This window comes from Canis lupus, chromosome 20 (assembly GCF_048164855.1).
Source record: "Canis lupus baileyi chromosome 20, mCanLup2.hap1, whole genome shotgun sequence".
NCBI classification, from domain to species: domain Eukaryota; kingdom Metazoa; phylum Chordata; class Mammalia; order Carnivora; family Canidae; genus Canis; species Canis lupus.
This window is the reverse complement of record NC_132857.1, coordinates 35497631-35756412: the sequence shown is the minus strand read 5'-3', so window position 1 is coordinate 35756412 and position 258782 is coordinate 35497631. Positions and strand designations below refer to the sequence as shown.

The following is a 258782-nucleotide window of genomic DNA, read 5'->3' as shown; positions in this document are numbered from 1 at the left end:
TTCCAGAACATCATACAGTTGAAATCATTTGGGATGTAACCTTTTCAGACTGGCTTCTTTCACTTAGTAATATGCATTTAAGGTTCCTCCATGTCTTCCTGGCTTGATAGCTCATTTCTTTTTACCACTGAATAATATTCCATTATATAAATGTACCACAGTTTATTTATCCCATCATCTACTAAAGGACATCTTGGTCGCTTCCACATTTTAGCAATTATGATAAACCTGCTATAAATATCCATGTGCAGGGTTTTGTGTGGAGCTAAGTTTTCACCTCATTTGGGTAAATACTAAACAGAGCATTTGCTGGATCATATTATAAGAGTATCTTTAGCTTTGTAAGAAACTGCCAAACTGTCTTCCAAAGTAGCTATAACATTTTTGCATTCCTAACAGCAATGAATGAGAGTTCATGTTGCTCTACATCCTTGTCAGCATTTGGTATTGTCTGTGTTTGGATTTTAGCTGCTCTAATAAGTGTATAGTGGTATTTTGTTGTATTAATTTGCAATACCCTAATGCCTTAGGATGTTGAGCATCTTTTCATATATTTATTTGTCATCTGCTCACCTTCTTCGATGAGGTGTCTTTTCAGCTCTTTTGCCCTCTTTCATTTTCTAATTTATTTTCGTAAAGTTTTCTTTATTTAAGTAATCTCTATACTCAGTGTGGGGCTTGAACTCACAATCCTGAGATTAAGAGTTGCACGTTCTTCTGACTGAGCCAGCCAGGCTCCCTGTGTACCTTTTTCTTTTTTTAAGATTTTTTAAACGATGTTATTTATTTGAGTGAGAGAGAGAAAGCATGACTTGGGGTGAGGGTGGGGTGAGCAGAAAGAGCAGGAGAAGCAGACACTCCACTGAGCAGGGAGCCTGAAATGGAGCTCAATCCCAGGACCTTAGGATCACGACCTGAGCCAAAGGCAGCTGCTTAACCGCATCATTAGTTACCAGAGTTAGTGAGTTATGTTAAAACCACAATGAGATAACATTACATATTCACTAAACGGCTCAGATTATAAAAGATTCATAGTACTACGTGATAAAGATGTGGAGCAATTGGAATTCTCATACATTGCTCATGGGAATGTAAAATGGTGCAACCATTAAACATGTAGTAGTTTCTTATAAAGTTAGGTATTGACTAAAGACAAATGAAAACGTATGTCCACACAAAACCTAGTACAGGGCAGGACAGGGCAGCCCCGGTGGCTCAGTGGTTTAGCGCCACCTTCAGCCCAGGGCCTAATCCTGGAGACCTGGGATAGAGTCCCACGTTGGGCTCCCTGCATGGAGCCTGCTTCTCCCTCTGCCTATGTCTGCCACTCTCTCTGTGTGTCTCTCATGAATAAATAAATAAAATCTTTTTTTAAAAACCCTTAAAAAGAAAAACCTAGTACACAAATGTTCATAGCAGTTTTTTTAAAGATTTTATTTATTTATTTTAGAGAGGCATGGAGAGGACGAGTGGAGGGAGGGGCAGAGGGACAGAGAGGATCCCAAGCTAACTCTATGCTGAGCCCAACACAAGATTCTCAATCCCAGAACCCTGAAATTATGACCTGAGCTGAAATCAAAAGTCAGATGCTTAACCAACTGAGTCACCCAGGCACCTCTCTATCTTAGCAGTTTTATTCTCGTGACCAAGAAAGAATTCCACTGTCCATAACAGGAGAATGGAAAAGCAAATTGTGGTGTATTGATACAATGAAAACGTTATTCTTTTTTAAAAATATTTTATTTATTTATTCATGACAGACAGACAGACAGACACACACACACACACACACAGAGGCAGAGGGAAAAGCAGGTTCCCCTACGGGGAGCCCGACATGGGACTCGATTCCGGGTCTCCAGGATCACACCTCGGGCCGAAGGCAGCACAAAACTGCTGAGCTACCAGGGCTGCCCTGAAACTATTATTCAAAAATAATACAGAAATACTGGTCCACAGATGAATAGCCAATACATTATGCTGGAGTAAGTCAGACAGAAGAATACATACTTTATATTTCACTTATATGAAACTCTAGAAAAGACAAATCTAATATGTAGGGTCAGAAACCAGACCAGTGATTACCTTGGGCCAAAATGGAAGCTGGGAATGGTTGATTGAGAAGGGACACATGGAAATTCTTTTGGATGATATGAATGTCCTCTATCATGATTACAGTGGTCTAATGTGGTTATATAAATTTGTCAAAATTCATCAAAATATATACCTGAGTGCATCTATAGTATTAAAGTATATCTCAATAAAGTTAATATTTTTTAAAGTTACAAAAACTCACTATTAGAGGCAAATATAAAGTTGTACTTTAATTACATTTTGTATTTTAAGCCTATTCAAATTTGGATACCCTTCCAGTCTTTCAGTAGTAGGAAAAGTTATCATATATATGACAACTACCCTAAAATAAATTATTATAGGAGAGATATGTCTTGTGGCAACATTTGATAAATCCATTTAATTGGTGTTTCAGAAATGAAGATAACAGGTAGAGGTCTTGTGAGCCAGCAAGTTATCACCCTGAAGAAGGCAGAATTTGAGGCAGACAGCATTGGAGTGGGGAGAAACCCCAAGCCTAAAGCCGTGTAGATGACAGTGGCCATGATACACCCATAGTAGGAGAAGGCCGGGCTGTCAGAAGGAGACCTGACTGCCCAGCGTCCCAAGCAAAGGCTGGGCAGATCTCCCCACTGTTGCATAGGAAGGTGAGGTAGGGATGGAGACAGTGCAGAGAGCCAACCACGGTTCTCCAAGGGACACGCAGAGAGAGGGCATCACTGATCTCTGGGTGGAATGGGCCCTGATCTGCAAAGAAGGCCTAGGGGCCAGAGGAGCAAAATGTGCAGTTCCTGGGGTACCCTAGAGCAGAAAGCCTAAAGCATGAAATTTATTTCAGGGTGAGCAGGTTTGAATTCAAACCCTAGCTCTGCCACCTACTAGTTAACGTCTCCATGATTCCATTTACTTATCTGGAAAGAGAGTTGTTATTAGAATTCAACAAAATCAGATGTGTTTAGATGTATGCAGTGCTTGGCATCCAGTATCTGCTCCATAAATCAGGCAATTTTTATTGTGTGGAGGGAACAAGGACTCGGTATACACATTCCAGAAGGTGAGGACAAGGAGTCCTTACTTATTATGGATACATAGCCAAGCCCTTCTCTGAGCTCCTTAGATATCTTACATGTGTGTCTCTTGGTGGAGTAATCACAGGCAGGGCATCTAAAGGATCTGTTTGTGTCTGTGGCTCCCACTGCCTACTAGACTGTGGGATCGGAGCAGTTCCTGACACACGGTACACATTCTGTGTATACGGCAATTCCTCCCTATCCATGGCGGATACATCCCAAGGTCCCCAGTGGATGCCTGAAAACCAGAGATAGTACTAAACCCAATGTATACTGTGTTTTTTTCCCTATACATACAGACATACCCCTGATAAAGTGTAATTTATCAGTTAGGCACAATAAGAGACTACCAAGCAATAACTAATAAAATAGAATAATTAGAACAATATACTGTTTTTAAAGTTGTGTGAATGTGGTCTCTCCCTCTCTCTCAAGATACCTTATTGTTCTGTCCTCACCCTTCTTCTTGTGATGCTTGGCGATGAGACGAAGTGATGGGAATGACGCAGCCATCGTGACGTAGCATTGGGCTGCTGTTGGCCTTCTGATTATTCATCAGAAACAGGTTCGTCTGCTGGCAGTTGACTGAGGGTAAACAAAACCACAGAAAAACTTAGTCTAAGTGGAGACTACTGTATTCCAAGAGTGAATCTTTATAGGTAGCACTGGTGCACCCTCTGGAGGCCAAAAAAAGAATTATGACTGTGCTAACTTTGTGAGAGTCCCCAACTAGCTTTGTTAAGAATCCCATAAACCCCTAGCTCAGCTCACCGGGCAGCCTCTTCTTATGGTAAAACTGTGACAGTAGATTTCTGCTGAATCCTCAGCAGAAAATCCTTTTTATGCAGAACTCAATCCTGGACCCCACCACCTGCCTCTTGCCACCGCCTGGTAGGACATAAGGGATGACAGTTTCTCCAGCCCACCTCCTGGTACTCTTGCCCTCCCCAACCTCCCCTCAGCCAACTATAGATCCAGCTGGCCCCAGGCTGTGGTGGCTTTGTATGCCCTTGAAAGAAGTAGCTCCCTCCTTCCCCCAGAAATGGGAATTCCCTCCTCTATCCCACCCACTCACATCATGTATTTCTATCACAGGACACTCTAAGTGCCATAGGACTATTTGCTAGCACAACTGCCAGCTTCCTGCCATACGAGGCCCTCGAAGACAGGTACTGTGTCTTCTCTGTCTTGTACCCTCAGAGCTTAGTCACGTAAATCCTCAATAAGTACTTGTTAAATGAATGGACGGATAGATATAAACTTCCATCTTCTTCCCTCCTTCCTCCACCCCACACCCTTCAAAGATATTCCAAAATAAATTCATAAATCTCCATTGCTATCCACCATTAACATAATTAAGATACGTTATTGGCTGTGACAGCTAAACCAAAACTCTCAGTGGCTCAGTACTATAGAATTTTATTGCTCACTAATGGGAATCCCAAAGCAGACTTCCCACTCAGTGTCTGGTCCTGGCTCTGCCCTCCTTTCCCCAGCCTAGAGTTGTCCACATTCAATGTGTGGACTGGGAAAAAATGTGGAGGCTTTTATGGGCCAGCTCTGGAATTGACATGCATCACTTGTGCTGATAATCCATTTGCTAGAATTCAGCCTCACAGGACCCTAACTGTAGGTGAGGCGGGGAGATGTAGTCTGGCTATGTGTGTTCAGAGATAAGGGGATCTTGGTACCCAGCCCATCTCTGCCACACCACCTTAATGGGAATTCTTTTTCTTTTTTCCTCTAAGATTTTACTTATTTTATTCATGAGAGACACAGAAAGAGAAGCAGAGGCATGGGCAGAGGGATAAGTAGGCTCCCTGCAGGAAGCCCAATGTGAGGACCTGATTCCAGGACCCCAGGATCACAATCTGAGCCAAAGGCAGATGCTCAACCACTGAGCCATCCAGGTGCCCCAGGAATTCTTTTACTAATGGAAAGATGTGGAGATTTAGATTCTGTCATTTACCAGGGTGGAAAATTTTAGTATCACTTTTTTGGGGTGTCTGCCTTTGGCTCAGATCATAATCCCAGGGACCTTAGATGGAGCCCCACATCAGGCTATCTCCTCAGTAGGAAGTCTGCTTCTCTCTCCCCATCTCCTTTTCCATCTCCCTCCATCCCTCTTGCCATTTGTGCTTGCTCTCTCTCTCAAATAAATAAATGAAGTCTTTTAAAAGACAGACTTTTTTGAGTAGAGAGGAACTCTTCCCATCACTTGTATAGGAATTCATACTTCTATTAAACAACACAATTTTAATAAACCACATCTGAAGAACAATTTTTCATAAACATTTGAACAGTCATTACAAAGGCAATTCAATAAATATCCTAAATGGCTAACACTAAAATTATAGTCTTATCACAAACTGATTATCTGAAGCTTTAAAGATTCTAATCTGGGGGCACCTGGGTGCCTTAGTCGGTTAAGGTCCAATTCTTGATTTTGGCTCAGGTCATGTTCTCACGGTCCTGGAATGGAGTCCTACATCAGGCTCTGTGCTCTGTGGGGAGTATGCTTGAGGAATTGTCTCCCTCTCCCTCTGCTCCTCCCTGTCCCTCACTTTTTAAAAGAAATAAATAAATCTTTTTTAAAAAATAACTTGATGGGATGAGCACTGGGTATTATACCATATGTTGGCAAATCGATCTCCAATAAAAAATATACATATAAAAACAAAACAAAAAAAACTTCAAAAAATATAAATAAATAAATAAAAATAAATAGAAAATAAATACTCTAGTCCAGGAATTAGCAAACTACGGCCCATTGGCTGCTTTTATAAATCAAGTTTTATTTGCACACAAATAAAGCTGGTTCTCATGGCCAACAGCCATGCCCTTCATTTGGAAATTGTCTATGGCTCCTTTTGCTCTATAACAGCAAAGTTGATTTGTTGCAACACAGGCCCACAAAGCTGAAAACATTTACTATCTATCCCCTTAAGAAAAAGATCTAAGGATAGGGGTGTCAAGGTGGCCTAGTCAGTTGAACATCTGACTCAGGTCATGATCTTGGGGCCATGGGTATCTGGCTCTGTGAATCTGGTCATGTATCTGGCTGGCTCTGTGCTCAGTGCAGTCTGCTTATCCCCTTCCATTCCCCTGGCCCGCCCCCAGCTCACTTGGTAGTGCTTGCACATGCATATGTGTGCACTCTCTCTCAAATAAATAAATAATTAAAATTTTAAATATAAATATAAAGTAAAAGATATAGGGGCATCTGGCTGGCTCAATCAGTAGAGCATGCAACTCTTGATCTTGGGCTTGTAAGTTCTAGCCCCATATTGAGTGTAGAGATTACTTAAAAAGAAAACCTTTTTAAAAATTAAAAGAGGAGCACCAGGTGGCTCAGCCGGTTAAGCATCTACCCTCGGCTCAGGTCATGATCCCAGAGTCCCAGGACTGGGCTCCATGTCAGGCTTCCTGCTCAGCAGGGAGCCTGTTTCTCCTTCTCTCTCTGCCCCACCCTCCTGCTCCTGCTCTCTCTCTCTCTCATTCTCTCTCAAATAAATAAAATCTTAAAAAAAAAAAGATCTATACTGATGTAAAATATCCACAAACCCAATGACTATGAAACTATCTACTACATTTACATTGAAATGTGTTTTAAAATATCAGCACCATGGGATTTATCTTATAATCATCACCATTACACTTGTTCTTTTACAATCATGGCGGTCCTTATTTTGATACCTTCTAGGAATATAGCAAAATACCTTGAAAAATGAGGGGGAGGCAATGGAAAGGGGAAGAACCAGAAAAGGGGGGGAAGGAGGGAGGGGGGAAACACTCTTGCTTTCTGGGGACTCATTTTAATTAAGTTGGGATCCCTGGGTGGCGCAGCGGTTTGGTGCCTGCCTTTGGCCCAGGGCATGATCCTGGAGACCTTGGATCGAATCCCACATCGGGCTCCCTGCATGGAGCCTGCTTCTCCCTCTGCCTATGTCTCTGCCTCTCTCTCTCTCTGTGACTATCATGAATAAATAAATAAAATCTTTAAAAAAAAAAAATTAAGTTGGACAACTAGAGGTTTCATTTCCCAGATGAATAACATCTAGCCAGTTAATTCTCTCCTTCTGGAGACTTACCTCATCCTCCAACTTGCAACACACTCTCAGGCTTCTTTCTACTGTGTGACTGTGTGACTATCAACACTACTCTTCCGGGTTACCTCTCGCCTGCTCACATATCCCATATTCACCCATTCCAAACATAAAGAACACATAGTGTTATAAACAGAACCTTAAGAAATAAGAAAGCCATACATAAGATTCTTCTCACCATTGAAATGCATTTAAAATACTGCCTTTTTGTATACTTCATGTAAACATTGCCAACTACCATTTCCTCTAGGGTCTTTTTAGACCCGACTTGCTCTTAACAACTACAATTATTATTCAACTTTGACACTCAAACTGTGATAAATGGGTGTTTGTTTGACCAAGCAGACCATTTGTCCTGTTAACACTACCTGCTGCCCCCTAGGCCCACCCCACACCTCTGCAATCTTCTATTGTTGGAGGCCAGCAGCAAGACAGTTTAGGCCCATTCCTATCTTTTTCTCCTCCCTGGATATGGAATTCATTACCTTCTAATGGAGCCCTGATTCCCTTTAGTGCAAAATTATACGAAAGTACCAAACCTGACTACTTAGAAATTAAGCAAAATAATAATCTTCATTTTTGAAGTTAGAGCCCTATAAGTGTCTTTTGAATGTGTCATTGCCCAGGACACATGGGTAGATCTTGGGAAAGTTTGAAGACCTCTACCAAGGAAAACAGTGTGCCCATGTTGAGAGCCAGGATAGGACAGCTCCAGGACCCAGACTCCCTGTGGTCCCAGGAGGATAACCTGGTGCTGATTGCCTCAGTAAGGCACAAAGGGGATCTGAGAAAAAGGGACACAGGCAGAACTTGTAAGCCAGGCCACCACCAGGTCTCAAGGATGACAATGTCAGCAAGCACCAGGTGAGGGCAGGCGAGCTGGGGGCAGGGGCAGGGCTTGGGACAAAAGGCAGCAGCAAGTCCTGAGTTCCCCAAGCCACCCCACACACCAGTAAGGGACTCAGGGCTGCCCCAGACACAGGCCCAGGCCACAGCTCATCCTCTGCCTCTGACCTCTTAGGAAGGGTGGGAGGGAAGCCTCCCTCAGAGAAGAGGCCTGATAGGGAGGCTTAAATCTGAAAACTAAGCATTTGCAAAAGCTCTTGCAGACCTAGAGAGACTCAGTCCCTTTGATCTGCCAGTTGCCAGCTCCCATCACTCGATTCCCACCCGCGGTGGGCCGGGGGCATAGCGAGGTGAGGCAAGACGAACAACTGCCTGCGCCAATACCTCGTCCCCCGCGCCTTGTGTCGCGCGTGGGTCTTGCCTGCCTGCTGGGCCCGCCCGCGCCGTGGGAGGCTCCTGGAGGCCGGGCCAGGCCGGAGCAGGGACGCGGGGCGCTCGGGCAGCGGCCTGCGCTGTGCTTTGGGCTCCGGGCCTCTAGAGGGCGCGCCGAGGCCTCCAGGCCGCGCAACTTGCCAGCCCCCTTGATGTCGAGTCCAGACACGGGCGTCCCCTGCCACCCTGGAGATTCTCCTAACCCTGCGCGCGTGCACAGGCCTTTGAGAGTGACTCTGGAAGGCCTGACCCCAAAACGGCCATTCCCCCGGGCGTCCCGGGACGTTCTGGGACAGCGTGGGCCAGCCGAGCTCATTTCTGAGCTCAGTTTATGCAGAGCCTCTGGCCAGTGAGCCACTGCCCCAAGGCCGGAGGGGACCTGCCTTTATGGACACTCCCTGCCCTATCTCCATTTTCTGGACTTTCCCCCCTCCTCTCAGGCCTTCTCCAGAAATTTAATGCTACCTTGGAATATTTGCTTTTCAAAAGGAGAAATGAAGAACAAAGCCATGGTTAACTCCAAGAGGTGACTCACTCCTCGTGCAGGCATCAGAGAGCCAGGGAAGTGGTGCCTGCGTGATGTCACCTTCCCGGGGCCCCTCCCAACCCAGGCCAGCCACGGCCTCTCCCACCTGCACCATCTGAGGGGTTCGCCTGGGTATTCAGGCAGATGGAGTAAGCTGATCACAAGAAGGATCACCAACCTTGGGAGCGTTTAGCAGCTGTGTCCCAGGAAGGCCTTCTCTGAGCCCTTATGCAGAGGAGATTCTATTATCCCCATGAGACAGGCTCTGAAACTGGGACCCAGAAAGTTCTGTAAGTTACACAAGGTGCACAATAAGGGGCAGAGTGGCTCTGGCCCTAGGTGTCTGGCCCCAGAGCCCTCCCCTGATACTCTGCTTGGCCTCCTCCCAGCCTCCTTCTGGCCTCCTCCTGGGCAAGAGATAGCGATGGTGCCTCTACACTGCCTCCTGTCCCTACCTCAGTCGGTCCTGGGGGCAGGGAGACTCTGGGAAAGAGCTGCCCTGGAGCCCACTCAACCACCTGGAGAGGGGATTCGAGTGCCCTTGGCCGGTGATGGGCACAGGGGTGTACAGCAAAAGGAGGCCAGGCTCTTCTTACCTTGTGAGCAGCAGCTGCTGAGACTCCTGGTCTTTGGACACACAGCTGTGTGGAGGTCCTGCCACACACTGCTAAATCTGATTCATCCTTGTCTTCAAGAGTTCTCAGTCACCAGGGGATGATGCAAATGGAACCACAGCTCCACCTCTGGTTCTTGCAAACTATCTCCCCTCGATCTGATCAAGCCTCCAGATCCTACTATCAGCTTACAAGGAGTATAGGAGACAGAGGAAGAATGTGGTAAGCAACCCCAGAGGCAGGCAACCAGCAAAATCCAGACAAATGCTACCAGGCAAAAACCCAACTTTGTCCAAAAAATGCTACAGGGGAAAAATAAGGAGGGAGGGAGACCCCTTACGAGATCATTCCATTGAGTGCAATTGATGGACTGTGCTTGGATCAATTGGATCCATCCAATTGATGGATCCTGATGTGAATAAAATAACTCTTTTTTAAAAAGTGATGTGGGGCGCCTGGGTGGCTGTCAGTTAAGCATCTGCCTTGGGCTCAGGTCAAGATCTCAGGTCCTGGGATGGAGCCCCAAGTGGGCTCCCTGCTCAGCGGGGAATCTGCTGCTCCCTCTCCCTCCGCGCCCCCCCCACCTGCTTGTGCTCGCACTCCCCATGTCTCTCTCTCTCTCATAAATAAAATCTTTTTAAAAAGTTATGAGATAATTTGGAAATCTGAATACTGATGGATTGGATGGTATAAGGAATTACTATTTTGGGGGGAGCATGATAATGATAGTGGGCTATGCATTTTTTTTATATAAGAACTCTTATGTTTACATTTACCAATACACACAGAAGTATTTATATATGACATATGACATAGTCGCTTAAAAATCACTGGGGAAGGAGAGTAGATAGTAACATATAGATAAAACAAGAATGGCCATGAATTAATAGTTGTTGAAAGGAGCTGATAGGTGCATGGGGTTTTATCTCTGCCTCTGTTCGAGGGCCACAGGTGCCATAGTTCTGGTGAATAAGAAGTCCAAAAAGCATAGCCGGCACAAGGAAACCTAATCAATGTATGTTTATAAGGTGCTAAAGCAGGTGCACCATGACATCAGTGTCTCTTCCAAGGCCATGAGCATCAGGAACTTGTTTGTGAATGATGTGTTTGAATGGCTGCCTAGCGAGGCTGCCCGGCTGGCCCAGTACTCAGACCGAACCACACTGACAACCCAGGAAGTCCAGAGGGCAGTGCATCTGCTGCTGCCTGGGGATCTAGCCAGGCACACTATATCTGAGGGCACCAAGGCTGCCACCAAGTTCACCAGCTCCAAGTGACCCAGGACCTTCCATTAATAAAGAGTGAGCTGCTCAAAAAAGAAAAAAAAAAAAAAAAGAAATTTCAAAAAATTGACATGTGAAATAGAAGGCTAAGGGCACAGGCATGTAAAGAATCAATGACCCTACTTGCAGCCCAGTCTTTGGGCTTGAATCCTCCATCTGTGGAATTAGGCCTCCCTCACAATCAGGAGCTCAGTTTTCTCTAAATTCCTGCCTCTTGTGGGGAAGCCAGGGAGCTTCTGCATCTCCCAACACCCTGGACTAGCCCCCTGACTTCCTGAGGAGCCAAAACTCTAGAATTCTTTAACCCGGTCGCTCTTGGACTACACTGAACAGTGACATTGCCTGAGCGCTGCAGAGGCCAAACCCATGTACCACCCCGCCCGCTGGTTCCTAACAGTGAGCACTTGCTGAGTGCCTGGCTCTGTGGTCACTGAGCACTCACAGTGATTCTCCAGGGAAGCACATTCGGGCCTGGAAGACAGAAGCAGCTAGTGTAGGGCAAGCCATTCATCCAGTTTGCTCAGAACTGTCCTGGTATTAGCAATGAGAGTCCCGCATCCTAAAAAACAAACTCTCTTCAGCCCTGGGCACACCTGGACAGTTGGTCACCCGGAGCCAACTCCTGAGGGGCTCATGGTCTTTCCACCATGAAACATGGTTTTCCCAAGTTTCCCAAGTTGATGGGTAGAATGTTCTTTTTTCTTTTTAAAATTATTTTTATTTATTTGAGAGAGACAGTGAGAGAGAGAGAGAGAGCATGAGTGGGGAGGAGAAGGAGAAGCAGACTCCCCGCCAAGCAGGGAGCCCCACACGGGACTTGATCCCATGACGCCAGCTGAAGGCAGGTACCCAACAACTGAGCCACCCAGGTGCACCCCCCACCCCGTTTTAAATTTAAATTCTATTTGCCAACATGTAGTATAACACCCAGTGCTCATCCCGTCAAGTGCCTGTCACCCAGTTACCCCATTCCCCCACCCACCTCCCCTTTGGGTAGAATGTTCCCAATGCCAAGTGCTTTTCCCTTAACCCCCCCCCTTTTTTTAGTGGCAACCAATTAAAATTAAATGAAGAAATTAATATTAATAGAAAACTGAGAAAATAGTGATTGCTCTTTTGGAATGTAAGTGAAGTTGGGTAGAGTGAGGTCCAAAGCTAACGGCCAAGAAAGAATTCTTGAGACATCTCTGGTGCAAAATGATAGTTTTATGAAAGCCTAGGGACAGGACCCATGGGCAGGAAGAGCTGCTGCCCCAGGAATGTGAGGGGTGGCTGATTGTATAACTCAGACGTTGGGGGAGGTAAGGACAAAGGAGGTTTCAATAGGATTTTCATATGTTAAAGAAGACTCCTAGGGTACTTGGAGGCCTTGCCTTTGCCTAGTTGAGGTTGTTCTTCCCTCTAAGCAAAGCACTAACAATAAGACAGCTGGGAGCTTCCCAGGGAACGTGACACTCTACCCCCTTCAAGTATCTGTCAGTGGGCTGCAGGTTATAGGGACATTTCATTGTATCTACATTTCTTTCTAGAAGCTGGGTTATTGATAAACATGTTTTGTTCTTGTAAATTAGTAAGACATTTGTAAACTGAGGGAGACTCCAGTCTTTCAGGATCGTGATCTCTAAGTTAGCTATTTGTTTTTCCTTTCCTTAGCTTTAGGGCAGCCAGGATGTCTGAGGAACCTCACACGTATCCCACCCGGGGGGTGGGGGTGGGTTGTGGAGTGTCAGCTTCTGTTTTGTCCTCAGCTGGCCTCCATTCTGTCACCAGTGATGAATGTTAGTCTGACGGCCCATTTTTCTGAGTGGGCTTCATATACTCGTGGCCTCTCCATATACATTCGTCTATATATTGGCCTCATGGAGTCAGATTTTCTACTAGTTTGAGAATCGCTGCTCTACACTCCACTGCCTCTTTCTGACCTGTCCTGCAGCATCCACTCGGTAGGAAGGAAGAAGAAGGAAGAAACCAAGCAGCTTGGAGCTGGAACTCCCCGGCGGCGGCCGGGGGCAGAGAGGGCAGGAGTGATAAGGTTGTGCTTTCCTCAGCACTAAAGGTTGCCGACTTGCCGGAGTCTGGAGAACACCCACGGTGCTGGGCAAAGGTTCCTGGTTCCTGACCCCTCCAGCTGCCCCATACAGGGCCTCCAGGGAATTTCTGCTCAGCATCTGAAAATACAGACCCCAAACCATAGTACAGCCTGAAGGCATTTGGAAGGAGCTTTTGCTCCTTCCAGGGATTATTCAGGTCTCCATTCATTCAACCCATCAAGCATTTGCTGATTGCTGCTGTGTGTACTGAGCCCAGATGGATCAGCTGCTTTTAGTACAAGGTCATCCGGTGGTGATCCCCCTGGCCCCTGCCCTTGCAGCCTCCCTCTTGAAGGCCCCTCAACACCCAGGGACAGAGCGTAAAGGCCAGCCCAGTGACAAAGCCCCAGGGCCCACCTCCATGATGCCCGGTCCATGCAGTTGTCTCCCTTATTGGACACGAGATGCTAGGGGAGACACAAGCAAATAGACCCTGCAGAGCAGGGACAGGGCTAGCCCCCGGCAGAGGCCACTCAGCCCCGACCCTGAGAGTCCAAGGGCCCCCACGGAATGCTCTGGGCCCAGCAGCCATCCAACCTCTGGTGGCTTGTCCTCAGGAGGAGGAACAAGCAAGGCAAACTAACACTTATAAAATGGCCCATAGGGTGTGATCGGCGCCTTCCATGCCTCACAGAGTCCCTGCAGTGCTATTCCCATTTTTCCCATGAGGACTCGGGAGGGCCCAGAGTGTCGCCCAAGATTCCACAGCTAAGCTACTGGATTCCAGCCCATCTGCACTGCACCACTACTGGGAGGCCCCTTGCTCTGGGCTGGGCTGCGGCAAGAGGACACTGGGCCTTTGCCTGCATAACATCCCCAGGAACTACTTCTGCTATGAGGACTCTGGTGTGGAAATGAAGAGCCTTGCTTTTGCACCTAACCAAACTCCTTTGTGCCTCTTCCTGCCCTCCTCCACCCCTCCTACCCCGCACCCCCGCCCCTCTGTTTCCTCCTCTGCAAAAGGAAGGGGTAGGAAGGATTTTGATCCCCCAGCCCTGCAGTCCTGGCTTCCCATCTTGCTCTGCGCCAGGGTCTGCACCTCCAACGAGAGCAGGAGGCTGCCTAAGCCGTGGGCCTGGAGCAAAATGGAAATGCGGAGCTTCTTGTTCAGCTGCTATTGAGAATTTCAGGACGTGTGTGACAGCACTGAAGCAAGCACGAGCCCTCCGAGCATAGGGTGCCTTGTGGCTGCATGGGCCAGCTCTGGTCCAGTGGCATCTCACAGAATCCGGCCACCCCAGTGAAGAGCAAGGTGCCACCCAGTGAGCACTCCCTGTGTGGAGCTCATGCCTTACCTCATGCTATCGGGGTGCCTGGAAGACAGGAAGCTCTGCCTCTGGAGCCCTGTGGCTGACAAGGACAGTAGCCAAGTTAGGAGCCATTCCTTACTCCGTGATTGCTGGTGGGTGCCCAGGCCCAGGCCCAGGCCCAGGCCAGGACTCACAGTTGGCCTACACCAAACATGGGACTCAAGTGTGGCCCTGTATTCTCCTCGGGTTTGTGGGAGAGACTTCGCCTTCTCTGATCCTTATAACCAGTCTTTAAGCCACTATGGGTTTTTCTGGTGCCTTCTGCTGTGTCGCACTTGTTGATAGGAGGTGGTCTCTCCCTTCTCCAGACTGCTCCTGAGTTTGAATGGGCAGTAAACCTTATGATCTGAAGGCATTTATAATGTAGGAATGGGGTAAGTTTAAAATTGGTGTTAGCAAAGACACCAAGCCCTCTACATCTTAGGGGGAAGGGCCACAGGGTCTTACACAGATTACCTCATCTTCTTTCAGGGGATAGAGAGCGCCCAAGTGACAGATTACTTCCTGGGTGCTTATCAGAAGATTCCTGATTGACAGGTTTAGGTTTAACTTTTGGGGAGAGGTGAAAACTGCATTTAGGTTCACTATTTAGCCAGATGTGGTAACTCAGCCTAAGTGACAGCATTTGGACCTGTGGTTTTCTTTCTATCGCTGCCCATCTTTCAACAGCGACATTCCAGTCCCTCAAAGGCAGAATGTGAGCTGGAGAAGGAGGAGGAGGAGGAGCCCGAGTGACCCCTGACTCAGAGGGCTAGGTCACCAGCACCTCGGTAGCAGCAGGGCCAGCAGACCAGCCAGTCACGGCAGGATCTCCTCCCCCCCCCCCACTCTCCCTAATCTCTTGTTCGCCCTTTCCTGATGACCCTTTGGTTCTCTTCCTTAATTCACTTCCCTGAGATAGAGGAGAAACAAACACACTTTCTGTCTGCAACATTTGTTTAGAAGTTGGAGCCCAAGCCCTTAAGCTGGGCTTAACTGGACCTAGGACTCCCCTAGAAGGACACGTTAAAATGCACAACCAGCTCTGTGTCTTAATCTGACCAGAGGGTACTCGGGTATTTGGGGTTCTGCATCCAATTGCAATGTGCTGAAGGACAGAGGAGGTTCACCTCCAAAGCAATTCTCTGACACCAGCACAACAATTCAACTCAGTTCTGACACTACCTACCCAGAGGCAGCCTTGATTCCACAGCCTAAGGGCTCGATCCCACAAGACCACCCATTCCCCCACACACACTTCAGATGCCAGTCACAGCCAGGTTGTCACCTGTGCTTCTGACCACTGGCTATTTAAATCAGATGTTCCCACAACTTCCTCCTTGGGTTCGATTCATTTGCTAGAGCTGCACAGCAAACTCAGAGAAACATGTTACTTACTAGATCACCCGCCTACTGTGAAAAGATGTAAGTCAGGAACAGCCAAATGGAGGAGATGCACAGGGCAAGGTCGGGGAAAGGCAGGGCGCTGTGTGCTCTCTCCAGCCTCGCCACTCTCCGTCACCTCCTTCTGTTCAGCAACACAGAAACTCTCTGGCCCTGTCCTTTTGGGCTTTTACCAAGGCTTCATTACATAGGCATGATTGATTAAATCATTGGCTATTGACACCTGTTCAACCTCCAGCCTCCCCACCCCACCCCAGGCGGGAGGCAGGAGTGGGAGACTGAAGGTTCCCACCCTCCAATCACGCAGTTGGTTCTCCTGACAACCAGCGCCCATCCTTAGGAGAACCCAAAATTCACTTATTAATCTAACAAAAGACACCTTTATCACCCTCATCACTTAGAAAGTTCCAAGAGTTTTAGGAGCTCTGTGCCAGAATGGAAACAAAGATCAAATATACATTTCTTATTATAAATCATAACGTCACAACAGGTTTCTTGAGACTCTGGTTAACAAGAGAGGTAAAGAATAAATGTTCTTGAGTTACTCAAATCTTCCCAACTCCTTCAAACCTCTCCAACTCTTGCACTTTTCTCCTAGGTTAGAGGTTCTTTCTGGGGTTTGAAGGAATGCTCAGGAAGCTATTTCAAGCCAGGTGCTGCGGCCTCCAGAGCATCAGAGAAGATTCCTTGAAGATGGTTGTAGAGAGCAAGATGGAATCACTCACGTCAAACAATGACTTATGTCAAGCAGTGATGTAAGCAGCCGAGGGTGTTGCAGTTAAGACCAGATATCAGCAAGATCAGCAGAGGCTGCCAGCACCCTCGACCAATAACCAGGAAAGCCAAGAAAGCCTGGAAGAACCAGGAGCTGGCAATCATGACCACCAGAGGAGGTCTGCAAAGGCCCAAGGCTAACGGAACTCCTTCAAAAAGGGAGTTGCAGCCAGTTGTCAGACTCTTCAGAGGCTGACCTGACCCCATATGACTGCATTGGAAAGGCAGCTGCCACCAGAGGCACTGACCTCTGAACAGAGCAGAGCTCCTCCGCTGCGGGCTGAGAGCCGAGCCCGACTGCACCTGATCCAGTCCTTGCCTCCACCTCACATGCTCACGGACTCCCTGCACGTTTGGATCATTACCTTCTTACCCCTTATCATATCTTGTTTGTTGTGTGACTTTGTCCTGTGCTTGCTTTGTGTGGCCTGCGTGAAGCCAAGTTAAATGGGTAGTGAAATGTCATTGACTCTGGAATCCTGAATCTGCTTTACACTTACATTAACCCTGCTGTATGACCGAATAAAGCTGATGCTGTGGAAAGATGCAGCTCTTGTGGGTGCCTTCCTAAGGTGCTCGTGACGGTGGTACAGATTCAGTGTTGTGGGTGACTGAAGATGGAGAACACCTAGAAAGACAGACAGACTCTTCCAAGAATTGTAAAGCAAATAAATTCATTCACCCAAGAAGGGCTCATGGAATACACTGCCAGGTTACTGGTCCTAAAATGGTCCCTTGACATAACAGAATGCTAGCTTTGACAAATGTTTGGTACAATGTTTAGACTGGAAATTTTTTTGTTTGTTTGTTTGTTTTTAGATTTTATTTATTTATTCATGAGAGACACAAAGAGGCAGAAACATAGAGGGGAAGAGGGAAGCAGGCTCCCCATAGGGAGCCTGATGTGGGACTCATCCTAGAGCTCCAGGATCATGACCTGAGCCGAAGGCAGACACTCAACCACTGAGCCACCCAGGTGTCCCTTGACAGGAAAGTTCTTACCAAGAAATAGTGATTAGTTCCTGTCCCCGATCAGAGCACTGACACAATATCTGAGAGTAGTAAGCAAAGGAAGTGGTCTTTTGCCCCTGGACTTCCACACCATATGGACAATTCCATGGTGGCTGGAGTGCCAGAGACACAAGCTCAGGAATAGCCAGTTGCCAAGGCAGGTCTGAACAGTTCTGAGATTTCCTCAAATCAGATCAATTATAGTAAGATATACATAACATGAAATTTACCCCCTAAACATTTTTAAGTACAGACTGCAGTATATTCCCAGCGTCATGCAACCATCACCACCAACCACCTCTGGAACTTTCTCGTCTTGCAAAACTATACCCATTAAGCACTAACTCCCCATTTCACCTTCCCCTAGCCCCTGGCAACCATCATTCCACTCTTTGATTCTAGGAATTTTTTTTTTTTAAGATTTATTTATTCATGAGAGACACACAAAGAGAGGCAGAGACACAGGCAGAGGGAGAAGCAGGCTCCATGCAGGAAGCCTGATGTGGGACTCAATCCTGGATCCTGGGATCATGCCCTGAGCCCAAGCCAGATGCTCAATTGCCGAGCCACCCAGGCGTCCCTGATTCTAGGAATTTTACTAATTTAGATACCCCATATTAGTGGAATCATGTAGTATTAGTCTCTCTATGATTAATTTTTTTCAATTAGCATAATGTCCTCAAGTTTCATCCATGTTGTAGCATGTGTCAGAATGTTTTCCTTTAAAAGGCTGAATAACATTCCACTGTATATGTACATCACATTTTGTTTACGTGTTCATCTATTGATGGACACTTGGGTTGCTTCCATCTTTCCATTATTGTGAATAATGCTTCTGTGAACATGGGTATGCAAATATCTCTTTGAGACTTTGCTTTCAATTGTTTGGGGTGTGTACCCAGAAGTGGGATTGCTGGATCATATGGTAATTCTATTTTAAATTGTTTGAAGAGCCACCATGTTGTTTTCCATGGAAGCTGCACCATTTTACATTCCTAGTAATAGTGCACGAGGGTTGCAATTTTTCCATATCCTCACCAACACTTGTTTCTTTCTGCATTTTTAAAAAATATTTTATTTATAAAAAAATAAAAGATTTTATTTTACATTTGAGAGAGACAGAGAGAGAGAGATAGCCCGAGAGAACATGAGCAGGGAGGAAAAGGAGAAGCTGACTCCCCGCTAAGCAGGGAGGTCCACAGGAGGCTCAGTCCCAGGACTGAGATCATGACTTAAGCAGAAGGCAGACACTTAACCAACTGAACCACCCAGGCACCCCACTTTCTACATTTTTGATAGTAGCTATCCTAATGGATGTGAGCTACAGATGAATAGCTTGTACATGTGTCTGTCTTGTGTAAGTTACTTAGATCAGTAATGGCATCCAGCCACCTGCATAAAATTCTGTATTTGAGACTCCAATCAGGTACAGAAATAACTGAGAGGAGCCATTAAGTAGAAACTCAAGAAGCAATGCTATCTCAGAACATTCCAGTACAGACCAAGTGTGATCCAGAGGCAGACACTGTCTGTCACCACCTGATATCCATTCACCCTTTCCATCTTACAATAGGACACCAATTTTGTATGGGAAAGCAGAGTGCAGTGAAAAACTATAAATTTCAGTCCCATTCACAGCTAGAAATGGCCAGTCCTGGCTAAGGAAAAGCCAACGTTGTTAGATGAGGCATCTGGAAAATCCTTTGAGACCGGGCTGGTGTATGCCTTTTGCTCTTAGCTCTGCCCCTCCTTTCTGTCCAGAATGGAAACACCATGTTGAAGGTGGAGCATCTACTGTGAGCTCACAAAGAGATAATAAGCTTGTGACCAAAATGTACTTGCTAAAGATGGCCGAGCAGAAAGATGGAGTTTGAGCCCCCAGTGGCAACATGGAGATGCCATATCAAACGTGGATGCCCCAACATCAGCTTCTTTGATGTGTGAGGGAAAAATAGGTTTCTAATTATTAAAGAAAAAAGAAAGGAAGGAAGGAAGGAAGGAAGGAAGGAAGGAAGGAAGGAAGGAAGGAAGGAAGGAAGGAAAACAAAGAAACAAAGAGATAGAAAGAAAAGAGAAAAAAGCCACACCATATGTCTACATTCCATTGTAGAAATTGCTGTTGGGCCCACCAATGGGAGGTTCCATTTTGGTCCTGTTCTGATGTGTCTTGCCCTAACAATCCTTATTCCAAACCTTTTGGAGAAAATTAGGAGAGGAAAACAAGAAAGTTAAGGTTAGATGACTGCAGAAATTCAGTCACTTATCATTGGCTCACCCTCTGCAGTAAAGGACAATTTATTTTTAAGGAAGAAAGAAGGAAAAAGAAAGAAAGAAAAGAAAGAAAGAAAGAAAGAAAGAAAGAAAGAAAGAAAGAAAGAAAGAAAGAAAAAAAGAAAGAAAGAAAGAAAGAAAAAGAAAGGAAGGAAGGAAGGAAGGAAGGAAGGAAGGAAGGAAGGAAGGAAGGAAGAAAGAAAGAAAGAAAGAAAGAAAGAAAGAAAGAAAGAAAGAAAGAAAGAAAGAAAGAAAGAAAAGAAAAGAAAGAAAGAAAGAGAGGAAGGAAGAAGGGAGGAAGGAAGAAAAAGAAAGAAATCTCCTGTAGAAGAGGCAACCCCGGGTTGCCTGGCAACCCAGGAATGCAGAAATGATGCAGGCCTTAAAATCTGCACTCTTGTTAGGCCTGACTGCATTTGGGACCCCAGCTCTAAGGGCAGGGAGAGGAAAGCCAAACCTTTGCCCTTTGCAGGACATCCTGCCTCTGTGGGTTCCCAAGTCACTGCAGCCAGCAGCTGTGTGGACACAGGAGGGAGAGGTGTGCTCCTGCCATCGGGCCCTCGGCCACATACTGCATACACTGAGGCTTCACATGAGGCCCTCCCAATCTAAAAACACAGGACCAAAACCACTAGAAGCCAGAAAAGTATCTTCCCCAGCTCATTAGAGAGAGAGAAAGCTCGGGGCTTTCAGCGAGGGGTGGATAAAAGGATATAATATGAGAAATCTTTGAAAAACACAAATTCAGTGAATGCTAACAAGTAATGTACTCACTGACCAAGGGCATCCTGGGAACACGTGGCCAGTTGGTTCAGCCATATCCCAGGGAAGTTGGAAGATGGGAAGCCTTCCAAGGAACCCCAGCTTCTTCCTTTGGGGCCTTATCTTCCACTGGTTTCAATTCCCACAGCAAAGCCTGCACTCTATTTAAGGAACCAGCCCTCTCTGCATCTAAGTACTCCCATGAGGCTCCTGCTCCATCTCCAGTGGCTTTCTCTGTGTATGGGCCTTACAGGGGTGGGCAGGCTTTCTTTATGTGGAAAGAGAGCCAAGCCACAGGGAGCCCAGGCTCTCAGCATCTCCCAGGGAGACCCCAGCAGAAGGGGGGGGTCCTGCACAGCATAGGCCTATAATGCCCCAGGACTGTCCTGTTTGGGTTATGTGCCTGCCCTTAAGGCCCTTCACCGCCTTGGGCTGCATGCCCACTGCCTGGCTGGGGGGCGGGGTGGGGGACACATGGGATTCCATGATTGTGGCTCTATTGAAATCGAGAGACATGGAAATGGGAGAGAGCCAATCTCCCACGAAGAGAACTGTTACCAGGAGGTATGTGTATATAGGGTGCCATGCTTTGGTGGGGGGATGAAACATTAATCCCTTGACTGTAACCTCAGGCAGAGGTCAGCAGAGGGAGATGTTGTGATTTTCTGGGATTTTTGGGGTCCTCTCTGCCCAGAGCCAAGACTTGGGAAGCCAAGTCTCTTGCCTGGCTGGGACGAATTTGTTGGTGGTGTTAGGCTGGAAACATTTTCATCTACCCTTCAAGGTTCTAGTGGCCCAAGAATCAAACTGACAGGTTAACAGGAAAAAATCAAATATAAGTATGTATATATGGGGAGCCCACAGGAACACAAGACCCCAAAGAGGCAGAAATGAGTTATACATGTCATTCTCAACTAAGGAGAAGTGGGTAGGGGTCTGGGACTTCAAAGAGAAGGAAGACAATTCACAGGAAGATGAAAAAGAGTAAACATTTGTTAAACAAATGTTTGCTGGGCCCCCTCAGGAACCATGAGACAGAGAGAGGAATTTCAACAAACAAGTTGTTAAATTCTCCCTGTCACCCCCCGGGTCATATCATTCTGTAGGTATCTAGGGTGATAGCTCCCTTCCTGCAGCAGGTCCTCTACCTAAATACTTTTAGGCAGTTAGGGGGAAGGGCCTAATTTCTTCCTAAGTCTTTTTGTACCTTGATTAGTTTTAGCTCGAAATAATCTGTAAACCAAAGTGGTACATCTTGGGGCGACTCGTTCTGACCCCCAACAGTGGTGAGCTGGGGTAAGTGGTGGAACAGCCTAGCCCAGCCACCCTGCCCGGGGGTGTGGGGTGAGCAGATAGAGAGCCAGAGCCCCATAATTCTCCAGCCTGGTCCAGTTTTCCATTACATTTTGCCCCAGAGAGAAGTGCTTCCTGGTTCTCTGCTCACCATCTTGGTAGCTGGGCATTCTGGAAAAGCTCTAGAAAATGTCTGTGGCAGACTTGGGAGATTTTCTAAATAAACCCTCTTTCAGAGCACCCAGGATGTGAGCAGTGAGTCCGGGTTGTGTGTGTCATGCTAAGGTTGAGAGTGCGGACTTTGCAGAGAGGCCTGGATCTAAATCGCCCAAAATGCCAGTACTGGCTGTGTGTGCCTAAGTCTGTTGCTTAACCTCTCTGTGCTTGTTTCCTCTCTCCAAACGGATATAACAGCAGTACCTGCCTTAAAAGGGCAATATGAGTAATAAGTGAAACAATATCTTTTGGCAAGCTTGGCATGGTTCCTAGGACATAATAAGTGCTCAACAAATATTGCTATATTATTGGGCCTCTAACACAAACCATACATTAACACCTTGTTTATCTGAGTGCATATAAATCAGTCTTCCAAATATTTGCAGCTGGCCTTGTCAGGCACCAGTGCCTTTAAGTCCCCTGTGGGCTCCCTGTCCTCTCAAGCAACTTTTCCCATTGACCTGAGGACACAGGAATGCCAATCAGTGCAAGTTGATTCAGTAATGATTTCAGGGACTCTGTCTGACTGTTGAGGAACTTTTGGCGGGCTTATTTCCTGGTCTCACTAGTGTTTGAGACATGTGACACTGCCAAGTAAATGACATTGTGGATAAGCAAGGACTTTTGTCTCTCCCGAGAAATGTGTAAACAGGTACAGCTATATAGATCCACATTGCACATGCACACGCACAGTCCCTGACTTACAGCATTTATTGAAATGAAGAGCCAACACCCACCCTGCACATTTTTTTTTTTTTAAGATTTCATGTATTTATTCATGAGAGACACAGAGAAAGGCAGAGACAGAGGCAGAGGGAGAAGCAGGCTCCCTGCAGGGAGCCCAAAGAGAGACTCAATCCTAGGACCCCAGGATCATGACCTGAGCCAAAGGCAGATGCTCAACCACTGAGCCACCCAGATGCCCCCCACCTGCACCTCTGAGCCCACATTGCTCTGTGAGCAGTGGTAACAGACAAACAAGCAAAACTCCCAGGTCAAAACATCTTCTGTGAACCCAGAAGAGAATAAATTAGGCGAGAAACTAAGGAAAGCAGAAAGCCCGTAGGACAGAGATTTTCAATCTCAATTGCATATTAAGATCATCTGGAGCGGGCCCCTGGGGTGGCTCTGCCTCTGTGTGTGTGTGTCTCATGAATAAATAAAATCTGTTTAAAAAAAAAAATTTAAAAAGATCATCTGGGGAGCTTTGAGAAAGAATACCCATGCCCAGCCCCACAGAGACACAGAGTTGATGGGTCTCCTGTGGGGGCTGGCCTTGAATGTCTTTTCACAAGTTCCCCTAGTGATCCTTGTATGCACGTAGGGTTGATAATCCTGGATTAGGGTCTAACATCAGCCTAAAACTCTCTGTAATTCCACTTTTCTACAACTGCCCAGTCATGTTTGAATTATGGATCTGTCTCCATAAACCAGTATCTTCATGTTAAAAGTTTACTTCCTTAAGGGAAGTCAATTGACCATTTTCCACTTAATGTTAATCAGTTCCTCACACCCAGTTGAGTTCTAGGTCAATGAAGGAAGGAAGCTGAGGAAAGGGAAGTTAGAGAGGGTACTTGGGCTGGGTGTGCCCCAGTCACAACTCTAGAGACTAGGACAATGTCGTCAACAGGCCAGCCCAGACCATGAAATCTGAATTTCCATCCATTAAGCAGCCAAAGTTAGGGCCCACTGGTTTAGGAGGAGAAAGTCACCAGGAAGCAGACCAGTCCAAGAAAGCAGATATTATTGAAGGGGTACCTGGGTGGCTCAGTCTGTTGAGCTTCTGCCTTTGGCTCAGGTCATGATCTTGGGGTCCTGGGATCGAGTCCCCAAGTCGGGCTCCCTGCTCAGCAAGGAGTCTGCTTCTCCCTCTCCCTTTGTTCATTCTCTCTCTCTCTCTTACTCACTCTTACTCTCAAATAAATAAATAAAAATCTTTAAAAAAGAAACAAGATATTGTTGGAGGACAAAAAACTTTTCCCATGTTGCCATGGAGGCCTGTGAATGAAACAGACAAATGACAGCTTAGCAACAGAAAAGACAGAGTTTAACCATATACAAACAAAAATTCACACACACACACACACACACACAACATGACTAAAAGAGGTATTTGGAATTTGGTGCTTATATACCACCCAAATAGAGAAGGGAGAGAGGAGGAAGGTACTCTTGGAAAAAAAAACCAAATGATTTCTTAATAGGGAAAGAAGAAAGGAGAGAGAGAGAGTACTTATGGGAAAACAAATGACTTTGGGGAAAGATAAACAGGCTCTTAGGAGAGCAGATGGGAGATGTGATAGTCCTGTGACAATGTCTGTTTGTGTGGGATGCAGATTTTTAGTTCTAGTGATAAGAGTCCATCCTCCCTCATGGCTCCTAGGGAGGGGATTCATGACGATTAGGTTAGAGGGGTAGTAGAAGATGCCATCCCAGAATAATAAGGATTATTTTGAGCTGAAGGAACCTGAGAAAAAGCAGAGACAAGAAAAGCTCTCTGTCCCTTTACTAAAAGCAAACACAAATTTACAAAGGTGTCCCTCCTCCCCTTGCCCCCTTTAAGGACAGAATCGCAGCACAGGAGACAACTGTAGACCATCTTAGCAGCCCAGCTACAGCTACATTCCAAACTTACTGACTAGCCCTTACCTTCCACAAATGTCTCCCATGGATTTGCCTCCTCACAACTTGCTGCCCTGGAAACTCAGCCTTTTTCCTTTGTCTTGTTTTTTAGATTTTATTTATTTATTTGTGAGGGAGAGTATGAGAGAGTGAGAGAGAGAGAGAGAGACAGTACAAGCAGGGGGTGGGGCAGAGGGAGAGAGAGAAGCAGACTCCCTGCTGAGCCGGGAGCCCAAAGCAGGACTCGATCCCAGGACCCAAGCACCCTGTCTTGTCATTTTTTATTTCACTTGAATGTGGAAGCTAAAAAGAGAGGGAGAGAAAAGGATAAACAAATACAGACTCAAACACAGAGAACAAGCTGGTAGTTGGGAGAGGGGACATCAATGAACTAGGCAAAGGGGATTCAGTGATACAAATGTCCAGTTGTCAAATAAATAAGTCATGAAAATGAAAAGCACAGCATAGGGAATGGAGCCAATAATATTGTAATAATGTCATGTGGTGGGGACCCCTGGGTGGCTCAGCGGTTTGGCGCCTGCCTTCGGCCCAGGGCATAATCCTGGAGTCCTGGGATCGAGTCCCACATCAGGCTCCCTGCATGGAGCCTGCTTCTCCCTCTGCCTGAGTCTCTGCCTTTCTCTCTCTCTCTGTGTCTTTCATGAATAAATAGATGAATCCTTAAAAAAAAAAAAAAAAAGCTCCTGGGATGTCACAAAATCTTATTAAAAAAAAATGTCATGTGGTGACGGATGGTGACTACACCTAACACAGTGAGCTCTGCACAATGAATGCATAGAACTGTCGAATCTCTACGTTATACACCTGAACTAGCATAACATTGTACATCAGTTATACTACAATAATAAATAATAGTAAAATGAAATAAAAATGTATTATTCTTTTATTAAAATGCTGCATAGCCAAGTTCCAAGGTACCCCTTTGAGTTACTAATCACTGAGTGCCCCCCAGTGTGTGTGGGTGATACTCATGCTAACTAACTTATGTTTGTTTATTCTCTTCTTGATCTGTCTTTTGTCAGTCCAACTGGTGAAGCCCCAGACAGTGAACTAAAGATGGGGAGAGGGAAAACAGTTTTTCCTTCCTTTCAAGTTATTTTGGGGCTCAGCTTTTAGGTGGATAAGGCAGTTCAGAAAAACAAACAAATGGAACAACCCATTCTCAAACAACTCCAGCTCAAAATAGGTTTTATGTCCTGGTGGTGAATTCTGCATCCCTTCAATACGAAACTCTTAACCTCTTTGAGACCTGAGTGTGTGTTCAGGGGAAATGATAGAAAATTTCTTCTTCCCCTCCTGTACCCCAGTCCCCTAAGATGGCAGCCCTGGGGCCATTATACAGCTCTAGTGGGCCAAGCCCGTTCACCTCACCACTACGTCTACCCAACTTCTGGCAGAGGCACACCCAAGTCAAAGCAAGAAACTTTCCCCCAAAAAAGCTTGGAAAACATAAGGGGAGAGAAAGTTTGGAACATACCACCTCCATGGTTAGGGAAACTTTTTGTACCTACAAATAAATGTGTAAATGTGTAATATACACCTAAAGCATGAATTCTAGTCCATTTGGAAGTTGGAGTGTAGGGAGGGCCTTCTCAGTCCCTACATGTTCTTGTCACCCCACCACCCCCACAGAGCATAACAACAGGTCTTCAGACCCCTAAAAATTGAGAACAGTGGTTTTTTGATAGTGTCAATAGTTCAGACCAGTGGTCAGCAATCATGGGAGGGAGAACTGGAGGAGCCTTTTGCAAGGAGGAGTCTAGGAATCCACATGCAAACACATACTTTTCTCAATCAAGAAACTATTATGTATTAAGTTTGTATTAAAATTCTTTAAAATTGGGCAGCCCCAGTGGCGCAGCGGTTTGGTGCCGCCTGTAGCCCGGGGTGTGATCCTGGAGACCTGGGGTCGAGTCCCACGTCAGGCTCCCTGCATGGAGCCTGCTTGTCCCTCTGCCTGTCTCTCTCTCTCTCTCTCTCTCTCTCTCTCTCTCATGAATAAATAAATAAAATCTTTTTTAAAAATTCTTTAAAATTAAAAAAAAAAGAAACTATTATGTAAGGGCTCCTGGGTGGCTCAGTTGGTTAAGCATCTGCCTTTGGCTCAGGTCATACATGATCTGAGGGCCCTGGGATCGAGCCCTGTGTCAGGCGCCAGGCTCACAGGGAGCCTGCTTCTCCCTCTCCTCCCTGCTTGTGCTCTCTCACTATTTCTCTCTCAAATAAATAAATAAATAAATAAATAAATAAATAAATAAATAAATAAAATCTTTAAAAAAAAGAAGAAGAAAAGGAATCATTTATGAGCACCTGGGTGACTCAATCAGTTAAGCGTCTGCCTTTGGTTCAGGTCATGATCCCAGGATCCTGGGATCCATAAGTATGTCATGCTTTCTGCTCAGTGGGGAGCCTGCTTCTCCCTCTCCCTCTGCCTGCCACCCCTCTGCTTGTGCCCTCTCTCTCCCTCTCTCTCTCTGTCAAATAGATATATAAAATCTTAGAAAAAAAGAATCATTAAAAAAAAAAAGAAACCATCATGTAGGACCCTGAAAAATTTTTGAAATTATAAAAATACCCTGTTTTATACCCATTGAAATAGCAAACTTTAACAAAGAGGATAAAATCAAATGTCAACAATGATGTGGGGAAACGGAAGCTGGCACAGCTTCTGGTGCTGGTATGCACTGAGGACTCATTCTGGGGAGCAACAGGTGCATTTAACAAATTCAAATCCATACATGTGCTTTGTGGCCCGGCATCCTGGGAACAGGTCATGTGCATCTACTAAAATAATTTAAGAACATTCAATTTTGCCAGAAAAATGGGAAGGATGAAACTTAGAAGGTGTTGAGTAGAGACAGGTTGGACATAACAGACAGACATCTTCTGGACATAACAGACCAGAAGATCATACTGTGAATATAGACAGAAAGGGGTGGAAGGAGCAGGAGATGCTAACTATTCCTGGTATGTTAACATTTTCCAGGGGGCACAGACTATTTCTAAAACACTAGATATACACAAAGCATACAAGGTACCTGATACTCATGATCTTGATGTGGCTTCTCACTGGTGACCCATTCTGCCCCAGGGGTCTCCTGCCAGAGAAAGCCCAGGGCTGTGCAGCAGATTTGTGGTGAGTTACAGCTGGGTCAGGCCCACTATTCCTTTGACTCAAAAGAGCAAGGGTATGTGTTTGCCCTAGAGTACCTCTGTCTGCTGGGCCCTTTGCTCAAGCCTCAACTCTAGACAGTATAATTCACCTTCAATAGAAAAGGCTAAGGTCAGGGAGAGAGAGAGAGATAAGACAAACAAGCATTGATTACATACTCAGGATCCAGGTAATACCTGCCTTCCAGATTTCTTGCACCTGTCCTAGGTATGTTAACCCCCTCCATCTCTTCCCATCTTCCCTTTGTGGCTTTACATTGACTTAATACTCCCTATGATTCAGGCATCCTAATTTGGTCTGTGAACCTCTCCATTGTATGATCTTTGGATCAACATGCTTGGTAGTGTACTTGGAGGTTTTCGTAGCATAAAAGTAATTCCCCACATGACAAAACATGAATCAAGATATTCATCAGTGTGATTGACATGGGGTGGGGACTCCGAAGTGACCCTAAGTAATGGAGGAGCAGAGGACCCTGCAGCCGTAAGAAGCAGTGAGCTAGACCAGGAGCTTTCAAGCTTTTCTTACTGGGACCCACAGTAAGAAATACTTTTCCCATTGTAATTTATAGCTATCTGTCTGTCTATTTTTGTTGTTGTTGTTTTTAAGATTTTATTTATTTATTTGAGAGAGCAAGAGCAAGAGCGAGCAAGAGCAGGGGAGGCAGGGAGGAGCAGAGGCAGAGGGAGAAGCAGGCTCCCCGCTGAGCAGGGAGCCGGATGCCAATGCCGCCAATGCGGTAGAGGCTGGGCCTCAATCCCAGGACCCAGAGATCATGACCTGAGCTGAAGGCAGGTGCTAAAGCCACTGAACCACCCAGACGCTCCAGTCTGTCTATTTTTGAAAAAAAAAAAAAAAATCATGAGATAATATCTGCCCTAATTATGTTCAAGGCACTCTGATAACTTCTGTTAAGTCCTATTCATTTCTTATACATTCTGGTTATGCCTCTGCCAAATTGTTTCCAGTTGCCACTATTGGAATCCAACTTACCATTTGGAAAACAGTGAATTAGATCTCTATACATTAACAGCGATGGTCTTCAATCAAGCTGCTGGGTGAAAAAAAAAAAATGGGAAACATAAGATTTATGTCAGTGCCACTTAAAGCCAAAAGCACGCTTCTGCACACACACGGACCTGCATAGTTAAGGAGATATAGCAAATATATTAAAGGGAGTGCCAATGGGGAAATGAAAAAAAAAAAAAAAGAAAGTAAATGGCCGGAAGATCTTGAGTGCAAGGATCATGCCACTGTGCCACGCTCAGAGCAGAATGGTTGACTGTGTCCTAAACTGGGGTCTGACAAAACAGAGATGGGATGGGGATGAATTTCTTGCTGGAAAAGTTTGAGAATCACATAAATCTCCAGAAATACGTAGAAGCTGGAGAATGCCACATTTAGAATTCTTGAAATGCATTAATAAAATCAGTTTATAAGGGTCAGAGACAAAATGTTATCCAGGGCTCACTTAGAAGAGAGGGAATAGGGTCCCTTCACCATCAACAAGGAGAGGCCACCTGAAAAGGAGGCAGTGGGCTTGGAAACTTGCAAAAAGGAAAATCGGAGATATGACTGGTCAGTATATATCCTGCTTTGCTCCCAACCCTTTCTTGCCTACAGCTTCTGCTGCCCAGGAGGCGTATTTTATACTGTGTGACCCTGTGCCCAGCCCTTGGTCACAGCTTTTCTGCGCTGGGTTGACCTCGAGCCCCAGAGTAACCAACACTAGGCTGTCAGGTTCCCTTTAAACCGAGCAGGTTGGCTCTCCTGGACTCGGGGGGTGGGGGGGGTGGTTCTGTCTCTAGACCCTGAACAAGGAAGGGAGACCTCACTGTGAGAGCTGCTGCAGGGCGGTCATGAATTTGGGCCGGAGAGCCTGGGGTGGGTGTCAGGGTTAAAGGGAACAGAAACCAGGGTCAAGCAAGAGAAGGCAGCGGTGGTGGGGTAGAAATAGGCAGACACTGGAAACATGGCTGGGTTACTTTACCAGCACAACCCGGAGCTGGGCTTGCAAACTGAAATCTTATGAGGGCGAGGCAGGCAACACAGAATGGACAGACCCTGGGGTAAGATCAGTGGGGCCCGCAGAGCACACACCGTCCTAACAACATCCCCCCAAAGTGGACATCATTCCTACGTGGGAAAAGGACCCTCAGGGTTCCAGGTTGTTGCATTTTCTAGAAAAGCCAGAAATCAAGAATTTAGCTGAAAGCTCCTTAATTCTTGAATTGACATTTTTTTGCTTTTAATTAAAAAACACTGTGGATGGGGCACCTGGGTGGCTCAGTTAAGCCAGACCCTGGGTCATGATCCCAGGGTCCTGGGATTGAGACCTTGCGGGGCTCGCTGCTAGGCAGGGAGTCTGTTTCTCCCTCCCTCTGTTCCCCGCCCCCCACCGGGCCACTTGTGCTCTTTCTCTGAAATAAATAAAATTTTAAAAACAAAACAAAACAAGAAAACACTGTGGACAAAACGTGTCCACGGACGGAGGATGGTAAGCAGCCAGCACGCAGAGGCCACTGCCCTTCTGCTGGGGAGATGATCTTTCCCTGGTGAATTCCCTAGAGATTTCTGTGTCTTTTGTCACTCATCCCAGATCCTTTGACCCAGGCTGCTTTCCTTGTAAACATAGAATCTAAAAACCTGGGCGGAGGGGTATTTCTTGGGCTTCCCCAGAGCTTAGGCAAAGCCCTGTCTAAACCATTTAATCCCCCTCATCATGGTCTGTGCTCACCAACCATTCCTGCTGCCTAATCTTGATTCCTGGGCACTTTGGTCTCAATGGGGTCCCCTGATTAGGGAAGAACCCCACCCTTTACACAGGACTGGGCTGGCAATCCTGCTCCATACAACCTCTGAGTGTATTTGGTTAATAGGGGACCGTCCCCAAGGGATTGGGTGCCTCAGAGGATGCTGACAAGTCCAGTGTCTGGTTCTGAAAAGAAGGTGCTAGAAGTATCCCCAGCACAGGTGGGAGGTCTGCCTGGGAATCCCTAGATCCCAGGACCGTAGAGGCTTCCCATCTCAAGGAAGGACTTGCTTTAGAAACAGAGACCCCATAGAAAGGTCACCCTCAGAGGTCCCACCCACAGATACCCCACCACCTTCAAAACGCATGCACCTCTGTGTGCCTCTGTGTGTGTGTGTGTGTGTGTGTGTGTGTGTTGGGCGGGGAGGGGGTTCCTGCTTCATTCATTCATGGCTTCAACCACAGCCAGTCCTCCTGGTGCCAGGGCGCTTGCTCAACTGCAGAGTAAATGTTACACCTGCAGCCTGGCTGGAAGGAAGGAGAGACAGAAGGAGCCCCTTGCCCCCCAGCTGCACTAGAATGAGGTAAACAAGGTCTGTGTTGCAATCCAGGCGCCTGCGACAAGGTCAGAATGCAGGGCCGGGGTGTGGAGCGGTGGAGGCAAAGGGCAGGAGGAGGCCTGGTGTGGAAGGGAGTGGGACTGGCAGGGAGGAGGGTGGACGGAGCTGGGAGAAGAGGAAGATCTGGTGGGTGGTGGGCGAAGGCAGGACAGTGGGGAGGAGGCGCAGGAGGGGGAGGGTTGGGGGGGATGCTGCTTGTCTCTAAGGCGAAAGCAGGCAAAAGTCGGAGAAGTCCAAAGTACAAGGGAAGGGGCTGGCAGGCTTAGTCACTGGCTTTCAAGCTGCTCAGTCAACTGCGGCGTTCCGGGCAGACTCCCTCAGTGCCTCCGGGTCTCCAGAGTGTCTTCGGGCCTTGCCCCTGAGACCAGGAGCCCGCCCCCCCCCACCAGCCCCAACCCCAACCCCTCAAGGGAGAAACTCCAGGGTAGGGATCTCCGTCTTTGGGGCCAAAGCTCCCTAACAGGCATGGGGTCATTCTCCCATCTGGGGCTCCCTGGGGGACTGGGACACTGGATGGTCCAGACCATAGGTTGTCGGGCACTCGTATGCCAAGCAGTCTGCAGGACACTTCACTACAGTTGCCCCGCCCACGCCACCCCCCACCGTGACCTTTATGACACCAGGAGGGAGAGTTTCCCCATTTGACATCAAAGAGAGGCTTCCAGAGGGGAAATAATTGGGCCAGAACACATCTGAAGCCTGGTGCATCGCTCTGTGAGCTTTACTGAGAGTCCCTGCTTTGGGGACTGGGAATGCAGCAGTGAGAGACAGCCCCCCAGCTCTCAGGGGGCTTCTGGTATTTTTTTACAGGGGAAGACAAAAAATCCAAGAAGCAAATGGAGAGGTTGAGCTAATGATGAAGGACATACAAAGCAAATAGAGAGGGGCAAGCATGTGGGGGCTGCTCCTCAGGCTGGGAAGCCGAGGGAGGCCCCTGCCCAGCAGACACCCCTGCTCAGCAGACACTCTAGAAGTAGGGAAGTGGGATAGCTCCCATACAGAGAGAAGGGTGAGCATGGAAGCCCTGAGACCAGATGGAGCTTCCTGCCATGCCCTTCCTGCCCAAGTGGCAAGTGGGCAAGCAGAACTGGATCTGACATTGAAGGGGGGTAGGCAGGAGTTGGGTATCTTCAGGCTTTGGGCAAAAGAGGATGGGAAGCTGCAAGAAGGGTTAGAAGAGGTGGGATTGGAGGCAGGGAGGCCAAGTGAGTGGCTATTCCATAGGGCATCTGGCTCAGAGATGATGGGGCCCATAGTAGGGAGGATTTTGACCCTAAAACCCAAGCATTAAAAATAAATAAATAAATAAATAAATAAATAAATAAATAAATAAATAAATACTCAAGCATTTTGGGATGACTGGGTGGCTCAGTGGTTGAGCGTTTGTCTGCCTTCTGCTCAGGGTGGGATCTCAGGATCCGGGATCTAGTCCTACATCAGGCTCCCTGCATGGAGCCTGCTTCTCTTTCTGCCTATGTCTCTGCTTCTCTCTCTCTGTGTCTCTCATGAATAAATAAATAAAGTATTTTTTTAAAAAACAAATAAATAAAGCCCAAACATTTTACCACTGACAGTTACTTTTTTCTTCCTTGGCCCTCATTGGCCATGACAGTGGCAGGCACATAGTAGGTAGTCAATCAACTCATGCACGTATTCGGTGAATATTTATTGAGCACTTACTGTGTGCCTGGTTTTGTCCTAGGCCCCAGGGATATACCAGTGAACCAGGCAAAGTCCTTGGCCCCCTCAGAGCTTATACTATAGAGGGAGAGGGTACATGTGTGTGCACACGTGTGTGATTGGTGATAAGAGAAGGGAAAGGGGCCTCAGTTGAGGGGGGGAGGTTGTTTTAAATGTGGTGGTCACAGCAAGCTTCCCTGACGAGGCGATCTCTAAGCCTAGATCTCAAAAGAGTGAGGTGGGGAGACTTACATGTATCTTGAGGAAGTACATTTCAAACAGAACAGCAGGTACAAAGGCCCAGAGGTGGCGGAGTGCTTGTTGACCGACCAGCAGATCTCTTACTTGTTGATTCATTAATCAGTACCTGTGTCTCTGCTTTGGAAGCCTCTGAGAACAATGCCTGGGTCTTTCCCAGCGAACAAGACTGGTCAGAAGGGTGGAATGGGAGCCAATTCCTTCCTTTTTTTAATGCTGTCCCTCTTTTCCCAGCACTGACCAGGCCTAGAAGCAGGGGAAGTGGGATGGACAGATACTGAAGCTGTCACACTGCCTGGAGGAAAGGCAGAGAAAGTCAAGGAAGAGGGCTGGTTCTGTGCTATCCCAGAGGCCACCACTCACTCCCATGCTATTTTTGGGGACCCCACCCTGTCACCTGGCCCTTCTGCTCTGCCCCCATGTCAGGGGGAACCCCTTACCTCTCCAGACAGCCATCTGCTTGCGAGTCATTTGCCTCACTCATCATCTCCCCAGGGACTAAGGATATGCCAAGAGGGTGTCCGCTACTCGGCCCCAACCTCTGGCCACCAAGGAGATACCTAGGAAAATCTGGGATTCTAGAATGCAAAGGACCAGCCCAGACTTGATGGCTGGTACTGCACCCAGACTCCTGGCTGTGTCCGGGCCTTCCTATGACAGCAAAATGACAGTCACTTCCTCCTTATGATTCCTAAACCATTTCTGCTTCTCCAGCAATCTTGCTGACGAGACATGTTCTAAATTCCACTGATTCAAGACTTTCTATTCTTACCAGGAAAGTATAACAGCAATATATCCCCAAACATGCCTGACCACACATGGAACCTTAGAAGGCACGCGGAGGCACACGATGGGCAGGGATCACCCAACCTGCCAATTGTTCCTGATTCTCAGCCAGGCACGCCCCTCCTGGTCATGTGAGATTCTTCAGGCCCCAGAAACCCAGAAGGTCCCTCCCACAGAGCATCCTAGGGTCTTGCAAGGGAATCCCTAACAGGGCAGCTCCTCTTTCCCTGTGTGAGCCCCTTGTCTAGAGCCCGGGGCTGTGGAGGAAGGAGAACCTGGCTTCTGGGACCTGTGAGTGGGGGAGAAGGCAGGAGAGAGCCATGCAGGGAAGGCGCCCCGCAGAGAGGGGCTGACATGGCTGGGCCTGGCCAGCTGCCCTTCGCCTTGGCTCAGTAGTCCTCCAAGCACGGCTCCCAGACCAGGAGCAGCAGCAGCCCCCCTGTTAGAAACACACAGGGGGCACCTGGGGGGCTCAGTGGTTGAGCGGCTGCCTTCAGCTCAGGTCATGATCCCGCGGTCCTGGGATCAAGTCTTGCGTCAGGCTCCCTGCGGGGAGCCTGCTTCTCCCTCTGCCTATGTCTCTGCCTCTCAATCTGTGTCTCTGATAAATAAATAATCTTTTTTAAAAAAGGAAATTTGGAGGGACGAGGCCCAGCAATCTGTGTTTTAATAAACCCTCTGGGTGATTTTGGTACAGAATGGTGGGACAGGTGAAACCGGATGGGGATGGGCAGTTAAGTCCAGTCCTGGCTGTCCACTGGGTTAAATAAAGAATTTTATGAGGTCTCTCTGGCAGTAATGAAGTCAAATCAACATCTAACTGGGAGATGCAGACTACCTGTGATAACTCTCCCCCTTTCTCAAAACATGGCTCTTAGAAAAGAGAGAAGTGCCCTGGTTTTGTTAGTGGTTGCTTTTTTTTTTTTCTTTTCGTTTTGTTTTGTTTCCTTCTCAGCAGCTGGAAAAGTCTCTGGTCCGGAAGAAGTGTAGCTATTTTGAAGGTCCTCGGGTAAAGTCACAGGGAAGCTGCCTGCCTAATTGAGCCAAATAATTTAATTTCTCCATTTGGTTAAGGGGAAAGAGGATCTTGCTTTTCCCCAAGCAGAGGTCTCCCTCCTCATCAACACCCCCCCCCTACACCTGAGGAGAGAAAGGAGGGTCTTAGTTGGCATCTGTTGCCCTTGGACCCTCTCCCGCCTCCCACTTCTTTTCGGTGTGGGGACTTAGGGCGGTCTCCTCTCGAACTCAGTCCCCATCAAAAGTCAAGGAAGCACAACGACCTCTGTTTCGTCCTATTTGCCTTTTCGGTGATCCCTGAAGCCAGGAAGGGGGCCGGTTTGTACAACCCCCCTTCAGGGCAGAGAAAAAGGGTGGCCAGGGTTGCCCTGTGAAGGTCCCCTCCCCTTTACACTTACTGAGGGCCTGCAAGACCCCGACCTTTCACAGATACTTTCTTCCTTGCCCCTGGCTCAGAGACGTTAAACGAGCAGCCCAAGGCCACACAGCGGGTGCCGAAGGCAGCAGAACCGGGCCCGGGCCTAGACCCTCCGGACCTCACGGCCTCTTCCGGACAAGCCGGGCCCGGAACCGACTCCCCCGGCGCCGGCCCGCCCTCCCTCGAGGAATCCGGGCCCCGGGGAGGTGGTCCCCGCGGGTCCTCCGCCCTCGGCCCCGGGGGACCCTGCCCCCCCACCCCGTCCCGCGCCCTCCCTCCCCGCCCCTGCCCGGGGCTCCTCCGCGCCGCCCGCGCTGACTCAGCGTAAAGCGAGCCGCGCCCGCCCCGGGCTCCCGGGCTCCCCGGCTCCGCTCGGGTCGCCCCCCGCCCCGCCCCGCCCCGCCCCCCGCCTCCCCGCCCCGCCCCCGGGGAGAGGTCCGGGCCCCGAGCTGGCGCGGCCGCCGCAGAGCCGCTGGAGGGCGCGGGCCGGAGCGCGGCCGGGGCGGGCGCAGCATGACGGCCATCGCCGTGCAGGTAACCCGGGGCCCCGCGGCGCCGCGCGGGCTGCGCCCCTCGGGAGGCGGGAGCGGACTTTGCGCGCGGAGCCGGGCCCAGCCGCGGCGGGGTGGGCGCGCGGGGGCCCAGTGCCCCGTGGTGCCCGCCCTCGGTTGCAAGCTTGCGGGGTGCGGAGGAAAGTGGGCGGGAAGCAACTTGGGGGAGCCCGCTCCCCGACCCCAGGGCCCCCTGCGCGCGGTCTCCTAGGGCCTCTGCTCGCGGCCGTGGCTCCCAAGCTTCTTAGGGGGCATTTTTCTGCTTCTCTTTGGGGTCCCCAGTAACCATGGGGGGTCCCTCCTTTTTAAGAAGGAGAGGCGCGTCCGGGGTGGAGGATGGACACAGTCCACTTGCAAAAGGGAGGCTTGTCTTATGTAAGGTGAGGATTTGCCAGAAGAACTTTCTGGGCAGGGGCTAGAAACACCGTCTCCCAGACGCTTCTGGGGTGCCGGGGCGGGGACCCACTCGCGGGGCGCGCGGATGCTTAAGAGAAAAGCTGCCGGGAGGCAAGGGAGCCGCATCCCCCCGAAGGCTCGAGGTCTCAGACTGGGAGAAGATGTTTTTGTTGGCGGAGAAAGCTGCCGGTTCCTGCCGCGTCCCCTGGGCGCGCTGCCGTCCAAAGGCAACTTGGTGGCGGGACCGCCGGGTCCCCTGCGAGCCAGCCGCTTCCCCGAGGAGGCGGTTCCCGGCCCGCCCGGTCCGAGTCTCCTGGCCCCACCGTCCTAACGACCAGAGAGGCCCAGAGAGGCCCAGAGAGGCGCGCTGACTCTGGGTGCAAACGCCCAGCCTCCACCCCTGCCCCAACACCGACCCCCCTACGTGCGCTTTCACCCAGTTTATGGACAAAATAACTGAGGCTCGGAGGGAAGTAGCCCGCCCACCGCAGGCAGCCAAGCGACAGAATCGAGGTCCGGCGCTCGGCTTCTTACTCCAAGTCCTACTTGCCCTTTCTACTCTTTACTAACAAGAAACCCTCCCCGCCGGGCACCCCCAGACCCCATCTCAGGGCGCGGCAGCTCGGGGAGCAGGGGCGGGTCGCAGCGAGCCCCTCCTCTTTGTTCGGGACCAGAATGCGGAGTCTCGAGGAGGGAGCGTCCGGGACAGCCCCTGGGGAGAAGGGGACCGGGAGGGAGGAGGGTGGGACCGGGTGTGGTCGCTCTCCTCCCGGAGCCCGCGGTCCAGCTGCGGAGAGGCTTGTAAACAAGGATTTAGAAGACCAATCGGGAAGTGGGGGCTAAATTAAGAGGTGCAAAAGCTGCAGGCTGGGTTAATGGGCGGGGCGTTGTGTGCGGGGCCTGGAAGACTGGCAGCAGGTGGGGGGCCTCGGTGGTGGCGGAGCGGGAGGGGGCAGGGGCGAGCGGGGCCCCGAGGCTCTGCCCCAGGGGTGGGGCGCGCCCCAGGCTGTCCCTGCCTGACTGCGGTTGCTGCTCTTCAGAAGCGCCTTAAAGCCCTGCCAGGGGCTGTTCTAGGCTCTTGTGATAACTCATTCCAGCCCCACCCACCCACCCACCACCACTGGGAGGGAGATGCCCTATCTTCATGTATAGGCGAGGAAACCCAGTGAAAGGGGATACCTGCATGCCAGAGGACGCATAGCCAAGAGCAGGCTGGCTGGGGGGTGCAGGCAGGCGTGGGCTATGGTTCCAGGGATGGTGGCAGGAAGCTGGCCAAGATATTTCTAGTTGGGACGCCCCGGTGGCTCAGCGGTTGGGCGCCTCCCTTCAGCCCAGGGCTGATCCTGGAGTCCCGCGATGGAGTCCCACATTGGGCTCCCTACATGGAGCCTCTGCCTGTGTCTCTGCCTCTGTCTTTCTGGTGAATAAATAATCTTAAAAAAAAAAAAAAAGATACTTCTGGTTGATCATGATAGGGGCCTGACCTGGGCCTGCACGGAGTGGGCAGTGATTCTAGAGGCAAGTATGGGAGGGAGGGCTGGGGATGTGAGGAAGGAATAGTGAGCAGGGCCTCTGGGGGTTGAGGGGAGCAGGTGGGGTCCAGGAGTGTAGAGAAAAAGAAGACCTTGGGATTGGACTCAGTGGCCCAGGAGTGTCAAGTGACCCTGTCCTACAGCTCATAGAAATCATTCGGGGTTAGAGATGGAAAAGAGAAACATTTTTTTCATGGAGAAGAGATTAGTGTCTTGGCCCGGGTCCCCAAGCCCGAGGCCCTCAGGCAGGGGCAGGACTAGACAGTCTTGATTCCTCTTGTGCATTGGCCTTCCACTGACCACACTGCCGCCTGCGCCCCTCCAGGAGGTGGTTCAGGCCCTGTCACTGACAGCCAGCAGAGCAGCTCCAGTGTAGTGCAGCGTAGTTAGGAATGAAGACTCCAGTCTGCGTTATTATTGTTGTCATATTATCAGTAGGCCCCCAAGCACCTTTCCATACATGATCTCACTTAATCCTTGGGAGCTTTCTTGCTGATTAGAGAGTTTAAATGAAGCCAGCTTTGAAGTTGGGAGGGGGAAGAAATGAACTGACATGAACTGGCTCCTCTTTGATCCCAGTGTGATGTCTGAAGGACTGGAGGCCAAAGTCCAGTCTGCCCAGGGCAGGTGGGGCCAAGTGAGGGACAGTGCATACCTGTTCTCTAGTTCCTGGGTCCTCTGGTGTTTTGTGACTTGACTGGGGCCTTGCCTCTGGGGCTCTCCTATTCCAGGACCTTACCAACCAACTTCTAGGAGCCTTGTAACCTGGCCAGGTAACTTCGTGGCTCCCACTCTCCTGCAGGGGTCGCTAACTCTCATTTTGTAGATGGGAAACCCAGGGCCACAGAGGTTCAGAAGCCACCCAAAGACAAAGGTCTTGAATGGTTTGTAGACAAAGGTTTCCTTAGTTTGCTTCTTAGCAGTAAAACCGTTTTTTTCTGATGAAAGCCAGCACAGACACCTAGGCTACCAGTGTCTCCAGCAGGTAAGAAGTACCTGTTGTGGTTGAAGTAGGGAAGTGATCCTAGCTGGCCAGCCCAGCTTCTCCTGCTCCCCCTACTTAGCACCTGGAGGCCGCTTAGCAAACAGGGGGTCACAGTTTGAGAACCCCAGCCGACTCCACCACAGTGTTCTTTCTAAGGTCCTGGGCTACTTTTGTCTGGGGATGTGAGTTGGGGCCCTGATCCCGCCTCGGCATCCATCCCTCTGTACTCTCTACTCCTTTTCCCCACCAGTAGTAATGAGCCCCTGATAGGAATGCCCCATACTTGGAAGGCCCTAGTCAGTTTTTATTGGCTGAATGCATCCCGCACCCTGCACATTATTCAGTTGTCCAGGAAGCCGGAACAAGCTTTGTGATTTAGGTGAGTGATCTTGGGGGAAGTCATCTGACCTCTGCATGACATAGTTTCCCTCTTTACACACCCCCTGTGGAGCTCCCTGCTCTCCCCACCTCACAGGTTTGAGTAAAACAGGTCCCTGCTTAGGCAGAAGTGCTGAAAACAAACCAGGTCCTTATTCGTGTATGGGGCGGGGTGAGGGTAGGGGGGCTGAGATTTAGCAGTAGCTTCTGCTCCGATGGACAGGTTAGCAGGCGCCCTGATGTTCCTGCTGGGGCTCTGACCACAGGAGTCTCCCAGGAGCATGGCTTTGCTTTCTGTCCCTCACTGAGAGGTGTTACCGACTTGCCTCTGGAAGCTTCCATTTGCACATGGTATAAGGTGCACCTCATAGTCCCTGTTCAGTTTCCCAGCAGTGAGAGCTGCGCATGAGCTGCCTGCTTTGCTTGCCTCCCAAACTGAAGTGTAACCTGGGCTGCTTCTGTATACACTGTAAAGGGTAATTTATGACCAGGTAGGAGACTCATTTAAAGGGAGCTTCTGATGGAAGTGACAGTGCTTGCAATGACCATTTTTCCTGTGGCTTCTCAAGCTCTCGCTGGGCCTCACTGAATGCCCAGGTCAAGTACCTGTGCCATGTACCAGGGATGCAGCAGTGCCTACTTGGGAGGCCGTGCCCTCCTAAGTACAACTATGGTCAGAACAGTGAAGAAAACGGCGCCTGACGGGAGGAGTCCTGGTTTGGTTTGGGTCAGGGAGGCAGGCAAGATCTCTGTGAGAAAGGGACATTTCCATTAAGACATGAAGAATGGAGAAAAGGAGGTAACCTGGAGAAGAAGTTTTCAGGTGGAGGAGCCAGTAGGTCTGAGGAAGAAAGTTCTAGGCTTATCCTTAGGTCTGGAAAGAGGGCTGCTGTGTCAGAGCAAGGGGGCCAGGAAGAGTGTGCTGGGGGTGAAGTTGGAGAGCGAGGCAGGGCAGAAGGTGCAGGGCTTGTGGGTAGTGGTAAGGAGTTTGATTCTTTGACATGCTTTTCTTTTTTTTGCTTTATGGTTGGGGATAGAACTCATGCCTGGGTGGCGTCCTGCAGCTATGAGATAAGGGACACCTCATTGGATGTCTGGCCCAGCTTGGCAGAAGAAAGGGGCAGGTGCACCCTTCAGGGCTGAAACTAGAGGCTCAGCGGCCTCCCCACACCCAGAAGCTTCTAGACAGACATCTTGATTGGCCAACTCTGGGAGGGGTGCAGGTTCAAGACTGAAGGGCAAAGTGCAAACACCACTTTCAGTACCAAGGAAAACAAGGTAATAACATGGAGTCTGGAACATGCAGAAGCCGCTGGGTGGAGATGAGGGTAAAACTGAAGTGTACTGGGAATGTAGCCTTGTATTAGAATGCTAATTTAAAAAAAAAAAAAAAGAATACTAATAATCCAGTGCTGGGATTCTTGCCGTGTGTACAAAGAAACCCAGGGGGTACTGCAAGCTCAAGGTCACACGAGCCAGGCCTGACAAGTTTTCTGAATTCAGAACAGACTAGGATCTGCCAACCTGCTGGTCAGTAGAATTTGGATTTCTTATTCATGAAGATCATTGAAGAAAGAAAGGTCAGGGAACCTTTCGTGCCTGGTGAATAGTTGGACAGGCAGTGCTTCTAGGTCTTGAATGGAGGACGCAGCAGGTGGAATAGGGGAAGGACTCCCCAAGAAAGGTGAGTCGGCTGAAAGGTGAGGAGTTGGGAAAGAAGCTGCCTGCAAAGGTGGGCAAGGAGACTGCAGCTGAAAATGAGGCTTTGGGAAGACGGGGACATGGTCAAGGGTTTTCCCTGCAGAGGTTGGAGGGGTAGAGCCGGGCCCTCCCTGACATGCTGTCTGGTGTCTTCCAGGCCCAGAGGCTCCTGGCCCAGAGGAGGCCCCAGCGGCCCTTCTTGGAATCCTTCATCCGGGCCCTCATCATTGTGTGTGCTGCTCTGGCCTTGGTCCTCTCCTCCGTCTCCATCTGCGATGGCCACTGGCTGCTGGCTGAAGACCGCCTCTTTGGGCTCTGGCACTTCTGCACGTCTTCCAACCAGACGGGGCCACACTGCTTCAGAGACCTGAGTCAAGCCCGTGTGCCTGGGCTGGTGGTGGGCATGGTCCTGGCCCGCAGCGTGGGCGCCTTGGCCGTGGTGGTCGCCATTTTGGGCCTAGAGCTCCTCATGGTGTCCCAGGTGTGTGAGGACCTCCACTCGCGGCGCAAGTGGGCCATGGGCTCCGTCCTCCTCCTCGTCTCTTTCGTCCTCTCCTCTGGAGGGCTCCTGGGTTTTGTGATCCTCCTCTGGAACCACGTTACGCTCATTGGCTTCACCCTGATGTTCTGGTGCGAGTTCACAGCCTCCTTCCTCTTCTTTCTGAATGCCATCAGTGGGCTTCACATCAACAGCATCACCCATCCCTGGGGCCAACCAAGGAAATTTTAGGCCTCTTGCTTACATCCGAGGACATCAGGTTCTACATGAAAGTGTGGGCAAGATTCGACTTTTCCAACATGTGACCTCTGGTGGGGGTAAAGGCGGAACAATGACCTTGAAACTGCTGCTGCTTAGCCAATAACCTTTGGGTGGTTGGCCACAATCAGCCCAGTGGCCTTTGCAGCTGGCCTGCAGGGCCAGAGGCCAGGGTGCCTCAGTGCCACCAGCTGCACAGGCTTAGCCAAGTTGTTAGGATGTTGATTTTAGAAGAAGTAACATATTTTAAAACCTTTTCCTTGAATCCTTCTTCTTGGGATGGGAATAGATTGGGAAGCAGCGTGGGTAACTGGTGCCCGGCTGGCTGCCCAGCTGACACTTGTTTTATTGACTGTGTGCCAGGATGGGGGCTGTCGGGTCCCCGGGGTCTCCTGGGGTTGACCAGAGTGGATCATGCCTCCAGCTAAGCATATCCAGCCAGTGCCTCAGACTTCTCTTCCACCAGCTCAAAGGGCCTTTGGGCCCATCGCCCTGCCGTAGCTTCAGTCACGCTTGGAAGCAGAATTCAGGATTCCCTTGATTTTTTTTTTTTTTTTTTTTTTGTACATACTAGGTTTTCAAACCATTTGACTCTCTTTGAACCCTGCCCTTTGGGGCAGGGGTGAGGAGGGCGTAATCTTTGAATAACTGTGGACTCCAGCAGCCAGCTGTCCTGTCTGTGGGGACCCTGCCCTGAACCCTTCCAGCAAGCTTCCCAGGGTGGCCGCCAGCCCTCCAAGGCAGTCCTCCCTGAGGCCAGCGTGCCTGCGTGTCTGCTTCTGATGTGTCAGGACAGCCTCAGGGTACCACTTCTGATCTTAGAGCACATTTCCAAAGAGCACAGATCTGGACCTGCTAAATTCCAAGGGGTAAAGAGGACTTGCAGGGCCTTGAGTAATGATTAACAGCCGGCCCGGGGGATGAGTGCGGGTGAAGGGGACCAGGAACCAGTGGAGTTTTCCATCCTTGCCCACAGATGTGCATTTCTGTGCCAATTGCCCCCTTTCCAGTCTCTTCTCTGCCCCATAGCTGGGGTTTCGCCCCTCAGCCGCCACTTCATTCCCCCCTTCCCTCTCCACCTGGGCCACACTACTGCTGCTCCTGGCGTGGGTTTGGGTCTCTGCCCCATCCTTGTCACTGCAGGTCCCCTTCCTGGCCTGGGCTGGGTGCGTTTATCTATCTCTTGGGGTTCTTCAAAGCTTTTCCAATGGAGTCCATGGAGATCACTGAAGAAAGGTGTCACGGGCCAATCAGTTTTTCAGAGAGCAGAGCTCATCAACCCTATGGGCTGGGTTCTTAGCCCTGGCAAAGAAGCACCTGACCTTTCATTTCAAGAGCCGTTCACCAGGCGCAAACGGGTGACCTTGTCTCTGCAATGGGGAGGTGCAAAGGTGGGAAGCCAGGGTCCAGAGGGGGATGGCACTTGTCCGGGGTCACCCAGCAACAAGATGTCTCCTCTACGTTTGAGCTCCTGTACACCACGCTTTCCCCTGAACACTGGTAGGCTTTGTTTTGTAAAAGGGCTCAAATGTTCAGTTCACTTTCATCCTCATGTGGCTGGTGGTGAGGGAGTGCTGATAGTCAAGGGGAACTGAGATCCAGAGAATAAAGGGGAGACATCCCCCAGAAGACCCCCTGTCCCCTGCCCAGGACTGAAGAAACAGATATAGGCTCAGAGCACAGGGATTTGACACCAAAGCCCTCAATGGAACTTCTGTCCCTTCTTGCTGGGTATCTCAGGCAAGTCACAGGACCTTAGTGAACCTGTTTCTTTTCTGTCCAGCGGAATCACACCCCATTCCCAGAGGGATGCTTGCACCACACTAGGGTTACTAAGGAAGCTAGGAATCTTAGGACTGTCAGCCGTGCTGACTTGGGACAGATTAATCCAGCTGCCTTGACGCTGTAGGGGAAGAGCTACCAGAGAGGTGACTTGTAGTGAAGGGTAGGGAGGGTCCACCTAGAGCCAAGGGTCTCCATTTCTCCCATTTCCTGTGTGTTGAACTTATCCCTAAAAACTCCAGGAAGGGGTAGGGAAGCGAGTGGGAGGGTCCTCCTCCACCTGGTGTCTCAAGGGCAAAAAGAGTGGTCAGTTACGGACCAAACCCATCCCCACTACCATTTATTTCCCTGCCCTCTTCTGGGGCGCCCGAACTGCCCTTCCCAAATACAACAGACCCAGGCCCTCTCTTCCTGCCCCGTGGTCCCTCATTATCTTCAGTTTTGAGGAACATATCACCTTGGGCTCCAACCCAAGGCCCAGAGGAGGTTTGATGGGTCCCAGGAGGAACAGATGATGTCTGCAGAGAACTGTCCTGCAGCAGTGTCTGGCCTTCTCACGACCTGTCTTGGCGTCTGTCTGTCCTGTGACTGGCCCTGCTCCAGACCCTCAAATGACACTGGCCCTGTAGGCGGCCCGGCTCTGCTCTGAGGTGCTGGCCTTGGTGCTGTGCGTAAAGCCAGTGAGGCCGCTGGTGCCATTGCTGAAGGAGGTGCTGAGGGCCACGGGGCGCAGGAGGAGCTCGCGGAGATGCCACTGCTGCCACTTCTTCTGCACCTCCAGCTGCACCTGGCCCAGAGACCAGCCATCAGTTGGGGAAGACAACTCACCTTGTCCCCAGAGCCCCATTCACTGCCCCCTCAGTACAGGCCCTGCCTTTCCTGCAGGCCACTCAGATGGACCCCTTCCAGCTCCAATATCCAGTAGGGATCGAACCCCCTCACCTTATCTGGACACTTTCACCTGCCACCTTACTGCATGTGTCCTGAAGAAGGGGCTTGGGGTTATTTTACGAATTGCAGAATGACATCCAGATCATGACCTGGGACCACCGGACCCATTCCCATAAAGCCAGCCTAGCTCAGAACTTAAATCTGGGGACCTTAGAGTGGCTCTTTGGATATTAATTTCACGGTCCCCAAGCTGTAGCAGCCCAAACCTTTGAAGCCAGGCTTCAGGGCTTGAGTTCTGGAAAACAGGTTATTCCCCTTCAAGTGTGGTGAACCAGATAAATGGTCAACAGTCACAGGAAGGCCCGACTTGGGTGGAATACTGTATTCAACTGTTGGTTGCATGGCTTGTGTGTGTCCCCCCCCAAATGCTCTGGGCAGGGAGCAGAGAGACAGCAAGGTAAGTGTGCAGCCCTCCGAAGAGTCAACGATTATTTGGAGGTCAGTGAGCACTGAGCTTTAGGGATTGCATCATCAAGTCACTCATTTTACAAATGGGGAGACTGAGGCCTAGAGGAGGGCAGTGACCTGGATCACCCATCAGGCAAGCATCAGAGCCATTGGGAACCAGAGTTCTTGTTGGGGTGCCTGCAACTTTTGCTCTAGTCTCAGGACTTGCTCAAGGATAAGAATTACCTGGAATGCTTGTTAAACATTTTCAGGCTCTTACCCAGACATAACAATCCTTTTGTCGAATTAGAAGGGGGGAGGGATGTGGTGTGGGTCGGGTAGGGCCAAGCAATTGTTTTAATGAGACCTGGTGCTTCAGTGCTTCCATGAAGTGGGCTCAGGAGACCTCCCCCTCCCAGACCACCCATCTCTCCCCACCACCCTGGTTTTCCAGGGAGCTTCTGAGCAGGAATCGGTGGCTAGGGAGCTCCTCCATCTGGGCACCCAGAGAACACTCACCTCCCCATTGAGGAAGCAGTAGAGGACGGCCACCACCAGGCCCTGCAGAGGGGGCAGAGGCAGCAGAGGATCAGTGCAGGTGCTAGGGCACCCGGACTCCTTCCTTTAACCTCTTCCCTATGTCCTTAAAATTGCCAGCCCCAGGCTCACTTCTCCCCAGAGAGTGCCCCAGAGCCTTCCCACACCTCTCACTCCAAGGGGGACTGGGGCTACCTCTTGGGGGGGGCCCACAGTGCCCCTGGCTGTGCTGGCATCATCTGGCACAGGCTCAGCTCCTTGGGGCAGGGGCAGCGGCAGGGTCCAGCATGGGGCATTGCATGCATGTGATTTCAGCGCAGAAGCTGCTAACCTGGGCCTGTGGAGACCCGGCAAGTCACCAGAATTAGTAAGGCAGGCCGTCTGGGAGAAGCAAGGAGTGGTGGCACTTGAAGTGCACCTGTCCCTCAGGTAGGGGGTGGGGACAGCCCATGTGAGACCCCCTGGGCCCTGTGTGGGCTCATTTTCAAGATAAGCTGGAAACCTGGAGATGTTCCAACACAGGCAACTATTCAAACTGAAACACAAGCACATGAGCATGATGTCAGAACAAAACCCACATGTAGGTCCGGGCCAGTGAGGTATGACTTCCTGTTTATGTCACCTTGGTTAGGGACCTTGGGGCTATATATACTTTACGTTCCTTGGTGTGGTGGGGGTGTGTACCTATCAGGACCCTGGCTCCCTAGTCTCTGGGGTTCCTGTTTCCCAGTGGCGCCTCCCCCTACCCCCAGTCGTGGCTTGGAGCTTTGCCAGGGCAGGGACTCCAGTCTCAAGATGCAGGATTGAGGCCAAGAGGCCTGCTTGGGGCCATAAGCTATGGGGGGGGGGGGGGTTCACCACAGTGCTTATGCTCATCTCAGGGACACACCTCCGGCCAGCCTGCCCTTGCTTCTGCCCTGAGGCTTCCCTAGCTGGTGAGCACCCTCGCCCTCAGAGGCCTGGGTGTCATAGCTCTGACCTCAGGGGGCCCTAAACCGCACCCTCCCCCCCACACACACACTTCCCAGTCCCATCCAAGCCTGCCCTCACCTACTTACTACATTGGAAAGGACCCAAAAGAATGATGAGCCAGCCTGACTATGGTGGGCTTAATATGTACCATTGCTCAGGGCTAAGGTCATTTTTAACAAGAGTTAGTGACAGACCTCAAAGAATTATCAGGCATCGAGGACCACTGCAGAACAGGGACTATATGGGGGAGGTGGGCAGCAGGAACACTTACACAAGGTACCAATCTCTAAAGTCTGTAGCATGTTAGCATCACGTGGGAGCGTTTGCGTATGTTGCACTCCATACCCAAGTCCAAATGTCTGAGGATGGAAGCCCCAGCAGCTTTGAAAAATCGCAGATGGTTCTAACAGGTATTCCCAATTGGAAACCACCATCAGAGGGTGTGAAAGGCTTTGGGATGAAATGGAACAGGATGTGGTGTGCCACCTGGCTTGCATACTTGTGGGGCTCTGGTTTCCAGGTGTATCACTGAATCCTTGCCAAAGCCCGAGCTGGAAGTCAGGCTGCTGGCTGCGGGTGCGGACCCTCTCCCTGGGCCCAGGAGTGCCTGCGCTGCCAAGATCCTGGGACACATTTTCACAGTTCAGGTGAGGGCAGGAGTCCTGGGTGAGGGAAAGCTAGTTGTACCCCAGGTATCTAGAGCTGTCTCCCACAGCTGACAAGTTAAAGAAATTCCACAGTGTTTATACAATCATTAAAAATGAAGTCTTGGAAGAATTAATGACATAGGGAAATGTTCACCACAGGTAAGATAGAGATATTGGGACAAGCAAGATAAAAAAAACCACATGCAGCATGACCTCAATTTTACGGGACGTGTATACATGTGTATGTGTCTTCCTGCAGAGAAAAGAGACTACGAGTAAACCCACTGTCATTTTAACAGGTTATTTCTGCAGTCATGAGATTGTGGATGATTTCCTTTCTTAACTATTCCTTATTTTCCAAATTTCCTATATTAAGTATCATTTCTACAATCGGAAAAAATGCTAATCAACTTGCGTCTCTAAAAGAACAGGATGGTGATAATGTATTGTGGTTCTGGGTATGTTTTTCCTTAAGCCCGGTCTTTTAGAGATACATACTTGCATATTTACATTTGAGAAGAATCATCCCTTTGATTGGCTTAAAATGATGGGGGATGGGATGGAGGGAACAGATGGGGACAGAGCTGGAACATGCTGCACCTTGAGCGGGCAGTGGTCACATGGGGGTTCACTGTCTACTATTCTCTTCACTTTCATATGTGAAGACATTCTCTACAATACAGACTTTTAAAAATAGACACATAGAGAATATATATGTGTAATATATAATAAACTGATAATATGTTTGTGAACAAGGGTTTAAAAAACCTCAAAGATCTCTTTTCTGCATAAACATTTCTATGGACACATTAGGAAAGTGCTTTTGGTTTTCTCTCGACAAGCCATTTCCTTAGAAGCCGAATGGCCTTCCGCTGACAGTCCTCAGCCCCAACCACAAGCCCCAGCTCCAGGGGACAGGAAGTTGGTTCCCTTTCTCGGCTGGGAGGCTGACCTGGGTCTCCTTGCTCGCAGTGTGGTCACTACCGATTTCTGGAAGCCAGGCCAAGGCCTTCCATCCTTGTGGACCTGGAATCCCCTACCTGCTAATGGGCCATCGTGACCCAGGCCTCCTTGCATGTTACAAGAGCAGGTGGGCATGAAAACTCCCTGGTCTAGAAACAAAGAATACGGATTATGCAAGAGGCTGGGTTCCCTGGAGGCCTGGGGCACTGGCAGGGAGCTCCGGGCAGAGGAGAGAAGCTCAGGGAGGGCAGAGGGGACAGCCCCTGGGTGGGGTCTGAAGGCAGGGCTAGGGCAAGACCTAACTGCTCAATAACGTGTCTCCAGTGATGTGTCCTGCCTGAAACCTGAAAGTGACAGGAGGATGACCCTGACTCACCCACTCGCCCTGAACTGAACTCAGGGACCGAGGGAGACTCAGGGTCCCGTCTTGAGACCAAAGCGTCTGCCATAAGGAGGACTGTTCAGGATAATCAGTACTGTTGAGGACAGCTTGGCTTCTTGAGGAACAGCCACTGGGAGAAATTTTTCTCAGGCCCCCAAGTCTTTAATGTCTAGGCTTTTCCTGAGAATTGGCTTGTTTCCATCTATGGATATTACAAATTTTGGAACCGATTGCTTTGGCTACTGGGGAGCTCCAAACCAAATGTATGACCCATCTCTCCCACCTTCGTGGCACTCTATTGGATTTGCTTCTCTGTATGAACTCAGTTTGGGTTTTTATATTATTTTTTCGCTGATCCTTCATCTACTTATTATTTTTTTAATCCTCTGTGTGGTTTTCCTGAAAGCTACATCATATTATTTTTGGAAGGAGACAGCTATGAGAGTGTAAACAAATAACATTCTGAAGTTTGGGATTCATGTGAAGAGTCCTTCTGTCTGAAGGTGTTTATTATTTGCTTTTTGTTGTTGGAGTTTTTTGTTTTTGACTATTCATTTTTTTTTTAGCCTCACAACATCTTATGAGTTGGGGGTAGGTGATTTCCCCCTTCACTTTCCTTCCTTTTTTTTAAAGTTGGTTTTTCTTTTTGATACATTGTGTGTGCACATAGTTTCAAGGAGTCAAATGATTCTCATCAAAACAAGGGCAGCCTCCCAACACCCCTGCCCCCATTTCCTGTTCCTCAGAGGCAGCTACTTGGAATTCTCTTTGCAGCTTCTGAATAATATGCTGATGCTGCTCCTTCTGGATTTTTCAGTTTGGGGCATTTCATGGACTTCCCAGAATAAAGAGTTTATTCTCCTTCAGATGCCCTCCCCCGCCCCCCATTCCCACAATGCTCTTGAAAGAGAGAACCCCCAAGAGTCACAGTCCTTGAAGCTTACCTGGAAGGAGCCAAGGGCCAATTCAAAGAACAACTGGACCTCCATGGCGTCCTCTGGGGAGAAGGCGAAGATGATGTAGTGGACTCCAAAGAGCGGGATCAGCAGGAGGGTGGACTTGGCCAGGCGCCTGCAGACAGAGACCCGCTGTCGTGTCCCGTCTTCTCCCCACAGGCACAGCTCCGCACACCCCAACCTACCTCATTGTAGGAGGCCTGGAGTGGTGCCCCCCAATCTTTGTGGTTTTATCTTTCATTTTGGAGAATGTCCAACTCCCACATACCCATCCCCCAGGGCCAGTCCCCTAAGCTTTCTGATCGTGCACCCATCAGGAAAAGAAAAATTTGAACACATAGCCACCCAAATAACTTTATTATTTATTAATTACATGCATAAGTCATCAAACCTGTTATTCACAAAGCCAGCATTCTTAATTTTTTGATAATAACTATCTATAAGGAGACATTCTTTTATTTTCTTCCCAGATTATGGTTGCTAAATTTAGAGATAAAAAATACAGGATGCCCAGTTCAATTTGAATTTCAGATAAACAATGGATAATAGTTTTTTTGGACAAAGTGCTAAGACACTATTTGTTGTTTATCCAAAATTCAAACTGAACTGGGCATCCTCTATTGGGCAACTTTATCCTGGATCCCCAGCTCTACCCTACTGTGGAGCCCACTGCCCTAAAGGTGTCCTGGAGAATCTGTCACCAAGTAATCGCGTCACTGCCAGATTCTCAAAGCTCAGAACATCACAGAGAAAGTCTTGGTTGGACACTGATTTATCTTTAACCATTCTGTTTTGAATTATGTCTCCTCTAGCCAAATATACAAATTGAAGTCCTAGGTGCAAGACCTCAGAAATACCTACCTGTACAAGCACGTAGGGCCCATAAAAGGTGATTGAGCTAAAATAAGGTCATTAGGGTGGGACCTTAGTCCAATCAACTGGTGTCCTTGTAAGAAGAGGAGGTGACACCAAAGATGCCCACACACAGACAAAAGGTCCAGTAAGGAAACAGGGGAGAAGGCAGCCATCTACAAGGCCAGGAAGGAAGCCTTAGAAGAAACCAAACCTGTGAACACCTGAATCTTGGGTTTCCAGCCTCCAGCACTCAGAGAAAATAAATGTCTCTTCTTTACATCATCCAGTGTGTGGTTATTTTGTTACGGTGGCCCTAGCAAACTAATACGGCATCTCCCTTTAACATCTTTTAAAGGTTTTAAATTATTGTTGGATCCCACATCTTGAAAATCTGATGAAACCTAGAGCCTTTCTCCCCTGAAAAATACACATACCTGTACAAATTTCTCTGAATTTGGGCCTCTGAAGCCCTAGCGTTTCCCCAAACATAGATATCTGTCTCCTGGGATCCTGAGAGATTTCCATCTTCCCACCATTGGGCAATGTCTAAGGCTTCCCAGTGGGCCCATCCCTCCCCACCTCTATTCCCAAGAACATTGTAACCTTGGAATCAGGGCCAGTTGGGTAAAACCATAGGTGCTCTGTAAATATCTGCTGACTGGCTGAGTGACACTCAGCCTTTGCCCTCTACTTACTTATAATGGTTCATTTCTTTTCCTCTTGTTTCTTGGGTTCTAAGTTTTCTCATCAGGATTCTTAGAATGTTTATAAAAAGGATGAAGTTAATCTGGAAAACACAAGAGGGACATGGGGCTGAAGGTGATTGCCACCTCTCCTGGCCCTGGCCCCTGGGAGAAGTTCGGAGAAGGCATTGCAGACCACACCCAGGGTGCATATCACTGCACCACCCTGCCCTCCAGGCATCCCCATGGGCCCGGAAGAACAAACTGTCTGGAGATGTTGACTGACACAGCGCCTGCTCCTGGCACTGGCTGCAGGAGCTCTGAGGTCTGCTCATTTGGGGCAGCGATGGCTCACACCGGGAGTGCATTGGACTCCCTCGGGGACCTTGTTAAAAGGCAGGTCACAGGTGACCTGAGAATCTGCATTTCTTTCTTTTTAAAAAATTTTTTAAGATTTTATTTATTTGACAGAGAGAGAGCACAGCAGGAGGACCAGTAGGCAGAGCAGACAGAGACACAGGCTCCCTGTTGAGCAGGGAACCATATGTGGGGCTCAATCCCAGCACCCTGGGATCATGACCTGAGCCAAGGGCAGACCCTTAACTGACTGAGCCACCCAGGCATCTCTGAGAGTCTGCATTTCTATTAAGCTCCAAATAATGCCCAAACCAGTCCCTGACTACACTTTGAGTAGCAAAGCTTTCTTCCAGCAGAGACTCTTAAAGTTCTGGGGGCAAGTCGGGGGTGGGGGGGCTCCCTCCATCAGGGGTTACAGGTCAACAAATCTGGGGTGGGGCCCAAGAATTTGCATTTTTAACAAGCTTCCAGGTGATGCTGAAGCTGCCAGTCTGGGGACCACACTTTGAGTACCACTGCCTCAGAGTCTTCTAGAATCACTTTGGAGTTTAATTACCAACTCCAGGAAGCCACCCTTGATTACCTCTCTTTCCTGATACATTGCAGTTAAGGGGGCATGTTGGTGTGCAAGCACTTGAAATATTTGAGGGAGGCTAAACGCATCCATCTGTCAAACTTGGACATGTATCTACTTATCTGCCAATTCAATCATAACTTCCTCAAGGACAAGAATGTAGTCTCATTATTTTTTGTGTGTCCTTTTCCCCAAGCCCAGTGCCAGAATGTTATAAAAGTGCCCACGTGGCAGCCAGCCGGCACCTCTCCACCTCTCTCACCCACCCACCGGCTACAGCACCATTTGCAGAAGCAGGGATCCATGGAATCGCCCAGCCAGGCACCCTCATTGTTCACACAACCAGCCTGGGGCCTGGGAATGCTGGCCAAAAGACAAGGATTAGTGGCCTGTCCAGGACTCCTAGCCCAGCTGCCTCTTCAGCAACATTGCTTCTCAGCTTGTTGTTTGTTTATGCATCTTGCTCGCAGCTGATTATGCATGGCCTAAACGAATAAAGGTTATTTTACTTTCATTTATTTGTTTTGTCTTAGAGGTGCATTTTGATTTTTTTGATTTTCAGTGCTCCCTAGCACTGAAAGGCAAAAAAAAAAAAAAAAAAAGAAAGAGAAAGAAAGAAAGAAGAAAGAAAGAAAGAAAGAAAGAAAAGAAAAGAAAAGAAAAAGAAAAACATCTTTAAGAGCCCAAGAATGAGTCTTAAATAGTGAAAGTTGATGCCCTTGACCTACTGGTTAGGAGATTTTTTTTTTTTTTTAAGTTCTTATTTATTAATTTAAGTCATCTCTACCCCCAACATGGGGCTTGAACTCATGACCTGAGACCTAGTTGCATGCTCTTCTAATTGAGCCAGCCAGGGGCCTCTGTTGGGAGATATTTTGCATCAGAAGTGCCCACCAAACATCACTAGTCTGGTGAAACCCGCCAGGGCAAGGGGCCCATCACCCCTCAGCCGGAGTTCTCATGGGCTGGGCTGTCAGATGCCCACAATGATGGTAGGGAAACTGGCCTAACTGAATGAGGAAAGACCTCCTATGGGAACATTATGCAGCCAGAGCACATTGGCTGGTCAAATAATTTCAAAGAACATGGGATAGCTCACATCTATTGCTAAGGTTGGCAACTGAAAACTAGTATGCAAAACTATATTGAGCATTTGGAAAAAAAGTATGTGTGCTCAAAAAAAAAAAAAAAAAAAAAGAGAGAGGAAGGAAAAGTACATGTGTATTCCAGTGTGTCTCGGTGCTAAAAGTTCATGTGGTTTTATTCCCTTTTTGAAAAAAGGTACATTTTGTATCTTCCAAATTTTTTTACATGAATTCTATTTTGGAAAAAAAAAAAAAGTAAAGTAAAAAGAAGGGGTCCCAGAATGGCCCCCTCCTTCCAACTGCCCCTGGAAGGTCACAGCCAGCCAGTGGAAGTGGGGTAGGGGGAGTGTGGAGGTGGCCACTGCCCTGTGCTGCACGCTTTCCCCCTCCAGTGAGCCCATGAAGGACTCCTCCTGTCAAATGGTCCTGCAGCCGTGCCTGGTGTCCCTTGGAGCCTTGCACACAGCTGAGGGGCTAATTCCTTCCAGGGGATAACCCCAGGGTGTCCCCATCTTCTGCCCACCTATTTCCTATCCCTTCCCACAGGCTCAGCTCCAGGCCTCCCAACTCTGACTGCAGAGCAGAAGCTCCTGAGAACTTTGACATCCAATGAGTGCTCAGGCCCCACCCCAGAACAAAAAAAAAGCCCAAATCTATCAGAATTTTTAAACAGCTCCCAGGTGATTCTGAAGGCCAGCTCAGTTAAGACACTCTGAGCTCCCCGTCCATGAGACTCACTCCTGTATCTCCTCCCTGGAAGCCACCCCTCAAGGCCTGCCCCCCTCCCCCACAACAGCATCCCAAAGACCCAAGACCAAGTTTCACTTGGCTTTCCTCAGCCCCAGTGATTTTTCTGTTTAACAAGAGCCTGCCTGGAAAAAAGATCAGGACCCAAAGACCTGAAGGAGGGATTTCAGGCCAGTTTAGGGCAAGGAGCTCTGCTCACCACATTTTAGTGGCTACTCACAGACCAAAGAGAGTTATATCAACTTTTGCTTCCTAAGTACACCTCATCTCACTCCTATCCACCACCCACCATTCTCCCATCCATCATATAGACCCTCAAGGCACTGGCCAATCTCGGGAAGCTCTGTGGTTTGTCCCTCCCAGCTCCTGGAGGGAGTGATGCTAGCCCTATCCTTTGGCCTTCTGTCCAGGTCAGTCACCCTTTCCATCTCTCCCCCTGGAGGATGGCTACTCACCAGGATGGAGAGGATCACGGGCCCCCGAATGACCCACCAGATGGACTCATTGGCATTGACATCCCAGCACCTGTAGAGGGGTGGCCAGGCATGGTTAGGAGTGGAGAGCCAAGGTGACCAGGAAAGACCAGTTCCCCACGCTGGTGGCCCTGAACCCTGTGGGTGTGTGCCCAGGACTGTTCTAACTGACCCTGTTCTGCTGCCCAGGAGCGTTTCTGAGGCCACTGGAGCAGCTCCCTGTCCCCGTGCATGTCCAGTGAGTGTCTGGGGCAGTAGATAGTACATGGAACCTGAGAGCCAGAAGATCCCAGAGCCCAAAGCCAGCACAGTGACAAACTGCCAAGAATGGCCAGGCAGGTGACATCAGTGAGTGAAGGGGCTGGGTGACTGCCATGTGACCTCAGGACCCTGGGACACCAGGTGAAGGGAGTACTTGGCAAACTGGAGAGCATGAGTGTGGCCTAAGGCAACCCCGACTCTGCTCCCGCTGATTTTTGCCTCAAGGGAAAATGAGAGATGTTGGTAGAACGTCTCATGTTTTCCAGAGAAGCTAAAAATCCCGATTTAAAAAAAAATCTAATTCACCCAATGAAAATAATTACTTTGAAACAATTATTTGGGAGGCACATTTGGACTGCAAGAGCCTCATACTGGCTCGGGTGCATCAGTGTGCTGATGAGCAACTGCCTCTGTTCTGTCACACTGCCTCACTTTGTCCCCGGCTTTCTTTCTTTTTAAAGATTTTCTTTATTTATTTATTCATTCATGAGAGACAGAGAGAGAGGCAGAGACATAGGCAGCGGGAGAAGCAGGCTCCATGCAGGGAGCCCGATGTGGGACTCGATCCCAGGACCCCAGGATCACGCCCTGAGCCGAAGGCAGACGCTCAACCACTGAGCCAGCCAGACGTCCCTCTCCGGCTTTCTTTCAAGCTTCTCTCTGCGTGCCTACTTCCCAGCAGCCCCACCTGGGTTTACCTCCATCCTCAGAGAACAAAGTTAGATCTCTTTATCCCCATCAGGGGTTACGGGAATACAACTGTGCCCGCCTCTGTTGGACTCTCAAACACCGGGGTGTAGGGAGGAGCAGAGGAGAGATACCCCAGGAGGAAGGAAAAGCCGGGTTGGCCCAGAGCTCCTTCTCTGAGCAGCACCTGCCTGGAGTTTCACGGCTCCTGCCAGGCACCTGCAGGAGCTGATGGGGTGGGCAGGAAGGGAGGCAGGCCCAGGAGGGTGCGGGCGTGGTGAAGGCCACGACCCACACCACTAGCCCAGCACTCCGGGGTACTCGCCTGTAGCCCCCAGTTTGAAAAACAGGCCATTCCTAGAAGTGTCCATCCTGCTTGAAGAGCTGGACAACATAAAATACACTCTTGTTACCTCTCCTTCAAACAGCTTACCCGACATCTTCCAGAAAGTGCCTGCTGATAGCCCACGAAGCAACAAAAATGGCCGGGGAACCTGAGGATTAAAAATAAAGGGAGGGGTGGGAGAGAGGGGACTCAATTTTCAACACCCATACAGCAACAGGGCGGTGAGCCCGGCCTAGGAGTGAGCAGGTGTCACAGAAACCCCCTTGGAAATCCTGTGCAAATGGGTAGACTCCTGCTTCTAGGGTACTAGGCACACCCTGGCAACTGAGGCAGAATCAGAAGGATCTTGAACACCACAGTGGGCCCAGGGTGTCCTGGGAGCCTGGGCCAGACCCGGCCGGCCCACTGCAGGGAGAGAAGAGGACAGTGATGATCTACACCTGCACTGTCCTGGGCAGTGGCTCCTCGCCACGCGTAGCCATCGAGTACTTGCTACGTGGCTGGTCCCAGTGGAGATGTGCTGTAAGTGCAAGATGCCAGATTTTGAAGATTTAGTAGGAATAAGAGAATGTGTAATATGCTAATTTTATATTAATTATATGTTGAAATGATAATATTTTTACACCAGGCTAAAGCAAATATATTATTATTATTATTTAGAGATTTTATTTATTTATTCATGAGAGACACAGAGAGAGAGGCAGAGACACAGGCAGAGGGAGAAGCAGGCTCCCTGTGAGAAGCTTGATGTGGGACTCGCCAGCAACACCCCAGGATTACAGCCTGAGCCAAAGGCAGATGCTCAACCACTGAGCCACCCAGGTGCCCTAAAATATGTTATTGAGATTGATTTTACCTGCTTCTTTTTACTGTGTTTGCTGTGGCTACTAGAAGATTTTAGGTTATACATGGCTCATTCTGTTTCTAATGGCCATGCTCACGTGCACCTGCACAGTAACAGCCCTGCCCCTGGGCTGCTCAGTTTTCAGACCTCCGGCAGCCAGGTTTACACCCTAGCCCCTCATCCCCAGGCAGAGAATTAAAGGATTTTTCTCTGGAAGAATCAAACAGCCCCAGACAAAGGGTCTAGTGATCATGAGGCTGGGGACCCCCCAACACAGTGGCCACCTCCAGCCCCGTCTCCCTCAAGACACATGACACACACACACACACACACCCCTCTACCCCACACACAAGATGTTCAGTCAGCACTGAAATGACTCATTCTTAAACACGAACAGACAGTCAAGGTCACGGACATCTGAGGAAAGCTGATTACATAAAAGACAAGGACCAAAATAATCAGAGAGAAGGAACTCAAAGGAAGCAGACCATGCAGGCTGCAGGAGGCACTTGAACAAAACAACTCTAAGGAGTATCATCAGAGAGATAAGAGGAAAGATTACATCTGCAAGACCCAAACAGGATGCTGAAAATAGGGAGCAGTCGGAGAACCAGGAAGAGGTCTTAGAAATTGAATATATGATAACCAAGATAAAAGACTCTATAGATGGGTTGGAGGATAGAGACCAGGAATTGCCCGGAAAGCAGAACACAAAGAGGATAATGAAAAGTAGGAGGAAAGACAGGAAAAAAATCAGAGGTCAATTCCAGGATGTGCGCCATCTGATGAAAAGTTTTAGAAAGAGAGGATAAAAACCAAGGGGAAAGAAATCAAATAGGTGATGTAAGAACATTGTCTAAGAAAATGAAGGATGTGAGTTTCCAGATGAAAGGACCACCGGATGTCAGCGAAAAGGATGAAATCAGCTCGCATGGGGGCACATCCCTAGGGCATTTCAAAACACAGGGCACAGAGAGAAGACCCTCCAGCTTACGTAGAAAAAGATGAATAAAAATGCTCATGGGGGTGGGGGGAAGAATAACACAGCAGGGGTGCCTGGGTGGCTCAGCAGGTTAAGCATCCTCCTTTGGCTCAAATCATGATCTCGGGGTCCTGGGATGAAGTCCTGTGTCAGGCTCCCTGCTCAGCTGGAAGCCTGCTTCTCCCTCTCACTCTGCCCCTTACCCCTCAACCCCTGCTTACACATGCTCTCTCCTCTCTCCCTCTCTTTCTCAAATAAATAAATAAAATCTTAAAAAAACAAAACAAAACAGAATAACACAGCACATCCTGTAACATCAGATGCCCAAACAGAAAGCCTCCAAGATTCTAGGAGAAAACGAGTTTTTCAACCTAATTTCTATGCCCAGGAAAACTATGAATTTGGTGTGAAAGTTGAAAAAGATATTTTCAGATAATGCAATGCAAAAACATGTACCTTCCATGTACTCTTTGTTAGACAAGGACTAGAGTGTGTGCTCCAACACCACCAGGAGCAAACCACAGAGGAGATAAGAAATAAAGGAATAGGCTATGTAGAGGAAAACGAAAGAAATTCTCAGCATGAAGGGTAAGGGAATTGAGCAAGTCTAGAGAACAACCAGCTCAAATAGAGCAGGAAGGCAGAAGTCTCTTAAAAGACCATTGTTGGGTCTATTTGGTTAAATAGCATCTTCCCTAAGTTCATATCTACCCAGAACCTTAGAGCATGACCTGATTTGGAAAGGTCTTTGCACATGTAATTAGGTAAAAGGAGGTCATAGGTCATATTTATAAGGAAGCCAGTCATATGGGGGCCCTAATCCAATATGGCTGGCATTCTTATAAGAAGGCCATGAGAGGGATCCCTGGGTGGCGCAGCAGTTTGGCGCCTGCCTTTGGCCCAGGGTGCGATCCTGGAGACCCGGGATCGAATCCCACGTCGGGCTGCCGGTGCATGGAGCCTGCTTCTCCCTCTGCCTGTGTCTCTGCCTCTCTCTCTCTCTCTCTGTGGCTATCATAAATAAATAAAAAAATTAAAAAAAAAAAAAAAAAAAAAAAGAAGGCCATGAGAGACACAGAGAGAAAGGACTCACAGAGGGAAGAAGGCCACATAAAGACAAAGGCAGAAATCGAAGGATGCATCCCTAAGCCAAAAACCACCAAGGACTGCCAGCAATGACCAGAAGCTAGAAGAGAGAGAGGCATGGGGCATTCCAGAAGGAATCAACCCTGCTCGAATCTTGATTTTGAACTTCTGGTCACCAGAACTGTGAGAGAATAAATTTCTGTTGTTTTGAGGCACCAAGTTTGTGGCAATTTGTTTACACAGCCCATAGGAAACTAAGACAGCAGGAAGAAACCAAACAAATAGGAACTAATAGATTTCCTGTTGACATTGGATGATTTGGAAAACAGCCATCGGAGCGTCTTCTAGTTCTGTGGGAGAATTTGGGGGAATTAAGTACAGGAGCATAAAACAAGTAAGTCAATTAAAAGTGACTCCATAAAAAACAAAAGGTTAGACATTGGAAGTAAAATCATTGTACACAACTCGGCTCGGCAGTAAACATTTACGTAGACATACTGATATATACATCGAATAGGACTTAACCAAAAGTGGAAAAACTAGTGATAGGATGGAGGTAGTGGATGGAGAATTTTACATTCTTACTGTCCATCATTTAGAGTCAACCAATAGTGCCTCAGATGGACAAATCAGGGAATAGTAGAATCTTATTTAGAAACACAAGAGAGAACATTAGAAGGACCAGCTAAGGAGTTGTATGGTGTCACCTCTGGGCAGTGGGGCAAGAGACTGCATTTTGTCATCCTAAGTCTTGTGGTCCTATTTAATTCTTTAAACCAAGTATGTGCATGACTTTAATACAAATAACATTTTTCCAAAAATTCCCTGCCTTATTTTTGGGTGCTTTGGGCAAAGAACATAGGTTCTGAAGGGCCACCTATTCATTGTCTTCCATCTTCAACAGAGTGGGTAGAAAGTGGGAGAACCGATAATGGCTTGAGTTAGGGTTTCTCAGCGTGGTCTCCAAACTATCAGTATCAGAGTCACTGGGGCCTTAGTAGAAAGGAAAAGTTTCTGGCTACACCCAAGGCCAACTGGCTCAGAGGCACAGGACATGGGGTCCAGCCAGCCGGGTTTGACACACCCTCCACGTGACTCTGATGCTGGCTCCCAACTCAGTGAGTGGGAGCTTGGTTCATCTTTCTAAAAGCCAAAGGTATCACCATTTTCTGGGTACAGGCTGACACCCCAGCCACCTTGAAAAAGTGTAAGTGTTGGATAAGTATTAAAAACCTTAAAAGTGGGCAGCCCCAGTGGCGCAGCGGTTTAGCACCGCCCAGAGCCCGGGGTGTGATCCTGGAGACCCAGGATGGAGTCCCACATCGGGCTCCTTGCATGGAGCCTGCTTCTCCCTCTGCCTGTGTCTCTGCCTCTCTCTCTCTCTCTCTCTCTCTCTGTCTCTCATGAATAAATAAATAAAATCTTAAAAAAAAAAAACCTTAAAAGTGCTCACTCCTGATTTCAGCGATCCCAATTCTAGGATTCCATATTACATGGAAATAAGCTTAGCTCACAGAAATATTTGTCACTGTGCTATTTATAATAGTGGAAAATTAGAAACAACTTAAATATCCATATAATAGGTATTTGGTTAAATATGTCCATGGACTAGTTAAAAATGTTTATGGAAAGGGTAGAAAAATACAGAGTACGCTTGTGTGTTAATGGAAAGAAGCAAGATTCAGAATTCTACATATGGAATGACCACAAAATTGCAGAGAAAAACTGAATAGGAAAAATAGTCTGGAGGGAAACCAAAAAAAATTTTTCATTAGATGAGACCAGGGTAATTTTTTTTCTACTAAAAAAATGTTTTTTCACTTTTACAGTGAGCATGGACTCATTTAAGCAACCTATCTCTGGGGAAACAAGTTGCATATAAACTTAGGAGGGGCCCCTGCTTTTGCAAGAGAACGGCTTCACCCAGACAAAACACCTTAGATCTTCCTGAGTCCCTTCACGGTCTCCTCGGGACTATGCCAGCAGAGAGGAGGAAACGCTGTTTTAACTGCTGTTTTATGTGCTGTTCTACCCTGAGGGCCTGGCATATAGTAGATGCTCAGTAAATATTTAAGGAAGAAAGGATGGCTCTCATGATCTCATTTAAACTCTTTTAAAAACTCATTTAAACCCTGGGATTGAGCCCTGAGCAGGTGCTCCTCCCCACCAGCTTGTGTTCTCTTTCTTTCAAGTGAATACACAAAATCTTTAAAAAATAAAATAAAATAAAATAAAATAAAATAAAATAAAATAAACCCTCCTAAAAAATCTGTGATGGGGACGTCACAATCCAATTTTGTCTCATTGCTAGACTACGACACCTTTGAAGCTGGAATTGTTTTTGGTTTTGTTTCTGTAATCTCTAGAAGCCCCTCCTAGCACAAAGAAATACTCGAAGGAAGCCAAATAAATTGTGATCCTGGTATTACAGATAATGAAACTGCCCATGTTCATATGGTGAGATCCTGGCAGATTTGGGAGCCAAAGTCAGTGAATGAGGTTAGAAACTGGGTGCTTTTTTGGGGTCACCTGCATAAAGCAAGTCCCTGGTTTCCCAGCACTCTGGGACTATTGTCCTATGCAGAAATCCAAAGATCTGCAGAGCCCCACAGCTCCCACTGGCCAAGGGTCATGTGCTAATCAGGCTGCCAAAGTCTACAGGAGGGCTCAGTGAGCTCTGGCACCTCAGGTGACTTTCCTGATGTGAGAAGATAGGGCCCTTGCAATGTAAGGATTCAGACAAGCAGAAAAGACAGGACATTCCTGGCAAGGGCACTTCTTAATTAAAGACACTAAGAAGAAAGCAAGTGAAATTAATGGCTGGTACACATGACTATCCCTGTTAGCATATGAGTCACTCAAAGGAACCTGGCTATCTTTCTAGAGCCCAGTGGGTAACTTACATATGTTCATCAAATGAATACAGATGGATGGATGGATGGATGGATGGATGGATGGATGGATGGGTACATATATGGATGGGTGGATGGTTCGATTTATAGATGAATGGGTGGGTGGATGGATGGATGGATGGATGGGTACATAGATGGATGGGTGGATGATTCGATGTATAGATGAATGGGTGGATGGATAGATGGATGGATGGATGGATGGATGGATGGATGGATGGATGTTTGTTAATGGCAGAATAAGAATTTAGGGGCTTTGGAAATACACAAGCCTTGGTTTGAATCCTGGGTCTGCTCTTGTCTGCAGTGTGAGCTGAGCATATTACATCCTTTCTTTGAGCAGGTTTCTTTGAGAGGCCTCTGGAGGTTGTTGTGGCAATTAAATAAGCATGTAAAGCACTGTACTCATAGTAATTGCTCAAGAAATGGAAGTTATCATCTTCATTGATTAGAAATGAAAGGGGGAAGAGAAGGAATGGGGCCCGTAGTTGGCTCTCTTACTACTATTTCCCCTCCTTCCCACAAACAAACCCTGAATTTCCTTTGGGAAACTATGTGGTTTGAGTAGCTTAAGCCAATCAGTGTATTTCCCTCACTCTGGCCTCTGTGATTGGTTCAAGGATGTATATGAGATAAGCCGGTCTCATCAGAGTGAACCTCAGAGTATTTGCTGGGAATGCTCGGACACAGCCTTTTTCTCTCATTGGATATAACAAGGAATCTGGCAGACCAGAAGCTGTTGGTCTAATGATAAAGCCAATGTTAGAGAAGGCAAAGTAGAAAGACAGACGCAAAGAAACGTGATTGAGCTGCTGGATCCAGCCTCATCTGAAGTTGGCAGTCCCTGAGCTTTTCAGATATAGGAGCCAATTGATTTATGTTTAAAGCTGATCTAAGCCAGGTTTTCTGATACCTACAGTCAAAAATACCCTAACTGATATAGAAAGGAAGCAAGAATGAAAATATGTCAGTAGAATGTCTAAGGAAGACAAGTGTTGGGTGGTATTGAATGGTAAGAGACTTTGGGTAGCCAAAATTGGGGATATATTTTAGCTTTTAATTCCCATTTGACATACAAATAAACTAGAACCAGGGCGCTAAATAAGAAGCAACCTGCCTGATTCCACAAGTTGGCTAACTAAGCGTGTGGCTGGAACTAGAAACCAAATTCTTTAATTCAGTACCTTTCCCCTTATACCACAGCCGTTATACCCATGGAGAAACATACCCCATCCGAGGGCAACAAATCCCTGGAGGCACTTCCTTTCCGAGAAGAAAGAGATGACGAGGAGTGTGTGAAGGTAGAGGCCTTCTACCAGCAGCCAGGCGTAGTTGGCCATGATGCAGTACTGGAAGAAAGCCATGACCAGCTTACAGCCCACCTGGACAGAGAGAGGCAGGTGAGCCCCAGGCTAGGTGACAGTGGGCCTCCCTCTAGTGGCCACCCCCAAAGGAAGTGACAGGGTGTGGTAAGGGTCAGGTCACAGAGGGAGTCTCTGGGGCTCATGGCCATCCGCTGTGACCTTCCACTCTCAAAAGACCAGGCCTACAGAGGTGTCTAGAGGGCGGAAGTCCACATGCCAACAGGCTCAGACAAGAAGGCTAATGGGCCATCACAGAAGCAGGAGTTGTATTCAAACCCTGGAACTGGCTGCCAGTTGTAAACCTGTGTCAGGTAGGGCCCAAATCCCACATTCCTCATTTGCAGTTGAGAACACGTCTGGAGAAGGAAAGGGATTTCTGAGCAATGGCCTAACAAAATCCTTTCCAAGCTATTTCCACAGAAACAGATGAAAAGAAGGGACGTACCAATTATGTCAGGAGGCAACATTGATTATAGTGAAAACAGCCCCTCATTGGCACACTGCGTCTGTTCTGGAGACCTCTAACTACTGGATGGGGATGGGTGTTGCCTGTGCCTGGTTATGGGCATGTCTCTTACAGGGATCACCAGAAGCCATGCCTGGGGACTTATGGGGCACAAGGCTCCCTTGCCAGCAAGGCAACCCTTCCGACACTACAAGGGTCTCCTTTGCTTTCACTAAGCTGTTCCCTGGGGAGAAGACAGCTTCTGGGATAGCCCAAGGGCTGCTACATGGACTGCTTCGAGGTCACATCCACAGAGGAGGAGCGCCCAGTGCTGCCCTGCTGGCCAGCTGTGGTTCCTGGCCTACAGCCACCCATAGATTCTGATTCTAGGCAGGGCTCATGCTTGGCCTGTGAGTCTGCTGTTTAGTGGGCCCCAAGGAGGTTCCCTGCTGGCACTGCTAGACTTCTGGCTAGTTGAGGTGGGGGGCCTGAATTTAAGTCTTTTTTTTTTTTAAGATTTTATTTATTTATTCATAGAGACAGAGAGAGAGAGAGGCAGAGACACAGGGAGAAGCAGGCTCCATGCAGAGAGCCTGATGTGGGACTTGATCCAGGGTCTCCAGGATCACGCCCTGGGCTGCAGGCAGCGCTAAACCGCTGTGCCACCTGGGCTGCCCGAATTTAAGTCTTCTGACTCTCACTCTGGTACTCTTCCTTCATCCTGCCAATCTCCCTGGGAGATTCCGTTTGAGTCGGAACACACACACACACACACACACACACACACACACACACAGAATTATAAACCTTAACAGATCTGTAAGGAATTACAGATACGAGCCAGGGAGGGAAGGGGAGTGACAGGCAGGTTGATCAAACCAATCTCAATCTCCAATCCCTTTCTCCTTTGTTTGCCTCTGCTGTGGAGATTATGATAGTAAAAACCTCAATCTCCCAGCTTCCTTTGCAGTTAACTATGGAAACATGACACAGTTCTAGCCAATGAAATGTAGACAGGTGTCTTGGGGGCAGACATTCTTTCCCATCCACAAAAGGCAAAGCTGCCCAAAGACAAAAGCTGTTAGTTTAACCTTGACTGTCTTGCTTGGCTGGAACATGGATGTGAGGCCTGGGGCTGCAGCAGCCATATTGTAAACATGTGGTGTAAAGCACGGAATCAAGCACGGTGGAGCATAAAGAAGGAAAATGATTGTGTCCACCATGGCACCATGGAGCCCCTGTGCCACCTCCAGATTTCCCATCTGCGGACTGTTTATGTGGGAAACCCCCATCTGTCTAAGCCACTGATGCATAGTTTTCTGTTATATGCGGCAAAAGGAATTCCCAACTGATACACAGAGTGATATTGCAAAGAATTAAGAGTCGTCATCTGAGCCTGCAGAAGGAGGAAGGGGGTTAGATTTAACAAAACAATAGTTTTACTACAGACCTGCAGATGTGGACACACAGGCGTGTGCTCCCATTTTGCTTTCTACAACCAACCTCAATCCTCTTTAGACTTGGCCATCTGTCCACAGCTGGGACTTGGCAGGTGGAGGGAAAGCCTCGCTACCTATCTCATTGCTCCAGTGGCTAATCCACTCCTAGATGCTGGGAGTCAAAGGGCAGCCTCCAGCAGCTTCCTGACAAACTGCTCACAGACATGACCCAGACTGTGCACTGGAGACGCAGGACTCTCCCCTCATCCCCAGGTCTAGTCCAGCACCGGCCCCTCTGCTCTAGGCATGAAGTGCAGCCAAAGTAGGTACTTGGGGGCGGGGCAATGGGGCCGCCACCCTTTCAAAAATTAGGCTGGGGAAGGCGGGCAGGCCTGGCCACACGCTGGGGCCTGCAGGTGTGTTACCCTGTGGGCATCACAGTGAGCAACATCGTCCGAGGAGAAGAGCACCGCGTCCTTGATGAAGTTGGACAGGGCACGCAGGATGAAGGACACGAAAAGGTGCATATGGATGTAGTTTCGGGTGCAGTGGAGCCTCCTGGAGGGAAAGAATGCAAGGGTGTGGGGCCAGAGCCACAGGCACTCTGCCACACATTAGCTCTACGACCTTGAGCAAACCTTTTCACCTGCCAGAGCCTGAGCCTCCTCCTCTGCAGAAAGGGTCAAAGTCGGATACTCGTTCAGTCTTCTGGTACCAGAAGTAGGCTTTCTTATGGGGAACCCATCCCAGCGCTGGGTGGGGGTGGCTCCAAACCCCCTACCCTGTTGATAGACCTGACCAATCAGAGTACTCCAACCCCTGGCTGCAGTGATTGGCTCAGGCTGGGTGTGCGACCCAAGCGCGACCTATGAGAACCTCCCCCCACCCCACCCCAGGACTTTCACTGCAACTAATGGGCAAGCGGCTCTCCTTGTCCTGATGTGGCTGAGCCCGTGGAATGTACCCCTGGGGCTGCTGGTGGTTGTCTCTGCCACCCCTGCAGAGAGCCTGCCTAGGGATGAGGCCAATGCAGAGTTGAGAAAGGGAGGGAGACAATCTAGTTCTGCTGATACCTTTGAGCACCTAGATCCAGCCATTCCTAAAGCCGGGAAGATACTCCCGACTTTGTCAATTATGTAGGTCAGGTCACCTTTGTTTCCTTAAACTGTTTTAAGGTGGATTTCTATTTCTTGCAACCAAGAGTCTGGCTAACATCCCTATGAAATGGGGCTCATGATACCTATCTTACAGCGTTGTGTGAAAATTACAAATAGCACATGTAAAGCAAGTGGTGCAGTAAGTTCCTAGATATGGTCAGGAAATGCTAAATGAATAGAAATATGAATAAGGCCACAGGGATATTAGTGTTTTGCCACAGGTAAGATCGAGAGCAAGAGGCCACAAGGTGGCCCACCCATACCTTCCTTTTTCTGGCCCAAGTAATTTAAAGAGACCCAAGTTCTGTGCCTGGAGAAGGCTGGGGAGACAGAGGGCTGGCAATGTGTTCTCACCGGAAAGCACAGAGGATGCTGAGGGCGACCAGGAGCATCACCAGGGAGGAGCTATAGCCCACAGTGTACATGACCTTCAGCTTCATCAGGTACTCGTGCTGCAGAGAGAGGCGTGTGTCAGCCCCACCCACCCGCCCACCCGGCCGCCTGTGCTGTTTTCTGCCTCAGAGATACCTGATGGGGCCACTTGAACCTTTCAATAGGGACTGCTACACTGATCACTCCATGGGCCTCAATTCATAGACTGGGAACATCTTGGCTTTGGAGAAAGCCTCGGGGATCATCTGCTGCCAAACTCAAGCTTCTACTCCATGTATAGCGCCCCTTACCACCACCCTGAATTCAAGCCTTTTGCTTGAACACCTCCAGGAATACAGGCTCACTGCCTTTTAGGAAGTCAGCTGCTATACAGCAGTGCAAAAATATTAGATCATTTTTTTCTCCTGTGAAGCTAAAATCTATTACTTTTCAATTGTACTTATTGGTTCTTCTTCTGGACCCACTCCTGGAGCCACTTGAAATAAATTGAATTTGTCCGTACCTAAGGCCTATCGTTATTTTTAAAAATAAACGTGTCATTTTGAGATCGTTTTGGACTTATAGAAGAGTTGCAAATATCGTACAGAGATCTGTCATTTCTTAATACTGCTATTCTACTCACTCATCTCTCACATACATTCTCAGAATGACATTTTTCCTGTGTCTTCAATCTCTTGCCACAATCCTTCATCCTTCTGTTCAATTGATATGCTCTATTGTCAACATCCTTCCTAAATAAGACACCCAGAACTGGTAGCTGGAAAGCTCCAATGTATTCTCTGACCAGGAAGGAGGATCATCACTTCCCCTGACCTGTACACCGCACGCCTATTAATGCAGCCAACCACCACCTCACACTACTGACTCTTCTTTGATTCAGAAAGATCTCAGTGGGATGGAAAAATGTGACATATAAATATAAATATAAACTTTGCATCTTTTAGATAAAAAAAAACTAGTATGACAGTCTTAAAAAGAAATCAGAGAAATGAAAATTAAACAAATAATGTTATATACCATTTGTTCCCAACCAAATTAACAAATATTTAAAGGCAATAATATCCTATGCAGGTGATGGTATAGTGGGAGTAAAAATTGCTTCAATCTCTCTGGAAAGTATCATGTATCAAGAACCTTTGAAATATGCATTCCGGGATGCCTGGGTGGCTCAGTGGTTGAGAGTCTGCCTTTGGCTCAGGTCCTGATCCCAGGATCCTGGGATCGAGTCCCACACCAGGCTCCCTGCAGGGAGTCTGCTTCTTCCTCTGCCTGTGTCTCTGCCTCTCTTTCTGCGTCTCTCATGAATGAATAAATAAAATCTTTTTTAAAAAGTGTATTCCAAAAAAAAAAGTGTTCTCCTTTTGACCTCCCTTCTACCTCTAACAATTAGTTCTAAGAAATGAGCACACACACACAAGAAGAAATAAACACAAAAGGAAAAGCATATTTATACATCACAAGATATTTATCACAGAATCATTGTGATGAAAAACACTCAAATGTCCAACAATAGAAGAACAATTAACAAAATTATTTTAAATTAAATTATTTTAATGTATGCCACCATTAAGATGATGCTCACCAAGAGTTTTAAAAGATGTCAGCACATGCTAAGAATGTAACATTAAGCGAAAAAGCAGAATTCAAATTTTACATGTACAGTGTGATTCTTGCCATCTGTTTTAAAAAAGTGGTAAGTTGAATGACATGAAAATGCCCTTTTTTTTTGTAGGTCAAATGATTGAATACTGGTCATTTCATGTGGTTCAATCTCATACATGCATAGATCACAAGATTGTAAAAAGATGTATTAGATGTTAATAATGGTTAACTTGGGGTGGTAAGTTTGTGGACATAGTTGTTATTTTTATTTGTATTTTTTCCACACTTTTCATTTCTCTCCAGTGGGTAAGTACTATTTTATAGCCAGAAGAAAAGGGTAATTAATTTAAAAAAAAAGAAAAGAAAAGAAAAGAAAAGAAAAAACAGGCACAAGGATAGTTTTGGGGAAACCTTGCTGACAGCTGTTCATATGAAAATGACCTTGAAGTTCAAATGGCCCAAGCTCCGTGGTGTTAATACTGCAGAGAAAGAATGCGGCTTCAGAGCCCAGAGACAAGGTTTCCAAACCCAGGGCTGTTACTCACCAGCCGTGTGACCTTGGGCAAATTACTTAACTTCTCTGAGCCTCAGATTCCTCATCTGCAAAATGTAGATAATATCTACTTTGCAGGCTTGTAGGAACAAATAAGGTATCAGGTGGGGTATCTAGACAATGCCTGGCACTTAGAAGACACTTGGAGCGTGTTAATTTTTCCCCACCTCCACCTCCACCCCCATCATCCTTCCACCCTTCAACACAAGTCATCGGTCATATGAAGTATGAGTATGAGAGAGCTGCTAAAAAAATTAGGCCAATCTCAGTTACAAAATGGAGTGCTGTGGGACAGCAGGAAACATTGGGGTGTTTAGAATGTTATGTCCAATTCTGGGCATGGTATTTTAAGAGGCACGTTGATAAATTGGAACATTTCAGGAGAAGGGAAGAGTGCGTGAAAAAACTGGGTATATTATGCCCCAAGGAAACAAACAAACTTGGGGGAGAAAAGTATTAGAATGACTGACAGGTAGAAGCATAAGACCCAGTGTGTGAGCTCCAGGGTGAGGAAGTTACCAAAAAGAAATCTGACTCAGGGTGACCAAAAATTTTCTGAGAGCAAGAGGTAGCGTTTGATGGGATGGTTGCCATGTGACATTGAGCTTCCCCGCTGAGATGACTATGATCCCAGAAGCCAGGAGCCACCTCCCAGGAATGAGGAAGAGAGCCAAAAAGGCAGTAAGCTGCCTTTGCTAAATTAACCGTGCCTGGACTTTGGGACATCGAGGAGCAGTCAGATGTTAAGAAATCAGAGGACCAATAAATGTCAGCCTATAATCTTGCCATGGGCAGGATGAGCCCCATACCTGAGGGCATGAGCCTCACTCCTAGGAACACATGGTTTGGCAGCTCCCAGTTCAGAAGCAGATTTGGGCCAGTCTGTGACAGCATGAGGAGGCAGGGGGTGACAAGTATGGGGTGTTTGGCCTGAATATTCTGCACTGTCCTGAGGTCGGGTTTATTGTCTGCCAGGGAACCCTCAGGACGTCAGCCAACCCCACTTGCTCCTGCATTGTGTGTTTAAGTTCTGACCCAGAAAGAGCTCTCCTCCCAGGAGGCCTGCTGTGTCCTCAGTATGCCAGCCCTCCACATCTGCAGTGGGTGCCACCCCCCAGGGGGCTTGGGATCCAGAAGCCTCACTGCTGTCTGTCCTAGATCAAGCTGCGTGTCTCTCTGATGTATTTCCTGACTGGGCCAAATTCCTTCTGCATCCTCTAGATCAGGGGTCAGCAGACTTTTTCTGTAAAGGGATAGATAATAAATGTTTTAGACTTTGGATGCCATTTGGTGTCTTGCCGCTGCTCAGCTCTGCTCTTGTAGTGCAAATGGCCATAGCTATGTCTCAATAAAACTTTACTTGCAAAGGCTGTGGCAACCTCTGCTGTAGGTAAGCAAACCCATTTTATTCACTCAAGCGGCAGCCTGGTCTTTCTGCCAATTGGAGTCCACTATGGGCATTTGTCAATAAGTAGAGTGGCATGTGCCAAGTAAGGAAATTGAAAAAAAGACAACCAACAAATGCACATTTCCATCATCATTTGATTAAAAGAAAAAAGACATTTCTTTTTCAGTCAATAGGATGATTCAGATCTCAGAGTAAAAGACAAAGCATGGACCAGAATCTAGGCTCCAGTAAATCACACAGTCTGGAAACCCTTCTGATCTTAGGGATTTTAATTTTTTTTAAATTTTTTTATGGGCATTGAAGCCGAGGTAGGTCTCCTTTCCACTATTTTTGGTCAATTAAAATTCTGAGTTAAGTCCAAACTTTGCACTTATCTTTGTTAAATTTTAGCTCCCGGTTATTTTAGTTTCAATCCTGGATGAATATCATGGTTAAGGCCCTGGGCTTTGTCCTTTCCCAGCTGACTGGTCTAAGCCAACAGTGTCTCAGATGTGGTTTCAATAGAGATAACTCACAAAAACAAAAGCTCCCTGGGGTCCTCAATAATTTTTAAGTGTGTAAAAGGGTTCCAAGGCCAAAAGGTTTGAGAACCACTGGCCTAGGTCAATCCTGTGTCCCATCCCTTTGCCAAGGATGGTCCAGGGGTGGACAGGCTCAAGTCATTTGGGGCCTCAAGTCATATGAGGACAAGCTTGCGGGGGTTTGGGTAAAGAAGTTTTCCTACTTTTAGGAAAGAGCCATAGAAAATCAGGCTGTCCCTCCTCCTGGACAAGCAGGCATCGAGGAGTCTGTGGCTGTCATCACCAATGGCAGTCACCTTCCATCAAGAGAGGTGCCAGCCTCAAGAAGAAGCCATCAGGATAGCAGGTGGAGAAATGGAAAGAACTCATCCTTCGGCAGCTTCTTAGGGCTGCTTTGTTAAAGAATTCTGAAGCCTGTTTTCTGCACCCCCAGTTACATGAGCCACATTTGTTTATTAGGCAAGTTGGAAATTTCTATTTCTTGCAGCCCAGAGCATCCTTTTGAACCTTAAGATGCCATCCATCATAAGACGGTTCTTTCTTAATTTTATGGCTTTTGACAATGTGATCACATAAACTTCCTGTCCTCAGATACTCAGTGATAGAAGTGGTAACCTGCAGGGGTCCTTCAAAACCATCGGTACCCACTGATCAATGCTTGTTGGTCTCGTTATTAAAGCACCCTGCTCTGGCCAGATCTGAAGACCTCGTGTGTTTCCCCAAACAGGATGACAAGCCCTGGGAGGGAAGAAACTCAAGTCTCCACTCTGGTTCCCCAATTGGTCTCCATACAGAGCAGAACTGGCCAGAGGTAAGAGTCTTAGAATAAATTCAGAAGTGGGTATGGTCTGTCTCAAGACCTCATCCTTTCTCCCTTCACTCTGCTGCTCTCTCCTCCCCACCCATGCTTCTCTAACACCCTCACCCCATCCTCCAAGGGACCAGTAAACCTGTCCATCTGGACTCCCACTGGGGAGTTTAGCCCACGGGGCTACAAAAGAGCATCTCACAGGGGGCATGCACTGTACTAGGGAGGTAGCAGAAGCTAGAGGAAGGATAGGACGCCTGGGTGGCTCAGTGGTTGAGCATCTGCCTTTGGCTCAGGTCGTGATCCTGGGGTCCCAGGATCGAGTCCTGCATTGGGTTCCCCACAGGGAGCCTGTTTCTCCCCCTCACTGTGTCTCTGCCTCTCTCTGTATTTCTCATGAATAAATAAATAAAATCTTAAAAAAAAAAAAAAGAAACTAGAGGAAAGAACACAGGCTCTTTTTGGAATTAACTTGGTTTGACTCTTGCCTCCACTAGTTTCTGAGCATGTTCCTTAACCCCTCTGAGCCTCGGTTTCTTCATCTGCAAAATAGGGACAATTTTACAATGAATCTTTCTGAGGATTTCGTGTAACTGTATCAAGCAGCCAGCTCACGGTAGGTGGTCACTACAACAACAAACATTCATTGGGCACCTGGTAGGTGCCAGGCATTGTGCTGGGGTCTGGAGGCCTGGAAGTGAACAAGCTACTGATTTGTCCCTGTAATATCCCTACACCTAGACCCAAGTCTGGCTCATAGTAGGTGCTTAATAAATGTTGGTTAAGTGAATTAAAGCCTTTGAAGAGCTCGCATTTTAGTGAGAGAGATGGATGCCCATGGCACATGCTGACAATTTCATTTAACGTAGTAGGTAGTAGGTGGGGGCCAATGAAACATATTAAGGGAGCCCATCCTGGGGTGGGGAGGTGGGAAGAAAGGGCTTTCTGGAGTTGATGGGCAGGAGTGGAGTCTTGAAGGATGTGTACAAATCAGGCAGGAAAAGTAAGGATGAGGGGCTCTCTGAAACTCCTGGGCACTCCAGGCACCCGGAGAAGCTCAGCCCACTGGTCAGCATCCCCTCTTAAATGGGCCAGCCCTATACCAGTCTGCTCGTTTCTTCCCATCAGAGCCCAAGACACCCCGAGAGCAAACATTTATTGAGCACTTACTGTAGCCAGGCACCCTGCTCAGCACTTCCCTGGGTTACCTCATTTGGTTCTCTTGACAAGTCTGTGAGGTCACAACCATTATTAGCCACATTTCCTCGATGGAGAAACTGAAGCACAGAGAAGTTAAGTCCTTCCCTCCCCGACCAAGGTCACAGTCAGGGTTCAGACTCTCCAGTCTGGGTCCAGGCATTTAGCCACCATGTTGCTTCTCTTTCGCTTTCATGACTAAATCACCCCCCGTCTCGTGGTGGCACAGGGCAGTTCTCACCGTGTCTGGGTCTTCGGGAACACCATCTCCGTCATGAACACCAGACCAGGGCAGCGAGGCAGGCCCTGTGAACCCCAGGTGATGAGCAGGGGACATGGGGGGTAACAGGAGCAGCTCCCAGTCCCCTGATCTTGACCCAGGGCTGGCCCTACTCTGTCCTCTCCCAGAGGGCTTCTCACCCTACAGGCCCCCACCTGGAAAAGAGGGGCAGACAGGCTTACCCGCTTCTCATTGGACGAATCATTCACGTTAACCCCACAGGCCAGGTCCGGCCTGGGGAAGGTCTCCGACCAGCCATCCTGCGTGCAGTTTCGAAACATGGAACCTATGGGGGCCAAGCATCCTGCAGGTGAGCAGCACCCTATGGTCCCAGCAGCTTTCCTCCGCTGGACCCCAAGCCCCCCATAGGACTTGAGGTCACCCCATCCCTCACCTCCATTCCCACCCCCACCCCACCCCTCACCTTCCCTTCCCAGGCTCCAATCTCAGCTCCAAGGTCCCTTGGCGCTCCAGGAGGGACTTCCCCATACTCCACCCCTACTGGCTGGGGTGCCACTTCTGGCTTTTTGAGGGTTTTCCCAAAACAGGGGCTGCTCCCCAATCCGCTGGGTGTTCACAGGAGGTGAATAATAAACCTTCACGCTGGGAGGACACCAGTACTCTTTCAAGGGATTGCAGCGTCCCATAAGATTCAAGAGGCCAAGTGTCGTGCTCAAGGACAACAGCCTCAAGCAATTTTGATTATACAACCCTAACCAAAAAAAACCCATTCACCTCACTAATGATGATTTATTTACTCAATTATAAAATTCTGAGCTCTACTATAATAACACATGGTGATTACTATGTGCCAGACACCGTTCTAAGCCTATGGCAGGTAGCAACTCATAATCCTAGCAAGACTATGAGCTAGGCAGTTACTTTTCCTGTAAAATAAATTATAACATGTAAATACTGCATCCATTTTACAGTTGGGGAAACTGAGGCAAAAGCAGTTAAATAATCTGCTTAAGATCACAGCATAGGATGTGGGGGAAATGAGATTTGACCCCAGGTCTCCAACCCTTAATCTTAGCCACACACTATGTACTGGCCCCCTTTCTTTCTCCTGGTTATCCTGATCCCAGGTCTGCACTGTCGTTTCATGGGTGGCTTCCCCGAGAATCTGGCACCCTTGGAAAGGATCTGGCCACACCCATGGTGAAATTTCCTCTGGCTCCTGGTGCTACTGCTGCACCAAGGAAGTTCCGTTTCAAATCTAAGTCCACAACCTGCTAACCAACACCTGAAAACCACCACCAGAGCAGCGGCACTGAGGTCAACCTCCCAGGGGGCCACCCCTCATGGAAAGGAGGGTCTTCTCAGTCCTTCAGGCCACACGTCTGCATTTCTCTGCATTGTGAATCACAGGATAACTGCAGTCTTCCCGCAGAGCTCACTGCCCTTCTCCAGCACAGGGCCAAAGCCAAGTCCAGAGCCCCACACACAGTGGTGGCTGGCTTTCCCGCCTCCCCTGGCAGAGGATGAGTTCCTGAGGGCTCCAGGTGCCTACCCAGACCCCTTGCTCATCTGTTTGCTGACCAGCTGGCCAGAAGAGCCACTGAGTGCAGATGAAGCGCCCTCTCTAAACTCTTCTATAAGAGAACAGGGAAGTTTGCCTACAAGGACCTTTTAGAACAGCAGCCTGAAGACATGGGAAGGGGAGCTGCCAGCTGAGAAGGAAGCCTTGGGAAGCCACCAGGAGGAGGTGCCTTCCATTGACTGAATGGTTCACAGGGCTCAGGGTCAAACAGGTTCCACTGAACTAGAGAAATCTGGCTGGCATTTCTAGAACCAGCCACGATGCTAATGTACAGATTCTGATCGAATCGTCATAGCACCCAGTGAGGGAGGTACCACTAGCTTATTCTACAGACAAGAAAACCGAGCCCCAGAATTGAGCAACAGTCCCCAGCCAGGATGTGACTCTGCAGTCCCGGGGAAGCTTCTAGCACCAGGAGACCACGGACTTCTGGATCTAGGGAATGCCAGTCCATGAGGGCTCCTGAGACCTGGAGGACGGGTTTCCAACTAGCCAGATCTGAGTCTGAAACCCGGCACTGCCTCTTGGCCATCTGGGTGTGACCTTAGGGGCATCACTTCTCTGTGCCAGTGAGAATAACCACTCACTCTGCAAGACTGGGCAGGAAACATGATAGCATGCGGAAAGGGCCCAGGCTGGTGCCAGGCACAAGTGAACACCAGAGTGTGACTCCCTCCTCCTTTTAGCTTTTCCAAAATAGACCAGGGGTGGTAGGGCTTGGAGTCATGGAATTTAGGAGGGGGTGGGAGATTTCCACAGTTAAGTCAAGGGAGTGAGGCTGTGCAACAGGAAAGAATGGTGGTCAGATTTAGGCCGGCTGGATGGGAAGTTGAATTAAGAGAACACAAACTCCCTGGAGCCCAGAACTAGGTATCGTATCAGTGTGCGCCTAGAGGCTGGCCTGGGCTGCCTGTTTGAGGGTCTCCTCCTCACTGACCCAGTGGGATGCCCCAGACAGAGGCTGCATGTGATCCAGGCTAGGCCCTGGTGTGGCTAACAAGGCAGTGCCCTTTGCTGACAGGGCTCTTTGCAGAACTGTGGCAGAGACAAGGGTTGGGCTCTCTCTAGAGTCCCTTCAACCCCACCCACTTCCTCTGGAGTTAATTTCTAATAGGTCAGGGGTCGTTACCAGGTTCAGGACACTGTATACCTTGAGGTTCCTTGCAGGTACAGTCAGTATTTTTGTGCATATACATATGTGCAGTTTGGAGAAGAGCCTGTCCGCAGCTTTGATCCAATTCTCAAAAGGCTCCAGGACCCTAATCAGGCTAGGAACCTCTACTGCTTTAAGACTCCAATCCCAAGACAGAAGGGAAAGGCCAAAGCCTGCCCCTGCCCGGGAGGTGTGTTTTCTAACTAGGAACTCCGAAGACCGGTGCTCCATTAAGAATCACAGGAATGCATCCTGGAGGGAACATTCTAGACCTTGGCACATACAGAAAAATATCTGGGGGCAGATTCCGGCCGGCAGTTTCCTCAGTCACATGCACAGCCAACCCCTGGGCCCCTGTAGTGGGTGCCCTGAGAAATAGTTAAACTTATGATTATTATTTTCTTCTTTCAAAAGGAAGGGTTGGTCCAAAACACCCGACTGTCCTCATGTCCTCACTGGGTGCTCCTCCGTGCGTTGCGCTGGGGGCCCCTGGAATCCTGCGGGACTGAGGGAAGCTTTCCTTCCTGACTGGGGTAGGCGGATCTGGGATCTCTGGGGAGGGAAGGAGGTGCTAAGAAGATGGTTCTTGGTGGCTGAGGCCAGACTAGTGCTGACCCGCGCCCCTGGACTGGCTGGTACCCTGGGCCTGGGGCTGGGGGGTTGCGGGGGAGGGTGAGACGACACTGCCCCCCAACAGGCGCAGGGCTCTCAGCGGGCTGGGCCTCCCCGTGGACGCCGAGACGGGTGGTTCCTGCGGCCCCGCAGCGACACCGCGTGGCAGCAAGAAGAAACTGCAGCAGAGGTAGGGGCGGGACCCCAGCTTCCTCACCCGCAGGGAGCAGACCTGGACCTGCACCCCCGGTGAACTCCGGTGGGTCTTTTTTTTTTAAGTATTTTTTTTAAATTGGAGTTCAGTTTGCCAACATATAGCATAACACCCAGTGCTCATCCTATCAAGGGCCCCCCTCAGTACCTGCCACCCAGTCACCCCCACCCTCCGCCCACCTCCCTTTCCACCACCCCTACTCCGTTTCCCGGAGTTAGGAGTCTCTCATGTTCTGTCTCCCTCTCTGATATTTCCCACTCATTTTCTCTTCAGTGGGTCTTGAGCAATTAAAGCGTAGGGGATCCTCCAGAAGGAGTCAGTGGGCTACTAGTTAATGAGGCAGGCAGGCGTTCTAGCAAGTGATCTGGAAGGATTTGGCCATGAGCACGGCTCTAACTGGCCCGGCTGCAGGAAGGTAGGAGGGATGATGGTGGGGGAGGCAGAGGCGCTGCGAGCGCCGTGAGGGAGAGGCTGGGAGAGGAGGAGAGCTTCAAGTCCCTCCAACAGGAGAACTCGGTCAGCGAGGAAGGAGCACTGGACAGGGAGTCCAGGATCTGGTCCTGGCCTTGCATCTGACCAGCACATTGCTCCAGGTCAACCATGTGTGGATCAATCTTGTGTGTTGCGAGCTCTAGGGACCCCCGACACATACTTGGAACGGTGATGCTGGGAGGAAAAGACTGTTGGTAAGCCTGCAGGCTTGTGTGTGCAGGATGGAGGTTGTGGGAGGGCAAGAAGGGAAAAGAGAGGGAGAGAAAGGACAAAGGAAGATATTTAGGGGCGCCTGGGTGGCTCAGTCAGCTAAGCATCTGCCTTCAGCTCTGGTCGTGGTCTCCAGGTCCTGGGATCCAGCTGTGAGTCAGGGCTTCCTGCTCGGCAGGGAGTCTGCTCTCTCTCTCTCTCTCTCTCTCTCTCCCTCTCTTTCTCTCCCCCATCCCTCCCCACTGCTCGTTCTCTCTCTCTTGCAAATAAATAAATAAAATCTTTTTTTTAAGAAAAGAAAGATATTTAAAATTAATTTCCAAGCCCAGACTTATAGATTGGTCTTGTTTATTCTCCCCATTTTACAGAGGAGAAAATCAAGGCTGAGAATGAATAACTTGGGCTCTCGGGCGGAGATTGACACCTGGCTGGACCATGCTTTCCCATGTCCCTCGCAGGTCGGTGTCACCACCCAACTGAGTTCTGGCAAAGGCAGTGTGGGCAGAAGCAGGATCATGTGCAGGCCTGGTGCTAATCAGGGACAGCTGGTGTGGACGTCAGGCAGGCAGGTAGTGTCTGTATGAAGGCTTTGAGATTTGGGACACCTGTGTCAGCAGCTGGCATTATCCAAGCCGTAAGTGGAGAAGGGGGACTCAAACCTGTCTCCTGGTCCCCTGCAGTTCCCGTCTGCTGGGCATCAATGGCTGAGCGGGAGAGTGTGCTCCTCAGATCTGGGGGGGGTGGGTAGGGGTTATGTGCACATGTGTGTGCACCTGCATACTGGAGAATTACACGGTGAGGAATTTACACTCCTCTCCCACACTTCATGGTCTTGGTCCCCCACCCCCAGTCATCCTTTCCTTTTTTTAAAATTTTTTTATTTTTTTTTATTTATTTATGATAGTCACAGAGAGAGAGAGAGGCAGAGACACAGGCAGAGGGAGAAGCAGGCTCCATGCACCGGGAGCCTGATGTGGGATTCGATCCCGGGTCTCCAGGATCGCGCCCTGGGCCAAAGGCAGGCACCAAACCGCTGCGCCACCCAGGGATCCCTCATCCTTTCCTTACCTGGCTTTGGGATGCTGGTGGGTTTCAGTGTTAGACCATCTTTTCTGGTTCATTCTCATTAAGGTCCTCGTTGGTCAGGGAAAAAGGACAGCAGGGCCAGGCCAGGCTTTAGGCTTTAAATGACCTCATGGAGGGCAGGGGCAAAGGCCATGAAACTACCTTGCTTCCAGCCAGCGTCACCCCCATCTCGAGGTTGGAGTCCCACCTTGACCATGGCTTCAAGGACAGAGCATTGGTTTTGAAGTTGGAGAAATCTGGGTTTGAATCTTAGTTTCTCCACCTTCTAGCTCTGAACCTTAGGCAAAGTGCTAAAATTCTCGTAGTCTCTGTTATTTTTGCTCATTATTGGGTCAAGGGGAAGAGGCAAGGTCTCTGATGTACAGGGCAGTTGTGACAGTAAAATGAGCCCATGTTTATGAAAATGCCCAGCAAGGACTGGGGCTTTAGACCATGTCAGTCCCTGAATATTCCCTGTCGGAGACAGTCCCACCTCCCTGCCTCAAATTAAGAAAATCCTTGGGCAATCTGGGTGGCTCAGCGGTTTAGCGCCGCCTTCAGTCCAGGGCCTGATCCTGAAGACCTGGGATCGATTCCCATGTCAGGCTCCCTGCATGGAGCCTGCTTCTCCTTCTGCTTATGTCTCTGCCTCTCTCTCTCTCTCTCTCTGTGTCTCTCATGAGTAAATAAACAAAATCTTAAAAAAAAAAAAAAAAAAAAAAAACCTTGTAAACTGCAGTATTCCCCGGGGCAAGAGATCCCCAGGAGGCCAGGGGCTTTCAGAGAGGGCAAGTTTATCAGCAGGACCTAGTAGAATGGACAGATAGGAAGGAAGTGTTCTGGAAAGTTTGGTTGTGCCGGGGTGGGACCCAGACCCAGGGCCTGGAACAATCGGTCTGGTTGCTAAGGGGACAGAAGCATGGAAGGAAATGGGGGAGCCTATATGGGGGTACGGGACAGAGAGAAGCAAGCCCAGTCTCCTTTATCATGTCCTAGTAAAGGCCTCCTGGCCCCCTCCCTTAGGACCCTGCAATCGAGCCCACCCCATACCCCCAAGCAAGGCCTCCAATCCCCAGCAGGGACCACCTCCCACCATTCCATCCACCACTTGTCCCCAGAGGTTCCTGGGCCTCCAGGCCAGTGCGCGCCCCCACAAGAGGGCCACCTCCTGCCTCACAGCCAGCACCCCCTGCACTGAGTGGTTACCGTTTCTGCCAGTGAGCATCCGGAGGAATTGCGGGCACCCCACTTCCACAGTCTGTCCCAGAACGGAGGAGGGCCAGCAGCTCATGTTGTCCCACAGCCCCTCGCAACCTGCCAAGAGGAGCCGCAGCATTAGACAGGATGGAGCATGGGCCGAGGGCCTCCCCCACCACCTGTCACCGTCCCCAGCGCTCCGGGGCCTGCTCAGAGTTCCCATTAGGCAGTGACTCTCCGGGTCAGGAACCAAAGGCTGTCTGATGTGCCTTTGTATCTCTGGGGCCATCTACACAGTAAGCACTCACGCTGAAGGCACGAAGGAAGGAAAGAACACATATTATCTGATATCAGCCTTACAAGGGCAGGTCTGGATTTCTCTAGAACAGAAGAGCGAATACCTCTTGGTGGCAGCTTGCATTAGACTGGGGAGCGGGGGATCTCTAGCCTGGCTGCGTAGTGTCACCATCTAAGGAGCTTTAAAAACATACACCTTTAAAGCTTTACATCTAAGGAGCCTTAAAAACACCCAGGGATCCTGATTTAACCGGTCTGGGGAGGGGCCCAGGCATGACACTATATTACCACAGGCTCCTGTGCCCTTCCCGGTGTGCATCCCTTGGAAAACAGGCTTGCATCTGCGCACTGACTCCTGAATTCCAGGATCTGGTCAGCCAGGTTCCAGCTGTGGACACTGCTCACCAGACCAGAGCAGAGACTGCCAGAGCTTGCGGGCTCCCAGTGACTCTGGCCTCCCCAGCTGCCCCTGGGACGGCGACACTGCGCTGGGAAGGCCCGTAACAGGTGATCCGCTGTGTCTACGTGAGTTATTCTAGCCTCTGGAGTCTGGAAGATGGGGCTGACCCATGTCCTTTCTCTTCTCCAGAAGTCTCCATATATGACTGCAGGATGCCTCATTTACAATGAGCCACATCTCTTGTATTCGAAGCAGTTGGGGCATTTTCCAGCTGTGGAAAAATTCAAGGGCCTCTTTCCTCACTTTGGGAGAAATGAATTCAGGGCTGGGCCTGGCCAGGTCAGCCAAGGCATGGGCCCACGGCTCCTGCCCAGGAGGTCAGACAACCCACGTCCAGTTGGCCAGACAGATGGAGAGGGTGCCAGGGCATCTGGCAGGATTCCTGACCTGGGTCATCAGGCTGGGCCCATGGGGACACTGCCCTGGTGCAGATGGCAGCAGAGGAGCGGCTGGTGGTGAGGTGGGAGCAGGCTCCCCTCCACATGAGTAGGGTCCCCCTGACAGCTGGCTCATATCAGCCCTGCAGGAGAAAAGCCTGGGGATGGGGCCAACCCAGATCAGCGCTGCACATGCATCAGACCCTGTGGAGCCCGTAGGGGTTGGGTAAGGTCACTGCCCCACAGCATGGGTGATGGAGATGAGGAGCCCAAGCTCCAAAAGGCAAAATGACATGAGCAAGAGGACAGAGCTAATCCTGGTGGAGCCGGAATCCCACCCTCCAGGCTGCTTGGTGGCAGCAGACCTGATGCTACTACCTCCACGGGGCATTGCTCGTGTCTTGAGCACTGTGATGTGCTATGATGCAGCCACACTCTCTCTCCCAGCCTCAACTCAGAGGGCGTTGGAACAGACCTAGTGTTCCCAGTATGAGGAGCACATCCCCAGTGGCATGCTCTTCTAGCTGGTACATGGCTAAATGCTTTCCATTTTAATAGGTTACTCGTTTTTTTTTTTTTAAAGAGGATTTAATATGCATTAAAAAGTTATAGAACTAGCATGTCACAGCTGTGATTTTATACCTGTTATTATTTAGGATGAGGCTAAGTTAAAAAGTAAAAGTCTATTGAAGAAAAGGGAATCCTTGGGGCACCTGGGTGGCTCAGTCATTTGGGCATCTGACTCTTGTTTTTGGCTCAGGTCATGATCTCAGGGTCTGGAGATTGAGCCCGGCATCGGGCTCTAGGCTGAGCACAGGGTCTGCTTGAGATTCTCCGTCTCCCTCTGCCCCTCTCCCCACTCACATTCTCTCTCTCTTTCTCCAAAATAAGTAAATACATCTTTTTAAGAACGTAGGAGGAAAAAAAACATAAGAGGGACGCTCATACGCTGTTGGGGGAATGTAAACTGGTACAACCACCATGGAAAACAGTATGGAGGCGCCTCAAAAAATAAAAATAGTACTACCGCATGATCCAGCAATCACACTTCTGGGTATATCCCCCCAAAAGTGAAATCAGGACCTCAAAGAGATCTCTGCACTCCCGTGTCCACTGCAGCATTGTTCACAATAGCCAAGTTGTGGAAGCAGCCCACGTGTTCACCGAACCATGACTGGATAAGGAAGATTACAATGGCGCATTACTCAGCCTTAAAAACTAAAGAAATCCTCCCACTTGTGACTTGTGGTAAACAAGAATTCTGGTGTGAACAACATGCTTGGGAGAAAACAGAAAAGGAGCAAGACTTCCCTCAGACTGGGAAGAAAAGGAAGGCAAGTGATGAGTGGGACGTACAAGGTTCCAGAAAGAGGTGTGAGAGCCCTGCCGTCCAGCCAGCCCTGGAGAGGAGAGGCTGTAGGGACCGTCTAGACCAGCAGGACCACAGACAAGCCTTGCAGAGCCCATGCCTCCCAGCGAAGCACAGAAATCTGTTGGCCACCGCTCTCAAGACCACTCTCTTGGCCACCAAGCTCAGGACCACGTGGGCTCCCCCAGATACCAGGGTGCCCTGTGGATCTCTGATACCCTGGGCAAGATGTGGGGAAGAGCCACAAAATCCCAAGGCTTAGGTTAGGTTTCTTCGCCCCAGGAGAATGGAGTCAGAATTAAAGTTACAGAAAACTGAGAAAGTTCTCTTTTTGCCCACTGGAGTTGATGGACAGACATCGGTCTCCTTTGCACTTGTGAAGCCCCTGGCACTGGGCCAGCCGAGGCTCGGTGACATAGCCTCCTTCTGTCCTGCAGTCCTGCTGTCCTGCCTCACCCCCTGCCCCTGTAGAGAGGGGTGGCCCACGGGCAGGTCTGGCAACGGGGAGGGCCTGGATTACAGGTGAAGGTGATCCAAGAGAGGGCAGCACAGTGCCTGGGCATCTCTACATCCCCACCCAGCCCAGTGCCTGACAAACAGCCAGCCTTCTGCCAACTGCATGTCTGCCCTGCATCCACCCAGAGGGGAGCATCCATCTTCCAGGCCTTGATTTATTTATAAATGAGCTCAGATGGCCTGACGATAACCTGGGAGCATTTCCGGAGCCTTGTGTCAGGCGGCAGTGCCATGGGGCCAGGACCAAGCCAGGCCCCCGGGGATGTGCTGGGTGGGGGCAGTGGGTCCTCCGGCCCCCCAAGCCCCCCACACCACCCCTGCTGCTTGCTGGGCCAGCTAAGGGAGGTCACGGGGACCCAAGTTCCCCCTGGCCTCGCCCTTCGGGTCTTCCCCTAGCTTCTGCCTGCATCAGTGTTAACTCTCTCCTCCCACTAGAGCTGCCGTAGCCATCTTCCAGGTGCCTCCTGACCCTGCTCACTGCCACCCACCCTGTGTCCTGCCACTGCCACCCGCCTGTTCCTCGGCTTCATCGCGTCTCTCTTTACCTTTCTCAGCTACCCCAGCCCCATCCCTAGGCCATCCACTGGGCAACTCGGTGAGGCCTCCTGGGCTTTGCTAATGAGCTGATCTACAGTATCCAGTATCTGGGTCAGGAAAGGTGTTGCCCTCTAGGTGATGGCTGGACCACACACAGGAGTGGTCAGGATGGGGTCAAGGGAACTAAAGTCCCAGGTGAAAAAGACATTTCAAAGCAGAGCATGGGAGGAACAGCTAAACAGCCTGGAGGTCGGGGGGCAGTTCTCTTTAAACCAGGAAGCATGGGGCACCTGGGTGGCTCAGTGGTTGAGGATCTTCCTTCGGCTCAGGGCATGATCCTGGGATCGAGTCCTGCAATCAGGCTCCCTGCAGGGAGCCTGCTTTCTCCCTTTGCCTATGTCTCTGCCTCTCTCTGTGTCTCTCATGAATAGATAACTAAAATCTTTTTTAAAAAACCCCAAAACCAGGAAGCACAAGCTGTTCCACAGAATACACTGCATTGGGAGTAGTGAGTTCCCCATCACTAAAAGTATTCAAGCAGGGCACGGAATTAGCAGACTGGGAAATACCTTAGATGTTGCATGGAGGCTTCGAGAGATACGAGGAAGGACGCTTCGAGCCTGAGGCTGAAGGCTGCTTTCCTTAAGGTGAGCTCCTGAGCACTGTGCGCTGAGCCCGTCCCCTCTCAGGCACTGGGCAAACTGTACATTGCCCTGCAGAATCCTCTCATCCACCCCAATAGCTCTTTCTCACCTGGCCTAAAGCTCTTTGTTTCATGCTGCCTCTCCCATGAATTAAAGATTAATTGGCATCAACAGTCTGTCTTTTTCTTTTTTTTTTTCTAACTTCTAAATCCCTTCTTGGGAGTGTGAGGGTATCAATCATTCACAGCTCAGGCAGGGTTGCAAACTACAAAATTCTCTGGATTTAGAGTCAAGACATGTGAGATAGAGTCCTATTTCAGCTCTGGGTGATCCTGAGTCTCTTGGGGCCTCTATTTTCCTCATCTGTGAATTGGGGTTAATCACAGTACTTACTATATAGGGTAAAAACTAAAAAAAAAAATAAAAATAAAAATAAAAAAGAAAGAAAAAAAAAGAAGAAGTCTGAAATGTTACACAAACATAAGTTACTTATTTCTGAAAAATGAGCCAAGATTTGTTGTGCCGAGCAAAGGAGAGGGGAAGTGAGCTGTGGGCAGGGTGGGCGTGTCAGGCACTGGGGGGAGACAGTTGGCTTCTGGAACCCTTCAGGAGGAGAATCCAGAAAAGGAGCTGGGAATGTTTGCTAGAAAAAAACTGTTAAAAGCAGCATGTCTGAAATACTGGTGTAGACTACAGTGTGAATGAACCTCGAAAACATGCTCAGTGGAAGAAGGCAGACACAGGTCACATACTGTAGGATTCCGTTTAGAAATCCAACGTCAGGAGCACCCGGGTGGCTCAGTGGTTGAGTGTCTGCCTTCAGCTCAGGTCGTGACCCCGGGTCCTGGGATAGAGTCCCACATCGGGCTCCCCATGGGGAGCCTGCTTCTCCCTCTGCCTGTGTCTCTGCTTCTCTCTCTGTGTCTCTCATGAATAAATAAATAAAATCGGTAAAAAAACAACAAAAAAAAGGAATTTAGGGTCAGCAAATCCGTTGAGACAGGAAGAAGATTTGTGGTTGCCAGGGGCAGGGGATGGGGGCAGTGAGCAGGGTTTGTTTACTGGAGATGGGGTTTTATTTTGGGGCAATGAAAATGTTTTGGAACTGGAGGGATGCTGGCTGCACGGCACTGTGTGCCCTGAATGCCGATCAACTGTTCACTCTATACTGGTTCAGTTTGGTTAAGTTATGTGAATTTCACCTCATTCACTCCTTCCCCTTTCCCCGCCCCCCAAAAAGAAGTCAGCCTGTCCCCTCCTGCTCATGTTCTTCAGGACAGGGCAACCAGCTAGCAGAGACAAGAAGAAAGAGGGAAGGAATGAATGGCAAGTCCCCACTTTGAAGGCAAGGACATGAAGTCCCAGAGAGGATTAGTGTCTTGCTCAAGGTCACACAGCCCCTACGTGACAGAGGAATGCACATGTCTTTGTGATTGCCAAGCGCACACCTTTCCTGCCACCATACCAACTCTCTGGAACATTCTTCCCCATGGAGTCAAAGCCCTTCCACCAGCCAGCTCCAAGGGGGTATCAGCTTCTGTAAACAGAGCAATAAATAGCCTGGTAGAGTGGTTCATGCAGCTATTAGGGTGACCCTGAAATGTTCCCACAAAATGCTGGGAAGGCCTTGGCCACCTAACCCGGAATAGCTGAAGAGTTAATTTTTTATTTGTGATAAGTGTGCCAGGCTCGGGGACAGCTCCGTGAGTGGCATTTCCTGTGACTCTGGTGATCAAACATTAACCTCCTCCCCAGGGAGGACTGGACAGCTTAACCATTAACCCCACGCCCCCAACCGAGAGTCGGCCAGCCCCTCCTGCCTCAGGCACCGAGAGGAGACGGATCCTTGCTGGGGACGGAGGGCCTGTGGGCCTGTGGCCTGGGTGGCCCGGGGACCGGGCAGTCTCGAGAGCAAGGCCTGGGCCAGCTTGCATGTTCTGCTCTGTCTTCCCAACCTCTCGGCAGAGCGAGCCTGAAGACTTTTCCAGCAGGCCAGGCGCTCGGACATCCTGCGCCTCCAGGGCTTTTAAACTAGGCTTTCCACGCCACGGATCCGCTTTCCCAAATGAAAATCGCAGAAGACCGACATGCCAAACAGATCCCACAGGGCCCTGTGTGTGTGTTGGAGGGGGGGGGGGTCGAGGAGAGGAGCCTGGCCACCTTCTCACTCACCTGCCCTGGCCTCACCAAACATTCTTGAACACCACAAATCCAGCATAGTCCCTTTCTCATACGGAGAGAGTGGGTCCAGAAGGAGGGTATGCTCAGGGCCTTCCAAGGGAGTTAGAGGCAGAACCAGGGCAGGAGCTCCTAATGAGCTTTCTTGGACCTGGAGGCACCATTAGGACCACGTGGGAGCCTTAAGGAGAAAGGATGAGCAGACTTGCTCCAGATCAGTCAACCCAGAACCCGGTGTGGGCACGTTCACAGCCACCCCAAGCATTGTGTGCGTGAGGTCGGCGTCCGTAGCATCTGGGTAGCAGTTCCAGATAGTGGAGCCTCCCCGGGCAGGGCTGAGCATGCAGGTGGACAGCAGGCCCAGGTGGAGCCTAGGCATCCACAGCAGAGGCCAGCCTGGTCTCTGTGGACCTAGCAGAGGGGCCATAAGAGAAGCCCCTTGCCACCATGAGACCCCTGCCTCTATATATGGCCAACGGTGTCGTGAGGTCCCCATGATATCCTCATTTTTAAATGGGCAAGTTGGAGAGATCTGGCCCAAGATCACGGAGAGGAAGCAACAGCACTGAGACTCTGGCTGGCTCTGTCTGTCCTGCGGCCTGGTGTGCACCCCTGGTGCTCAGCTCACAACCCCCCACGGTTACAGGAGCACATGTGCCCTCATGGTGCGGGAGCCAACAGGAGCACTGGGGCATCCAGAAGGCCAAGCAGGGGGCCCAGCCAACGATGTGGGTCACTTGGAGGCTGAATGGGGCTAGCAGAGCAGCTCGATGCTTGTTATGGGCATTCCCTGAGGACAAAGGGCTTGTGTCTCTGCTCCTGGGTCAGGCTCTCTGCATCCCTCCATGGGTGGCATGGGCCACACTCCCCACCTTAGCTAGTTTGTGACAGGTCAGGCCTGCAGGGGCCTTGGCTCGTGGATGGCTCTGCTTCATCTCCCACTGTCCACTCAGGGCCAGCTCTTTTGTTTTCTCCTCTCTCCTTGCTCTCAGTCAGTATCTGTACTCACTCATTCACTTGGTAAGTCAGTCAACAAACACACAATGAGTACTTGGTCTGTGCAAGCCCTGTGCCATGCATCAGGGAAGGGGAGGAAAGTTAACACAGTCTAGCAAATACATCTCTGTAGTGCAGTGCCGAGGTGCCAGGAGGGAGACAAGCAGGCTCCCTGTAGGGGTCAGGGTGGCCACCTAACCAGCGGAGCTGTGGGCATTCAGGAAATTGTTTTGGGAAGTGTCTAAAAAGTAGGGTAGTTGGCAGAGTGAGGAAGAGGGAATGGTGCTGTAGCAGAGGGATCAGCATGTGCAAAGGCCTGGAGGCCCAGAGAAACTGACACAATCGTAAAACTGTAAGCAATTTGGTTGAGCCATGGGGAAATGTTTGGGATGGAGGCATGGACGAGAGCCCAGTCAGGAGCTGGACCTCATCCTGGACCCACTGAAGAGCAATGGAACATTCCAAACACATCAGGCACTAATTCTCAAGATAAGTGCCCCTTACTTCTCAGTAGGAGCTGAAGTCCACTGTCTCTTGCCCAGAGGCCTGGCATTTTAGGCCTTTCTCCTAGGGCTAATGAAAAGCCCATGCCCTGTCATTGGAATTGTAGGCATTCGTGTTGGGGACATGCAGGCAGAGGTCAGCTGCCAACACTGCAGCACCCAAGGCTGGCTGAGTTGGTGGCTCATTTTCTGCCCTTCCAGACACAGTTTCTAGGGTAGCAGGAGGGGCTCCGGGAAATCAAGAGGCTCAGGCTCAATGGTGCCCCCCAGTGAGCACTGTAAGACCACGGTCTGCCTCCGGCAAGTGGCTTTCACAGCTGGCAGAGGAAGGAAAGGCTGGGCTGGGGGTGAAGGTCATCCTGTCCCTGTCCCTGATGCAGAGGATGGGCAAATCGCTGAAAGCACATAGCAACGTCCAGGCTGCCCACCACATCCTGATCTTCCTCCTGCCTCTGGCTGCTCCTGACAATGCCTGCTGGGCAGCTTGAGGCTGGCTCCTGGGCACTCTTCCCCCCTCACACCCTCACCTCCTTCAGCCTCAACCCCTTTGTCACCTGTACAGAGGGGCTCCCCAGCCTGACCCCTCCTCTGCATGGCTGACACCTCCTGATCTGTGTCGCTCCTCCCTCTGCACACCCGGTCTTCCTCTGCCCTATCTTCCTGTTGCTCAAGTGGAACACCTGGGAGCCATCCTGGACGTGCCCTCTCCCACCTCGCCCCTGAGTCGAATCTCCACCACGTCTTGCCTGCATTGGCATTGAACCTGCTTACTTGTGTCCGCTCCTCTCCACCTCCACCTACCCTCAGGAGCAGACCTTTCTCGTGTGGCCTTGCTCTTTCCCCTTTCTGCACACACCAACCTCATTTTCAAATGCCAGCCCCTGAATCCCATTATCTGAAGGCTTTCTCCAGCCGCTGGAACCCACGTCCAGCTCCCTCCCTGTTCTGAATGCCAAAAAAAAAAAAAAAAAGTGAATGAAAAGAATGCCACATTTAGGGGCTCCTTCCTTTCCCTCAGCTCCCCATACTGGGCGTTCCTGGGATAGCTGCCAAATTAGCTACTTGCGTTTGAACCCTCTTCCCGGCACCTGCTTCCCAGGAACCCTGCTAGTCCAGAGGACCATTATCCATTGCCCAGACCACTAGCTTTCCAGGGGGGGTCTGGGAACCTCCTCTTGTCCTTCTCCAATGCACCTTCCATGCTGCAGCAAAGGTGATCTTTGCATAAACAGAGGATCTCATAGCTCCCCTCTGAAGACTCTTCAGGGCTTTCCAGTGCTCATAAGATCAGGCTAAAAATCCTCTATGTGGCCAGTGTGCTCCTGTGCATGGCCATGGCCCTGCTGCCTCTCGAGCCCATTTTGTGACAAGCTCGCTCTCCTCCCTAGGCTGCGTTCTGGCCACCTCGGCCTTCCTCCCACCACAGGTGTGCTCTCCACTGTTCCCCCAGCCCTGATTGCTCTTTCTCCTTTTTGCATAGGAAAGTTTACTCATCCCTAGTCTGGGCTCAAACATGGCTTCTTCAGGGAGCTTTCCCAGGGTTTGCAGACCAGGTCAGAGTCCCTCACTTCATACTTACACAGAGCCGAACATCACACTCTACTCATCTTGTTTCCGTTTTACAATAATTTGTGATATTTGAGTAATGTCTCCCTCATCAGCTAGTCATAACGGCTGTAGCAGAGACTGTCTACCTTGCTCACTGACAGAGCGTGATTGTGTTCAAGGTGGCCGCAGGCACAGCTAAAAATCAATCTCCAGCCTCATCTGCAGCCAGAGGTAGCCATGCAGTCCAGTTCTGGCAGATGAGGTATATAAGCAGAAGTCACTTAGAGAACTTCAGGACTTCCCAGTACATCTCACCCTTTCTACTGGTGATTCTATTCTTCCTGCCAGAGACAGGTACTCTCCCCCTCCTGCCTGGAGGTATGGCAGCCTTTTTATGACCATGAGGCAAACAGCACAAAAAGTCCAGTTCTGGACTTCCTATAATGTGCTAAAAAAGCCAACTCCTATTTGATGAAACTAGGCTACCAAACTTCTACTACATGTGGAAAAATAGATCCCTCGGTGATTAGAGAGGAATCTGTGTTCCTTTTTCTCATCACTGTATACTTTGTTCTCACCATTCCCACCTCATAACAGTAAGTGCTATATTTTGTAAATGAATGCTTGTAATTTCACACCACTCCATAAAAAAAATTGGGAATTGAGGCCCAGAGACACTAAGTAACTTGTCCAAGGTCACACAGCCTGTCTAACTTATTAACTTATTTTTATTTTATCTTTTTAGAGAGAGAGAGTGAGCAGGGAGAGGGGCACAAGGAGAGGGAGAGAATCTTAAACAGTTTCCACGCTGAGCACGGAGCTGATGCAGGGCTTTATCTCATGATCTTGAGATCATGACCTGAGCTGAAATCAAGAGTCAGATGTTTAACCAACTGAGCCACCCAGGTGCCCCCAGACTGTCTAATTTAAAAGTCTGGGTCTCTCTCCTCCACTCTCATCCTCTTCCTCTTCCTTTTTAAAAATTGAGGTAAAATTCACAAAACAGAGATAGAGGCTGCCTCCTCTTCTAGCTCACAGCACATTCCACCATCATTGCCACCAGTAGTCAGGCACCATGTGAAGTGGGAAAGTTAGAGAGAGGAGGAGGAGGTGGAGGCGGAGGAGACGAGAGGAGCGAAAAAGCAGTGTGCACCAGGCAGAGCTGCTGGAGTGCCAGCTGAGATCCAGGGAGTATCTATGCTGCATGGTGCTGGAGCAGGGGAAGGAGCCCCCGACCCAGCCGTGGTACACAGTAAGAAACTGGATAACCAACAGATCAAGAATTTCAAGAACAAAGGCCATGACTTGGAGGGAAGACTGTTGCAAAAGGATATGTATGCATGGCCTATACACCAGCAAACTGCATAGCCTAGATGAAATGGGTAAGTTCCTAGAAACACACAATCTACTGAGACAAACAAACAGAAAGTCTGAGCAGACCTCTAATTAGTAAAGACATCGAGTCAATAATAATAATAAAAAAAACTTTTATTTCCCAACAAAGAAAAGCCCAGAGGGCCCTGTTGGTGAATCCTGCCAAACCTTTAAAGAGGAATCAACATTAAAAAAATAAATAAATAAATAAAATAAAAAAGAATTAACACTGGCCCTCCTCAAATGCTTCTAAAAAAGGGGAAAAGGGGGTAAATCATTCTACGAGGTCAGTATTATCCTGCTACGAAAGCCAGACAAAGACAGAAAGCCAGACAAGAAAACTACAGACTAATATCCCCGATGAACATTATTGCAAAAAATTTTAAACAAAATACCGGGAAACTTAATTGAAGAGGATAATCCATTAATAGGACTATGTACCATGACCAAGTGGGATCTATCCCTGTAACACAGGAATGGCTCAACATATGAAAATCGGTCAATGTAATATACCACGTTCACAGAGTAAAGAACAAAAACCACATGATTATCTCAGTTGATGTAGAAAAAGCATACAACAAGGTTCAGCACCTTTTCATGATAAAAACGCTTAACAAACTAGGAAGACAAGGAAACTACCTCAACATAATAAAAGCCATATGTGAAAAGCCCACAGTGAATATCATACTCACTGGTAAAAGACTGAAAGCTTTTCCTGTAAGATCAAGAACAAGACAAGGATGCCTGCTATCACCAGGTGTATTCAGAGTAGTACTGGAAGTCCTTGCCATAGCAATTAGGCAAGAAAAGGAAATAAGAGGCATCTGAATTGGAATGGAAGGAGTAAATTATCTCTGTTCACAGACAACATAATGTTATATGTAGAAAATCCTCAATATTCCACAAAAAAAAACTATTGAACTAATACATGGACTCAGCAAAGTTGCAGGATAGATATAAAATTAACACACAAAAATCAGTTGTATTCCTGTACACTAATGAGGAACAACCTGGAAAGGAAATTAGGAAATGAAGCAATCTACAATAGCATAAAAAAATAAAACACTTAGGAATACCCAACCAACAAGGTTAAAGACTTGCATGCTGAAAATGACAAAATATTGCTAAAAGAAATTAAAGACACAACTAAATGGAAAGACATCCTGTGTTCACGGATCAGATCACTTGATATTGTTAAGATGTTGATACTATCCAACACAATCTATAGATTCAATGCAATCCCTATCAAAATCCCAATGGCATTACTTGCAGATATAGAAAAATCCATCCTAAAATTCATATGGAATCTCAACGGACCTGAAAATAGCCAAATCAACCTTGAAAGAACAAAGTTGGAAGTCTCACACTTTCTGATTTCAAAACTTACTACAAAGCTACAGTAATCAAAACAGCATGGCACTGGCAGAAAGACAGCTGTGCAGACCAATAGTATAGACTAGCGAACCCAAAAATAAACCTTCACGTATATAGTCAAATGATTTTTGAGAAGAGTGCCAAAACCATTCAATGGGAAGACATTTCTCAATGAAAGCTGTTGGAGAAACTGGATATCCACATGAAAAAGAATGAAGTTGGACACCATATACAAAAATTAACTCAAAATGGACCAAGAACCTAAATATAAGAGCTAATACTATAAAAATCTTAAGATAAAACATACAGGAAGAGCTTTGTGAGATTCAATTTAGCAATGATTTATTAGATATGACTTCAAAAGCACAGACAACAAAAGTAAAAAATAGATGCATTGAACTATATCAAACTTAAAAACTTCTGTTCTTCAAAGGACACAACCAACAGAATGAAAAGGCAACCTACACAATAGGCAAGATTATTTACAAATCATAGAGTTGATAACAGGTTAAGACCCAAAATACATAAAGAACTCCTATGATACAACAGCAAAAAAACAAACAACCCTATTTTTAAATGGGCAAAGGACTTGAATAGACACTTCTCCAAAGAAGACATACAAATAACCAGCAAACACATGAAAAGATGCTCAACATCATTCATCATCATGAAAATGCAGATCAAAACAATGATACATCACCTCATACCCATTAGAATAACTACTATAAAAAAATAAAGTAGCAAATATTGGTGAAGATATGGAGAAATTGGAATTCATATGCACTGCTGGTGAGAATGTGAAATATTACAGCTACTATGAAAAAAAAAACAGTATGCCAGATCCTGAAAAAATTAAAAATAGAATTACTATATAATCCCACAATTTCACTTCCAGTTATATATCTGAAAGAATTGAAAGCAGAAACTTGAAGAGATACTTGCACACTCATGTTCATGGCAGCATTATTCACAACAGATAAGAGGTGACAATAACTCAAGTGTCCTTTCACGAATGAATGGATAAACAAAATGTGAAAGTTCTGCTCTATGCCACAACATTGATGAATTTTGAGGACATTATGCTAAGCCAATCACAAAAAGACAAACGCTGTATGATTCCACTTACATGCGGTATCTAGAATTGTCAAATTAAGAAAAATTTTTTTTAATAGAATTGTCAAATTCATAGAAACAGAAAGTAGAATGGTGGTTGCCAGGCGATGGGTTAAGGGAAAAAAAGGGAGCTGTTGGGTGTTTGTTTTTCAGGAGGTTCCACAACCCTGAGATCAAGAGTTGTACGTTTAACCAACTGAGCCACCCAGGCACCCCAAGGAAGTTGTTTTAATGATACAGAGTTTCAGTTTCTCAAGATGAAGAGTGTTGGAGACCAAGTGCCCAACAAGGTGAATGTACTTAACACTACTGCACTGTACATTGAGAATGGCTAAGATGGTAAATTTTATGTTATGCAATTTTTCTTAAAATTAAAATTTTTTAAATTTATAAATGATTAAGATAGTACATTTTATGTTACATGCATTTTAACAAATTAAATTGAAAAAAAAAAAACCCTGACAACAGCAAATGCTGGTGAAGACTGTGGAGCAACAAGAACTCTCATTCACTGCTTGTGGAATGCAAAATTACACGCCCACTTTGGATGACCGTTTGGTAGCTTCTCACAAAACTGAACATACTTTTACCATGTATATGATCCAGCAATCAAGCTCTTTGGTATTTTACCCAAATGAGTTGAAAACCTATGTCTACACATAGCAGCTTTATTTATAATTATCGAAATGTGGAAGCAACTAAGATGTCCTTCAGTAGGTGAATGGGTAAACTGTGGTGAATCCAGACAATGGGATATTATTTTGCTCTATGAAGAATGTGCTATCAAGCTATCAAGGAGAAAACCTTAAATACATATCAATGTGAAGGAAGCCAATCTGAAAAGACTACATATTGTATGATTTTACCCATATGAGGTTCCAGAAAAGGCAAAACTATGGAGACAGTAACATCGGTGGTTGCCAAGGATTAGGGAAAAGAGAGAGGGATGAATAGGTAGAGGACAGAGGATTTTTAGGGCACAGAAACTGCTCTGTACGATACTATAATGGTGAACACATGTCCTTATACATTTGTCAAAACCCAGAGAATGTATACCAAGAGTGAACCCTAATATGAACTCTGGACTTTGAGTAGTAATGTTGTATCAATGCAGGTTCATCGATTATAACAAGTGAATCGCTCTGTTATAGGATGTTCATGGGGGAGGAGATTATGCTTGGGTGGGGAGCAGAGAGTATATAGGAACCCAGCACTTTCTGCTCAATTTTGCAGTAAATTGCTGTAAAAAAAAGAGTCTATTTAAAAGTTCATATAACATACAATTAACCATTATCCATTCTAAAGTGTACAATTCAGTGGAATTTAGTAGTTACAGCATCATGCATTCATCGCCTCTATCTGGAGCTAAGATATTCTCACCAGCACCAAAAGGGAACCGCTAAGCAGTTACTCCCCATCCCCCCTCCCCTAGCCCCTGCAGTTACCGATCTAATTTCTGTCTGTATGGAGTTGCCAGATCTGGACATTTTATATACATGGAATCATACGACACATGGCCTTTTGTAACTGGCTTTCTTCACTTACCATGTTTTCAAGACTCATCTATGTTGTAGCGTGTACCAGTATTTCATTTCTTTTTAAGACTGAATAATGTTCTATTGTGTGTATAGACCACATTTCCTTACCCATGCATCAGATGATGGACACTTGGGCTGTTTCTGCCTCTTGCTACTGAGACTAGTGAATATGTGTGTACAAGTTTTTGTTTGAATACCTGTAATGGATTCTTTTCTTAATGCTACATGCCTCCTAATCCTTAAATGAGAGGAAGTTAAAAAAGTAGAATAGAAATAAAATTAACATTTAAATGTCAAATTAATGGTATTTTAAAATGAATAATAGTAATACTTAAAATAATGACATTTAAGAATCACCAGTATTTATTTTGTTTTTTTCTTTAGTATTTATTTATTTATTTATTTATTTATTTATTTATTTATTTATTTACTTGAGAGAGAGAGAGCCCACGCATGGACAAGGGGAGGGGCAGAGAGAGAAGCAGACTCTCCTCTGAGCAGGGAACTCTAGATGGGGCTTGATCCCAGGCCCCTGGGTTCATGACCTGAGGTGAAGGAAATGCTTAACTAACTGGTCCACCCAGGTGCCCTGAGAATCATAGTATTGAACATACTTTATCTTATTTATCACTATAGTCCCAAAGTAGGCATTATCATCTCCATTATGTAGATCAAGAAACTGAGGCTCAAAGAACTTGTTCATGGTTACGCAGCCAGTGAGTGTAAGCCAACATTGGACCCCGGTTCTTCTGACCCCTTGCTGCCTTTCTGGCTACCTCACTCATTAAACTGGCAGAGGAGGTGAGAGAATGGATAAGAGGTACACTGCCTTGACTAGTCATTCTCACCAAACTCTTACCTTGGTGAAGTCATCATGCACAAGTTGGTGGTTTGAAAACACAGACTTGTATCCAGAAGCCCAGAGAAACAGTGAGTGGTGATGATCTGACTTCTTGAGTGTGTGTCAACTGCTCACTGGGATCACTCCAGACCCTCCCCACCCCCACCCTTGATTATCTGAATGAATACAGCTAGTCCAGCACCTTACATCTTCAACTGGCCCAGCCCGCCTTACCCCAGTGGGACTGGACACAATCCACATCCATGAGTGGACTAAAGTGGGCCACATACCTGGGGCTGGTTGCTCCATGCCCAGGTCTCCTGGTTTCTCTTTGGAGAGTTCCTGGAGGCACTGGTCCCGTTCTTCCCGCAGCACCTGCAGCACATCACACAGTCTGGGGAGGGCACCCACCTGCAAGTCCAAAACCCAGAATGCTCATGTTGGCCACTAACTCCAGTGTATCACAAAAAGACTTTCTGTGAGCAAGAGTGGGACTAGACAGTGGGATTCAAAATAAGGAGGGGAAAATCCATGCCACCAAGGAGCTCCTCACAGAGAGGTGGAGGCAGCCACTCCTGAGAGAGAATTCAGGACACAGCTGGGACAGCCAGGACACTCAATCTGTAGCTTGTCCACTGCAAATCATGCTCTTAAGTTTACCAAGACTCCCGAGCCCAGTGAGTTACTTGCTTTCTGGACATCTCACCATTATTAGTCAGTAGGACTTCATTTATTCCAACAGTGTTTATTTCCCAGGTTTGGCAAGCTTAGTTTTGGTTCAAAGGTCTTTGAAACCTATACTTAACTATCTCCCAGTTCCCCAGAAGACAGCACATGTTCACCCCATGCAAAGAGCAACTGAGGAAAGAGCTAGACAGGAAGAATTAGCATATAGTCCTGACTTCCTAGCTCTTCCTAGAGTAGATTTCCAGAGCACGGCTCCCTTCTTTTATTTGTGCCTGACACTTGATAAATATGTGAGTAAATGAGTGAACGAATGAGTAAATGAATGAACAACTGAAAAGATAAATGAATTGGATTTCTTCTTTACCTTTTACAGAGTAATGAATTTTAATATTCGAGACTTTTCACATATAATACCTTGTTTAATCCCAAAATAACCCTGTAAAAAGACACAGAAAAGGAAACTGATGCCCATAGTGGTTTGGGCATGAGACCAAGGTCTGACACCCAGGATTCCTGATTTCAGAGACCAGCCTTCCAAGAGGTCAAGGGCTAGGTTTCATATCCTCTTGTCAATCCTGCACTACTGTGTTGTAGATGAAAATGTCAACATAATGGAGAGGGGGAGAAGTCCCTAGGGACAAAGCCATGCTCCAAAATGGCCCAAATAAACAAAAGCTCTGGGCCAGAGAAGGGCAGCTAAGGTAGTACAGTATTCAAATGATTGCAAACCAAACATAAATTATCTGGTTATCTCTTATTTTGGATCCTCCACATCTTATGACCCTTCGCTATTACAGTCAGAAAGTATCTATCCACAGGGTGCCTGGGTCGCTCAGTCAGTTAAACATCCAACTCTAAATTTCAGCTCAGGTCATGATCTCAGGGTTGTGAGATCAAGCCCTTTGTAGGGTTCCATGCGGTAAGCATGGAGTTTGCATGAGATTCTCTCTCTCTCCCTCTGCCCCTACCCCCACCCTCAATCTCTCTCGCTCTCTCTCTCTTTCAAAATAAAAAGGAATATATTAGCTGTCAGCAACTGCTCTTCTCCAACTACTCCCCAATACCAAGCAACTGGGCCCATGATCCCCATGAAACACACACATCACATCCCCTGGCCCAGAGCCTGTGATCAGCCACAACAGAGCTGCTGCAGGAATGCCTGTGCCAGTCCAGCATTAAAATCATACTATGGTTGGGCAGCCTCAGTGGCCCAGCGGTTTAGTCTCGCCTTCAGCCCAGGGCATGATCCTGAAATCCCGGGATCAAGTCCCACATCAGGCTCCCTGCATGGAGCCTGCTTCTCCCTCTGCCTGTGTCTCTGCCTGTGTCTCTGCCTCTCTCTCTCTCTCTCTCTATCTCTCTCTCTCTCTGTGTCTCATAAATAAATAAATAAAATCTTTTTTAAAAAAATCACGCTATGGTCATTCTTTCCCCATTCATCTCCCCTGAATTTCCATCTCATACCTGACAATATAGCAAAACGACTTCATCACATTGCTTGTGATGACTCTTATATTTAGATTCTCATATTAAAACAAGTTTCTCTAAGAATGTAGTCATTGTTGGGAGAACAGGCATGCAACCTCACATACTTATGCCTTTATCCTCTCATGGGATTCCCTCCCAGTCCTTGCTGAAGTCCATCAACACCAGCACCCTCTAGCTTTTCAGCAGAGCCAGTAGAAGAGCTTGAGTGGAAAAATCCACCTGCAGGTTGGCAAGCTGCCTTTAGTTCACCAAAGATCTCAAGTAGACACACATTCTGTTCAGTGCTACCTTGAGACTAACATCACTCTTAAAAGGTGAGAAACTGCTGGAGGTAGTGCAAACAGGTACAATCTTTTAAGTGATGTCATCATGCATTAAATGTCACAAAAATGTTCATACCTTTTGGCCAACTGACTTTACTTCTAGTAATCTATGTGTAAAAAGCTTTTTATGGAAGGATTCTGTTGCAGCTTTACGTCTTATAGCAACAAAGAGATGGACTTCAGGAAGATATAGTACACAAAGCTTTTCCCTATTACTCCTGTTAAGTACAACAAGAAATCCTGGACACTATTTACAAAGCAAGGTTAGGAAGATTCTGGAAGGCGGAGAGAAGGCAAAGTAGCTGAAGACCTCATGACCCAAGGAAGCCGTAATGTCTCTGAAGTTTCTTTTCACTTCCTAGATCCTATTACCAGAGCTGAAGAAGTCAGCAGTAAGGAAATGTAGCCATATGCAACAAAAATAGCCCCAATAAAAGCCTGCTCTCTCTAGCCAAGGATCAGGAAAGAGGAAGTCTAGCAAGGCAGAAAATGTATAGACAACAACTGCCCTACTCCAGCCAAATACCACAGAAAAAACTGTGGTCAGCTGGGGAACTAGGACTTCTGCCTTCCCCAGGCTGTGACATATGGCCTCAGCATCCCTGCCAGGGTGGTGACAGAGATGGCCAAGTAGCGAGCTGGTGCCTTCTCCCTGCTATGTGCTAACAGAGGTCCCCCCAGCCTATGATGTCTTTGGAGACGGGACTTCCATCCCAATCCAGAAGTAATGAGGTGCTCCTCCATCTCCCCACTGGGATGGTGTCATAGGTACTTAAGAAAAAGAGTTAACCTAGAATCCTATACTCAGGAGAAGATATCTCTGGAAATGAAAGGGAAATCAGGACACTCTCAGATAAGAAAGACTGAAGGAACTCGTTGCCAGCCTCCTACCCTAAAAGAATGGCTAAAAAAAGGTTCTCTAAACATGGAGGGGGCCTAATGGACACTCACAACTTTCATCAGCACCAGTGATGATGAGATCTCACCCACTGCAATGTTATAAGACCAGATAGGGAGCTGATACTCCCACCTTCCACTCATCAGTAAGGGGAGAAACTCTCTCCTTTTCTATTGTCAAAAAAGGCAGAGTGGGGAAGCTGGACTTCTACTTGGACCTGGCAGAAATGAGGCAGCACCCATCCCCTTCTCCCATCAGGAAAAGCCAACTAAGAGAGATTTAAGTAAGATGCAGTCTTACAGCAATACAGAATGTCTCACTTTCAATAAAAGATCACTCATCATGTTAAGAACCAGGAAGACATCAAACTGAATGAGACAAGATGATTAATTGATGCCTACACTGAGGTGGAGAGATCTAGACCTATTTGACAAAGACCTTTATTTAAAGCAGCCATCATAAAAATGCTTCAATGAGCAATTATAAGTACACTCAAAACAAATGTAGGGATATAAACCTCGGCAATAAGCGAAAGTCTCAGCAAAGAAATAGAAGATACAAAGAAATCAAATGTAAATGCTAGAACTGAAAAAGACAATAACTGAAGGAAAAAGCTCAGTGGAAGGGTTCAACAGGAGAATGGTGGTGGCATGGGGAGGGACAGAAGAAAGAGTCACTGAGCCAGAAAACAGGACAGTAGAAATGACTCTATCTGTACAACACAGAGAAAAAATAAACTGAAAATAAAATTGAACAGACTTTGGGACATGTGGCTGGCTCAGCTGGTAGAGCATGTGACTCTTGCTTTCAGGGTTGTGAGTTCAAGCCCCTCGTTGGAGCTTAAAATATTTTTTTCATTAAAAAAATTAAAAGTAGGGAGGCCTGGGTGGCTCAGCGGTTGAGTGCCTGCCTTTGGCCCAGGGCATGATCCTGGAGTCCCAAGGATCCAAAAAATGAGCAGACTTTCAGGGTCACATGTGACAATAGAAGCACAATCCATAAAAGGAAAACTAGGTAAACTGGACTTCAGAAAAATTTTTTAAAGTTTTGCTTTATGAAAAACCATATTAAGTGGATGAAAAGACAAGTTGCAGAAAGAAAGAGAAAATATTTGCAGTCACATATTCAAGAAACGTCTGGTATCTAGAATTTATAAAGAACATTCAAAACTCACCAGTAAACAAACAAAAAATTTAGTTAGAACCATAGGTAAAATATATGAAAAGACATTTCACAGAAGATATGCAGATGGCAAATAAGCATGTGAAATGGTTCTCAAAATCATTAGCTATTAAGTGAATGCAAATTGAAACCCCAATGTGTTTTCACTATACTCCCATCATAATAGTTAAAATTAAAAAGAACAGTAACAACAGGTGTTGGCGAGGTTGTGTAGAAACTAGAATACTCATACATCGCGGCTGGGAATGTAATTTGATATAGCCACTCTGGAAAACAGATTGGCAGTGTTTTTACAAAAGCTAAATACACAACTATTATATAATCCAGCAATTGCACTCCTAGGCCTTTATCCCACAGAAGTGAAAACTTCTATTTATGCAAAAACCTGTACGTGAATATTTATAGCAGCTTTATTCATAACAGCCCTAGACTCAAACAATCCAGGTGTCTTCCAATGGGTGGATGATTAAATAGACTATGATGCATCCATACTATAAAACTCCATTCAGCAATAAAAAGGAACAAACTATTGATACATATGCCAACCTAGATGAATCTCCAGAGAAGTATGCTGAATGAAAAAAAGTCAATCCCAAAAGGTTACATATTATATGATTCTATCCATATAGCTCTTGAAATGACAAAATTACAGAAATAGAGAGCAGATTAGTGGTTGTCAGGAATTAAGGAAGGGTTAGGAGTGGGAGGGAAGTGGTTGTGACTGTAACAGGGCACTGTGATTCTTGGGGTGGTAGAAAAGTTCTGTATCTTCACTGTGTCAATGTCAATGCTGGAATTGTAATACTGTACTACCTATAGTTTTGCAAGATTTTATCACTGGGAGAAGCTGGCAAAAGGCTATGGGCTTTTTGTATTATTTCATACAGTCTACGATGATCTCAAAATAAAGTTTAAATATTAAAAAGAGACAATTTAAACATCTAAGGGAACACTCAGCTAACATTCAACATAATATATAATACTATAATCTTGAAATTAGGGGCTCCTGGGTGGCTCAACTGGTTAGACATCTGCCTTCGGTTCAGGTCATGATCTCAGAGTCCTAGATTAAGCCCCATGTCGGGTTCCCTGCTCAGCAGGCAGTCTGCTTCTCCCTCTGCCCCTCACCCTGTTCATGCTCTCTCTCTCTCAAATAAATAATGAAATATATTTTTTAAAATCTTGAAATTACATTCAACATGATAGTTTCAGCCATTACCTGTGATAATTCAGAAGACTATTCAGCAGTACAGATTGTTAATGGTAACACCATGATATTAAATGAGAAGAGCATGACACAAAGTTGTATACACTGTATGATTGTAAGGATGTAGAATGTACCATATTTTCAGAAGAAAATCTGGAAGAGAATACATGGCAGTATTATGAAAATTATATGAAACTTTAAAAATATTATGTAAATACATAGAGGAAGGTAGATACTTCATTCCATGTCTCTGTTCCCATTCCTATCTGCAGTTATAACCTCTCTGGCAGAGATTACTCTTTGTTTCTATAATTATTCTTCCCTTCCTCTACTACAATCAGAATTTAACTGGGCATATATGGTTGCCCATCTGGAGACTAGAATTTTCCATCTCCCTGCAACTAACGTGTGTCCGCGTGACTTGGTTCTAGCAATGGATTAGAGCAAAACACACATGTGCAAGTGGTATCTTACGCCCTTAAAAGGAAAGAAACACGCTTCTCTCTTTCATGTGTGGATATAGTGATGTGCCATATTCAATTATGGGGATGAGGGCAACATTTCAGGCTTGATTATGCTGCCAGATTCAGAGGACAAAATCTATCCTGGACTGTACTTGCCAGCTTCCACATTCTGTAGTATCCTTTGGGTATTAATATAGACAATGTAACTCATAACAGACTTAGGAGTTTTACTGCCAAGGACAGGGAAAGAGGAATTATCATAATTAGAATTATTGGTCTCAATTTCCTATAGGAGTTTATACAAATGACTTCATGGTGGGTGGAGTATATTTTCTCACTGGGCTTGGCCATGTGACTGATCACCGGGCTATTAGGTAGATCCGATATGAAAAGAAGCTTGAAATATGTTTGCACAGCTGTGCTTGCTCTCTTGCATTTTTGCCACCTGGGGTATCCTGCCGGTCTTGAAAGAATGAATAACACACACAGCAGACTTGAACCTAACCCAGGGGCTGGAGCCAAGCCAGCTGAGCGTGGCCTGGATCAATTAAACCCCAGCTCACTTACAAACAAAGAGAGTTTACAAATAAACACTTACTGCTGTATACCACCGAGATTTTTTTGTGATTGTTATACAGCATAACTGACTGACACAGGGTAGGGAAGAGATTCTAGGGCAGTACCAATGTGTGTAATTTAGGGAGTGAAGTTTCCCCCAAGAGGTGGCAATTTGCACTGTGGGATTCAAGAAAGGGGTCCTCCCCCAGAGAGGACTCTTGAGAAAAAGATGGAGCAAGGTTAGAAATGAGAGAACCCCTGTACTAGGACTGTCCCTCCAAGACAATGTCAACCTCTTTGGTGCTTTTCCCTTGGACTACAGAAAAAATAGAAGATAGTAACCTTTTCTTCTTATCCTATAATTTCTTTTTTTAAAAAATCTTGTAAGATATACATAACATAAAATTTAGGGCTTTAACTATGTTTAAGTGTACAATTCAGTGGCATTAAGTACACTCACAATGTTGTGCAACAATCATTACTATTTCCAGAACTTTTTCAGCATCACAACAGAAACCTTGTACCCATTAAGCAATAAATATCCATTTCCCTCCTTCCACATCCTCTAATGACTTCTAGTCTAGTTTCTGACTCTACAAATTTGGCTTTTGTAGGTATAAATGGAATCACACTATATTTGTTCTATATCTGGCTTATTTCACTTAGTGTGTTTTCAAGGCACATCCACCTTGTAGCATCTAGCACAATTTCATTCCTTTGTAAGGCTGAATAATATTCCATTGTGCATATACACCACGTTTTGTTCTTTCATTCTTCTGTTGATGGACACCTGGGTTGCTTCCACCTCTTGGCTATTGTAAATAATGCTGCTAATGAACATGGGTGTGCAAATATCTGAGTACCTGCTTTCGATTCTTTTGGGTGTATACCCAGATATAGAATTGCTGAATCATATGGTAATTCTATGTTTACTTTTTTAGGAACCACCAAATGGTTTTCCACAACAGCTGCACAGTTTTACATTCCCACTAGCAATGCACAGAGGTTCCATTTTCTCAACATCCTCATCAACTTTTGTTATTTTTTATTTTACTGTATATATTTTTAAATATTTTATTTATTTATTAATTTATTTAAGAGAGAGAGAGAGAGGAGGTGCAGAGGGAGGGGAAAGAATCTCAAGCAGATTCTTTGCTGAATGTGGAGCCCAACAAGAGGCTCGATCTCATGATCCTGAGATCATGACTTAAGCCAAAATCAAGTCAGAGGCTTAACCAACTGAGCCACCCAAGTACCCCTATTTTACTTTATATATATATATTTAAGTAGACTCTACACCCAATGTAAGGCTCAAACTCAGGACCCTGAAATCAAGAGTCACACACTCTACCAACTGAGTCAGCCAGGAGCCCCTATTTTTGTATTTTGCTTTAATAGCAGCCATCTTGATGGATGTGAAGTGGTTCATTCCACATTTTTTACCCTTAGTCCTTCCATTAAAATTTAATAAACCAAAATAATTTTGTATTGTGGTGGCATGCCAACTAAAGACAGCAGAAGCATTCTGCTGAAAGGACTGAGCTTGTGGCTCCAGATGGTGACCAGCAGTGAAGAAAAGTGGCCCTTCAGGTTGCTGGGAGTGGCTGAGAGGAGTGTGGTCAATGGAGCAACCATGTGGTAGAAGCATCGGAAGGAAAATAAGTGGGAAACAAGCCCCCTTATTAGCTAAATTAACCTAGAGAAGGGGAGGAGAAGCTACATGTATATTTATATTTATATATAATTATTAAATATAATTTTACTTAAAATTCACAGAAGAGGGTCATCTAGGTGGCCCAGTCGGTTAAAGCCTCCAATTCTTGGCTTTGGTTCAGGTCATGATCTCAGGGTCATGAGATCGAGCCCAAATTTGGGCTCCATGCTCTATATGGAGTCTGCTTAAGACTCTCTCTCCCTCTCCTTCTGCTCCTCCTTGCCATCCTCTCTCTCTCTAAAATAAATAAAATCTTTAAAAATAAATATATAAATAAAGTTCACAGGAGAAACAGACAGATGAAGATGAAAGAACTTCTAAAACTGTCCTCAAAACAAGAATTATTAGTCCTTAAAAAGTCTCTTTAAACATTTTTTAAAAATTGAATTTGTGTATGTACGTGGATTTTTTTTCTCTTTTACTTGTACTAGTGCCAAGGGGTTTGCCACCAAAAGTAGCAGTTCCCTTCCCTAATCTTTACCTGCTCTTCAGAGGCAACTATTTCAATTCTTTTTAGCTGTTCATTTTTGGTTTTATCTCCATATTTTTTCAAGGATTTTTAAAGTCTCTCTACACCCAATGCGGAGCTCAAACTCATGATCCCAAGATCAAGAGTCACATGCTTCTCTGATTGAGCCAGCCAAGCCCCCTTCCATATTTAAAAATTATATTCTTCTACTGCTAATTCTTAGATTATTAATTTGAAACACTATTCCAAACTCTGTTATGGAAGATAAAGATTTAGATGTTTTTAAACCTCCCTATATATACTTCTGTCCCTCATATATTATATATACTTCTCTTGACTTAATTTTTTGTTAAATAAATGGTCTATAATGTCTTGTTTTGACTATGAAATATTGTTCATTGCTAAGTCTAGCCATGTAAAATGATTATGTCTCTTCTCGTACATTTTGTTTTTCCTGAGGTCAATAATTACTTTGTTTTTTTCATTTGATTAGTGTTCTGTGTACATATGGTTAATTTTTCTAAGTGCTCCAACAGCTCTGTGAGACATCCATCAACAGTTGTATTTGTTTTACCTCTGGAGACCTCTCTGCTGGTCCTTGTTCCTCTTGCTCTAATGTGGGCCTGATTCCTAGCTGTGGTTTTGGGTACCCTCTCTTCAGCTCTTCTGACTAGACTTTGATTTCATAGATCTGACGTCTTTTTTCTTGCTTCACTTCCTTGTTCTCTAGCACATTCTCTAGCCGCTTCTTGTGAAAGTGTATGTAGGAGGTAAACTTCAAAATCTTTGCAGAAGTGAAAAGGCTTTTATGAATTTGATGAATTATCAAGTTAATCATTCAGGCAGAGAATTCTGGGTTGAAAATAAGTTTCCTTCCCAATTTTGAAGGCCTTTCTCCTCTCTTTCTGGATCAAAAAGAAATCCAGTTGTACTTCCAAACCTTTCTCATGTGACTTGTTTTCTCTGTAGAAATATTTAGAATTTTTCTTGTTTTTAGTTGCTTTTAAATTCCTAGAGGAAACGTTTCTTTTTTTATTCATTGGTTAGATACTCAGGGGACACTTCTATTTGAAGACTTATGTTCTTCATGTCTGGGAATTTTTTAAATGCTATGTGATTTATTTTATTATTTCCTACCTTCATCTTCTCTATTCTGTCTTCCTAAAATTCATATTATTTGATTAATGGACAACTCAGATGGACTCTCTAGTCTTTCACCTTTCTCTACTCTTCCACCATTGTGTCAGATGCTCTTCTTTCTGAGGCATTTCCTTGACATCATCTGTTGAGCATCCTAATAAATGCTTTGTCATCGTACACTTAATTTCCAGGCAGGCTAATTCTCTGGTGACTCCTTTTCTTCAGCACCTTCTTTCCCATACTCCTCCTTCTTAGACCTGGCATCTTTTCTGTTTTAAAGATTGATTGATTGATTGATTGATTGATTGATTGATTGATGAGAGAGAGACAGACCAAGAGAGAGAATGAGTAGGGTAGGGAGAGAGAGGGAGAGAGAATCCTCAAGCAGACACGGAGTGCAAAGTCTCATGTGGGGCTGAATCCCAGGACCCTGAGATCATGACCTGAGCTGAAATCAAGAGTTAGATGCTTAACCAACTGAGTTACCAGGCACCCTTAGATCTTTTTAAAGAACTTTTTTTAGGGCAGCCTGGGTGGCTCAGCGGTTTAGTGCCACCTTCAGTCCAGGGCCTGATCCTGGAGCCCTGGGATCAGGTCCCACGTCGGGTCCCACATCAGGCTCCCCACAAGGAGCCTGCTTCTCCCTCTGCTTGTGTCTCTGCCTCTCTCTCTCTCTCTCTCTCTCTCTGTCTCTCATGAATAAATAAGTAAAATCTTTAAAAAAAATAAAGAACTGTTTTTTAGGAAATTAATTGTAGTCATGTGACCTTTGCTCCTCTCTGCATGGTGGATATATCTTCCTTCTTTTCTCCTGTTCATCGCTTTCACATTGGAGGCCTTCCTCAATTATATATATATATGCATACACACATACATGTATATTATTACATATACATATATATGCATGTATGTTATTAGAAGTATGGTTGACACACACTGTTACATTAGTTTCTGGTACACAACATGATTCTACAGATCTATACATTATTGTTGTGCTCACAAGTGTAGCTAGAGTAGCTCCCATGTGTCCCCACAGAACACTATGGCAATACCATTGGCTATAGTCACTGTGCTGTGTACTATGACATAGTTAAGCTTGAAGCACTCACTAATGGGGTCCTTGGAACCACTGTGGGTCTGAACAGTTTGTGGCTTTTGCTATAAAATAAATAATCAGGATTCCCAAGACAGGATCTATGTTTCTCCTCCATGCTCGGATCCCTTCTAGGGCACTGCAGGCCCATCAGACCATTTGTCATCAATCTCACTCTACCTGGTGCAAGCACATAGGTTGGTATTTTCCCACACTGCTACCACTATTTCATTCATTTTCTATCTCCAAAGATTTCTTGAAACCTCTGCTTCATTGTTGTCTCATCTTGTTCCCTTTGATTTTTGGGTTTATACCTTTGTGATTCCTCTACTATCATTTTAAGGACACTACCAGGGGCAGAGTAGATAAACACCTGTGATTAATTTGCCATTTGAAACTGGATGTCTAATGCAATATTATGATATAATAGAAATATAGATTTGGTGTTCATCTCTGGTTCCTGGCATCATGTGCCTAAAATCCTTGTAACTTCCTGAGCATCAAGGGTGAGAGAAGCATCTTAATATTGGGTCTTACTCCTCAGTTCCTAATAATACAAAAGTTTCTAAGACCCTTGGAATCTCCGAAGTGATGGGAAGTGACTTTGTATATGCTGATAAGATGACTGGGGCCCCCTAGATAACTACAGTATCAGGGCTGGTCACCAGAAAGACCAACCATGTAGTTAGAGATTGGAACTTCCAGCTGCCCTTTGATCACAGGAGATGAGAGGGAGGGCAGTGATGGAGTCACCAATGGTCAGTGATTTTGACAATCATGCCTATGTGATGAAACCTACGTAAATACTCTAAACAAGAGAGTTTGGAGAGCTTCCAGGTTGGTGAAGACATGGAGGTGCTGGGAGCTCCACGTGTCCCCTTCCTCACCCTCTGCATCTCTTCCACTCAGCTGTCTGAATTGTATCCTTTATAATAAACCAGTAATGGCAAGTAAAGTACTTTCCTGAGTTCTGTGAATGCTTCTGGCAAATGATCAAATCAAAGGAGGAGGTCATGGGAATCTCCAGTATACAGTCAATCAGCCAGAAGTACGGGCCCTGACTTGGGATTGGCATCTAAAGTAGGAGCGGTCTTGTGGACTATGTCCTTAACCCATAGTCTGTGGATCTGTGCTGATTCCAGATGGTTAGAGTCAGAACTGAATTAAATTTTAGAATAGTCAGCTGGTGCTGGGCCAGTTGGAGAATTGGTTGTCAATGTGAGGAAAAACCCTATATATTTAGCATCATAAGCAAAATATTTTGAACAGAAAAATCCCAGAATAGTTGGTACCAAGAATGGGATGCTAGTTGGTATTTTAAAAAGGCACTTCCAACCTAAGTACACTTAAATATATGTATTCCTCATAAATTCACTAAAGTATTGTCAGAAAAAAATTTACTAAATGGTACTTTTCTTTATTATTTTAATTAGCCAAAGAGAAACATTACATTACTTTCCTCTTCATTTTCAGACTTTGAGTCCAGGCCACTTTTACATCTGGAGTTTGAAAAATATTGCTGCAATCATGTCAAACTTTGGCTTTTTTAATACTTGCACCATGAAAGTTTTCATATAACTTTTGTCTTTCGCTGGAAATTTAAATTCACTTTCTTTTTTCTTGTTGATCACAAAATCTGTAGTCCTTCACTTTATCAACTGCATAGCATAGTTGCATTCTAAGTTTCTAAATAGAGCAGCTCTGCCAACAAGCCTCTCTGGAACTGACTTCAAGGAGTCCTTTGACTTTCTGGACTAAATCCTCTGTGTTTCAGAACTGTGGAACTGATCTGCCCATTGCCATCCTGGATAAATTCCACTTTTTTGCATCCTATATTTTATTTTATTTTATTTTAATTTTTTTTTTCTAAGTCAGCTCCATGCCCAACATGGGTCTTAAACTCACAACCCTGAGATCAAGAGTCATATGCTCTACCAACTGAGCCAGCCAAGTGCCCCTGTGTCCTATATTTTAGATGCAGTTTTGGTTTTGCTGGGCATAACCCACAGTAATTTTTTTTTAAAGAAAGGCACTTAAGTAGTATCCTTTTTAAGACTGAGTATCTAGTAGTGTCTCTGTACAAGTATCACTCTTTGATACTCCAGCATTGACCTCAGCATCTAGTCATGGCTGGTCTACTACCATGTACAAGTTCATACCTGTTGCTTTGTGACTGTCTGATTAGCTTCCACTGTCCCTTTCACAGGGTTTTCTCAGATGGTGGGCATATTTTGAGGTATCTGTTCAACCTGTTAGCCATCAACCCTTCCCTGGGAAGACCCTTTCACCCTGAGGTATGCCATGAGGTCCCATTGCAATGATCAGACCTTTGGAGAAAACCTAACCCATTTTGGGACAATGTGCTTTCCTCTCTTGGATATGTGGTATTAGAAGGAGGAGTAAGGTCAATCCCTCCCATTTCTAAAGCATGTAATCTTGGAAAGCTAGGGGGCAGCCACATTCTAGCCTTCAGAAAGCAACAGGAAACTCTAGTCTACAGAGAGAATAAAGCAAAATAAGAGGAGAAAGATGGAAAGAAAAAAAAAGAGGAGAAAGATGTTGAGAGCGAGTTCTGCTAGTTTAACTCTGGACTCTTGCATCTGAAAAGGTAGTATCTGGGAGAAGATGAAGTAAAAATCTACGGGATTCTAAAGAAGGTGAAGAGACTCAATATCGCTCTGCCAATCACACCTTATGATATAATTACTTGCCTTCCAACTTGCTGAAAGAAATTTTTTCAAGGGGGAAATAAATGGAGATATGATACCAGCCAGTTTATACAATGAGAACTAAGAAGAGGAAACTCATTATCAAGCAACCAATTCAAAATGCAAAATTTCATCAAATATTTATTGGGCACCTCTTCTCTGCCCAGCAATTGGTTCGTCACTGGGGACACAAAGGTGCATGGGACATAGCTCCTGTTCTTCAAGCTCATGGTCTAAGGGGTCCAGAGAGGCCAACAGCTGCAGTACACAGTGAAGGCAACAGCCATAATGGACCGAAAGTGGAGGCCTGGGACCCTCCAGGAGGTGGCCCCACCATTTAGGGAGGAAGTGAGAATTGTTAGACCCAGAACAGCAACACCTGAACATCCCAGGAAGAGTAGGGCCCAGAGTGACAGTGAGCAAGTAGGTTCTGCACCGGCAGACAGTGGATTGAATGTCAGGGTGAGGATGGGAGACAGTGGGACTCCCACAAGGCTGCCTCAAGAATGGGAAAAATGAGGAAAGAAGAAGAAGGCATGGGAGGTGGGGGGGCGCGGTAAGATGAGTTTGGAAGACTGGATCTCTGACGTGGTAGGACTGCTAAAGAGGATCATACAGTAAGAGTGGGCAGAGTGAGGAGAGCAAGAGGGAGCCTGGGCAAGAGATCCTTATAGGCCTGAGAAGACAGGGCACAAGGATGGGGACCGGAAGCCTGGAAAGAGCAGAAGCCAAGGGAGTGGGGAGTGGAAAGGAAGGAGGGTCCTCCACTGGATGCCTTGAGAGGCCAGGGTCCTGTCCCCACTTTGCCCAAGACAGTCAGGTGTATGCCTGCTGTCTCGACATCATTACTTACAACCTCCCATCTCTCTAAGTCATGTGGTCACTCTAGGTGGGACCAAGGCCAAAAGGTGTGAAATGAAGACAGCAAAACGAAGGCCATGTAAGAGACTGGTTTCAGTGGGTGGTGGGGTGGGAGCAGGTTGTGGCGGGCTGAGAAATCATTGCAAGTGGAAGCAATCATTGTGGATGCCTCTTCCAAGAAGCTGGCCATCAGGGGGCAGAGGTGGAACTGCATCTGGAAGGCCTCGAGTGCAGAGGGAGGGCTCTTGACCATCTGGGCTGGCCAGACCCGGGCAAGACCCAGACAGACCAGCCGATGGGGAAGGTCAGTTAAGAGGAAGAAAGATAAAGACAGGGCACAGTGGCTTCACTGTGTCCTCTCAGGATGGAAGTGGATTGGGGTGGGAGGACTGGGAGCGCAGAGGCAGGGACTGGCCTCACAAGCAGGAGAGGAGGCTCTCTTCCCACTCAGATGGTGCTATGGACTCAATATCCATGTTATCCTGCCCAAATTCATGTTGAAACCCTATTCCCCCAGAGTGACTATATTTGAAGATAGGGTCTGTAGGGAGGTAATGAAAGTTAAACAGGATCATATGAGTGGGGCCCTAATATGATAGGATTAGCGTCCTTATAAGAAGAGACTCCAAAGAGCTCCTTCTCTATCTGCCTCTCTACACCCACTCAGAGGAAAGACCATGTGAGGACAAAGCAGCAAGGGAGCTCTCACAAGGCCCAGCCCCACCGGCCCTTGATCTGGGCCATCAAGCCTCCAGAACTGTGAGAAAATACATTTCTGTTGTTTGAGCCTACCCAGACTGTGGTACTTTCTTACAGCAGCCAGAGCTGACTGACTACATGCGAAGGAAGGGAACAGGTGGATACAATTTAGATACGTCTAGAAGAGCCCAATGCTGGTCGGAGGAAGTTCATTCATGGCTGTCAGGAAATAGGAGACAAGCTTGTCTATGACAATGAAAGAAGGGCCAGGAAGGTCAGGAACACAGACATCAGGGAGAGCCCACAGGTGAGGATGTTGGACATGTGGGGATTCTGGAGAAGACAGGAAAACAGGAACCCTGGCAGCAGGGTGGGCTGGGACTATAGCACATGGCCAAGAAAAGATGTTTTTGCCCCAAATGCCCCCTGGAATCTGCCGGACACAGAACATTGAGGTTGAGTGGGCCCCAGGATATTATTATTTTCTGGAGTCCACATGAATGCCGAGTAGCCCTCTGTTTGTAATGTAAGCACGTAGATAGGATCTGAGTGTTGTGGGTTTTACCCTGCAGGTTGTCCCAATGCCTGAGTGAAGGTCAGTGGTGAGAAAGCTCAGCTTGCTAAAGGCAGGAAAGTGAGGAGCAAGTCAGGGGACATTGGAGGGCGCTTGTTGTGATAGTGAAACTCTAATCCTGGTTATGAAGTCTAGGCTTCCAAGTGGGGCACCCTTCGTCCTCCCCGGGCATGGAGGAAGCTGTAGGGCAGGGATAATGGGAACAGGGTGCATGGAGGAAGGCCCCATGGGAGCATAGAAAGGTGGGTCAAAGCTAAGAGAAGGAACCTCTTAAAGAGTTTGGGAGGTGTAACCTCCAGGTGATTGATTTTATGACTTCTCAAGATCATCTCTGGGGCCCTTAATAAAATGGTATGTGTAATTCAGTAATTGTTGTATGTCTTATAAAGTGATTAGATTAAACGGAAATTAATGTCACTTTGAGATTTGGGAGAAAATTTTGTGACAGCCCCCTTGGGCACCAGAAACCAATGCAGGCCTCTTTCTAGGAGCAGATGTGGGTGCTCGTTAGGAATCCCAGGGTTGGGTCCTCACACCATGTCTGGGTGAGTGGCCCTGACAAATGGCTTCACCCCTCTTGGAGCCTGGGCTTCTTTCTCTGCACGATGAGGGTTATGAGAATAAAGTCGGATGGTGCTGGCAAGGCTCTGGCAGGGTATCTGGTATGAAGTGAGTGCTCGATAAAGGAAGCCTTCATCATCATTATCATCATCATCCACATTAATTTTAGAGAGAGCAACAGTTTTCAAAAGGAATCCACAAATATTTCCCCCAGAAAATGAGAAGGTGATTTTTCTGGTAGATAAAAAAAATCCCAGTGAGCCTCCTCTGAAGAGTTGTCCAGAGCCAGCCCCTCAGGTGACCCTTGCAGGTCTTCCTAAAATCCTGCTCCCCCGGGTTGCCACAGAGCCTGTCAGCGCCCTGGAGGCAGTAGCACCATGTGCCAGACGGCTGTGCCAAGACTTTTTCTGTTTCTGAGCTGTCCACTGAGACAGGATGGAGAGAGGAGGGAGGCCGGAGAAGATTAAGCCCATTCTTGGCACCAGTCATTTTGTCTGGAAGTGTGTGTTCTTCAGGTACACATGTTCTGTCTTCGGCTCCGATTCCCTGTCACCAATCCCACCGTGTTGAATCCCATATGCAACAAACCCCTATTGTTAGTTCTGCTAATGCATTTCCCCTGAAACAGGACAAGCTTCGAGGCAGCAATTCTTGACCAGGAGCAGTTCTTCCCTCCCTGCCTCTCGGACAACATTTGGCAATGTCTGGAGACATATTTCTGTTGGCACAACGCAGAGAGGTGCTACTGGCTTCTGGTGGGTAAAGGCCAGGGATGGTGCTAGATGGCACACGATGTACAGGATCCCCCATAACAAAGAATTCTGTGACTCTCCTCTCTCCACCGTGTCCCCACTCTTCCTACCCTATCACTTCCTCCAAGCTGAGAGAGGGGCTCACTCCCTTCCTGGCACCCTTTGCTGAAAGCCCAGATTTAATATCCAGGGTTACAGTGTGTCAAAGTGAAGAAACCCCACTCGAAGGAGAAAGTAGCTCTCTACACCCCATTTAACTCACTAAGGTCATGAAGTTGGCAGTTTGCCAGATGCCACAGATTAAAAAGCCCTTCCTTGAATGACTGTTTTTCATTTACTTGACACAGTTATGTACAATTTTGTAAGTAATGATTGCCTTCAGGATGTCATTGTTTATTACTTGGTGCTACAGGAAAGTGCCACAGCTTATGACACTCATTCATTCACTCATTCACTCTTTCACTCAACCAACACACTCATTGAGCTCCTCCTTACACTGTGGCAGGCTCTAGGGATAGAAGATGAATAAGACAACATCTCAAAGTGTGTGTATTGGGGAGGAGGAGGAGTACAGATATGCTAGTGAATAATCTCAATATCGTTCCAGGGAAAAGTCCTCATGAGCTTCAAGGGGGTGGGATAGCAAAGGGAGGTAAGACCATGTTTCTATGGAGGTCTCAGAAAACTGGCCCCTTCAGTCATCATCACTTTCTGGTTTCAATTTGCAAGGGACCCTCCTGACGCTTCCCTATATGGAAAGGCGAGGGGACAGGGCAGGCAGCAGTAATAAGCAATTTGGCTTAATGATGTCCCATTAGGAAGATATCCGTGATCTTACTCAATGGGGGGTCCCCAAAATGAATAAAAATTTGTTGGGATGCTTGGGAGGCTCAGTGGTTGAGCATCTGCTTTCGGCTCAGGGCATGATCCCAGGGTTCTGGGATCAAGTCCAGTATGGGCTCCCCGTAGGGAGCCAGCTCTGCCTATGTCTGTCTCTCTCTCTCTCTCCCTCTCTCTCTCTCTCTCTCTCTCTCTCTCTGTGGGTGTGTGTGTGTTGCTCATGAGTAAATGAAATCTTTAAAAAATAATAACTTTAGGGGCAACAGGGTGGCTCAGTGGCTGAGTGTCTGCCTTTGGCTCAGGTCATAGTCCTGGAGACCTGGGATTGAGTCCCACATCGGGCTTCCCACGTGGAGCCTGCTTCTCCCTCTGCCTGTGTCTCTGCCTCTCTCTCTGTGTCTCTCATGAATAAATAAATAAAATTTAAAAATAACTTTAAAAAATTGTTTAAATGCCCTAAATCTCCAAATCAAATGTCTGACCATTCAGAGTCAAAGAAACAGAAGGTAAGCAGGGTTTCAAAGGCTGGGAAATACTCCAACCAAAGTAGGTCAGTTCCATTCTTATTTATTAAAGGAGTTCTTGCCAAGACGTATGAGACCTCAGGTCCAGATAAGCCCATAAAACGCCCAGAGGACCGAAACTTATACACAGGAAACCATCTTGGGATAATACAAAGCAGGACATGAGTGTATGAAAATGACATGTAAAGACAAAGGACATAAGGAAGCATTGCTATGGGTGACTGAGATCGAGAGAGCTGGGTTCTAGTCCCAGCTCCACCGCTAACTTGCTGATTTGGGGCTGGTCTCTTTTTTTCTGTGGTTCTCAGTTTGTTCATCTGTAAAATAAGGGAATTGGACCAGAGCATCATGAAAAGCCTTCCAAGGCACACTGAAGATTCAAGCCAAGTGGAAGCTTTCATTGCCCCCTCTGCTTATTCCTGACGTAACCTGGGGATCCCCTTGAGATTAAAAATGTAGGTTGAACCTCAGTCCTGAAGCTCAGCCACACGTTGGTTTCTTCCGACCACCTCAGGGTTAAGAAGTAGGTGGGGAAGGTCATAGGAAGAAGCTACTGCCTCTCTCATCCTGGGCACTGAATAGCAACATACCTAGAGGCGTTGAATTGTCCCCAGTGTCCTGAGTGGTATTTCCCCAAGTTGGGAGTTCAGATTAGTGAGGGGGTACTATTGCTCTAGCACTTTCTGACACCAGCACTGCCACGGATGAGAAGAGACTCCAGGGTTACAAGGGAGCTGGGAATGAGAGTCTCACATCCCACTCTTCCAAACTACTGCTGCTGGAATGTCACAGAGCTGCCCAAGGGGCATCCCCTGAGTATGAACACTCCCATCAGCTCTGGCGGTGAAGGTTTTTCTTATAATCAAACAGGAGAGGACTCCTGGAAGGCAAGGTCATTTGGACATCAGAAAGGACTCACCCAGGATGGAGACTGGAGACGCAGAATTAGGTCCCCAAGCACTTTTCCTGGGGAGTTTCTTAGGACAGGGGCCTTGAAGGCCAGTTTGGAATGCTGGTGGGAAGAAGTGGTTTTGGAAATCTGCACCCCCTGGGCCCTCCTCCCACCCTACCCCCCAATCCCCCCACCACCACCATTCCTTCCATCCAGGCTATCTGGGTGCAGCCACTCATTCACAAATCCCAGTGGGAGAGGCTCTGGAGTCCAAGGAGTTTCTGTGGGAAAGGAAAACAAGCCACCCACTTTGCCTTTCTCTTTTCTTTTCCAGCTCCTCCCTGGATAGGGTTGGCCGGGACCAGTTACTCCCAGGACCCCTCAGATGTACAGACTTCAGGGAGCCAAATCCCAAAGAGAGGGAGGGAGCTGTGAACCGTCCCACCACAGACAGACCCAGAAGCTCCAGCCAGAACTTTCTGAGGTTTCCCTCGGAGTGTGTGTGTGTGTGTGTGTGTGTGTGTGTTAAAATGTCAAGGCTTTGGGACCGAAGGATGTGGGTTCCAAGCATCTTTTCCTGGGGCAAGATTTTTGGCCTTACTTAGAGTCCCTGTTTCCCAGTCCCTAAAATCGAGGGTGACAATATCGACCTGGAAAGCCGATCGTGAGGTTTCAATGAAAAACTGGAGGCGGCGTGCCCGGCACACAGTGGGCCCTGCCAGGGGCGCGGCAGGGCTTCCGTCGAGGCACAGCCCGGAGGAAGGGGTCGGTGTGCAGACGGGAGGGGGGCCAAGCCCGCCTTCGCCAGGCGCACCTGCTCTTTTCATTCTGGGGGGATGGGGGCGGGGTACGGGGTGTCAGATTTCCCCCTCTCCGCGGAAGATCTGGGGACCCCGCAGGCCCCCCTGGCGTGGGACGGGGCCCACGAGCGGAGCGTACTCACGGCGTGCGCGGCGCAGGCGAGCAGCAGCAGCAGGCGGGGACGCATGGTGCCCGGCGCGCCCCCGGGGGCGCCTCGACGGCCGCCCGTGTGCGCCCCGCGGCCCGGGGGCTCAGCGCCTTGCGCAGGGGCCCGCGCCCCGGCCGGCCGCCGCGTGCGGAGGAGCCCTGCGGGGCGGCCCTCCCGCCGCGGCCCCGGGACTGCTCCTCCTCCCGGAGGTGGCCGCCCGCTACGCCGCCCAGCCCATGGATAAGGCGCGGGCGCCCGCGCTCCTCCAGCCGGCCCCGACTGGCCGCGGCCGAGCAGGCGGAGGGGGGCCCGGGCCGGGGGTGGGGGTGGGGGTGGGGGGGGCGGAGGCCCCGGGAGAGGCAGCCCCCCGCCCCCCGAGTCCCGAGGGCGCGCTCCCTGGCTTTGCCGCGGAGGGCACCGTGCGCCCCCTTCTGCGTCTCGCATCGGTTGATCCCCGCCCTCGGGTTGAAGGGAGGTTGAGCGGCTGCTCCTGGATGCAGATCGCATCTGTTGGGGGGGGGGGGGGGGTAGCTACTTGGCACTTCCTTTCTGATTTTTCACTTTATATTTCCTCATTATTGAGGGGCCCCTGGGTGCTCAGTCTGTTGAGCGTCCGCCGTTGGCTCAGGTCATGATCCCAGGGTCCTGGGACGGAGCCCCACATCGGGCTTTCTGCCCAGAGAGGGAGCCTGCTTCTCCCTCTCCCTCTGCTGCTCTGTTTGTGCTCTGTCAAATAAATAAAATCTTTTTTTAAAAAAATAAAGTCATTCTAAAATAAATAAATAAGTCATAACGCTCATTTCTAGGGAATTTCATTCCCCTGAGCACCATCACATGAGGAAGTTCGGATGATCAGGTGAGACGGGAAAGGACCCCGTGGTACACCCAAGGTGTTATGGGGGCTGCGCTGAAGATGAACCCCTGGAGGCTTTGTGCTTCCTGGTGTCCCTGTGAAGCTATTTAAGCACCAGGCAGGTCTCCCCAGTAGCTGCTCAACCAGAGTGAGTGCCTAGACGACCTGGAGGTGGGCTTTTAGCCTCTCAGTACTGGGTACCCTCAAATGGCTCTTACAGGCCCAGTTTTTTCTTTCTCTGTTTTTGTTTCCACTCCTCTTCTCTTGGTTCTCCTATCTTGACCTTTCTCCCAGCACTTTAAGTACACATCAGCTCCTTGAATTCCCCCCCAAGCCCTTTAGTCATAATATGCCCATTTGATAGAGAAGGGTATTGAGGGTGCAGGAGGATCAACCATGCTGCTGGGTACCTGCGACTCAGAAGGTCAGATCAGAAAGCCTGCCTAACCCTGGTACCCTGATTTTCTGTGACTGGCCTCTGGTCAGATGGCTAACCTGCTTTTTTTTGTTTGTTTAGCTAACCTGCTCTTAAGGCAGCATATGCTAGTCCTTAGCGGCCTTCCTCACCTGAAGAAGCTATTGATAGGGCAAAGCTGGTAAATCAGAGTAAAAATAAAAGGGAGAAAGAACTTTCAGCTCTCAGGTCCACAGTCAATACCCAGGGTATATCAGCCTAAAGTATACAGAAACATGCATTCAGTTTTTTTTTTTTTTTAAAGATTTTATTTATTTATTCATGAGAGACACAGGGAGAGAGGCAGAGACTTAGGCAGAAAGAGAAGCAGGCTCCCTGCAGGGAGCCCAATGCAGGACTCAATCCCAGGACCCTGGGATCACTGAGCCAAAGGCAGATGCTTTACCACTGAGCCACCCAGGTGCCCCACATGAATTCCTTTTTTAAGAACTTTTCCTACGGAAATACTCACCCAAAGATTCAATGAAATATGTGCAAGGATGTTTGTAGAAACACTAGTACAGTAGTGGAGAACAGGAGATAATGTATGTGGAAGGGGAACACTCAACCCCACCCTTGATTTCCTTCCTCCCGGAGTGCATCCATTAGTATAATCCTCCTGACCTTTCTCTACTCCCTCATTAAGGCTCTCCCCCTAACACACAGACACACATACACACACACACACACACACACACACACACACACACACAGGTAGAGAGAGCTCTATGTGATTCACACATATGTGGTAAGGACTTGCATGAGGTTCTGCACTCCTGCCTCCCTTTGACAGCTCCCTCATCTGCAGAGAGCCTGTAAGTGGATTGTCCCAGCGGACTCATTGCTGGTCAAGGCTCTGCCTGTGTGGAACCAGTGTCACCAGGGACAGTGGTAATTCTGCAGTTCAAAGTCAGAAAACCCACTTGCCCTCAAGTATAAACGCAGTCTCCCAGTTATCACTCATGAAAGTGCTACTTGACCTCATCTGTCTTAATCTTATTTATTAAATGGGTCAAAATTCAGGCTGGAAAGAATGTTGCTTCCCTGGCCCCTTAAGCCCCAACACCCTAAACGTACATCAGAAAAACCATGCCGTAAGGACTTGCCATTTTTACTGTATAGACCTCTGTGTTGTGTTTTCTGTAACCACTGTATGCATTGGTTCTTTGATGGGAAGAAATTTCAAGAAAACAGTACAAAAACAGAATCTGTGCTCTATATCAGAGCCTCATGATCTCCAGGAAAATAGCAGAACCACATTGGTTCTGTGCAACTTAATAAATTTCTAGCCTGTGGCAAGCCATTCTTCCTTAAATGGGAGGTTCTGCCTCTCTGAGTATTGAGAAAAGGGTCTGAGGTGCTCCATGAGAAGCCCATTTTCAAGTCATGGATGCAGTTAGTGGCTTTGTAAAACCTGCCTGAGAAAATGATTTCATAACAGGGGTGGAAGGAAAGAGGTTGGGAACTAACAATGTTTTTAATACCTGCCATGTGCTAGAGACCCTTTTTAGGCATTTGGAGTGTGTTACCATAGCCAATCCTCCAGGACTATATGAGAGATATTTACTTTCTTTGATCAATGAGATGGGACTAGCTAACAAGGGGCAGGGGCAGGATTTGAACCCAGGACTGAGCTCAAAGCTTCTGCCTTTACCTTTTGTACTGTACTAGGGTTCTTGTCCGTCATGAAGATGACTTCCTTACTCTTGGGCTTCCAAAGTGCTTTTGTATGCATCATCTCATTTGTCCCTTAAAACAGCCCTATGGGGTTGGCAAGATAACAGCCATGCCTGGCAGAAGATGGAGAACCGAAAGCATGGGTGGTTTCACTAAAGAGTGTTTAATGAAAGGACAATGGAGGTGTAGTGCTGTGGGCAAGGTTAAGGGAGCCAGTGAGGGACAGTGAGATAGCAGGGACTAGCAACTAGCAAGTAGAGGGCAAAGACTCTCCCCTTGACAAAACTTGAGCTTAACTCCTCAGAGCCCTATTCTCTAAATTCTCCTATTCTCACCTAGGCCTGGATCTTGGCCCCTAAATAGAATTTAGAAAGTTGTATTTATTAAAGCACAGGGACAGGACCTTGGCCAATTCCTAAATAGAATTCTCCTATTCTCACCTAGGCCTGGATCTTGGCCCCCTCTGTCTCTGGCCTGCCCAGCCCGGTCTCAGCAAGAGTCCCACCGTCCTCAGCTTAGTAAGAATCCCTCCAACTCTTTTTCCCCCCTCCAACTCTTGATAGCTGACCATCTTTGATATCTGGTCAAGTTCCTCATTCCCCACCTCCACTGTCTCAATCCTGGCCTGCCTTCAGCAAGGATCCTGTTAAGTCCTGCTAGCAAGAATCCCCCACTCTTGATGTCTCCTCTTAGTGATCTTCCATCCACTGCCCCCTCATCCTGCTCCTAGGCCATAAATCCCCACTTGTCCTTATTGTGTTCCAAATTGAGCTGGGTCTCTCTCCCCTATTGCAATACCCCTTTACTAACTGTCTTGAATAAAGTCTTTCTAACCATTTTAACAAGTGTTAAAATGTTTTCTTTAATAAGGGGCAAGGAGAAAAAGCAGTGTCCCAGAAGTTGGCAAGAGCTGTCCTAGAGTCACGCTAGGAACTTAACCAGAAAGGAATGTGGCCACTGTTAAAACTGCAGCCCTGGAAGGGGGTTAGGTGGTCAGATAAATACCCTGACTTCTCTTCTCCTGTCCACTGATCTCCTGGTGATGTCTCCATTAGCTGAACACAACCCAGTGCCAGAGACAAGACAGGCATATGAGAGATAGAGAAACTATCCATACAGTCTACCTGCTGGATGGAGAAGGGAGAAAATGGATTTGGGAGGGAGGAGGCAAAAGGAGAAAGGATAGCCCCACTTGGAAATCTTACATCCATTTAACAGATGAAGAAAAAGAGATGTGATGAGACTGTAGCTCAACAATCACACATTTGGGAGGTAGGCTCGCTGGAACCAGAACTCTGGACTTTGGGTCCCCAGCCTTGAACTGTTTCCATCCCACACCCCTTACACTCAACTCTAGTGATGGAAAACCTCAGCAATTATTTTTTATCATTTCACAGTTCTAGGGTTGACCTCAACCAGGCAGTTCTCATTCAAAGTCTCTCCCCAGGGCACCTGGGTGGCTCAGTTGGTAAAGCGCTGACTCAGGTGGTTCAGATCATGATCTCAGGGTCATGGGCTTGAGCCCCGGATTGGGCTACAAGCTCAGTGGGGAATCTGCTTGGGACTCTTTCTCCCTCTCCCTTTGCCCCTTTCCCCATGCTCTCAAATAAATAAACAAATCTAAAAAAAAAAAAAAAAGTCTCCCAGGGTTGCAGTCAGACAGTGGCTAGGACCAGAGTCATCCTAAGATGTGCTTGGTCAAATGTCTGGGGCTGGAGCAACGGGGGCTCCTCATGCATCTCCCACTGTCTGTGTGCTTTCTCCACGTGATCTTGGTGACAGGGAGCTTCGAGAGTGGCTCATGATCACAAAAGTGTGCATCCCAAGAAAGAGCATGTGGAAACTGTATTGTGATTGATGATGCAGCTTTGGGAATCACACAGTGCTGCTTCTGTTGCTTTGAATTGTCCATATTACCAATTGATCTATCATAGTTGCTAACTCAGAAAAGGTACTGGTGAGCCCTGGCACGCTCCTCAGCCAACTGGTTGGTAGGGTGGGGATCCCAAGACGGGCGGACAAATTGAAAGGAGAGCTCCTGGCTGGGTTTGCTAGCATTATTGTTCAACAAACTCCGATAAACTCGTGGCAAGAGAAGCCAATAACTCAGGAGACAAGAGTTCGGAAAAAAGAAAGGGAGAAATTTATTTTGGGTGCCTGCAGCAGCAGGGAGGTAGCAGGCTCAACCAACCTTTCCAGCCCTCAAGATGTGATGTGATTTGATGTTTCAGTACAGGAGCAAATGGCCAAGAAAGAATTCTTGAGACATTTTCAGTGCAAGAAAGTTGTATTTATTAAAGCACAGGGACAGGACCTGTGGGCACAAAGAGTTGCCCTGGGATTGTGAGGAGCAATTGATTATATACTTTTAAGTTATGAGACAAAGGAAGTTTCCAAAAGGACTTTCATATGTTAAAGAAGACTCTCAGGATCCTGGAGGCCTGGCTATTGTCAAGCTAAGGTTGTTTTTTCCTCTAGCAAGGCATTAATATTAAGACAGTTGGGAGTTCCTGGAGGAATGTCAAACTCTGCCTGTCTCAAGTATTTGTCAATGGGCTGCAGGTTATTAGGAAATTTAATTTTATCTACATTTCTTTTGTCTTTGTTCTCCACATCAAGATGGACATCTAGAGTTTATAGAGAGAGGTTGGGGTGTGTGTGCAAGAAAACAGGTAGAGAGCACCTGGTCATGGATGGGGGTCAGTATGTGTTCAGCACTTGATCATGGTGGGGAAGGAGACATTGGGGTGTGGTCTTCTAGGCATTCCATTGCTATGAAGGCTTTTCTGGTCTGGCAGTTGGAATGAGGTCATTGCAAAATGTCTTGTCAATGCCTCAAGAAAGTGTGATAAGAAATAAGCACAATAGGTTTAAGTTAGAGCTGAATTAAGGGGTCTTTACTATTTCTGGTTATAACTGTTGGGGGTCTATAGTTGAGCAAGAGGGCTCACTGACATCCAGACAATCAGAAAAGCCTGCCCAGGTTCAAGGGAAGGCACCATACACTCACCTCTTGATGAGAGAATGAGAAGATTCTAGAAGAACTTGTGAAACCACAAATATTATGGCCATTGTGGGGAAATGCCATACTATACACCCTCTAAACTGCATTATAATCCCCATGAGTGATGAAGAGGGGCTATCTCTCTTTTTTCTTGTAAAGATTTATTTACCAATAAAAGGGAGAGAGGCAGAGGAAGAGGGAGTGAGAGAATCTCAAACAGACTCCCTGCTGAGTGTGGAGCCCAGTGCAGGGCTCAATTTCCCAACTGTGAGATCATGACCTGATCTGAAATCAAGAGTCAGGAGCTTAACCAACTGAGCCACCCAAGCACCCATCTCTTTGATTTTTTTTTTCCATCTCTCTGATTTTGATGATTTTCTATCTAGATCTTGATTCTAATCCTTTTCTCCTAGTACCCCCACAGGAAGAGTGGGGCATACAAACCTAAGTCGTGACCACCCCAAACTCTAGAAGTTCATGTTCTTGTAACAGTAGTTTAGAAGTTACCCTGATGATGGAAGTTCTTATATTTGATTCTAAGATAACTAGTTCTCCATTGGTTTCATACAAATATTCTTATCCCAGTGAGACAGAATGTAAGGGTAAATACTGAAGGGTAACCAGAATATGGGACCCGAAACATGCCACTTTGGTCGTAAGGATTATTTTGAGCCAAAAGCAATTGAGAACTAGCAGCCACGGGAAAAACTCTTTACCCACTTCCCCTCCCCTTTGCCTAAATTATAAAGTATAAATATGCCTTTTTGTAAAGGAAATTTACACTTATAATGGAAATTTCCATTTGTTAAAAAAAAAAAAAAAAGTCTATACCAGGAAGAGAGCTATGCACCCAAGACTACTCGTATTACCTGAGAGACTCTTAGCCACATAACAGGACAAATCTTATTTATCATACATTTTCTCGCCTCCTCTTCCTATACTTGCCTCCCCAGCCCAGAAGCTCCCAAGCCCCCTTTTCTTTTGCTTAGCCTAAAATGATAAATACACTACAATCATCTGACCACCTTTCTGAATCTCATTTCCTTATGAAACGTCAGTGCATCTGCAGGTCATTACAACTGTTTTGCTCTTGTTCATCTGTCTTCTAACAAATTGATTTGCAATTGAACCCGGGAGGGTAGGGATAAAAGATTTTTCCTCCCCTTCTATACAACCCCCCAAAAGCTAGATTTTAAAAATCTCTGGTGCCCGAAGGGAAAGAGATCTTTTCTCCTCTTCCTTCTCTTTTAGTATTTCCTTTATAAAACTTGTAATTAGAAATCTCCTCCATCTTTCTGAAATGTATGTAAATCTTTTAAAAAGTGAAATAAGCTTATTGCCAGCTTTGTGTCAGGAAATGTTTTTCTTGAAGGCGTTGGATCCATCTCTGTGAAATGTGGATATAAGGCACGGTGATGCCCCAGCTCCCTGTCACTGTGGGAGGTTAGCTCAGACATTTGGCTCCAAGTTGTAATTTCCTGCTTGTCAAAAAGATATGAGGAGTTTCATTTTTCCTTTGGATAAAGACAATTAACTTGTGTGTAAGGGATTGTTTGTGCCAGGCTCTATTAAACGGTAAGATTTTTATTTGTCTTTGCCATCTCTTTGTGGATTGTCAATGATGCACATCTCAGTCTGGTTTAATGCTTAATAATAAAACTGATTCATTCTTTTCTTCATTTTGTGAAGAGGGTTCACTTGGTTGACTAGAGATTTTATTTTAAATTACTTCTCCATTAAAATAAATAAATAAATAAATAAATAAATAAATAAATAAATAAATAACTTCTCCAACAAGAAATTAGGTTGCTTTTTTTTGCATTTTTTTCCAGGAGCAATAAACACTTGTTGGAGAACTAATTAAGCACATTCATTCAATGAATATTCCTTGAGTACTTACTCTGTTCCAGGTGACTGTGCCAGAATGATAGAGGCCTAGTGCACAAAGCCTGTGATACTACAATTGCACCCCCTCCCAGGAGGCCAAGCAAGATGATGGAAGCTGGTTTGCAAGACTTCAGAGACTTGCATAACCACATAGTGAACAATCTGATTGGTCAGCTGAAGTAAGCAACTGCAGAATGTATGGTGGGATGATACTGTAAACTATGATACATGCTATAGCAGCATGTACCAAGGGACCAGACCAAACCTTGTGGGTTAACGTATGAGGCTGAGCCATATCAGTCACCATTCTTATAGGTAAAATGTAGTTGAATATCAATGATTTTATAAGGTTAAATCAGGCTTTTTTTAAAGGGTTTTATTTATTTGTTTGTGAGAGACAGAGAGAGAGAGAGGCAGAGACAGAGGCAGAGGGAGAAGCAGGCTCCATGCAGGGAGCGCAATGTGGGACTTGATCCCAGAACCCTGGGATCACAACCTGAGCCAAAAGCAGACACTCAACCTCTGAGCCACTGAGGAGTCCCTAGATTGAACCATATAGGGACTCCTGAGTGGCTCAGCAATTGAGTGTCTGCCTTTGGCTCAGAGCATGATCCTGGAGTCCTGGGATTGAGTCCCATGTCAGGCTTCCTGTGAGGAGCCTGCTTCTCCTTCTGCCTATGTCTCTGCCTCTCTCTGTGTGTCTCTCACGAATAAATAAAGCATTTTAAAAAAAGGTTCAATCTAATAGACATTGGATGGTGTGTCTGGCTAGCCTCCATTCTCCCTTCTTCTGGTACAAGGATCTCCCTTCCTCTCTCCCACTCTCAGACCTTGTGGCTTCAGTGGGGCTTTCACCAACAGCAGCCCAGGGGTGAGCACATGACCCAGACCTACGCGAGGAGAGGCACCTCCACCAAATTGCCTCAGTAGCTTGTTCAGGAATGGACACATGATTGATGCTGGGCCAATAAGAGGGGCATCACCAAGACCTATGCATTAGCATTATTCTCAAAACTCATAGCAAGATGGCAGCCCTCTCACGTGATGAAGAGTCCTGGTTGAGAAGGAAGCCAACATGGAGTAGAGAACCAAGAGACAGAAAGACAAGATCCTAACACCATCCTCTGGCATCTAGATGTAGCTGTGACTGAAGTCTCTCTTGATAGAAGAGAGACAGGTAGATAGAAAGATTTTTAACTTTTTTTTACTTTTGAGTTCATTCTGTTGCTTGTAATCCATTTCTGTCACTTAGATCCATTTCTGTCACCTGTAACAATTTCCTCTGGTATATGCTTAAGGAAGGCGTCCCGGAAAAGTGACATTTGAGCAGAAGGGATTGGTTTGGGGGTAAGGGATGAGGAGAGCATTGGGAAGGCGTGAGAAATTAGCTGTCCCCGGATGTCTGGGTTTAAGGCCTTCACCAAATGACCACACCAATGAAATGAACTTGTTCCGCCCCTTCAGCTGCTCAATAAACCAAACAAAGAGGTCTGTCCTCTCTTGAATGTGAGCTTTTCTGGAGCCGAGCTAATGTATTATTGATGAGCCATAAATAATGGGGCAAGGATGATTTTCTATTCAGTGCTCAAGTACAAAGGTATAACGCTGACATTTTAATGAGGTTTTTATAGTCCAGGCTCACTGTTTACACTCTGGAAATGTGGGCTGGCTTTCTCAGGAAAGCAGTTTTCCTTTACTTTTCTTATTTTCCCTCTCCATTTGTCAGCATCCTTTTAAATATTTATATGAAATATTATCATTAAAACAGGTCAAATAAAAGAGAGCAAATAAAACCATATCTGAAAGACAATGTTGCCAGTGTTCCCAAGGCCTTATCTTCACTGGAGGGAACAAAGAAAGATCAGGGGGTACCCTGACCTCCCAGAGCTCCCCACATTTCTGCCTAATTAGGCAGTTTAGCTTGGCATACAGAAAAGAAGCCGGCAACAAACAAACCTGGGTTCAAATCCTGATTTAGGCATCAATTAGCCATGTGACCTTGGGCAGTCACTTTAGCCCTCCAGGGCTAAAATCCTCATCTGTGTAATGGGGCAAATAATCCTGATTTTTCAGCATTATCATGAGGTTGAAAAAAAAATCAGTGCAATTAAATGGTCTGCATGTACAAATTGAGAGGCATTTGGCTCCATATAACAGACAAACCAACTCAAATTGGCTGAAATAGCAATAAGGATGAGTACTGGCTCATATGATTGAGTGTCCAGAGACCGAACACACTTCAGGGTGGACTCACGCATGGTTCAGGTTCTGTTTGTGCATGGTTCTCGTGGTTCTGCCCTCCTCTGAGTTGCATAAGCTAAGGCTGGTCGTAAGATGACTACAGCAGTTCTGTACCCCACCATCTAGTCAATGCCCGAGCAACAGAGAATGTGGTACTCTCTTAAGATACTGACACTTCTCCGTTGAAAGGCGGAATCTGTTGGGGAGGAAGAGTTACTCTACCTGTCGATGTCCTTCTAGCTACACTAAGAATCTAATGGGCATGAGACAGAATAACAGGAGAAAATCAAATTTAATATCATACATCCAGGGAATCCACACAGACAAGACATTCCAAAGACAGGCAAAATAAATTACATATGTAATTCTGGACCAAGGAGAAGGGGGTAGGGATCTGGGACTTCAAAGGGAAGCAAAGCAATTCACAGGAAGATGAAAATGAGTAAATGTTTGGTAAACAAATGTTTGCTGGGCCCCTCAGGACCAAGGGGAGTTGGAGGACTTTGATCAAACAGGCCTTGCTAGGTCCCTCCCTGTCTGCCATGCCTAGTTCATAGTATAACATAGTTGCCTATGGTGATAGCTCCCTTCCCAGAGTAATTCCTCCATCTACATTCTTTTCAGGCAGTTGAAGAGGAGATAAAGAGCTTTTCTTCAATCTGCTGGGTATTTATTGCTTTTTAACTCAAAATAATCTTCATGCCAAAGTGGCCCATCTTGGAGTGGCCTGCCCTTGGTGCTCCTTTTGGGCCCCTCTCTGGGCCTCTCATGAATAAATAAATAAAATCTTAAAAAAAAAAAAAAAAAAAAAAAAAAAAGCCATGGAAAGCCCAAGAAAGAAATCCTTCTTCAGCTGAGTGGAAATTAGCCAAGTTTCTGTTTATCATTGCAGCAATCCCAAAGCTTGCAGGCTTGAAACGATAACCATTTTATTATTTCTCATGATTGCTGGGGTCAGAAATTCAGGCAGGACAGGATTGGGAGTTAAAGCAGTCACAGACCCACCTACATTCAAAGGGAGAGCAAAAGGACCCCATGAGAGGGGCGTCAGAATTTTTAGCCAGCTTTTACCCATTACACCAGGCAAAGGGGATGTGGGAGGGGGGTGGAGCACAGGCAGGGGGTTTGGTGAGAAGAAGGTGGAGGGAGAAGGCCCTAAGTAACTTCCTGTAGAGCCTTAAAAATTGTGTTAAGAATTTTACATTTTCTTTTCCATTCGACATGAAGACATTGAGGAGTTTTAAGCAAGGAAATTAACTGTTCCTCCTGTGCTGCTGAAACTTCTAGTTTATAGCTTCTCTGCCTGTTTTCACACCATTTCATTGACTTAGTTTGGCAGAGGCTGGGATACCTTTGTATTCTGCTCACTGCAAACTCTTGGTAAAATAAGTAAGAAATACATAAATGAATTGGTTAAATAATTGCTCATCGAAGACAGCTGTGATTGCAGGGCATCAGCTTAGTGATTCTCAAACTTTAATATGTCTGAATCTCTGGGGGATCTTATCAATATGCAGGTTATGATTCAGTAGGTCTGGGGTGATCTGAAATTCTGCATTTCTGACAAGATCCTGTGCACACAGTTCACGTTTTGAGTAGTTACTGTTTAGAAATCATTGTGTGCCAGAATGTTTTCAGTTCAAAGAAAGAAAGAACGGATGCAGGTACCAGGCAAGCAAAGGTGAGATTATGTCATCCAGGTCCAGAATCTTCTTCCTGTCTCCTTGCTCTGCCAATCCTCCTCACCAGTGTCACCTTCACACTCAGGTCCATTCTGGCTTCTGATGGCTTCTGCACTTCCAAAGAATCACTTCAGGATATTACAATGTATTTATTTATGTCTCTTTCTTAGGAGAGAGGAAGGCTTTTCCAGAGGTTCCTCAGAAGCCTTTCCCTAATGTCTCTGTGGCCAGAATTGGTTATTTACTCAACAGTAAATCAGTTGTAGGCAAGAGGATGGGGAGTTCCATGACTGGTGTAGAATGATCAGTCTGTACTGCTGGAAGTGGGGTCTGGGGAACTGGGACTGGGAAGAAGTCTGAGCAAAGCTGGAGGGTGGGAGTAGACAACCAGCAGTGTCCACTACACTGTCATACTCAATTTGGTGAATTGCACAGAGATCTACATGTTATATCTAGATCCATATCTATGTATCTATTTTTATGTCTATGTTTACATATAAAATAGGAAATGTGGCACTTTTTCTAAGAAAAAAAAATTAGGACAAATTAAAAAGTGTTACCCAATGCCCATTAACCAGTATACGGACACAAGCATTAGATGATTTAAGCTGGAGTGGAAAAGTCTGGGGCTGTGGGAAACAAAGTACTTATTCTAAAATCTACAACCTTGTTGGGTCAACAAAACAGAACTAAAACAACCTACTAACATAGGCAAATGGATTTTTTCACCCACTTGACCAACAGTTACTGGGTGATCACTATAAACAAAGATCTGGGGACGCCTGGGTGGCTCAGCGGTTGAGCGGCAGGGCGTGATCCCGGTGTGCAGGATCGAGTCCCACATCGAGATCCCTGCAGGCAGCTGCTTCTCCCTCTGCCTATGTCTCTGCCTCTCTCTGCGCCTCATGAATAAATAAACAAAATCTTAAAATAAAAATAATACTAATACAGGGAGTAGGGGAAAGGTATAGACAAAACAAGATGGTGATTTGAGCCTTGTTACAGATGGCTGTTGAAGGTTCATCATAATACTCGGCCTACCTTCGCGTATGTTTGAAATTTACCCTAACAGAAAGCGTACAGCAAAGCTAATTGAGGTGCTCGGGGATCCGGTGAAGGGAGGTGATCGGGAAGCCCCGCCCACTGCCCGGGAGGCCCCGCCCCGGCCCCGCCCCCTCCCGCCGTCCGCTCTCGCGGGGAGCCAGTTTATGGTGTCTCCCGACTTTCTCACCTCTCCTCGGGCACCCACTGCCCTCGCACCCCTAAGTCGCTCTCTCTGTTCTTCCCCAGGCCCCACAGACTGCTCCGAGTCCCCAGAAGTCGCCCGCGGCCTCCGGACCTGGAGCCGCTGCCGCCCGCTCCCCTCCGCCCCACGGCCCGGGGCTTTGGTAGCGTCCGACCGCAGGCCACACCCCCTCCCCGGAGCGCGTCCGCGTCGTCATGGCGACGCTCCCGGCGGCGGCCGGCGCCCGCGGAATCCCGCCCGGGAACCATCTCCCGTGAGAGCAGCCTGGGACCTGGGGCCAAGGGGCCCCCCTGGGCTGCAGCTGAAGCAGCCGGAACCCCGGGCGGGTGTCCAGCCTCCGGTCAGCCTGAGCTGGGGTCAGAGGAGAGGTTAAGTGAGGATTGGGATGGTGCGTGGGTCTGGGGTCGACCCCTACCCCCAGCAGGTGATGGAGTAAAGGGGCGCTGAGGGGAGCAGGCGTTTGGCTGGGGTGAGAGGGCTGCCGAGTAGAGGATGGAGCGAGGGGACCAAGGGTGGGGGGTGTGAAAAGAGACAAGGCATCACCCTGGAGTGAGTGAACTGGGATAGGAGCTCTGGTGAAAATGGTTTAGCCTCTAGTGGTTCCTGCCCGAAGTACCTGCAGGGAATTTGAGGGACCCGAGGAGAGGGAGCTGGGAAGTGAACTTGAGGCAGGTGTTGGCCGGATGGAGGGGAACCAAGCAGGTGTGGAGGCTGTGCTGAGGAGTGGGGAATTTTCAGAGATGCTAGGGAGAGGGAGTGGGAGTAAGGGGAAAGGAGAAACTTTCACAAAATGGTTGTTAAGTACTTTCTTCAGTGTACTCAGTGTATTCTGCTTGATGTTGTGGACCGTGGGGAATCTAAAGCTATGACCTTCTCCAGAAAAAAACAAAACAAAAACCAGACACATAAAGATCCACATAGGATTCACGTTCAATCTCAGTGGCATCACAGAATTGCACTCCCAAGCATGTACAAGGACCCCAAGTTTAGAGACTTAGCTATGGAAGATAGCAAGATGTGTGGGCTCTGTAAAGTGCCATGTACAGGGCAATGAATCATTAGTACCGATGAATAGTAGAGGCAGTAGTTGCTAAAGAGTGTTGAAGAGTGTTGAGGTCGGTGGGGACTTTATGAAGAGGGTAGAGTTTAACGTGAATGTTAAGGAAAAGAAAGTCTGACAAAGGGTCCACATGAAGGGAACCCTAGATCCTGTGACAGAAGTCCTAGAAATCCCCTCTGTTGGTGCTAGAGGAGGTGGATTGGCTACTCCACCTCCTCATCACTCCAGAGACAGGCACATGAAGGTAGCTCAAAAATGCCAGTGTCTGATTTCTGAAATCAGAGAGGGAGACAAACCATGAGGGACTCTTTAGAAAACAAAGGGAGGGTCGCTGGAGGGATGTGGCTGGGGGAGATGGGGTACTGGGGGATGGGCATTAAGGAGGACACATGATGGGATGAGCACTTGGTGTTGTATGCAACTGATGAATCAGTGAACTCTACATCTGAAACTAATGATGTACTGTGTTGGCTATTTCGATTTAAATTAAGAAGTGTATATATAAAATAAAAACAACAACAAAATGCCAGTGTCTCCAAATATTAAAGGGTTTCATGATCACATGCAATGAAGAAACCAATTTGGAGAAATCTCAGAAGAGGCCTGTTGAATGATTTACTTCAGCATTTCCCAATTTTATTTGACTATGAGTGCCTTTATTTTTCCCTTCAGTTTGCTGCTCCTCATATCTCGAGAGCATCTCAGGACTACATTTTGGGAAAAGCTCTTTTTTTTTCCTAAGATTTTATTTATTTATTCACGAGAAAACAGAGGAGAGAGAGAGGGAGAGACACAGAGGCAGAGGAAGAGGCAGAGGGAGAGGGAGGCTCCACGCAGGGATCCCAACGTGGGACTCAATCCCACCCGGGTCTCCAGGATCACACCCTGGGCTGAAGGCGGCGCTAAACCGCTGAGCCACCCGGGCTGTCCCATTGGGAAAAGCTCTTGAGGAGAATTAAGGACCATGGGTGGGTTTTGAGCAATGGCATGTTATTGGGTCATGATGTGTGACACAAGATTAATAGGACATCCCTGTGTGGGAACGGAGTAGCAGGAGAGGTAGGGAGGTAGAGAGGGTCTGGTTCACAGTAAATCATGCAGTCACAGAGGTACATTTGTCAAAGACTGAGAAAAAAAATATGTGTGTGCTTTCTCATACTGCCTCTGTTTTTTTTTCCCCAGGAAATGACCTTTGGCTCTAAAAAGAAGACTCGTTTTTCATGATAAAATGGCAGTGGTGAAAACCCCCAGCAGAGAACTAAACAGTGCGGAAGAACCTTTTACTAACATATCCCCCCTCCTTCTGAAGAGCCTAGTGGAGGAGCCCAAGAAAAGAACAGAAGTACCTAATCACCTTCTAGAATCAAGTAAGTGAGTAGAAGAGAGATTTGCTTTACAATTTACATCTTCCCAGAGGACCCAAAGTCCAGAAAGTATAATGGGATTTTTGGTGCTGATTTCTCTATATTGTTTGATAGGCTCACAATAGCTTTTATTATTAAGAACAATGGTTCTATTTAGGTCCATCTACTCAGGTGGTAGAGTTTTGTGGTGTAAATGAGTCACCAAGTTCTGTTGCTTCCACTTCCTCAAACATCATACCTATCTGTCCCCATCGCCTTGTTCCTCATCCTCAGCAGGTCACTAGGATATCATAGTGCTCTCCTCTAGATCACCCTTCACACCCTGTCAGTTTCCTTTATGGAATCATGGCTGGCTCTGTCCCTATCTTGCTCAGGTACTCTCAGCAGTTCCCCATGCATATGGAAGAGAGTTGCATTCCCTTCACTTGACATTTGGCTCCCTCTGCTGTGGCTGTAAGACTGCCTACCCAGCACTATCCTCATGCTCCGGCTCCTCTCATCCACAGCTCCAACCACACCATTACTCCTCCTCTTTCAAGACAACACCCACCTTATACCACCTCGCCTTTTCCCATGTGCACCCCTTCCATTCCATGCATCTGGAAAGCCTAGTAAAATCCTCTAGCTTTTATATAAGAGGTTAATCATTTTGCCTACATAAAAAAAAAAAAATCATTTTGCCTACATTATTCTCACTTAATCCACACACACATCAACCTCCGTTTTTATTTTACTGTTGGGGAAGTCGAAACTCAGAAAGGTCAAAGGAATTCCCCAAGGTGGCACAGCTGGATGGAGAGGTGGTGTTCAATCACAGTAGCCCAAGTCCACCTCTCTACCATCACACTAGGTTACTTCTCACATCTTTCCAGGCCCTTTGAAAATTCTGGAAATGTAATATTTTGGTGTGGCTTTTGTCACTGTAGAACCTATTGAGTGCAAATTAGTATATTTGACTACTTCTGGGCATTAACAGAAAAATACCTGTTTGATGTCTATTTTGCAGCCCTAAAAACCGAAGGAAAATGTTCAGCATTTAAAAAATTTACCAAATAATGTTCATTTCAATACTTACAAAATGATCAAATAACCTACAGAAATTACCCATCCCCCAGAAACATCATCTTTACCCCATTCCAGCCTTTTGTTCTGGCCCAAAGCCATGACAGTGTCAGCTCACCTGGTAAGGAGCAAGAACACCAATGCACTCCAGATGTTTACAAGAATCACAGTAGGCTAAACAATGGGGGAGGGTGTGTGTGGCTCATAGGGTTTGGTGATAGCCAAAGGTGAAAGGTCATGACTTGTAAGAAACCAGACAATGCATTGGTGTTAAGGAAGGCAGTTTAGTGGTTGGAATCCAACAGACTGAGGCTTAATTTTTAAACTACCAGCTATGGGCAAGTTGATTAATCTCACTGCATCTCAGCACCTTCACCTGCACAATGGAAATAGTACCTACTGCATAGCGCTGGAGTGAGGATTAAGAACAAATGCCCGGCATAAGCAGCGGAAGCACAGAGACAGTTGTGTAGTGGGTTCTCAGTGCCGCCCCTGCTCCTGCCTAAATAAAGAGCTGGGAAAAGTCCAAGTTAGATCTGGACACTCTTGTGAGATCGGCTGTTTTAACCTTGTTCTCAAAACTGAAGAAAAAAAGAAAGACATTCACATTACACTAATCCAATTTGAGACTTTACTGTCCAGAGCGATAATTATTCAGAGCTTTACAATTATTCTATCACATTGTAATTCTATTCAGAGGAAATCAAATGATAACCGGTAAATACACAGTAACAAAACTAAGCAGTTGGTGTTTGGATTCTTTGAACTGTGCATTCATTACATAATAAGTAATCTCAGTGTTATATGGAGCAGCAAAGATAGGGTGCGTGCTCTTACAAGCTCGTGTTTTATTATGAAGACTTGTACAAAATGTGAAGAGCTGATTATTTTAGTAGGTAATAAACAATACATGAGAATTTGCATTGTGATGATAACATCTCCCAAATGATGTGTAAAAATAGAGGGAGAAGCAGTACAGTTCATTTGGAATAGGTCATTAATCTTGTTGACAGCTGTATCCTCTGTTTGAAACTTTCATATGCTTAAAATATCCTAAATTAAAGAGAGCCCACATTAATAGGATCTTCATTTATTTAATATTTTCTTTTATGTCTCATCTCATGGTGTACTTATCTACATTGTTTTTATAGAGGTTTATGCAAAACTTCTGAAAAATAAGGTCATACAGGCAAAACCTGGCATATTGCATTTTGGAGGCTATCAAGTAGACAAACAACACCAACAGATTCTGGTAGGTATTTTTTAAGTGGGATAATTAATCATAGTAATGAAATGACATGAATGTTCTGCATTTATATTACTCATTCATTTAAAGAACAGCAGCATCTGCAGAAGTGCAGATGTTAAATTGGTCCAGAAAGGGGGTTCTAGGATGAGAAATTCTTAAGTAACACCAGTGTCCTTGGAGAAGCTACTTTCCCCCTTCCAAAGGCTCCTCAAAGCATTCTTTCCCAAGAGGTGTCATGGCTAACTGACTCTTAGAGGCTAGGAACTAGGAACTATGCTTTATGTCTCACATGATGCAATTTCATCCTTTATACCAGCTCTGTGGAGGTTGTTCTATTATTCTCATTATATATGCGAGGAAACCAGGATTCCAGAAGGTTAGATAGTTGGCTCGAGAATACACAGCTCGTAAGTGATAGAGACCAACTGACTCTTAAGCTGCCCTCTTCCAAACTAGTGCCTGCTTGGTCAAGGCCTACACCACCAGGGAAAGGGGTATTCCTCTTCTAGGAGGCTCCAGTCAGCTTTCTGTTTCACCTGCTCAGGTCCAATGCCCATGCCTAAATCAGCCATTCTGGTCAGGTCTAGAAATCAGATAGATTTTAGCCATGTCTGGGTGGCAAGGGTCAGCTCTACTGAACAGGTTCCAGAAGGGACATTTAAAAGGATGGGCTGCAGTCCACCACAGAGCTTCCTGGGTCCCCTTCATTGACCTGCATGTTCAGACTGGGTGGGTTCTGGGTGGCTATAACATTCCTAACCTCTTTGCTTATAGGGACCTGAACAGTTGTTTTTTTGTTTGTTTGTTTGTTTTTAAGAGAGAGAGTAGGGAGGGACAGAAGGAGAAAGAGAGAGAGAATCTTAAGCAGGCTCCATACCCAGCCCATAGCCTGATGCAGGATTTGATCTCACAACCCTGAGATCATGACCTGAGCTGAAATCAAAAGTCAGATGCTTAACCGACTGAACCACCCAGGTGCCCCAAGACCTGAAGATTTAAGTCAGCTCTACAACCTTGGTGACCTCACATCGATCCCCTAAGGTCACACTGAGCAGGACATCTCAGAACTACTCCCACTGGGCTCTGGATCTGAGTAAAATGACCTCTGTGTGTGGTTGGAGCGGGGCAGAGGCAGGCTCCCTTCACATGAGCCCTCTGAGACTCTGGCTCTGTACACGATGTACTCCCTCTGGCTCTGTCTCCAGACACCACGAGAGTCTCTACTTTTAGATGTAATGCATTCTTAGAAGCCATGTCTTAAAGTGGATCATTTTAAGAAAGAATTCTAACTCTTGTGCTAGATTTCTCTGAGCAAGAGGAAGAAGCTGACAAATGCTAAAGCTGTCAGGAAGTGAAGTTAGGTTTCTATCAGGCAGTTCCCAACAAACAGAGGATGCCATTTTTGTGCATTGAAGTGGGTAGAGAGAGAATAAATCCAGAGACAAACCTGTTAGGTGCCAAGTGTTTCCCCTAAGGAAAAGGGTTACTTATTTTTTAAAGGGTTACAATTTAAAACAGCGATTTATGAAATCCACCCATCAGCCTACAAGGATGTATTTCTTAGAATACAGCCTCAAAGATGAAGGTTAATAATTCATTTTGGAGCCTATTTTTCCTGGTATTAGGTTTGCCATCTCAATGGCGATAGGGTATATCTAAAATCATTATCTTTTGTAATTGCTCACTGTTTATAATAAATAATGAATGTAATGAATACACAATTCACTCCCCACCCCCCAGTTCCCTCAATCTCCTTATTCCCCCCACCCAGTCTACTCCTACTATAGGCAACCATGAATCTGCTTTTGGTTGGTATGGATTTAACTGTTCAGGACATTTCAAATGGAATCATATAACATGTAATCTTGTGGGACTTCTTTCAGTTAGCATAACGTTTCTCAGGCTCATCCAGCTTATAGCATCTATCAGTACTTTGTTCCTTTTCATGACCAAATGCTATTCCATTATATTGCTCTACCACATTTTGTTTATTCATTCAACAATTGATGGACATTTGGGTTTCAACTTTGAGGCTATTATGAATAACACTATCTGGACATTCGTGCATGTGTTTTTGTGTGGACATATTTTCAGTAGAATTAGATTTGGATATATACCAAAGAATAGAATTATTGGGTTGTATGTTAGCTTTCTGTGGCTGCTATCATTACCACAAATTGAGGATCTTAAAAAAAACAGAAATTTATTCTGGAGGACAGAGTCCAAAATCAAGGTGTCAGCAGAGCTGTGCTCCCTCCAGAGCCTCTTGGGGAGAATCTTGTTTCACCTCTGGCAGTTTCTGGCAGATGTTCCTTGGCTTGTGGCTACATAACTCCATTCTCTACCTCTACCTTCACATGGCTTCCTCTAATTCTCTGTCTTCTCTTCTCTTAAAAGGATACATCACTAGATTGGGCCTACCCAGGTAATTCAGGATGATTTCACCTCAAGGTCCTTAACTTAAAATCTGCAGTGATCCTTTTCCCAAATAAGTTCACATTCACAGGTTCCAGGTATTAGAATGTGAACATACTTTCTTGAGGCCACCATTCAACTCATTTTATATATATATATATATAATTTTTATTTTTCTTTTAAGAAATAAAAGCTTACTGAATACACCACAAGGGAGCAGCAGACAGGACAGCAGAGCAGATGCTGTCTGCTCAACTCGCTATTTGTATTTTTTTACTTGTACATTTCATTTGCATTACTCTAATGACTAATGATGTTGAACATCTTTAGACCAGGAGCTTACTGGTCATGATGTAAAAAAAAGCTTGTGAGGGCTTCTGGCTGGCTCAGTCAGTAGAGCGTGTGACTCTTGATCTCGGGGTATAGGTTCCAGCCCCACATTGGATGTAGAGATTACTTAAAAATAAAACCTTAAAAAAAGAAAAGAAAGCTTATAGAAGAGAAACCTAAGAGATAGCCTAAAAGGAAAGAGAAGTGGGAAGGAGATATTCAGGGCATAAAGGAGGATGTTGAGAGAGGTTCATGGTGCATGCTGCATATTTGGGCACTAGTATACCATCTGGTTTACCTGGATTGCAGGGTTTGGGGAGGAAAATAAAAGCTTCATTCTGTTGTAGAGCAGACACCATCTCTTTTATACAGCACAATGCCTAACACATAGGAGGCACTCAGTAAACACTTGTGAATGACACTGAATTCACTTTACTGGAAGAGAGTGACTTGGTGAAGACTCACTCCAAGTAAATGCAGTGTAAAGTCTAAATAATCATACTGCTTCTATCAGACATTAAAACAAACAGGCATAGATAAAAGTACAAAATGATTTCATCTTTATAACATTCTGGGAAATCTTGGGAGGGCCAGCCTCCTATTTCCACCAGCAAAATTAAGCGGAAGGCTAAGGCAATTACCTTGAGATTCTTGCCAAACAAGAGGGAAAATCCAGCTCTGCTTTTATCTTGGTTTTGCTACAGGAAACTATGCAAATTGCCCAAGAATGGAATGATTGAATGTGGGGTTAAAACCACAATAAATTGTTCATTAACATTTGAGATTGATCCAGATGGTTAAAGGATTTAAAGTGTTTTATTTGGATTCTTATTGAGATCAATGCTTTGACTTACTTTAAAATTTGAAAGAATGTTTTGCAATTTTCTCAAAACAAGATCTCTTAAATTGTTTTTCTCCCCTCTGTAGAAAGATTTTGTTTGTCTGGAAAACTGTATTTAGTAAGTAAATAATTAGTTTTCTCATGAGACAACCGGTGTTGATGTTGCCAACCCAAAACAAAGTTGTTAGCCTATACAGCCTCATCTCACATAAATTAACAATTCCTTAGGCTGATCTGTTCTGAAATAATGATATTAGTTTTCAATTCCCTATTGCAGCCTTTAACACCACTCCCTCAATACATAGCCAAATACATCTTTTATTATCATGAATGGGATCTATGTTGTTTTAATTCTTTGTAAAAATTTTTCTAAAGATACATCTATTCATTTTAGAGAAAAAGAGAGTGCTTGCACACAAGCCAGTTGTGGGGAGGAGCAGAAGGAGAGAAGATAGAGAATCCCAAGCAGATGCCCCCCCTAAGTGTGGAGCTGGATGTGGGGCTTTATCCCAGGACCCCAAGATCATGACCTGAGCTGAAATCAGGAGTCGGAGGATTGACCAATTGAGCCACTGAGGCACCCATTTAATTTTTAAGTTTTAAATTTCTTTTTTTGAGAGAGAATGAGAATGCACAAGCAGGGGTGGGGTGTGAGGAGAAGGTGGTGGGAGAGGGAGATGGGGAGCAAAAATTTTAAGTAGGCTCCATGCCCAGTGTGGAGCCCAACTTGGGGCTCTGGATCTTTAACCCCAAGATCATGACCTGAGCTGAAATCAAAAGTTGGGTTCTTAACTGACTGAGCCACCCAGGTACCCTTATGTTGTTTAAATCTTTAAGAAATTAATTCAATATTTTCTTATTGCTAATTTTGTATTCATTTGACAATGTAGATATTTATACTAAATTCCAATGCTCAGCCTTCACATACAAATGAGTAGTTGGGCGTGTTTCAATTTGCTCTGCCACAGTCAGGTTGGAAGAAGCTTGAGGTTTCTGTATTTTTTTAAATCAAGATGTGGCTCAGCCATCACCCACAGGTGCTGGCTGCATCTCCAGTCTCAGGAGAGCCAGCACCTGTCTCCTCCCTTGGGACCATCCAGGAATATTGGAACAGCTGAGCTGGCTCAGCAGCTTAGAGCACAGACCTCTGGTCTTTAGACTATGATGCTGCTTGTTGCAAATTGACCTAAACCTATGAAGTTATTTCTCATTGTCAGATAGATAATGAGAATCCAACTCTGACCAGAGGTGGGAGCCATACGTAACCTCCCACCAACCTTGCTACTAGGTACATCTACTGCAATGAAAACAGGTCTGAGAAGAAATTCTGCATGCATATGACACTTGCGAGCAAGCAGGCAAAAAAGAATGGCCATACTTGCAAGCTCCAGGAAAGCCCAGCCACTGTTCCTTGCAAGGAAGCTTTGCTAGCAACACATGTAGTATCATCCATTGGTAGGGTTGGCCAGCCTTCCGACTGGCTGACAGAATTTTTTGTGCTGTGCAAAAAAGGGATTTCTGGGTCTTTGAAGTCACTCTAAAGAATACTGGGCTCTGGGCTCATCAGATTCTCAGATCTCTTTTATTTAAGAGCAGGAATGCCTGTATGGGAAAGTTCTAGTTAGTACGTATATCCCGAACATCCCCTATGCTAATATTGTAGACCTTCCAGTGTCAGTTCAGGTGAGCAGGACTGACATGCTCTTAGTAGCCACCTCTGGAATAAGGACTCTAGATTAGGATCTTGCAGTGTGTACTAAGCACTCCCAGAGTGTGGATTACTGATTTCTTCTAAGGTTAACCACCCTTGAGATGCATTTAAAAGCAATCCCTATACCCTTGTTTGTTTCCCTGTCCTTATTGGATTTTTTTTTAAGTGACAGCCAATATAACCTCCTTTGCTCCCAGTTCTTCCTGGACTCTGGCTCAAGGTCTCCAACTTGAGGGCCTCCCTTGATGACAAGCATGGGGACAGAGTTCTCTGTCAAGACATCCAGGCTGTGGGACTGCATGGCTACTTCTCCATCCCCAGACAGGTCCCACCACCCCAAGATTCTAGGTGTGATGGGCACAGGCCCCGGACATCCTGGGTCCCAGCATACCTGTCTCCCCAGTCTCTCTTGGAAGGACCATCTTGTGGGTAGGGCCCCAAGAGCCCACACCTTCCCCAACACTGCCCCTGTGCAGGGCACTTTGGAGGTCCAGAGCAGCCTGGAGAACTTTTTTTTTTTTTAACTTTTAGCATATTAAAAAAAAGAAAAGCTATGCCAAAACAGGGTACAGAACAGGGTCACTTTAGGAATGTTTACAGGTGACAAATAACTTTTAACAAATGCAAACACCACTGTAACCTCATCCAGGAATAATGTCTGAATTTTAATTTATGGATTCAATGAACATGAGGCCTTGGGCAATGGGCCCCGTGACAGGCCCGTCCTCTGGCCTGGACTTTGGAAACCAAAGGCCTCTTAACTGTCCCCTGGCCCAGGTGAAGCTCAAATCCCCAGATCCCACGGTTCTTGATCCCATCTCAAGCAAAGGGGGGAAACACTTCTACTGAGAGACCCAGTTAATTTATGCAGCAGGTTGTCCTGCCTCACAGGAGTGGCCCTCTCCTGCCACCATCAGAGAACTCCTGACTTCCAACTTCTTTTCCATTTGCCCCAGGGATGGATTGGAGGCTACGCTAGCCACATGCTTTTTCCTGATTTTTTTTTTTTTTTTTTTTTTGACCACCTAAGTGTTGCAGGGCCCTCAGGATCAGTGGCATATAATTTGAGAAATTGTGGAAGTTGGTGGGTGGCTGGCTTCTTAGTTGAATCACAGAATGAAATGGAGTTGTGAAAATTCATTAATGAAAGACAACATGGTTCATAGTGGAGGTGGGAGGCTAGCAGGGAGAGCTGTCATGCCCCATCACTCCTCTGTGATTACAGACCCAATAGGAAGAGATGTTACTTGCAAGTCCATACGTTAGGTATTGCTTGACTATCCTAGCAGGAAGAAGGAAAGTTTTCCTTCTTCCCCAGCAACAGCCCAGCCAATGAGGGATGGTCACAACTAAGCCCCTATACTTCAAACTCCCAGTTTACTCCAATGGACTTTGTGTTTATAACAATACTGCCTGCCCCCCCAATAAAAGACCATTCCTCTCCCTTGGTCTGGGGACTTGTGTATGATTTTTTTAGTATCCTACTTGTTCTGGTTTACAATTCTCTGCTATTCCTGAATAAACTCACTTTTGCTGGCAAGATAACTGGAAGTTTTATTGTTGAGGTTAGCAGAGCTCAACAAAAAGGCACACATGGTAACTGGTCAGGATTGGAGATGATAGGTACATAAGTAGGATACATGCCTGGGGACTGAGGCTCTGGTAAATGCCCTAATCTAGGCAGAAGTCACTTGAGTATACTTTGTTATCCTTTACAGGGTGTTCTTTTCAGGGCGCCTGGCTGGCCCAGTTGGTAGACCATGCAACTCTTGATCTCAGGGTCATGAGTTCAAGCCCCACATTGCGGGAGCCTACTTTTAAGAAATTGTAAATAGTGTTGTGTTCATTGTTCTTTAAATGGTGTATAGTGCATTTCAAATCTTTTAAAAAGTTAAACAAGTTCTATCTCCTCAAATCCCTTTAGAAACAAGAGGAGGTATAAATAAATGAAGTGAATATGCAGATAGATAAAACAATGTTTTCTCTGAGTGCTTCTTTCTCTTGTAGAATCTGGTCAATATTTCCAACGGAGACATACATGTGCATATCTTACCCCCTCAAACCAAATACTTTCAGATCAAGTATGTGAAAAAGGTAAGCACATCCAGTTGCCTCTTCTCTGTGGTGTTCTTTGTTGAGTTGTGGCTTTCTGTGTGGTGGATCTACTTGGGAAGAGGGGAGCATGTAGTGTGCTGCATCCACAGCCCTGCTGTGTGCCCTGAACCCACTTGTCTTCTAGGAACACTGCCTTGTCCCCGGCTTGTCCCTCACAATCACCATTACATTTTCTCCAGATGAGTGGCGATACTATTATGACTGTATTCGGGTTCACTGTCAGGTAAGTTTTCTTAAAATTGTTTTTTGGGGGGTTAAGGGAGGGGGAGGATGTCAAAACTTATATCCTGAGGGAAGAACAAAGAGGAATGGAATGAGAACTTTGTGTAGTTTTTCTCTGGTTTCTCGCCCAGTGCATGGGTTCCTTGGGCAGCCAGTGTGAGTGGCATAGAGGGTCCTTGTCCAGTGACATGGGTTCCAGGTACAAAAGCCACCAAGAACAAGGACAGAGCCATAAGATATCATTTGCTTCAGGTTTTCTGTCTGCCCTGGCCCAGAAACCTTATTTATCATGTAGTGCTAGGAGTTGAGAAAGTCTTTTTCAAAGAGCTTAAATAAACTCCTTTAAGTGCTAGGCTACCAAATTAGCAACACCCCCGAATTGTGATGATAAACTCTAGGGACTAGATGGTGTCATGTAAGAATATCCTCAGAAGCAATTCTGGGGTCTGCAGGGAGATAGGAGCCTGTGTGGCCTGACCCCAGATGGCTGTGCCATGTGAGTCCCTATGAGACTTTTCTAGGTTGCCCAGTTCATCCTGTGGCCTCCAGCCAGAGCCAGCTCTGCATGCTGTCAATCCCTTTCTCCAGACAATACCCCCTACTTCCCTTTGCTTCCCTTTGCTCTCCTAGGTCCAGCTCTTACAAGTCAAGAAGCCTTAAGATGAACTAAACTTAAATTTTTAGAACTAAAGTAGAAGATTATCTTTTAGTAACCAATGAGTTTCAGTCTTTAAAAAGAAAATTAAAAAGCTAAACTAAAAACAAAATTAGATGGGACAACTAACAGCTCAATATCCATCTTTTTATATCTTGAGAGACAGTTGAGCATCTGCCTTTGGCTCAGGGCATGATCCCGGAGTCCCAGGATCGAATCCTACATAGGGCTTTCTGCTTCTCCCTCTGTCTATGTCTCTGCCTCTCTCTCTGTATCTCTCATGAATAAATAAATAAAATCTTTTTAAAAAATAAAAAAATAAAAACAATATTAGAGTTCTCTTTCAGAAGGAGTATTTGTACCAAGAAGATGAATCTCAGGGACAAGTATGGTACAGAGTGCCAGGGCACATCTCCTGCTACTCAATGGTAATGCTAATCATACCTATCTGCACTTACACAGTGCTCTTAACTCTTTCAGGCCATCATCTGCTTCAATTCCTAAGAATACCTTTCAAGTGAAGGCAGAAATATTCCCATTTTGCAAAGGAAGAAACAAGGCTGGAGAGGTCTTGTTCAAGGTCATATATTAACCAGGACAGCCAGCAGCCCTCTGTACCCAATGTCAGTTCCTTGTTGACCAACGGGTGTTGTCTGGATCAGCTAACTCTGTGATGGTTTCTATGTCTCAGGCTACTAAAGATTGTGTTTGCTTATAATTTTCTCAAATAGAAGCAGGTAGATTACTGTCTTTGTATCTACATGAAGGCATCATTATCTTTAGCTTTCCTGGGTAATAATGAATACTGCTTGGAGGAAATGTACTTAAAATTTCCTACACTTGGTTTATAGCTAGGAAAGTTCAGTATTTCTAATGTTATAAGTAAGCACTCAGGGTTCTTCAGGAAATATTTTTTAGTGATAGAAAACATAAGAAATAAAGTATCTACAAGTTCATCTTTGAAAATTATAGCCTCCAGTATGGTAAACTTCACCTTCTTTTCCCCCATTAATTTTAGGGAGATGAGACTCTGCTTATTCCCATCCATGCCTATCCTGTCGCCAACACACTGGACTTTCCCTCATTTATAAATCTATCCAACGTTCTCCTTGGTGAAAGGTGAGTTACAAACATGAACTACCAAAATGTCATAGGTCATGAAAAGTTAAGAGACATGCATATCGAAACTTAGATTTGTATTTTTCCTAATGCCAGGTTATGCTTGTGGCTGAGTTAGACTGGACTTATAGTTGAAAAGGCAAGACAAAAACAAAAGCCCTATCTAAATAGAAAGGGAATACACTGGGCCATATAACCAAGAGGTGTATCTTCAGGCATGGCTGGATCTAAGGGTTTAAATCAGCTTGCGGGAACCTGACTCTCTTCATTTCTTGGTTCTGCTTCTCTCTGTGCAGTCACCTTTCACAAAAGACTCCCCTATCAGGGGTAAGAAAGCTGCCAGAAGTTTCAAATACTATTGGCAATGGGGGTGGTAGGGGCTAAAGGGGTTGGGGGTGTTCAAGCAGAAGTCCCAGGATTAAGTCTTATTAGACTAACTTGGATCACATGCCCGTTCATTAACCAATCTCTGTTTTGAATGAGAAAGCAGAGAGAATAGAAAGTCATTATTCAAGCGAAATCTCAGATTCCTCACCTCTGTCTTATTGGAAAAATAGTTAAAGATTCCAATTGTAATTTAAGATATGTCTTGGGAAAAAAAAAAGATATGTCTTGGGTTTGTTTTTTCAGTAAATATTTATTAAATACCTACTACCTGTCTCTCGAGATCTAAAAAGATGGATATTGAACTGTTAGATAAAGATATATAATGACCATGCCAGTTGTTAATACTTCTATACTGGTTGGGAAATATATAATGTCCTGAGCTCTCCTCCCTCCATAAATAAATAATACCTACAAAAAGATGTCTAATCATCTGTAAGGTTTGAATGGTAATAATATAATGAACACTGGCTTTAAGACATAAAACATGACCAGTAACTTTGCAGCTTCTACTCAGAATTTTGTGATAATCATTTCTTTGATTTAATAGTTTCGACACATACCTAAGCAGCTCTAAATAACACATTGTTTCACATTACCAGTGTGTGTTCTTTATATAAATGGAACCATACTGTATGTAAGTTCTTCTGTAAGTTGCTTTTTTTAATTCAACATTGTGGTTTTGTGATTTCGCCATGTTAACTCACCACTACTGGGGTGTCCACTGAATGGATTGACCATAGTTTTTTTTTTATCTGCTTTAGTTCAAATGAACCTATGGGTTGTTAACACTTTTTTTTTTTTTTTTTTGGCCATGACCAGCACAGTGGTTATATATTCCTGTTTGTGGTCTGGGGCACGTATTCTAGATTTTCTCCAGTGTATACATCCAGAAGTGGAATTGTAGGTCTAGCACAAGTTCCGTGTTACTGTGTAATGCCAAATTGTTTTTCATAATGGTTGTACCCATTCACAGGCCCACCTTCAGTGCATGAGAATTCCTGATTTCCTGCATCACTGCCAACAATGGGTATTATCAACTTTGACATGTTCACTGACACATATTCTTGGCCTCTTGCTCTCCCATTCCTCTATTTATTTTCCCCTGACATTTTCTGCCAGAACTCTATCCTACTGTTTTCTCCCTCTCCCTCCTCAACCTTCCCGTCTTCACCCAGGCCTGTTAGTACTAAGTGGTCTGCAAAGGTGAATCCCTCCTGGCAGGACCCACTCACTCTATGTGTTTTGAGGCCAAACATAGCTGTTTCCTTTAAATGAGCAAACATAGCAACTTTTACAAAAACCCAAGTGGAAGGAAACAAATAGCTTCCTAGTTCATGATTCCTTCCTTCCTCCCTCCATTCCTTCTTCCTTCCTTCTTTTCTTTCTCACCTCCACAAATTTCACATTATGTTTTGTTTGGGTAATAAAGTAGGCTTAGGAGTTGAGTACAATGATCTAATAAGCTGGTGGAAACGATGTGGCTTGTAATGCAAACATTAGTCTTCGTTATTAATACATAAATCTACCAACTTCCCTAGAAACTTCTCCCAAACTATTCTGAACATAATGCCCTTCATTTATAATCGAATGAAAATCTCAGCCAAACAGTTTATTAAACTAAGTTATTGTATATAGTAGTATGAGATTTTTAAAAATCCTTCAAAAGATAAGCATGCTCCTCTTTTCCTATAAACATTCTGGCAGCAGGCAATGTCTTCCCAAGACTTAATGCACTTTACTTAATGGCTTTTTACCAACTGTTAACCATCCAAACTGTCCTCTGCTGCATTCACTCTTAAAATGTTGGGTAGCAGGATGGAAGGAAAGCATTTGAAAGGGCTTTCACCTGAAATGTTCTCAGTTCTTTGTGGGCTACTTTGAAGGCTGAAGGTATCACCTGATTTGGTTCCTTATTCAGTATTCAATCACTCTTCAGAGGTTTACTGAATGCTAGTATGTGCCAGGCACCACATTAGGTATTGAGTATGCAGAGATGCTTGAGAGCTGATACCATGACTAAGCAGACAATACTAACATCTAATGTGGTGTATTCAGAGGAAGGACACCTAACCCAGTGCAGTGGGAAGTGAGTCGGGGGCAGTCAGGATGGAGGAGCTCAGACACGACTTCCTAGAGGAGAACATGTCTGAGCTGAGTTTTTGAAGGACAACCAGAAATCAGCCAGCAGAAGAAGGGAACAGAATAGGAGAAAAGAAGGGTGTTCCAGGCAGGACTAGCTTGCACAAAGTCAGAGGTGTGAAATGGCACAGCACATTTAGGCCTGTCCAAAACATTCGTGCAACTGGATTTGAGTTGCAAGATCCATGGCAGGGGAAGCAGGGCAGGGGCTAAGCAAGAAGGGCCTCATAGGCTTTGGTGGGAAATTTTAGATTTTTACTACTGAAATATTTAAGCATGGTCAGATCCACTTTTCAGAAACCTCACTCTGGTGACTGGGCGCATGCAGGGAATTGAGGGGGCTTGGCCAGGACCATCCCCACCCCCCTACTCCCCCAGGACACCTGGGACAGTTTAAACATAGCCATTAGTTGCAAATATGTATATGTAGCAGGAGGGTCTCAGGCCAGTTTTCTTTTTTTTTTTTAATTTTTTTAAATTTATTTATGATAGTCACAGAGAGAGAGAGAGAGAGAGGCAGAGACACAGGCAGAGGGAGAAGCAGGCTCCATGCACCGGGAGCCCGACGTGGGATTCGATCCAGGGTCTCCAGGATCGCACCCTGGGCCAAAGGCAAGCGCCAAACTGCTGCGCCACCCAGGGATCCCTCAGGCCAGTTTTCTTAGAAGCAGAAACAAGGATTCCTTGCATATGACATATTAAGGTGTTACCTACAAATGAGTGAAGGATAGGGATGGGGGTTGCCCAGATCCCAGCCAAGGGTATTTCACTGGTGAAAGGTCAAGCAACAGCAGTTCCAGAGCTGGGTGATGAGTACACCAGCTGGGGAAGGAGTGTGCCAACAGCATCTACTAGAAACCTACAGTAAGCAAACTGGTCCTTGACTTAGATGTCCCCTCATCAGTACTCCATCTGGTTTCATCTAGCTCTGAAGCTGTACTTCTGACTGATGGTGTGGATTCCATAACCAGTTAAGCTGATATGAGCTGTACCAGGTGACAATCTCCTGGTGGACTGTGCTGTAACTGGGTAGTGCACCAGGTTAGCTGTCTCCGGGTTGCCTTCCCTCCCCAGGACAGGACAGGGCCTAGGGAGGAGGTTTCTCTATATGGCACAGCAAGAGGCAGGTCGCGGGAGTGGTCTCACCACACATAAGCAATAATATGAGATCATTGTCTGTAGAAAAAAAAATTTTTTTTTTAGGATTTTATTTATGCATTCATGAGAGACACACAGAGAGAGGCAGAGACAAAAGCAGAGGGAGAAGAAGGCTCCATGCTGGGAGCCCGATGTGGGACTCAATCCCAGGACCCCAAAATCACAACCCGAGCCAAAGACAGATGCTCAACTGCTGAGCCACCAAGTGCCCCTGCAAAAAAAATTTAAAGACAACAAAACCTTCTAGTAATCGGTCTGCTTTTGAATATCACCATGCACCAACAACTCTAAATATTACCGGTGATGAAATACTCCTCCCTAAAGGGCAGACTTGCTCCCAGCCACCGCCCAGACACACGGGAAGAAGCAATCACCTCATTTGTGATCTCTGGTCTCCCTGAGGCCTCATTTTTGTTCTTATCACAGTGTTTCCACGCCCCCCTCCAGGGGGCCCATTAGACCATCTCCAGCGGTACTGAATGCAGTGGGCTCCTGTTCTTCCTGTGCCTCAGCATGAGGCCCTACCCCCTGTGCCCATGAACACCCCCAACATGGCTCCATTCATTTCTGCAGGGGCTGCTTGTGAGATCAGATTGTGGGGGGTGGACGTGGGCAGAAGTAGATGCATTGCCCATGCTGTGCCCTACACTTGTCCCAGCTGCCTGGCGGCTTCTGTGTCCCATCTCACCCATTTTTCCTCCCCACCCCACCCCACCCTGGGGCAAATCCAGTGAGCAGCTCCTTCTGCTTTGTTACTCTCACCCATGCATCACCATGTCTTTCAGAGATGGGACCCCTGGCTGCTTGCCATCTGGCTTCTGGCTGTTCCTGTTCCCATCATAGCTGTTCAGCCTTAGCCTTTCCATTTGTACCTCCTCATGGGAAACCTAAAGCCCAGCATGGTTTTCTAGGGAAGTTTTAGATTGTTGGAAGACAAGGAAGAAGTGGTCAACCAAATAAGTAACCTTAAAAAAATCAGAGTACGTTCCTAGTAGGGGCGCCTGCATGGCTCAGTTGATTCAGCATCTGACTCTTGATTTTGGCTCAGGTTATGATCTCAGGGTCATGAGATTGAGCCCCACTTTGGGTTCCGTGCTCAACATGGAATCTGCTTGAGATTCTCTCTCTCCGTCTACCCCTCCCCTACACTTGTGCACACTCTCTCTTTTCCTTTCTCTCTAAAATAAATAAATCTTTTTTAAAAAGAGTACCTACCTGTAGAATTGCTCTGAGGATTAAACAGGTTAAAATAGAACATATCAATAGTTAACAATATTTGAAAAATTTTAATACATAATAGTAGTAAAAACAGCACTTAGCATGTAGCTACTGATTTGTGGTAGCTATCACCATCATCATCACCAAAGAGATTTTTCCCTAAGTAACACACAAGTGAGACCCAGACAGGTTGGCTCACACTTCAGCAAAGGTAGACAATATATAGAGAAATTGCAATGAGAAGCTTGGAATGGGAAGGCCAGTGGCCAAGTTGAAGGTAAGCTTCCAACACTGAGTGATGGGGCTGATAGCCGAGGGGCAAGCTCCAGAACAGCCAGTCAAGGACTGTGCTCCAGCTGAGGAGAGCAGCCAGCCCACTAGCAGGTCCTCAGAGGGGCAGGGCAGGGAGGAGAGTGTGGCTGCAAGTCCAGGAGGAGGTTCTCTTTTTCTTGGCCTTTATACTTAAAAAAAAAAAAAAAAAAAAAAGTTTTACTGAGATACAAATCACATATCATAAAATTCACTAATTTAACATGTCCAGCTCAGTGGTTTTTAGTATAGGCAGCCGTCACCACAATCAATTTTTAGAACATTTCATTACCCCAAAAGGAAACGCATTACCCATTTCTCATTCCTCCTTCAAACTTCCTAGTCCCAAGCAAACTCTAATTTACTTTCTATCTCTATAAACTTGCCTGTCCTGGACCTTCATACAAGTGGAAGCATACATTAGAAGAGCTTTTGTGACTGACCCCTTTCACTTAGCATAATGTTCTAGGTTCATGTAACTTACAGCCTCTATCAGTACTTCATCCTTTTTATTGCTATTTAAAAAATATTTTATTTATTTATTTATTCATGAGAGAACGAGAGAGAGAGGCAGAGACATGGGCAGAGGGAGAAGCAGGCTCCATGCAGGAAGCCTGATGTGGGACTTGATCCCAGGACTCCAGGATCACGCCCTGAGCCAAAGGCAGACGCACAACCGCTGAGCCACCCAGGCGTCCCTTTTTTATTGCCATTTAATATTCCAATCTGTGCATATACCACACTTTTGGCTACTTTGAATAATACCACTGTAAACATTTGTGTGTATGTTTTTATTTGGAGATATGTGTTCATTTGTGTTGGGTATATACCTAGAAGTAGAACCACTAGGTTATAGGAGAACTCTACGTGTAACATTTTGAGGAACTGCCAAACCACTTTACAAAGTAACTGCATGCTTCAATTTCTACCAGCAATGTATGAGTTCCAATGGCACTTATATTTGTAAACGTTAGAGGAAAGCAACCATGTCTATAACTAAAGAAAAATTACTGTGCGTTATGGGAAAAGACAAAGGTTATAGGAAAACAAATCTAACAGAAGATAGATTCAGAGAATGTGCTTTCTCCTTGCATGCCGAACCCATTCAGACAAAACTTCCAGAAGTTATAGGATCTGCATTTAATACACCAAGTCTGCTTTCTTACTTTGATGTTGCTTTGGGGAGAGGCAGCCATGGTCTGGGTAGTGCCTCTTAGAGGACTGAATAGCCTTCAGTACCTTTCCTACAAGATCATGAAGTAGACTTGTATACATTCATCAACTACATTTTCATTGGCTGGATTGGTTGTAAATTTTCCTTGCTAAAAGTAAATTCCACATGGACATTTGCCAGCTACCTATAAACAACCATGGTGGCTTAAGATCTGGCAAAATGTATTTTGACAGCTTCTGTAAATAACAAAGAGTTGCATTCCAGTTTCTGTCCAACATCTCTAAACTAAACACTGTAGAGTGCAGAAGACTTTTGGCTCTCTTTCCCTTTTGTAGGTTGAAATTCTGCTTTATAAGTAGTCTAACCACCATGGCTGATTAAATTTCATAATCACTTCATATCTATACTGCAGATAAAATACAATTTTCTCCTTCCTTTTTTTTTTTTTTTTAATTTTCTCCTTCCTATAGATGCAAGTAAGTAAGAACATGCTTCTATTAGGTGCTGAAATTTGGTATCTTTTCAAAAAGATTTGTATAGATTCATCAAGCCCTGTAGTGTCCCTAGCAGTGTCTACCTGGTACCAAATAACTGGTCAAAATCTATAACAAACACAGTCAGTTGACCAGTTCTCTCCATGGGGCATCAACTGATCTTCCTCGCACCAAAGCTGACTATTAACCTGTTTGTTAATTAGTGTGCTATAGACAAGCTTACATGAAAGTCACGTGGGTCCTCTCCTGGATTCCCTGTCATTTCCCCATTTTCCACTCTGGACCTGGTTGGTGCCATGGGTCAGGCAGTCCTATGGCTCCAAAGCACATGGTACTGTGAGTTCATCTCAGGGCTACAGATGCTGTGTAAACCACAGGGTCACATTAACAATACTGGCAGAGCAGGTTCTTGGCTACACCATTCCCAAGTCAGAATGTTTTTATCTCTGGAACTTCTATATTATAAGTTTAAGAACTTACCAAAGGATGTTTTTCCTTAGGCAGCGAACTTCATGGCTCATTTCAGAAAATGTGGTAGTCAAGGTCAGGATAAGATGTCTAAATGAAACCTAGTTCTCTCACTCGCCTAGAATTGAAAGCATGTGGATCACAAGAGGATGTATATCCTCAAACTAGCACTGGGAGGGAAGGGTCGACAGTGAGGGTGATGGACATAGACAGCTACCAGGTCCCGTTTTGAACTGTGCCAGTAAAGAGCCTCTGTGTGAAGGGCCCATGAACCAGCTCTAACTGGGTTAGAATGAAGGGGTCAGAATGACTACAACATCAATATTCAGAAGGATTTTATGAAGCCCTTCCTACTCAAAGAGAGTAAGTTCACATTTTTTGACTCATCCAGGGAAACACACTCCTTACACTAGGGACTCATTTCTTATGTCCCTAAGCCAAAGTTGACTTGAAGGAGCAGCAGCAATTTATGGAAATATTCTGACAATGGTGACTTGAGGTCATTGACACACTTGTGCTTTATTCCAGTTCCTACTTGAGTTTATTGAGCAATAGTGAACTTATATTTCCAAATTGCTTCAAAATTGGTATTCAGAGAAAAAAAATCACTGTCACTTACCAATAGCCTGAATTTCTCCTATATGAAAAATTCTACTATATTTTATAGTTAAAATTGCTTTGATTTAATAACCCTTTGCTGACCTACTATCTTGACCCAGCCTCTTTTAGTGAATTTTAGCAGGAAAAGAAAATTATCCCCTATACCATAGGGGTTTATGTTAATAATGAAAGGGCATAAATGTATCCCCCTTTCATTCAGCAGAAGTGACTGCCAACTTGAGACGGTCAACAAAGGGAACTTTCCATGGAAGGCCTGAATTATGTCTTTTTAAAGTTTTTCTTACAAAATGTTGAATTCTAAATTTTTGGCTCCTGGGAAAAGTGATGGAAAGGATAGAAAACTGAAAATGGGGTAGGCAATACTGACCTTTATTAAAGCCCGCCTAGGAGACTATAATACTCTGCTTTTCTCCCTTTGATTTTGTACAAATCTGATTTGGAAAATTACTCACTTGGTTTGCATGGGGTTAAGGGACAGAGTGACACCAATGTTTGGCCAGCATCTTGAGCAAATGAGTGTGTGTATCAGTGACAGTAATTAAAGGTGGGGTATTTCTGTTGCTGAGGGTCCTCTAGGCTTTGTATACGTTCTTGGAATGATTCCTTAAATTCCATAGCACATATATTTTGTGATTTATGTGAAACTACCAAGCTGGTGTCATGGACTAAGCTGTAAGAACTTTAAAATGTTCTACATTTTAAATTCTACAACAAATATTCAGGGTCAGTTCCTAATTCTGATATTTAAGAATACAACATGAGGGTACACCTGGATGGCTCAGTGGTTGAGCGTCTCCCTTCAGCTCAGGTCATGATCCTGGAGTCCTGGGGTCAAGTCCCTCATCAGGCTCCCCACAGGGAACTTGCTTCTCCCTCTGCCTATGTCTCTGCCTCTCTCTGTGTGTCTCTCATGAATATATAAATAAAATCTTAAAAAAAAAAAAAACAAAACACGAGGAGTTTCCATATCTACCCAAAGCACATTTGTGGAAGAAGCAAAGACAAACATGGGATTGTTTTCAATGCTAGAGAGACGCTCTTAAGGGGAAAGTGTTTTCTGGGCACCCCTTGTCCTTGTTTGGTTTATGCAGCTGTCAAATCTCATACCAAACACTGAGCAGCCACATCTGGTCACCACTGCTTCTGTGCTCCACAGGTTTGTGATACCTGCATACACATAGGTGCTTTTAACATGGTTTCTAGAGGGGCACCTGGATGACATACTCAGTTAAGCATCTCAGTTTTTTGTTGTTATTGTCATTTTTTTTCCATCTGACTCAGTTTTTGCTCAGGTCCTGAACTCGGGGTCGTAAGATCAAGGCCCCAGTTGAGTTCCATGCTCAGTGGGGAGTCTGCTTGGATATTCTTTCCCTCTCCCTCTGTCCCTTCCCACATGTTCACTCTCCCTCAAATACATAAATCAATCAATCAATCAATCAATCAATCTCAAACAAATAAATAAATAAAATTTAAAAACAAAACAGAATACAGTTTCTAGAATGTGATTATCTAATGCTTGTAAGAATACTTAAGGGTAACTAGCAACCAGTCAACTGAATTGCCTCTTTTTTCTTAAATAGGCCCCATCTTTCTCACAAAAAATCCTTATATACTATCATTTCAAGACCAAACTTATTTGCACCTAAGTTTCTTTGCTTTAAAAATTCATCTCTGACTCCTCTTCCAAGTGAGCTTTTTGTTCTAATAATTGCTGATGGGTAAGCCGCAAGACCATAAGCCAGCAGCTGGGTGCCCTGCCGACTGTGTCAGGCCCAACGTTGTAAGTCACAGAGCTCTGAGGGGGTATGTTTTGAAGGCAGTCAGCATGCGGTTTCTTGTGCCCTCTATTCTAAATGAAGAAAAGGCCTAACAGTAGTCTTTAGTGTATCTTTTTATCTTCTCTGAATAAATGCTATATTTTTCTCAATAAAAGAAGAAATCAGCCTGCAGGAGGCTTTTCATCTCCCTTCACATCACAGCTCAGTTGCTTCCTTTCCCTTGAGTTTGACTTCCTTCCTGATGCCAGATGCCCCTGTGTTCTGTGGTCTCGGCCAGGGGCCCTGCACTGACTCAGAGGAGCCACCCCTGATTTTTGCTCCTTACCCCATCTTATTCCACATTATCTGCAACTCCAGTGAGTTGTAATGGCTGTTTTCTCTAGTATTTATTATTTATATGAATACTTTAACTTTTTAGTGAAATTAATGTTTAACTCTTAAAAGCTATTTTATGTTGTATGAAACCACTTATATGAGGTACTTGGAGTTGTCAAATTCAAAGATAGAAAATAGAAGAGATGGCAATTGCCGGGGACTGGGGAGTGGGGCAAGGGGCAGTTAGTGTTTACTGGGGACAGAGTTTCAGTTTTGTGTGATGAAAAGAGCTCTGGAGAAGGATGGAAGTGATAGTTGTACAACAATGCAAATGTGCTAAACTGTATACCTAAAAATAGTTAAAATGGTAAACTTTAGGTTATAGATGTTTTACCATATATTTTTTAAAGATTTTATTTGTTTATTCATGAGAGTCAGAGAGAGAGGCAGAGGGAGAAGCAGGCTCCCTGCTGAGCTGGACCCCAATGCAGGACTTGATCCCAGGATCAAGTCCTGAGGTGAAGGCAGGTGCTTAACCGAATGAGCCACCCAGGTGCCCTGTTTTATCATATTTTGCTAAAGTGTGTGTGTGTGTGTGTGTGTGTGTGTGTGTGTGTGTGTTTTAAAGTATGAATAAGGCATAGATTATCTCTGCAAAAAGTGGATAACACGTCATGGCCACCTCTAACTTTTTCTGAAGTCAGTTCTATTACAGCCCCTAGAGAAATGCCTTAGCTTCTTTTACCAAAAATGCAGAAGTGACCTCATTTAATTCTGGTTGCTCCTTAGGAGCAGTTTTCCTAAACTACAGAGGCGTGAGTAAAGGCAGGGAGTGGGGGGGGGGGGGGGGCGGGGGCGTTTACCAACAGGGAGGACTAAGTAAGTAGGTCAAGGAAAGAGTTGAACCAAAGGCAAGAAAAGAGCGCAAAGCCCAGGTCAGCAAGAGAAAGACATCAAACCTCCCTGATTCTCCACCTTCTTGCTCTTTGCCTCCCATATTGGCCTAGGCATAGGCTCAAATGAGGGTGATGTTCATTCTCCAGGTATAAAAAATAATTAAATGCCTGCTACTTGAATATTTCTTTATGTTTGTCTTTATTTGACTCTATCATTAAGTATCATGGGCCCACTCTGCTTCTGGTTTGAGGCTCCAATCCCGGTGAGATTAATTGTGTCTTTGAAAATAAGATAAGCAGCACATGAAAGTTCATAAGAACATAAATTATCTTCGATAAAAGGGCATACTTTGAAATTTGAAACATAATTTACCCTCAGCTCTTTATATCTTTTCAAATCGTTGCCTATTTGGGAGGGTGGGGGGATGGGTCTGGCTCATCAGGCAACTAATCACTTTATCTGATTTCTTTCTGGTTTTGGATTGTATTCTGGGTACAACAATTGACATCTAAAACTTCAAGGAAAATAACTAGCCAGTCCTCAAATTTCTTCCTTTGACTCTATATTGCATACAGTGCTTGAGAGGAGGTTGTAACATTTGAGAAGAGGTCTTGGGATTTTCTAGGCTTTTCTTGCTGACAGGATAATTAAAGGAAACACCTTCTAAAAATCTCAATAAATAAAGCACAGAGGGCTCAGTTTCATAGAGAATGTCAATAGAGAAGAGGACTACAGTGCAAACAATGGTATGTCATTAGCTATTCGTTGATATTAGAGCCCACAGATAGGTAATGTAGCATAGCAATGAACAGCTCAGGTTCTGTGGTCCTTCGTTTAATTTATACTCATCTCTTATGAAGTGCGTGCCTTTGGACTAGCCTATAGGTCAGCTCATTTGTCCATAAAATGAGCGTAGTAATTGTACTTAGCAAGTTGTTAGGAGAGTTAATCAAAATACGAGTATAGTGATTGGTATGTATAAGGGCTAATACAAAAAAAAAAACAAACAAACCTTAAAATTGCCAAATTAAGACCATAATCAGAAATGAGGGTAATCATTCACTAAAGAAGAAACAAGAAAGAGGGAATGCCATTTGTGTCTATTTTCCATTGCTTTGTAATGAACCACCCTAGAAGTAGTGATTTATTTTTTAAGATTTTATTTATTTATTTGACAGAGAGAAAGAGAGAGAGCACAAGCAGGGGAACAGCAGGCAGAGGGAGAAGGAGAAGCAGGCTCCCCCCTGAGCAGGGAGCCTGATGTGGGGCTTGATCCCAGGCTTCTGGGATCATGGCCTGAGCTGAAGTCAGATGCCTAACTGACTAAGCCACCCAGGCACCCTAGAAGTAGTGGCTTAAAAGAACAACAATCACTTGCTTTGCTTGTGGGTATACAATGTGGGCAAGGCTCAGTGGAGAAGATCATCACTCCATGTGGAGTCAGTTGGGGCTGCTCACCTGGGGGCTGAGAGTTCCACTTTGCAAGATGCTCCACTCACATGCTGGGTACTCAGCTGGGCTGAGGGCTGGGAGCCTTGGTTCTCTCCACAGGTGCTTGAACTTTCTTACAACATGGTCAGTATGTTGCAGAGTGAGTATCTCAAGAGCAGCTAGAGGTACCTGTTTCTTAGGCTTGGTCTCAGGAAAGCAGTACAGCATCACTTCCATGGCATTCTGGCAATTAAGTAGTCATAGAGCCCAGATTTCAGGCAAGAAGGCCTAGGATCCCCCTGTCAATGGAAGGAGTTTGGAAAGAGTTTATAGAGTTGTTTTAAAGCTGCCACAGTGTATGATCCCAAAGCTTGCCCAGATCTGATTTTTTCATGAGTCTCCTGTACATCTCCAAGGGAAGGAATGTGACATCAATACATCGTTACCACACATGTCTTTTGATCTATTCAGGATCCTTCATCAATGAGTAGTTGACAAAGAAAAAGTCTTACAAAATTGACAAGCAATAGTCAATGTTATAGTTTAAATTCTCCATACGTCTTTGTAGGGATGCCTTTCTTTATCTTGAGGATATTACCCTCAGATTTTATACAGGCATCATAGCTAATGGTTAATTTATTGTGCCATCTGAGTCCAAAATCTTGTCATAAGTTAGCATTTGTCATGCTGTTGCCAGTTAACCTTCGTTCTTCAAAAAGAAGTTAAATCCTATGTATGGCAAGGTGCTTATTCCACTTTCTGCATACTGAGATTTTGGAATTAGGGAGAAAATTTGATTTTATGTTGTCTACAAATTCACAAGATCATTCCTTCTCTCAAAAAAAGCCTTGATTACTTCCTCAACAAATACAATGTTAAATTTTAGGGTAAATGATGAAAATAAGACTAAGGTAAAAATGAATGTTATATAATTAACTGGAAATCAGTGTGATGTTTGGCCCTTTATTAGTACTTATTTAGAGAAGGAAGAAGGAAGAAATTTGAATTTATATTGTTATTTTGAAATATCCAATTTCCATAAGGAAAATGTACACTCTCCTCTTTTAATAGGCACACAACTTGGGGATCCCTGGGTGGCGCAGCGGTTTGGCGCCTGCCTTTGGCCCAGGGCGCGATCCTGGAGACCCGGGATCGAATCCCACGTCGGGCTCCCAGTGCAGCTTCTCCCTCTGCCTGTGTCTCTGCCTCTCTCTCTCTCTCTGTGACTATCATAAATAAATTTAAAAAAATTTTTAAAAAAATAGGCACACAACTTGTATGTAATTATGATGTAAGTATAGTATTTAAAAGGTTTGGGTTGGGAAGCATCAGGTTTGCTCATTCAGTGGAATCTGCAGCTCTTGATCTCAGGATTGCATGTTCGAGCCCCACATTGGGTGTAGAGATTTTAAAAATATTTAAAAAAATAAATGTGATGTAATGAGCAATGGGTGTTATATAAGACTAATGAATCACTGGACTCTATCTACCTCCTGAAACTAATAATACACTCTATATTAATTAATTGAGTTTAAATTTTAAAGATAGTAAAAAAAATAAGTGGTTTGTGTTGAATTTTATTCAAAATAGGGAATAATTCTTTTATAGAACTTGGCATATTTTTTTTTTAAGATTGTATTTATTCATTCATGAGAGACACAGAGAGAGAGGCAGAGACACAGGCAGAGGGAGAAGCAGGCTCCATGCAGGGACTCGATCCTGGATCTCCAGGATCAGGCCCTGGGCTGAAGGTGGCGCCAAACCGCTCAGCCACCAGAGCTGCCCAGAACTTGGTATATTTTTATACATCATTTAAAAGTACTTTATATGTAGCCTTAGCATAACTGATAAAATGTTTAAATGATAAGGTAACGGGGATAAAAATTGTGGTTAACTTCAAAAGTACCTGCTTATATCTGCTTTGATATTTTAACTGGCTGCTTCCTCAAAGTTAGGAGAACTCAGGGTCCTGTTTGTGCCTGAGGAACCATAGGCATAAGATATATGTATTTATTCATGTTTCTTCAGTGTGGATCAGTTTTAATGGTATTTAGGATGGGTATTTAGTTTAGAATTTCTTTTTTATAATATTATTTATTTATTTATTCATGAGAGACACAGGAGAGAGGCAGAGATATAGGCAGAGGGAGAAGCAGGCTCCCTGTAGGCAACCTGATGTGGGACTCAATCCCAAGACCCCGGGATCATGCCCTGAGCCAAAGGCAGATGCTCAACCACTAAGCCACCTAGGCGTTCCTAGTTTAGAATTTCTAAGTCCTCTTAGATTCTAACAGGATCCTGGTTTTTTCAAATATGAAAATTTTCTAATCAAACCATATATTTGTCAAAATTCCTTGCGACCCAAATTCATCTAGACTGTGATTTATGATTTATGGTGATTTATGATTATGGTGATCATCTATGCTTATTCAACTTCCATAATATGAGCTGCAGTAATGAAAGCAAATCTGTGTTATTTACATTGCCATGTCTCATTCTGAATCAGGTTACTTGGAATTCTGTACCCTTAAGGAATTGTTTGTTTTTCCAGACTAGTTACTGCATCAGGAACTTGGCTTCATGTAATCATCACTAAACAAACACCTTGACACCTTTTCTATGGGAATTATCAGAGCTCAAATTAGTTTAAAATTGGGGATATATAAAAAGCCCAGTAGTCTTTTTTTGTTTTAGTTCAGGAAAATGCAAATATTCAGCTCTTAGCAAAAACATTCTTGAGTAGCTGGCTTTACCCCCATGGGCAGCTCTGAGTAGATCACTGGGGTTACCAACCCAAGCGCTATCTGGCTCTGGTGGCTATGAGAGTTACTGGCCTGATCTTCAGAGATCATGTCTGAGCAGTTTAGACTTCACATTGACCACTGCCCAAGACTCACTTCTTGGCGGGCATCTGTAACTTGTACTGTTAGTTTTATCTCCCCAGTGCTGTGGCATAGCTGATGTTCAGTGGGGCCCGAGAGTCTATTAGGGTAAATTGGCTTGAAAATGTAATGACCTTCATTCATTAATTCTGTGTTTCAGAATTAGGAAGCATCTCAGTGAGTTAAAATGGACTAGGTACTTCTAGAGAGCCTGACTGAGCACAGGATTTATGAGCTTGGTTAAAAAGCCTATGGAGGGCTCATCTCACTGTTGGCTGAAGAGATTACTCTATATAATGACCCTTATCTTGAATTTATATCACTGGATATAATTGACAAAATTAATATCTAAAATTTACAAAATAATAAGAAAACAGAACAAGTTCATAGAAAAATAGGTAAAGGATCTGTACAGGTAATTGATAAAGGAGAGAACCCAAATGGATCCATATGAATAGAAGTTCAACCTCAGAAAAATGAATATGAAAATAAAATGAGATACCATTTCACCCTCATTGGGTCAGTAGAAGTTAAAATGTCTGAAAATCCTGTGTTAGTTAGCAACAAGCACTCTCGTAGGCTGCTAATAGACGTATACATCGGTAAAAGGGCTTTGGAGAGCATTTGGGCCATATCTAGTAAAACTGATCATTTTACTTTACTAATACCCAGCAATTCCATTTCTCGGGTACACCTAGGGTAGCTCTGGTACAGAGCCATAAGGAGTCACACACAAGAATGGCCATTGCAATAGTGGAAAAGTCCAATCTAAATGCCCTTCAGCAAGAGTAGGTAAGTAATGGGATCCCTGGGTGGTGCAGCGGTTTGGTGCCTGCCTTTGGCCCAGGGCGTGATCCTGGAGACCCGGGATCGAATCCCACGTCGGGCTCCCGGTACATGGAGCCTGCTTCTCCCTCTGCCTATGTCTCTGCCTCTCTGTGTGTGTGTGTGTGTGTGTGTGTGTGACTATCATAAATAAATTAAAAAAATAAAATATTTAAACAAAAAAAGAGTAGGTAAGTAAGAATGATATAGTCATGGAATAGAATACTCTTCACTAGTAAAATGAATGAACAATACTTCATGTGTCGTAGATAAAAATTGATTATTGTGGATAAATCTCAGAAAGATAGCATTAAGCAGCATTAGCAAGTTTTAGAGCGATATTGTTGAAAACAAATAATACAATATTATGTATTTTGTGAGTACCTACATATGTTGTGGTGTTATAAAATGCATGGGCATGAGACATCCTTTCCCCTACCCTTGGGGAAGGATGAAGTAGAAGATGGGGAGAGGTGTACAGGGAGTTTCAAGTGTTCTGTAATGTTTTATTTCTTTAAAAATAAAACACTGGGGGCACCTGGGTGGCTCAATTGGTTAAGCCTCTGACAGGCTCAGGTCATGATCTCAGGGTTCTGAGATCAAGCCCCATGTCCAGCTGCCTGCTTAGCAGAGAATCTGCTTCTTCTTCTCCCTCTACCCCTCCCCTCTGTTTATTCTCTTTCTCTCTTTTTCTCTCTTTCTCAAATAAAAAAAAAAAACCTTAAAAATAAAACACTGATTTGCTCAAAGCAGAAGATTCAAGAGCTTGGCAGTGAGTAAAGGGATCTCTATTACATTATTCTCTATATTTTTCTTTACATTTGGAATAGTCCATAAATTTTTTAAAGATAATGAATTTAAAGCCAAATAAAAATGTTCTTGGCATAATTTTTAAAACCACATCTAAACTATACCGTATCCCCAGAATTACTACTGAAAAAGAGTTATTTTACTTTGCTCCAACAAATATTCATTGAGTACTTGGCCTGTGCAGGACTCTGGAATTTTGTTGAGGTTATGCTGGAGAAGCAAGTAGGCTCAGCTCTGTCTTCATAGGACTTAGACTCTCCTACTAGACAGGTAGGTAAGGAAGTGTGTCCTGACAGGAGAAGTTTCCAGGTAGACTAGGTCGGGATGGGCACCACCCAGAAGGCAGCATGCTAGCTGGCCTGGCAGCTCTGCTGAACCTAATCACAGTCACGTTCTTCCACATGGACTGGAAAATGAGAGGGAGAAGGGCATTTGGCAGGACGGCTTTCATCAAAATGTTAAGAGGTAGGGACCAACCATGGGCAGGAGGGCAAGATGGACTGCAGGGGCACAGGAGTTATGAGGTAGATAAGGGAGGAGGCAGAAGGAAAGGCAGGGATGGAGGGCAGGGCTGAGTCTGTTAGGGGAGGAGTTCAGTGCCCAGCTGCTGAAAGGAGTTCTGATCACCTGTCCCAGCTCTGCATCTGTGGGATGCCAAGTGACAACTAGAGAACTCAGCTTCTCCATACCTCACTCATCCTGCAAACTCTGGCCCCCTAGATAGAAGGAGAAGACATGAGGAGAAACTCAGGGCTCTCTGAGAAATGCCACAGCCATAGCAACTCCTACAGTGCCATAAGGGACAACTTCAAGCACACTTGGAAGTCGGACTTGTCTTGGGAGAGGGAGCTGTCCAGGTCCTCTACTGCTTGTTGGCCTTCCTATCAAACAAGGAGTCTCTGGTACATTGCGGTCAAATACAACTGGAAGTGTGGTTTCTTTAACACGGTCTAGGTCCAAGCTCTGCAAAGGCCAGGGGCTTCTCAGGCTTCTTTGTGTAAAGCCTGCTCATTCAGCATTCCCTAGGTTTCCTGGAGCCCATTGTGTGGCAGAGAAGCCCTTTCCCTGTCACTCACAGTATCCACAGGATAAACCTGACAGTACACAAGAGGCAGTGTGGACAGAAGTACTTGGAGTGTTAGAAACTGGGCACAGTTGACCTGCCTTGAATCCCAGTTCTGCCACTAACTAGCCGAGTCACCTTGGGCACAACACTTACCCTCTTTTTTGCTTCATTTGCCTTGTCGGTAAGTGGGGATGATCATGGGATCAGAAGAGTTAATATCTAGGACACATGTGTGATAGGTGTCACCCAGGAATTATTATACCTGCGTTGATTGTAATCCCTGTTGTGGTTGTTTTTATGTAGCTTGAGTCTCTATTACTTGATATCAAAAGAACTAGTTATAAAGAAATTTTTTTCCTTTTTTTTTTTTTTTTGCAGCAAAAAATATGTTCTCCCTTTGCAGTGCAACTGCCCTGTAGACTTCGAGTTTCATATCACTTTGGTTCAGTCTCATGAAGCCTTCACTATTGACCCAGTATCAGGTAAGGACAGTCAAGATTTCAAGTTTCCAATTTCCTTAGAATTCTCAGATCAAAGAGGATTTGGAGAGTAGGCCTCAAGTTATTAAAGAGAGTAAACTACATTTCAATATGATATTTTCACATGTGTAACAATAACAAATTTGATGTGTCTGACATATTGTAAATTGGGATTGGACACTTGAGAGTGAGGACACTTTGAGATCATTTGTATCATGCAGATAATTTATAATAGTGTCCAGATAAATTTCTTCTAAGACCAAAACTTGAAATCTGAAGTTAACCATTCCTATTCTAATTTTGGCTCTTGGTGTATCCTTGGTGTATCCATTTTTTTTTTATTTTTTTATTTTATTTTTTTTTTTTGGTGTATCCATTTTATTCAATTTCAGATAAAATGGGAATACTATCTCTAACTAAACTTTCAATATAATTGAAGCTGTCATGAATTTACTGCATGCATGCAGTCTGTCTTTGCCTGCCCCAAAAGGCATAGATCCTAATGCTGCTCAGAACTTTTGAAAACAAAATCTCCATCTGAAGTGATTTCTGCTTCCCAGTATCTGTCTCTTGATGTTTGGGTTTGGGCTTGAAATATCTGTCTACAGTGTTCTATTATGAACACAAAAATAGTTTTGTTTTTGAATGTCTGGGTAGGTAGCCATTAATATCCTGATTCCAAGTACATCTATGAGTGTTCAAAGCAGAAATTTTGAATTACTTCTAAATTATGAGATGTATGTAGATTATTTATTAGAGAACCAGGAGCCATTCTGAGATTTTTGAAATACAATATAGCTAGCTTACTATTTATATTGTAAAAGCAAGACTCAATTCTCTTTCCAGAGAGAAGCTCTATTATTTCTAGGCTTTAAAAAGAGAGAATAAGTAGTTACCAGAATTATACTAAACAAGATTATATTTCTACTTTTAATTATAGTTGGTGTTCTCACTGTCTTTTGGTAGAATCATAATAGTAGCCCTTACTTAGTGACTATTATGTGCAGGTACTATTCCAAGTGACAGATATAGATACATTTTATATAAGTACATGTATATTTAATCCATACCAAAATTATGTAAGATTGGTATAATTATTCTTTCCATTTTATAGACCTAGAAATGAGGCACCAAGGGATTAAATGACTTGTCCAGGGACACTCAGCAGTTAAGTGTCAGGGGTAGGATTTGAAACTGGACATTCTGGTTCCAAAGTCTGTGTACTGCCTCATAAAATAAAATTGAATTTTTACCTTAACTCTGAAGATCTTGTAAGAATTTGACCTAGGAGGTAAGTTGGTAAAGTGAGCTATCTCCTGTGATCTTAGTCTAGACTCGACTTAAGAGATGATAGCAAGACAGAAGAGACTCCTGGCCCACTCTAGGCCATCAGACTACCCTGGCCCCCTGGGACTGTCCCTGAAAGACACACTAAGCATATCCAGATAAACCCTGGTAAAAGGGTATCAGGTCACTGTAGGAACGTAGAGAAGAGAAAGGTACTGGAGGCAGGCCAGATGTGTCAGTAAGAAGAATCCCTATGGTGTAGAAAGGAAAAGCCTTGGGCCTGGCAGCTCCTGGTGCATCATCAAAGATGCCCAAATATGGAATTGATGTTTTATTCAGTAGCTAGTTCACCATCAGTGAAGACTGGTGGGTGTTGCAGAGGAGAGTCAGCAGATGGGGCTTAGAGTTGGACACTACCCCAAGATGCTGAACACTTAAGACAGTGATGAAGCCAAAAAAACCCATCCCCAGTGATTTATGAGTCTGGTTTTCTGTGCCAGTAACAAGCATCCCCCCCTCCCCCAGTGATCCTGATGGGGACATTCCTTGGAGTGGTGTTTGGCAATCACTGGACTAGGTTCATCTAAATGATCCTGCCCCACTTGATGGTCTATAATTCTGTTAAGCTCCATAGGCAGAAGGGAACCACCTGTTGTTTGGGAAGGTCAGCACAGCTGCAGTGTGCAGGGGTGACTGAAGTGAATACAGGCAAGAGACCAGGAAACCAGTGTGTTGGGAATGAAATCACATAGACTTTGAGAGCCTGAACTGAGCTGGTGTCAATGACAAGGAAAAGGCAGGGAGATTTTGAAAGCAAGCTAGAGATTCTTATGGCCAAGCTGTACTTCTACAAAGAATTATGTCCCAGGATACAGAGTATTAATCTACTAAAAGCGTTTGAAACACAGCCAATTCAAAATCTGAAGACTGCATACACAATAAACAAATACAGTGTTGAACATAGATGGATGACAACTATACACAAAACACTTCAAAATCATACAGGCGTTTCTCTGAGCCCTCAGATTATAAATTGCACAGCCACATGATTCAGACAAATGGGTGATCCATGAGCACTTTGATCCATCTGATAGGCTTTCTGGTTGTTCCCAGTGATTGGTTTGTTGCATGTCTTTTAAATTCCTCCTTTAAGTGAAATTAAATTGAATATACCAGTTTGGAGACAGGAGAGAGGTGTGAGATAGGGGCATAAATTTCAGTGTCACCTAGGTACTGATGGAATGTACAGCTGTGGGATAGAGATGAGGTTGCCCAAGGCGTGGGTTTAGCTAGAGAAGAGGAGTGGATGGAGAACCAAGCCCTGGACACACTGGCCCTCAGAGGACACCAAGGAGAAGTGGGTCTGGGACAGAGACCTAGGAGGAAAATCAGAAGAGTGTGATGCAAGTGAAGGCATGAGTGAGGGAGAGAGGGAAGGAGGAAGACAGTAAGTGAGCAAGCAAGTGAATGAATGAACGAACAAATGAGAACAAGCCAGGGCTCTTTAACAATGGAGACCCCATCTTTATGATATTAAATGTTCTGCATCATGTGGATGGCATTGCTGATGTGGCTTTACAAGCTGGTCTAAGCTGGATCCTTCAGCCTTCTCAGGAGTCATTTTATGAGGCTTAGTGCATTCCTTGGTCCACTGGTCTCTCAGGCACTTTCTTGCTTTGGTTTCCTTTTGTTGAGGTCTCTATATACACCTGTTATACATCTTTGAGGCTATGGGAATTTTTTTTTTTTGAGGCTATGGGATTTACAATGACTTTTACCCACCTGCAGTAAAAAGCTCTGACTGCAAGGACAGTGAATGCAGTTCGGCTGGTATGTGGCCCAGGCAGATTCTGGGCTTTTGCAACTTGCCAGGCATCTGACTTGACTCATAGATTTTATACAGTTGGACAGTCATGGATCATTTTTTGGCCAGTAACTCCTTATTGCCCCCATTTTACACATTGGGCCCTGATAGACAAAGCACCATGGGCAGATTTTACCCAGTTAGGATGTATAAATATACATACTCTTGGGCATATTTTCGTAACTGATTGTCTACACCCCATGGAGACATCTGTGGTCCATGGGGTTATAAAGCAACATCTTCTCTAGGAATGAGAAACATCATTTATCCATGCCTTCCAGGCATTTTGTGCTCAGGCTTGCCAAATGAAAAAATTTGAATTAAGCTAATTCCATTTACAAGCTGTGAATCTGACATAGTACCCCCCCCGACTTTAACTCAACTGGCCATTTGCCCACCGGGCATCCTTAAGATGCATGAGTGCACTACAGCTGTCAGAAGCTGGATCTGCTGATGGTGCCAAGATCTTCTTGATTGGGGACAAGAGGTACAGGATTTTGTGACCTTCTTTATATGGCTGACAAGAAATCACATGCAATTAAAACATCAAGAACACTCTGTTGATCATTTTGGAAGAGCCAGCACTACATGACTTTGGCCAAGATCTTATTAGTGTTGGAGAACAGCCAAATGCCACACAAAATTGTTGGACTTGTTTACTTTGGACCACTTTGAGATCCTGGACATTTGCTTGGTGTCACATACACCAGGAGGAATGCATACAATTCATATAAATAGCAAATTGTAGCATAAAATGGCTAGTTAAGCAAGAGTCCCTGAGGACTTTTGCGTGGAGTTCTTATAGAAAGTTTTAATACTTTTGTTATCTTTTTTCTCGTTACCAAGGAATACATCAGCCAACATAAGTAATTTTATATTTTGCATTTTCTTATGAAATGCAAATTTATGACAATTTTATATTGATTTGGGCATAATCCCAGTACCTCTTCCCCTTCTTTGGACCTACACTACTTTTTGTTTGTAAGTGTTACCTATAGGCCCATCTGACAGCACATCTTGACAAAGAACAGCTTCCCTTCCCCTGGGATGAGCACTAGAATGCCATAAACACTGCAGCTGACCTGTCAAAGTCCAAGGCACCTCTGTATACCTACTCTTGCGGGAGGAGCATAAAGACTTGACTCCTAGTCCAATCATGTGATCCCAGTCGATTCATTCATACTCCTGCAATACCTTCCAAGATGCTCCTCATACCCCAGCATTTACTGGTTTCAAAAGGAAGTGAGTGTTGGGCAGCTCTGGTGGCTCAGCGGTTTAGCGCAGACTTCAGCCCAGCTCCTGATCCTGGGGACCCAGGATCGAGTTCCACGTCGGGCTCCCTGCAGGTGGAGCCTGCTTCTCCCTCTGCCTGTGTCTCTGCCTCTCTCTCTGTGTCTCTCATGAATAAATAAATGAAATATTAAAAAAAAGGAAGTGAGTGTTAACTCATTTCTTTTTTGCCTCTTTTTTCTCCCAAGGGCCCTCTTCCCCATCCCTCCCCCATCCCCAGACTGAGGTATTCTATCATATTATAAGCCTTACCAGCAGGTTCCAGAAGCCTTTGGGAATCTATGAGCAAACCCATAATATGAATAGGGAAGGTTGCCCCTGCTTCTTCTACCCACCTCACTATGCACCTGTGTTGTATAAGTGCAGGGGACAGACCAGGATTGTCGAGACGATGGTACAGTCTTTGGATCTTCAGCACACAAAAGAAGCCCCCATAAAATGTTTCTTGTTGGTGGCTAGGACCATCATGGATAGCTTCATCCCAGAAAAGAATACTGATCATATGGCTACATAGAGAAATGGAGACATACAGCTATATCTTTGGCAAGTGATAGAAATGAGTAAAATATACCAGCAAAGTGCTTCTGATCACCTTCTAGTTCAGCAAACCAGAGAAGAGCCAGAAGCGATATGCCAAGTTGGAATAGAATGCTTATGAGAAGTAAAATCAAGAGATCAGATGTTTTTATGACTTTTTAAAGCACAAAATTTAATAGTGAGTAAGTGAGAACAATTAGGGACAGTTAATACATCAAATGCAAATGAGTTCCCTAAGCCTCTTATTTAAGGACATATATAATTGATTTATTGCAGCATTCTGAAAAAAGCAGGAAAAGCTAGACAGGCAGGTGGTAATTCTTTATGCACAGGCTCTGAACGACTCTGTCACATGGGTAGCAATGCCGTATTTTCCCTGATACTCTGTGTTCCTTGAGGGTGGCAGTGGTTATACACAGGGTGCTGGCCTAATGCTAATAATTGCTCCCATTTACTAATTGTTAACCACGTGACGGTCGCTGTGCTAAGTATATTGCATGCACCTCCCCATTGCATCCCACAACCCTATGAGGAAGGAGATAGTAGCATTGCCTTTTACAGCCATCAACACCAAGACTCAGGGAGCCAGATGACATGCTCAAGGCAACAGGGTCTGTCTGACTCCAGACTCAAGATCTCACCTTCTCCCCTAAACTGGAAGAGTAACGATGCTAGGACACCTTGATACAGGAGAGGACAACAAATAGAACTTTATTACAGACTAAGAGTTTAGGAAAATTCTATTTTGTGAGAGGAAATTTAGGAGATTAAAAATAGCTCTCAACCAGGCCTTGTGTGTTCTTGCCTTCAGAGTCCCTAGGTATCTCTTGTTCAAGATGACCATTTGTCTGGCCTGGTTTGAGTTCAGTTGGCCAGCAGGGTTCAGTGAACCTCACCCAGAGACCAATTCCTGTACCTTGACCAAACTCAGTACCTCTGCTGCTCATCCAGAAGTGCCAGTCCCACTGAGGCTCAGGGATGGCTTGAAAATCCTGCTGGAAAATCCTATCTTCCAGGACACTGAAAGGGAATGCCAGCTTTGCTTGCAGGAGAGCAGGCCTTTCTGTGGGTCCCACAGGGCTGGTCTGAAAAAGATGATATACCTAAAACCGGGTAATAGCAACAACAAAGTTTAAAAAAAAAAAAAAAGAAAGAAAGAAGAGAAAAGCTCTGGGTGTAAATAAGTGTGGGAGATAGTGGGTTGAGCAAACATAAATAGTTCTTTAAGAAGTGGCTTTGTAAAAATCAAGTATGTTTGTTATAAAAATATGTGTTACTTGATGTGGTTTTAAAAAATGGTGAAGCCAAAGGAATTGATGAACTTCCTTGGTATGTGTGATATTCTTAAAATTTACTGCTCAAATTAAGAAAAGAGATTATAAAGACATTAAGAGGACAGAACCACTGTTGTCTTCAGCTGCACACTTGAAGTTCAGCTAGAAACTTGGCAGTGCAGAAAGGAGAGAGGTAGCATCCACACACTGTCCCTCCCTCCCTCCTAATGGCTTTGTGTTCCATGAGATTATCTAACCTTATCTGGGTTTACAGCATTTGCATCTGTCTTATGACCAGAAATGCCACAGTTACTTAGTTTCTATTTCAGTAGAACCTGGGTGTCACCTCCATTCTTTGATACACATTTTCTCCATTCTAAGTTTTTTGTCTATTCCGTTCCTGGCTTGTCTGGATTGTGTAATCCAGCAGCTTGTTAACCATAAATTCCCGGAGGCTACATACCGAGGATGCTTACATGTTTGACCATGTCTCTGCCGTCTGTCATCTTGAAGGACAACTTGACTTGTCTTGATTTACAATTCTGTTCCCCTCAGAACTTGGTAGACATCGCTCAACTGCTCTTTACTTTGAATGTGCTAGGAATTCAGAGGCTGCCTGGAATCTTTACCCACCCAAGGTGAATTCTGGATGCCCTTAGAATTCTTTTTGTTTTTGTTTTTGTTTCAGTCTTGAAGTTAAGTACTTTGCCAGGATACATATTGGTGTTGCTCTGTATCATTTGTTTTCCTTGACCATGGCATGTGCATGTGATGTGGAGAAAAAGGACTTTCTTTATTTGAGGAAATTTTTCAACTAATTAAAATTAGGAATATTTCAATCTTCTATTTGCTTTGTTCTCTTGCTCAGGAATATAAATTATATGTAGGTGTTGGCTACCCTTGCCCTTGGTATCTGTTATCTTCCTTGTTTTTTTTTTTTAAGATTTTATTTATTTATTCATGAGAGATACACAGAGAGAGAGAGAGAAGCAGAGACACAGGCAGAGGGAGAAGCAGGCTCCCTGTAGGGAGCCCGATATGGGACTTGATCCCAGGACCCTGGGATCACAACCTAAGGCAGATGCTCAATCACTGAGCATCCCAGGTGCCCCTGTTACCTTCTTTAAATTAATTTAACTTTTTAACTTTGTGTGGATTCCTCATTCCTGCCTGCCATGGCTCTGCCTGTGTTTCCATACATGTGCATATATGTATGTGTGTGGGGGTTTTGTAGTTCTGTCTAATACAGTGTCTACCTCAGTGACTGTTCCTTTTCTTTTTTCTGCATGATTCCTAAGTGCCACCAACTGTCTCTTCATCTCCTTTTAGTGTGTTCTACTGTTGCTTCCTTGAAACTGGTGACTCTCACTGTGGCAAGATCAGGCTGTCTATAATTTTTTCAAGACTCTGGTGAACCCTCTGAGTTCTGAGGTCATCCCTCTTGTGCTGTGTGTTCTTCACCTGCTTTTACTCATGTCCTTTTCCTCCTTCAAAGTGTATTAATTTTTGAATTTGCAGTTTTTATGCATAATAACTGTGTTAGCGGCACCTTGGTGGTTCAGTTGGTTAAGCGTCTGCCTTTGGCTCAGGTCATGATCTCTGGGTCCCAGGTTTGAGCCCCACATGGGGCTTCCAGTCAGCAGGGAGTCTGTTTCTCTCTCTCTCTCTTTCTCTCTCTCTCTCTGTCTCTCAGTCTCTCTCAGTCTCTCTCTTTCACTCTCTCAAATAAATAAAATCTTTAAAAAATACCTTTTTTTTGGTACTGGTTCTACTCAGCATCTTACTCACCTTTGAGTAGGACCTGCTGCCAGCAGAAGAATAACATGGGAAAGGAATGATGATGGTGATAATAATTATCATAGTAGCTGATGCTTACATGGCACTTACAATGTGCCAAGCATCAGCACCACTCATTTCATACTCCCAACAGTATTTATGAGTCTATGCTATTAGTGTGTCCACTTTGTAGATGAGGAACCCAAGGCATGGGGTGTTTAGATAAGTTGTCCAAGGGCAGAGCTGGGATTGGAAGCCAGGGTCTGGCACATAGTCTGGGGTCTCCTGAATCCTGGGAGAATATCTCCCATTGCTGCCCGCCCCCCCACCCCCAGGCTCACAAGGGCCAGGTGAGTCATCATGAGTGTTGTGTGCTGCCGTTGTGTGGTCAGTTCCTCCCTTCTGTCCCCATGATGTCACCTCCAGCCTTCCAGTCCCAGGTCTAAAACAATAGAAATGTCAGGTCAACATAGTTACTTCTAAAGCTGTCTCCCTGTTCTTCCAGGATGCTGAGGTCACATCTCTTCTGTCCTAATCCCCACTTTTCCAGAGTCCAGCCACGTTCCCTATTTTGTCACTTTAATCAAAGAGTAGGTAGGGAGATCCCTGGGTGGTGCAGTGGTTTAGCGCCTGCCTTTGGCCCAGGGCGCAACCCTGGAGACCCGGGATCGAATCCCACGTCGGGCTCCCGGTGCATGGAGCCTGCTTCTCCCTCTGCCTATGTCTCTGCCTCTCTGTGTGTGTGTGTGTGTGTGACTATCATAAATAAATAAAAATAAAAAACAAAAAAACAAAGAGTAGGTAGGTGTTTGTTTTCAGGGCCATTCCTCTTACCCTTGGGGAAATCTGTTGCCTTCTCGGCTCTCATCTCTCTCCTATACCTTACTGTACAAGGGTTTGGAAGTATAGTCATTTCCCTCATTTAACAGAAGATTTTCTTTCTCTTTCATTTTAAACATTTTTTTCTTGTTGTTTTGTTGAGTTTTACAGGAGGGTAGTCAAGTTCAAATAGCTCCACTTCACTGTCTTGTACCAGAAATGCTGCTGGGCTTGTTTGTCCCTGTGGATGGGTTTAATCCTGCCCTGTGGCCCTACATTTGCATTCATTCTAGAACTAAGCACTCCGGGCCTGCTGTGCATTTGGTGCTGTGGTAGGCGCTGGGCTGCCCCAGGAACAAGACAGACCTGCTCCTGGCTCTGAGGTCCTAGTATGGAGAAGAGAGACAGGCACACCAAGAGGATAGTGCCCAGGGTAGAAATGGTTGTGAAGAAAAACAATACACAGGGATGTGACCAAGTGACTGCTCTTATCTGGTGGTCAGGACCCAGAGAAGATGGTTTCAAATGGAGGAAGCTCCCAATGCCATCAGGTTGGAACAGGCTTAGCAGGGTCACATTTGAGGGAAGCCCCAAAGCCCAAAGTGTGTGGACAGTGCACCCAAGGGGAAGAAGGTGGAGGGAGACCAAGCTGGAGAGGCCTCAGGGACCTGAGAAGGGTAAGAGTTAGGGTTTGGTTCTGAGCTGGGAGGGAATCCAGGAGAGGGTTTTCAGCAGGGGGTGTGGCATGGCCTCATTGTGCTCCTAAGGGGATAGTGGGTTGAAGTAGCACCAATGAGACACAGACTGTGCCTTAGGAAGGAAGCCCAGCTTGGCCTGGATGGCAAATGGTAGCATAATCAGGCTTTACTGAAGGGTTGGTGAGGCTGGGGACAGGGGACATAGCTCCCGGCATCCCTCTAGGTGATGGGGAAATACAGGCGCTGTGCATGATGCCTCATGCAGCTCTTAAATTCAGTGATAAGCAACCCATACAGCTTCTCTGGCCTCCCAGAACTCTTTGTGTGCTGGACAGCGCCCAGGACGGTGGCCATGTAATACATGTGTGCTGCACTCACTGCTCCCTGCCTGCAGGTTACAGCTTGACAGCAAATGAATTACTGGCCTGACTTGGCTCTCCCTAGCATCCGTCTACTCAGACTGCTCCTCAGCTTCCATTAGCATGGGCAGGGCCCCCAGGCTGTCCTGCTCCTGCTCCCAGTGTCTGCATTTTGGCCATTTGTTGGTCAGGGAGGAAAAGATCCCCAAAGACTCCATTTTACTGATTGTTTCTGGTTTCAGTCACCAAGGTTTGCTGGAGAGAGAAGGGAATTAAAGATTAAAATAAGTGCTAGGAGGGGTGCCTGGGTGGCTCAATCAGTTAGGCATCTGACTCTTGCTTTAGGATCAGGTCACGATCTCAAGGTTGTGAGATTGAAGGGGGACTTAGCACTGAGTCTGCTGGAGATTCTCTCTCTCTATCCTACTCTCATCTGTGTGTGTGCACTTTCTCTCCCTTGCTCTCTCACTCTCTCTCATAAATAAATAAATAAATAAATAAATAAATAAATAAATAAATAAATAAAATAAGTCCTGGGGTAATTAGCAGTATCTGTCCCACTTCTGCATCAGCTGAGCAAGTTGTTTCTTCCCCAGGGAAACTTAGAAGTGAACACTGGTAACTGAAAGCCTCAGCGCTCATATTTCACCCCTTTACAGAAAGTCCCCAGGCCTAAATTTTTTTTTTCTTCCGAGAGAGCGCATACTTATGAGCAGGGTTGGGGTTTGGGGATGAGAGGGTGAGGGGAGACACTTAACCGACTGAGACACCCAGGCTCCCCTGGGCCTAAATTTTAAAATAGACCTTCCCAGAGGCAGCCCAGCCCTTGTTTTGACTAGTAGAATCTCCTGCATTTGGCACTTTTGTGCTGCAAAAAGAAAGACCTAGTGCTTTGGGAAACTCATCCGTGGCTTGGCATCATGAGGCAATTGCGTCTTCCTTCTTTAGAACTCAAATGAGTCAGGTACAGTTAACCTTTGATCATACATGTTTGAATTGCGCAGGTCCACTTCTATGCAGATTTTTTTTCAATAAGTACAGCACAATTGCAAATGTATCTTCTCTTCCTTATGATTCTTTTAATATCTTCTTTTCTCTGACTTGCTTTATGGTAAGCATATTACCTATCATACACAGAACATACATACAAATATGTGTTAATTGTTCATGTCATTGATAAGACTTTGGGTCAACAGTAGGCTATTTGTTGTTTTGGGGGAGGCAAAAGTTATATATGGGTGTTCAGTTTCACAGGGCGTCAGTGCCCCTCGCTGTCATGATTCATAGTCAACTATATAACTTTTTCCAAGAAATATTTCCTCTTCCTGCAGGGAGCCTGATGTGGGACTCGATCCCAGGACTCCAGGATCATGTCCTGGGCTGCAGGCAGGCACTAAACCGCTGAACCACCCAGGGATTCCCTATTTTATTTATTTTTTAAAAATTTATTTATTTATTTGAGAGAGAGAGAGCACACAGGAGAGGGGCAGGGGGAGAGGGAATCTCTGGCAGACTTCCTGCTGAGGATGGGGCCCAATGTGGGGCCTGAAGTCGGGCTCCATCCAGGGAGCTTGAGATCACAACCTGAGCCAAAATCAAGAGCTGGCTGTTTAACCGAGTTACCCAGAGCCTCCTGACATTTTATATTTTGTAACTTTTTTCTTTAATAGGCTCCACGCCCAATGTGGGACTCCAATTCACAGCCCCAATATCAAGAGTCACACATTCCACCAACTGACCAGCCAGGAGCTCTTCCTGACACAATAAATTATTACTCATTTTGTTTGGCACAAATGTTGGGAAGGACACATTTATAGGACACACACTGTGTACTGAGTAATTAGCATTATCCCAGACCTTGTACATTCTTTTCTCCTTTAAACCTTGTCCCATTTTGCTGATGAGAAAACTGAGGCTTGGGTGAAGTAGCAAGCCAAGCCACAGAGCTCATACAGGGCCCAACGAGTCAGAGTCAGTGTTGTCCCTACGCCCTGGGCAGTGATGGTGGCCTGCAAGTGTCCCAGTGCATGGCATGTGATTCATAGGGGTGAGTCAGATGGGAGGAACACTCTTGAAGCCCCCCCTTCTGTAGCCCAGTGAATTCAAAACAGAGTTCATCAACAGCTTGTTCATGGACGATTTTTAAACTACACAGCTATTAAATTCCCACCCAAAGCTTAGAGAGATTAAGAAATTTACCCCAAATCACACAGCTCGTAAAACCCTAAATCCTGGAAGATTAAAACCAATACTTACTAACACTTCAAGCATGTGGCTTACATGACTCTGTGATAATTTAGGAAGGATAATCTGTGCTTTCTGAGGATTTTGAAGAAAAAGTTATTTTAAAAGTATAACAATATTGTAATGATGCTGTATGGACATGAAAGAAAAATGTTTAAAAAATGATCCCCATCCTGGGCCTAACCGCCCTAGCAAATAACATACTTTTATTTTCCTATCTCCTTTTAGTGATTGGCTGTATTTATGCATACTTTACATAATTATCATCAAGGCAAAGATCCAGTGATAATTTCTGGTCACTTCGTTAATCATTACGGCATTTTTCAGGTTGCTACATTTTCTTCATTATACCCATTTTATTGATAGACTAGGATTTTCTTAGCCTTTAGTTTATTTCTTAATTTTCCTTTCCTCTCTCCCTCTGCCTTACCAGCCTCCCTGCCCTGTGATTTAACATTATCCCTGCTGATGTTAAGGGTGGTGATCTGAAATTGGACTGAAGCCATTAAATCGAGGTTTGGGTTTTTTAAAACAGAATTGTAATTCGGGGACAGGGGAAGCCTTTTCACTTTAAAAACGGGAGACTTGGGGATCCCTGGGTGGCTCAGCGGTTTAGCGCCTGCCTTTGGCCCAGGGAGCAATCCTGGAGTCCTGGGATCGAGTCCCATGTTGGGCTCCCAGCATGGAGCCTGCTTCTCCCTCCTCCCATGTCTCTGCCTCTCTCTCTCTCTCTCTCTCTCTCTATCATAAATAAATAAATCTTTAAAAAAAAAAAAGCTTTAAAAAACAAAATAAAACAGGAGACTAGCAAGTCCCTTCTCCCACCATTAGTTTTCACCAAGTAGTAGGCTGCCTCTGCTAGGTAGGCACACCGCTAAGAGCTATTAACATCTGACAATCAGCTGCAGCCAAGTTCCGTTAACAGAGCTGTGCTAACTGGTATCCCTGCTAATAGAAAAAAGCAGTGTACTCTGGTTGCCCGGGCTACACCTCCAGTGTGCTTTATGTATTAGGTGTGGGCTGAAAGCACTTAAAAATAAATCAGCCGGGTCAAGGCAAACATTAATCCTTGCTCCAGAGCTTGTTATTTTTTTTTGTAAGTTAATGAGCTAGAACAGAAGCAATAGAATGTTCTTCATCTAAAGCCCCCAGTGAACTACAGGTCAGATAGTGTATTTTCTGACCTAGTAGGTGGTCAAGGTACTGAACAGCACACCTTGGAGTTTCTGTTCAGCTGATCCTAGGTTGGCCTATGGAACATTGCCTTTCTGCTGATTCACTCACCCCTGCAGTGAGCTCTTGGGTCACTAATGGATGTCATTTAAAGATCTGGACTTCTGGGGGCACCTGGGTGGCTCAGTTGGTCATCTGCCTTCAGTTCAGGTCATGATCTCAGGGTCTCGGGATCAAGCCTCACATTGGACTCCCTACTCAGCGGGAAGTCTGTTTCTCCCTCTCTCCACCCCCTGTTTGTGCTCTCTCATTCTCTCTCTCTCTGCCTCAGATAAATAAATAACATATTGAATAAAAAAAAAAAAAAGATTTGGACTGGTACTTCAGGAAGTTGACAAATAGCTATTTCTGAAGCACTGCACTAGGAATCCAGGGCTTTGGGGCCCAGTGTCAGCTTTAGGGCCTTGCAGTCTAGTGGGAGAGTTATGAACTTGAGAAGGTAACAGACTAGGTGTCACCTGGGTACCACAGGGCTGACAGAAGTGTGTGGTGGGGTGAAGACTCCTAAGGATGGAGAATCAGGAGGAGTTTCCTGTGAAACTTGGTTCATTCACTCATTCAACAAGTGTTTATTGGGCTGGGAACATAGTAACAGGCAGGTACCTTGCTTTTGTAAAACTGTATTTGAGCCTAGGGGAGGGAAGATGGCAAAACAGTGATTTAAGAGAGTAGGATTAAAAAAACTAAAAGAAGATCTGGACAAAGGGCTTTCCAGGCTGAGGAAATAGCAAACACCAAGGCCCTGAGGCAGCAGGAGCTCACTGTGGGATGGTGAGTGCCTGGGTCCTTTTCCTCCTTCAGGTCTTGGCTGCAACATCTTCTCACCAGAGAAGCCTTTTGTTCATCCCCTCTTAAATAGCATGACATGTTTTGCCTGCCTCCCTCATACCCTGCTTTATTTTTCTTGTTGGTATTCATGACATGACTTTATATTTTATATTCATTTTGTGTTTGCTTGTTTGCTGTCTCCAGCTAGAATGTAAACCCTGTGAGATCTGGGACTTTGTTCTGTTTATTCCTGTTTCTCAGGTGCCTAACACATTGCCTGGCACACAGTAAGTGCTTAGTGAATACTTAGATAGCCAAATGAAAGGCTCAAGTGGTTGAGCATAGAGAACAAAGGAGACAGTGGTACAAGATTTGGAGAAGTGCCTACATAGGAAGGAGGGTATGCCAAGTAAATATGAGGGAATTGTGTAGAGCCCCTACAGGGACCGTGTAAAGGCAAGATACAGGAGGGGCATAAGGAATTATCTAGAAGGCAAACCAAAGAGCCTTCAGTGGCAATCAGAGAGAACATTAGCCTGTCTTGTGTCTACTACTCTTTTCTTCCCTCTCTCTCGCTCCTTCCCTTTCTCCCTTTTATCTTTCTTCTCATGCTTGTTGAGCACTTACTATGTTCCAAGCCCTGTTGATACTAGAGATGCAAAAGAGGAATAAGGCATGGTGGGATATTGGACTTCAGAGGGAGCGGTGGTTCATCCCAAAGATTTGGAAGGAGAGATTCAAATGACACCAAAATGTTGGGAACTGGATTATTTGGACAGAAACTTGTATGTATGTTCCTAGCTTTCCTTGTTACAGCATTAACACTGACATCTGGGGGCACCTGGGTAGCTCGGTCGGTTAAGCATTCTGCCTTTGGGGCTCAGGTCATGATCCCAGGGTCCTGGGATCGAGCCCCATATCAGGCTTCCTGCTCAGTGGGGAATCTGCTGCTCTCTGTCTCCCTCTGCCCCACCCCACTGTTTGTTTTCTCCCCCCCCAAAATAAATAAATAAAATCTTAAAAAAAAAAAACCACCAAACACCAACATCTGGTAATTGGCTTAAACATTATAGTTCTAGGAGCACGTATCTGACTCACACTAATGGATGTGTATTTATATAACTGACAGTCAAATAATTATTATAAATAATTAACACAGCAATTGGCAAATAAGATCAATGCAAACATGCAGAGGTTGATTCACATGGATTTAATGAAAAGACTATATATAAAGAAAATAGAAATACTTGTGCTTGCCACGGGAAGAACGTGTCTGTATGTGCATGTGTGAGCCTCTTTGACAGGGCTTCACAAGAGAAAGAATCCTGTTGTCTCATTTCTTTCCCCTCAGGAATAATCCCAGCTAATGGGAAGATGAACGTGACTGTCAAATTCACACCATTTCAGTATGGGATTGCACAGATAAAAATGCAGCTGTGGATCTCACAGTTCAACTCTCAGCCATATGAATGTGTCTTCACCGGAACGTGCCATCCCAACGTGGCTTTACCGTATGGCAGCTTTGGAATGTCTTTGTTTCTTCCTAAAACTTTGTTATAAAAAGAATCCAAATCTCTATTTCTTGCATTCTGTCTTTCTTATAACAGAATGCCATCAAAACTGTACTTAAAATGTTGAGCTTTCAGAAAATACTCTTTAAAATATAACAGTAATGCATAGAATAGCTCTAGGCTTGTCGCAGTCATTTCTGCCAAGAGGGGAAAAGATGATCAGGAAGAGGTGGATGGAGGGATACTTGCTTTCCTTGATTACTGCTACTGTGCTGGTCAACTTTTGACCATATGTATGTATTATATATATGTATGTTACATATATGTATATATATGACCATATGTATTGCACTCCTTCGATTTTATTTTTTAAAGATTTATTTATTCATTTGAGAAAGAGAGTGCATGTATGTACAAGTGGGAGAGCCTGAGGCAGAGGGAGAGGGAATCTTAAGCAGACTCCACACTGAGCACAAAGCCCGACAAGGGGCTTGATACCACGACCCTTGAATTACGACCTGAGCCGAAATCAAGTGCCAGACATTTAACTGACTGAACCACCCAGGCACCCCACTCTTTCAAATTTAAATCATAAGACAGGAAGAACATAACCATTTTTGAAATGCCAGTATAACACTATAATTAATTTTTTTAAAGATTTTATTCATTTATTCATGAGAGACACAGAGAGAGGCAGAGACACAAGCAGAGGGAGAAACAGGCTCCTCACAGGAAGCCCAATGCGGGACTTTATCCTGGACCCAGGGATCACGCCCTGAGCCAAGGCAGACACTCAACCACTGAGCTACCCAGGCGTCCCAACATTATAATTAATTGAGTACCTGTTGTGTGCGGTGTCCATTGCAAAGCCTCATGGGACGCAGTCCACATTCTGAAGATGCTTACAGCAGAGAAGCCAAAATAAGTCATGTTTAACAAGTGATTTCAGTGTAAGGCAAAAATGAAAACGTGCCACATGGGAGGTTTTGTTGGATTTTGGCAGAGAGGGGGTGTTGTTTTTTTAAGAATCATAAGCATTCAGGTCAGAGTAAAGGTGTGAAATGGGATTAAGTTTTATTTCATAACAAATTTTTTCTGAACTTCTACTTCCTTTTGAATGTGAGCTTGTATTTTTATATCCCAATGTACTTGGTCAAAATGATAAGCTTCTCCTAGTATGCATGATTTTTATAAAAGCTAAAGGAAAACTTGTCACAGTATAAATTCTAACCTTGGGAAATCCTTACAGATTTTTGAAAATGATAAATAGCTGGATATTGCTTCTCTCCCCTCACATATAGATACACATCACATTTTAACATCATTATGTGTATTAAAAGTAGAGTTACAGGGGCACCTGGGTGGCTCAGTAGTTAAGCATCTGCATTTGGCTCAGGTCTTGTCCTGGGGGCCTGGGATCGAGTCCCGCATCAGGCTCCCCACAGGAAGCCTGCTTCTCCCTCTGCCTATGTCTCTGCCTTTCTGTGTGTCTCATGAATAAATAAAATCTTTTTAAAAAGTAGAGTAACATTCTTATATCAAAATATGAACTAACCTCATGATTTATTATATGTTTTTTAATTTAAATTCAATTTGCCAGCATATAGTATAACACCCAATGTTATTATATATTTATATTATGATTTTGTTTCTAAAAATTCAAAGCAGCCTAAATCAACTATAGGATGTTAGTGTGACCTGCTGAACCCAAATCCTGCAAGTAACCTTGGTAGATATAAACTAATTCTGGCAATAAACAAGCAGCATTGGATATAAATAAAAGACAGTAGTAATTTTTCTGGTATTAGATAACTGGCCAAGAAAATGCTATTTACCATGTCACATCATATGCTGCAATATACAAATGGCTTTCTTAAGGACATCACTTGAGTGGGATTTTTGCTTCCCACAGACATGTTCTTAAATATACGAGAGCGTTGTCTGGTAGAAGCTGGAAGAAGCCCCCTGCAAATGCAGACATACACTATCTCTAAACTATTATGTTTTGGTCACCCAGCTGGAGTTCAGTTCATCTCATTTAGTACAGTCTTAATGTTTGCAAGGACTACATCTCAAGACCTGCATGTCTCCCCAGACTGTGCATAGTACTGTAACATATGAATTGCACCATGAAGGAAAAAAATTATCCTAGCCACGGTGTTCTCTGAAAGTTTCACAGGTTGCTTTTTGTTGTTGTTTCAGAATATGGTGTGTGAGGGACCTACTCAAGTTCCATGAGTAACTCCTTATTACAATTTATCACTTTCTTAGACCCCTTCATTTCCATTATCAGCAATTAGATTCCTTAATCTAATTTTTAAAAATATTTTTATTTATTTATTTGAGAGAGATAGTGTGAGCGAGGGAAGGGGCAGAGGAAGAGGGACAAGCAGACTCCCCGCTGAGCAGGGAGCCCTATGTGGGGCTTGATCCCAGGACCCCGAGATCATGACCTGAGCTGAGGGCAGACCCTTAACCGACTAAGCCATGCAGGTGCCTAAGGAACTTAATTTTTTAACACCTTCAAAAAATTTTTGTAATTTCCCAATATTTATAGCAGAGGTGATGTAAGTAAGCTCTGATGAGGTGTGGATGCTGGGCCACAGCCACTTCCATAACCCAGTGTCTCTGCCCTGCACATCATAGCCTATTGGTCAGTATGTATCTCATCAAAGGACACGTTCTCTCGGGCATTGAGCATTCAGGGTACTCTTACATAGGCGACCTTAAGTTTGAGATTGCTGGCATGTCTCCTATGTTGTGCAGTGGAGCCTGTTCAGTAGGTGCTCAGCGAATGTTCATTCATCAGAATGAATGAATGTTGGTGTATTCTTATTTCTGTAATATAATGGACATATGTAATCCTGCAAAACAAGTGTTCGCACATTCTCCTTTAAGAAAGTGCTTCATGGGGATCCCTGGGTGGCGCAGCGGTTTGGCGCCTGCCTTTGGCCCAGGGCGCGATCCTGGAGACCCGGGATCGAATCCCACTTCGGGCTCCCAGTGCATGGAGCCTGCTTTTCCCTCTGCCTGTGTCTCTGCCTCTCTCTCTCTCTCTCTGTGACTATCATAAATAAATAAAAACTAAAAAAAAAAAAAAAAAAAAAAGTGCTTCATGGCATTGAACATGATGTAGTTCTACTACAGCTCATAATAAATAACTCCAGGAATTTCTCTAGGCATGGTAGTAGCACTGTCTATACCTCCATATGTCCAAAGTCAGTTTTCATTAATCTGCACCACTTTTTAAAAAGATCTTACTATAAACAGTGGGCATAATCATGCTTTTACTAGGAGCATAAATCATTATAAGATTTTTTCAATGTAGTAGATTTAGCTATTGAAAACCAACAGCCTAGAAATGAATAACACTAGACCAGGAGAGCATTTTTCAGCATGTCACATTGTCCACTTGTTATGTTCTTTGAGAAGGTGAGGAATAGCAGCCGCTGGTACACTATTTTGACATAGAGGATTACACTCTGGTATAGACATTACATTGATTTTAGTAGACCACTGTTTTAGCACACAGATTTATTTTTCATTTAGATATAGTCATTAACAGACCGAAAGTTATGATATTATCAGAAGGAACATAAAAATAGGAACCTTGTGGGACACCTGCCTGGCTCATTCAGTAGAGCATGCGAATCTTGATCTCAGGATTGTAAATTCGAGCCCCATGTTAGGTGCAGAGATTGCTTAAAAATAAAAAGCCTTAAAAAATAGGAACCTTGAGTTATTGGAACATATAGTAATTTAATACCTATTTTAAACTATAGATTAGAAGAATTTGAAAGATTAAATGCTCTTTCTAAAAGAGTGGACGTTCCTCCAGAAAAGGCGATGACACAGATACATTTTCAGCGAATGCCACAAAAACTAAAGCCTCCAAAGATTAAGGTAACCTGGGCATTATTCTCAGCATGATGGAAGGAAGAATAGAGAAGCAAAATAATGAATTTTCCCTCCTGATTTTGGTCTCAGGAAATTGACTATCAGAACCTGAGATTTCCAGTAGATTTATCGAATCCATTTGCTGTCGCAACTGTTTTAAACCAAGAACCAGGAAAATTGAAGATTAAAGAATTAAGAGAAGGTAACTAGTTGATCCATTATAAATCAGCCGCTGGCAGAACAGGAAAGAATTATTGCTTGTCACATTTACTATTTATGAACAACAACAGCAAAACTGAGTTAGACTGCTGTTATGTTTTGCCATTAGAAATGTGTTTTTCTCTCAGCAAATGATTCTGATTTGATTACTAGTATAATCATTGTTTGCTCCTGCCCTCAGTCTTGGACCAAGGCCACGAGATTTCAAAAACAAGACAGATGAAGGAAGCACTCTTTGAACAGAAAGTCAGACACGACACTTATGAAGAGATTGAAAATCACCTTAAGTGGTAAATATTGAGCAATTATTTATACCAAGGGACAGTACAGTGTTTTTAGTAATGGCTTGTTATACATGAGACATGATGAAACATAATAGCTTTTTATGCCCTTTGAAAAGTTTGATTATTCCCTCTCCTCCAATGGACCTTAGAAGTTTCCATTGGGCATAAATCACTGTGACCAAGCTATGTTCTTGCCTAAGTGACACCAGACAGTCGCATAACCAGAGTGAACTGTGGGAGACACCAGGACACTGCTCCCTGCTGGCCACTGCCACCAGCACCCCGTCTCTCCCCAGGTGTCCCAAATCCTGCCCCAGCCCCCTGTGCCCTGGGCTGTGTGCCCCCAGTGTCTCTGGGGAGCCCAGCGGTGCAGGCTGGGGTGGGCGAGGCTCCCGGGGGATGTTCCAAAACTCAGCCGTGAGACCTCTCTGTCCTGTGTTCCTGCAGTCAAAGGCAGCCCTATCCACAGTGTCCTACTGGATCATACCAGATGCATCCACACACAGAGATTTCACTGAAGTAAACTTTAGAAACTCGTGAGCTGAAAAAGAGACTCTTAGAAGGAGTCTTTGAGAGGCCCCTTGCCCATGCCCCACCTCTACATTTCTGCACAGAAAGAATATGCACCGACCTCCCAGGCCTTCACAGGTGTCCCCCAGCCACCCTGCTAGCACAGGACAGTGGCCTTTGTTCCTCATAGAAGTACCTTCTCCTTCCACAACAGCCTCTATTCATGGTCTGGCCCTGGGTAAATGGGAAGTATCCCAAGTAACTGCAGATCATTTCTTAAAATACTCTTTCCCTATTATTAAAAAAAAAAAAATGGCCACAATGTCATTGTAGGAAACCTGAAAAAAATATTTTTAAGTGGAGATAAGGGGAAAAAAATCTGCTGTAACGCAATGACCACTTTAACACTGGTGTATTTCCTTCCTCCTGTGCTTCTTTGTAACACACCTGAAATCACAGCCTAAATTCAGTTTTGATTGCTGGGTTATTCACTGAATATTTTCTCCCCCGACTTTTTTTTGTTGAAAACTTTTTAAACCTGCCAGTAACACCCATATACACTTACAGAGGTTCACCAGTTGTTGACATTATGCCAAATATACTTCCCCTGTCTACACACACACACACACACACGCACAAATGCACACTTCACACACACCTGCTTTTGAAGCATTTGAAAGTAAGTTGCTGACATCATGAAGCTTCGCTCTTAGACACATTAGCACGTACTCCTAAGACTAGGACATGCTCCAACATTACCATAATCACTGCTAAGAAATCGAGTGTTGATGCCATGACATTATAATCACCAGCCTATATGCAGATTTACCTGATTGTCTCAATAATGCCCTTTCTATCTGTACTTTTGGCTGGTTTGTTTTTGGAGAAGAATCCAGCATCCAAACAAAGGTCAGACAATTTGTATTTAGCTTCCAAGTCTCTCTAGTTTGCTTCGGTCAAACAGTTCTCCAGACAACTTCTCCCCTTTTAAAACCATAGCTACTATTTATTTTGAACATGTGCCAGGCTTCATGATTGATATATTATATATTAGAGTTGTCTAAACTGTGGTCAAATTCACCAAGCACAAAATTCACCATGTTAACCGTTTTAGAGTGTACAATGCAGAAGTTATTCACAGGATTGTGCAACCATTGCCACCACTCGACTCTCAAACATTTGCATTACTCCAGAAGGAAACCCCACATCCATTAAAGTCACTCCCAGTTCCTCTCTCCCCTCTCAGCCCTTGATGACTGCCAATCTGATTTATATCTCCATAGATTTGCCTATGCCAGACATTTCAAATAAATGGAATCATATATACCTAGGAGGCCTTTTTGTAACTGGCTTCTTTAATGTGATATGAAGGTTTATCTACATCATAGCATCTATCAAGACTTCATTCCTTTTTATGACCGCATACTATTCCATTGCACGGCCATATTACATTTTGTTTACCCATTTATCAGTTGATGGACATTTGGGTGGTTTTCACTTTGTGACTAGTATGAATAATGCTGCTGTGAACATTTACATACAAGTTCCTGTGTGAACATATCTTTTCAGTTCTCTGGCGTATATACCTAGGAGAGGAATTTCTTGGTCATATGGTAACTATATGTTTAACTTTTAAAGAAACTACCAGACTGTTTTCCACTGCGGCTGCACCCTTTTATGTTCCCATCAGCAATGTACAAGGGTTCCAATTTGCCCACATCCTTGGCAAGGCCTGTTTTTTTCCTTCACTCTTATCATCATCATCACCATCCTAGTGGGTGTAATGTAGCACATCAGTCATTGTGGTTTTGAGTTGCATTTCCCTAATGACTAGTGATGTTGATAATCCAGATTTTTTTAACTTATACATATTTAGTATGCATGGCTAGAAGAGAAGCTTCCTTTTGTAGAACAGTCTTCATGTCAGTTATGCTGCTGTAGTCTCTACATCTTCTCTGCCCCATGGCCCTCCTCCAGAATCTCAGCACCCTTCCTCAGCACCCTTTGTGGAGAATCAACAAGATACTCCATCTCCAAATTGACCATGGTATTCTTACGGGTTCTGGAAGCTGGAAGTTTTTTTTTTTTTCTCTCCAGGCAGGTGCACCTTGGTAAAGATCATATGTCTTTTAAATTTAGAAAAGACCTCACTGAACAACGGCAAAGAGAAAACGCCAAATATAAGGTCAGAATCACTGCCAATTCAATGATATTGATTGCACTAAATAGTTTGAATTCCTGCTATATGCAACATGCCACATCAGAAGAAAGAAAACATAGTTCGGTTGGGAGGGAAGGAGGCTGATGACAATTGTTAACTGTAAATCAAGGCTGGCTGTAGATGTCACAAGAGACCTGTACTAAGTATTGTGGGGTGTCAAAAGCCAGAGAAGAGAGAGAGCTCATCTGAGTGGAAAACTTCCTGGAAGACATGGTATGATTTTGAAAGGTAGTAAAAGGACAAAGGCATTCAATTCAGAGGGAGGGGAATGCCTCAAATTCAGGCTGGAATTTTGGCCATGATGTACACCTATCCCATGATCTGCAGGGCATGAAAGTAAGAGAGACCCAAAGACAGTGACCAGGAGTGATGCCAGAGCCAGACAAAAGTTCTAAGTCAGAGACACACAAGAGGGCTGAGCAAGGGGTTGGAAACTGATTGAGGGGAAGGGACCATGGCAGGGTTCCCAAGGCAGTAACTGTGGGCTCAGAGAGGGGAGGGTGGAGATGGTAATGGTAGGTAGAGTGGTGCCACACTCCCAACCTCACCACGGTGTGAGAGACCTTGTTCCCTGAGGGCAGGTGGCAGGGGACACTGGGGACAGGCCCATAGTCACTGGAGCACAGGACACACATGGGCCAGAGGAGATAGGGCTTGGCTTGGGCTTCCTGTCTCAGGGGTTTAGCCTTTGTAGAACTTGCAGGGTAGGACTTGCAGAATCATCCCATATCATATTAGTCCGCTCAGGCAGCCATAACAAAGTGTACCATAGACTGGGTGGTGTAAACAACAGAAATATATTTTCTTACCACTCTAGAAGCTTAAGATCAAGGTGCTGATAGAGTTGGTTCCTTCCAAGAGGTATAAGGGACTGATCTGTCTTCTTGTAGACCAAATCTGACTTGTAGACCATCTTTTCCCTGTGCCTTCACATTGTCTTTTCCAAATTTCCACTTATAAATTATAGGACACCAGTCACATTGGAAGAGGGTCCACCCTATGACCTCCTTTTAACTTGATTACATTTTCGAAAACTATTTTCAAAGATGTGACTAGGAGTTAAGGTTTCAACATATGAATTTCAGAGGGACATAATTCAACCATAATACACATATTTAAGCTTGAGAGTGTAAGCTGTGTGTAAGCTACAAACAGAGGCGGCATTGGGTAGGAGAGATTGGGGGAAAATAGGGATCTTGTTGGATATGAATATATTTCTCATATAGAATACCCTTTTCTTCCCAAATTTTTTCTTTTAAAAAAAATATTTGTTTATTTGAGAAGAAAAGAGTACAAGAGCCGGGGGCAGAAGCAGAGGGAGAAGGAAACTCCCTGCTGAGCAGGGAGCCCAATGCAGGGCTCAATCCCAGGACCCTGATATCCTGACCTGAGCTAATGGCTGAAGGCACATGCTTAACGGACTGAGCCATCCAGATGCCCCCTCAAGATTTTCTTTCTGAGTCCAAATCAGATATTTGAATAAATTTATCTTGCATTTCTTTATTTTTTGTAAGAGACAAAAGAAAGAATATAGGATGATTACATTAGTATATCTTAGCATTTAGGGAAGGCACCTGTTAGATTGGCATTTAAATTTAGTTTGATTGTAGTGCCATTTCCTGGCATTTGACTTTTTAAAACAAAATATTAAGTCTTCTGTCTACCCCACAATGGGACGATATTTTCTAGCTGTTTTAAAGACGAAGGTGACACAAACATGGGACGACCAGGTCAATGTGACAGTGAAGGCTGTAATTGCCAGCATTTGGTCGACAGGCAAACCCAACTGTGTGTTTATTTCGCAAGTGTATTTAATGAGGGGTCTTTGTCTGTAAGACTCTGTGCTAGTGAATAAACCACCATCCCTGCCCTCAAGAAGCCACAGTCCAGAAGGGGCACAGAAACATTAAGAGACAATTTAAAATGTGCCAAGTGCAGTGACTGAGGAGTAAAGAAAGGGAGAGGATAGGATGATTCCTAGGTGTCCAGCTTGGGTCCATGCTGGTGATTTTAAATGAGATTCCTAATATCAAAGAAGGGCGGGGGCACCTGGGTGGCTCAGTTTGTTAAGCCTCTACCTTCTGCTCAGGTCATGATCCCAGAGTCCTTGGATAGAGCCCCACATCGGGTTCCCTGCTCAGCAGGGCGTCTGCTTCTCCCTCTGCTCCTTCTCCCACTTGTGCTCTCTCTCTTGCTCTGCTCTCTCTCTCTCTCAAATAAATAAATACAATCTTAAAAACAAGACAGGGGAAGACGAAAAGTTCAATGTGGGACATATTACATCTGGGGGGACTGGAGGGCATCCAGGTGGCAGCCACAGGATCAAGTCTACCTCAGCAGAGACATAGACAGTAGACCACAAAACAGTGCCATGACCTGGGGAAAGTGAATGCCACAAGGAGGGGTTGCTGAAGGTGGGAAAGCCAGAGAACTTCATGATTTGAGGGGAGAGCAGCAGACAATGAAGGAGACAGGAGAGAAATGGTCAGAGGAGGGGGTGTCAGGAGAACTGGATGACACTGAAAAAGCAGATGGGGAGGGATCCAGGATGGCAAGGCCTGAGAAGCACATGATGTGTTTGGCCTCTTGAAAGCCCTTGTTTGCCTTGGCAATACCAATCCTGGGAAACAGGGGAAGGTAAAAAGCCAAACTGCCATGGCTCGGAATGCATGGAAGTGAATAGATGGTTTCTTGAGAAGTTGAGATGACTAGGGGTGAAGAGTCAGGACATGGACCATTAGAGGGGGCTAAGGTGTCAAGGAGGGGGTTTCTAAGTTGGAAAACTTGAGAATATTTGTATGCTGAGGGCAAAGAGCAATCACAGAGGAAAAGGCTAAAGAAGTTTGGGAGTAGGCCGTGGTTGGAGAGAAAGGTTGACACTGACCAGGAGAAGGGACCATGGTGTAGTCAGATTTGCATGCAGAGAGGAAGCTGTTGAAGGCTGCATGTGGCCTTGTCCTTCTGGGTGGCCCAGGAAGCCAACCCAGCTGCAGAGATAGCCAGGAGCAGGGGCTGGAGAGAGGCCTGCAGAGAGGAGTGAGCATTTGCAGAGGTGCCCACGGGAAGCAGGAAAGGACGAACCCCAGTGCAGATGGATAGCAAGTGTTACAGAGACTGTATTCTGTGTGCCTGGGAGATTTCATCAGGCATCTGAATCCTGGCAGGTGACCCAGTGGCAAGGAACACCTGGAGGCCCAGGGCATGTGGAAGAAGTAGCAGGTGTGGGCGTTACAGTGGGATGATGGGCTTTCACTCAGGAAATGACCAGTGATGGTAAATTCTAGAACATTCATCATAAATAAATAGAGCCTTGATAAAGATATAAGACCTCCCCCACCCTCCTCTCTCTTCTAGTTAACTACCTTGCCAATCCCTTTTTTTTTTAACTGTTTTGTTATAGACAGAGGATTTAAGTATTTTGTTGTAATGATTTTTTAAGATTTTATTTATTTATTCATGAGAGACACAGAGAGAGAGAGAGAGAGGCAGAGACATAGGCAGAGAGAGAAGCAGGCTCCCTGCAGGGAGCCCGATGTGGGACTCGATCCCTTGACTCCAGGATCACGCCCTGGGCCAAAGGCAGATGCTCAATGGCTCAGCCACCCGGACGTCCCCCAATCCCTTTTCTAAGTTGTTTAATTTTCAGTGGTGGTGGATGTCTGAGTCTCTCCCCACAAAATCTACACTTTGAGGCAAAAGTCCACGGTCTCAGACTCAACTCCCTGAAGTGTGCTAATCAGACCTAGACAGCTCACCACCTGGTGACCATAATAGAACTCTCTTCTCTTGTTAATGTACTGACCAGAATAGATTTCTTCCAGTTAAGTGTTTTAAAAATGGACCATGAACAGCATACATACAAGCCAAGCTATATTTGGAAGTAATTTAACAAACAAGTAATAAAAACCACAGGTTAAAAACAAACCAAGCTATTGCAGCATATAGGGTCCCCTTTTCCATGGAGGCAGGTGTACGTAGACACCAATCCAAGCCCAGCCAGCCAGCCTGGAGGGGAGTGTCCCATGGCTCGTGGCTCTGGGGGAATAAGAGAGAGCTGGGGGGTGGGAGAGGAGGCACGGGGAAGCCAGAGGTGGGGAAGGGGAGCAGCCTATGAGAGGACACTTACTCCAGAGAAGGGGCAGACCCTGATCCAGCTACATCACCCAGGAGAGGGCAGGAATTACGCGCCTTTGTTAAACCCCATCCTGGGATAATCAGCTCTGAAGAGCTTGAAACTTTACTGAGAAGTTTCTTTTAAATGAAATCAATCCACTCCCATGGTTACTCAGTTTCTTAAAATCTTTTCTGTGAATTTTTAATGGCTTGGAAATGATTTCTAGAGCCACTGTCCCCTGGTTATGAAAATAAAGTGCTGAATCCATGTGTCTGCAACAATCCCCTATATATAAACAGTGAATTTAATTACAGAGGTCACTTTAACCTTGTCACCCACTCCCAACCAGACCTCATGGGTGGATGTGACCAATCCTTTAATGGGTTTCTATCAGTTTTAAAGAGATAAACAGTTGTGTGTATTTGTATGCAATTTTAATATTTTCAATGATTAAAAACCCCAGCTAGATAGGGGAGATCCTGTTTTGGATGAGGAATTTCAGCGCCTCACGACGGAAGTCCACCACAAACGTGTTGTTCACAACCTAGAAGAAGTAAGTAACTTTCCTTTATTTGGGAGCTAATTATTGGCAACCCTTTATGTGCTTATTTTTAAAACACTAAACAATTTTATAGACATGCTTTTACCAAGAGATGTTTACTAAGTTTTAATTTGCATTTACATTTTCATTTGTATTTTCAGAATGTTTTTTACTATATATTTGCAAGTGAGGCATCAAAAGTCATTATTAATGTTTCCCCTGAAATCAATAGCATTAAATTCTTTGGCTTCTCCTTTCCACCTGTATACTTTCTCCTTCTTGGTCTCCTTGTTTTCCTTTGCTCTCCAAGCCTCTGTCTGCAGGTCCTCCTGGTGGGTCCTTGGGCCTCTGTTTCTCGTCCCCTGGCTTGGAGGGCAGGATATACAACAGGAAGCCAGAAGCAGAGACCTAGCTCTCCTACAGATTTGGGACCTGGGAAAAACCCAGTGTCCCAAACATAAAATGGGAACAGTGGCCCCTTCATCAGAGTCCTCTATCATGTGATAATATCTGGTTAAAACCCCAATCATTAATTGTAACAGTGACAAAATTCTTCCTGATGTCCCCCTGACCCCATCATTCTCAATTTTCATCTCTGGGATTGTCACATCTGAATTTTTTTTACCTCTTTTCTTCTCTCCCACGTTTAATCTGGCCACAAAGTCTTGCCTGTAGCTATTGCACAAAGCCACACCTGAGTCCAGCCTTCATGTCTTGCCCTCAACTAATCGGACAGATTGTTTATTCATGTATCTGCCCCTTCTCCCTCTCCCCTCTAGCCCACTGCATGTGCCAATGTGAGATTAATTCCTTTTTTTTTAAGGTTATTTATTTATTTATTAGAGAGAGAGTGTGTGCACATGAGCAGAGGAAGAGGGATAGAGAGAGAATCTCCAGCAGACTCCCCACTGAGTGTGGAGCCTGATGCATGCAGGGCTCAATCCCACAACCCCAATGATTATGACCTAAACTGAAATCAAGAGTTGGATGCTCAGCAATGGAGCCACCCAAGCATCTCAAAAGACTAATTTGCTTTTTTTTTTTTTTTTTAAGATTTTATTTATTTATTTTGAGAGAAAGCAAGAGACAGGGCACAAGCAGGAGGAGGGGCAAAGGGAGAGAGAAGCAGATTCCCAGCTGAGCAGGGAGTCCGACTCTGGGCTCGATTCCAGGACCCTGGAATCATGACCTAAGCCAAAGGCAGACACTTGACCAGCTGAGTCACCAAGGTGCCCCTAATTCACTTTTGATGGCTTTTTCTTCATATGGCTTCTCTCCGAAGCACCTACAGTGCCTGAGGCTCTGGCTGGTCCTAGTGTACCCACAGGCACCGGTGGCTCCACAGTGTATGCACTCAGTGCCACAATACGCAGGCACAAGGTGGTGATCCCAGGCAGGGGTGGGCGAAGTGGGGACCATAGGGTCTGCTCCTCTCGCTTATGTAGGCAGTGCCAGCACCCACCACGTAGGACTGATTTCACTATGACTTCCTTCTTCTTCTTCAGGGCTGCATGTGTTTGTTTGAGCTTCTCTAACCACACTGTCCATTTCTTAAAACCCAGCTCTCAAATCCCACTTTTGGTACCCCCACACAAGAAGGATTCCCTATACTGCTATGTACACCAAAAGTGATGAATAAATGCTCATTCCATGCATGTCAGAACAAATAAATAATAACTTGATTTAGGATCAGACTCTAAAACATTTTTGTTAAGTGCTCATACCTGGAGTTAAAATTTAAATCTAAGATGTGCCTGTGTTCCATTTTCACAGAAAATCAAGGAATTCCATCCTAATTTTGACCCACTCATTAATAATACTTGGGTCAACAGGTTTAGAGCGCAGAGGCGGTTTCAACAAGCAGCACGCAAGGTGAGTCCCAGCACCAGACAGAAATTATAATTTGTTTGGTCCTCTTCACAAGGAATCAAGAAATGAATCTTAATAGCTCTATCGAGATATAATTCACTTACCATAAAATTCACTGTTGTAAAGCACACAATTTGGCGGTTCTTAATATATTTACAGAGTTGTACAGCCATCACCATGATCTCACTTTAGAACATTCAAAAAAATTTTATTGAAGTGTCTGTCATTGACCTATGCTGTTATATCAGTTTCAGGCATATACAACACAGAGATTCAGCAATTAATCTTAGAACATTTTTTATCACCGCAAAGAGAAAGCTAGTTCCCATTAGCAGGTCCTCTCCATCCTCCAGTCCCTGGCAACCACTCATCTGCTTTTTATCTCTATGGAGTCGCCTCTTCTGGACATTTCATATGCATGGAATCATACAGTACATTGCCTTTTGTAACTGGCTCTTTCCACTTGGCTTGTTTTCAAGGTTCATCCATGTTGTAACTTCATTTCTTTTTATGGTTGGATCCCATCAGGTGTGATTACACCATATCGTATCTGTTATCAGCTGAAACATTTGTGGTGTTCTCACTTGTTGGCCATTATGAATAATAATGCTATGAACATTCATGTACATGTTTCTGGACATGTGTTTTCAATTCTCTTGGGGACATACATAGGAGTAGAATTGCTGGGTCATATGGAAACTCTAGCATAATTGGATTTTGATCAGTTAGTTCTAGAGTACTTGAGAATTCCTGTGGGATCGTGTCTCATCCAGTCTTAAGGCTTCAAGTCATGTGATTTCACTACCATGCCTTTTTCACTTTCACATTGGTTTTTTTACCCCCAGCCTGTTAGAGCTTCCAATGGCTTCCTGCAATGGGCATAAAAAATGAAAGGTGTCAAATGACTCCCTGGTCTGGCTTCAGCTACACGTGCTACACCCCGCAACTCCTCACCTCCACCCTTTGTGTTATCCCAGTCCTCATCTTCTTCCAAACACACAAGCCTATTCCCTGCTACAAACCCGTGTCTCTGCTCCTCACCCTTCAACTGAGAAGCCACTCCATCTCCCCTTCATCAGTGCACACTTGTTCTTTGGACCAGTGGAAGTTTATTTTCTTCTAAGAAATAGCCCCTCTAAGTGTTAGCTCCCAGAGATCCCTGTGGTGCTTCTTGTATCTTATACTGCTTGTAGATCTCTTGTCCCGGCCACTGGAATGTGGCCAAATGAGGAGGAAAGCCACACCTCAAGCCGGGGAGAAGAGTGGTTGAGATCTGGACTCTGGAGCCAGGCTGCCTGCCCCTAATTCTTGATGCCACTTATGAACTTTCTGGTCTTGGACAAGTTATATAACCTCTATTAGTTTCCTCCTCTGTAACTGGGGAGCACAATAAGACCTGTCCCACAGAGTTGTTGTGAAGATTAACTGGGTGAATATGTACAAGGGACTCCAAATTTTATGTAACAAGTTATCCTTCAAGCAGTGTTTTCGGTCTGGACTGAGGACAGTCTAAGGGGAAGAGAGGCAGAACTTGCTGTTCAGTGTGACCTGCCCTGTAGGACCATGTCCCTGCTGAGGCCCTGTCTGCATGGGCTGCATGTGTAGAACAGAGGTGGTCACAAGATGCTCAGCATGGGGAAGAAAGTGGTGGAGAGAGGTGGCACAAAGCCAGTGCAATGGCTCTCTCTGCTTCCAGTCCCCACACGGCAGCTGGAGCCGTATTCCCAGGGCTGAAAGGCCATGATACCCCTCCCAGGTAAAACCATCCAAAGCCTTCCCATTGCAATTGGAATGAAGTGCACAGCTCCTTTCAAGGGCACAGGCCACTCTGGACTTCTCTCTGTCCCTTAGACATATCTCATTTCTTCCTGAAACAGAATCTTCATCCTTGCTGCTCCCCCTCTGCTCTGAATTCTCTTCCCTAGATCATTCTCTCCTCATCATTCAAGTCTTAGATCAAACCTCATGTCCTCAGTGAGGTCTTCACTAATTACCCTTGCATCAGTGGCCAGACCACCCCCCCTTTCCAGCCCCTCTGGCATGCCCTCATGCATTTACTCTTTTTTCTTTTCTTCATGGTAGTTATCTTGTTGATTCATTTAAATGTTTATTGTAAACCACGACCACCCCTCACCAACACACACACACACACACACACACACACACACACACACATACACACACACCCCAGTTGGGTACAGCAGGGCAATTGTTTGATCTCACTGTATCTGTAATGCCTTGAACAGAACTGGTCATAGCATTGGCAATTCATACTATCTATTTGTTAAATGAGAGTCCCTGAGAGGATGGAAAGTGGTATTAATTGTGGAAGTCCTTTAATTGTGTGGTCCTTTCAGCCACAGCTTCGTGCACAGATAGCAGTCCCTTCCAGCAGCATGCATTCAGAGTGCAAAGCCCAGTGGTATACAGTTAGCATCGCCCATGATCCACAGCCCTAGTCCTATGGAATCATCCATTTATTTGGTCCCTCCACTTTGAAAATAACACGGTGGGAGCATTATAATTCAGATACACTGAAAAGAAGGAATGTGGAACTAGTCAGTCTTTCCACTCTGGAAATAGAAAAATGGGGCTCATAAATTGGGCGGGACAAGGCCAGATGACAACTCCGTCTTTTTTTGTATCCAGGCCGGTCAACATTGCCAAGACCTTGAAGTCCCCATGGCCTCAGTTTAGGGCAGTGTGCCACTGCCCCTGTGAATTCTCACTTAGAGCAGGGGGCTCAGCCGTGGCTGGGGAACGTGAATCAAACTGAATGTCAAACTGAACATGTGCCAATTAGTAATTTGAAATCATCTCTTCTAATTCCAGATCATGGTTCATCGAAGATTACTCAGTATGCTGACTGCTATTCATAATATAGACAAAGAGACCATAATCAGAAAGCTGAGCAAAGGAAGACAGTCTATAGTAACAGGTAGAGCACGGCTGCCAAGGGCAGCAAAGCTTTGACCCTAAGTCCTCTGAGCATAACTTTTCTGTATAATAAAGTTAGCTGCATAGACGTAAAACATTTTCGTAAATCACATCTATTAGGTCCTTGTTGGGTTTTTTTTTAGTGGCCACTGTAATGAATCACCATAAACTTCATGACTTAAGACAGTACAAATGTATGATCTTATATTGTTGGAGGTCAGAAGTCTAAAAATCAAGCTGCCAGCAGGGCTGGCTCCTTCTGGAGGTCTGTTCCTGGCCTTCCCAGCTTCTGGAGGCCCGTTCCTCACATCACTCTGACCTCTTGCTTCATTTGTCACATCTCCTCTGACCCTGACACTCCTGCCTTCCCCTCACAAGGATTCTGTGACAACATTGGGCCCACCCGGATGACCCAAGACAATCTCCCAATCTCAAGATCCTTAATTTACTCACACCTGCAAGATCCCTTTGATCGTGGAAGGTAACAAAGTCACAGCTTCCAGGGGACAGAATGTGTACCTCTTGGGAGGGGGGCTGCCATCAAGCCTACCGCCCAGGACATGATTCAGACCTCCATGCCAGGTTTGGCTGAAATGCCTGCCCAACCGATAGTTAGCTAGGCCAGCTGACACAGCCAAGTTGTGAAATCTGTGAAGTTTGGCTGTGGTTTGACCTCTTGTTTCGTGCCCTCAGTTCTCAACACCAGAGAGACCAGGATGGTCGACATTCATACTTGTTGACTGACTGGCTGCATTGAGTGTTGTCACAATTTAGCACTTGCACGTAAAGCTTTATTTTTATTTTTTTAAAGTAGGCTTCATGACCAGCATGGAGCCCGACACAGGGCTTGAACTCTCAGCCCTGATATCAAGAGTTGGCCACTCAACCAGTTGAGCCATGGAGGTGTCCTGCATGTAAAGCTTCTTATCTCATTTTATCTTCACTACTTAAAGGAATTCCAGTCCTTGGATGCCCTGGGTTGACTAAGCCGTTGGAGGCACACTCTCAATGGCTTTTGTTTGGGCTCCCATCACCATCTTCTTTACCCTGCAGCTCGTATGCACTTGATCTTAGCCAAAAGGCCAAGAAGCGATTGCAGCTCGTATGCAGACCCACAGGCTGGCACCAGTCCTTCCAAGCCCTTCCTGCCCTCCCTAGCCTGAACCCCTGAGCCTGGCTCTTCATTCTTCCTCTCTTTCAAGAGCTAGATGGGTACTTTTTTCAAAACATTTTATTGTATTTTAATGCTGTTGGGGTGTTTTTCAGCCTGATCCAGTACTGTTTATTGAGTCCATCATGAGAGGCAAAAAAAGACTTGCCATTCATCACAAAAAGGGGCGGGCTGGTCTTCACCATGGAAGGGTGGACCAAAGGAGTGGGCTGGGGGGCAGCAGGTGCAGGGCTTAGAGTCCTATAGAAGACAAGCAGCCTGTCTAGTCCTTCACTGTGAACATACCCAGCAGCCACTGAGCATGACATACAGTGGGACCCTGTCCCTCCTCATAAACAGTGCCCCCAAACCATGTCCAGGGCACAGGATCCACACAGCTCCAAGGGAAGGAGGAGCTCTGGTGCCCAGGCTCAGACCCTGAGCACCTGTTCCTCTTCTTCCTCCCTTGCAAGATCTAGATGGGTATTTTGTTTTTCAGAGCCATTTTTTTTTGCTCTTTAATTATGCTTTTTAAAAATTCCTCCTATGTTATTTTGATGTCCATTATTGATGTCTCTAAAGAAGAAATTCTTGTTTAAAATATTGTAATGTTCATCTGTGAAATTATGTAAGGACCCCTGTAAAATGTCTTCATGAGCTTTTTCTCACATCATCTTTTTCTTTACTGACAAGGACAAAGAATATTCATCAGAGACGCTTTCGTTAGGAATTGTAGCTTTTGGAAGTAAATAAGTCTTTAAAAACTAGAGAAGAAGGGCACCTGGGTAGCTCAGTGATTGAGTGTCTTCCTTTGGCTCAGGTCATGATCCTGGGGTCCTGGGATCGAGTCCCACATTGGGCTCCCTGCAGGGAGCTACTTCTCCCTCTGCCTGTGTCTCTGTGTCTCTAATGAATAAATAAATAAAATCTTCTTTAAAAAAAAAACTGGAGAAAGGGTGGGGTAAAGAACAAAAGAAAACTAGAAATGGGACCGTATGCATGCACACATATATATATATTCTTCTCCAAATGGCGTGAGACAAGTGCCCACTGATTGGTGTGTGGCAAATAAAGATGATGGTTTCACATACAAATACTCCCCATGAGCTCCCCTAAAAGTGCTCTTTTGTTTTCACCCACAGACAAAAATGCTTCCAGATACCTCCTGGGTCAGATCAGTCAAGATGATTACTCCAGCAGGTTCTCTGTGTCACCTAAGGAAGTGCTCCCCTTCGCCTTCCCATCCTACAGTCCTCCTCAGAGCTCCAATGAGTTGGTGGGTGCTGTTAGGCTGTGGGGTAGGGATCGGGAACCATCAAATGGTTGTTAGGCAGATATCAAAGCAAGAGACCTACCTTAGTCTCTGTCCTTCCACTTCCTCCTGAGAAGCTCCCAGGGGACATCTTTGCCCAGGGACTCATGATCAGTGGGAAACCAGAGATCATTTACTGCCACCTACCTGGCACCTGATACACCTGTGCAGAGCTCCCTGGTAACCTGGGCTGGGTGCTTTCCAGCCTGGAACCCAACAAGAGTCCCCTCCTGATAGACCAGGAACAGGGCCTGAGAAACAAAGGGCAGATGGAGAATCTAAGAGGGCCTGGCCTAGGCAGGCAGGTCCTGCTCAGCTGGGCCCTCCTGCTTTATAGGCAAATGGAGATGCCAGAGAAGAGTGGCCCCCAGATCTGATGCTCAACCCAAGAGACTCACAATTCTGTCTTTCTCTGGCAAGAGGTGTGACAGTTCATTTTCTTGCCTATGGGCACAATACTGCCCACCTCATTATTTTTGAGGAGTTCCCATCTTACACGTTTCATTTGGTGCCTTAGTTCTACAAAGACTTCTCTTCATCAACTTAGGGTTGATGAAAGAACGCTCAGCACTCCCATCTATAAAGATTTGTAGTTCACTCCATAGATACTTTATTTCATCAATTCTTTTTATATTTAGTGGCTTTGAATTTGGGAAATGTCATATAAGCAACCGCATACTAGCAATATATCATATTACTTTAATGATGGTGTCCTTGGGCAGCCCGGGTAGCTCAGCGGTTTAGCGCTGCCTTCAGCCCAGGGTGTGATCCTGGAGCCCCGGGATCGAGTCCCACGTCTGGCTCCCTGTGTGGAGCCTGCTTCTCCCTCTGCCTGTGTCTCTGCCTCTCTCTTTCTGTGTGTCTCTCATGAATGAATAAATACATAAAATCTTTTTTTTAAAATGATGGTGTCCTAGATTAGGTGAAGTAGAGTATTTATGGAGTATCCATAGTATGTCAGGCACTGTTCCAGGTTCTCTGGATGACTAAAGCAAACAGCATGCAGGAAAATAGTGCTTTGGAGATTAGTTCCTATGGAAGGGAAGCAGTGGGAACCAGTGTGGACAGGGAGAAGGAGCACGGCTATTCTGGACAAAAGCCTCAGCTGGACGCATGAGGAGCTCCAAAGCTGGAATGAAGTCAGAGGACCTGATATTTATACCTTTGTTTCAACTTGTGATTGAAGGCAGGCTGCCCTAGGAAGAACACATAACCTCAGTGAGGCAGCTCCCTTCAGCCAAGGCAACTCCTGAAGAGGACTGATCCTTGAAAATTGTTTTCATTAACAGGACTCCTCCAAGTAGCGGAACTGAATCCTTTAAGCCTGAAGGGGATTCTGGGTGTCAGTGGCAGTAACCACAATAGTAGAAAATAAAAAGGGATCACATACACCACAAGACAAGGAGGAGAGGTTGGTCAATGCTGCCTCCATGCCCTACACATCAAGTAGAAACTGTGGTCACGGGAAAGTTACAGGATGTATGGCAATAGAAACACAGCTACTTTTGCTCCTCATTGATTATGTGTCAATGTTTTTGAATTTCCACATTTTAGGCTCCTGATGGCCTTGGACCAGTTCCAATTAAATCTTCAGAAACTCAAATCAAGCAGAGTTATTCCTTCCTCAGTCTGCAGGTCAGACTTGTCATATGATATTAATTAATGGATTTCTTATGAAGTAAACGAAATATTCTTGAACTTATATCATTTTATTAGTTTTGTTCTATTATAGATTATACACCATAGCATACTACATGTATTTTTCTGCTGTTATTTTATGTATGTGCAAAGTATAACACACGTGATTTATGGAAACCAGGATCTTTACTCTGGATATACGATGTATTATGCATACATGAAGCTATCTGAACTACATTTATTAGCGATTTTAAGAAAAAACACAAGGTGAATTGAACAAAAGTTAGTCAGCCTTTCTTGATGTATATAGCCACTCCTGGTTTTGAAAATATCAATATTGCAAATTCACAAATCAGTGTTCCATGTATTTCTACAGGGAAGCCCTATGGTACACGAGAGTAATTGCAAATATACAACACGTGTGCTGGGACCCAGACCAGGGACCTGGAGCAGGTCTGGGACTTGTACTAACATCCCTCCAGTGCTGGGCATACTAATAGTTCCCACAATGTGATGTTTACAACATGGTGGTCATTTTCCTTTTATCATCATCAGGCAACTCAAAAATGTGGCTATTGAGAATTAAATCCCATTAATTGGTGATGAGTGTTTAAGAACATTCAATCAGTTGTCTTCTCTGACCTCAGGTTCCTCAACAGTACAAAATTAAAGGGTATCAGCCATTCTGTGTCCAGAAGTCATCAACAAGCTACAAACCTCAAAAGCTTGCTCGAGTTCTGAAGCAAGGGGCAGAGGTAATATATCCCCACCTGTAAGAATTGCCCTCACATTTCCCCTCTTGTCCTAACATCAAGACTAACACAATGCTTGGTCCCTTCACAGGATGAGGCCACCATCATTACTCTACCCAAGCAGGACTCTACACCCCAGCTCCCTGGCAAGACCTCGGTCTTGGGCATGAGACCACCTGACGCCTTAGCCATGTCTCCAAATTATGACCCGCTTTATATATTCGTAAGTGACCACTCAGCAAGTCTCATGTTCTATGTTCCCCTGTTTCAGGACTTACTTTATAAGAAAACAGAAGCATGAATTAGGAATATATTTCTGTTTTTGGAATTACAAACATTCAACGGTATCTCACCTTTGAAGTTGCTTGCCAGCATTTATTGTTTGAAGAATATCAATGCCTTAGCCTTTTAACAATCTCAGCATTTATTAATGTTTATGACAATAGCTTTATGACCTTTTCTAATGTCATATAATTATATATATGATATATGTGTGTATATATGCATATAGACACATACATATATATATGGAGTGTTAAAAAAAATAAGAAAGAAAAAAGAAAACACAATAGAAAGTAAAATCAGCCCAAACCTCATCACTCAGAGCTATATTGATCCCTGATTCTATCCTTGGCAGTGTGTCCCTTCCATACTTATGCTTCTGCCTTATAGATTTTCTGTTCCACTTCGTTTCTGTAGCCACACTCAATTAACTTCCCTGAAGCACCTCCTAACCATGCCATCATCCTGCTCCACATTCACTAACTCCCCATCTCCTTCTAAATTAAATCCAAGCCTGCGTGAGGCCAACAACAGAACCACCCCCCCTTCTCTGCACCCCTGCATAAGTCTCTGCCAAACATCACACACCTCCCTCCTCCTCCAGGCCTTCACTTATGCCAGCCTGCCCTCATGGGACACCCCCTCCAACCCTTATATTTCCTGTTACCCAAGTCCCAAATGAATGAAACCCAGACAGGAAATCTGATGAGCTTGTATGTAACAGTGAGATCACCAGTGAAATGCCATAGTCGTTGCCCAAGTTACGGTCTATGTTTTTATTTTATTTTTTTAAAGATTTTATTTATTCATGAGAGACACAGGGAGAGAGGCAGAGGGAGAAGCAGGCTCCCTGTGGGAAGCCCAATGCGGGACTTGATCCAGGGACCCCAGGATCACACCCTGAGCCAAAGGCAGACAATCAACCACTGAGCCACCCAGGCATACCTGTTTTTAAAGACAGACACACACATACACACCGTTCTGGAGAATCTTAAATACTAATTGAGAAAGTCTCTTTTTGAGACTCTCCAAATGAGAATCTGTATCTCTAGTGTGGACAGAGATGCTGGTGGTCATACTCAAAGTCACTCAGCCAGTCAGTGCAGGAGCCATGGACAGAAAGCTGCCTGTTTCGTGGCTGCTTCCCTCAGGAGCTCTTCCTCTGAATTTTGCTGCCTTCCTATTGAGAGCTGTAATGTTTGCATTGGGTATCATGAGGCATTTTCTCATAGTCCTGTTGGTTGAGAGGAGTGGCCTTGGAGACTTAGAATCTTGGAGCTGGGAAAACCTCACAGGATGTTTAACTCTGTGCTTTTCAAACTTCCTTTAGTACAAGAGCCCTCCAGTCACCTGAAACTTGACATAGGAAGTCAATATATAAAATACCTAGAGTCCCACTTACTTGCTGGGATGGCAGTGGGGTAGGGGGCTCTCCTGAGGACGATGTCCATGCTAAACCATGGGGTTCTGCACAGCAAGGTTTAAAAAACTCTCTTCAATCTCCTATCTACCACCACCACCCCCAGATTCATCTATTACCACTCCCTTACCATTCTAAAAGTAAGGAAACTGGTCTAGAGGAGTTACAGGAATTTTCCACAGTCACACTCATACTTCCTTAGAAAATATCAGCAGTTATTTATTAATTCATTAATTCCACAAATACTTAGAGCATGCCTTAGGTTAGGAACCTAAGGTTAGGGGCAGTTCATCAAAGGGACACAACAATTCCAAATATTTATGCACCTAATGCCAGAGCTTCAAAATACGTGAAACAAAAACTAATTGAATTGCAAAGGGGGAAAAAAACACAGACAAATCTGCAATTATGGTTGGTGATTTCAACACTTCCCTCTCAATAATTGATAGAACAAGTAAATAGAAAATCAGTAAGGATATAAAAGATTTAAATACCATTATCAATCAACTTGACCTAATTGGCATTGCTAGAACACTATCCCCCAAAACAATAGAATGCAGATTCTCTTCAAGTATAGACAGAAGGTTTGCCAAGATAGACCATATTTGGAACCATTAAACAAGGCTCAATAAAATTGTAAATATCCAGATCATATAAAGTATTTTTTTCTGACTTTGAAGAAATTTAATAAAAAATGAAAAGCATAAAGATTCTAGAAAATCCCCCCAAAATTTGGACCCTGAATTAAATATTTTAAATATTTTAAAATAGCCTATTGTCCAAGGAAGACGTCAAAAGAAAAACTGGAAAGTATTTTTAACTTAATGAAAATGAGAGCACAAAAAAATTTGTGCGAAATTTATAATGCTATACACCTACATTAGAAAATGAGGGTAGAACTTAATGTCCTCAGCCTCCCCTTTAAACTCAAAAAAGAACAACAGATGAAATCCAAACTAAGCAGAGAAGAGAAATAATAAAGATTAGATTGAGGGCAGCCCTGGTGGCTCAGCCGTTTAGTGCTGCCTTCCGCCCAGGGTGTGAGCCTGGAGACCCAGGATCAAGTCCCATCTCGGGCTCCCTGCATGGAGCCTGCTTCTCCCTCTGCCTGTGTCTCTGCCTCTCTCTGTGTGTGTCTCTCATAAAAAATGAATAGAATCTTTAATCTGAAAACCAATGAAAGAGAAAAAAGAAAAACAACAGAGAGAAGCTAGTTCTTTGAGAAGATCAATAAAATGGATAAACCTATAATCTAACAGATTAGGGGGAAAAAGATAAAAGACATGAACTACCACTATCAGGAATGAAAGAGTCTACAGATATTAAAAAGATAATAAGTTCATATTATAAAAAACTTTATGCCAGTAGGTTCAACAGGTTAAATGAACAAATTTCTTAAAAGGCACAAACTATTAAATCTTATTCAAGAGGGGATTGATAACTCTACTAACTCCATATCTATTTAAAAATTGAATTTGTGGTGCACGGCGGGGAGGGGGGGTGCTCCAGACGGAGGTGGCTGTGCCCCATTCCCTTCGGGAGAGGCGGCCCGGGACTGCGGGCCCAACAGCACAGAGCCCCGGATCCCAGGGCGCCCAGCGGACAAAGCCGGCAATCCTGCACTCTCCCTGGACCAGGGTGGAGGCAGGAAGGGCACAGGATGGCGAGGACTCTCCTGCCGCTGGGCGCCCCCAAGCTGTGCAGATCAGTGAACCACACTGGCCCCAGGAGCACCTAGGCCAGTGCGGACTGGGAGACTGCAGTTGGTTACACGGGATGAGCTGACTCCAGAGCTGGAAATCTGGCTGCTGCCAGTGCTGTTTTTCCTCTTTGTGCCTTGTGCCTGGGAGAGGCAAGGCCACCAGGGAACAGAGTCCTCAGGGGGTAAACAGCTCCCACTGAGCCCGGCACCCGGAAGGGGGTGGGGCATCTCCCCCAGGTACACACACCTGAGAATCAGCACAGTAGGCCCCTCCCCCAGAAGACCAGCTAGAAGGACAGGGGAAGAGCAAGTTCTTGACCAAGCAGTGCTGGATAGCTCCAGGACTGAGGGAAAATAGTATATAGAACTAGAAGGTCCTTTTTTTCCCCTTTTCCATTATGACTCATTTTTATATCAAACTAAGAACTTCCAATATTTTTTCTCCTTTCCCATCTTAACTACAATATTTTACCAGCTCTTCATTTTTAAGTTTTTTCCTTTTGACTTTAATATTTCTGCAATTACATATGTTACATATATTTTTCACTTCTGGATTCCCTTCAACATATTCAATTTAATTTTGGTAGATATATGAGACAGGGGTTTTTGTTCTTTTGTTTTCTGCTTTTTCTGCCTCGTTTTGGTTTACAATGGTTGAAGTTAGCACCTTCTAAAACACGACCAACATACACCCAGAACCAAGTGGAATACTGCTCTGTTGCAATCTGTGAGATTATATTCTCTCTTCCTTCCCATTCTGCCCCCCTCTTTTATCTTGTTTATGTTTTTGTCAAAGTTGGGGCTTTATATAAGTATTGCTGGTTTATATAAATGTGAGATTAAGCATCTTCTAACAGACAAAATACACTCAGAACCAAGAGGATCACCCTCTAGGACTCCTCAGGTAGACTACATTCTCTCTCCACTACCACTTCCTCACCACCACCATCTCCTCCCTTTATTTTTTCTTTTTCCTCTTTTCTTTATTTCTTTTTCTTTTTCTCTTTTCTTCTTTGTTTTTAGGTTTTGGCTTTTTATTTTTACTACTTTGTTTTAAAATTTGTTTTTCACATTAATGGTCCTTTTGTTTTATTTTTTTATTTTTTTATTTATTTTTCCTGGTCTCTAACCTCTTCAGAATCATCTAGGGTGTATTTTACTTAGGTCATGGTTGATATTTTTGACTTAGCCCGCTCATACAGCCACTCTGCACTGGACAAAATGACTAGAAGGAAGAATTCACCACAAAAGAAAGAACTGGATACAGTACTCTCTGCCACAGAGTTACAGAATTTGGATTTCAATACGACGTCAGAAATTCAATTTGGAAGTCCAATTATAAAGCCACTTGTGGCCCTGGAAAAAAGCATAAAAGACTCTAGAGACTTCGTTACTGCAGAATTGAGACCTAATCAGGCCAAAATTAAAAATAGATTAAATGAGATGTGATCCAAATTGGATGTTCTAACTGTGAGAGTTAATGAGATAGAAGAAAGAGTGAGTGACATAGAAGACAAGTTGATGGTAAGGAAGGAAGCTGAGGAAAAAAGAGAAAAACAAGTAAGAGCCCATGAGGAAAGGCTTAGGGAAATGATAGCTTGACAAGGAAGAATATACATCTAATTGGGATTCCAGAAGAAGCTGAGAGAGAGAGAGAGAGAGAGAGAGAGGACCACAAAGTATAGTCAAACAAATTATAGCTGAGAACTTCCCAAATCTGGGGAAGGAAACAGGCATTCAGATCCAGGAGATAGAGAGGTCCCCCCAAAAAAATCAATAAAAACCATTCAACATCTCGACATTTAATAGTGAAACTTGCAAATTTCAAAGATAAAGAAAAAATTCTTAAAGCAGTGCAAGGCAAGAGATTCTTAACTTATATGGGGAAAAATATGAGATTAACAGAAGACCTCTCCACAGAGAACTGGCAGGTCAGAAAGGGCTGGCAGGATATATTCCAGGTACTAAATGAGAAGAACATGCAGCCAAGAATACTTTATCCATCAAGGCTCTCATTCAGAATAGGAGAGATAATGAGCTTCAAAGATAGGCAGAAACTGAAAGAATATATGACCACAAAACTGGCTCTGCAAGAAATATTAAGGGGGATGCTGTAAAAGACAGAAGAAGTCCAAAGAAACAATCCACAAAAACAGGCACTGAATAGGTATTACAATAACACTAAATTCATATCTTACAATAGTTACTCTGAACATAAATGGGCTAAATGATCCCATCAAAAGACACAGGGTATTGGACTGGATAAAAAAAAACAAGATCCATCTATATTCTGTCTACAAGAGACTCATTTTAGACCTAAGGACACCTCCAGCCTGAAAATAAAGGGGTGGAGAAAAATTTACCATTCAAATGGTCCTTAAAACCAAACTGGAGTGGCAATCCTCATATGAGATAAATTAAAGTATATACTAAAGACTGTAGTAAGAGATGAAGAGGAACACTATGTCATACTTAAAGGGTCTATCCAACAAGAGGACCTAACAATCATGAATATTTATGCCCCTAATGTGGGAGCCGCCAAGTACATCAATTATTAACCAAAGTAAACAGATACTTAGATAATAATACACTAATAGTAGGAGACTTCAACACAGCACTTTCAGCAAATGACAGATATTCTAAGCAGAACATCACCAAAGAAACAAGGGCCTTAAATGATACACTGGACCAAATAGATTTCACAGATATATACAGAACTTTCCATCCAAATGCAACTGAATACACATTCTTCTCAAAAGCACATGGAACTTTCTCCAGAATAGACCACATACTGGGTCACAAATCAGGTCTCAACCAATACTAAAAGATTGGGATTGTCCCCTGCATATTTTCAGACCACAGTGCTTTGAAACTAGAACTCAATCATAAGAAGAAATTTGGAAGAAACTCAAACATGTGGAGGTTAAAGAGCATCGTACTAAAAGATGAGTGGATCAACCAGGAAATTAGAGAAGAATTAAAAAGATTCATGGAAACTAATGAAAATGAAGATACAACTGTTCAAAGTCTTTGGGATACAGCAAAAGCTGTCCTAAGAGGGAAATACATAGCAATGCAAGCATCCCTCAAAAAATTGGAAAAAACTCAAATGCACAAGCTAACTTCACACCTAAAGGAACAGGAGAAAGAACAGTAAATAAAACCTACACCAAGTAGAAGAAGAGAGTTAATAAAGATTCAAGCAGAACTCAATGAAATAGAGACCAGAAAAACTGTAGAACATATCAACAAAACCAGGAGTTGGTTCTTTGAAAGAATTAATAAGATAGATAAACCCCTATCCAGTCTTATTAAAAAGAAAAAAGACTCAAATTGATAAAATCATGAATTGAAGAGGAGAGATCACAACCAATACCAAGGAAATACAAACGATTTTTATTTTTTTTAAAGATTTTATTTATTTATTCATGAGAGACAGAGAGAGAGAGAGAGAGAGAGAGAGAGAGGCAGAGACACAGGCAGAGGAAGAAGCAGGCTCCATGCAGGGAGCCCGACACAGGACTCGATCCTGGGACTCCAGGATCACGCCCTGGGCTGAAGGCAGCACTAAACCACTGAGCAACCTGGGCTGCCCTACAAATGATTTTTAAAACATATTATGAGCAGCTATATTCCAACAAATTAGGCTGTCTAGGAGAAATTGATGCATTTCTGGAAAACCACAAATTACCAAAACTAGAACAGGAAGAAATAGAAAACCTGAAGAGGCCAATAACCAGTGAGGAAATTGAAGCAGTCATCAAAAAACCTCCCAAGACACAAAAGTCCAGGGCCAGATGGCTTCCCAAGGGAATTATATCAAACATTTAAAGAAGAAATAATACCTATTCTATTAAAGCTGTTTTGAAGGATAGAAAGGGACAGCATACTTCCAAACTCATTTTATGAGGACAGCATCACCTTGATTCCAAAACCAGACTAAGACCCCCACCAAAAGGAGAATTATAGACCAATATCCCTGATGAACACCGGCAAAAATTCTCAATAAGATACTAGCCAATAGGATCCAACAGTACATTAAGAGCATTATTCACCATGACCAAGTGGGATTTATCCCCAGGATGCAAGACTGGTTCAACACTCCTAAAACAATCAACATGATAGATCACATCAACAGGAGAAGAAACAAGAACCGTGTGATCCTCTCAACAGATGCAGAGAAAACATTTGACAAAATACAGCATCCATTCCTGATTAAAACTCTTCAAAGCGTAGGGATAGAGAGAACATTCCTCAATATCTTAAAAGCAATTTATGAAAAGCCCACAGGGAATACCATTCTCAATGGGGAAAAACTGAGAACCTTTCCCTAAGATCAGGAACACAACAGGATGTCCACTTTTACCACTGTTATTCAACATAGTACTAGAAGTCCTAGCTTCAGCAATCAGACAACAGAAAGAAATAAAAGGCATTCAAATTGGCAAAGAAGAAGCCAAACTCTCTCTCTTTGCAGATGACATGATACTGTATATAGAAAACCCAAAGGACCCCACCCCAAGATTGCGAGAACTCATACAGCAATTCGGCAGAGTGGCAGGATACAAGATCAATGCACAGAAATCACTATATACACTATAGTGTATATATACACTAACAATGGGACTAAAGAAAGAGAAATTAAGGAATCAATCCCATTTAGAGCTGCACCCAAAAGCATAAGATACCTAGGAATAAACCTAACCAAAGAAGTAAAGGATCTATACTCTAAAAACTACAGAACCCTTCTGAAAGAAATTGAGGAAGACACAAAGAGAAGGAAAAACATTCCATGCTCATGGATTGGAAGAATGAATATTGTGAAAATGTCTATGCTAGCCAGGGCAATTTACACATTCAAAGCAATCCTTATCAAAATACCATGGACTTTTTTCACAGAATTGGAACAAATAATCCTAAGATTTGTATGGAATCAGAAAAGACCCCGAATAGCCAGGGGAATATTGAAAAACAAAACCAATGCTGGGCATCACAATGACAGATTTCACATTGCTTTTTGTATTACAAAGCTGTGAACATCAGAAAGTCTGGTGTCTGCTGGACAGTCTCCTTGTAATGCCATTTTTCATGACTTGTTTAATTAACAACCATTTTTGACCTAGACTTGTTATAAAAGTGTTACTATTCTCTCCTGCTAAATTATGTCTAATGAACATATTTGCATGTTATCAGATATAGCAATATATCATTTCGAATTTTGGCGTTTAAGCCTGCATCACTCAAAACAGCTTTTGTGGATTAGTAAGCAGGTGAAATAAAAAATCTCATTTCATATCTGACATTAATAACTTTCAGGGGGAATGAGCATTGGCACAAATACAGACACATAGAAAAATAGAACAGAATAGAGAACCCAGAAATGGGCCCTCAACTCTATGGTCAACTAATATTCGACAAAGCAGGAAAGAATATCCACTGGAAAAAGGACAGTCTCTTCAATAAATGGTGCTGGGAAAATTGGACAGCCATGTGCAGAAGAATGAAACTAGACCATTCTTTTACACCATACACAAAGATAAACTCAAAATGGATGAAAGATCTAAATGTGAGACAGGAATCCATCAAAATCCTAGAGGAGAACACAAGCAATATTCTTTTTGAACTTGGCCACCACAACTTCTTGCAAGATACATCTATGAAGGCAAGGGAAACAAAAGCAAAAATGAATTATTGGGACTTAATCAAGATAAAAAGCTTCTGCACAGCAAAAGAAACAGTCACCAAAACTAAAAGAGAATCTACAGAATGGGAGAAGATATTTGCAAATGATGTATCAGATAAAGGGCTAGTATCCAAGATCTAAAAGGACTTATTAAACTCAACAGCGAAGAAACAAACAATCTAATCATGAAATGGGCAGAATACATGAACAGAAATTTCACCAAAGAATACATACACATCAACAAGCACATGAGAAAATGCTCTGCATCACTTGCCATCTGGGAAATACAAATCAAAACCACAATGAGATACTACCTCACAACCATGAGAATGGCAAAAATTAAGAAGACAGGAAAATGTTGGAGAAGATGTGGAGAAAGGGAACCCCTCATGCACTGTTGGTGGGAATGTGCACTGGTACAGCCACTCTGGAAAACTGTGTGGCTGTTCCTCAAAAACTTAAAAATAGGGCTACCCTATGACCCAGCACTTGCACTACTGGGTATTTACCCCAAAGATACAGATGTAGTGAAACGCCGGGACACCTGCACCCCAATGTTTATAGCAGCAATGTCCACAATAGCCAAACTGTGGAAGAAGCCTCGGTGTCCATTGGCAGATGAATGGATAAAGAAGATGTGGTCTGTGTATACGATGGAATATTACTCAACCATCAGAAAGGACGAATACCCACCATTTGCTTCGACGTGGATGAAACTGGAGGGTATCATGCTGAGTGAAGTAAGTCAATTGGAGAAGGACAGTCATCATATGGTTTCATTCATACGGGGAATATAAGAAATAGTGAAAGGGATTATAAGGGAAAAGGAGAGGAACTTTGTGGGAAAAATTAGAGAGTGACAAACCATGAGAGACTCCTAACTCTGGGAAACAAACAAAGGGTTGCAGAAGGGGAGGTGTGCAGGGGGTTGGGGTAACTGGGTGACAGGCACTGAGGAGGGCACTTGATGGGATGAGCACTGGGTGTTATGCTATATGTTGACAAATCGAAAAAAGAAACCTCACTGTACTTCACCACTTTGACAAGCTAAAATAAAAAAAAAAACATATGATCATCGCAATAGGTACAGAGAAGTGATCTGTCATTCCTAATGAATGTTCTCAGCAAATGAGGTACAGAAAGGAACTTTCTTAACCTGATAAAGAGCATCCATTAAAAACCTGGAGTGGTGCTTACTTCAGCAGCACATATACTATAAGTGGAATAATACAGAGATGATTAGCATGGCCCCTGCACAAGGGTGACACACAAACTCCTGAAGCATTCCATATTTTTACAATAAATGTATTTATCACCAAACAACCCAACAAACCAACCTGGAGCTAACATCATACTGAATGGTAATCAACTGAATATTTTCCCCCTGAGATTAGGAATAAAGCAAGGATGTCTGCTCTTACTAAGAATATATTATTAAAAATCGAACTATAGCCAGTGTAACACAGCAAGAAAAAGAAATAAAAGGCATCCAGTTTTGAAAGGAAGAAGCAAAACAAAAATTCACAAACAAAATTATTGTCTACATAGAAAATACAATGAAATCTATCCAAAAATCTGATAAAACCAATGAGTGAATTTACCAAGATTGCAGGATAAAGGCTCAAGACACAAGGATCAACTATATTTCTATACACAACAACAAACAATCCAAAATCAAAATTTTAAAAAGCCATTTCACTGAACAGCACCAAAAAATATGAACCACTTAGGTATAAATCTGACAAAAACATATAAGACTAATACACTGAAGATTAAGAAATGTTGCTGACAGTAATCAAAGAAGACCTAAAGAAAAGGAGAAATACACCATGTTGGTGAATTGGGAGATTTAATACAGTTAAGGTGTCAATTATCTCCAAACTAATCAAAACCAAACCAAACCCAGTAAAAAACCAGCAGCCCCCCCTCACCTTTTTTTCTGGTAGATATTGACAGGCTTATTCTAAAATTTATTTGGAATGCAAAAACATCAAAACAACTTTGAAGCACAAATACTTCAAAGCTTTCTATAAAGCTACAGTGATCAAGACAGTATATTGGCATAAAAACAGACAAACAGATCAGTGGAACAGAATAGAGAATTCAGAAATATATGCATCCATACATACGTAGCCAGTTGATTTTTGACAAAGGTCGGACATTCATGGGAGAAAAGATAGTCTTTTGAAAAAATAGTGTCAGGATTTCATTTCTCTTGGTGCTTGCAATCTTGGTCACTCTGCATCAAAGAATGAAGAGGTAGACCAGACGAAGAGTGGTAGAGAGCAAAGCATAATTTATTGAGCGATAGGAAAGCAAAGTTTATTGAGTGATAATACAAAGGAAAGGGAAGGGAAGGGACTGAGGGAAGGGACTCGAGTTGCCAATTTGGCATTTAAATCTAGGAGCTTTTATGGGCTCTTTGGTGTGGGCTATTTTAACCTGATTAGCGCTCCATGTGCCTGTCACCCAATCAGGTTTTTGTCAGCACACTCATCCATCTATTTGGGAAAGGCACTGCCTGAAAGCATGCTGGCCAGCACAGGCCACCAGATCAAGCTCTTTGAATATTCCACTGGCTAGTAAGCTGGCCCCAGGCCTGGGTTAGGACACCCAAGGCTATTCCCTTCCTGTCACATACAAGTTATAAGTCCTCCCGGTAGGAAGACTTAAAACTGAGGCACTGAGTAAACCTTAGAATAACAGGAAGGGGTCTTTTTCCTTTTAAGGGTAATTTCATCTTAGGACAGGGGCCCCGTCCCTGCCTGCCTTCCTTCTGACTATCCCTCATTAATAGTGCTGGAACATTTGGATATACATTTACCAAAAATGAAAATAAAAGAACTTCAATCTGAAACCCATACCATTTACAAAAGTCAGTTGATCATAGACCTAAATACAAAACTGAAAACTAGAAAACACACAGGAGGACATCTTTGTGACCTTGGATTAGACAAAGATTTCTTAGATACAACACCAAAACCACAATCCATGAATGGGGGGGGGACTGGACTAATTGGACTTGGTCCAAAGTAAGAATTCCTGCTTTTCTAAAGACACTGCTAAGAAAAGGAAAAGGTGTACCTGGGTGGCTCAGGGGTTGAGCATCTGCCTTCAGCTCAGGTGATGATCCCAGGGTCCTGGAATCAAGTCCTGCATCAGGGTCCCCGTGGGGAGCCTGTTTCTCCCTCTGCCTGTGTCTCTGCCTCTCTCTGTGTGTCTCTCATGAATAAATAAATAAAATCTTTTAAAAATATGAAAAGGAGAAGATAAATCTCATATTTGGAGAAAATACTTGGAAATTTTATACCTGGTAAAAGATTTGTATCCAGAATACAGAAAACTCTCAAAACTCAATACTGAGAAAATAACCCAATTTTAGAATTGGAAAAATATCTCCACCAGAGATACACAGATGACAAATACACACTGAAAAAATACTCAAAATAATGCATCATTAGCAAAATACAAATTAAAACCACAGTGAGATAGATCTCATTAGAATATCTAAAATTAAGATTGCTGGTGGGAATGTAAAATGGTACAACTACTTTGAAAACCAGTTTGACAGCTTCTTTTTAACAAAGTTAAAAAGTTAGTACTAAACATGTACCTATCATATGATCCAGCTATTCTGGTCCTAGGTATTTACTCAAGATAAACAGAAGAATGAAACTTATGCAAAAATGCTCATAGCAGCTTTATATGTTCCCCAGCCTGGAAACAAGTATCTACCAACAGGTAAATGGATAAACAAGCTGTAGTATTACTATACAATGGAATACTCTTCAGTAATAGAAAGCAATGAATTCCTCTTTTTAAAATTGAAGTATAGGGGCACCTGGGTGGCTCAGTCAGTTTGATTTTGGGTCAGGTCATGATCTCAGAGTCATGGGATCCAGCCCCATGTCAGACTCTGTGGTGAGCATAGAGCCTGCTTGGGATTCTCCCTCTCTCCTCTCCCTCTGCCCCTCACCCCCCTGCTTTCACACTCTCTCCAAAAAGAATAATAATAAAATAAAATTGAAGTACATTTGACATGCGATATTAATATCTGGTGTATAATGTAGTGATTCAACATTGATATGCATTACTCAGTGCTCACCACAGTAAGTGTAGTCACCATACAGTGTTATCACAGTGTTATGACTATATTTCCAATGCTGTACTTTTTATCCCCATAACTTATTTATTTTATAACTGGAAGTTTATGCCTCTTAATCTTCATCTATTTCACCCATCCCCCTATCCATCTCCCCTCTAATGCACTACCAGTGCATTCTCTGTAGAGTCTCATTTCTTGTTTGTTTTGTTTTGTTTTGTTGTAGATTCCATGTAAATGAAATCATTCAGTGTTTGTCTTTCTCTATCTGACTTACTTAGCATAATATCCTCCAGGTCCATCCATATTGTTGCAAATGGCAATATTTCAGTGTTTTTAGAGTTGAGTAATATTTCATTTTATATATCTTCTTTATCCATTCATCTATTGATGGACACTTGACTTGGGTTGCTTCCAATATCAGGGCTATTGTGAATAAAGCTGCAGTGAACATAGGGATGTATATATCTTTTCAAATTAATATATTCATTTTCTTTAGGTAAATACTCAGAAGTAGAATTGCTGGATCATATGATATTTCTATTTTTAATTTTTTTGAGGGACCTAGAAAGAAGTGAACTCTTGATACATGTAACAACATGGATGATTCTCAGAATAATTATGCTAAGTAAAATAAATCAGACAAAAAAAAAAAAGACTCCCTCTGCCTGTGTCTCTGCCTCTCTCTCTCTAGCTATGTCTCTATGAATAAATAAATAAAATCTTAAAAAAAAAAATGGCAGCCCCGGTGGCGCAGCGGTTTAGCACTACCTTCAGCAGAGGGTGTGATCCTGGAGACCCAGGATCAAGTCCCACATCAGGATCATTTCATGTCTCAAAGGTAACTCACAGGAGAACTAAATATAACAATATGATTTTCAAAATTGGAAGGAATACGTTTGGAAGGAGCATTTGTGTACATGAACAAAATCTTTATCTTGCATAGCAATGAGTCAATGGATACTCTCTGTCTGAGGTTAATAATAGAGAAATGGAAGAATAAGTATAATGTTTAGAGTAGTGACCATTAGAGACACAAAACTCAGAAATAATGGGAAGGAACAGCCTCTGGGATATGGGCCAGGGGACAGGAAGGGTCCTCGGGATCCCCATTGCTTTTCTTCATAAATCTTTCCAGGCTGAGTGAGTTGTTACCACATGCACGCATCAGTTTGAGAAAAATTAAAACCATTATGGGATGACCACTCAGACCACTTGCTCTGGTAAGAGAGGCCATGCCTGGGGAATGTGAAATATGACAACCACTAAAGACAGTGATACTGCCATTTCCAAAAATATGTCATTCAATCTGCTTGGCCCCCAGGACAGATTGAGAGAGTTGGCCACATAGCAACTTCACACACACCCTCAGTCAAGCAGTATAAGGGATACTGCTGAAGGTCACGCGCTAAGCTCCCCTCCCCAGGGGGTTCTCGATCACTCTTACCCTATTCCCTCTGGAGTTCCTTCCCAGGCATGTTCCTGATTGGCCTTTCATCACCTGGGGTGGGGTGGGGTGATTCCCTGGCAGCAAGAGTCAGCAGTTATTAGCCTGTTATGCTCCAGTGGCTCCCCCTACCCAGGAAGTGGAGTTGTACTCCTTTTTCCCTTCCTCAGACCCACTGGTCTCCCCCACTTCCTGGCCAGGGGGTGGCCAAAGTTCTCCTTGTTCTTCTTCTGGATATCTCTGGGGTATAATTATGCAAAGGACCTGGCCCACCCAGAGAGGATGGGAGGGGGCTTTCTCTGTCTTCTGTCCTTGAGTTCTTCTTCCATAATACACTGGAACAGGAAATGTCCCCTACTTCCCCTGCCACCACCCTCCTTGTCCTCTTTCCACCCCACCCACCTTCCCATCTGTTCTCAGATTTGTCCCACTAGGGCCCCCACCTTTCACCTGGTTCCCTTCCAGCCCCCCAACCCCCTTCTGGGTAAGGGTTCTTCCCTTGAGCTCCAGAGGGTGGAACCCAATGTTACATGCTCTTCTGTCTCTGTCCCCAGGCGGTGCTTTGAGGAACCCACAAAGAATCTGCTGCTGTCAAACATAGATATGTAGATATGTACCCTAACTCTTCCTCCAACCACAAGTGCTCCCTGAAAGTTTTGCTTGTTTCTCCATTGCTATGGGTGATGCAGACCCCTATAGGTGGGCATCCTCCTCTCTCTGCCCTCTGGCTTCCTTTGTATTCTCAAATTCAGGCAAGGGTCCTCTCCCCACCTTCCTCTCTAGCTCTAGCCACAGGTCAGCCTGTCTGCACCAAGAGTGGACACTCTTGCAGTGTTCCTTTTTTTTTTTTTTTAAAAGATTTTATTTATTTATTCATGAGAGACACACAGAGAGAGGCAAAGTCATAGGCAAAGGGAGAAGCAGGCCCCATGCAGGGAGCCCAATGAGGAACTCGATCCCAGGACCCTGGGATCATGACCTGAACTGAAGGCAGAGGCTCAACTGTAGACCACCTAGGTGTCCCTCTTGCAGTGTTCCTGCCTGGGCCACACCTGATTCCTATGCCACAGTGAGGCTCTCCCTTCCCTCACATCTGGGTGCTCTGGTGCCCACACCCCTCCCAGTCTAGCTGTATTCATCGAGGGAGACTGTTGGTTCTTGGCAGTGAGATGGGATTTACATAAGCTATGTGGAGTTCGTCGTTTTGAGAAAAAAAAAAGTCACAAAAAATCATAAGAATGGACAAAAAGAACAAAATGGCAACCTAGCTGTTCTTAAACATCTGATATGAAACAGCCATGAGGGGCAAAAGCTCCGTTGTTGTGTGGGACAAGAGTAGGTAGGATTTGTTAGACCAACCCCAGAAAGGACACGAAATTGAAAGGCTCTCTATTTTCATATTTTGATAGAATTGCTCTGGGCTTCCATCAGTTCTGTTGGAAAATTAGGGGAAAAAACAGGATCTCCCTTAAAACCAGATACTGCATCCAAATGGAGCCTTCCTGAACCAAAAACATTACCAAAACAACATTAAATGTTGACATTTCCTGATCTATCAAATGTCATCCTCTTCTTGTCTTTAAAGTAGTTTTTAAGAAGCTATTTTTGTTTTCAAAACCAGAAGCTCATTTGCTTTTTAGAACCAGTTTGCTTATTTAATAAATTCCCCGATTCATCAAATTTAGAATAAATACAGAACTTTAAGCTGTTTTAAGTCTTCTAAGTCCTGGCTTCAGTTCTAGTTGTTTCCATGAGAACTTAGTAAAGCCACATGGCATGCACTGAAGCTCTTAAACCAGGAAGAGTGACAGTTATGAATAACTGTGACTGCTGCCAGTTTGAGGACGCTCTCTGTAGCTGCTTCTCTTTCCCAGACAAACTGACAGGGACGCAGAGTGTTAGTGCTAGCAGGAGCCATGGACGACATTTGCCGTCGCCCGCCTGGCCTGGCCTGGCTTAGAAACTGGTAAACAAAAGAGATTTTTTTTTATCTCTCTCTCTCTCTTTCTTTCTCCCTCTCTCCTGCAGAATCCCAGCCCAGGATTATTTGCTGTGATGCACCCCCTGACCTACGCAGAAACCCTGATAGATTACCATCTGTGCCCTCACCCCAAGTACAAGTTCATCAAGGAGTCCCACAGGGGGTCCAGCATTCCTCTCACCCAAAAGCAATTTCTCCATCACACGGTAATTCCAGCGGCAGGCTCAGCGGCTGAGCTGGCCCTGGGCTTCAGGGAAGGGCAGGGGGGCAGGGATGCAGGGATACAGCTGGAGTTGAGAAAAAGATTTGCAGCCAGAGCTGCAGAGCAGAAAGAGAACACTCTCATACTGGCCGGCCACGGCTCTGCTCTCATCCTGTCCATACCCACCTCCCAAGGGCTGTCTGTGGCCCTCCTTTCCATCTTTATTACTCTATTTTGCACTTGAAAGCTGTGCCTAATATTCATTTTAGTCCTAGTTCAATCATGTAAAAACTGGTCACGTGCCAGGCGAAACCCCTTAGTCTGACCTCCTCTTTCTTTGGCTCCAGCGAGTATAACATCAGAATGGATGAGGTGGTGATGTGACCAATGCACAGTATGGAAGAGGCTCCAGAGAATTCCTTCTCCCCTTAGATGACCAACCTGGCCCAAATGGCCAGAGACATCTCTTAGAGGTGGCCCTCAGGCCATGTAAACTCAATACGTCCCCGAACTCAGATCACTATCTGCCCTGCTGCTGCCAACCACACCTCATACCACCTCCTCTTCCTGGGCTCCCCACTTCCCTTTCTGATCTACATGTTCTTGTGCAGGGACCCATGTGGCCCTTAATCCTACCGTCTCCTGCATCCCTCACACCTACCCATCACTGGATCCCCCAGTCTGCCCCACACACAGAGGGGCAAGCAAATCTCCCACTTCACCCCGTGAGTCATCACTGTGCAGTGGGCCCTCCCTGGAAATCTTCCCTTGACACAAGTGCCATGTAGCTTTGTTTAATGTCTTCTGCTAGAGACGTTGTCTTTTAGCCTCAGAAAAATTCAGTCGAATTTAATGAAATGATAAATTTTGTAGCTAAGCTTTCAAGACTGCCAAAAAGTCAGTTGCATGAAATGAAAGTCCTTCCTAGACCTGACCTCACCAGCCAGTTCCCTTATATGTGGGACTCTATGCCTGACTCTCACTACAGGACATCATTCCGGGGATAATGCACTGGAAGAAGTTCCAGCCCCTGGCTCTCTCATCCCTGCCTGAAACCTCGAAGATAGACACAACACAGAGGTAAGCCACAGCCCAACTATTCGTCTCCCAGAGATATGTTTGCCCCACAGATTACAGAGGCCGTGACCCTCAAAGTTAACTGCCAATATTGTGTCAAATCCTACTATAGGTGCATGAGGGAAGTTTGCTAGCTGGGGAGATATGATGATGTATAACTGATTCACATATTTTGAATTATCTTAATTGAGATATACTTTTAAAAAAAATTAATGTCACAAGTGGTTGATCGTCTATATTTTGATAAACGTGGACAACCAATCCATGTAATTCAGTTGAAATACTCATGGTCAATTTTTAACATTTTTGAATTGCCAAAATTAGCTTTCTACACCCTCTATATCCAATTCCAGAGGAGGTACTTCTCTCTCCTCTACAGCCTGGCATTTTCTGTGAGTTCCCACAACTACTGTCATACACAGACAGAGCTCAGCTGCAGAAACGGAACAGGCAGGCAAGAATATTGTTGAACGAAACAAAGAAAAAATCTAGAGAAAACACATTTTTTGCTAGTTTACTCATTTAGCACCTCTTCAAACCCTAAGATCTCAAACAAGAAGTCTAACACCTTTTCTTTGGGACTTTGGTTGGTTAGTTATCCACTCCTAAGCCTCTGAATTTGCTTATTTAGCCCATTGTCCTTACAAACATAGTTAAATAGGTTATTGGCGAGTGGGTGTCACTAGTGTCCAAAATGATGGCCATCAGCAGTCACCTTTCGTTCAAGTCCTTTGATCCAAAATGAGCCTACCCCAAGAAGCTTGAGCTCTGCCACTATGCAGGATCAGCAGGTGAGCAAGATACCACTCCACCACCCACCCCCTTACTCCCACACCCTCACTCCCACGCCCTGACTCCCAGCAGCATCCCCTCGATCCTCTGAGGCAGGAACTCAAGCCCATCCCTCCCCAGAGTGCGCTGGCCTTCAGGAGCTGTGTGACATCAGCCATGCTCCTCGGTCTCTTCTCCCAGTCCTCTTGTCTGTCAGAACAAGGGGATCAACATTTTCATTTTATAGGAGTAAGAGAGCTCTCTGGATGTGCCATGACCCTGTATATACTACCTGTCTCTCCACCCTCCCCAGGTATTGGAGGGGTCCCTGAAAAGCCAGTCTGTGACTCTAGGACATTGAATTTAACTTCTTCATTGCTGGAGGAAAAGCCCCTCCTGAATTAAGCAACATTCAGCCTCCCTCCCCTAGGCATTTGCACACACTGTCCCTTTCAGGTTATTTCTGTTAGCGCATCTAAGCTACTATCCTCTGCCTGGAGATGAACAGAAGACATACCAAAAATCACCCAACCTGGGGTGTGGGACCTGGTAGGGGCTCAAAAAATATAAGTTTCTTTTCTGTGGGTTCATCCATGCTTCATCCATCCTGGAACCATCTAGAAAAAGTTCAGCATCTTTGCCCTTCCCTTGAGCGTATTTCTACAGTCTGAAATCTCCAGAATCAGAGGAAACAGTGGCACTGCAGAGAGAATGCATATCTTGGAGGGACCTTGGAGTCGGCCTCTGCTTCTCACTAGCTGAGTCACCTGCTCTGGGTCCTTGGGCAAGTTACTTATTACGGAAGCCCTGTGGACAGTCCCTCCCTGATCGGTGAGGCAGAGACGGTGATGGCATCTTCACCAGGCCCTTGTGGGGATCAGAGTGAAATGATGATATGGAGCATCCAGCACCATCCTTAATAACTGCGTGTCCCCTTGCCCCCCACCCCCACCGCCCCCAGCCACTAAACCTTGCGGTGCCTCTGCTGCCACCAGATGGCGACAGTCTGCCACCCTGCCTGCCTTCCCTGTGGGGTGAGGACACTTTACTGGCTTCACCCACATACTCAGTAAACCAGGCGGAGCTGTCTATGGGATGCTGTCAGGAAACTGAATAAGCAAAATGAACAATGGATAAATGGCGAAAAGTGGCCACCAGCCGTCGGCACACACAAGTCTCAAGAATTAAGGGGGAAAAAAATCCTATTTTTTTTTCCCAAAGCAATGTCCTTGGAAAAACCTCCTGAGGCTGTTCTTTCAAAAAGCAGTCAGCATGCACTTACCTGGGCTGGAATTAACCATGAATTAAACATGAATTCTACGTGAATTAAAGAAAACTCTCCAACTATGAGTTGTTACTTTCAACTTCTGTGCCTGAGTGCTCGGTTGGGCCAATTCGTTTCAAAATAAACCATAATTGCATAACAGATGATAAATTCAAGAGAGGAGGCTACATTTCCTTATCATAGATTTCCATGATGTAAGATTCTAGACCATGTCTTTGTTTTTAAAAAAACAGTTATGAAATAATAATGGTATTCTTGTTTATTCCTATAAATCCATTAGTGATACTTCAACCTCGCAGTCATTTTGCTTGAATAAATTACCTATTAGTTATGAGATGTTTCTTTTGCCCCTGAGAATTATCCATGTGTTGTCAAACCACGTGGTGTAGTTATTTACTGCTTATTTATTCCAAGTCCTTTTTGTATTCATAATAAGCAAAACAGCCCACTTTGCTTTTTTGCTCCTTAATAAATTCTGTGAGAACTTGCTAAGTCTCTCCAGGACTTCCATAAAAATCTTGAGAGTCAGCAGCCAACAGAAGAAATTATCTAATCCAGTAGCACCCTGACTTCTGGATTTTATGGATGAGTGAAATGTCCAAAAGAATTTTTTTGATTTTCTTTTTTTTAAATTCAATTAATTAACATAGAGTCCTGTCCAGAAGAATTTTGAGAACCATTTTAGGGCTATCAGAGTTTTGCTTTGCCAAGAAAAGCATTAAAACAAAGGAAAGCAAAACAAAGTACCCAACCTCCATCTACTGTCTTCCCCATTTCAATTTCAGAAGAATGTATTAACACACACTCAAAAGAAAGAGGAACGTGGTCTCAGAATGTAAAACTTGGATAAGTTTGGTCTCATGAAAAGAGCTTGGTGGTGGCCAGGCTGGCTTCCCAGACCAGCCTGCTCCCCCGGGGAGTGGTCCGGACTCTCCACTTCCCAGTAACTGCTCGGCCGGATTCCCCTCTGACCACCCTGCTCTAAACTGGCGGTGGCCTTGTCTGGTAGGACGTGCATGCTTTGTCATGAAGTCAGGGTGGTGGCACCCAGCTCCCCTTAGCGAGGGACAGTATTAAAACCAAAACCCAGGGATCCCTGGGTGGCGCAGCAGTTTGGCGCCTGCCTTTGGCCCAGGGCGCGATCCTGGAGACCCGGGATCGAATCCCACATCGGGCTCCCGGTGCATGGAGCCTGCTTCTCCCTCTGCCTGTCTCTGCGCCTCTCTCTCTCTCTCTGTGACTGTCATAAATAAATAAAAATTTAAAAAAAATTTAAAACCAAAACCTGGCTGCTAGGTGTACACAGTGCCACTGGGAGGGTTTGTTTCTTGGCCTCCACAGCAGACAAGCCACACACACACACACACACACACACACACGTACCTATAGTGTGCACACAAGCACACATACGCACGCAGTTTACAAATTATGAATTTCACACCAATGCTTACGGTTCCAGTCCATATCCATGAAGCTATGGCCTGCTTTCCTCCAATCTGTATTTGTATGTCCCCTCTTCCACTGTGAGATCCCTGGCTCCTAACACATTTACTCATTAATCAGTTTCATAGAACGTCCAAAATAGTTTCACAACTGCTTCACCTATAACCACTTTAATAAACATGATAAACAGAGTTCAGGCTTATTTGCAGTTCCCCTGTACCCACATCCCACCAAAACTATGACTAGATAACAACAACAACAACAACAACAAAAATCTATGACTAGTCAAATACTGTAAGTTTCTTGAATTAGTTCTTTTTCTTTTTCTTTCTTTCCTTCCTCCCTCCATTCCTTCCTTTCCTTCTTTCTTTTTTCTCTTTTTCCTTCTCTCTTCCTTTTTCTTTCTTTCTTCCCCTTCACCATAATGATGGAATCCACGTGAAATAGTATTTGCTTCAGTTTACTTTCATTCTGGAGTTTTTCCAGCCCCTCTGTTATCTTTTTAATCTTTTTTTTTTTTTGAATACGTAGAACAATAACATGCTCTCCAAATCAGAACTACACAAAAAGGCATACTCAAAGAGGTGTCAGTGCTGCCCACCTCCCTCCCATCCTTGTCGATAGCTGACTGAGTCTCCTAACTTATTTTTCCAGTTTTCATAATGCTGAGCAGAATATATTTATTTTTCTTACTTCCCTTCTTCATTTTTTTAAAGTATTTATTTAAGTCACTCTATACCCAACGTAGAACTCGAACTCACTACCCTGAGATCAAGAGTAACACGCTCCTCCAACTGAGCCAGCAAGGCGCCCCTCCCCTTCTTTCTTATACAAAAAGTACCACACTAGATATGCTCTTCTGCACTTTGCTTTTTTTACTTATTACATCTCCTGAAAATCACTGGATATTAATTTATAGCTCTCTTTCTCACTCTTTTGTACAGCTACAAAACTACTCGTCGTTGTTTTATTCATACTCTGTACTTGACAAGCCCGTGCATTTTTGCACAAGAAAAAAACAGAGAAAAAAACTTATCCCAGAGACATATATGCACATGCCAAAGAGACTTCAGTTAATCCTCCTGTTTTTCCATGTCTGCCTCCTACCTTACCCTCAGCTTGCAATCTTTCTACAGTCCATGAGGAGGTTGGTTTCCTTCCTGTGTGTTCTACGCTGTCACTGTGTACTCTTTTTCACAAGACAACACTCTTCCCAGCTGCCAGAAATTTATTCCAGCATACTGTTGAAAACTTTTATCTATGTGTATTTCTTCTCCTGTTCTCTTTGTTGTGTGTTCCATTTTTATTCCTTTAGAAGGTTTTTAAGTAGAGACACCTGGGTGTCTCAGTCAGTTAAGCATCCAACTCTTGATTTCAGCTCAGGTCATGATCTCAAAGTCATGATCTAAAGGTTGTGAGATCAAGCCCTGCATCAGTCTCCACGCTTAGCACAGAACCTGCTTAAGATGCTCTCTCTTACTCTCCCTCTGCCCCTCTCGGCTCACACTTGCTCACTCTCTCACTTTCTCTAAAAATTTTTTTTCAAATTTAAAAATAAGTAATTTAAATTTTTTTAAATAATAGAAGTTTATAAGTAGCTGAGACAAAAAAAAAAGCAAATGGTTGTTCTACCATCTTGAAACAGTCTTCTGCAAACTTCTAGGATAATATTTTTTTCTCTATATTTTAATGCTTTTAATGTGCTCAATACCCAGGAATTTTTATATAAAGCTCTAAATATATAATACCAAATAATACATCAGAGGGTGGGGAGGAGGGTTTGAAATTGAATAAAACAACTAAGGAAGACTGTAAAGATGGGGGAAAATATTAAGAAAAGTGAACTATCCAAATATAATCCTGTGTCCTCCGGAAATAATATTATTTTAGACACTACCAGCCTGAAAGTTCTGTTTCCAGACTCAAAAAAATAGCTTCTTTGGCCACATTCTCTAGGATTTGCCTGGTACCTATGAGACCCTTGCCTTTGTAGGGAAACATGAGCAGCTTTTCAGGAGCGAGGGGTGGAATGGTAAAGTCCTCTCCAGAGGTAAAGCAAAAGTGCTTTAGCAAATTGTGTGAAGATCCCAAGAATGCAGATGTGAGCATTTATCCTTGCCTGTGTGATTTTTCTACAGCTGTGATTCCTTCAATTTAGCCATGCTTCCTAAAAATGTCCCTGCCCTTCTTGACGCCCTACCAGAAGAAGACAGATTGGAAACAGCTGAACGGTACTTTTTTACCTTTGGTTACTTTTTCTTTCCTTCCTTTTCTTTTTAAGATTTTATTTATTTATTTGATGGGGGAGAAAGAGAGAGAGAATGAACGACTGAAAGCACAAGAGCAGGGAGAGGGAGAAGCAGACCCCCGCTGAGCAGGGAGCCTGATGCAGAACTCGATCCCAGGACCTCGGGATCATGACCCAAGCCAAAGGCAGATGCTTAACTGACTGAGCTACCCAGGTGCCCCCATGTTTGGTTTCTAAAGTGGTCCGTTCCACAAAAATGCACTAGCTGCTGTGAGGGATTTCCAAAGAGCACACAGTGCAAGTCTGCAACACAAATGAGCTGAAGCCAACACTGACCCCTACCCCTAGCTACGGAATAGCATGCTAAGTTCTTGGTGGGGAATAGTCGATCTCTGCAGCCTCACGTTTGCCGATCCTTAGGTACTCCAGGAGCTCAAGGGAGGGAAGGGCAGAGCTGGTGCTCAATGGACTTGGGTTAGTACTTGAAAGAAGATGGGATTTAGAGAAGCAAAAAAACTATAGGCTTCAAGCCAAACAGCTTATGTTTCATTTTACTGGTGAGCATCCAACAGCCTTGGATCTCCTGTTGCTGTGCCCATTCCAACATTTTTACATGTAAATAATTAGTGAAATCCTAAATATCTGAGGCATATATCCAGTTCTAAGACTTGCCTATGCACACCAACACTTGGCAATACCTACCCTGAGTGTTTGAAGCTCCAAACCAGGAAGGTTCAAGTGCCTTCTAGTGAAACCATTATACGAGGACACCTTGAGGGTGCTGGATGGTACACATCTGCATGAGGTTCAGAGGAACAAGTCCAGTCTAATGGGGCAATGGGGAGATGACCAGGAAGCCAAAACGTAGCTAACCTTTCTTCCACTCAGCACTGATGTGGGGCCTATCATGACCCAGTTTCCCCATCTTTGAAATGAGAATAATAGAACCTATTTCTTGCAAGTTGTCAGAGTTACAGGAGATCATGCTGACTCTGATGACAAGGGTGGTAATTATAACAAACATTTACCAAGCAATATCTGTGTGTCCAGCACAATGCTTTGCATGCAGTCTCATTTATCCCCCACAGTGAGGTCTTGCTGTTATCCCCACCTTAGAGACAGGAAACTATTCACGGAAAATTAATGCTTGCCAAGCACCATCATGCGGCTGCTTAGCAGTCATTAGTTTTCAATCGTATGGGACTGGAACAGCTCTTGTGTCTTCCAAGGGTACTTTCCATAACAGAACCTTGCTATGCCACTTCTGTGTATCATGGCTGAATGGTCTTCTGCTTTTATTTTTTAAGATTTTATTGATTAATTGATTGACAGAGAGAAAAAGAACACAAGCAGGGGGAGCAGCAGAGAGAGGGGGAGAAGCAGACTCCCCCTGAGTAGGGAGCCTGACAAGGGGCTTGATCCCAAGACCCTGGGATCATGACCTGAGCCAAGGGCAGATGCTCAACCAACTGGGCCACCCAGGCACCCCTGTGTTCCTGCTTTTAATTCCAAATTTTGACACCTTTGTTGATCTTGGAAGCATTTCTCTTAGCTGAGCCACTATCAAAATATCCATTCTCTTCTAAAATAGTAGAGTTGTTGAAACTAAAATGTTATTTCCCTTGCAAGAAAGTAATCCATTTGACAAGGCCCTGATCCAAGGAATGTGAGATGAGAGATATTCCACTCTTATCAGGACCCTTGGAGGAGTGACTGTATCTCCTCCATGGTCTCAGTCTCTCTCTCTCTCTCTTTCTCTCTCTCTCTCCACTTTCCTCCAGCTGGAACCCATACCTGCAGCAAACAAGCTTTAACCATCAGACAACAAAGCTACAGGTCAGGAGTCAGCAAATTATGGCCCATGGCCAACTCTGGCCACCACTTGTTTTTGTAAATAAAGTTTTATTGTAACATAACCATACCCATTCGTGTATGAATTTTTTTTATTCCTTTCATGCTACAAAAGCAGAGTTGTAAAAGAGACTGTATGACCTGCAAAGTGCTTTACAAAAAAGTTTGCTGACCCCTGCTCTAGCAGATAGCAGACCACAGGATAAAAGTCACCTCGATCTCTTTAATTTCTTCCCTTACCAAGTTATTTAGAAATATATTATTTCATTTTTTAGGGATGCCTGGGTGGCTCAGTGGTTGAGCATCCTTTGGCTCAGGGCGCAATCCTGGTCCCGGGATCAAGTCCCATGTTGGGCTCCCTGCGAGGAGTTTGCTTCTCCCTCTGTCTGTGTCTCTGCCTCTCTCTGTGTATCTCGTGAATAAATAAAATCTTTTTTTTAAAAAAAAGAAATATATTATTTCATTTTTAAAGCAGTTGTGGATTTTTTTGTAATTGTCTTCTTCACTATTGATTTCTATTTAAATTCCACTGGGGCCAGGGGTGCCTGGGTGGCTCAGTGGTTGAGCGTCTGCCTTTGGCTCAGGGTGTGATCCCAGGTCCCGGGATCGAGTCCTGCATCAAGCTCCCTGTGAAGAGCCCTCTCCCCCTCTGCCTATGTCTCTGCCTCTCTCTCTGTGTCTCTCATGAACAATAAATAAATTCTTCAAAAAAAAAAATTCCACCGGGGTCAGAGAACATACTGTGAATGATTTCAAGAAATTGAAATCATTCAGGTTTCCTTTACAGTCCAAGATTTGGCCAGTATTGGTAAATATATCATGTGCACTTGAAAAGAATATGCATTCTATAACCCCACTTTAAAAATTATTTTTTAGGGGATCACTGGGTGGCTCAACAGTTTGGCACCTGCCTTTGGCCCAGGATCGAGTCCCGCGTCAGGCTCCCTGCGTGGAGCCTGCTTCTCCCTCTGCCTGTGTCTCTGCTTCTCTCTCTCTCTCTCTCTCTCTGTGTGTGTGTGTGTGTGTCTCTCATGAATAAATAAAATCTTTAATAAAATAAAAATTGTTTTTTATTCTGTTTATAATGCTTCCCACCATTGTTGGTGGAAAGCAGTTTATCAGCCTTATTGCTTCTCTTAACATAGACTCAACAAAAGTGGGGAGAACTAACATTGGAAGCCATAAGAATTGGGACTCCTGGGTGGCCTTTGACTTGGGACATGATCCCGGGGTCCAGGATTGAGTTCTGCATTGGGTTCCTGTGGGGAGCCTGCTTCTCCCTCTTCCTAAGCCTCTGCCTCTCTCTGTGTCTCTCATGAATGAATAAATAAAATCTTAAAAATAAAGGAAGTCACAAGAATTGCAGAACTCTTAAATGATCACAATATTACTCTATTTTATTTTGGGAAGGAAAACCCGTTCCAGCTAAGCATCTTCTTCCTTTTCAGTGAGCTCTGCGAACAGAATATAGAAGTTATGTTGACTCCAGAAATAATTGAAGCAGAATTCCCCATGTTGGATCACAAGGACACCAAAAAGGAGAAGTAAGTCTATGCCTTAGGCAAAGGCAGCCTTTTGATAGAATTTGTCCTACATGAAGTAGAGAATTGTCATGTTGTCTAAATCTAAATATCTCAGGCTTAAAAAAAGGAGAGGTTTGTGTGTATCTTATTTTATGCACTATTACGTTCTCTCAAATGTGGTTGGCAAGTAAATATTTAAAACCTGAACCTAGTTTTCCCACTTGCTTATCATCTAATTTCAGAGGTGTGTTTGTTATTGATAACTGAATAAGTTTCATCCGGTATAAGGAACCTGGGCTCTGGAGCCAGAGGAGACCTGCGGCCAAGTCTCAGCCCCACCATTTATGACCTGTGAGATCTCCAGCCAAGTTGCTTCCCTCACTAACTGAGCTTCAGAGTCTTCATTTATGCCCTACACAAAATAGTCTCCCTCACAGGCGGTGTGAGGTTTAAATGAGATATTAGTGCAAGGATGTCCAGCCAGTTGCTTGATGTGAAATAGATGCTCAGCAAACATATATGCTTCCCCTCCCCCTCTCCATCAAGGGCCAAAGAGCTAAGCAAACACATCGTCATCATCCCTCAAAAAATTGGTTTCAATGAATATGGTTGTAATGGAAATAACCACATTATAGTTCCAATGGCTTATAAGTTTGAAATTCCAGATAGGCTTTTAAAACTTCTTTTTCTTGGGATCCCTGGGTGGTGCAGTGGTTTGGCGCCTGCCTTTGGCCCAGGGTGCGATCCTGGAGACCCGGGATCGAATCCCACGTCAGGCTCCTGGTGCATGGAGCCTGCTTCTCCCTCTGCCTGTGTCTCTGCCTCTCTCTCTCTCTCTCTGTGACTATCATAAATAAATAAAAAAAATTAAAAAAAAAAAATAAATAAAACTTCTTTTTCTTTGAAAAAAAAATGCCTTTTTTATTACTAAAAAATCAGAAATACAGAAAAATATTTAAAAAGGTTGCTTGGCTGCTCAGTTGTAGAGCATGTGACTTTTGTTCTCAAGATTCTAAGTTTGAACCCCACATTGGGTGTAGAGATTTTAAAAAGTCTAAGATTTTATCTTTTAAAGATTTTTGCAAAGATTTTGTTTATTTATTTATGTATTTATTTGAGAGAGAGAGAATGAGAGAGCACAAGCAGGGGAAGTGGCCAGCAAAGGAGAGGGAGAAGCAGACTCCTTGCTGAGCAGGGAGCCTGACACAGGGCTGGATCCCAGGACCCCAAGGTCATGACCTGAGCCAAAGGCAGATACTTAACCGACTGAGCCAGGCAGGCTCCCCTTAAAAAAATTTTTTTAATTAAAAATTTAAAAATAAAAACAATAATGCCACCCAGAGGCAATAACTTGTATATTCTGATGCTAAGTCTTCCAAATATTTACTTATTTGATATATATATTTAATATATATAATATGATAATGTATATTAATGTTAATACAATTATATTAATTACATATTATTACATGTTTTGACAAAATTTAATCATGTTATTCATATTGTTTTATCTTCTGCACTTTTATCTAGCAATATACTATGGACATATTTATAAATATAGGTATATATAGCTATATATCCTTATATTTCACCATAATTTATTTAACCAACCCTTTTCTGATGAACATGTAAACTCTTTTCAGTGTTTTGTTGTTACCAATAGTGCCATAATTCCTTGCATACTTATTAGGAACTATTTCCTCAAGATAAATTTCTAGAAACATAAATGCTAGATCAATGTGCATATTAAGATTTTATTGTATATGGTTTAATTGCCATTCAGTGTACATCAACATACCTCCTACCAGCAGAGGTCATGACTGTCCACATTCAAATGCCCTAAATAATGTGGAAAACTATCATTTTTTTCTTCTTTAGCAATAGGATTGATTTAAAAAGGACCTTCTCATTATTTTAACTTTAACTTCTGTGTTTACAAATGAAATTATAAATTTGGGCAGCCCAGGTGGCTCAGTAGTTTAGCTCTTCCTTCAGCGCAGGGCGTGATCCTGGGGTCCCGAGATAGAGTTCCACATCGGGCTCCCTTCAGGGAGCCTGCTTCTCCCTCTGCCTGTGTCTCTACCTCTCTGCCTCTCTGTTTCTCATGAATAAATAAATACAATCTTAAAAAAAAGAAATTACAAATTTTCCTGTGCTTACCAATTACTTTTTTTCTTTAATGAAGGACTTACTTTGCCTTTTCTGTAGGAAGCATTTATCTATTTCTTATTCATTTATGAGTCTCTCATACCTTAAGGATAATTACCCTTTCTTAGATATGTTATAAATATCTCAGTTTGTCTTATAACTTTGGAGTAGTTTGGGGAGGCCCTTCCTTTTCTGAAAGGGATTCTCCCCACATATCTTAAAGTAGTATGGGCTTCCTTTGGCTTGTTTGTGATGGTTTTAGAGGCCTTCAGGAACCAGCACTTCTCAGAAAACTGATTAGTGGTTTCTAGGAAAAGAAAATTTAGGAAATAAAAACATTAAATAGAATTTCAGTGAGCCTCTGTGTGCTTTGATCAGGTAATTACCAATAAAATATCATGTTATAATACGTAACACATAAACCCCCATAGGCCTCAACAGCTAGATGCACTTTGCATTGCATTTTGTTTTAGATTTCAAACAATAGACTGAGACTTTTAAATAAAAACCTTTTTTTTTCTATTTCAAAACTTACCCCCCCCCAAAATAATGCTTGCCACGTGAATGGAGTAATGTCCAATACCCTCTCTGCTCACACGTGCTCTTTAATGTGGCTTTCACCCTTTATACTACAGAGCAAATGTTGAACGCCACTTGATTATAAACTTATTATTTTTTTAAAGACTTTATTTATTTATTTAGTCATAAGAGAGGCAGAGAGAGAGGCAGAGACACAGGCAGGGGGAGAACCAGGCTCCATGCAGGGAGCCTGACATGGGACTCAATCCCGGGACTCCAAGATCACACCCTGGGCTGAAGGCAGATGCTAAACCACTGAGCCACCCAGGCGTCCCTCAAATTATTACTAAATGAAAGAAGTTATTACTTTATGTATTCACCCAAATGGTATTTTTTATGTATTTCCCACAAAAATAAACTAATAGTGAACTCTAAGCATTACCTGCACGACAAATTAGCTTCTAATTTTTTCAAAACACAGATACGTTCTACCCACTTTCAATAGACATATCATGGCATTTTCAATTCACCCACTTTTCAGTTTAAATTATTTTATGTACATTTTTTCAGGTCAAAATTATCAACATAATTATCATTTTCTTGGCTGAAGAATATTCCAACAGGTTGATAGCCACTGGATGGTTTTGGAAAGTTCCATTGGTTCAGAAATTCTCTTCAGCTCATATCAAGCATTATCTGATGCTCAGTTTTGTCTTCTGTGTCCATATTCATTCCCTTTCCTCACCTTCTCAGCCTCAGCCAGAAGCCACCAGCATCCTTGCTGTCAGACACACATACAACCAGAGCTTGGATAGAACAAAAAGAACATATCAGTGATGTTTCATTTCCCATGAAGGCTATTTGGTCTTTGGAAAATTCTGTTTTCGTGGATGCAAAGAATCATCCCTCCATGCCTGTGTAATTAACTCAAGAGATTCTTTTCTGTCCTGGTGGTGATCTCAGGCACCTCAAGACCCACTAAAGCGAATCATGTAAAATATCCAAGAAACTGCGAGAGTGACGATTTCCACAGGATCACTCATCCATTAGTATCTTTAAAGGGAGACATGACCCATATATGTTTAAAGTTGCTTCCATTGAATGACACCAATTAATATTTTTATGACACGCATCAGGGGACATTTTAATTCTTCATTTTCAGATATTTCTGCTTGTTCAAAACTGCCAGGCATTTGCCGGCACTTTACATTTCACCCCGTTTAGAAAACGTTCCAGAAGTACTTGAGATTATATAATATTCTCCCATCTAGGCAGATGATATAGCTGAGCTCACAATCTTCAGACATCTGTCCTTTCAGCCAAATGCACCCCTCAGTTCCTTCCCAGATATCTGGAAAGTTCTACCCAGCAACCCCCTTGCCACACCCAGCAAAGGTCCAGGCACCACTCAGTCCAGGTACAGAACACTTGCTCTTGATTCCCCCACTTCTGGAGCCACTGTCAGACTCACAGTTATTACAGGTCTACGTTATTTGCAGACATGAAGAAGCAACTAGTACTGACTGAACGTTTAGAAGACATCATGCTAAGATGTCTATGAGTAGTTTCTCATGTCATCTTTTTGACAACATGGAGAGAGGGAATGACCACTGTCTGTCCATCAGGAAACAGAACCCGAGTTAGGGAACTTGGTCATGCTAAGTAATTCTTGTAGCAATGGATGGAACTGGAGGCTATTATGCTGAGTGAAATAAGTCAATCAGAGAAAGACAATCGTCATATGTGGAATATAAGAAATAGTGTAAGAGACTATAAGGGAAAGGAGGGAAACTGAGTGGGGAAAAATTAGAGAGGAAGATATACCCTGAGACACTCCTAACTGGGAAACAAAGGGTTGTAGAAGGGGACGTGGGTGGGGGGATGGGGTGACTGAGTGACAGGCATTAAGGGGGGCACTTGATGGTATGAGCACTGAGTGTTATACGATATGTTGACAAATTGAATTTAAATTTTAAAAAAATTAAGAAAAGAATTCGTATAGCTAAGATCAGAAGCCAGGTTTGAATCACAACAGCCAAGTGTTTTCACTGGAAACTAAATTATCACTAAATATTGTTTAAATATATATATGTATGATACCAATCATATATAAAAACATAAAACAAGTCCTCCAGCCTTTCACTGAACCCTTGCAATCCTAAACCAGCATCTGGGTGTGGATGGGTGACCCGAGCTGTCACCAAGTACCCTAATGTGTCCTTGTTGGGTGTTTGATATGCAGAGAGGCCAAAGAACAAGCACAGCCAATGGAGAAGGCAGGAGAAAAGGTGCTGGAGGAGATGAAGACTCTGCGGGGCAAAGCTCTCAACTCCTACCTGATTCTAGAATAAAAATCTCCAGTGTCCATTCCTCTTGTTGGCTTTCCGCCAATCGCTGTGGTCCTCTGAGTTCATTTACATTCCAGCCATTTTCAGAATTAAACTTCCTAGAGGATCAACCTGAAATGTAGATAATGTATATATTTTTAAGTGATAATTTTTCTTTTTAAAAATAAAATGTCCCTAGTGTGACAGCAGTGTTTGAAGCTTCTTGGTCCAAGGTTCAGTGCTGTCACAGAGACTTCTGGAACAAGCTTCCAGCCACCCACTGTGTGGAGAGACCAAGAGCCAAGAGCCAGTGCTGACCAGCATCCCTGAGAGCCTTTTGTAGGTGCGGTACATACGAGGTGGGGGGGGGGGGGGGGGGCAGAGGTAGGAGGAGCCAGAGAGGGGCTGCTCTCTCCCTTCTGCATAGAAGCAGCCCCTCAGCCCCTGAGCATCAGAGCCCTCGTGAGGACACTGGCTCCCCAGGCATGTATGTGACAGCACACACTCATGAGCATGGACTGGAAATGGAGGGGGACACTACTACAGGTGACTCAAGCTTGCAGATCCATTTGGAAGTAACTGGAAAATATCCCTCTGGAAACTCTCAGAAACACTTGAGGCAGAAGGTCATTGCCAAGGGGTCAGGAGTCTCTGTGAACACATCAGTGAAAACCAGGCATTTCGATTGTGTATGTTAACAGGACTCCATTTGTACAAGCTGGAAAGACTGATGGCACTAGGGTTATATGACAACCTATAACTATCCAAGGACATTAGGATGTATTCTCTTCATCCCTTTTTTTTTTGTGTGTGTGTGTGTGCATACATTTAAGTAGCCGATAGCAGACTATATGCACAGTTTTAAAAGAGCTCCTCTTTAACTCATTGATTCTGACATTTTTTTCTGGGATTTTTTTTCCATCATAAAACCAAAACCCTTTAGGGACAGGACTCCAGCTACGGTATGTTTGAGGCAATTACTTGCATTAGATAATTAAATGTTGTTAATGACCATTTGGTCATTGTCAGTATAATAGATACACAAGTGTGCTTCAGTCTGTAAAACCCATTTCTTTTTTTTTTTTTTAACTTTTTATTTATTCATGAGAGACACACACAGAGAGAGGCATAGTCATAGACAGAGGGAGAAGCAGGCTTCCTGTGGGGAACCAACGTGGGACTTGATGCCAGAACTCCCGGATCAAGAACTGAGCCAAAGGTAGATGGTCAACCACTGAGCCACCCAGGGGCCCCAGGCTCAGGGCTAGTTATGTGGCTCTGAACCTGGGCTCCTGTCAGTGTATATATTTATATCCATCTCAGTTTCCCCATCTATAAATAAGGGACAGTTTCTTCTGCTTCTCCCCCTGCCTTCCCAGGCTCTATCCGATGGCGGTGGGCCTTCTGAAAGATTGCATGCCTGTGTTGGGGACCTGGTGCCACCTGGTGGATGCCACAAGAAAGGCCTCATCTGCTTCCCAAATACTCTGTAGCCCGAGATTCCCACCATGAAACAAACCAACTTCCAAAGATAGTAGTCTCTCTATGCTTTGCTTCCTTTTTCAGACCACCTTTAGATAGGAAAAGGCAAGGAAACCTTATATGTATTGTTTTCCACCATCAACCCCATTAGAAAAAGTTTCTTCAGTAGAATCACTGACATCATGAAGTTTGGGGACTTCCTATCAGATCAGTTAGCCAGGTTCTACAGGGATTATGGATATAGTCAAAGGTTGGCTGCGTGAATGAGGAGCTCAGGGTTAAACAGTGGTCTCTCAAGACCTGCCAGCTCCTTCTCTCTTGTGTTTACTCGGATTATCTCAGCTTTTCCCTCTGAAGCCAGAGAAATAGAAAACCACAGAACCTTAGGGTAAGTCACTACCATTGCTTCATTTTACAAGTAATTATAATTGCTTCCTTCTTTAGGGATTTCGGTTTCTGAAGTATTTTCTCAATGATCCTCACAATGTTCTGAGACATAGACTGCCTGTTATTATGGAGACATATATGGGGAAACTGAGGCCCAAAGAGGTTCATGGACTTGCCCAATTAACAGAAGAGCCAGGTTTGGACAGAACCGGGACTGCCTGATTCTGAATCCAGTGTTTTCTATACCACATGAAAATCAATGGGAGTTTTACAGTTTTATATTTTTTTTAGATTTTATTTATTTATTCATGAGAGACAGAGAGAGGCAGAGACAGAGGCATTGGGAGAAGCAGCCCCCTGCAGGGAGCCTGATGTCGGACTCAATCCCAGGACCCTGGGATCATGCCCTGAGCCAAAGGCAGACACTAAACCACTGAGCCACCCAGATGTCCTACAGTTTTAATATTTCTTTATTTTTTATTTAAATGTTCAGATTTGGGGTTTCTGAGCATCACATAATGATATTTATATTTTACTTAATTATTTGTTCTTTAAAATTTGTAATGTGGAAAAAGCAAAAATGAGAAAATTTCCTGGCCCTAAAATCAATCAGTTTGGATCTAAAGAAATCAGACAGTATGTTTACCCCACAAGGACAGTAGCTACTTTTATGTGTCCCCAGCATACAACAAGATGTTTGGTACAACACAGGCTCTCAATAAATGTTTGTTGAATCAAATAATATGAAGGAAATATGAAAAGTGTCTAATATCCATTTACATTCTCACAGATGTGTAGGTTTATAGAGTGTATTTGCTATAGAAAAAAAGTAGGAGTTGAATATAATAGATGAATTTAGAATCTAGAACATAAGAGATAGAAGGATATAGAACATCATCTAATCCTACCCTGGTAAATATGGGTATGTGTCTGCAAATAGCAAGTCTATGTAATCTCCTTGCCCTTTATTAAACAGGTGGAAATAACAATATTAACTTTATGGGGTGGTTGTGGGGTTAAATGAGATGATACTGTCAGTGAGTCCACAGTAAATATTAGCTATTATTAGCATCTTAGTATTTATTTGTTGAGGGAATGAAGTTGAGTCCTTACCTACTACCCCACCTTCCTCAATTCCCCTTGCCACCATCTACTATCATCTCTGATGCTCCAGTGGCTAAGCTGAGAACTGCACATAGAAGAGAATCTTCCAGATGGTGAGGAGGATGAAACATTGCACTAAAGAACACTAAGTCTCCCTCTTCAAGCAGGGTTTGGGAATATGAGTTTAGGTTAATATTTAAAGAATGTGAATGGTTGGGATGTGGGCCTCCTTGAAAGTGGGGAATGGACTGATTGCCTCATTGGTCTCTCATGTCCCTTCCAAAGATGGAGTACTTCATCTTGGGTCTCTGTCCAGATTTTGCAGCCTTCCCCTTCCTGGTCAAATCATAGGCCATTTCCCCTCCTCCTAGTAAATGGCATCACAGAGAGGGGTTCATTTTGAAGGCAAGGAGAACTACTTCTTCTAGAGGACATCCAGAAGGTCCCTTTAACCAAGAGGCAGCCACTTCCAAGGTGGAGAGCCCATGACACCTCTCCCCTAAATCCAGTCAGAGCAAGTAAACACCTTACCCAAAGGCTATTGGTCAACAGGAGACCAGGGACCAATAGTTTGTCTTTTTTTTTTTTTTTTTAAGATTTTATTTATTTATTTATTCATGAAAGACTGAGAGACAGAGAGAGCCAGAAACAAAGGCAGAGGGAGAAGCAGGCTCCATGCACCGGGAGCCCGATGTGGGATTCGATCCCGGGTCTCCAGGATCGCGCCCTGGGCCAAAGGCAGGCGCCAAACCGCTGCGCCACCCAGGGATCCCTAGTTTGTCTTTTAAAAGATAAACCAAGCTGGGGTACCTGGGTGGTTCAGTAGATTAAGTATCCAACTCTTGATCTCAACTCAAGTCTTGATCTCAGGGTCATGAGTTCAAGCCCTGCATTGGGCTCCATGCTGGATATGAAGCCACTTTAAAAAAAAAAAGGCTGAGCTAATCTGATCCCTTCTCTCAGGAATCTGAACCAGGAAGTTAAAAAGATACTGAACAACTTAGCAACAGAAGCTGGATGGTGGGGATCCCTGGGTGCTCAGTGGTTTAGCGCCTGCCTTCGGCCCAAGGCATGATCCTGGAGACCCGGGATCGAGTCCCACATCGGGCTCCCTGCATGGATCCTGCTTCTCCTTCTGCCTGTGTCTCTGCCTCTCTTGTGTGTGTGTGTGTCTCTCATCTTAAAAAAAAAAAAGAAGAAGCTGGATGGTTATGAAACAGAGAAGTTGTATGGGACAGTAGTGATGGATCCTGAGCAACTGAACTTAGAAAGCAGTGAAGATGTGGGTTATAGGGCAGCTCCAGTGGCTCAGCGGTTTAGCACCACCTTCAGCCCCGGGTGTGATCCTGGAGACCCGGGATCGAGTCCCACGTCAGGCTCCCTGCATGGAGCCTGCTTCTCCCTCTGCCTGTGTCTCTGCCTCTCTCTCCTTCTGTATCCTTCATGAAGAAATAAATAAATAAAATTAAAAAAAAAAAGATGTGGGTTATGGTGTTTGGAAAACACAAGAAGTAAAGCAGAGACAACAAGAGGCAAGTCAGGACAGAACACAAGCATGCTTTTCCCTGAGCTGCCCCAATCCCAGCCAGTCTCAATAGTGGGGGCCCTCCTATAACCCCTTTTTCTTAAGAAGAGAATCTGTTCCCTAATACCAAAGAGCCTAATCAGACCTCAAGACTTGGCCAAGGCATGGGCAGAGAGGTCTGGTGTCACGTTCCTCAATAGCAGTGGCTTCAAAAAAAAATGTTTCATTTCAGATGCTCCGTTTGCAAGAAGTGTGTTAAAGTGGGCAGCCCCGGTGGCGCAGTGGTTTAGCACCGCCTGCAGCCTGGCCCGGGGTGTGATCCTGGAGACCCAGGATCGAGTCCCACATCAGGCTCCCTGCATGGAGCCTGCTTCTCCCTCTGCCTGTGTCTCTGCCTCTCTCTTCGCTCTCTCTGAATGAATAAATAAATAAATCTTAAAAAAAAAAAAAAGTGTGTTAAAGCCATTGTGAGAAGACTTTTTTTTTTTAAGATTTTATTTATTCATGAGAGACACAGAGAGAGAGAGGCAGAGGCATAGGCAGAGGGAGAAGCAGGCTTCTCACGGGAAGCCCCCTTGATCCCAGGACCCCAGAACCATGACCTGAGCCAAAGGTAGATGCTCAACTGCTGAGCCACCCGGGTGCCCCATAACAAGACTTTAGAGGAAGCAGTGCAAAAACAAAGATCTTGAGATGTATGCAGAAGGCTGTCAGATGATGCTTACTCCTCCAGTAACCAACAGTATAAGCCCTTACACACACACATACACAGAGACACAGGCAGAGGGAGAAGCAGGCTCCATGCAGGGAGCCCAGTGTGGGACTCAATCCTGGGACTCCAGGATCAGGCCCTGGGGCTGAAGGCAGCACTAAACCGCTGAGGCACCCAAGGCTGCCCGATAAATCTCATCTTGACTCACAGTGCTGTTTACCTCCACCACAAATCAAGCTAGACCAGCAGAGAGGCTAACAAAAGGTGACTTGGTTACTACCTACATCAGCTGTTCACATTATGACCACAAGTAGGAGGACCACCAACGGACAGACATACAAGCAAACATCTTTGTTTCTCTTTCCATCCTTCCTACCAAAAGAGAAAGCCTGAGGAAAAGAGAAAGCTATAGGAAAGAGAGCAGACCACACATCCCCACTCCAAGCTGTTGGAGACAGAAGTCTAGTCTACACTGGGGATGGCATGCTGACATGGTAGAGGTAACCTTGTGTCAAATATGGGATTGAAGTTTTAAGACACAAAATGAGGGGCACCTGGCCCTCAGGTGCAGCTCAGTCGGTTGAGTGTCTGCCTTTGGCTCAGGTCATGATCCCAGGGTCCTGGGATTGAGCACCCTGTATCTGGCTCTCTGCTTGGTGGGTAGCCTGCTTCTCCCTCTCCCTCTGCTTGCCACTCTGTCTGCTTATGCTCTCTCTCTGTGTTAAATAAACAAATAAATAAAACCTTTTAAAAAAATAAAACACACAATGAAACTGAGTCTTAACCAAAATGATACTTGTAACTGATATTGACTGACAAATTATAGATTTGGACTGTGCATCATTAGGGGCGCTCACTAGTAGGCAGGAAATCAGATGGTTTAAATACAGTTCGTAGCAATTACTGGGAAAATAAATTCATTTCATTTATCCCTCGATGAGCTGATACTACTCAAACTATCCACATTATAGTCAACACCAGAAATCCCAACTTCTGACTCAAACAGAATGATAGTCAGTGGACAAATAGGATCCTGAAAGTGAAAAACGGGGGTGCTCAGTGCACCCTAGGAGAGGGTTCCAGGATCTAATTTGGTCTCTGTGGGTCAGAATTACAATATACAGCTTGCCATGTTAAAGTTTTGAAAAAGCATGTTGTCTATTGTGGCAATAAGGGAAGCTGGTACCTCTGAAAAGAAAATATTTTTTTAAAAGATTTTATTTATTTATTCATGAGAGACACACAGAGAGAGAGAGAGAGAGAGAGAGAGAGGCAGAGACACAGGCAGGGGGAAAAGCAGGCTCCCTGCAAGGAACCTGACGTGGGACTCGATCCCAGGACTCCAGGATCACGCCCTGGGCTGAAGGCAGGCGCTAAACCACTGAGCCACCCAGAGATCCCCAAGAAAATATTTTATATTAAAATAATATCGAAAAAAAATAAATAAAAAGTAAAATAAAATAAAATAATATCGAGGGATCCCTGGGTGGCGCAGCGGTTTAGCGCCTGCCTTTGGCCCAGGGCGCGATCCTGGAGACCCAGGATCGAATCCCACGTCGGGCTCCTGGTGCATGGAGCCTGCTTCTCCCTCTGCCTGTGTCTCTGCCTCTCTCTCTCTCTCACTGTGTGCCTATCATAAGTAAATAAAAATTAAAAATAAAATAAAATAAAATAAAATAATATCGACATCTTCAGGGTAGAGTTAAATTGAAAATAATACAATTCTATGATATTTTTTCTGGGTCTGCCCCTGAAGTAGTCTCTGTGCTATAGCCCACCCCCAATATCAACAGAATAGTCTAACATGTACCCAAAGCACCTAGATTTTGGTCTCCAATACAATTCCCCAGTAGACACCAAGGAGTCTTGGAAAGTTTCTGATTCTATGTCTTGGAGCAAGGATAATTCAAATGGGTCTGGAGCATCACTTTGTTGCCAGAAAGTATGCCTCCAAAATGATCCAGGGCAATTAAGGGATACAGGAGCTGGTTAAAAGGGCTCCTCTTGAGCAAATTGTCACAATTATGGCATTAGAAAGAAATCAATAGTTCTCTGCACAACCCTATGAGGCACACTATAAAAAGGAAAAGAGAAAAAAAGGCACATACAATTTTTAATGATGTTTATAGTATAATGCTGACAAAGCCAAACTATATGTATACTATATTCAAGTTTTGATCAACATCAAAATTTCATCATTGCAAATCAAATAGCTAAAAGATTAATTGCAATCCTGGCAGAGGATGCAAAATCTCATCAATTCTACTCAGGCAATGAAAAATTATGGAATATTTACTATTTTTAAGAAAACACTACAAGGGCCCCTGGGTGGCTCGGTTGGTTAAACATTTGACTCTTGGTTTCACCTCGGGTCATGAGCTCAGGGTTATGGGATCAGGCCTCACATCAGGCTCCCAGCTCAGCAGGATGTCTGCTTGAGAATCTCTCTTTCCCTTCCTCTCCCTATCCCTCTGCCCTTCTCTCTCTCTCTCTCTCTCTCTCTCTCTCTCTAATATTTTTTAAAACCACATAGGTTTGGAAAGTCCAATTATCTCCACAGAGACTTAACCTAATAAACGCAAACTCAGGATGAATTGTCCTGGAAGTCATTCTGGACCCCAACCTGGTCAAGAATATACCACTCAAAGTTCAACCCAGAACGCTACAGTGTGCAGTTCCTTAACAGGATGGTTCTGTGCCTCAGGGTTGGGAGACTACATTTGTAATATCAGGATGAATAAAAGAAGCTACCTGAATTGATATTTTGGTGCTGGTTAGGTTATCTGTAATAACAAGCTTCATTCCACGGTTTTATATGTAGTTCAATTACAGATGTTTAAACATGTAAGAGAATCTGTTACATTTATGTGACAATTTTATTAGATTTACAAGAGTTGCTTAAGGGTTTAGGAAGATTTTGCTTATTAGATTTGATAGGCTACATTTGGGGGTAATATATTTAAAGAATCAGCTAAATTAAATTTGTAAGTGTGGTTTGAAATTTTTTTTTTTTTTTTTTGGTTTGAAATGTCTAAGGGAATTTGATCAATTAAGTACAGGAGTGGTATGGTATAATTAAGGAAGATTTTATCTGTAAAGCCCATGGTTAATTGAAAGTTAATGAAAGAACAAGTAGAAAAAATTCCTAATTTTAAAAAAAGTACTAGATTTATTAATAATAAGATAATACTGTAAATTGAGGTTCTAGGTTTAAGAGACATGGGATAAAAAAAAAGAGACATGGGATAGTTAAGCTTTAATCAACTAAATAATAATTAAAACACAAATCACTTTTAAGTATTCCTATCATGCCCAAAAGGCCCCCAGACATCTTTTTTTATGAAGAAAGAGAGAAGCTAAGTAGACCAATAACAAGTAAGGAGATTAAATCAGTGATTTAAAATCTCCCCACAAAAATATCTCCAGAGCTGATGGTGAATTTTATCAGATATTTAAAGAAGAGATAATACTAATCTTTCTCAAACTTTTGCCAAAGACTTAAGAAGGAGGAACACTTCCTAACTCATTCTGTGGGTCAGCATTACCCTAATACCAAGGCCGGACAAAAATACTACAAGGAAAATTCAGCAAATATCCCTTATGAACACTGATGCAAAAGCCCTCAATGGAATACTAGTAAACTAAATTCAGCAGCACATTAAAAGGATTATACACCATGACTGAGTAGGATTTATTCCTGCAATGCAAGGACAGCTCAACATATGAAAATAGACCAACAGGGCAGCCTGGGTGGCTTAGCAGTTTAGTGCCGCCTTAGGCCCAGGGCATGATCCTAGAGACCTGGGATCGAGTCCCACGTTGGGCTCCCTACATGGAGCCTGCTTCTCCCTCTGCCTGTGTCTCTGCCTCTCTCTCTCTCTCTCTCTCTCTCTCTCTGTTTCTCATGAATAAATAAATAAATAAATAAATAAATAAATAAATAAATAAATAAAATAAAATAAAAATAAAATAAATAAATAAAAATAAATAATACACCATACTAAAAAAATACAACAAAAACCCCAATTGATCATCTCAACTGAAGCAAAATTTGACAAAATTCAACACTCTTGCCTGAAAAAGACACTCAACTGTTACAAGGTGAAGGAGAGTCAGTAACATATCCCCCAAACTGAGAAGGCACTTTAATACCAAAATGCAAAGCAAGCCACTCCATATCATTTACACACCTTTATTTAGGATAACTTACTGACAAGGGCAATCCAGAGGGTTGGCCACCACAGCCAATCCAGGTGGCACTGAGCTGTTATTCTCCACCCAACCTCTGCCAGGCCCTGACTGCAACACGTAGCTTTTATAAAACGAGGGGTATGGTGGTGAGGTCCTAAGGTTGCTATCTAAAGTGGTGCCACCTGTGTGCCTCACTGGCCCTCTACTGGTTGTCTAAAGTGGCATCATCTGTGCCAAGATGGAGGGCCAAACAAAGATGGAGTCAGTGTTGCCAGCACTCCTACACTCAACAAACTAGGAATTAAAGTAAACTGCCATATGAAAAACCCACACCAAACATCATACTTGATGGCAAGAGACTGAAAGCTTCTCCTCTAAAATCCAGAACAAAACAAAGATGCCTGCTTTCCTGGATTCTATTTAACATAGTACTAGAAGTTCTAGCCAGAACAATTCAGTTAGGCAAGGAAAAAAAGGAAAAGACATCCAATTGGAAATGAAGAAGTAAAATTAGCTCTGCTCACAGATATTATATATAGAAAACCCTAAAAATTCCCCACACACAAAAACTGTCAGAGTTAATAATTGAACTTAGCAAAGTAGCAGGAAACAAAGTCAACACAAAAATTCAGGCACTGTACACTAACAATAAACGATCTGAAAAGTAAATTATGAAAATAATTCCATTTATAATAGCAACAAGAAAAACAAAATATTAGGAACTAACTAAAAAGATGAAAGACATAATGAAAACTACAAAACATTGCTGAAAGAAATTAAAGAAGACATAAATAAATGGGAACACATCCCATGTTCATGAATTGAAAGATTTCATATTGTTAAAATGTCAGTACTACCCAAAGCAATCTACAAGGATCCCTGGGTGGCTCAGCAGTTTAGTGCCTGCTTCAGCCCAGGGCGTCATCCTGGAGTCCCGGGATCGAGTCCTGCATCAGGCTCCTTGCATGGAGCCTGCTTCTCCCTCTGCGTCTGTCTCTGCCTCTCTCTGTGTGTCTCTCCTGAATAAATAAATAAAATCTTTTTTTTTTTAAAAAAAAGCAATCTACAGATCCAGTGAATCCCTAACAAAATCCCAATGATATTTTTTAACAGAAATAGAAAAACCCATCCTTAAATTCATAGGGAATCTCAAGGAATCTGAGACAGCCAAAACAATCTTGCAAAAGAAAAACAAAGTTGAAGGACTCACACATCCTGATTTCAAAGCTTACTATGAAGCTACAGTAATCAAAACAGTATGGTACCAGCATGACATGAATAGAACAGAATACAGAGTCCAGAAGCAAATCTTTGTCTATATAGCCAAATGATTTTTGCAAGGGTGCCAAAACCATTCAATGAGGACAGGACAGTCTTTTCAACAAATACAGCTGGGCAAACTGGATATCCACATGCAAAAGAACAAAATTGAACCCTTACTTAACACTGTATAAAAAAATTAACTCAAAATGGATCAAAGACCTAAATGTAAGACCTAAAACTGTAAAACTCTTAGAAGAAAACATAATTGCTGTATTGTGATAGGGCTTCATGATGTGGGATTTGGCAATGATTTTTTGGATATGACACCAAAGGCATAAGCAACAAGAGGAAAGAGACAAATTGGACTTCATGAAAATTTTTTAAACTTTGTAAAAAAAAAATCAAATAACAATGTCCACCAAGTAAAAAGATAACCAATAGAATGAGAGAAAATATTTGCAAATCACATATCTCATAAGGGATCAATATCCAGAGTCTCTTGAGAACTCTTAAAACTCAACAACAAAAACAATTAAAAATGGGCAAAGTACTTGAATAGACATTTCTCCAAAAAAGATATATGATGATCAATAAGCACATGAAAAGAAGCACAATATCACTAATCTTTAAGAAATTGGAAATCGAAACTATGAGATACTATCTCACACCCACTAGGAGGATGGCTGCTATCAAAAAATCCCAGAAAACAGCAAGTGTTGGTGAGGATATAGAGAAATTGGAGCCCTGGTGCACTGTCAATGAGAATGTAAATGGTATAGCTTTTTTTTTTTTTTTTTTTTGAGGAATGGCAATTCCTCAAAAAAAAAAAAAAAAAGGCATTACCATTTCATTTCTCGGTCTAATTTAAAAGATTTGAAAGCAAGGTCTCAAGGAGATATTTAAATACCCATACTCATAACAGCACTATTCACAATAGCCAAAAGGTGGAAGAAATTCAATGTCTATCAACTGATGAATGGATAAACAAAATATGGTGCATACATACAATGGAATATTTTTCAGCCTTAAAAACAAAGGAAATCCTGTCACATGCTATAACATGGATAAAACTTGAGGACATTATGCTAAGTTAAATTACCCAGTCACAAAAAAGACAAATACTGTATGTTTCCACTTATATGAGATACTTAGTCAAAATTATAGACACAAAAAGTACAACAGTGGTTGTCAAGGTTTAGGGGGCAGGAAACATGGGGAGCTATTAAGTACAGAGCTTCAATTTTACAATTTGAAAAGAATTATAGAGTTGTCTGGTAGTGATAGTTATACAGCATTAGGAATGTATATACAAAGACCACTGAACTGTATACACTTAAAAATAGGATGATAAATACGTGTTTTTACCACAATGGGAAAAAAAAAAACAACCACCAAATTCCCTATCCCTATATTTATTTCCTTTTTATACCCTAATCTACTCCCAATCATGCACCCCTTGCATGATTGGGACTCTCAAGCTTCACTGCATCCTCTAGGACGCTTGGTCTACCATCAGCAAATTCCACATACTTTCACCTCCTTCTCTGAACATTTGCTTCTCTTGCTTGTTTTCACCAAAGCTTGGCTCTCTTCCATGAGGACACCCTAGCTCTCTCAAGTGAAATCATTTTCTTCTTTTATTTCTTCTTTTTTTCTTTCTTCTTCCCCATGCTCTCTGGAAATCAGGATAGAGTTGGTGTCCTCTTTGCCCCCATGGCCATTTCCTTCACAAACCTCAACTCCTGTGAAACACGTGCCATCAAACTATTCCAGCCTTGCTACAGTGATCCACCAACCCCCTCATCACTCTACCTCCTTCCTGAATTATTTTAGCACCTAGACTTTGTGTTCTTCACCACTTTCCTTTTCACCATTCTTGCCAATTTCAACATTGGCAGAGACAATCCACCCAACATCTTGGCCTTTTGTAGCTGAGCCTCTGGTTTTGATGGTACTTGAGACATAATTTCTGGAAGTAACCGAGGGATAACATGGAAAGGTAAATGCCACTGAAGGAAGTATTTATTATTTACTTTTCCTGAGAGAAGGGAGCAAGCACACCATGCCATGTGGGGCCACATGGGAGGTACTAGGGTCAGTCAGGAAGCAGAAGGGGGAAGCAGAAAGCATGGCCCAGAGCCTCTACTGAGGTTTCCATGGGAAGGAATGGTAAGGCAGGATAGGGAAGTTTGAAGAAGTTTAGGATTGGATAGTTTCAGTAATTTTGGTGGGTTCTGGGCTTATAGAGGTGGTCTCCAGTCGTCCAGATCATTTAAAGCAGGGGAAATATTGGCTTGGCATGTGAGACTTGAAGGAGGTGGGTAGGGATAAGGTCTCTGGATTGGTTGGTTTGTCATATGAAAGGTACTCTTGCAGTAGAAGTGAGAGGAGTCATTTGTTTCTCTAGGAATTAGCTAGTCCCAAGAGTTTTTCCAGGATTAGCAAGGTCCCTAAATTGTCAAAACATCATAAAATATGAAAAAAATTTAAAAACATGATTCATACATCTCCTTAATTTTCAGTAATCTCTTCCACCCCACCATAGTCATTGACTCCTATAGTCATACTCTTGACCTTGCCATCACAATACTGACACCACCTCTGAAATGGACATTTCCAGCCTCCCAACTTCTTTTTTTTTTTAAGATTTATTTATTTATTTGTTCATGATAGACAGAGAGAGAGAGGCAGAGACACAGGCAGAGGGAGAAGCAGGCTCCATGCAGGGAGCCCGACACAGGACTCGATCCCGGGACTCCAGGATTGTGCCCTGGGCCAAAGGCAGATGCCAAACCACTGAGCCACCTAGGGATCCCCAGCCTCCCACCTTCTAATCACCACCTCCTTACACTTCTATGTGCCTTACTATGGTGGCCCAATTCCAACAATCCTTAAATTCCACCGGGACAATGATCGTGTTACTTCTTCCTTCTGCAAAGGGCTTAGAAACAGTGTTGGCCACATGGTGTCCACAATTAAAGTGTTAAGCACATAAATCACCCTCAGGGGCCCTCACTGTCCTCTTCTCTAGCTTAGTGTTCATGGTCCATCATTATATAACCACTTCTTTGCAAACACCCTCACCTCCCTTGTCTATTTTTCCCCACCCTGTGCTTGACTGGCAAACTCTACCTCTGCCTAAACCCTTCAACTATCCATCCACCCCTCCCTGCACCTGAGCACCTGAACATTGTTGGAAAAAAATCACAAAAAAATCACAATAACTGTCTCACACTATGTTTTGTATTGCTTTTGAGAGAGACAGAGAGTGAGGACACACATTCAAGCATTGGGGGTAGGGGAAAGGGAGAGAAAAAATCCCAAGCAGCTTCCATGTTCAGCATGGAGCCCGACGTGGGGCTCAATCCCACAACCCTGAGAACATGACCTGAGCCAAAACCAAGAGTTGGATGCTTAACTGACTGAGCCACCCAGGCACTGCAGTCTCATACTGTGTTTTTGATCCAGATTTTAAATGGGCACTCAATGCTATCCAACAATCATTACAGTTTCCTGGTGGGTTCTTTCCTTCTCTTCATGTGGTAATTACACATCTTTTCTGCTTTCTTCATACTTTCATCACCCCACCCACTATGCTTTTAGCTGAGTTTCCCCGATGTGTCACTGAGAAAACAAAGTAGCAATCAGGTAAGAACAGCCTCATCTTTATCTTCCCACCCTGAAATCACTAGCCTGGGTGCACTAACCACAGCTTCCCCCCCCTTTTTTCAGCGTTATTGAGATATAATAGACATATAATATTGTGTAAGTTTAAGGTTACAGCATAGTAATATGATGGCAACTTTCCTCTTATTACTGCGAAGAATTGCTCCTTATCCCACTTCTCCTCCTACTCATGCCCTGGACCCCATCCCCTCTCACCTACCTAAAGAATCCTTTCCTTGAAGGATCCCCTCTCTCTGGTATCATCAATTTGTCTCTCTCAATGAGATAATCTCAGCATAATATTTCTCAGTAAGATCATTATCCGTGTAAACATGCCAAACAAAACAGAACAAACCCTTTCTTTGACTCCATCCTTCACAGTTAAGAGGGTTGTCTGTATTCATAGGAGTAGAATTGCCAGATCATATGGTAATTCTATGTTTAACTTTACGAGGAGCTGCCGAACTGTGTTCTACAGTGGCTGAGCCATTTCACATTCTTACTGTACAAGAGCTCTCCCAACGTATGAGAGCTTCAGTTTCTGCACATCCTCGCCCTTGTCTGTTGTTTTTTGTTTTTGCTTTTGTTTTTTTATGGCTGTCTCAATGAGTGAAGAAGTATCTCCTATGAATTTGACTTGTATTCTCCTAATGACTAGGGATGCTGAGCATCTTTTTATGTGCTTGTTGGCCATCTGTTTATCTATCTTCTTTGAAGGAGTGTCTCTTCAAGTCATTTGCTCGTTTTTAAATTGGGTCAATTGTCTTTTTGTTGTTGAGTTGTTGAGTTCTTATATATTCTGGAAACTAGGCCCTTATGGTATCTATGACTTGCAAATATTTTCTCCCATTCTGTGAACTATCTTTTCATTTCTTGATAATGTTCTTTGATGCTCAAAAGTTTTTAAATAGATGAAGTCAAATTGGTCAGCGTACTTTTAAACATACATTAAAGAAATAACATTTGAGGGCAACCCCAGTGGCACAGTGGTTTAGTGCTGCCTGCAGCCCGGGGTGTGATCCTGGAGACCCAGGATCGAGTCCCACGTCGGGCTCCCTGCATGGAGCCTGATTCTCCCTCTGCCTGTGTCTCTGCCTCTCTCTCTCTCTGAATAAATAAATCTTTAAAAAAAATAACATTTGATTATGGAAATTTGCAAACATACATAGAGCACAGTATAATGAATCCCCCAAACTTGACACAAAGCTTAAACAACTTCCAACATTGTGTTGATGTTGTTTCATCCATGCCCCTGGTATTCATGGTGGTGGTAGTGGTTTTGTTTTGACTGTAATATTTTTTTTTTACTTATGATAGTCACAGAGAGAGAGAGAGAGGCAGAGACATAGGCAGAGGGAGAAGCAGGCTCCATGCCGGGAGCCTGACGTGGGATTCGATCCCGGGTCTCCAGGATCGCGCCCTGGTCCAAAGGCAGGCGCCAAACCGCTGCGCCACCCAGGGATCCCTGTAATATTTTGAACTAAATAGCAAACATCATGTCATTGCACCTATAAATACTTCAATATGCATCTCTAACTGATAAGAACTTTTTGGTTTCCATAAATATACATCATCCAACCTAACAAAATAAGCAATTCATTAACATCACCTGATATTCAATCCATATTCAGATCTATTTGGTTGTCTCAAAAGTGTCTCTTTTATAGTAAGTAAACTATTGATTCAGGATCCCAGCAAAAGCCATGTATTCCATTTAACTGCTGCATCTTTCATATCTTATTTGATGTCTCCTTCCATTGTTTTTTAAGCCATTGATTTGTTAGAGAAACCACATCATTTGCCCTGTAGACTATCCCACATTCCAAATCTAGCTGAGATCACATATGAAAGCATGTTATAGCAACATTTACATACAAATGGGCAGCCAGAGGTGGAGTCTCAGAACCAGAACAGTTCTCAGTAATCCTAGCTAATAGCTATATGGTACACGCTGTGCTGGGCATTATACATAAATGAACTCATTGAATCCCCATAATAACCCCGGGGGTAGGTGGTACTCTCATCTCATCTTATTGATGAGAATACTAGGCCCAGAGAGGTTAACTTTCCAAAAGTCACACAGCTAGGAAGAGGTGGAGCCAGGATCTAACCCAAATACTTTGGCTTCAGCAGCTGTACTGGATTTACATCTGGTCACAGAATGCTTTATGACAGCCTTTCAAGGCCAAGATTGAAGGGAGGTTCAAGTGCATGCGATTTGAAGTTGCCTCCCCACTTTAGTTATACAGATGAGAGTATCTAGGAAACTTCTAGGATTGGATGTAATAAGGTCCTTTGAAACTGATATTATCTTCACTACTTATTTTGTTAGGTGGGATGAAGCATGAGATGAGGAAACCAAGGTCCAGACGGGTGATGTCCTTTACACAAGAGCCCCCTGCCTCTTAAGAAAGGTCTCTTTCCCTAGGCTGCAGTCTCCCTAAGAACTGCTTCTGGGCTGAGGGACCAGCCAGGACCACCCTCTCCGTTCTTCTCTAGTATCAGCAGGGTTATCTCTGCCAGGCCAGCTTATAGCTCCAAAAAGGGGCTGCTGGGCCACACCTGAGACAGGAAACGCCATGGGATGCTACACACAGAGGGTTAGCTGGGAATCAGGTATGGTCCCAACTGATCATCGCAGCTGGTCCTTTTGTGGTCAAAAGCCCTGCAGAGAGGGCTGAGCTGGTGGCTTGTCTGGACACACAAGAGTCCACAGCCTGCTTGCTAACTGTCCAAAGCCCCATCCCAATGCCCATAGGCTTCTGGGTCTCCATACATCCTCACCTTCCCTTGCAGCCTCATCTTTCCACCCAGGAGCTAAGACCTCCCCACCCTTTACCCCAGGGCTTGGATGGAAGAGAGAGTCAGAGACAGAGGCCAGGCCCTCTTGGGAGAATTCACAAGACCCACTAGACTGAATTTGTCTGGAGGCAGGTGATGTCATGGGAAATGTACAGGGACAGGAGTCCTGTGCCACTCGGGTGCATGCTAGGTGCATGTGCTCTGGGCACCCTGCTCAAGCTAAATGCTTCCGTTTCTTCATCTGTAAAATGGGAATAATGGACTTCCTGTGTCCACAGACCTTTTCCCTAAGAGCCAGATAGTCAAAAGTGTAGGCTTTCTAGGTCAGACTGTCTCTGTCCTGGCTACTCAACTCTGCCCTTCTGGAGGAAAGCAGCCATAGGTGACTTTAAAGAAACAGACATGGCTGTCTTCCCAATAAAACTTTATTTACAGGGATCCCTGGGTGGCTCAGCGGTTTGGCGCCTGCCTTTGGCCCAGGGCGCGATCCTGGAGACTCGGGATCGAGTCCCGCGTCAGGCTCCGGGCATGGAGCCTGCTTCTCTCTCCTGTGTCTCTGCCTTTCTCTCTCTCTTTCTCTATCATAAATAAATAAAATCTTTTTAAAAAAATTTATTTACAACTGTTAACAGAATAAATCCCAGACCAGCCCAGACAGAAAAGGCCACGGACCCGGCAGTCAGGTGGGCATGGGCTCCGATGGGGGCTCAGCCGTAGGCCACCTCCTGACCCACGCAGGGCCGCTGTTTCGGGTGACCCAGCCCGCTTCGCTCATCCCGACGCGAGAAGTCGCATATTGCAGCCCCGCTCCAAGGTGCAGTAGCAGAGGAACCCCCTGCTCCCGCGCCCGCCCCAGTCGCCGGCGGGCTAGTACCCGCGCCCCGGCTCCCGCCCCGCCCCCGAATCCCCGCCCCCCATAGTCCCCGCCCCCAGGGCCGAGCCGACGTGCACCGCGCACGCCCCGCCCCTATGGTCCCCGCCCCCAGAGCTCGGGCGGACGTGCACCATGCAGGTCCCGCCCCCTATAGTCCCCGCCCCCCGAGCGCGGGCCGACGTACGCCGCGCACGCCCCGCCCCCATGGTCCCCGCCCCCCGAGCGCGGGCCGACGTACGCCGCGCACGCCCCGCCCCCATGGTTCCCGCCCCCAGAGCACGGGCCGACGTACGCCGTGCACGCCCCCCCCCTCCCGCGGGCGCACGTGCCGCCGGGTCCCGGGCTGCGGCGGCGGAGGTGAGTCCCCGGTGGGCGGCGGAGTTCGCGGAGCCGCCCGGGCCCCCGCCCCAGCATCGCCTCCGGCCGCCGGCTCGAACTGCGGGGCGCAGCCTCGGGGCCCGGGAGGGGCGCCGCAGCCCCTCGTCGCCCAGCCTGGATGGCGGCCTCGGCGCTGGGGGCCTTGGGGCTCTGTCCAGGACCCTTGCGGTCCTCGCCTGTCTCTCGGGAAGGTAGCCCCAAGCGATGTGTCCTTCCGGGAGTTTTTGTTAAAACAGGCAGGGGTGGGGCAGCCCCGGTGGCGCAGCGGTTTGGCGCCGCCTGCAGCCCGGGGTGTGATCTGGAGACCCGGGGTCGAGTCCCGCGTCGGGCTCCCTGCATGGAGCCTGCTCCTCCCTCTGCCTGTGCCTCTGCCTGTCTCTCTCTCTCTCTCTCTCTCTCTCTTTGCATCTCTATGAATAAATAAATAAAATCTTAAAAAAAAAAAAAAAAAACAGGCCAGGGGTGCCCCGCGTTCTTGTTGGCGGCAACTTGCTTGCCAATGAAACGCGTGTCGCAGGCAGGAAGACCATAGGCTTCAGCCAGAGTAAAAGAGTTGCGAATTCTTGCTGCAATATTTACGGATGAAGGGAGAGGACGCCTGGGATGTGTTTCCAAATAAACCAGTTGGAAGAGGAATGTGGGTGGGAGAAGAGGAAACAAGATTGGCCACGAGTTGGTTGAAGCTGGCTAATGTGCTATTTTGTCTGCTTTGTGTATATTTGTGATTTAGCATTCAAAGTTTTTTCGGAAATGAAGTTTGCTGTGAACCCTTGATAACCTGTGTTCCCATACTGGACCAGTGTTAGCCAGCCAGGCTGCGGGCAAGTACTGGGTGGCGGAAACTTGTTTTCTCAGGTCTGGAGGCTCAAAGTCCGAGATGAAGGTCCCGAGAGCGCTCCCGTTGGCTTGTAGACAGCCACCTTCTGGCTTGTGTCCCTTCGTGGGCTGCCCCCTACGTGTCTGTGTCCTAATCTGTTCCCTTAGGGACACCGGTCAGAAGAGGACCTACCTAATGACCTCACTTTAACTTAATTATCTCTTTAAAAACCCCATCTCTAGGGATCCCTGGGTGGCGCAGCGGTTTGGCGCCTGCCTTTGGCCCAGGGCGTGATCCTGGAGACCCGGGATCGAATCCCACATCGGGCTCCCGGTGCATGGAGCCTGCTTCTCCCTCTGCCTGTGTCTCTGCCTCTCTCTCTCTCTGTATCTGTCATAAATAAATAAAATATTAAAAAATAAAAAAATAAAAATAAAAACCCCATCTCTAAATACAGTTACATTGTGAGAGACGGAGAGTTAAGGCTTCAGCATATGAATTTGAAGGGGACACGACTCAGCCTGCAGCACTGTCACTTTGCGATTTTGGGGTTTCCAACTTGCTTAGCTTATCCGTGCCTCGGTTTCCAGGGCTTTAAAATAGGGGCAATAGTAGTAATTAGGTTATGGAGTTGTGAGGATTCAGTCATTAGACAGTATATATAAAGCTCTCAGAATTGTGTTTAGCATATAGGAAGTAATCAGTAAGTTGAACTTAGGTTTCACCTATAAATTAGCAATCATAGGGGGCTTCTCTATGGGATGAATAGCGGAGTGAGGCAGTTGGGTACTTCGTGCTGTGCCTAGCCATGGGAATAATCACAGCATCATCACAAGGGGTGTGTGCTGCTGTGCCACACTAGTTACTTTATGTGTGTTCAGTCGTATACTCCTCACAGCCACTCTCATGATGCCATTGTCGGAAGCCTGTTGGGCAGATGGAGAAGGTGAGGCACAGAGATGGAGGTTAGATTTGAACTCTGGCTCTAGAGCTCATGTTCTTTTTTTTTAAGATTTTATTTATACATGAGAGACACAGAGAGAGAGAGGCAGAGACAGACAGAGGGAGAAGCAGGCTCCATGCAGGGAGCCCGATGCGGGACCCAATCCCGGGTCTCCAGGATCATGACCTGAGCCAAAGGCAGACGCCCAACCGCTGAGCCACCCAGGCATCCCTAGAGCTCATGTTCTTAACCACCTTGCTGTATTGCCCCCACTAAAAAGAATGTGATCTTCGGATATGTTCAGTGTGCAGGCCGACCCAGGGAACTATTGGCTGTCTTCTCTTTTTCTTGACCCAGGTTCACATCGGTGGCCGCACTCATGGCAGGTCCCCTGTGGCGGGCCGCAGCATTCGTGCAGAGACACAGAGCAGGCCTGTTGGTGGGTTCCTGTGCCGGCCTGTTCGGGGCCCAGATCTCATACCACCTCTTCCCAGATCCTGTGATCCGGTGGCTGTACCAGTACTGGCCTCAGGGCCAGCCAGCTCCGCTCTCCCCAGAGCTGCAGAGCCTCTTCCAAGAGGTGCTCCAGGACGTGGGTATCCCCTCGGGCCATAGCTATGAGGCTTTCACCTCATTCACCTTCCAGCCTGTGAGTGCTGGCTTCCCGCGACTCCCTGCTGGGGCGATAGTGGGCATCCCAGCCACCTTCCTGGGTGGCACATTGATCGACAGTGATCACCCAGTAGTTGTACACGGGCAAAGAGTCAACTGGCAGAGCCCAGCAGGCACCCGGCTGAGAGATGCCCTGACCCTGTCCCGCGACGCCCAGAAGTTTGCCTTGGCCAAGGAAGTGGTATACCTGGAGAGCAGTACAGCCGCCCTACAGGCCCTGTTGGCCCCAGCTTGCCTGGCAGGCACCTGGGCGCTGGGCGTGGGTGCCAAGCATGCACTGGGGCTCTATGGAGGCCCCATGAATTTACGGGCTGCCTTCAACCTGGCAGCAGCAGTGGCGGGCTTTGTGGCCTATGCCTTCTCCACGGACTCTCTCACTCATGCGCTGGAAGCCTGGCTCGACCGCCGCACAGCTGCACTGTCTGCAGCCTATGCCCAGGGTGGAGTGGAGTTCTATGAGAAGATTTTGTCGGGCAACATAGCCCTGCGCAGTCTCTTGGGCAAGCGTGGAGAGCAGCTGTATACGCCCAGTGGGAACATCGTTCCCAGACACTGGTTTCGCATCAAACATTTACCCTACACAACCCGCCGGGATTCTGTGCTGCAGATGTGGAGGGCAACACTCAACCCAGGCCACTCCTGAGGGACTCATCACAAGGACAGATGCAGCTCCTGCAAGCACCACCCTGATGTTGACTCTGGGGGCTCTCGGTGCCTCTGGACCCATGGCCACATGTCAGTGAATCATAGACTTTGAAATTAAACAGCCTAGATTTTACCCCAGCCCATCGTCCCAGTGACCTTGAGCAAGTCCCTTTTAAAGCTGAGCCTTGGTTTCCTCAGGTGTAAAATGGGGATGCTTAAATTACCTGGCAGGATTTGGGGGTTGCGTGAGCTATGAACAAAAGGGCCTGGCCAAGAGGACGTGCTGTTAAATAAATGGGATATTCCTCCATGGTCTTTGAATACCAGCAGGCTGGGGGAATCAGGCCACATCTCACCACTGGAGGTGCTTACAGGATGTGGACACTTTTCCTACACTGAAGAACCACTGTAGTTCACCTGGTGGTCTAATCTCAACTTGCACTGGCAGGAAAAGCTTTAAGGGCCCAGGTGAGAAGCTAGTGTGGCCCTAAGAGGTTGGGAGATGGGAGTTGAGGGGGTGCTTCAAGGGTGGTGTATCCAGTGCAGATGGCATGCTCAGAGCCCTGGGGCCGGAAGGAGAGAGAAAGTGTTACTGGACCCTGATGAGACTTGTGGCGTGGGAGACTTGGCAGGAGCTCTGGCCAAAGATAGAAGGAACAATCTATTTGCAAAACCAAGGCCCTGCAGGGAAGGAGCCTGCTGATGTAATCCAGAGCATGGTCAGTGCCTGGAGAGAAGAGGCACTGGGGAAGAGGGGAAGAAGTAGGGGGAGCTTTGGTTCTCGGGGCAGGGAAGAAGCAGGATGGAGGTGGGCGAGGTGGACTGGGCCTAGTGTCATGCCCGGGGCCCAGCGGAATGCTGCACCCTTGCCCTGTTTGTTTCCCTCAAGCTTTCTGGTGGCAGGTAGAGCAGACCCCACTTTTGATCCTTGGACAGGAGACCCCTTCCCAGGAAAGGTGAGGACAGTTGTGGCCAGCAAGCCAGGCTCACTTGGCCATTCATGTATATTTATTGTTGATTATGTTTTCCATGGAAGAATGGAAGAATTCAGGCCTGGCGCCAGTGTACTTCAGGGCACAGTGATGAGGCCACACCCAGGTCCACAAAGCCAGGACCAGCGGCGGCAGACGGTTCCTGCAAGAGACTGAATGGGGCGTGGGCAGGGTGGGTGGCAGGTCTTTCTTCCTGCTGGGTCTTCGCAGTGGCTAGAGGTCATGCTCTGGCTCGACTTGACTAGCCTGTGGTTCCCAGGTCAGGCCTGGGCAGACACCCCATCTCAGGTCCCAGGATGCCTGATGAACGCGTAGGTGGTTGCAGGAGTTAGTGAGCAGGTGAGCAAGTCTCCACTGTGGGAAGTACCAGCTCAGGGGGGCCTCCCAGGTTGTCCCCCCAGCTGCCACCACCATGTGTTGCTGTCTGATCTTGGCTGGAGAAGTGTAGTTTGGGGTTTGGGTTTGGTGAGCTTCACCTACTTACCACTCCCCGCCCAAACTACTCAGTCCTGTGGGAGCAGGACAGTGGCATCAGGCTGGCCTGCCCAAAAGATTAGGAAAGGGAGCCGCAGTGGTAAGGGGAGTGATCCTCAAACTACTCAAGAGCTGCTCCCAGTCTCCACACACACTCTTCAAGTGGCCCCACCCCAAACCTCAGCCCAGGGCCCCCACCCTGTGAGCTGCCCCTCCCCTTCCTCCCTGCTGCATTCTGCACTTCCACCATGCCCTGGCAACCCTCAGCTCAGTCCTTGCCCTCCCCAGCTCTTGGAAGAACGGGTCTGACTGGGTTCTGTCCTCTAAACCCTCTGAGGGCACCCACTTGTTTTCTGGCTAGAGCCACATCTCTGAGCCTGGGCCGAATGGCCTCTGCAACTGCCCTGGTGTCCCACCCCGACCCCGGACTGTATGGATGTAACCTCAGGAGCACCTTGGTTCCTTTGCTGCTGTCCCCCCATCACCACCACCATCCCCACACACTGCTTCAGTCTAGGGTGCTCTCTCCTGGCTTGCCCTGTCTTAGGGACCTAGAGCTCCTCCTGCAGGAGAACCCAGCAGCCTGACTTCTGGAACCTTCCCCGTTCACACCACTTCACAGCTTGTATCTCTCCCCAGCCTTTTGTGCTAACTGTAAATAAGTTAGCCTGCAGTTAGTGCTTAGCACTCCTCTGCTGAAATGAAAGGGCAGGGGTGTGTCTGTCTTGTTTGCCACTCTGAACGGAGGCTTTCATATCACTTTTGAATAAATGAACAAGGCCCTAAAGCTATGGCAGGCAGGCCTGGCTCCCTAGATCTTGAGCCATTATGGTCAGGCTGGCTGCACACATGGTGAGGCCATCTGAATCCTATGGGACCTGGTCCTGTCTTCCCAACTTGGGACTTTCCAAGGGCAGGGCCCGGGTGGGATCTGGGATTGCTGTTCTGATAGGGGAAATCAGGATCCTGTAGGGCACAGATTACCACTTAGGCCACCAGGGCCCCCAAGGAGGAGAAAGGGGACTCCCTCAAGTTTTATGATCTTTGGTGGCACCCCCACACGCAGATTCGGGGGTTGATCCCAGAAAGATTCAAAAACCTGCTCCATGGCTTCATAGATGGGCCAGGTGGCAGGCAGTTCCCCTATACGTGCTGCACTGCATCTTCTCAGATGTCTGTGGTGTGCCCCGGGAGTCAGCACCTTGCGCTGAGTCCCAGGAGAACGTTGTACTAAGTCGTTCCCCCCCACCCCCAGACGTGACTCTAGTTCTCTGAGTGTGATTATGCAAAGGTACCCAACATCCCAGAACAATCTTACAGACAACTCCAAAATAGGCTGATAGAGGGCTGCATCAACAGGTTCAGATGCCCACCCCCACCCCCACCCCATGCATGCACATGCGCAGACACAGCTGCAATACAGGAAAGGGAGTCTCAGAGTCATCATGCCATCCCTGGCTCTGCCCATTCCCGAACCTAGCAGGCCCCATCCAGTATCCACAGTGCTGCACCCCAGGCAGCCCTTGCCTGTAGTTGGCGCATATGTGTGGAACCCCCATCCCCAGGCGAGTGTGTATCACAAGCTGGGGCTGAAACACAAGTGGAGACCCTACCCAGTAAGGCCTCCTGCCCACTAACTACATCCCTACAGCAGTGTCCATAGGGCCTTTATTATGCACCAGACATATGCTAGATTCCTAAAACCTTTTTTCATTTATCCCCAAATTGGAACGGGTAGCTGGTAATGTTATTTCAATTTTACAGGCAAGGAAGTTGCACAGAAATGTGAAGAAATGGGCCCCAAACCATGAAGCTCTGAAAGTGACAGAACAAGGATTTGAAGCCAGCACCCTGGTTCCTGATCCCCTTACAAAGCTTTGATTTACATTGTCCTGTTTATCCTAAGGGTTTTTTTGTTTTTTTGGTTTTTTTTTTAAGATTTTATGTATTTATTCCTGAGAGATAGGCGGAGGGAGAAGCAGGCTCCATGCAGGGAGCCCGATGTGGGACTTCATCCCGGACCCGGGATCAGGGCCTGAACCAAAGGCAGACGCTCAACCACTGAGCCACCCAGGTGTCCCTATCCTGAGGGTTTTTATCATGGAAATTTGTACTGTGGCCTCTACAGCCTTTCTCCCTTGCTGGTTAAAGGTGACTTTCCGGCCTCACCTCTCATCAGGAAAAATGGTCACCAAGGAGACCTTTCTAGAACTTCCAGAGGAGACCCTTTCAGCTAACTGAAAAGGAAAGAGACACCCAATGTATCAGATTTGGTGGGAATGGGGTGGAAGGGTCAAGTGTTACAGAGCCCTGGGAGGGCCCAGCTGGGGACAGCTTACCTTAGGAAGCAGAACAGACTGGGCAGCCAGCTGTGAGTTCAAATGCTGTCCTACCACTTTAGCAGAGGGGCCTTGACCAAGTGATTTCACATCTCTGTCCTCAAGTTGTTTTTTTTTTTTTTTAAAGATTTTATTTATTTATTCATGAGAGACAGAGAGGGAGAGACACAGGCAGAGGGAGAAGCAGGCTCCACACAGGGAGCCCCACGTGGGATTTGATCCCGGGTCTCCAGGATCATGCCCTGGACTGAAGGCGGCACTAAACCGCTGAGCCCCCGGGGCTGCCCCCAAGTTCTCTATTAAATGGAGATATTAACATGTAGCTTACAGCATTGTTTTGATAACGAAAGGAAAATAAAGTCTGCAAAATGTGAAGCCCAACAAGAGTATATAGTAAGTTTTATTTTATTTTTGGTGATAATGACCTTTATCATTTACTGTATTTGACAGAAATTAACCTTTTAAAAATTTACCTGTGACACTTTTACTCAATTTTAATTATGGGGGCACCAGGGTGGCTCGGTTGGTTGAGTGCCTGCCTTCTGCTCAGGTCATGATCCCAGGATCTTGGGTTCAAGCCCCGCATCAGGCTCCCTGCTCAGAGGGGAGCCTGCTTCTCCCTCTCCCTCTGTCTGCCACTCCTCTTACCCATGCTCTGTCTGTCAAATAAATAAATAAAATCTTTTTAAAAAATTTTTTTAATTATGACATTACAATGTACTGTAACTTAACCTCCATATTTTGTCAAAATACTGTCCTCATTGTTTGATCACGTCCCATGCTGCACACACACTCCCATACACCCGCAGCTAGAGCAGATACTCCATCAGAGGGACATTGAATAAGAGGTCTGCTCAAAATCTCAGGAAAGGTGAATGCACTAACTTTTTTTAAAAGCCGCACTACAAAATCAAAAAAGATTGATCCAAAGAGTTGAGGCATTCTACTCATTACATTCTGACCTACAGTACAGTCTTAGGGAAATGGACACAGGCCGATAAATTACAGGTGCATTAGAGGGCAGCATTTCATGAAGGCTGTGCTGCTTACCTATCAGAAAGTAGCTAGGAAGGGTCTCCATTTCCAGCTTGAGGCGCTGAAGTCCTTTTAAAAAATTATATATATATATTTGAGAGAGAGAGTACAAGGCAGGGAGGGGTAGATGGAGAGGGAGAAACATTAGCAGCAGGGAAGCCAACTCAGAGCTCAATCAGTTGACCCTGAGCTCATGACGGGAGCCAAGCTAAGAGTTGGATGCTCAACTGACAGAGCCACCCAGGCACTTTTTTTTTTTTTAAAGATTTATTTGAGAGAGAGCTCGGCTGTGGGGGGTTAAGGGGGTGGGCAGAGAACAAAGAGCAGACTCCCCACTGAGCATGGAGCCCAATTTAAGGCTGCATCTCATGATCCTGAGATCATGACCTGAGCTGAAACCAAGTGTTGGAGGTGCAATTCAACTGAGCCATCCAGGTATTTCTTTTTTTTTTTTTTTTTTTTTCATGAGAGACACAGAGAGAGGCAGAGACACAGGTAGAGGGAGAAGCAGGCTCCATGCAGGGAGCCCGATGTGGGACTCGATCCCGGGTCTCCAGGATCTCCCTGGGCTGAAGGCGGCGTTCAAACAGCTGAGCCACTGGGGCTGCCCCTACAATCTCTTCTTAAAGAAAAGACAAAGATCTTGAATAGTTTTTCTCAGCACAATGCAACTTAGTTCACAAGATATTTTGGCAACTCTTAATCTGAACAAGAATAGGGGCTGTTGAAAAAGAAGGCTTTAAGATAGCTAACTAGAAGGCTCAGTCGGTTAAGCATCTGCTTCTAGCTCAGGTCTGGATCTTCGGGTCCTGGGATCCAGTCCCAAGCCTTGGGCTCCCTGCTCAGTGGGGAGTCAGCTTCTCTCTCTGCCCCTCCCCCTTGCTCATGCTCTCTCTCATGCATGCACTCTCTCTCTCTCAAATAAATCTTTTTTAAAAAATGTAAAAATTACTGATTGGCTCAAAATGGTTTTATGGGAAAAGTAACAAAATCTGTAACAAAAACTTGGCAATGAGTGCAAAGCCACTGCCATTTTTGAGCAAAACACACAAAGGCTCTGAAGGAAACAGGGCAGTAGAGGAGCTCAGACATTTCCAAGGACAGGCACTTCCTCTTCTTGACAGGAGTGGAGTAGAGAACCATTCAAATAGCTTCATCAAACACTGTATGGAGGCCTCGCTGCATGAGAGCCAGGCACTCGTGCCAAGTATTTTACAGCACCAATCTCCTTAGTCATGGCCAAACCCTGAAGGTAGCTGATGGGAGTCAGCTTCTTCTTTTTTTTTTTTTTTTTTTTTCTTTTTTAAGATTTTATTTATTCATGAGAGACATGGAGAGAGAGAGGCAGAGACACAGGCAGAGGGAGAAGAAGGCTCCATGCAGGGAGCCCGATGTGGGACTTGATCCCGGGTCTGCAGGGAGCCCGATGTGGGACTTGATCCCGGGTCTCCAGGATCACTCCCTGGGCTGAAGGCAGCACTAAACCACTGAGCCACTGGGGCTGCCCGGGAGTCAGCTTCTTCTTCAGTTTCTCAATCATGTCTTTGTCATCTCTGAGATCAAGTTTAGTCCCAACTAAGATGATGCAGGTGTTGAGACAGTGGTGTCACACTTTAGCATACCATTATGCTCCAACATTTTCAAATGATGCGGAACTCACAAGAGAAAAGCAAATTAAGAATACATCTGTTGGGATCCTTAGGTGGCGCAGCGGTTTGGCGCCTGCCTTTGGCCCAGGGCGCCATCCTGGAGACCCGGGATCGAATCCCACGTCAGGCTCCCGGTGCCTGGAGCCTGCTTCTCCCTCTGCCTATGTCTCTGCCTCTCTCGCTCTCTCTCTGTGACTATCATAAATAAATAAAAATTAAAAAAAAAAATAAAAAATAAAAAATAGAAAAAAAAAGAATACATCTGTTTATGGATTGGATAAGGGACTTAATCTGACATAATCTTCTTGTCCAGCTGTATCCCATAAGCCCACATTCACCAGTTTTCCATCTACCATCACACTGACAAAGTAGTTGTCAAAGACAGTGGGGATATATTCCCCAGGAAATGCTTTGGTTTTGTAACTGATCAGTAGGCAGCGTTTCTTTTTTTTTTTTTTTTTAAGATTTTATTTATTTATTCGTGGGAGACAGAGAGAGAGAGGCAGAGACACAGGCCGAGGGAGAAGCAGGCTCCACACAGGAGCCTGTTGCGGGACTCAATCCCAGGTCCCCAGGATCATGCCCTGGGCCAAAGGCAGGCGTTCAATCGCTAAGCCACCCAGGCGTCCCAGTAGGCAGGTTTTAAGTACAGCTCCATCTCCAACTGCTTCACACCTGATGACTTGCATGGAGGCTGCTCATCGGGCCATGGCAGGCAGGTGGACAGGGCACAGGATGCTGGGCTGCTGTCCATACCACCTTGTCCTCTGCTGATGGGAAGCTGGAGCCCAGCCTATATAGTAAGCTTTTGTTGAAATAAATGTTTTATTTATTTATTCATTTATTTAAGAGAGAGAGAGTATGGGTGGGGAAACAGCAGAGGTAGAGAGAGTGGGACAAGCAGACTTTGCTGAGTGCAGAGCCCAGGTGGGCCCAATCCAAGAGATCGCTCAAAGCTGAGATAAGATCCAGCCAAATTTAAGATTTGGACACCCAACCTACTGAGCCA

The 258782-nt window shown here is 45.2% G+C and overlaps 3 protein-coding genes, 1 long non-coding RNA gene and 1 other non-coding gene across 32 annotated transcripts; 4 read left to right on the top strand and 1 right to left on the bottom strand.

Moving 5' to 3' along the window:
• The first annotated feature begins 35855 nt into the window (after positions 1-35855).
• On the top strand, positions 35856-41959 carry TMEM37 (transmembrane protein 37). The gene is made up of 2 exons (XM_072788920.1): positions 35856-35937; positions 41104-41959. The coding sequence occupies exons 1-2, from the start codon at positions 35917-35919 to the stop codon at positions 41674-41676; spliced, it is 594 nt and encodes a 197-aa protein (XP_072645021.1). The 5' UTR covers positions 35856-35916; the 3' UTR covers positions 41677-41959.
• Positions 41960-43808: 1849 nt separating this feature from the next.
• SCTR (secretin receptor) lies at positions 43809-115158 on the bottom strand. 4 transcript variants are annotated; one of them, XM_072788916.1, is made up of 13 exons: positions 115065-115158; positions 94778-94898; positions 78832-78939; positions 72519-72622; positions 65929-66026; positions 64843-64975; positions 62398-62551; positions 55436-55496; positions 54037-54106; positions 50831-50922; positions 49269-49395; positions 45343-45384; positions 43809-44272 (listed from the first exon to the last, which is right to left on the bottom strand). In XM_072788916.1, the coding sequence occupies exons 1-13, from the start codon at positions 115107-115109 to the stop codon at positions 44093-44095; spliced, it is 1335 nt and encodes a 444-aa protein (XP_072645017.1). In that variant the 5' UTR covers positions 115110-115158; the 3' UTR covers positions 43809-44092. The 4 variants fall into 4 exon arrangements, with proteins under 4 accessions (XP_072645017.1, XP_072645018.1, XP_072645019.1 ...); XM_072788917.1 differs by having other exon boundaries at positions 43809-44266; XM_072788918.1 differs by lacking the exons at positions 94778-94898; positions 115065-115158 and adding an exon at positions 85195-85297.
• Positions 115159-128299: 13141 nt separating this feature from the next.
• LOC140611858 (transmembrane protein 177-like) lies at positions 128300-251594 on the top strand. Of its 24 annotated transcripts, none has more exons than XM_072788892.1 (25): positions 128300-128454; positions 130357-130541; positions 132752-132852; positions 140154-140240; positions 140386-140484; positions 141486-141566; positions 142157-142257; positions 160608-160711; positions 176209-176368; positions 180151-180271; positions 180356-180467; positions 180666-180774; positions 183376-183463; positions 188077-188166; positions 189928-190026; positions 192856-192961; positions 195253-195386; positions 196977-197057; positions 197708-197815; positions 197904-198035; positions 214477-214635; positions 215620-215711; positions 221346-221438; positions 224755-224850; positions 250325-251594. In XM_072788892.1, exons 2-25 carry the CDS (start codon positions 130403-130405, stop codon positions 251280-251282), a joined length of 3450 nt encoding a protein of 1149 aa, XP_072644993.1. In that variant the 5' UTR covers positions 128300-128454; positions 130357-130402; the 3' UTR covers positions 251283-251594. The 24 variants fall into 24 exon arrangements, with proteins under 24 accessions (XP_072644993.1, XP_072645008.1, XP_072644999.1 ...); XM_072788907.1 differs by lacking the exon at positions 250325-251594 and adding an exon at positions 229739-230027; XM_072788894.1 differs by having other exon boundaries at positions 128307-128482.
• Positions 208089-208195, top strand: LOC140612180 (U6 spliceosomal RNA). Its single transcript, XR_012013486.1, has one exon. It is a non-coding gene; the product is annotated as a U6 spliceosomal RNA (small nuclear RNA).
• Positions 251595-251758: 164 nt separating the features above from the next.
• LOC140611859 (uncharacterized) lies at positions 251759-255784 on the top strand. Of its 2 annotated transcripts, none has more exons than XR_012013109.1 (2): positions 251759-252003; positions 254515-255784. It is a non-coding gene; the product is annotated as an uncharacterized lncRNA (long non-coding RNA). The 2 variants fall into 2 exon arrangements; XR_012013108.1 differs by lacking the exon at positions 251759-252003 and adding an exon at positions 252472-252615.
• Positions 255785-258782: the final 2998 nt, after the last annotated feature.

Excerpts from the sequence above, each read along its gene's own strand:
- SCTR (XM_072788916.1), bottom strand. The coding sequence starts at position 115,109 with ATGCGTCCCCGCCTGCTGCTGCTGCTCGCCTGCGCCGCGCACGCC. Across the intron at positions 62,552-64,842 it reads CTCACTGTGATGCCCACAGG|GTGGGCTGTAAGCTGGTCAT; the intron begins GTAACACACCTG and ends CTCTCTGTCCAG. Across the intron at positions 45,385-49,268 it reads TGGCCCTTGGCTCCTTCCAG|GGCCTGGTGGTGGCCGTCCT; the intron begins GTAAGCTTCAAG and ends CCCCCTCTGCAG.
- LOC140611858 (XM_072788892.1), top strand. The coding sequence starts at position 130,403 with ATGGCAGTGGTGAAAACCCCCAGCAGAGAACTAAACAGTGCGGAAGAA. Across the intron at positions 180,272-180,355 it reads TAAAGCCTCCAAAGATTAAG|GAAATTGACTATCAGAACCT; the intron begins GTAACCTGGGCA and ends TTTTGGTCTCAG. Across the intron at positions 215,712-221,345 it reads AAGATAGACACAACACAGAG|CTGTGATTCCTTCAATTTAG; the intron begins GTAAGCCACAGC and ends ATTTTTCTACAG.
- TMEM37 (XM_072788920.1), top strand. The coding sequence starts at position 35,917 with ATGACGGCCATCGCCGTGCAG. Across the intron at positions 35,938-41,103 it reads TGACGGCCATCGCCGTGCAG|GCCCAGAGGCTCCTGGCCCA; the intron begins GTAACCCGGGGC and ends GGTGTCTTCCAG.